Source organism: Podarcis bocagei, assembly GCF_964188305.1.
Source record: "Podarcis bocagei genome assembly, chromosome: 6".
In the NCBI taxonomy this organism is placed as follows: domain Eukaryota; kingdom Metazoa; phylum Chordata; class Lepidosauria; order Squamata; family Lacertidae; genus Podarcis; species Podarcis bocagei.
Genome location: NC_138130.1, coordinates 48,622,811 through 48,904,211, shown reverse-complemented (window position 1 = coordinate 48,904,211; position 281,401 = coordinate 48,622,811). Strand labels below are relative to the sequence as shown.

The 281,401-nt window shown below is 46.5% G+C and overlaps 2 protein-coding genes and 3 long non-coding RNA genes across 17 annotated transcripts; 2 read left to right on the top strand and 3 right to left on the bottom strand.

Annotated features, from left to right (window-relative positions):
* Positions 1–3,231: 3,231 nt before the first annotated feature.
* On the bottom strand, positions 3,232–14,674 carry ATP6AP2 (ATPase H+ transporting accessory protein 2). Its single transcript, XM_081199240.1, has 9 exons — positions 14,528–14,674; positions 9,398–9,528; positions 8,864–8,992; positions 8,558–8,653; positions 8,250–8,387; positions 7,310–7,363; positions 6,025–6,174; positions 4,940–5,056; positions 3,232–3,845 (listed from the first exon to the last, which is right to left on the bottom strand). Exons 1-9 carry the CDS (start codon positions 14,571–14,573, stop codon positions 3,651–3,653), a joined length of 1,056 nt encoding a protein of 351 aa, XP_081055366.1. The 5' UTR covers positions 14,574–14,674; the 3' UTR covers positions 3,232–3,650.
* Positions 14,675–74,974: 60,300 nt separating this feature from the next.
* LOC308589739 lies at positions 74,975–80,380 on the bottom strand. The gene is made up of 3 exons (XR_014009463.1): positions 78,408–80,380; positions 75,691–75,828; positions 74,975–75,343 (listed from the first exon to the last, which is right to left on the bottom strand). It is a non-coding gene; the product is annotated as an uncharacterized lncRNA (long non-coding RNA).
* Positions 80,381–107,442: 27,062 nt separating this feature from the next.
* On the top strand, positions 107,443–182,267 carry LOC308589805. Of its 3 annotated transcripts, none has more exons than XR_014009487.1 (3): positions 107,443–108,567; positions 179,135–179,613; positions 182,053–182,267. It is a non-coding gene; the product is annotated as an uncharacterized lncRNA (long non-coding RNA). The 3 variants fall into 3 exon arrangements; XR_014009488.1 differs by lacking the exon at positions 107,443–108,567 and adding an exon at positions 130,411–130,701; XR_014009489.1 differs by lacking the exon at positions 107,443–108,567 and adding an exon at positions 175,175–177,523.
* On the bottom strand, positions 110,780–169,260 carry LOC308589808. 4 transcript variants are annotated; one of them, XR_014009490.1, is made up of 5 exons: positions 169,098–169,260; positions 135,918–136,227; positions 120,717–120,803; positions 116,852–116,922; positions 110,780–111,196 (listed from the first exon to the last, which is right to left on the bottom strand). It is a non-coding gene; the product is annotated as an uncharacterized lncRNA (long non-coding RNA). The 4 variants fall into 4 exon arrangements; XR_014009491.1 differs by lacking the exon at positions 120,717–120,803; XR_014009492.1 differs by lacking the exon at positions 110,780–111,196 and having other exon boundaries at positions 113,810–116,922.
* Positions 182,268–182,774: 507 nt separating the features above from the next.
* BCOR (BCL6 corepressor) lies at positions 182,775–270,515 on the top strand. Of its 8 annotated transcripts, none has more exons than XM_081199231.1 (15): positions 182,775–182,848; positions 223,493–223,623; positions 225,311–225,389; positions 226,939–229,737; positions 230,373–230,426; positions 230,854–231,037; positions 244,421–244,699; positions 245,032–245,385; positions 248,102–248,430; positions 248,913–249,050; positions 258,712–258,878; positions 266,463–266,608; positions 268,495–268,572; positions 268,724–268,874; positions 269,391–270,515. In XM_081199231.1, exons 2-15 carry the CDS (start codon positions 223,538–223,540, stop codon positions 269,674–269,676), a joined length of 5,130 nt encoding a protein of 1,709 aa, XP_081055357.1. In that variant the 5' UTR covers positions 182,775–182,848; positions 223,493–223,537; the 3' UTR covers positions 269,677–270,515. The 8 variants fall into 8 exon arrangements, with proteins under 8 accessions (XP_081055357.1, XP_081055359.1, XP_081055360.1 ...); XM_081199234.1 differs by lacking the exon at positions 182,775–182,848 and adding an exon at positions 184,567–185,107 and having other exon boundaries at positions 245,134–245,385; XM_081199228.1 differs by lacking the exon at positions 182,775–182,848 and adding an exon at positions 184,567–185,107.
* Positions 270,516–281,401: the final 10,886 nt, after the last annotated feature.

Sequence of the window (281,401 nt, the reverse complement as noted above, 5' to 3'; positions counted from 1 at the left end):
GAATCAGACAAAAACTTGAATCAGTTAACAGTTGATAAAGGGCACAAGCATCCTAATGGATTTAGATATGTCTAACTCTGTGCAGTTTTCATTTTATATTTCTAGGCAGTTTTAATTTCAGATTTCATTTTAGGACTGATTTGTTAGTTTTAGGATTGAAAAACAGATGCTTGATCTAGTAATAGATCTGCTGATCTGCAACAGGACTGATCAAACTTTTAACTTATATCAAGTAGCTTATGTACCTGGTAACCACTATAGCAGGTTTTTTTAGACTGGAGGACACTTAGAAAGTAAAAGTTTCATACAGAATCTTTGTATATAAAGAATAAGTACTCTAAAGCAGAAAACATTTATGTCTACTGCTAGAGATGGAAAGATTGCACTAAAACTGGAAGTAAAGTATTCTTCATATATCGTTTTTGCAATTATACATCTAATTTCACCTCTAAAAATGGAATTCAAGCAGCTAGTTAATGTAATCTGGGAACACAAACCTATCATGTTTAACCTCAATTGGGCTGGAAGACACAGGCCACTTAACACATTACAGTGTGCAAGTTGAAGACTCTGACCTGACAGAGACTGGAAGAAGCTGCCATGAAGAAACCTGTTGCAAGATGTGACCAACACAGACTTTGTGTGGCTGAAATTCTTGAAGAAGCCATCAATATTTTCAACAGCAGCTCTTATAGTGAACCTAGTTGGTGCCAAGAACACAACTGCAGAAGAATCATTGGGGGAAAGGATAAAGCCGGGCAATGAAAAAGCATTTATAAGCAAGATCAACAGCACTCAGAAGATGACTTCTCATCGCAAAAGGAAAAGGGCTGTGCCCAGCTGGCAAGGTGCTTGAGAAAAAACTGGTAGAGGACAAAGTTAAGAAGAAGTTGGAAGGACTTGAAGCCAGTCACCAAAAAAAGAAGGTCATTTGTAGAGCTCTGCAGCTGGAAAAGGTGAAGCAAAGGAAGGAAGGAAGGAGAGGCTGAACAACAAAGGAAGCAAAACTGGAGGAGGGAGGGAAACCGCAGTTGGGGAAAAAGAGTCAGAAGTGTAAAGGTCACCTTTGAAAGGCGCTGCGGGCTTGGGAGCAGATGGAAGAAGAGAACACAGCTTGAGCAAAAGCTTGCTCAGCAAGTTGGTTGAAGCATGGAGAAGAAATCTACTAATACAAACAGCTATACACCCATAATATACACTACGTGACACTAGTGTAGTATTTGAGGTTGTGAGAAGTCCTCAGTTGGAAGAAATCTTCAACAGCAAGCCATGCTACTTCAAACACAACTGTCCTATAGTGCAGAACTCTCCACCACACCCAGGTGGCAAAACATGCTCTCGAGAGAGACCACCTAGATCTTGTGTATCTGCTGTTTTTGTGCATGACAGTTTTTTGTCGCTTTAAAAAATATGTTACATTCTTCTTATTTATATTAATTATATGTTTTTCTTATTTGTGCTAATGAATGGTGTACTCTGTTGGCACCCTTTTAAGAAAAAAAGCGCTGCCGCCACCACCACCAGCAGCATAAGAGCAATGCAGCAGCTATGACAACTTTGACCACCTTTCTGCTCGGCTTTTGCTTTGCTCTCTCCTTTCTGCTGCCACCCAGGTATTTGTTTCACAACTGATATATGGTTTCCAGGTGTGCAATTATAAAAACACTGCTCCTTTTGAAATTTTACAAACTAAATTTTATTGCTCTTTGCTGGGGATTTCATCCTGTGTACCCAACGTAGCAGTTCACCTGGAGATCGGGCAAATTCCAGTTAGGTCCCAGATATTCATTTTGAAGATCCATTATTGGTTAAAACTGATTTTCTTCCTGGTAGGTCTGGCACGCTTAACTTTAATAGTTACATGCCAAACAAAATGGAAATCCTCACTGCAAGAGAAACTGAGAAGCCAAGGGTTCGCACCTGAGGCTCTGATACCTTGTGGCATAGCTGTCAACTTTTCCCTTTTCTTGCGAGGAATCCTATTCGGAATATGGGAATTTCCCTTAAAAAAAGGGAAATGTTGACAGCTATGCCCTGTGGATATGAGAAAACCAAATCCACAATTAAGCAATGAATCTTGGATGCTGATTTGAAATGCCATGTGCATGAAATGGCCAGGTATCCAGAAATTAAAGGTAATGGGAGGGGGTTTACTCCAGCAAGGTATTTATCCAAGCTAGAAAAACCCAAATTTAGATGATCGTTTACCCTTGCCGGGCTCAATGTCCTACCATCTGCATTACTGCTAGCTGATTTGAAGGTAAAACATATTCAGAGAGAATATGCCCATGTGGTTTGAAGGAAGTTGAAGCTGTTACTCATGTTCTACAATACTGTCATTATTATACGGACATATGTTGTATATTTATCACTCCAATCATGCAGCGAATCCCAAGCAGATCTGATGACCACTTCAAATATGTAATAGAGGAAAGTGGCTAAATTCTGTGCTGCTGCTATAAAATTAAGGAGACAAGCTCTGAATGAATTTAATGGCCAATGTCTTAACACACGTATTTTAAATTGGCGGTTAAGGTTTTAACCTACATATTTCAATTATTTTACATCTATTATTTATCGTGTTCTAGCTTATAGAGTTTAAATTTATTTATATTTACATGTTCTCTATTGCTGTATATGTCTGCATTTCTGGTCTGTGACTGTAATAAATCAATTTAAAGCTGCTCTCCCTGATAGGAGGACCAACCCAGAAGATCCTGGACCCCCTCCCCACTGATTTACAGCCAGTAGGTTGGCCCCCAGCAAGAGTGGCCAGAAAAATCACACCTCTCCACTCTGTCTTGCACTGGTTAACTCAGGAGGTTAAGAGGGATAAAAAGCACCAGGCCAATGTGAACGCTTTTTTTTGGGGGGGGGGGGTTAGGAAGCAGGGTGGCAGTGTGGAGTTTTTGTATTCATCTAGTAGTTTCCAATATGAATAGGCTGTATTTACATATTTGCAGTCATTGCAGTTGCACTATACCAACCCTTGTTTTCAACCTCTGACACAATCCATGACATTTAATTACAAGATCCTGCAAATTCTAATGTTTTGTGTTATAGTCACATGTATTTTCTTCCTTGTTCAAACTCCTGTACATCTTTAAACAAATGTTCAATCTGAACAAAATTTGTAGGTTGGCTTACAAGTTGTACACACAAAGCAGGAGCTGCAGAATAGAAGTTCCATTGTAAACAGGGCTAGATCTCTAAAGACGGCAATTTAAAGTATTTACATTCACAACAAATTTAATTCATAATCTACAACAGAGTCTCAAGGTAACATCCTAAATCACCAGTGCAAAGAATTTAAACAAAGCAACTTACTAGCATATGTTCAGTGCAGTCATTTCACACATTTAGTCACAACAGTACAGAGGAGCATATTTAGAACTCAATGCATATTGCACAGCCACAAAATGGAATCATTTTCACATAGTGTCAATAGGCAATTGCTCATGATTTAACAGCAGTGTACAGCTTCAGCTCTGCAAGCTGACTATGCCCACTGCTAGCCTTTTAAATATATCTTAAAGGAAAACACAAGGGGATACTCCACATTGCACTGCTGAAGAAAACCAAGAGAGTCCATACTGAACCGGGCCAAAGCCCTGGAAAAGCCTTACGCCTTTAAAACCTGACTCTAAACCTTAATCCATCCTAATCTTCTGGTTCGTCATCCTATAAATGATGCTGTCGTAGCCTGGATCCATATTCCAGAGGTTGTAGGAAATGACTATCACAGCTATGGTAAGGACTATCATCATCCAGAAGACTATGTTGAAGACCACAGCATAGTTAAAGTTGTATTCATATCCTAAATTATATGGATTTTCATCTTTGGGCTATGAAAAGAGACAAAAAGTTTTGTTAAAAAATGAGAGACGAGTGGTAATCCAACACCATACTGATTACACCTGCCTGAAAGAAACACGGGGAATATTTTGGATAAATCGTTGAAAGACAAAGCAGTTTCTATTGTATGGATAACTGATCGAGCACCTGTGTTTTCACCACCAGATGCCCATAAATATTACCAGCTTCCATTTTTCTCACTACTAGGAGACAGGGACTTCACATTTGTACCGAGGTATCACAAAAGGAAGAAACAAGCCAGATAAACTGCTTTTTAACTGCAGTTTGAAGAAGTCTGTAGGAGGCTTCTGAGAGTCCTTGCCAGTGGACCAGGGACACTTGCCTCTTCCACTTAACAATGGACAACATAACAGCTCTGGAAGTTTATACAGTACATGGTTCACTAGTATTCTCAGGCTTGTGGCTGTCTTTAAAATAGAAGGCATGTCAGTAATTTGGAAATACAATGGCAACATTTCAGAGTCAAACCTGCCCCCAAAGTATTTCTCCTAATTTTTCTCTTTCAAAGTTTAGATCACTGTTTCTCAAACTTGGGTCTCCAGCTGTTGTTGGACAGCAACTCCCATCATCCCCGACTACTGGTCCTGCTAGCTAGGGATGATGGGAGTTGTAGTCCAACAACAGCTGGAGACCCAAGTTTGACAAACACAGGTATAGGTGTAGACAGCCAGCTCATGTTTTTCACATTCTGAAGGCCACTTCAGAAAAGCAAGCAAGTCATGTCCATTTACAATAGTATAAAACCTACCATGTCCACAGTTGTGCAGCGTTATGCTATAAAAGTGATACGGTAGTCTCTTGGGCAAGTTGCTCAGTCTTTATATTAGCTTAAGGCTGAGACATTCTCAAATGTCTTTAAAATGACTACAGTTTTGTTCTCAGAATTATGTACTGTACAGTAGAGATAACAGAGAACAAGGCATAGTGCAGGCAGCTTATAATGGATATGCTGCATTCCAAGTGATTTGCTTAGGAGCTCCAGTGAAATTTATGAGATTCCCAAGAAACTATTCAGGATTGAGCTATTGCATTCTCTTAGTAATATATTAAGCATTTGTACAACCTGTGGAGACTGCAGAATGGATCGGGACTTCCTCACAAAGGGCGTGTCAAATGTCTTCACGGTCACTACCTCAACCACTGCATTCCCACCATAGAGGTTGTACATCTCGTCTGCAAACTGAAAACATGTTTTAAGACAGAAGTCACCATCAGAGTTAGATGCACAGCTCATGAGACAGGAGGGGTACCATTTTAATAGCCACTGAATAGTAAGAAGCGTAGACACCTCTTAGGTTGCTTCTAGATTTAACATAGTGACTTAAAGTAGAATGGTCTACTACCAGAAATTTATCATTAATTATATTAAACTACAAGGCCAAAGTTGCTATCCTGAAACTATTTACTGGCAAGTATCCAATAATTATTACTGGAAATATTCAGGCACTGCCTATCAAGATGCTATACCCAGGGCAATGGATTTCTTTTCAATTCACCAACTGGAGGACTGGATAGTAACTTTTGCATGTGGATACATAAAAGCTTCTGGCATCACTTGAATATCTGATTTTGGAACATTTCAGTGGTATTTTTCTGATAGGCTGAATATGCTTCCAATAGGAGCATTCCTAAAGGGTTTCTCGGGATAACAGTCCTGGTTCCATTTTCAAAATTGCTCGTTTCAAGGTACTCTCTAGTGCAATGTTTTAGCATTATTTCTTGCCAGATTTCTGGAATGGCTCTTGGTATTTCTATGTTATGGTGTGGGCCAGCTACTCAGAAGAGGAATGAAAAGCTTATAATAACCTGATGTAACACCTGATGCCTACCTTTGCTAATTTGCAAGGAATCCCTTGAACAGATTGCTCTGTCAACAGTTAACCTAATTTTCCAGTACCACTTATTTCTCCTCTAGTCACTTCCAAATGCATAAGACCGACCAGGACTACAGATTTTGATCTGGCCATCAACTGTCCATTCATCCAAGACACTTTCATTTTTTTAAAAAAAATCAAATAAGGGTCAGCAGTGATGTACTGCATAACGTTTTAGCAGTTTGCTAGTTTGAAGATAAAAGCAGGTGTTCTTTGGGCTTATGCTAACATATTTGGCATTAAATATATAAAATAGGGTTTCTGCTCATGTTACCTTTTGTAAGGAGTCTGCAAGAATCTGAGACGCATCCTTGAATTGTTGTGAATCTTCCCCATAACGTTTGCCAATTTCTTCCAACCCAGAGAGCTCTAGAGAATACAGATCTGGTGAATGATCTTTGGCCAGATGTTTGTGCCTGGATAGCTTTTGAAGAAGTGGAGGGCGGGGACATTAAAAAAAAAGAAAAGAATGCCAGTGAAAAGTGGGTATTTTCCATTTTAAATGGCTGCACAATTTATCTTCACAATTTATACATATATCACTTAATACCATACTTTCCAAGCATGTACTGTAAATCTAAAAAGATGCAATACATAAAAAGTTAGTTAACGCTAACTATAAAATCAGAAAACATGCTTAAAATGCCTGCTGAAATATGAAGATCTTCACGAGGCACTGCATTATTTGACTGGCATGTCACTTTTGCACACACATAAGTGATGCTCAAAGCAGCTTACAACAGAAAACAGGAATGCATTTCAAAATCAAACTGCTTAAACAATTTCATAGTAAGAAAATAAAAAACACAATATCATATGTAATATACAGAAAACAACATTTCAGGACTATAAATATAACTAATTACAATAGCAAAAGTACACCTCATGGCAGCAGCAAAAATAACAAGAGAGTTTAACAGTTGTAATTTGGTCCTAGAAACACTCTTCCCCTGATGTTGCTCACAGCCCGTCTCCTGCATCAACTTGCAAGGCTTCTAAAGGCAAGGGGTGCATCAGCTGGGAACACCCTTCCCAGCTGAACAAGGAAGGGGCCTGCCTCAGCTAAGGCAGGAGTTCCACAGCATTGGGCCAACATTACTAATGCATTGCTCCGAGTGGAGGCAAGACCTGTGTTCAAACCATGCGAGGAATACTAACAGTGACTCCTCTAAAGACCTCTGTGCATGGGCAAAAACAGAAATTACCCTGGCCCCAAGTTGTCATACGCTTTGTAAGTTAATGCAAGAACCCTTGAACTTTACCAGTAGGAAATGGGCAGCTAGTGCAATCTTTTAAGGACCAGATCTATGTGCTAGCAATAGTGTATCCCCACAGACAAGGAACCCTGACCAAGAAGGACTGCTTCCTCTGCAACTGCATACATTTCTTCTCGGTTTAAGAATTCTTCAGCCAGCTGAAGAGTCCACGATAGGAAAAGTTATATGGTGGCAGCTCCCACTGTGGCTGGGGCAAAACGGAAGATTATTTGCCTAACTTCTGATAACAGATCAACAGCTGCCAACCCCATAGCAGAATTAAGTATTTGTTTAGTTGCTTACCAAGCTTGTGATATCATGCAAAACTTGCAATTCTGACAGGAAGAGCAGGTCAACCTGAGGAAACAATAATCTTAAGTTTCTTTGAACAGAATCTGAATATGTTGCATCTATGCTGAAGAGTTCTAATTCATAAGTTACACTATTAGCAGAGATGGCAGAAGTCAGGATCACTTGCATATTTCTGCTTACTGATTACTACTGCTTATTATATTTATTTAGGCGCTAAATGTACAAGCGTGACAAATTAACCTCAGCCATGCTCAGACAAGGCTCAAAAATCAGTGCGGAGCACACAGACAGGACTGCAGACTTGTGCATTAGTACTTTGTACCCCACCCCAAATCTAATCTAAAGGGCTTGGGGGCTTCAGAACTGTGGGAGAAGATGCAGACTGATGTCAATGGAAGGGGAAGGGGATCATCTTCATCCACCTTCTGTCTTGGAAGCCTCTGCTGGATCAATGAGCCTTCTGTCACTGAAAGGATGTAATTAGATACATCCCTATGCAATGGTGGGTAAGCAGAGGAATTAGCTATCCATTGGTCATCATGCAGCTAGACAGAGTACAGTCATACCTTGGATCTCAAACACTTTGGCTCCCAGAGAAATCGACTCCCAAACGATTGAAACCCAGAAGTGAGTGTTCCAGTTTTCGAACGATTTTTGGAAGCCGAACGTCCGGTGCTGCTTCCGATTGGCTGGAGGAGCTTTGGTTTCTGAACGTTTTGGAAGTCAAATGGACTTCCAGAATGGATTCCGTTCAACTTCCAAGGTACGACTGTACATATATGTGCTTAAAGTTGTATTAAGCAACTGAAACATATGCACCACCACCATCCCTCTGCACCCCCCTGGAAAACTAGGTTGTGTTCCTTAAATTTGAAAGAGAGGCATAATATAAAATGGAAAAAGTTGTGTCTAATGTCTAGCCATGCCTTACCTCATTGTTTCTGCTCAGTGAGTTGAGCGGAAGGGAAGCTAGGATGGAATTTTCCTGGAACAATCTGTTCCGAAGCTGCCGCAGTGTGACAGAAAGATCCTCAAATACAGAGTTGGCCTTTCCCACCATGTACACTCTCTGAAAGAAATACCACCGTGCATTATGAGGATAAAACAACATTCACCTGAGAAAAGGACGTTTCTGGAACACAACTGTTTTCCCAAAATGAAAAGTTTTTACACAAGGTTATCCTGAGTATGGCATTATTAAATAATTTCATGGGCTTTCAGAAAGAGACAGGCACTTACCTCTTCACTAGGAGCTAGCTGTACCACGACAGGGGTTTCTTCAGAAAATAAGGTGTGAATTGCATTTGCAACACCATCCAAGCTAAAAGGAACCGCCTAGGGCAATACAGAAAGGACTAGTAAGCAACGTCTGGCTGCAGCATATGGAAAATTGCAAGAAGGGTAAATAGCCCCAGCGGAAATGTACACAGAGCAAGACACTGGAAAAGCAGGGGTCTGTTAACAAGGACCCTCTCCCCTCCAAATATAGTCAGGTCTCTAGGTCTACCAGAATAAGCATTTGAATCTACACATGACAGTACTTACATTCTCAACTGGGTAAGATATGCCGTTTTTAGGCAACGTTAGTTTGTCTATCCCTGTCACTGTGACTAGAACTGTAGCTCGAGGACGCCGGAAGAGATCTCCAACTGCCAGCCCCGGCCAAGAGAGATCCTGTAATAATTTGGATATATTTTCTTAAAAAGGAATGTTTTAGCTTTTTAAAAATACAGCAGCAGCAACAACAACAAAACAAGAAACACTGAGTTAGGGTCACATGAAAAGTTATTGCCAATCAATACGGGGTGTAGGGAAGGAGGCAGTCATTAAGGCATGAAGGGTTTATGCTACTTGGGATATTTATATATGAAAAGCCACATGTGTATTATTGAAATAATGGGTAACTAGCCACCACTGCCTGGTTTTGCTATATACACCCAATATAAAGCAAAGCCTACAGAAAGCTAGATTATGCTCTTGCCCATGATTCCTAGAGGGACTGCACAGGCTAGGTCTATTTCAACTATTTTCAAAAGCAATGAACAATGTGACTGAACACAGAAATAGTGAGTTGCATACTTCCTCAATAGAGAAGCCCATGGAAAGCGCTGCCACATCTGGAATTCGCTCGCCGGGTATTGGCCAACTTCCTTCACGGAAAACAATGGATTCAGGATATCTTAATACACTGAACTCATTGGCAGAGATACCTGAAAAAGGAAGGTAGGGCTGGTAAAAAAACCACATCCTTAAACAGCATCTCAACTTTTTCGGAAAGCCTTTGCCTGAGCACACAAGCAGAATGAGGCGGGAGAATGGGCCACACCACTTTAGACTACAGGTGTCAGCTACTACTGTTGAATGCTTCCCCCCCCCCCGGTAAAATAAAACTGTTTGCAAATAGAAAGAACATTCACAGGGAAAACATGCCAGCCCATGTCCTTGCCCAGCCGTGCTTATTTTATATCGCACAGGAAATGCTTTTTGTGTTTGAGAGGAGCACTGAAAGTGGGATCCTTCACATGAACTTCATTCTACCATGTCATTCCAATTCCCACAACACAGAGCCTTTGATTACAGTAAATCCTTTTTGAATGGCAGCTAATGTTTTTCAGTTTATTTCTCTACTAAACTATTGGACACTCCTGAAGACAAGATTGTGATAGTAGGAAACAGCCAATATGGTGCACTAAATATGGTAAAATATAAAGGTAAAGGACCACTGGACAGAGAAGTCCAGTCAAAGGCATGGGGTTACAGCGCTCATCTCACTTTTAGGCCGAAGGAGCCGGCGTTTGTCCACAGACAGCTTTCCGGGTCATGTGGCCAGCATGACTAAACCGCTTCTGGCACAACGGAACACATTGGCAGAAACCAGAGTGCACGGAAACATACTAAATATGCAGGCGTGGCTATGTACCTAATTATCATAAACAGAAGTCTTGTTCCCCAGGCTATTTCTTACAAAGGTAAGGAATAAGGGTACCCCTATATGCGGTAACCAATAGGGGCTGCAGGGAAGCCTTGGTACAATCACTGAATGCAACTGATACGCATACTCAGTTTGAGTCAAAGGAAATGCTGTCCCCACTTTCCATCATAGGATCTCTACATCCCTACTCAGCTGTTTCGTTTTCTGGAGAGTTACCCTGAGAAGTGAGGGGGCAATGGGTTAGCAGCTCAATTCTTACTCAAAATCTATTGCTGCAAATGCCACTTTAGGAGAGGGTGGATAGCTCAATGGTAGAGCTCATCTTTGAATGCAGATGTTTTCTTGTCCAATCCCCTGGCACCTCCAGTGAAAAAGATCTCAGGTACTGGGTCTGCAAAAGATCCAGAGTGCTTCTGCCACCTGGGGTAGACAATACTGGGCTGGATGGATCAAGTGTAAGACAGCTTTCTGTTTTTGTCTGCATTGTGTTAGCTTCTACGTTAGCCAACTACAGGGTTAAGTTGCACCTCTCAGAAAGCAAGATTTGGCTGAAAGCTTCCAGTTGCTTATCCTAATCCTACATGTCCCAGAGGCAGAATGAGGTTCCACAAATGGAAGCAGAAAAACTGAGACCACACAAAAGCCTCCAACAGATATAACGCTTCAGCTACAATATGTTTCTTCCTTTCTTCTGACCACATCAACCTTGGAGTTAGGTCTAAACCACATTCAACTTTTAACAAAAATACAAGCAGTATTGACAGTAAACATGTGTCATTTCATAACACTAGCTTCCAACAACAGCATTGTATCTGTAAACATTATCTACCCATCAGGTCATTTAAATATAGGGCAAAGGAGGAGTTCAATACTAGGTTTTTTAAAAAAAATTCTTGCGTGTATAAATCAGAGAAAATATAATCATTCGGAGATAACATGTGAGATAACATGTGAGATTCAGAAATGGGCCTAGTCATTCTGTTGTTGTGCCCAAAACCTAGGTTTAAGGTGCTATTTAGCTCCTAGCTTTCATATCTCAGTTTCTAACACTGCTCATGTGCTTTTACTTGAAAATCATTACAAGCACTTTTATTTAAGAAGTACTTTTAACTCTCTTGTTCCAATCTTGCACACAGGATTAACATACACAACAGTTGATTTACAGTGAAAATTAGAACCTACACATTTGAGAGCTGCAACTATTTCATTCCAGCCATGGCCTGTCAATGGGGAATATAAATCCTGGAGTTTTCAGACATTTAGACAATATTATCACTTTGCCATGTATGTGCAATAATTATACTCCTATATATATATATTCCAAATAAATGAAGCTAATTAGCATAAATTTTGTGAGTTGTTCCTTTAAAGCAATGGTTTTTAACCAGTGTGCTGTGGTACTCTGGGGTACCTTGAATGATAGCCAGGGGGGCCGCAGGCAACACTGGCCTCTATCTCACTTTTCTTCCCTCCCTTCCTCTGATGCCTCCCAAAGGCTTGCACAGCTGTTTGTTGCAGCAGCCCTGGCTACAAGCTCCCCAGGCGAATGGTGCCTCTGGGACTGGCCAGGGGGTGCTTCCCAGGCCCCTGTGGGGCAGTGTGAGGAGGCACCTCTCTTTGGGGTGGGGCAGCTCAGAGACCAGGGGCGGCAGATGCGGCTGCCCAGAGGACTCCCAAAGAGACGGGAGAGGAGTCTGAGGGAACACTCCACAAGGGAGTGTTGGAAAAAGGGTGAGGGGCTGTCAGCTCCGCAGGCAAGGGGTGACATAACTGGGCTCCTGAGTCCCACAGGGGTGTCACAGAAAGAATGTAGTTGGGCAAGGGAGCCAAGGACTCAAAAAACCTCTGCTTTAAAGCATTACACTCAACCCTATATGTAAGGTTTTGCTCAATTTGTATTTTTTTGTGAAGAAGGATTGAGGATAGAGAAGGTGGTAGCCCAGGGATGGGAAACCTGTGGTCCTTCAGATGTTGAACTCAGCTCCTATCAATTCCTTGTACCCAAAGCTGGACCCACTGCCATTACGTGACAGCACTGGGCCCAATCCAGGCCTGATGGCTGTGCCACCTCCAAAGTGGCATAGTAGTCTGCTTGTCCCCTACTTTCTGCCCTGGCTGCTGTGCATGACAGGCCTGTGAATGCAGCAGTAGCCCCACTGCTCCGTAAAGCACCAGTGTGGGGCGGGGACTTAGGACTGCAGCCTAAGATATTTTCTTATGACAACAAGTGTCAAAATTTTGGATGGCTCTTAATACTTTGCCAAAATCTTATATGGGCAGAATCCAGAAACATGGACTTGCTACAGTACACTCATATCAGCACCTCCCATTACAAGATAATTGCACCCGAATAGTCAATGGAAAATAATTAATTCAGATTTCCCAGCCACTGAACTTGAGACAAACCATCTAAGCTATTTACTAGGAGAAAACAGGTAAATGGCCCTGCTTTCTACTACATCATTAGGATCAATTTTAGTTCAAGCAGCAAGTACTTAAAACAGCTACTGGCTAGCAACATATTATCAGCTGACCATGGAGGAGGAAGACTTCCCTCACATGCTTTTTAGTGTTGACATTCCTTCCTCAGACAAGAAGGCTAGTCTAAAGTGACATTGAATTCTGACAAAACCAACAGCAGCTGGAAGTTGTGGAAGAAATAGCCAGGCTGATGCTGAAAGTACAGGAATAAACTGACCAAAGATCCTTGGCTTGTCCCAACAAGACAAACAATTGAGTATCAGGTCACAAGATGTCAGCCATGTCTCAAACTAGACAAAGAAACTGGACTTCCTCAAACTAGCCAAGACTGGAACTAACAGCGTAAATGCCTCTGAATATACACATACTAAAATGCCCCACATTAAACACAAGCAGAACTACAAAGACTAACTGTAGTAAAAACAAGTGTTTCTCAGTTTGACCCTTTTACATAGTTTGGTATGTTTTGTGGCATTTTATGCATTGTGATTTGCTGTTATTTTTTATTGGTTATAGATTGGTAATTATTGTGGTTGATAAGTGTAAACTGTTTAATTATTATTTGCTGGTGTTTAATTTGACTGTTTACTGGATTCTGATGGACTGCTGAATGTTACTTGCTTTGTTTGAAATGAGTTGTCAATTTTAAAGTTACTGCAACTTTTTATATTGGATCAGATTACTATTAATGTTTGATGTTTTTATATGTGTTGGAAGCCGCTCAGAGTGTCTGGGGCAACCCAGTCAAGATGAGCAGGGTATAAACAAAATATCTATTATTATTATTATTATGTATAAAGGGAGCTGCCAAGGGTTTCATTCTGTCCCCTTTCCCTTTTTATACAGAGACCAAACTATATACAAAACAGATGAGCATAATGATCTCCAGGCATTTAAAAAATGAGACTCAGCAGACAAACTGCCAGTTTGGGTGGAGGAATTGAGTGGAGGATATGAAGAAACAGAAACCGGGATGGCTTTTTGAAAATATGGACACTTGGAGGGTCTCGTATACTGGATAAGCTATAGGGAGTAAGATTTTGATTGCACAGGTAATAGGCACAAAACATAAAAAGCAAAGTAAGAAAAATACCCCTTCTGAATGATAAGAGTGCTGGACCTGGGAGACCAGGGTTCAAATCCCCCCTCAGCCATGAAAGCTCACTAGGTGACCTTGGGCCAGTCGTTGCCTCTCAGCCTAAACTACCTCACAGGGTTGTTCTGAGGACAAAAGTGTGGGGAGGGAAATCATGCACACCAACTTGAGTTCCTTGGAGGAATGATGGGATACAAATGTAATCAATAAAAAATGGTGGAGGAATGGTGGGATATAAATGTACAGTAATCAATAAAAAACAAAGGGAGGCCTGGTGGGCCTCCCACTAGCCAGTAAGGATGCTGCTCCAAAAAAATGCTTGCTTTCCTCTTTCCTCCTCATTTCCCACCTCCACCTTTTGTACAATGTCTACGAGACTGTGAGACACTGAGCAGGGACTGTCTTTATCTTTAACAGAACTACAGCAGGAAATGTCGAGCATTTTATAAGCGTTTGATGATGATAATAATAAAATAATAATAATAGAAATAGTAAAAACCCACGGCCACGACAGTTCCACGAACACGACCCAGCCCTCATTCTCCCTCTGACAGTCTATCCTGCCACGACGACCCCCAACACGCAGGTGCCCTTATCTCTGTCGCAGAGACCATCCTTCAGATCCGGGCTGCATGGGACCCCGCCCCAGGGACCCCCTTTCTCCCCCCCTCCCCCCATGCAGAGCCGCCCGGAGCCTCACCTGCCACAAGGGCTGACACCAGCCAAAGAGCCATCTGGACCCCCATCACTGCTGCTCCCTCCGCCGCGTTCCAGAGAAAAGCAGAAGAGGAAGTATGAACCAGCCGGTCTCGCGACCCGACTATGCCCCGCCTCCAACTCTAATTGACAAGGTCTCCGACCGCTCAGAAAGCGCTCGCGGCGAGGCTCATAAGGGAAGAAGGCGAAGCCACATTCTGAGTGGCAAGCCCATGCGCCCAATAAGAACATGAGAGAAAAACTCTCCCACCCACCACCCACTGCCGTCAAATCTACTTCAGTAGATTCATTAGAAGCTTCAGCTTGAGCGACAGCCATATTAGCCATTCAGAGGATCTTCAGCCGCTCCGTGAAGCTATAGAGGAGGTGCAACTTAACGGGGCGGGAGGTGGGAGAAACCAACTAGTGTGTCCGCGAAACGATGGACATGCGCACGAGGGTAAGAATGCCAATGGCAGGAGGCGGGGCCAACCCAATGTAGTGACAGGAAAGTTAACCACTTAGGATCCGAAGGATTCGTCCCATCCCGTGACACTGATGCCTGAGGCTTTTCTTGCGGAACGGATGTCTTTCGGTCAGATTGACAAACCCACTGACCAATAGAAGGATCCACGGAGTTCTAATCCAATTATAGAGCTATAGAGCTGGGAAAGGGCGGGGTGTTTTGCTCAATTTGCCATAATTGCGTAGTGGGTTGTTTGACTCCCCTGCGCTTCAGCAGGTGGTGCCTAGACCTTGCTGCTTTTCCAAATCCCCTCTTTTACAACACGCGCCCACTCTCTTGATCTGGTTGCACGACTCTTTGAATTCTGGCCACAGGGCAGGATTCAAAAGGTTTGTTTTGTTATCCACGCTGGTGGAGGAATTGAACGTTAATAGGAATCAATTAGTTTCTTTATAGATGAACATGGAAATCAAAAATAAATGGTTTTCGTAGTACTTCTGTGGCACATCATAATCTGCGATGCATTAGTGGGATATATGCTCCTAATGTAGCAGCCTGACAACCACCCATGCGCTGTCAAGCAACTGCGGAAGCTTCTGCGCATTTGCTTTGTTTCGCAATTAACCCTAAGAAAGGCCAGCCCTTCGTTTGGAGGCTTATGTGCCCCAGTTACGGATACTTTTGACAGACTGCTCCAGAGCAGGAGGTTGTCAGCCTCACTAATGACCTGTTTCCCCCCAGATATCTTCTCCTTGGTTTGTCTGCAGTTTCTGCATGAGGGGGAATACTACCATGCCGTCTGGTGTCCAAGTCTGCTTTCTGAAAAGTAGCATAACTTCCAAAGCAAATAGATGGATTCTTAATTTTACTGTTCAGTACCCTGGAGTCTGGAGACTCACATTGTTCAAAAGGATTTCCACCGCTTTTATTGTTCATTATGTTTTTATATTCCTGTACACTCCCCTGATACTTTGTGAAAGGGTGGTATATAAGTACTTTTAGAAATGAAAAAGATGTGAGTGTGTTCTGTTGATATTAATATTTTATTTATTTCATTTATGTACCACTTCATCTTTCAACATAAATCTTTAATATGTGTTCAGCTTCTTCAGTGAGGCACTTTGCATGAACTCCTGCTGAGGTTGGCGCTAAATAACACAAATTATGTGATCAGAGAAACCCCACAGTGACATCCTCTTCAAGCATACAGAGTACATTCTCTGGGCTGGACTTGCTGTTGTTTATGTCTTCAGCAAAGACTGCAGGAACTAGCTGGCAAGCGTTTCACAGACCTTGCAGCTGGCCTCCACCCTCTCATGCAAGTCACACAACAGTTAACTGATATCACTTCTCCATTTATTTTATTTTATTTTACAGAACAACCAGAAAACAGTGATTCATGCATTAGTCACATCAAGACTGGGCAATTGCACTGCTGTATCTGTGAAGCTGCTTTTCCAAAACTGTTCATATTAAGTAGTGGGTTGACATAGCAGCCGGCACAGCGATTTCTTCAAGTAGCTCTTTATTAAGACAAGCTGGAATAGAACTGACTGCGAACAGCTCAGCCGGCCTGTATTTATAGGCAGCCGGCTGTCAACATTGTAACCACAACAGCTCAGAGTTCCCGCCTAAACTAACTGCCGCGGACCTGAGTGAAAACTACCTACAGACCTGAGTGAAAACTATATACATTATCCCCCTGTTGGCCCAGGGTGAAACTACACTACATAACAGTTCAAAAATGTCTATGTACAGAACATAGTTGCCAGATTATAGGCTGAAGTTGGCCAGTTGGATTGGGCCATGCTACATCAATTTTACAGCAGCAATGTTTGTTTCCCATTGGTTCCCAGGTCTGTTGCAAACTGTTTGTAGTGACTTGCCATAAACAAGCCTGTTTCCCAGATCCTTGAGGACCTATTCTTCTTCCTTATGTTGTTTAGTCTTTTAGTCGTGTCCAACTCTTCATGACCCCATGGACCAGAGCACACCAGGCACTCCTGCCTTGCACTGCCTCCCGCAGTTTGGTCAAACTCATGTTGGTAGCTTCGAAAACACTGTCCAACCATCTCGTCCTCTGTTGTCCCTTTCTCCTAGTGCCCTCAATCTTTCCCAACACCAGGGTCTTTTCCAGGGAGTCTTCTCTTCTCATGATGTGGCCAAAGTATTGGAGCCTCAGCTTCAGGATCTGTCCTTCCAGTGAGCACTCAGGGCTGATTTCCTTCAGAATGAGTAGGTTTGATCTTCTTCCAGTCCATGGGACTCTCAAGAATCTCCTCCAGCACCATAATTCAAAAGCATCAATTCTTCGGCGATCAGCCTTCTTTATGGTCCAGCTCTCACTTCCATACATCACTACTGGGAAAACCATAGCTTTAACTATACGGACCTTTGTTGGCAAGGTGATGTTTCTGCTTTTTAAGATGCTGTCTAGGTTTGTCATTGCTTTTCTCCCAAGAAGCAGGCGTCCTTTAATTTCATGACTGCTGTCACCATCTGCAGTGATCATGGAGCCCAAGAAAGTAAAATCTCTCACTGCCTCTATTTCTTCCCCTTCTAGGTGCCAGGAGGTGATGGGACCAGTGCCCATGATCTTATTTTTTTTTTTATGTTGAGCTTCAGACCATATTTTGCGCTCTCCTCTTTCACCTTCATTAAAAGGTTCTTTAATTCCTCCTCAGTTTCTGCCACCATCCTACCCACACATTAAGATCTTCCTTGGAGGCTCTCCTCACATACTTGCTTCCTCTTCATCATGCTTGCTTTTGGAAGCCACCCATGTCCTGCTGGTCCTGATTGTGGAGATCATGCAGGGTCTTCTCAGCTGTGGCACCAACACAACTTGGTTCCTCTTGTCTTTTAGCTGGCTTGGCAAGACACTATCGAGTCCCTGGGCTTTGGAACTATATGATAGCTGTAGTAGGGCTTGTACTTACCTGCTCCTGCTGATTTTTACTCTCTTTTGGTTATATTGGGGTTTTAAATATTTGCCACTGGGTTTTATTGATTATTAGATGCCTTGTGGATTTCTCGTGGGAAGGTGGTATATACATGTTCTGATTAAAAAGAAAAACAATAGAGAAGAACTACAGCTCTGTTCAGTGTAAAAGTAAATTTTCAGTCAACTAAAGCAAAAGCAATATAAGACTTAGCTCTAAAGAGCTTATGTTCTGAAAAAGGGAGGATATTACAATAAGAAATGCAATAAAGCATGTTTTTATAGTTTTCTAACATTGGCACAAAGCTTTAAAATGCACAGGCCCAGAGCAATAATGTGCTGGGCAGCATCAAAACATTAAGGAATAATGTTTGCATCATTAATACCTAATGATATAGCTTAGCAAACCACTAAATGAAATGATTGCCATGGAAGGCTTAGAGGACTCACCAGGCAGGAATAACTTTCATTGGGTGTTTCCAGGCAGGGACTTCATATCGCAAATGGATCGTTCAGATCCAATTTTTCTGAGTACATTATGGACACACAAACATCCATACACTCTCTTTTTTTAGTCTTACATTTTCATAGGTATTCTGCTATCAGTAGGCAACCTTTGGTGCAACATTGCTATGCTATGTTTCCCAACCCTTATCTTTAACTACATCCTCCTCTCCCACCCTCAACTACCTTTACCTGTTCTGGGCTTGTACACAATGACTTCTGTACCTGTGCATGCACATCTTTTAATGCTGTTTTTGAGTGCTGTTTCTCAGCTGAGAAAAGAATCTATTATCATTCATTTTCTAATTGGTTTACAGCAGTTATCTTGCTGTTAGCTGCATTCTTTGTGCAAGTGAACTGTGATTTGGGGGAAAGTACTGACTGCTTCCTGGGATTCCACTTTATTTTCCATGAGAGAACTGTCATTAAAACATGCTCAAGCACTTCTGCCTTACACATAGCAGAACTGTTATTGTAATGGCTCCTGAGTGGTATCATTCCTAGTAGGACTTGCATTTGTAGCCAAATTTAAAAGTCCTGCTTGCCATGGAAAAAGCAGCAGTGCACTTGAAGGTTCCTAATTGTTCCATTGCAGCTGCATTTTTACCTGTCCCACACCTGATATCCTACAGCATCAATGTGTGCCAGGTGAGTGTGGGACTGGGAGAGCAGCCTAGCTGCCCAAATTAGAACCACCATTGGGTCTCATAGGGCTGCTGGCCGGAGGTTTCCCATGAATGATACACTAATTTTCCCTCTCTTCAAATATACCACAAATTGAATCTCTTCCCATTCTGTGAGGCTCAGTAGATCAGAAAGACTTTTGGAAAAAGGTTGTTTTTGTCAGGCCTTGAAAAGCCCGGCAGGCAGTCGAAATACTATTCCGTCTGATAACCATTTCTGAGTCCTTCCTACAGAAGTGAGCGTATCTCCATACCTATTCTGCTTCTCTTTCTAAGGATGCATACAAACAACTTAAGTGGATATGCTGAATGTGACAAACTCTCCCTTTACTGCTGTGAGAAAGTGTTATCTGCAATCCTTCTTCAGTAGCTTGATAATTGTAAAAATATAGTGGGGTGGCTGATTCTTCAGGAAGGCTAAAAGGCTGCAGAAGGAAAGTGTGATCAACCCTTAACAAAGCGTTTTAAGTTTGAGAGTTGCCCCCCTAAACCCAATAAATTAACGAATGTCAGAAATTAGTTAATATTTAGGATAGGAAGGGAAAATGCAAGCCACAGAACTATGCCAGACAAGGAGGCTCATGCAAACCAGCCTAACCAGGCATTGGCAATGCAAAAGAACTGTTCTTCTCCACAGCTCTGAGGACTGGACAAAGACAAGAGAAGTGGCAGGTTACTAAGGGGTTGGGAGTGTGAGGTGACAGGAAAATGTGCATTTACAAAGACTCTGGTAAGAAGAAGGAGAACAAATGCCAGAACCAACATTGGCACAGTCCTATACATGCCTGCTCTGAAGTAAGCTCCGTTTTGTCCAATGGAGTTTACAGGTAGGAATGTCAGAAATGGAACTGAAAATCGCTATGTGCTGACTCAAGGTGTTTTCTGCTTTGTTTTTGACATTTCCTTTATACTGAAATTGTGTAATTAATGGTACTAGTTTTAGCTATAACGGGAAGCAAAATGAATAATGTAGGTTTGACCGAAGCTGAATTGTAGCAGAATGGACATAATGTTGGTTGTGACAAACACAGGATGGGATAGAAATAGCTGTATCCTTACATCCTTACTGTTTTTTAAGTGAGCGTAGTATAGGAACCTACATTGTTCAATTATGAATGTTAAATGTGATGCCCAGTTAATGAAGCATTTGGGTTCCTATTCTGGCCTCTGACACTGGGAATTACTTAGCTTTGCTTTTCTCCATTTAGCTTTTTCTAACCTTATGTTTTAACTTTGCCACTAATGGAGTGTTTAGACCCTCACACTGCATACATTAAGGGTCGAATTCTGTTCTGTTTGGTGTCAAAGACTAAACTCCTATTAACTTTGAAGGCGCAGGATTTGGAGAAGTCAATGATGTTTTTGCCATAGCTATTTTGCATTCCGTTTCAGCCTTGTCATTATTGATTTCCTGCATGAGAACAGAAATGCTGAATATAGAAAAGGGGCAGCATCATTATTTCCATCTTGGGCAAAAATAGAGCACAGGAAATGAGTTATTTTAAAGCGGGCTGTGGAGGATGCCATGTTACAGTGATATGATTTGCTTTTCTACAGCCACATTAATATTTTTTTTTTACACTTCTCTCTCTGAAACTTCCTTCCCCTCTCTTAATGCACACCACAGAATCTTGTACATTTTTTTTTCTAATGCAATGTTTGGCGGTTTCAGAATTGGATCTCTGATAATATGGCACTGAAATAGATTTTCCCAGTTCTATACGGTACTAGATGCTAAAGCCCTTGAAGCTGGCAGCCAAGTTTTGCATAGTCCTCTCTGTAATCTGTGCACCACGGAGAGGACTCATTTAAGGCTTCCCCATCCAACAACCTTTTAGCTGCACAACCTTCTCTAATGTGGTGCTCTCTAGATGCTTTGGACTACAACTCCCATCAACATTTTGCCAGACCCGTTTTCATTTAGGCAGAAAGAAAATGTGGCAATGTTTACACAAAAGCTATATGAACTTGTTCCTTTTTAATCACCTCCAAGTATATTGCATTGCTTAGCAACTAGAGTGAAGCTAATCAGCATGACATTAAATATTGATATTTTACAAAAAATAAATGTCATCAGAAATTTTAAGGAGATTCTCCCACACACTTGGCCTTTACTTAGAGCTGAACTAAGTTGGTTGAGCCGATTCCTGGCCAGTGTATCTTGCAATGATGATGTGCTGGGATATACCACAGTTCTGCTGCTATCAATGCTGTCAAGCTCTGAGACATGACATTCAGTGCAACCCTGCCTGTCATCGTCTCTCCAAGTTGGATTTCAACCAGTGACTTTGGCCATTAGCAATTCCCTTATCTTCCCACACCTGTCGATGACACTTTTAACCTTTCACATCCTTTGGCTTCCTTGGAGACTGGATCTAGAGACGCACCAAAGAAGTGTTTCAGTTTAAAGCGTTGTACATTTAAACAGGGAAAACAGATAGAGAAAAATGGGACTCCACATCACCATATGGTGGCACAATGTTATACCACATAGACCATGTATATCAATCACTTTTTCTTTATCAGGCTAGCTGAATGCTTCTTTTGCACACTTAGGCAGCTACAGAAGTAAGACGTGTGATATCAGAGTAGCTGTTCGCTTCTATATCTGGTTCCTTCATTCTTTGGAAACTTTAGCAGCAGTTTCTATGTTTTCTGCTTGTATATTATTATTTCAACATGACAACAAATACATCTGTGTCTGGTCTTTATTATTATTATTATTGCATGTGCCTTCTTTACTTTCTAAGGAATTGGTGCATGTTGCCTGATCAACAGAGCCCCGTTTAGGCATTTAAAGACACAAAATAGAGATAATCAATGTTCTCGATTGTGCAGGGAGTCTACCCAGGCATGTGAAGTTTCCTGGTGTAAAGAAGCACACCCTTTAAAATTACAAAGGGCTACATAGTTAGATATTGTGATATGGCAGAGCAATGGCTCATCCTTGTCCTCTTATATGCATATCTCTGTCACATGTCCACTTCCCTGCTGTGACTCTCCTTTGCTAACAGCCAACATGGTTTGCCATGTGGATGCTTCTGATCTCATGGAACCTTTCCATTTCCTCACACCTTTGTGGTCCTTGAGGTGGCGGTTGCTAGCATGGAAACAGTGCACACAATGAGGAGACTATCCCAGCAAGCTTCACCAGCTGGTGCTCTGGAGGCAATGTGATATGGGGATGAAGCAATATGTAGTCTTTATCCTTGACTAAGAGTTGCTTGCTCACTGGAAGGACAGATCCTGAAGCTGAGGCTCCAATACTTTGGCCACCTCATGAGAAGAGACGACTCCCTGGAAAAGACCCTGATGTTGGGAAAGATGGAGGGCACAAGGAGAAGGGGACGACAGAGGATGAGATGGTTGGACAGTGTTCTTGAAGCTACTAACATGGGTTTGACCAAACTTCGGGAGGCAGAGGAAGACAGGAGTGTCTGGCGTGCTCTGGTCCATGGGGTCACGAAGAGTCGGACATGACTAAACAACAACAACAAGAGTTGCTTCTTTCCTGAACCACCCTAACTTCATCTTGCTTCCACTTTTTACCTTTCTTCTATCATGCCACTGCTACTCATCTGCTAATTCTGGCCTCTTTCTCCTCAACCATCTCTTATATACCTAATGTAGACTGACACAAACCTTGCCAAGAGGGCTTATTTTGACTTATATGCTGCTGCTGCTGCTGTTTTAAAAAAGTGATAGGGGTGGCTCTCTCAGTGGATGAAGCCAGAGTTTAGAGAAGGGAGTTGGAAGCAATGAGAGCCAGAAGCTTAGTTTAGAGTTGCTGTGATGTGAACCAGAGGGAAAGAGGCAGAGCATGATGCTCAATGTCTGTTTGGATCCAAAAGGCGGCATGATGAGAGAAGCAGGACCCTCTTGGGGTGATTATGCTGTGAACCCTTCCATCATAGGCTCAGGTTGTATATATCTATAAATAAGTCATATATCATAAAGACGCCACAGTCTCCATTGTGGCTCATTTTCAAAAGGAAACATGGACCCTGGGTAAGTGCCTGGAACCCCTGCAATTGCGCACCGCTCAGAGACTGGGGTGGCGTGTAGCAGTATAATGGCAAACATAGGTAGCACATTTCCTGCAAAAGAAGAGCTGCCTGGAGCAAGTGCTGACATGTCAGTCTGCCAGCCATGAGTCCAATTAAATATGTGCCTTTGACAAGCTCCTTGTTTTCTGTGCCCCAGAGATGGTGCAATCGGCCATTTTGCAGGTCCAGTTTAACTTCCGTTGCTGAGCTACTCCTGCACAAAAACAATGGACTGGCAGAAATTACCGTACCATGAACAATTATCTTCCTTATCATCACACTTGCTAAATAAAGACTAGGGTGATATATCTATATATATCTATATCTATATATATCAGTCATGCCACTGATAACCAGGAGTTTACATTCAGCTTTTGGAACTTTGCACTGTTTCATTTTGGATGGAAATATTGCGCCTGGTATCTGTCTCCAGAGCATCTGGCCATGTAAAATGGGAGCATCTGCGTCCTGCTTAGAAGGATCCTCTGCTGGGACAGCAGCTGGCTCTATCAAAAGCGGCGCTGTAGGGAAGCCTGCAGCATTGCTTCAGCCTTGCTCTTCCTAATGAGGATTCCTTTTCCCAGTTACATGGGCAAGATCTAGTGACTGCAGAATCAACAATGTCCCCCAATGTTAAAATATAAATATAAATGGAATGCACTCCAGCTCATATTGCAGTTAATGGGAAACACCAATAGGCTTAAACAAGAATTGTATTAAATCCACAATGTGCATAGAATCCTGGGTTTTAAATCATAGTATTTGGAATAGGGACTCAGAGAGTATGAGCTCTCTTTTAGTTGCTGCTTAAATAAAAATGCTTTTTTTAAAAAAGGGAGAGTGTGTGTGTGAGAGATGGGAGGACAAGAAAGGGCATTTCATCGGCAAAGATTGCATCACTCTCCCTCTGAAATTATATTACTGCCCAACACATACAGCAATAATTAAAAACCTGCCAGCATTTCCATTATGTATTCTGTTTTGGTGCATTTAATATCTCAGCTGCTTGAAATTTCACTGGGCTGATTCTGGGCAAACAAATTTTCATTCTGGATGCAAATCAAACTCTGAGTCACCTTTTATTCTGAAGCACAGGTCCTGCTTGAAATGTATGGATTAACAAAAACCAAAAACAAAAAGAACATCCCTGTGAGGTAGGCAGATGACTGGCAATCAACCAAGACTGAAAGAGACACCCAAAGCCACTGAGAATTAGAGGATGTCAATTTTGGTTTTTTCTCAGTTTCTCACTTTCCCTCTCTGGTTTATTATATGATTTTTAGTTCTATTCTGATTAGAGATGTGAACCTTGGAATATCTGATCAAAACACACAGCTCACAGGATCACATTTCCTGGAAATTAATGGTATTTTGTATCTTGTTCATAGAAGAAGGATGGAAACAATCTTTCTTCTTCTTCTTCTTCTTCTTCACCTTTTGTTTCCTACAGTTTCTGCCTCCTTTTCCCTTTCCCTCCCGTTTTCCCTTCTCCTGCTTCCTTCTTTCACAACAGGCCATCTGGACACAAAGCCCTGAAAAACAAATAGGGAAGGGGCTGCACTTACATAACACAAAAGATACAGTAAGATGCTAAGGTCACATCCATATCATATATAAAGCACATTTAAAGTATCTGGCTTCGCCCAAAGAATTCTAGTGGAAACTGTCATTGAACCGCCATTACCAACTCCCTCAACAAACTACAGCTCCCAGGTTTCATTGGAGGAAAGCCATGTGCTCTAAATGTACAGCAAACGTGTTTGCCGCATAAAAAGACCAGCATGCACTTGGTTTCCTTTCCTCCCTCTTCAACGTCTAGTTAGGGAAGCATCACAAGAGGGGAGTTCTCACAGCCCCACACACCTGTTGAAAGGCTGTGTGAGGGGTGTGGGGCCACATAGGCCAGCCCCACCATTGACCCTAGTAGCAGCAGACTCCCTCCCATCACCTACATGTTTGGTTGGCATGTGGAGGGCCTCTGCAGTCTGCACATCAAGATATCCCTTGCGTAGGGGAGCCAGATGTGCATACATCAGTACACATGTAGAGCCCTTTCACATGACAGCCACATGCAGACAGTGGCGTAGTGTGGGGGGTGCAGGGGGGGCCGGCCGCACCGGGCGCAACATCTGGGGGTTAGGGTTAGGGGGCGCAAATCCACGGGTTAGGGGGCGCAAATTACTTGCCTTGCCCCGGGTGCTGACAACCCACGCTACGCCACTGCATGCAGAGATAACAAGTGTGGATATGTGAGAATGGCTGTGGTGCAGATGGTGGAACGGCTGGTTTGAAGCCCTGCAATCTGCCTCATGTAGGATTTTTTTTGGGGGGGGGGTCAAAGCAAGGCTCCTGTCACACATTTCCCTGCTCTGGCTACCACTGGAGCAGAGGGGAGAGCAGGAAACGCAGAATGTAGTGACCTCACATCATGCTTTCCTAATGAAGTGTTAAGGGGAAACCAGATGTGCAACTGCCATTTTCCACAGCAAATGTGTGTTCACTAACAGTTTGAGCCTGAAAATATAGATTTTTTTGGCTAGAAACCTTCACTTCCAAAACACAAAGCAAGCAGATTCATTTAAGAATCAGGCGTACATGCTAGGCAGGTTTTGCATTTGAGTTACAGACAGAAAGCCCATCCAGATCACCTGTTTATTGAGCATTCATTCGGATTTGTTTGTGGGGAAAGTATATGGCAGGGAGCTTTCATGCTGCATTCTTTCCTGATTTGCTTGTGGGGTGTTTACATACCTTGCCGTTAGTCATTCAATCGTCCCACACATTGCCCACACATTCCTCCATTGCTTTCCAAACGCCAGAAAGTCTTATTCTTGAATTACTGTATTTTTCCATGTATAGGACTATACTTTCCCCCAAATTTTTAAAGTTTAAAATTGGGGGTCATCTTATACATGGAATGTTGCAATTATTTATTTCTTAATTTGGGGCTCAAAAAATAGGGGGCATCTTATACATGGGGGCGTCTTATAAACAGAAAAATATGGTCCTTAATTATAAAAATACTTATATACTGAAATGTATATAAATGTGTGTGTGTGTATATATATATATATATATATATATATATATATATGTATAATGAAATGTCAGGAAGGTGTGCAACAATATGTATACAATAAAACACCATTTAAAAAAGCAGTACAAAACAGTTATAAAAGTGGATTTATTGGCTAGCCTTATAGAGCCCTTTAATCCACTTTAAATGTGCAAACCCAAAATTCTGGTGTGTGCTTGAATCCCTCCTGCAAATCAATGACTGGGAAGGCACCCATAGGCTCCAAAAGTTGGGATGCAACAAGGTAGCACTACCCTAGTTGCTGGGGGTGGGGCTGTGTGACCTCACCCCATAGCTGATCTGTAAAAAAAGAAGAAAAGACCATTGATGAAGTCAAAGCCAAGTGATGCTCTCTAAATGTTCTACAATTATCATCATGAAGAATTACTAGTTATTTCAGTGTACATAAGATTATGCTAAACTCATGTTGACAATATTGAAAGTTATAGAACTAGCCAGTATGACAAATAGATTAAGAGATAAAGATGATAAGAGACTGAAAGAGGACTGGATATTATATGGAAAAATATTATAACAAGAAAATTATCATAACAGGTTGAACAAACACTCAGCAGTATATGTTACAACATGAGACTATGTAAGGTAATGAGAATAATGTAGAAGAATAAGAAAACACAGTTAAAAAGGATAAGAGATAGGAAATCATGAAAAGAGTAGAAGGGAAGTAAAAGTAAAGACATATAGGAATTAAACAACTTGGAGGAATGTAGATATGTTACCATTATTATTACAGTGGTACCTCAGGTTACAGACCCTTCAGGTTACAGACACTTCGGGTTACAGACTCCGCTAACCCAGAAATAGTACCTCGGGTTAAGAACTTTGCTTCAGGATGAGAACAGAAATCGCATGGCGGCGGCAGCGGGAGATCCCATTAGCTAAAGTGGTACCTCAGGTTAAGAACAGTTTCAGGTTAAGAACGGACCTCCAGAACAAATTAAGTTCTTAACCCGAGGTACCACTGTGTATGCTCATGTTTTATATATAGGATATCGCCTTTATTTTTGTTTTAAGCACGAATGTAACAGAGTACGCATTGATGGAAGATATAACAGAAAAGGAAATAAAAATATTATTAAAAATATTGAACACAATGGCTTATAGTTTTGTTAGTCGCTTATTAAATAAAGATGTAAAAATGCACGTGATATGTAGGCAACAGTCATTATGTTCCCCTTCAACTTTAAAAACATTTCCAGGGCTCTGGATTATAGATATGAAATGTAAAAACAAAGCCTCTGCATATTACAGCATGGATGCTCATATCCTAAGCACTTTTTGCGCTGGAACAGTACTTCTTAGGGCTAGAGCAGAGACTGACTTGAAGCCAAGTCCTTCTGTTAAACTGGCTTCCTCTGGTGCTCCCAGCTTGTCCTGCCAACTACACTGTACTTGACAAGATTTATTTCCAGGTTCTATCTATGAATAATGGCTGGCAGCAAATAGTGGGGCATATGGCAAAACACAGCCATTAATAGCAGAAAACAACATTTTCAAGTAATAATTACAAAGCTCTGCCTGAAACAAACTATCACTTGAGCTAGAAACTGCATCTGAACTGCTGCAGTTTAGGTCAGCCACTAGCTAACACTTTATGCTAGCCAAAAGTTCCTCACAAGAACAGTTTTAGAAAAATTAAGAAATTTCACAAGTTTGTAAACTGTTTTCAGTTAGCAACATGAGCCAGCGCAATTGAGTGCGATCTCCAGATGATCCCACAATTTTCCTTTTTAAGTCGTTCACAGCTCATGAGGTTCAGGACAGAGCGGATTAGCAATATATCTTCAGAAGGACTGCTGCCATATCCAAAGTGCAAGAAGCTCACATGAAATCAGCTGCAAAATTGGGATAAAGCAAAAATTACCATCCTATTGTCGGCATCATTCCATATAATGGGAGTGGCTCAGGGCCCAACTACTGTGGGGTACTGGATTTTTAGAAGTACCAGTATATTGCATCAACATTGGGTGGCTGATAATTCATGGGATCAGAGCAGGTGTGGAGGGGGGATTCAACCGGCTGGAGTCCTGAGGGAAATTAGACTTCTAAATCTGGTATTTGCTTTGGGGGGAAATTCCCCACTGGCACCTGTGTATATTTGGATACGCAAGAGTTGGGTAAATCTGAGCACCAGTAATAGCTTACAAAAAAAGTCAAAACACACAGGCCACACAAATCCAGCACAGAGTTACTCATATTTACAGTTTTTCACGGTGCCTCCGAAGTAAGTCCTATTGTGTTCAGTGAATTTTTCTTTCCAGTAAGGGTCCTTGGGGCTGCAACTTTAACTCCACTAATTTCAGTGGGTCTAAGTATTCTTAACCAAAAAATGGACTGTGGCCACAGTGTATAAACAACTGCATCAGTGGCTTCTCTGAGTAGTTTTTCTTACCCTGTTGTTTAGACTAACATTGAAAATATTGCCATTTGCACAGCAAAGATGCTCAACAAAATATTTGTTAGGACTGCCATTCTCCTATTCTCAGTTATTTTAGGAATATTAATGACATGTGGTTTGGACTTAAGTTCCTAAGACCTGCATCTAATAATGCAATTAAAATGTCATTTGTGAAGGGGAATTTTACAAATGAAGTTAAAAGCACCTTGAAGATATATTATTATTTGACCTGTTACATAAGAGGATTATATCTCTGGCTGTTGCAGATAGGGACTCTTTGCCAATACAAAAATGATTGTTTTCCAATTAGCTTGTCTTGACAGAAGGGAAAAAGGCACATATTGCAGTCCCCCTGTTACCACTGAGACTCCCTGTTTCCTGAGTTAAGCTGAAGGCCCCGTTTTTACACTCCAAGTTCATTATCTTTTTCAATAGCTAAGAAATTGCTAAGTGTTGTTAGCCCACAGTCAATATGTGTGACTAAAAAGCAGAGGAGGCAACAATTATAGGGATATCTTCTGAAGGTCATTTTACAAAACGGTTCTTATTTGTGGCTAAGAGATACAAAACTATGGGAGATTAAAAACAATTTATTTCAAGGCTAGGGCCTAGTCTTGAAACATGTGAATCAAGGCTGGCCCTATCATGAGACAAAGTGAGGCAGCAGCCTCAGGCAACAAATGTTGAGGTTCAGGGAGGGGACAGATCTGTGAGTGCCATATGGCTTGCCCTGACATCCCTAAGTCTGCCTGCTCCCCTCAAGTGCAGTGTATATATTGTTCTTTCACCAGCATTATTACTATTACTATTATTTATTCTGAAACAATATACAAACCAAAACATAACATCTTTTGAAATTTGCGCTTATCCAAATTTTGCAGTGCAGTTCGCCAGTGAAGTAATATGTACAAAAAAATACACTATGGTAAAGTATGCATATATTAGTGAAGATAATATCAAAATGTAGAAAATATAGAAATATAGATACTATAGAAAATGAATTATAATAGAGAAATGTGCAAAAATGTGTATACAGTATTAGGCAAAATTGCATATAAACATGTGTACCATAGAAGAAATCCATACAAAAATGCTGATGAATTTCCACGAGCACTTTAAAAATAAATAAATATATATAGCAATGCTGAGAACTGATTTTATCATTGGAAAAATGAGAAGCTGGGAGAAACGGATGCATTTGCCCATTCTCCCTCCTTGTCAGTCAGTGTTGCATACTCACTAAGGATGCTCAGGCCTCATTGGCCTGCGTGGGGTAGTTTTCCTCTCCATTTCAATTAGTTTGATGAAGTGTAAAGAAAACTCTCACAGAGAACACTCACATCAGCAACTTTTCCAAACAAGAATTCTTAGGGTTCTTTAGGGGAACAGTGACAAAGCAAGCTGATCAAAAATCAGTATACAAGTTTGTAAATATGGATTTTCTGTGTCACGGACACAAAGTCTGTATGGAGTGGTTGTGCATGAATGGTGGATGATCTGGTTGCTGTGTGTGTGTGTGCGCGCTCTTGCATGCGCAAGACTTTTCTATTTTTTAAGGAATGGGATAGGCGTCTGGATTGATTTGGACATCATGCAGGTTTAGTGTAAAGAAGCACTGGAGGGGGACAGTGTTCTCCAGCAACCAGATATCACACTGTCAGCATATTCCAATGGGCTTATTAGCCATTTTATTGTATTTAATTTGCAGCAAGGTAATTTAGTGTCAGGCAAAAGAGCCATCAGGATGAAAAACTGCATCAGAATTAAAAACCAATAATCAAACTTCCCATCTCAGTGAGCTCTTGCAGTGTAATGATGACGCGCAATTAACAGGAGCCAGTCCTCCTGGCCATCCTACAAGAAAGAGCGCTTTATGGAATTGCATGTGTGTGGGAGCCAGTTGGTAGGCTTCTCCTCTGCTTCGAAGCCTAGGGAAATATGTAATGCTTGCCTTGTTTGTTTTCATTGTCAATCTCTCCCCCTTCCTCCCCCATACACTTTGGTTGGAATAACACTGAAATAGTCCCTGCTCAGGGCTTTTCCATGCTATAAAACTCTCTTCTTGCTTTCTAGCCACTGCTTTAATTTTCTTCAGCAGTTTGAGAAAGTAATTGGGGTCTAAAGAAGAGAGGGAGGGAGTTTCTTCTACTTTTGTTTTTATTCCAAGCCCAGGAAAAGCATCAGAGGGCCAGTGAGCCTGACATGATTGGGAGGGTCTGTGCTGGAATAGGACAGCCAGGCTGCCACAATGGGACTCTGAGGGGCTAGCAGGAGACTTTTAAATCCAAAGAATACCTTGTCCTACCTGCAGCCTGTGCTGTGGCTTAAATTTGCACCCTGGCATATTTTCAAGATATGAAAGTCAGGTTGTTTGTAACTTTGCATAGCACAGACTCAAGATGGGAAGAAACTTGGTTCAGTTCTCATTTAAAGGCAGATGTATCAAATTTTCGCTTTCCAAAACAAGATGAGAATGGAAACACAACCATCATTTGAAATTCACAACTATCTGAATGTTGGGATGTGCTTGGGATGCCAACCAAACAAGGCTTGCAAAAATGCATGTATTAGGTAAACGTGTGCATCAGAATGAATGTATTCATGAAAATATACAAAAAGCACTATATTAGGGTAAATTGCTTGCAAAAAGGTGTACATTGGTCAAAATAGCATGCAAAAATGTGTTTACTGTATTATTCACACTAAAACGATAAAAGAATTTTCATGCATTTTCATGAGGGTTTAATCCCCCCCCCAAATAAATTGCTGCAGAAGTGTGGAGAGCTGAATTTAATATTAGAAAAATGAGAAACTCGGAGAGCAAAAATTGGCAGCTGTATCCATTCCTAAAATGGGATGGGAAATAAGAAAGATGCTGGAACTCAGGTCAGATCTAGGGAGTTTTCTTTCTGACCAAGACTTGTTGCTAATCCCAGAAATCTGGGGAGGGGCTGCAGTTTTGTAGGGTTGAGGGAAGTGCACCCCAAACAGTCACAAAGCCAGTCTTTTTATAATAACTTCATATCTTCAATAATAATAATAATAATAATAATAATAATAATAATAATAATAATAATTTATTTCTACCGACCCATCTGGCTGGGTTTCCCTTCTTCTAGAGGGTGAACCCTCTCAAATTAAGCTTGGATGTGGCTTTCTACAATAAAAGCAAAAGGCTTTGAGCATTCACAAATGCCTCTCTACAGGGGCGGAGGAAGGGGGGCAGGCCACCCCGGGTGTCACCACTGAGGGGGTGACAAAATGCCAGGTGGCACTCACTGCAGGGCCTGCAGTGCGCCTGAGCCACGCATCTCTCCTGGGAGAGACGCAGTGGCTCAAATGCACGCAGGCTCCCCGCTGCCCAAACGGTCAGCCTGCTCCTCCCCCTCAGCTGTAGGGCGGTTGAGTGGGAGGAGGCAGGCAGACTCCTCGGAAACCCTGCGGAGCATCCTGTCCCAGCTTGCCCCGCCCCCGCAGGGCACACGGGCCGCCCCAGGCCCCCAATCGGCTTGCTCTGCCGCTGCCTCTCTCTGCCCCATTCAGGTATCCAAAAAGCATGATCAGAGTTCATGGATACATTTAGGTCAGACAAAAACACCCCAAGGAGGATGCAGAGCAAGACTGATGTGGCCCGAGGTATGTGTGCATAGCTGGGGAGAGTCCTGAGGGCCTAACAGAAAGGCATAAAGGGCCACAATGGGTCCCCAGACCTGAAGTTTGCCATCCCTGACCAATATGGTTGCCATTCCTTCCTTGAAGTCTGTAGTTGCTTAGTCACTGTCTTGTACTTAAAATGCACAGGAGCTGTTCATATGGTTCATTTTACCATTGAGATCCTTTGCTGCCTTTTCACCCTTGTGAGTTTATGATCAGGGTGTAGATCCTACAGCCCTTCAGATGTCGTTGGCCTGCAACTCCCCATCATGCCTGACTGCTGGTTGGGAGTTGGAGTCCTCATCCTTGCTCTCTGACAAGCCAGTGTGCCTCTTCATGAATCTATTCTAAACAGGCTATATAAAGGGCGATTCAAGACATCTTTGCTCAGCCAGGACAAATTCCAACTGCTATTGTTGTTGTTGGGGATTTAGTGATAGCTTCATTGATGCACACTCCCAACTTGTGTCACTACTTCCTTGTTGCTGCAGATTTCTCATTTTCTGCAAATTGAGAAACAATTTGGTGGTGGAAAGGGGAACAATAAAAAGGACACAAACAATATGATTAGTTGGGGAAAAGAAGAAATCACACTTCTCAAGTGTTTTTAGTTTTCTCTCTCGGTACTTTGTATAAATTCTGTCAGTGGTGAACCCAGTGCTTTTTTTTCCTTAAAAAAATGTTTAGGGGTACTTTCATTTTCCTACTCATATTGAAATACTGCCCCTCAATGAGGTCAAACTTAGATTCACAAAATGTTTAGGGGTATGTGTACCCCTGCGTCCCCCCAGAAAAAAAGCACTGGGTGAACCTATAAGATTTACTGCTAACTTTTTTGCTTAGCCATGGAGTCCATTAGATGTCCTCAGTCAAGTCTTCATCCTAAGCTTCCTCATGGTGGCATGGTAAGAAGAAAAGAGCTAAGAATGTTGAAGTCCTTTCAACAGTCTAAAGTGGTATAAACGCTTAATGGAAATATTTAATTCAGTGGCTTAGCCCAGAATGTGAATATATGTTTTCCAACTTTTCTAATTTGCAAGGGAGCTTGGGCTTGTAAAATTTCATATATGATATACGACTGAAATTCTAAATATGATTGAATTAATTGCAACAATATTATTTTTTATTATTAATTTCATTTGCTAACCACTTTATTCCAAAGGAATGCCAAGGCAACTTACAGCTGAAAAACCACAGTGCATTGCAATATAAAAATTATATAAAATATTAAAACAGAAGAAAACACTAAAAGTGATCATGCACTAATTCCTAAACAATTATTTGAAAAAACTCCTTCCCCACAACATTCAGATGATGACCATTAAAATTAGCCAACTATAAAACAACCATCAAGCAGAAGCAGGAAAAATACAAAGTTAATAGAAAGTATAAAACCGAAAGTTGATAAAAGCAATTTTCTTTGAACAATCATATTGTAAATCAATATGTATTGTACTCGCTCACTGATAACATCATTCCTTTTATAAAAAAAACCCCACTCTGAAATATTTCATGCATGGCTATTGCCATGGAATAATTTTCCTTGAAAAATGAAAATAAAAGTCCCTTCTATTTTTGCATTGCATTAACGAAATTACAGTGGAAAGCTATGTTACTCTGAAAAGCGCAAGTTAACAGACCAAGAAACAGCTTTTTAAAACTAAAAATGATCGGTGTGCACTGAAATAATGTTACCTTGTTATGGCGCAACTACATAGAAATGTCTGGATGTAATTGGCTACTTCAGACCTGGTGTATTATACATTCATGTCATCGAGGCATGTCTTTAGGTAGTATGTTATGACTTTAAAGACTTAATCCATTTGTCAAATGCTTGTACAAACTGTGGTGGTTAAAAGCACTTACGTTCATTGGAACCTTCCTGTTTTTCTCTGTTCTTAAGGCAACAATCCCTGTGTGTTCCAAGGCATGGTCTGAGGGCAGATGATGCAGCCACCTCTCCAAATTTAAAGTCCAAAGCCAGCACTCTGAATTGGAATGGACCTCGAGAAAAACAGGAAGCCCATGTAACTATCACAGAACAGGTGCAGTATGACCTGAATGCCTATCTTCCACTGGCATTCTCACTACGAAATCCTGTACCAATGGCCAAATGAGCACATGGCAAAGAATGAATATTGGGGTTGCTTTGCTATCCGACAAGCCTTACACAGATCCACCTGACCCACATTGTCCGGCATGCCAAATTTGATCATATGACTGGATTGTTGGTAGGCAGAATTTAAAAACACCAGCAGGGCATGGTCTCCAACAGAAAAGCTGTACAGTAGTACCTTGGTTTACAAACTTAATCCTTTCTGGAAGCCTGTTCTTAAACCAAAGCGTTCTTAAACCAAGGCGTGCTTTCCCATAGCAGCGGGGGACTCAATTTACACTCAACAGGAAGCGGAACATGTTCTGCTTCCAAGGCAAAGTTCACAAACCAAAACACCTACTTCCGGGTTTGCAGCGTTCTTAATCCAAGTTGTTTATAAAATAAGCTGTTCTTAAACCAGGGTACCACTGTAATGCTTCAGAGGGCAACACTCTCTCTTTCTGGTGCCTGTGGCAGCTGCTTCCTGGTGAAATAGATACCATGAGCAGCACCTGCTACTTTGCACACCTCTGTTCAGAGCTCTTTGAGAGGGTTGCCATATAAAACGAGCCATTCTTCACCCCAGTGGGAACCAAAGAACAGGCCGTCAACCAACAGGCAACTCCCTGCACTACCCTTTAGCCTCTAAGGTGCCCTAAGTACAAGCCAACTGGCTACAGACTAAGCCCACAGCAACTATCTTGAAATGTTCACTCTCTTCTCAGAAACTGTTGTAAACAAACACGCTTGTCCAACATTCCAGGCACACCTCTTCCTCTGATCCTTAGGAAGACAGATTCATACAAGGAGCTGTCGTCGCAAGTTAACGAAATGCTGATCTAGTTTAGAGTCCACAGCGGGCTGCTAAACCCAATTACAATTCGCTTTTTGTTGGGCCAAAGTGAATCGGGGCTCTGGGGAGCATTATGGGGGAGAAACATTTCCTTTGTTAATGAATCTAGCCCTTTGTTCCACTGGAATCTAGACGCTGACAACTCGGCTGCTTCCTGAGATACATCTTTGTTCCAAGCCCAGGTGCAGAAGATAAACAGTGACAGCCAGCTCTTCAAAAGATAACCCTCCACAAGAAGAGATGCTTTATTTCTTACTTGACCAGTTGTTTCTGACTGACCAGAATAGGATGTTTTGCTGATATCAAGCATGCTCCTTTGGTGCATGTATATAAAAATATTATGGCAATTATATTTACATTGCATGGCATAATGAGTTGCAAACAAACCAGATTGGTGTTGGGATTAAACATAAATCAGCTACAGATTATGAAGGTGAAAATAAATAAATAAATCTCAACAGGCTTCATGTTAAAATGATGGTTGATATCACCCCCCCCCCCCGCATCAGACCCCTGTTACATAAATTTTGAGATTAGAGATCTGACTGTCCCTTGAATTGTACACAGGGTCCTGTGTGGGCCTCAGGAGTTTAGTACATGTGACTTCCAGGATGGCTGAGCCTCGACCAACCTGAGCTGCATTTAAAATTTAATTCTCAAGTGTTGTTCTTTCCTTACTTGGCAGCAGGAACAATAAATTTGGACGTGGATTTTCTCACCCTGCAGCCTGTCCTGAATAATTGCAGAGCATTCTGGTTATTCTTTTGTTTTTATTTTTGCAGAGAAGAAATGTAGGTATAGTCAGTGTCACACATACAGGTGCGTATTGTAGAGTTGGAGAAGGTGCAGAAAAAGGGTGGCCAAAATGTTTGGGGAGCTAAAGAAAATCCCCTTTAGGGAAAGATTACAATATTTTGGGGGCATGTTAGTGTTTAAAAATATTCAAGAAAGGGGTGGACAGGCTAGCATTTATAATTACCTACAGTGTGGCTAGAGAGCGGCATTTCTCCCGCTGCATTACAAAGGTACCTGCAAAGGTGACGTGAAGGCTGGCAATATAATAATAATAATAATAATAATAATAATAATAATAATAATAATAATAATAATAATAATTTATTATTTGTACCCCGCCCATCTGGCTGGGCTTCCCCAGCCACTCTGGGCGGCTTCCACAGAAACCAAAAAAACACTAAAATATCATACATTAAAAACTTCCCTGAACAGGGCTGCCTTAAGATGTCTTCTGAATGTCAGGTAGTTGTTTATCGTTTTGACATCTGATGGGAGGGTGTTCCACAGGGCGGGCGCCACTACCGAAAAGGCCCTCTGCCTGGTTCCCTGTAGCTTTGCTTCTCGCAATGAGGGAACCGCCAGAAGGCCCTCGGTGCTGGACCTCAGCGTCCGGGCAGAACGATGGGGGTGGAGACGCTCCTTCAGGTATACTGGGCCGAGGCCGTTTAGGGCTTTAAAGGTCAACACCAGCACTTTGAATTGTGCTCGGAAACGTACTGCTGTGTCGAGTCGGTCAGTCAGGTCATGTATCCACAGCAGGGACCAGAGGAGGAATGACCACTGGGAGGAGCACAGAGAGAAGGAACACCTGTAGCAGCAAAACCGGATACCTTCCTCTTCCACAGCTGCAATAAAAGATGTCTCTTCCCAGTCAGCCTCTGCAGCCACAGCAGTCACTGTAAGTCTCCAATGGTTTAACTTCACCCACAAAGGCACACTTTTCCACTGCCTCCCGAGACAGACAGATGCCAACCAAGTATAATAAGAACCCAATGAACAGTGGGAGATTCAGGACAGACGGAAGGAAGTATATCACACAGCACATAGTTTAAGTATGGAATTGGCTTCCACAAGATGTGCTCACAGTCTGTAACATACAGGGGTGCTGACTTGGGCCCCAGGTTATGGGTGCCCAGTAGCAGGTGTGATGCAATGTGATGTCATGATGTCATGTTGCAGCAGAGGCACTTCTGAGGCCTCGTGGGGTCATGGAAATTATGTCCAAGGCCTCACAAAACCTCCGACGCAACTTCCAGTTTCTACCAGAAGTTGTGTTCTGAGACCTGGCAGGGCCTCGGACGTCGCTTCTGAGACCATACAGGGTCTCGGAGGTCACGTCTAAGGCCTCGCGAGACCTCCGACGTGACTTCTGGTTTCTACTGGGAGTTTTGTTTGGAGGCCTGGCAGGGCCTCCGATGTTGTCTGGGAGGTTGCGTCAAGGCTCCAATGCGACTTCCAGTAAAAACCGGAAGTCACGTCAGAGCCCCGCATTGTAGGTGTCCTGGCACCCAGGGCCCCCTAGACATGGCACCTATAGTAACATAGGTAAAGGTAAAGGTACCCCTGACCGTTAGGTCCAGTTGCGGATGACTCTGGGGTTGCACGCTCATCTCGCTCTATAGGTCTAAACCACAGAGCCTAGGGCTTGCTGATCAGAAGGTCGGCGGTTCGAATCCCCGTGACAGGGTGAGCTCCCGTTGCTCGGTCTCTGCTCCTGCCCACCTAGCTGTTCCAAAGCACATCAAAGTGCAAGTAGATAAGTAGGTACCGCTCCAGCGGGAAGGTAAACAGCGTTTCCGTGCACTGCTCTGGCTTCACCAGAAGTAGTTTAGTCACGCTGGCCACATGACCCGGAAGATGTTTGTGGACAAATGCTGGCTCCATAGATGACTTTAAAAGGGGATTAGACAAACTGATGGAGGATAAGACTATCCCAACATTGACTATCCCAAGTCATGACAGATGCAGGCTACCTCCAGGATCAGAGACAGCATGCCTCTGAATACCAATTGCTGAGGAAAGGGCTATTGTATTGAAATCCTGTTTGGTGTACTGGTTAGAATGTTGGACTAGAACCTAGGAGAGCAGAGTTCAACCCCCCCCCCCCTCAGCCAGAAACCTCACTAGGTGACCTTGGGCTTGTTGTCTCTCAAATTAACCTATTTCACAGGGTTCTTGTGATGATAAAACAGAGAGGGGGAGAATAATAGAATTCTAGCTTTTTCAAGATGCACATTGGTGGGTTATGAAAACCAGCCAAACTGTTTTGACTAGTGACCATCGTAGGATGCAAACTATGAATATGAGCACCTTTGGCAATGCCCACCTTACTGTACAACTGCCAAGACTCTGAAAAGCTGTCATCTACACACAGCCCAAGGCAACCTCCTAGGGAAGAATCCTTCACTGGAATCTCTTTGACTCATAAGTACCAGAGCCTGAGGCGCGTTGGAAGGTGGCAAACTTCACAAAACTTCCGTGCGGCTCTAGTCCTTGGTGCTCTGCTTAGTGGTGAGGGGTTTTCCCCCACCATTCGTGTGTTTAAGAGCTCATTACTCATATGGTGTATTCTGCTTTGACTGATGCATTTCTGTCTAGCTGCAAATTGATTCATTTCCCCCTGAGTCAACTAGGCCTATGTGGTGGCTGTCTCTGGCCTCTCTAATTAAATTTCCTATTAGCATGGCAGGCCCAAGACATTTCTATGCTTAAGGTGAAGGATGAAATAGCACCTCTCCCAAAAGCCTGCTAAACTGCCCATTTTACTTTGATGCTAGCAAGAGGATAGTGGCCTCCACTGCACCTGAGGGGAACAGTCTGACTTAGGGGGTGCAAGCCAGGGCACATGGCACCCACAGGTCTCTGTCTACTCCCTCTCCCTCAGCATCTGCTGCCTGAGGCAGCTGCCTCACTCTGCTTCACGGTAGGGTCAAGAGGAAACCAATTCCTTTCTTTGCTGATACAGAAGTGGGACACAATCAATGTTTGTGTGTAAGGAGGGAGCATCTGGATTATTTCAAAATTTCCAGAATTCTTCAGTGGAGAGCAAGAGGTTGCATGGGTGTTATCAGCCCATTAATGCCATTCTTGTGGTTTTAAAAATTATTTCTATCCCACCGTCTCACAACCTAGGGCAATTTATATCGGCTACAACTCTATGTATGTTTACATGGGAGTAACCCATAACAATGGATCTTGCTCCTAAGTATACAGAAAGTATATAGAATTGGGCAGATGCATTTAAATTTTGGGGTTTCACTCTAAAATGGACCAAACTGAACCAAACTGTACTTCTATTAATGATCAGCATATGATTCTTCCCTGTTTGAAGTTCATAAAATTACCAGCCTTCCTTCTCATATGATTTTTGGCACATATATTATAGAGGGTCTTCAATTCCCTGTTTCCCATGTGCTTTGGCACTGCTTCTGGTAGGGACTTGGCAGAGGAGGAATGGTGGAGACCGCCTCCCCATCCTGACCCTTCCAGGGAGGAGGAAGAGGAAGAGGAAGAGAATATAGATTTACAACAGGGGTTTGAGGGAGGTAGCAGTTCAGAGGCAGATGAGGCAGAAAGCTGGGAAATCATGGGAGAGCCAGAACAACACCCAGCTGACATGTTATTACTCCAGACCCTTCATCTCCCAGAACCCGGCGAGCTTTAAAAGTAGAAGAGCAAAGAGCTCAAAGACAGAGGGCATGTAGCAGCACCCGTAGAGGAGATGATGAGAATGAGGAAGTGGGAGAGACAGCAGGTGGACAACACCATTATACAAGACGCTGGGTTCTATAGCCTCTCTGTGTAAAGACTGAAATAAAAAAGCATGGTAAGAAACTTTTCCTTGTCTTTATACTCTCCTGGGCAACTAGCCGGGAGCTTCTGACAGCATCCTGACAGCTTCTTATGTTGTGTGCACACCGGTCCCTGCTGCTTTCTCCTCCTACCTGGAGTTATGCTTGATGAAGGAAAGGAGATAGTAGTAAAAGTGAGAAGGAAAGCACAGTCTGCAGTTTCTTTCTCTTGGCCCCCACCCTGATCCTCAGCCCTGGGGATTGAATGTGGCCCTCTGAACCTCTCTATTTATCCTAAAATGTCTCCACAATAGTTGCCTCCTTCTCCTACTTGGGGCACACCCTCTGTCCCAGGCCAAAACCCTCCCAGGCCCTGGTCAGCATCCTCCTCAAGTGCTTTTGCAACTGTGACAATGCCTCTTGCTTTCCTTGTTGAAGGCTGGAGAGGTGTGTGTATGGGGGTTCTGGAATAGAATCAATGGACTGAAATTTGTTTGTTTAGTCATTTGTTACGGCATTTCTATCCCATATAATCCAACTTTTTCCAACCCAAAACCGTGACATGTGCCTTCTGGGATGCGCTCCCGTGTTAGTCATGTGATCCATGTCTTGCTCTCACCCCCAAAAGCACTTTTCTCAGGCAAGAGCCCAGCCCAAGAGCATGAGATCACGGCACCAAAATGGCCAGCAAGATCCCCCATTTTTCCAGGGCACTTGGAAGGTACGCTATCCTGCCTTTTTCTCCAAGGAGTTCAAGGTGGCATACATAGTTCTACCACTCCTCATTTAGTTAGGCTGAGAGGCAGTGACAGGCCAAAGGTCACCCACTGAGCTTCATGGCCAAGACGGGATTTGAACTCTGGTCTTCAAGGTTTTAGTGCAGCACTATAGCCATTACACCACTACAATACTACTATGCAAACGTAAGATCCCCATCCTTTGTTTCAGCCTCCACTTATCACTGGTATGTGGCCTCTGGGAGGCTGCCCATGTACTGGAAAAGACTCCCTGCACCTGGTTTAGGGGGGTGGGCCCACCTAGAGGCAGGGCGTTTGACATGGCAGTGACACAGAAAGCACAGAAATGTCCTGATGGGAGGAGAAGAAGCAACGCTTGCTTCTTATGCGAGGCAGCTCTGCACTCTGTTCTGCTCACACAGGGAGCAGGGCTGCAACCGCATCTCCCTGGTTTTCCTGAACAGAGATCCTATAGAGGCTTCAGTCAGTCCTCAGAATGTGTCACCCATGCTCAGTCTCTTCATATTGTGCGGCTTGAGGAGGCACTAGAATTTTGAGAACCAGCTTGAAAACTGCTATTATTCTCAGCTCATTGGGTGAGCAAATCCTCAGGGGTTCTGTCAGGACAGTAAACACAGCGGTAGCACCGGTTTTTGTAGCAAGTTTGATCCAGCTCGCTCAATATGGCCTGTGGAGACGAAACCTCTCTCTCGCTGCATGCCACAGGCTTCAGTAGCTCATTGTCTATGAGTAGAGTGGGTTGTCTTCAACTAAGTCATTGTCCATTAGCTTCAATGGGCCTACTCTGAGCCTGATTTAGTTGGCTACAGCCCAGTCTGTGCAGATGTGTTCCTTACTTGACTTCAGTAATGAAGTTTACAAAACTGTGAAAACAGAAAATGAGACATTTGTGTTTGTATATGACTATGGGTTGTATCCAGGAAGCGGGTGGTGCTGTGGGTTAAACCACAGAGCCTAGGACTTGCCGATCAGAAGGTTGGCGGTTCGAATCCCCGCGATGGGGTGAGCTCCTGTTGCTTGGTCGCTGCTCCTGCCAACCTAGCAGTTCGAAAGCACATCAAAGTGCAAGTAGATAAATAGGCACCACTCCCGTGGGAAGGTAAACGGCATTTCCGTGCACTGCTCTGGTTCGCCAGAAGCAGCTTAGTCATGCTGGCCACATGACCCGGAAGCTGTACGCCGGCTCCCTTGGCCAATAAAGCGAGATGAGCGCCGCAACCCCAGAGTCGGCCACGACTGGACCTAATTGTCAGGGGTCCCTTAAAAAAAATAAATGGGTTGTATCCACCTAAGTTAGACTAAATTAGCCATGTCCATTTCAAGAGGACTTATCTGAATAGGACCAGCGTTGGATTCAACCCATAATTTTTCTTTGATATCCTCATCCCCCGCCCCCCGTTCTCAGGTAGCAGACATGGTTTTATTTCTATGTTGACATTTATACAGCTTGAGAGTAACTCTAATTGCTGCTTGTCAACTGTCAAGAATGCAGCTTTGACACCAATGTAACCCTAAGACTTAAAATGAGAGTACTCTGAGGGACCTTGTATGAGAACAGGAATCTCCTGCTGGCTTTCACTCTCCTCCTGAATTTCTTATATCTGCATGTATAGGGGCAAAAGAGTGACATGTGGGGTATGTGCCCTGAATTAGGTACCGGTAATTAATATGTGGTCTGTAGCACAATTTACAAAACAGGTTGCTTTCAATGGAAAACAATGATTTCAGATGCAGCCACAGCCATAGATTATTCCTGACTCACATGCTGGGGGGTTGGAGGTCCTGAGGGGGCGCTTTTCATAAGTGGCACTAAAAACACTTCTGAATCTGGAATACATTGTTTGCAAATAATAGTAATAGTAATAATAAATATACATTTTATAGCGCTTTTAGAGTGTTCAGGGAGCTACTTCAAATATATTATCTTACTGTAATCTTTATAGCAACCCTATAAAAAGAAGCCAGTGCTTTTATTCCCATATTACTGGGGGAAGGGTGAGATGCAGAGAATCGTGGCTTCCCTAAGGCCACCTAGTTTGCTCATGGCAAAGGCAAGATCTTAACTGGGGGTTCCTCATTTGTAGTTCAGTCTCTTAGCAACCACGCTATGCCGCTGCACAATATTGTTAGCGAATAATAGAAAGCAGATGAATGCCATATTTAAATGCAGTGTACATTGCAGTCAGCATAGGTTTGCTTTCACTTTAGAGATGCAGGAAACGCAAACTCTGCTTTTAGTGTCTTTTGCAACAACAAAAAAAGCTCTAAAAGGCGCAACATTGGAACCAATGTTTCATACAGAACACTGGTGCTTCATTGGAAACATGCAGCTTGCAATGCCCAACTTTTCCATTAGATGTCTCTAGTCTCCTGGAGTTGGAGAAGGAAGGCAGCAACCATGACAGCTGATGGATAAGTGAATAAAAGTGGAATTGGAAAGTGTTCATTCAGCCTTCTCTCAGGACGAAGTTCCAAAACAATTGGGGTTTTTTTTCTGAATGCGACAAACTGTTCAGAAGCAAACACTTTTAACATTAGAATGTGTTGTCTTTGAAAAAAGAAACACATCTTTTCTACGTTACATTCACAATCCATTCCTCGTTTAGGACTTGGAATTTCCATGATTTGAAATGGCATGAAATCAATGGGACTTGCTAGATCATTGCCCTATATATTGATACACGCCATCCCAATCTCTAAGCTAGGATTGCCATATTTCAAAAAGTAAAAACCGGGGCACCCTGAAAGTCGTTGAGCTTTACTTTTAAGGAAATGACTGAAATTGTTGTTTTTACAAAAACACCAAAAACATGTGATTTTTCAACTGACTTGCCAGGATCCAGGACAAGGTACCACCTTTCGGAAATTCATCGGGAAAATCCAGACGTATGGCAGTCCTTTCTAAGCAGTGAGAGATTCCAGGGGTTCCAGGCACTTATTCCGGGTCTCTGTCTCTTTTTGGACAATGAAGCACAGCAGAGACTGTGGTGTCTTTATGATCTATGGTTTCTTTACACACATATGCAACCTGAGCCTACAATGCAGGGGCTTACAGCATTACACTCCAAGAGATTCATGCTTCTTCCATGGCCACAGTCTTGGACGCCAGCAAAAATCAGTCATGGCCCTCTGACAGCAGCTATTTTTCATCCAGCCCACATAATCCCCAAATTGCAATACTAAAATCAACTGTTCTTCCAGCTCTAAAACTCCACTTCAAGGGCTTTTGTCTTTCTAACAAATTTCTAAATTGACTAAATTAATAAAATTATAAATTTCCAGCCAATTCTAAATTGAGGGAAGGGCCCCTCACATTTGCCCTCTGGCAAAACGCTCTTTGTCACCTAATGATTCATCTTTAGAGGGCCATCACATGGCTAGCTCCTGGCTTGTATTTTAACATGCTAAATCCAGTGTGTAGAACCCATAAATTAGAAAAGGGGGGCACAGGAATTTCAAAGGGGAGTCCAGGCACCCCGCAAACTCATTACAGTATTTTGTTTTGTTTGCAGCTTGACAAAAGATTCTTTTTTTAAAAAAAGATGGCTTAAGTTGTTGAAGAAACTAGTTACCTACTTTGCTTTGAAGTGCTGAGGCACAAGAGATTCAATCACAGCCTTCTAAGTCACAATGGTGCTTACACTACTGAAGGACTTTTCAGATGTTAAGAACAGGTGGAAATAGCGTGGATATTCTGAGAAAGAACCTCCTTAGAAAACTGTCATTCTCCTAGTCCCTCGAAAGATAATCAAGGGCATCTTGTGCCCAAAGTCACATGATGAATTAGCTGCAATACTGGGATGAGACAAAAATAATAATAATCCTGCAATCTTCATACAACATCATGTCCTTATGGCCAGCTATTGGTATTGGTATTCTATGACTCTATTTTCCTGTAGAGCAGGGATAGGGAACCACCAGCCCAGGACCAGGAGAGTGTGAAGAGTAGCAAAGAGTAGCGTCTACTATTTGCAGCTGGCTTACTAAAAGTAATTAAGAATGCACGTAAATGTTTCAGTGAATGAAGGTCTCTAAGGCAAAAAGACAAGGCTAGGAAAAACTGTAAAGCACTAATTGCATTAATTGCAATCAATTTGGGAGAGTTTTCTTCCTCTTCTTATGTCAATAAGCATCTGAAAGCCATGTGCCAAGAAACATGCCAGCTTTCAGGGCCAATGTTGTGGCTTTTACTGATTTTGTTTCATTGAAGTGAATGGACCAAGAGCAGCAGAAATATGCCACTATTGAGCTTTCTTCCCCCATCCTTTAGTATTGCTGTCGGCTAGATTAACTATAACTCAAGGACAGGGAAGCTGAGGCCCTCCAGATATTGTTGGGTGACAGCTCCCATCTTCCTAACCCTATTGCCATGTTGGTTGGTGGGAACTGAAGTCCAACACGCAGGTCAACTCAAAAGGTAGGGGTGTGGAACTGGATCCAGCTGTAGGCCAGACCCTTATCTCTATGAGCCAAATTTGAGAGCCATCTGGGGCTACCCACATGCCAATCACCTGCCATCACAATGATGTCAGGTGGCGTGGTCCTTTGAAGTCTTAACAATCAGCTGGTTGTCTCTGAGGGTCCCTGAAAAAACCCTTTGAAGCCCTGGCAACCAGCTAATTCTGTGCTGATCAGTTTCAGAAGCCTGCACATAATACATATATATGGCACCTGGTGATAGACAGGTGACTGTGGCTTGGCCAAAATGACTTGGTGGACCAAATGGGGAGACCTGGTGGACCTAATTAGGCCCATGAGTTGGCATTTCCTCTCCCCTGCTGTATAGGATTGCAGCTGCATGTACCTCCATGGCCTCTTATATCATATATTTGTAAAATGCCCAGCATCATGATGGATAGGGTGTGTGGAAGGAGGGTTTCTATATTACACTGGTGCTGGTGGGTGGGTGGGTGTACACACACACACACACACACACACACACACTGTGAAATCGCTGTCAATGAGGGTCTGGTCCCTCGCTGCCAGCTTCAGAGAGTAGGTTTGGCTGCAGCTGCAACAATGTGCTCAAAGTTGATTGCTTGACTTTCCCCCACATTGGGCTGAATGACAATCATTGCTTTATACTGAAGGAAATAAAAGGGTTTACTGAGGGACACAACTGACAAAGAAGTGAAATCTGCTTCCTGCCCTTGGTGACTTCAGCAGTGAAGAAGAAAGGCAGCTGCTCTCTGCCCTGTTATATTCTGAGTTCTGTTTCTTGGTCATACTTGCTGGGAGAGTGGAATAACGTGTTTTGAACTAGCTTATAGATAGATATGATCTTAGGGGTGCCGTGTGATCATTCATTGTTAGGCTGATTGCTCGCTAATAATTGGAGACAAACTGATTATTAAAAATAATAATAATAATCAAAGACAATCAGTTGATGGTCTCTGAAGGCAAGTTAATGAGTAGAAATCACTTTCCCTAACCCTTTGGAAAATAACATCCTTCAGCTAGTGGGAGGAGCAGAGAAATAATTGTGGTTTTGCAGACTGAATTGGAAGGCAAGAGAGAGAACTGTGAGGTTAGCTGGCCTGGGAGCAGCAGGGGGTCCTCACTACTGTACTCTGGGAGTGTGAGGCTAGGTCAGCAGTTTTGGACACTCCTGTAAAAATCTACCTTCACTATGCTCTGCTTATGTGGTGTGTGTGTGTGTGTGTGTGTGTGTGTATGTGAGGGGGCAGGGAAAGATCATTTATTAGCAGTATTTCATTCACAGATGGATCTCTGAGCCATTTATATAATTTGCAGATCTTACCCTAGGTCTGCATAGCTCTCCCACCTTAAGAATCTAAGTTCTTTGGGTAGGATTGGTAGGTTGTTGTCGGAGATTTTCAGTCAAACCAAACAACGTATATCTATGCTAGTTAGTAAATGAAGGGGTTAAGCTGTTAGGGACTACAGAGCTGTAAATTGTTAGAGAAGGCAAGGCTAGGTCACGCCCCTCACCTTCAGGGAGGGAGGGTGTACATGTCCATATCTCCTCTTTGAACCATGTAACTGAGCAGATGTCTGAAGCTGGGGCTGCAGACTCAGACTGCGTGTTTGAAACTGCATTTTGTAACCAAGAATACCTTGCCTGTGTTGTGTCTGCTGTAGCATTGAACGATGCATGAGTGAAACCTCTGTAAGTAAAGCATTTAAGCTTACTTAAGGTTGTACTCTATTCATTCCAAGAGAAATAGAGGCAGAGGAGCACATTGTAAGCACTTAAGACCTATCTTTCCCATGCTTTGCAAACACTGCATGTATATCTGTTCAAACTGCTGGGGCTCTTTTGACTAGAGAGTGAATCAAGCCCCACGCTTTTTTGAAATCAGGCAGTCAGCCATTTTTCTCTTTCTTAGTTTCCTGCACAAGTGGGCCTTCAGGATTAATTGGTATTCAGCAGTTATTTCCCAACAGTAACAACCTGGAGGTTCATGCTGTAGTTTTAAAGTGGAAGACAAGGCAGCTATAGCTTCTGCTCCTGTCCATTTCCCCCTCTCAGTCCATTTCTCTGTCTGATTCCTCCCTTGCCTGCTGTAACAAGCAGGAATCCAGGTGTGCTGCACAGCTGACAAAGAAGGGAGGCAACAGGACTAGATGAGAAATGGATAGGGGAAGACACAGCTCTCACTGCATGGGGAGATTTAAAGGCACATCATGGATCTTCAGGTTGCAACCTGCCATCCCTACCCATGAAATATTCGCTAACACTGATAAGCAACTCAGGCAGGACTTGTGTGTCTTCAACAGCCGTGTGGCAAGCAGAAAACCAATCCATGGTGCTTTCCTCAGTAGGTATACTCTCATGCCTGGAGAAACCGCCTTGGGTGAACTTCTGTCTGCCCCAGCAGCCCCAGAGCCCTGCCAAGAAAAAGGTGGTGACCTTGTTCATTTGTTCTGTCCTAAACTGATCTCCCACTCTGGGTCACTGTAGGAAGGCCTGGTCAGCTGCCTAAAACCTTTCTAAAATAGATGTGTACTTGGATTAACACATGAACTATGCACAATGGAAGGGCTATGCAGAGAAAGATTCATTAATGTTTATCTGACTGCTGCCAAACCTCCCATTTAAAAAAAGTTAACTGAAGGGCATGAAGAAAACCCTAAGTGTGGGAAATTTATGGCATGCACTGTGACCTTGCTCTGAACTGAAGTCACTGCCACTTCCCTCCTGGGCTGAAAAAACACTGCTGTAGCTCTCCCCAGACTTTACGGTACTTACTATCTGGTTTAGAAGATGTGTCTTATCTAAGTTGCTCAGTGTGTATGTAGATTTCCAGTGAAATGCAGTACTGCCCCTTTCACAGAGGGGCAAAAGGAAGAACATTCTCCCTAAAACAAACAACCCCACACAGCCACCCTAAAGCAGGCTTTGCATTGTGACCCGAAAGATAGCACTGTAACATCCACTAAATTTAGTATAATTATAAATAAGTTAACTGATAAAATTCACCTGACACATCTTTTCGTTTTACCAACTTTGTTCTGTGAAATAAATATTTCTTATATGTTCAGCTTCTGCCTGTGTCTCCAAGTATCAAGGTTTTACCTCACACACCCACACACCCCAAACACAAAAAACACACAAAACACACAAAAACCATAAGATAACCCATGGTGGTTATACAGTATACAGAAGTGGGATCCGCTTGAATTGATGGCAGTGGTGAGTTCCAGTTCAATTGGTGGGAGAGGTGGGAATCTGCTTCAGACCCCAAAGATGGAAAACAAACAAATATGTACTATTTATGCCTAGTAAAACTTTATGCAGAAGTAAAACTATGTCTGTTAGTGTCTGAGAGAAGGGAACTCTGTCGCTGAATCAAATGTTCAATGTTCACCTCAAAATATTGGTTCCCTCCCTCCTCCTAATTTTCCTGCAGAGGTGAGAAACCTATTTTGGAGCTGAAAATCACATTATTTGGGTGGAAAGCTGTTGAGAGCTGCAATCCAATAGTGAGCAAGGACCCAAAGTGGGTGAGAATGGCAAGGGCATACCTGGGGGTTGGCTAGGTCAGACCCTGCCAAAGGGCACAGGCCCAGAGTGGGTGGGAGCAAAAATATAACCTCTCCGTTCTTGCTCAACATGGCTAGGAGCTCACCCACCCACCTGCATGCTCCCCTGGCCCCTCTCCACTGCTCTGGGCAACTAGGCAAGATGGGGAGGTACCAGTGCAGCTCTTTGCCAAGGGTGCAAAGGAGACCAGATATGCGAGACTGGGCAAGACACAATCATGTACACTTAGCGCGCACGCGCACACGCACACACACACACACGTACACAGAGTCTGTCACACAGTGAAGACAGACAGGCTTCTCTCTCACACACATAATCTCTCTCCCCTCCCTCCCTCCCTCCCTCTCCCCTCCCCACTCCCTTCTCTTTGTGTGTGGTTGTGGCATCAGCAAGGAGAACTAGCAGACCAAGTGGGGTGTTTGAGCCCCTAATCCTCCCCAGCGCCCCGGCCCCCTGCTCTTTAGCTTTATAAAGTATCTGAGTGTAGTCTGAGTCATTCTTAAAAGTATCTCTCCCTCCATTGTTCTCTGTTAAGTGCTGGAAAGGCCAAGAACTAATTATCAAGATCATGCTCTTGAAAAAGTGTGTTGCAGACAGCGTTTAATAAATTCAGGTACCTGATGAAGTGGGCCTAGGTCCATGAAAGCTTCTGACTGCCATAATAAAACTTGTTCAGCTTTTTAAGATGCACATGATTCTTTGTTATGATATCATCATAAACTTTTGAAAAGCTTAAGAGGAGCATTTTAGCTCTGTCCCCTGACCTAATATCCCCCATCCCCTGGGCCAATAAAACTAGGTCAGCCACTCTTAAATTTGGATTCATTCAAATCACATTCCTCAAGGTATGTTAAAAGCAAAAAATGCTTGTCAAAAACACCTACAAAAGCGAGACACTTCATGTTATCACGCTTAAGGCAAGAGAGATGGGATTAAAGCATGTTTTCCGTCTATTCTGTATGTTAGTTTTGATAGGATCGCAAAGATCTGCTACTTTTATCACTCAGGCTAATGCTAACTATGGAGCAAACAAGGCAAGTGTGGATTTCAGAGGCCAAAAGGGCAACTATGGGACTGAAAATCCAAAGTGCTCTGGGACGATTTAGCAGCTCAACTCTTGCTGGCTTACTGTAACTGCCTGTCACATTATTTGGAAACTCCCTGGATGGATGGATGGATGGATGGATAAATAAATAAATAAACAAATGCTCTGCTAACACTTTAGAGCAGGGGCAAGTGAACGTTTTTCCAGCCTGAGAGCTGAATTCCCTCAGGAACGGCCTTCTGAGGGTCTGCATGCCAGAGGTGGGTGGGGTCCAGCGGTGGCCCATCCCATTTCATCACCTGAGGAGAAATAAGAAAGTGTTGCCCTGTGCCTCCATAAAGCATCCACCCCTCTTTTCTCATCAGGATTACTAGATACAAAAGGAAACAGGGCTCCTGCACGTTTGGTAAATCTATACACAAAGGAACGTGAGCAGACACATAGCTTTCTTCCTCTGCCAAAACGCCCACTTCTGCAAAGTGTTTGAAGATACCAAAGCCCTTTCTTCCTTTGCACCTTGCCATCCTACCTTGCAAGCAAGTGAAGCTGACAGAAACCGAAGATTTGTGTCGGAGCCAGGAACTTATATTCTTCTAAACATTCTTGTTGTTTCTGTTAAAGGAGAAGGTCCCTGTAATATCAGAGGTACGTGGGGGAAAGTGACAGAGATTTGCTGGTGCTTGAAATTTTTTCCTTTAAAACTTTGCTGCGAGTAAGCGCTATGAACACAGTGAGACTTGCTTCTGAGTAAGCAGGCAAAGAGTCAGGCAGCCCTGCAAGTGGGGTGAAGATGAGCAGCACCCCCCCCCCGGCTTGGCTGGTCTGGCAGGGAAGGTTGCCATCTTTTTAATGACCTTGCTCCCCTGCCTTTAGCAGCAGCCTGACACACTGACATTTGGGAGCCAAAGCTTCTCCTGGCAAGGAGATAAGCAACAGAAAAACTTCGGCTGCTAAAATATCTGTGTTGCCAGCTATGGTTAAGGGCACAGAAGTGGGACTGTTAACAAATACAAAAAGGTGGCTAGTCTAACGAGGTTTGGCTTTTATCTCTTGGGCCTTATCCAGGCTCCATTGCTATACTAAATGACAAAGAAGCTGGGATGTAATGGTTGCAGGAGTTACCAGTACGGGATGTAATGGTTGCAGGAGTTACCAGTACCCACTGGTTTGGTAGTTCAGTCCCATAGTTGCCCTTTTGGCCTCTGAAATCCCCACTTACCTTGTTTGTCTCCTACTGTTTGGACTGGCAGGAATCAGCAGGGGGAAGTGCTGGGGGCAGAGTGCTGAATCAGTGCACCCAGCGCCCCAGAAAATCTCTGTTTGGCACTGGAAGCAGTCATGGTGTGAATGTTCCTTGCTCAACAGTCTCTTTTTTCTTTTTCTTTTCTTTTTAAAGGTAACATTTGCATCCAGCGTTATTGTTGGGCTAAAGATAAATCACTTTTATGTCGGTGCTAAAATGCTCTTTGAAACACCATCCTTAAACAGGTTTCGTTCTCCTTCATTTGTATTTTTTTTTTTGCTGTTTGTCCCCTTTGTCCCACCAGAGATGTAACAACTTAGCCCAGGCTTAAAATAGCTTTCAAGGACACGAGCTCCGTGCTGTCCTCTTCTGAGCAGCAAATACCTTTTGCTCCATGGAATGCCTTTTATATTTCCCACCCCTGCTTCTATATGTCATAAATACTATCTTCTAAAGGCAATGAGTATTGCCGTCTATTGCCAAGGTAATTCAGACCTTAACTGGGGCTCAAGGGGGCTTGGTCTTAAAACTTGTTTCAACATGATTTTGTTGTTTAGTCGCTTAGTCGTGTCTGACTCTTCGTGATCCCATGGACCAGAGCACGCCAGGCACTCCTGTCTTCCACTGCCTCCCACAGTTTGGTCAGAGTCATGTTGGTAGCTTCGAGAACACTGTCCAACCATCTCGTCCTCTGTCGTCCCCTTCTCCTTGTGATCTTTCCCAACATCAGGGTCTTTTTCAGGGAGTCTTCTCTTCTCATGAGGTGGCCAAAGTATTGGAGTCTCAGCTTCACGATCTGTCCTTCCAGGGCTGATTTCCTTCAGAATGGATAGGTTTGATCTTCTTGCAGTCCATGGGACTTTCAACATGATACCTAAACGCTGTCAGGAGTGGGGAACTCCAGCCCAGGAGCTGGATGCAGCCCTCCAACCCTCTCCATAGGCCCACTGGGACTCTCTCTGCAGGCCACACCTCCTCCCTATCCACAGCCCTCACTCAGCCTCACCCTTCACTGGTCCTGTTTCACTCTTTCCTTGAGTGTTTATGCCAGGCTTGAATCTGTCCTTGAACTCTGCTGGGGTGGAGGATAAAAGAGGGATATGTGAGCATGTGAGGGAATGAGCCCACTGTGCAAAAGTAAAATTTACGTTTGTTGTTCTGCCCACTTTGACTCTTTCCCAGATGGCTTCCCAGAAGGGAATGCAGCTTTCCTCTACATCGTGTGAAGAACAGAGTTCCTGTGAGCATCTGCAGAGTCCTGAAATGCTCCTCTGAGTAGCGTCCATAGTATCCTCGTAGAGGACTTCCATATATCAGAGGGTGTAAGATTCAGGCTGCCTTGAGGTGCAGCAGCTCTCCTTTCAGAAACGAAACACTATATTTTTTGTTAGAACATGGGAAATCTTTGATGTTTCCCACTGTGAAGATTAAAATGAATATTACAGACTGTTTAAACATTAAATCAAAGATTGTCAAACATTGTCACCATGACCCTTCAAGATTTAAGGCTGAAATCTTATGCACACACTTACTCTGGCTGGAGTAAGTGCCACGGAAATTGCTGTTTTTGCTTTGTATATTATGAGTCCCCTTCAACACAATGCCTGGATCCTAGATGAGTTAAGGAGGTTTACCATGCTGGGATGTTGTTAGATGCGTAGGTCCATAGATACACATTTGTATAAAATTGGTGTGTGTGAATTGCACAAAACTGGGAGCTTTTCTCCCTTCCCTAACAGCTCCTTGTGCCCCAGCCCACATTGTTCTGGAGGACAGCTACCCAGAGAGGGAGTTGCATTTGGGGAAAGAGACAAGAAACTTCCCTTCTGTAAACTTCCCTTAATATAAACCTATTTTAGGATCCAAGCAAATTTCTTATGTGGAAACGCATCAACTAGCTTAGAAAGCTGCCTGCCAAGTCCTTTCTCAATATTCTGGCAGTGGCTCTTTATCAGTCCTACTTAGAGATGCTGAGGACTGAACCTAGGACTTTCTGCATGCAGAACATCATTTCTACCCCTGATCTACAGCCCTTTAAGCCAAATTTAAAAACTTAATCTAATTCGGAAGACTGGACTGTTTTTTGGACACTTCCTTGTCATAGGGTTTGATGCTTTGTTTCTCCCAGAGGAAAACAACAGCAGGATGTCTCCTCAGAGAGACAGAAGACAGCTTTGATTCCTTATTCCTGTGAGAAAAAACAAAATGGCACTGGCCTTTGTGTTCAGTAATCACGGCCTTGGAGTGAAAATGAAGTGCATTCAGCCTTGGAGTGAAAATGAAGAATGCTATAGCTGCCGGGGAAGAGGGCTGGCTCTCATCTACTGGTCAATCTTACCCAAAGGCTGGATTGCTGGATACGGCAGATCAGATCCAAAGCTCATTGTAGCCTCAGATTTACAGGATGCTGCTATTTAATATCTGTCTTTTTTCTCTCTTTTATGTGTGACCTAAAATGCAATTTTGCACCAATATGAAATTTGGTGATACTCCAGAATTTGAAGCTTTTCATTTTGAACATTCACTACGTTCTCAGTTCTTTTCTATCTTTCCCAAAACTCACATCTTAAGCCATCAAATTTGAACAATATCCTTAGTTGGGAATGTTGATAAGAGGGGATTTACAAAAATATAAATTCTAGGGTAGAATGTAAGCAAACTCAATAATTTGCTTGAAGATCATTTCCCCCAAACCTTTTAATTCCAAGCAGATGCCTTCTTGCCACAGAATAAGCAGAATGCGAGCAAAGATTAGGTGAACATTCCTCAGCTAATGTATCGCTCCTAAATTTTCTTCAGCCAGGAGGGAGCAATTCAAAGTCCATCCTAGAGCAGCCTTAGCCCCACACACTGCTCAGGGAAGCATGGGCTCCACATGCACAGGACTGAAGGACTGTTATACATTCACAGAGAACCTCTGAATGGGCCTTTCATCTGATGAACAACATAAGCATGATAATAAAAATAAAAATAAAGCACAGATATATTATTTATGTCAAAGACAGCAATGGTTTCAGTTATGGACACATAGGAGCGAACTCCTAGGGGTCAAGTCACTTCGCCCCTCCCCAATAAATTATTTGAGGGGGCCAGACCCCCCAAAGTTGTTGGGCTTTGCTATTCAAATGGGGGGTGCACCATGTCATGTGATCAATTATGTGGGGTGGGGCTAAACTGCCCCCCACCCCGGTATTTTATTCAGTTTGGCACCCCTGTATGAACATCATGAAACTGCACAGAAAATTTCACATTCTGATTCCTATGCGGTGCATGAACACACATTCTAAGTTTCTTAACAAAGTTTTCCCTGATTACTGCAAATGTAGGGCAAGACAGAGAGCTACCAGGAAGTTACTGAGCTGCTATCCTGTTTCATATGCAACTAGACAAAGTGGCTGTATCTTGCAGATTGCAGAGGTCTGGAATTGCAGGATTTCTTCCATGATACTTGAATGAATTTCCTACTTCCTTCTCCTTCCTTCTCACTTTGGGAAAGGAGATGCCTATTTTGGATCTCTCTCCACCCAAGAGGCAAGAGCAAGGTTGTTGCACCTCCTCCTTAGTTACGGTATTTAGAGATAGGACCTTTCTTATCAAGCATGTGTTCCCTGCAATAAAAGAAGCTTTCTTGTTTTCCTAAATTTAGAGTTTCATTGTAATCCAGGGTAAAGTGTGCTCCTTCCACAGTGATTCAGTGTTAGATTCATCTTTTGCTGATGCATGTAAACTACAAATGTCATCAGCCTGGGGGGAAGGCATGTGCTGGGAAGAGTCCAGAGGACCAGAGAGAGAGGAATGGAAGGCTGCATTTGACCCCAAAATCCCCATCCCTACCATAAAGAATAACAATTGAGGTTATCTGTAAGCACACTTAGGCTTATACGCTCATAAATTATAATGTCAGTAAATCCAAAGACTAAACATGACTATCTGATACAGAAGCATAGATTAACCACAGCCTTGGATTCCAGAAGAAATCAAACATTGCTGTCAAACATTGCTCTGACTCTCCAGCTAGCTGCTTTGTTTCTAGGTCACATCACTGCTGCTTTGCTCCAAACTCTGCCTTCATCCTCTGAACTAAACGTGAGCTGGGGAGAGTCCCCACCCATTTGCCATCTCACACAGAGCCTTTGTTTCCCTTAATGGCCCATCACCCAGGCGATTGCCTCAACACAGGAAGCAAACCTGGCTTATATTTTAACACTTGCTGAATGCAGAGGTTAGAAGGCTGTTGCATGCAGCCTAATTCCTCCCCCCTCAAAACTCATAACAGTATTATTTTGGAAGGAGAGTAGCTGTGTGAAGACAAAGGTGGTTTGTTTAAGTTAACCCTTCCAGCCACTGGGTGCCACTATTACCGGTAGTTTGCTAGCTTTCTTGAAGTCTTGCAACTTGACCATCACAGAATATGCAAAGAAGTGATTTGTATGAGTAGACCAACACACATTCACTCAAGTGTAAGTCTCTTTGCTTTTAGTGGGACTCCAAAATCAGAGTGTTCATAGAAATGCAGGTTTATTTATCTGACAATAACTTCCATAGGGGTAGCACTGTTAATCTGTATCGCAGCAAAAAATAATGACCAAGACTCTTGTGGCCCCTTAAAAACTGAGGCATTTGTTATTCTGTAAGCTTTTGTGGACTGAAGATTAGAGATCGGGCAGTGAGGTGGGAGCAAGGAGCACTTAGATCAGGCAGTGAAATGTTGGAGGTGACCCTGCTTTGCCCTCCAACATCTATGTAAGATTTTGAGAGAACAAGTCGTGAAGAAGATGTGGCAGAAATATAAGATGCTGTTCACAAAGAGGCCCATTGGATGTCACTGTTATCAGCAATATGTTAGCTTGGCCAACATCCTTGGTTTCTCCAGTTTGGGCTGCAAACCCAAAATCACTAAATTAGACACAGGAACAAGCCCATGCAGAGGTGAGGACCCTTGCCTCTGACCTCAGAGGGCTAAGCTGGCCAGGGGGTCCTGCCAGAGAGCAGCTGCTTTTTTGTTTGTGTTTATAACTTTATTCTAACAAGACTCCCATCCCGGGCCTCAGACAACTCTGAATAGGCTTGCACTGCAGCATTCCCTGAACTGTAGGTCCTCTGCTATCATCATCCCTAACCATTGGTCATGCTGTCTGGGACTGATGGGAATTACAGTACACAACATGTGGAGAACACCACATTGGCTGCCCCTTGTTCATACTAACTGGCAGTAATTCTCCAGGGGCTGTAGCCCATGCTGGTCCTACTCAGAGCAGACCCACTGAAGCCAATTAATATTACTGACTTGAGTTCATTCATTTCATTGGTTCTACTCTGATTTCAAGCAGGGATCCATCCCAGTCCTACCTGCATACATCAGCAACTGAACCTGGAACATTTTGCATGCAAAGCTCTAACTTCTATGGCCCTTCCCCAAGGGTTTTTAAGGATTCCTTATATATGTATCATCTTTGAATTCAAAGATGTTGGCATTGTTCTGCTGGAATATGATAATTTGGACAGTGAAATGAAAACACAGGAAAAGACACAGAGATAGCATTTAAAAATGACCTCTGAATGTTCATTTGGAAGCGCAAATCATACCATGAAAAACAGGAAAACCATGTATACAGAATTACACTGGAAATGGTCTCCATGTGCCAGAACTTGGTCATCGTGAAGGAATATATAACTCTTGAGCCTTGGAATGCATTTCTAGGGATAAGGTTCTGCCTGCTTCCTGCTTTTTCCATAATATGCCAGAAATTGAACCTAAGATCCATTTGTTTCTTTGACAGTATGGAGTGGAACACATTTGTAGGGATGGAACCCTGATGGAACTATGTATAAGTCTGACACTGTCTACTATCATCCAGAACTGCAAATGGCGCTGTTGCTCTCTGCAAGTATGCTGGTGAACACAGGATGTTTTTGGCTCACTATTATATGCCCCTTGTAGAATTCTGAAGCAAAGCGTCTGTCTCTGTTTACTATCAGAAGAGCCATCAGCACCCTCAGCTTCCCTTCATCTTTTCCATCTGGTTTTTAATGGTACTAAATGCTGTACGTTGTCATGAACCTGGAGATGAACACAGCCCCTCCAAGTGTCCCCATTTTTCAGGGATGTCCCTGGTTTAGATAAGCCGTCCCAGTTTCTGATTTGATCCCAGAAGGTCCCACTTTTCGTTAGGCTGTCCCTGTTTTCATTGGAGAAATGTTGGGGGTATCCAATGTTGGAAGCAGTCTGAAGGTAATCCTGTGTAGGGAAGGTTTTTTAATGTTTAATGTTTATTATGTTTTTATATATGTTGAGAGCTGCCCAGAGTGGCTAGGGCAACCTAGTAAGATGCGTGAGGTATAAGTACAGTGATACCTCGGGTTACATACGCTTCAGGTTACATACACTTCAGGTTACAGACTCCGCTAACCCAGAAATAGTACCTCGGGTTAAGAACTTTGCTTCAGGATGAGAACAGAAATCGTGCTCTGGCGGTGCGGCAGCAGCAGGAGGCCCCATTAGCTAAAGTGGTGCTTCAGGTTAAGAACAGTTTCAGCTTAAGAACGGACCTCCGGAACGAATTAAGTACTTAACCCGAGGTACCACTGTAGTAAAATTATCATTATGGAATGGGACGTCCCTATTTTCATTGGAGAAATGTTTGACAGTATGTGAACAGTGACCCAGACCCAGACCTGGAGACTGAGGTGCTGCTTTGTCCTGCTGTGCCCAAAGGCCTCATCATCAGAACCAGACCAGGGCATGTGTGGATGGATGAGGACAATTGTTCATTTTAAAAGCATGCTAACAGGATGCTGCATAATTTACTGTGGAGATGCAACACACTGTTTATTGATACTGAAGTGTTTTGATAGATGGCATCTATCAGCAAGGTCTAAGAAATACCTGACAGGTGCCAACCCTCATCTAAGGCGCTAGACATGTAAGGATAATAAAGAGCTCGCACGATGGGGTTGTTGGTAGCGCATCTTCCACTAAATTTGTACAACAGCACTTAAATGCACTTGGGCAAATGTAATAAAGAAATAAGGGCAGTTTTCAATATGTGAGACTTAAAATTGGTTTGCTTAAATCAGTCTCGGATGCAAATATAAAAGCTACCAAGGGTGGAATGTACCTTTTGGTTCCTCTTCTACGTTAACAACATTTAAAGACATTTGCACAAATAGTGTCGGGGACCAGGACCAGCCATATCATTAGGTGGAATAATATGACTGCCTCCTGTGGCAGATTTTGAGCATCATTCCAGAGCAGGCAATTGTCACTTATTATATCCCATTAAATTGTTACATTTTTACTTGAAGGGGGAGGGGAGTCATTCGTAGTGTTTGCCTTAAATCTCAAAACTTATTGGGTCAGCACTGAGAGAGGCTATTATATACTGTTACTAATTGTATTTTTTATTGCGATTTGTCTTTTTTTAAACCATTTGTTATTTGTCTTCATTTATTTCAACATCCATTCGCCACCTTTCAACAAGAAGGCTCCCCAAAGAGTGGCTGACACCTTGGGAGACCTTGTGGTTGAGAGATGGGGGAAACCAACATAGAAATAAACGTACCTTATAGTGAAAATGAGATTTAGCACCCTGTGTGTGTGTGTTTTGCCAACATTGTCTAAGCTTCATGCTCCTAACTGCTTTGCTGGGCTTTTCATATTAGAGAGGAATCGCTTTGCAAGAAATCACCATTTCATTAAGAAAACATACCTTGGGCTGATAATCCATTCTCAGAAGCTGGACAATCGTTTGGTCTCATTAGACCTCTTATAAGCTGAAGCCGTTAGCAATGTATTTCCAGATTACAGCGTTGTAGGCAAGAAAAACTGTACCAGATATCATTTAATACCCCTGGGGAGATGACAGGAAGGAATTAATCTTCCAGTGCTAATTCACCCAGTGCTGTTGGATCAAAAATGACCATCCACGGGGGGTCTTTTATGGTGGAGCTTGCCATACTGTTCCTAATGTGCACAGCCCTTTCTTCCCATTTGGGAAATGGAGGTTTAGGACAAAATCCTAAAGCAGGTAGGGAGGAACCAAAGGCAATTCATCCACTTTACCCAACACACTGCCAGGCTCTTCAGTGGGGCAGAAGTGAGAGTGGAGCTCTTGCATTCCTCCATCCTTTTCTGGTTGGTTTGTAATGTATTTTGTTTTCCTCCCATTGGGTATAATAACAGTAAGAAATGTGAGAGGATGGCTTCCTGTGTGATCTGATCTGATCTATTCATTTATACCCCACCTTTCTTCTAAGGCAGTGTTTCCCAATCTTTTCTGGGCAAAGGCACACTTGTTTCATGAAAAAAATCTCGAGGCACACCACCATTACAGCCCCGTGACGTCAGCGCGCAGCGTCACGCCGGGAGGGACATGAATTGCTAGCAAATTACATAATCACCTCCTTGAGGGCTGGCTCATCTTCTCCAAAGGCAGAACCCCATTAATTAACAGCACAGACTCACACCATAGCCAAGACGAGGGGGGAAAACCTCAGTCATGCACAGTCATGCACATGTGGGGGCTAAATGAGGACGAAGACCGGGCAGAGAGCAGGGTTCAAATCACCCCACCTGGCCAGGACAATCCCTGGGTGCTCCCTTGGGCCACTCGCCTGACCCACCTCGCAGGGCTGTTGTTGCGAGGATAACACGGGGAGAACCACGCGCGCCCCCGGGAGCTCCTTGGAGGAGAAAGCGGGCGATGAATGCAATGCACGAAATATATGAGAGGTTTTGCAGGTGAGGGGCCCCCGCCAGCCTCTGCTTCCAACACCCGGCGCAACGATGCCGAAGTTTCCCCCCGGGCTCGGCTCGGGGAGCAGCGCTGCTCCCCCCGGCTCCCCTTCGCCCTCCCGGCTCTCTCTGCCGCCCACTGGGGACCCCCCTCACCTGCCAAGTCCGGAGCGCCGGTGGAAGTTGCATGCATGCATGCAGGGCGCCGCGTTGCCATTGCATTGCACTGCACTCCATGCAACGCCTGCACGCATGCATTGCCTTGCACGCACGCCAAGGGGTCTCCCCGCGGTCCGATGCGTCCCCTCCGGCGCGGATGCAGCATTGCAAAAATAAAAAAACCCCGACGCAGCCCTACTTGGGGGGCAGCCTCCACCTCGGCCGCTCCGCCTCCGCAGGGATCCCCGGACTCCATCCTGCCGCCCGATCTCCGCGGGGGCGCAGGCAGGCTGCGCGGGGTCTGCGCGGAAGAGCCCCTGCCCGCCCGGCCGCCGCCGCTCATTCCATGGCCGGGAGAAGAGCACTTCAAACAAAACGCCCGGCCCGCCAGGCCACCCTGGGAAACGTAGTTCGCGCACCCCCACGCGGGCGCGGAGCCCAAGGGCGAGGGGACTACGGATCCCGGCAGCCCCCGTGCTGGGGACGGAGGGGGAGAGGCCGGGTGCAGGGATGGAGGGACGGGTGGGCGAGCGAGTGAGTGAGTGGCAGCCGCCAAGCCTTGGCCGAGAGCCAGGAAGGGCCTCCCCGGAGGAGGAGGAGGAGGAGGGAGGTGCAGAGGGAGGGAGGGAACCCCAGGGGTCATCTAGTGACGGCGCCCCAATCGAAAATTTGACTTAAAAAAAAAATCTTTCGATTTTTTTAATTTTTCCCGCGGCACACCAGGCAACATCTCATGGCACACTAGTGTGCCGCGGAACAGTGGTTGGGAAACACTGTTCTAAGGAGCTCAAGGTGGCATGCACAGTTTTCCTCCTCCTCATTTTATCCTCACAATAATAACCCTGTGACGTAGCTTAGGCTGAGAGTGAGAGACTGGCCCAAGGTCACCCAACTGAGCTCTGTGGCTGAGCGGGAACTGGAATCCTGGTCTCCCAGATCCTAGTACAGGCCACTGACTCCCCATCTCCTGAAAAGTGTGCACAGCATGCACAGTGAGATTTCCTCTTCATTCCCCTAGAACACAAAGCACTCTAAGTCAATAACAGCCAATAGGTGTGGATGTGGGATGTGATACATACCGTAAGTAGCAGTCAAGTACAACATTCCTTGTTTTCCTAGAGTGGACATGTGGGGGAATGTTTGGTCCAGCCAGTCGAAAACTTTCTGTTTCCTCCTCGCTGGTGCATACTTCCTTTTGCATGTGACTAGAGGCGGACATGACCTTACCTGTCCAGGTAACAAAAAGGACAAGCCACGCAGCACACTCTCTCTCTTTGACTTCCTCGTCTCTGGAGCAGCAGCTCTAAGCTAGAACTGCTCTGTTGGCTCTCAGCCAACAGAAGACACTGGGAATATCTCCATATGGGATAGTTCCACATGTATATACTGCACTTTGTAACTAAGTCTGCCTTCAGGGATCCAACTGTGAACTGATGATGTGAGTAAACTTATTTTATATACTTTACACAAGATTGTGACGTGTTTATTCTTTTAAGAGGGATATAAGGGAACTTACCAGGAATCTAATACAGTGGTACCTCGGGTTACAGACGCTTCAGGTTACAAACTCCGCTAACCCAGAAATAGTACCTTGGGTTAAGAACTTTGCTTCAGGATGAGAACAGAAATCGTGCAGCAGTGGCGCAGCGGCAGTGGGAGGCCCCATTAGCTAAAGTGGTGCTTCAGGTTAAGAACAGTTTCATGTTAAGAACAGACCTCCAGAACAAATTAAGTTCTTGACCCGAGGCACCACTGTATTGAGAGGCTTAAACCAGCCTGCAACCAGCTATCTACTGTCCGTTTAAAAGGAGAATGTAAACTCTACTAAGTTATAGAACTTGATAACGCAAGTTAGGAAGGATATTAATAAACAATATATCCTCTCCTGCCTCCCTGAACATTCCCCGAGTGGGGATTTCCCTACCTCTGATAGATTTCTCCTCCTCTGAATTCTGCTAAAGCATCCCTGATGGGAACGGATATTCTCCCTGGCTTATAACAGGCACACACTTTGGCTTTGCAATGCACTCCATTGCACCAAAAGGTGAAGCTGCCTTTCCCTGCCCCAACCCCCTTAACATGTGTGAATAATCCCAGATCTACAGTCTTCACACTTCCTGCTCTCTCCCTCCTTTCAAATTATTCTGCTTTAGCACCTACTGAAGAATAGCATGTAGTTGCCAATGAAACCTTGGGAACTATGCATAAGTGAATGTTTTGTCTTTAAAGGGGAGAAGGAAAGGATGCGAAGGGACCCAAGGTTAAACCACAGAAACAAGTGTGGCATTTTATCTTCTATAGTCATTGGTTGACGACTAATGGAAAGGAAAAATAAAGCCAGGTATTATTGGCCTGGGACAGTATGGAAATACATAGCAACATTATCTCTTCTCATTACTAAACTAAACTAAATATCTAAGGAAATCCACTAGTTTTTGAAATGTTAACAATACAGTTATTCTGGCTTGTTGCCATCAAATTATCAAAAAACAAAAACCAGCACTCTGGCCAAGATCTATGGTTCTAGCAATCCCTGAATTCTACTCCCAAAATTATGTTGGTACTGAAAAATGGCAGCACATTTCATGAATCTGTCACATGTGTACTGTGGACCAGTTTTTATTGTCTCCCCCATTGGTACTTTCCTCAAGAAGCATGTTGCTCTCTCATAGTATCTACATTCTCACTTTCAGTTCCTCTCAATTTCTCATTCCCCCGATCTTCAGGTCTCCACATTTCCACATCAGTGTGCAATTTTAAAAATAAAAGTCATCATGAAAATACATTGGCTTTTAGTGCAAATTTATCCTACTTTGTACATTTCTGATGCAACTTTCCCTAATATAATGAATTTTTGTATGTTATTTTTACTAATATGTGCATTTTAATGCATGCTATACCCTAGTATATGCTCTCCTTTTTTTACATATTACTTGGCTTCAGATATGCATTCAAAATTCAGAAAAGTGTAATTTTTGAAGGATGGCTTTGTTTCAATTCATATATTGTTAGGAATGTTCAGCTTTAATTGCAAACTGAATCAAATTTCTACATCAGCTCTAGTCTTAATTAAGACTACAAGCTTTAGGCTGCAAATCTATTTGATCTGAACAGGACTTATTTCTGAGTAGGACTACAATGTTTAGGACTGCATTGTAGCTGTCAGTTTATTTCGGTTTATCTGGTGGTGCAAATTTTAATAAGAATGTTAGGGGCACGCTTCTTTATTTTTTGAGGCTGCATTGAAGTGCTTTGTAATAGGGATTGGGAAAGAAAATATTAACTTTCTAACAATTAGTGTTAGCTTTTGTTTATGAGGCTGTTCATTATCTACAGTACCGTCAATAATTCAAAATAGGTACTTATAATGAGGATTTAATAATATGCAAATATATTACAATTTAATTGATTGATCAGTTGCTTAAAAGGCAGATAGATGATTAATCAACTGAAATTATTGAGCCAGTTGACAGCCCTAATTTTCGCCCATATGCACCGCACAACCTGACTTCTCTTTCTCATGAAGTCACCTTTCTTTCTGACTTTCAATATAAAATCTGAAGACGGCTTATAGCAGAAGATTGCAGATGATCAAAGCCACATGGACAGAATGCAGGGGCAAATCAAAGCATGAGCAAAACACCACTTTCTACAGAGAACAGCTACACCAAAATAAACATATATAAACTTTCTCATGAGCAGCTGAACATGTGTAAGAAACGTACACAGGTATGAACACCCCCAATGTCACCTAAAACAACTGGCACTGTTTGGAATCATGAGGACTAGAGTCTTACTTCCTTTTTAGGGGAAAGGCCGTGGCCTGCTTTGCACACAGAATCTCCTAGGTTCCATCTATGGTGGCCTCCCCCGGTGGGATTGGGAGTTACTGCTTGACTGAAACCCTGGAGAGCGCTGTTCGTGGTCCCCTCTTTTTTGCATATACGGTATTTAGGTTTTGATCTAGCTGTTGATTTTTGCAGTGAAAAACAACAACAACACAGTAATCTCTCTGTGGAAGCAGTGGCGGAGCTTCATGCTCCGGCACTGGGGGGGTTGAGAGCAGGCGGGGGCGGGGCTGGCACGCATCCTGGGGGTGGCAGCCATGATGGCTCCCCACCGGGATCGCGCTGCCAGGGACGGTGCACTCCCCCCGCACTCCTCTTCCTCCGCCAGTGTGTGCAAGATGGTTTTGGAGGGAAAGGTTTCAGTTTCTCCAAGGTAGAAAAACAGACTGTCCCTCTTACCTACATTGTAATACTGGAATATTTATATAACACATGCCCTCTGTGTGAAATCCTGGAGAGCTGCTGAAAGCCAGTGTAAACACTACTGAGCAAGATGGAGCCAATGGCCTGACTTTGTAGAAGGCAGCTTCCTGTGCTGCTCCTGTGCACTTTCACTCCACAGACACACAGGACACACACTCTCTGCTCACAGCAAACTCCCTGTACTTGGTGCCAGCAACTTGATTCTAAAGATCTGTGACATGGAAGATGGAGCAGGCTTGGTATGAGTCCTACTCTGGCAGGTAGGACTCAAACCAATGGATTCAAATTACAAAAGAAGAGATTTCGACTAAACATCAGGAAGAACTTTCTGACTACAAAAGCTCTTTGAAAATGGAACAGACTCCCTTGGAAAGTGGTGGACTATTCTTTATTTGAGTTTCTAAAGCAGAGGTTGAATGGCCATCTGTCATGGATGCTTAGTTGAGATTCCTGCATTGCAACGGCATGGACTAGATGACCCTTGGTGTCCCTTCAAATTCTACGATTCTATGAACTAAAATACAGCCACAGTAAAATGACAGTACACAGCCACAACTAAAAGCAGGAGCAAAACCAAAGGAATTATTATTTTCACCATTAAAAGCTGGGGGAAATAAAAATACGTTCACCTATCATCTGAAAGCCATTCAAATTCAATGCAAGGCAAGCAAGCTACAGGGGTGGGAATTCCACAACTGAGGTCTCACTGCTGAAAAAGCCCAGTCCCTCAAGGTGGTTATGCTGGTGTGGCCCAAAAGCCAAATAACATGGCAAAGTGGTCTAAAATTGTTTAGGGCTTTAAAAAACAGTCTGGTAGGCTATACGGTTCTTTAAGAACATGATTAATGGTCTCCCCTTGGACACATGCTATTTGGGGTCAAGAAAACTGAATGTGGATTTTGCCCATGATGCATACATAATTAAAAATAAATTAATGGAGATTGACTCTATTGAAATCTCTTGAGCATCTTGGGTGTCCTTAACCACACAAAATTTCTGCCACTGTTTCCCTGGGACATTTGAAAGCTTTTGTAGGCTCTTAGTTCATCCTCAGCTTTCTAAAGCTGGTCTCCTCCTGTCTCTCTGAAGAGGCCACTGACGGTCTCATTGAAGCTGGTTCTGAGGATTCTAGTTTTTTTCTCTGAACATTCTAGACTTTGATGTTGGATGAAACCATGAATAAACTCTTTTGTCTTCTGTGTTCCAACCACAGGAAGTTACAGTTAAAAGTCATTATATCAAGAAATGCTCTTTTATATCGATACTTCAGGCTTTGATACACTTTATTTTGGGGTTGCAGTCAGGGGTATTGAATTATTAAATCAAAGACTGATTATGCTTCTGTGGAGTATGTCAGTATAATCCACTCTTAATCTGACCAGTATGTTTCCTTTTCTTCAGTATTTCAGCTTCCTGCAACCTCTCTGATCCTTTTCCCCCAGCACCTTGCCAGAGTTCTTGGTCTTTTCAGTGTTGGTCTAAACATCCCCTTTGTTTCATTTCCTGCCATTCCTTGAGTAACGGGAAAATCAGGGTTACCTTTGCAAGATCAATATTTTGGAAGGAGAACACTGGGCGTTTATGGTGTCTTTGTTTTTGAAAACATATTTCTTTATACATTTATAGGGACAAGGAGTAGGAAGGGTGTAGCTGGGAACCAAAGCAAAACCAGCAACCTAAAATTCCCTTGCCAGCTGACTCTGTGTACACAAAGGCCAAACTGGTCCTCAGTCTCCTTTCTAGCAGATAAATAAGATCTGCCAGGTTAAGAGCTGAGATGAAAGTCTAGATGCACTGGACCTTGGGCTTTCCCACCTGAGCCAGGACCTCCCTGGTATAAGTCCTGAACCTGGGCTGAGCCACCTGCTGGTATAAGTTCCTCACTGTAGCTCAGACAGCAGAATTTAAGCCAGCGGAATTTATACTGGCAGAACTCCTGCAAAAGGGGTGTTCCGGGGGCGTGGCTGGGGCAGGGCAAGGAGCAGTGGCGTAGCGTGGGTTGTCAGCACCTGGGGCAAGGCAAGTAATTTGCGCCCCCTAACCCGTGGATTTGCGCCCCCTAACCCTAACCCCCAGATGTTGCGCCCGGTGCAGCCGGCACCCCCTGCACCCCCCACGCTATGCCACTGGCAAGGAGGTCTACATCTGTTTCAAACCCTTTTCAACTCAGTCACATGACCTCTCAACCTAGTCAAACGTAGCTGGCAAAAAAGGGTGGTGTAAGCCAAATTACTCCTGACTGGGATTTGGAAAAGGGTTAATTTGAAATGGCATAAATTACACTGGCTTTCTATAGTTAAGTTTGCTAGGACCGATGATGTTACCCACAATCCACAGGTATCATGTCATTTTTTTTACTGATGCAGTTTTCCCCAAGCCAGCTGCACTCTGACTTAAGAACCATAGGCTTACTCAATGCTTCCTAGATCTCTGTTGGGCATAACTGAAACATCTGCCTGTCTGCTGGGGTGGTCCTGCATGTCAGCAGAGAGGGATCACAGAGGGACATCCCACTTCCCACCTGCTGCCTTGTCCTAATCCTGTTCTCAGAACTAAGGCTGCAATCCTAACTGTGTTTAATCAGAAGTAAGTCCTATTGATTTTGATGGGACTTATTTCCCGGTAAATGGGTTAGGAATGTAATCTTTACTCCCAAATAAATTTGCCTTAAAGCAAGAAGGGGGAGACCTCTGCCCACCCAGAGCATCTGCAAACAGGAAGGGGAAGATCTGTCTCCTCTCACTCACTTTGATTTTCAAAAGTGCCAATACTGGGAGAACTCTCTATAGTCAGGAGCCATGGAGGGTAAAGGGAGCAGAGAGTCCTGCAAAAAGGCAGAGAATCAAGCAGCACAAAGACAGTCTGAACAATTCAAGCCTAGAATGCACAAGCAGCCCCTTCCCTCCCCCTTCCTCCCCCTTGCCACAAGAGAGCATCAATTGTGCCACTCGCCATAATAAATGATTGCTGGCTTTTTTAAAAAAGGTGACATGAGGGGAAGCTCTGTGTGTGAGAGAGGGAAGGAGGGGGGAGGGGCTATAAATGCTAGGGAGTTTAAACACTGAATCTGTGATGTGTCCATTTAGATGTTTCCTCTCTTACTTAAGAGTAAATCCCCTTGTATCTGGCAATGTATAGGACCATGGCTGCAGATGATTTCCAGGGGGATGAAAGCTTCACCAATAGGAACTGGGAGTGGAAGGAGGGGTAGCGAAATCAACCAAGCAATTTGCATCTGGTGAAGACATGATGCCCCCCTCATTTGGAGGGACAGCAGGGCCTGGTGTAGAAACACATCAAAGCATAGTGGTGTGTACAACACTGCACAAATTATAATTTAAATGCAGTGGGGGGGGGGGGAACCTCACTGTGTTTTAGCCAGCAGTGTGTACCCAGCCTAAGACTAGTTGATTCCATGCAATATGCCTTCCAGGTTAGGCAACTCACAAATGTCATTCTTTCCTCAGCCACTTCAATTTCTACATGATAATAGAAGAATTCCATCCCATTGTCTTCTCCTTTCCCCATAATAAAACCCAAATGGATAAGATCCTTCAGTTTGCAGGATCAACTTCCATGATGACTACCAGACAAGACTGCTGCTTATGTACTGGCAAATGTTGTCCATCCCCTTCCTTACAGTGAAAAACAATTATCCTAAAACACAGTGAGGGAAACAGTGGGTTTCTGGGGGTTTTCCTGTTCTTATTCTGTTTCTCACAGCTACAATAAACCTACCATTAAAATTTTGGACTGGTCAGTTCTTTGTCAGAGGGCAAACTTAGCAGGGGGTCAAATACTTCCCCCCCTCACTGTACATATATTTAAACAAAAAATACTATCAGGGATTGTGACTCTCACAAATTTCAATTTGAAGAAAGCACTTTCTGCTGCTGTGGGTCCCCCCCCCCCGCTGCCGCCCAATGCTTTGTGGTTTCTCATTGCCAGCACAAAATGGAAGGGGCTGCTTACATTTCTTTTTGCTCTCATGACCTAGACTTATATTTGCTGAAATCTATAACAGATACCCAACAAACTTCCTCTATGCTACCCCTGTTCTTTATGCTACCCCATTAACTGATCCCACAATTTCCAAGCCAAAAGGCCAGTTTTTCAAAACTGTACTTTTGTCCAGAAATCAAAAAATATAACCCGGGAGTGACAATGAGCATGGGTAGAGTGTATACACACCAGAGCAGAGAACTTTTCCCTTACATTATTCTGCATTTGCAAGGTGCACTGACAATACCATACATAAAGTAAAAGAAGTCATTAAGTAAGAAGAAAGTTTAGTGATGTTGGTACAGTACATTAGAAGAGGGCTGGATAGCCATTTTCATTTCCTTTTTAGTAGTCATAATGGTGTTATATATCCTCTGGGGGGAAATACAGTGGTACCTTGGGTTACAGACGCTTCAGGTTACAGACTCCACTAACCCAGAAATAGTACCTCAGGTTAAGAACTTTGCTTCAGGATGAGAACAGAAATCGCGCAGCGGTGGCACAACGGCAGCGGGAGGCCCCATTAGCTAAAGTGGTACCTCAGGTTAAGAACAGTTTCAGGTTAAGAACGGACCTCCAGAATGAATTAAGTTCTTAACCCAAGGTACCACTGTACTGAATTTTAGGCTACAACCTCCAGTGTGCTTTCTTAGAAACATCATGTATTTATTACATTTTCATCCTACCCTTCCTCCAAGGGGCACAGAGTGATGTATATGGGATTTCCTTCCACTGCATCCTTATGATTATCCTCTGAGGTAGACAGGATGCTGAAGGATAGTGACTTGTACAAGGCAACTGCAGGGATTTCGTGACCAAGCAAGGACATAACCTGAGGTCTCTGGTCCAAATCCAGCACTCTGTTCAGTACATCACACTGACTCTTAATCAAGTAGGATGTGAAGAGTCATGAAGCAAACATAGAGCTGAATCCACAGCCCTGCATATGCTTAACTCTTGAAGTGAAACAACTTAACTTTGCCTGGATCATGTTCATAGTTAGGATGGGATACTAATAATATATATACAGACAGCTTTTTATATATGTAAGAATTCATACTGAGATGAATTCATCCTTAAAATGAATCTTGGATAAATGTGAAGGAAAAATAATGGGGAGAAACCCATTGCTTGAGTATAAAGGTAAAGGGACCCCTGACCGACTCTGGGGTTGCGGCGCTCATCTCGCTTTACCAGTGGCGTAGCGTGGGTTGTCAGCACCCGGGGCAAGGCAAGTAATTTGTGCCCCCTAACCCGTGGATTTGCGCCCCTAACCCGTGGATTTGCGCCCCCTAACCCTAACCCCCAGATGTTGCGCCCGGTGCGGCCGGCCCCCCTGCACCCCCCACGCCACGCCACTGCGCTTTACTGGCCAAGGGAGCCGGCGTACAGCTTCTGGGTCATGTGGCCAGCATGACTAAGCCACTTCTGGCGAACCAGAGCAATGCACGGAAATGCCATTTACCTTCCTGCCGGAGCGGTACCTATTTATCTACTTGCACTTTGACGTGCTTTCGAACTGCTAGGTTGGCAGGAGCAGGGACCGAGCAATGGGAGCTCACCCCGTCACAAGGATTCGAACCGCCGACCTTCTGATCGGCAAGTCCTAGGCTCTGTGGTTTAGCCCACAGAGTTGTTCCAAATGTTTGCTTCCATGAAAGGTTTTCCCTCTTCCTAACTCAGCTGCATGAAATCTGTTCAGTTTCGGTTTCAGTTTCTGTTAATTGGTTCTCGTGAGAAACTTGCAGATTCTAGCTTCACCAATTAACTCAAGCTGGTGTCAATTTACTCTTGGCAGAAAGCCCAGGTCTGCTTGACCTAGAAACTACTCACTCTGATTGGTTAACGAGCAGCACTCAACTCTGTTATCTAGGGATTGCTAGCACAGTTTGATGTGAGGTGTGTTAGGAGTTAGAAGTGCTGTGTATGGTTTTGAGAGAGAGAAAGAGAGGGTTTATTTTGCTTTTATTTGTATGCAGAAACTCTGCTGGTTTTATTTTTCCTTTTAATAAATCCTGTAAATAGTTATTCTGAGTCTAGCTGACTAGTCATTACCGCCGCAACTAGCTTCTTCGCTGTGCAGGAAAACTCTGCTACGTTTGGGCTAAAGCCAGTAGGGCTATGCCTGACACTTCAAAGTTCCATGAGGTTATGGGCATTGTGCTGCCAGCCTGAGTTGCGGTGGTGTCAGCATCAACGGCGTTGGTTCCAGTAGTTCCAGAAGTTGTTGTTCCTGTTGGTGGAGCAGATGGACTCTGGCTGGTTCCTGACCGTGGTGAGCTGGTGACGCAGTGGACACAAGGACAACAGCTGCAGCGTGTGAGTGCTGGGTGCTGTGGTTCCTGTTTTCTCTCTCGGTGGTCGTGAGTAGCTGGTTCCGGGTTCCAGGGACATCGCTCTCAAGATGGCCTCACAACCAGTTCAGATGGCCTTTGAGCGTCTGAATGACTCCAATTACTTGCTGTGGTCGGAACGCATGCAGGCAGTGCTGCAGAGGGATCGTCTCTGGCAAGTGGTGAGTAAGTTTCCTACGAAGCCTGATGATGAAGACCTCGATAAAGACCAAAGAGCAAGGGCCACAATTGTCTTGGGGCTGGAAGATTCCCAGTTGCCGTATGTGAGGGGAATCAAGACAGCTAGAGGTGTGTGGCAAGCACTTAAAGAACTCCATGTGCGTGAGACAGCGGTTTCCAAGCTGTTCATTCGCAAGGCATTGTACAAGGCAATGTTACAGCCTGGGGTTACAATGCAGGAACACCTACACAGTTTACAGTTAAAGTTTGTTGCGCTACAGGAAAGAGACTGTGCATTAGACCAGCAGGAGAAGGTGGCTATTATTTTGAGTTCTCTCCCGGAAAGCTGGGATAATTTAGTTTTGTCTCTAGAAGGCATACAGGAGCGTGACTTATCAGTCAGTTACGTTACTGGGCGTTTGATTGAAGAATGGCAGAAGAGGCAAGAAAGGTCGGTGGCTGCAGAGGCTTCTACTGGTGGGCGGTTTGGAAGGAGTTCTCATGCTGTGCCAGAGGTGAAGCAAGAGCAGCGTACTGGTGAGGAGTCAGCGTTTGCTGTTAGGCGTTGTTTCCGATGTGGGTCTTCAGCGCATCTAAAACGACAATGTCCGGAGTTGGTCAAGTCTCAGTGGCCGGTGCAGGAGCAGAGACGAGATCAGCAGCAGCAGCAGCGTAAAAAGAAATTCTTCAAACGAAAACAGTCGGCTCAGCTGGTGACCGGCGAGGTCAAGAGTGCTGATGAGAAACAAGCGGTCTGGGTGGTCGATTCGGGAGCATCTCGCCACATCGTGAACTCAGATGAATTGTTTGTTTCCAAGAACTCAGCACAGCGCAGCCAGGTGGCTCTAGCAGACGGAAGTACATCCGAAGTGATTTCGGGGGGTGCAGTTTTTGTTCCTTGTCTTCGTGAATGCCTGCAAAATGTACTTTGTGTGCCGTCATTAAGGAGCAATCTGATGTCTGTAGATTGTTTGCTAAAAGCTGGGTTTAAAGTGTATTTTGAAGGAGACAGTTGCATTATTAAGAAGGCTGGTGAGATTTTAGGCACTGCTAAGTCAGAGGGAGGCTTGTTTTGGCTTAAAGCAGGATCTCAAGTTGCAGCAGTGGTCAGTAAATCTCAGCCTGCAGTGAATAACAAAGCTATACATGACAACTGTGTGCACTTATTGCATAGGAAAATGGGGCATGCTTGCTGGAAAAGTGTACTAAAAATGTCTGAATTGGCTGATGGGGGTAATTTAAAGAGTTGTAACAAGTACCTTGATTGTAATGTGTGTAAAAAGGTTAAAACCCACAGAGTCTCTTACCCCAGAAGCGACAGAGTTAGTGAGGCACCGCTACAGCTGGTTCACATGGATGTAATTGGTCCATTTGCTGTAAGCAGGGGTGGATCGCGTTTTTCACTAACAATTGTGGATGACGCCACGCGTTATTCTTGGGTTTTTCCCATGAAGAATAAGGGTGACGTGTTCACTAAGTTTAAAGGCTGGGTGGCATCTGTGGAAAGATTTCTGTCCATTAAACTCAAAAGGATTCAGACGGACAGAGGTGGCGAATTTATGTCAAATGCCTTTAAAGATTGGTTACAAAAGCGTGGCATTGGGCATAGAAAAACGAACGTTTTTTCCCCAGAGGAGAATGGCGTTGCAGAGCGAAAAAACAGATCTTTACAAGATATGATGTTTGCCATGCTTGATGATGCTGATTTGCCCATGTCTTATTGGGGGGAGAGCATGCTCACCGCGTGTTATCTCCAAAATAGGCTCTTCCATCAAACAATAGGTACAACCCCGTACTTTAAATTGTTTCAGAAAAAAACTAAAATTGACCATTTGCATGTGTTTGGATCAAAAGCCTGGGTATTAATTCCGAAACAAATGAGAAAGAAGGGAGATGCTAAGACCAAACAGCTAGTGTTTGTGGGTTACCAGGAGCTGGGAAAAGGTTTCCGCTTTGCTGAAGGGTCAAATGGCATTGTGATCTCCAGGAATGCCAGTTTTTGTGAACATAGTGGCTGGGAGAGACTACATGCCAATACTGAGGTTTGGTTTGAACCTTCCCAGGAGCTTCATGACTCTGAAAGTAAACACAGAGAGTCAGAGTCTGAGGGGGAGGAAAGTTCAGACAAGAGCTCTCAGGAAAGTGAAGTTAGCCAAAGACCAGTTGCTAAGCAACAAAAGAGAGGTCGTAGTTCTGAGGAGGAAAGTGGGTCAGAAGAAAAATTTTCTCCCAGAAGATCTAAAAGACAAAACAAAGGAGTGCCTCCGGTGCGTTTTTCTCCTGATACTGCAAATATGTTTAGTGTAAGTGCAGAACCCAAGAGTTTTCAGGAGGTGTTAAAGTTACCAAAAGAGGAGGCAGAGCGCTGGAAACAGGCAATGGAGGAAGAGATGTCCTCTCTGAATGAGCACAAGGTTTTTACACCAGTAGCAGCGCCTGAGGGGGCAAAGATTGTAGGCTGCAGGTGGGTGTACAAACTTAAACCTCTGGTGACAGGAGAGTACAAATACAAAGCTCGTTTAGTTGCTCAAGGATATTCTCAGAGGCCTGGAAAATATTATGACGAAACTTTTTCCCCTACTGCTAAGGGGGACAGTGTAAGGCTGATTTTAGCGCTTGGAGCAAAGAGAAAACTCCTGTTAAACCATTTTGACATTCAGACTGCATATTTACATGCACCAATATCAGAAGACCTGTATCTAGCCGAACCGCCTGGTTATGAGACAGGTTCCAATAGAGTGTTGAAATTAAACAAAGCTCTATACGGTCTCAAACAGGCTGCAAGATCTTGGAACAGATGTTTCCATGAGGCCTTAGTGTCATTTGGTTTCAAGCAGAGTACAGCTGACAATTGTGTTTATGTACGTGGTACAGGCAGTGATCAAGAGTTTTGTCTGATTTATGTAGATGATGTATTGTATGCCTGTAAAACAGATAAACAAACTAAAAGATTTGCCAAGCAATTGTCCAGTAAGTTCAAAGTGAAGGACTTAGGCCCGGTTAGGACATATCTAGGGTTGGAAGTGTGCTGGGCCCAAGATGGCAGCTGCCTAATTAGTCAGCAGAACAAAGTTAAGCAACTACTGACTACATACAGGATGCAGGATTGCAAAGGGGCAGCGGTACCTATGGATCCAGGTTTCATAAAAACACTTCACGTAGATGAGAGTCCTGAATTTGAACATCCTGATGTATATCACTCTGTAATTGGAAGTTTATTGTATATAGCACAGTGGTCCAGACCTGATATTAGCTATGCAGTAGGCATATTAAGTAGATTGGTCTCAAAACCCACACTAAATGCCTGGAAAGGGGTAAAACAAGTTCTGAGGTATCTCAAACAGACAATTGGCTATATGTTACAATTAAATTCTTCCGAGGATGAAATGTTGAGTTGCTACTGTGATAGTGACTGGGGAAATTTGCCAGATAGAAAATCTGTCACAGGACTAGTCATAATGGTCGGTGGAGCTTTAATCAGCTGGCGGTCACGCAAGCAAGACATTGTAAGTGTGTCATCAACGGAATCAGAGTACGCCGCATTGAGTGAATTGTGCAACGAGGTGATTTATTTCAAGCATTTGTTGGCAGATTTAAATGTAAATTGTGGAGAACCAGTACAAGTTTACATTGATAATCAAGCTTGTATAACCTTAAGTAAAACAGAGGGTTTCAAATCGCGTTCCAAACATATCTCTGTAAAATACCAAAATGTACGTTGCTGTGTACAAGACAATGTAATCACCTGTACTTATGTGTCAAGTGAAGAAAATGTAGCAGATGTGTTAACTAAACCATTGGCAAAGATAAAGAACAAGCGAATGTGCAAGGGTTTAGGTTTGCTGGAAAAATAATCTCCTACATAGGTGTATTTGGTGTTAATTGTTCAGCAGAATCTGTGAGGGGGTGTTCAGTTTCGGTTTCAGTTTCTGTTAATTGGTTCTCGTGAGAAACTTGCAGATTCTAGCTTCACCAATTAACTCAAGCTGGTGTCAATTTACTCTTGGCAGAAAGCCCAGGTCTGCTTGACCTAGAAACTACTCACTCTGATTGGTTAACGAGCAGCACTCAACTCTGTTATCTAGGGATTGCTAGCACAGTTTGATGTGAGGTGTGTTAGGAGTTAGAAGTGCTGTGTATGGTTTTGAGAGAGAGAAAGAGAGGGTTTATTTTGCTTTTATTTGTATGCAGAAACTCTGCTGGTTTTATTTTTCCTTTTAATAAATCCTGTAAATAGTTATTCTGAGTCTAGCTGACTAGTCATTACCGCCGCAACTAGCTTCTTCGCTGTGCAGGAAAACTCTGCTACGTTTGGGCTAAAGCCAGTAGGGCTATGCCTGACACTTCAAAGTTCCATGAAAATCATCATACAGTATTTATGCCATCACACTGTTGCCTTGGAAATGTATGTGATATAATATGCAACATTTTGCCATTGAAGGATTGAATGGGAACAGCAGATGGCTGAGTAGATGGAGGGAAAACATTGTTTAAACAACAGAGATATTTTATACATAGCAAAACTAGCAAAGGAAATTGCTACAACTCATCAGTGCAAGTCTTCGCTTGTAAAACTTTCCTTAGGCTCATAGGGCAAGGGTGAGCTGTGGAATAATACTTCCAAGGTAGGACCTTAGCATTAAATATTAGATTTTGCCTGCAAACAATAGAAGTGTGAATTTCCCAGAGGAGAGCCTACTGTTTCTTCTCAGTATTAGTTAGACAGTCACAACTTGTCCATCTTAGCTGACTCAGCAGACACTTCTGCAAAACAAACAAGCAGAAAGGCTTGTTGTGTAAAATAACATAAATGCAATCCATCTGAAATCTTTCAGATACAAAAAACATTTTGATACTAGACCACTACCAAATGAAGATAAATTATAAATGTCTGGAGCATCAGACAAAACTTTGGCTTCTGTTATTATTATCTTCTGAACTCCACATTCAACATCAGAAAGTTTCCATGTCTTCTTGAACTAGACTGCACATGTACCCACACATCTCTTTAATATTTAACACTAAACATTAAAAATAGTGAAGGCCTTAAAGTCAGCGAGAAAGGGATCCAGCCAGCAGCGATAAAGGAAACGAAATATCCCTCCTATTACCTGGTGATGAGTCTTCCATTCAGTGTTGAGTGAGCATGTGGTAGGTGTTTGGCTGAGCCCAGGACATACAATAACAGAGATTATTCTTGCACCTTGCCTGGGCAGATCTATCTTCATGGGATCAGGACTATAGAAAGACTGGTGGAGACAATCTTAATTATTATGGTTTTTAATAGAAACAATGCTGATGGTTTGTTAATCTTGGAGCTCTTCAGTGGCGTTGCCAGTTTTCCTCTAATCTTTCAGCCAGAGATCTAGTCAAGCAATCTTATTATAAAGTATATTTTAAGTCCTATCTATCAAATACAGGAGCAGCTGGCCCAGGAACAACCAATATCTACATTTTTTTTAAAGGGAGCTTAGACAACAAATGCAGCAAGGGTTCTAAAGCAGTGATTCCCAAACTTTTCCCCAATGGGCCAGTGAAAAATTGCTGACCACTTTTGCTGCAACTGTAGTTCCATACAATTCAAATTGCAATACAATAAAATACAATGTAAGAAATAAAAGAAGCAATAAAATACAATTAAAGTGCAATGCGAATATTCAATGCCATGGATGTGCTGAATCCCATCTTCAACCACAAATCCACAGATATGCTGGGGATCATGCTTAACTTTGGCAGGATCATGACCAGTGTTGTTGAGGATTGGCATTAAAGATACACTAACTGGCAAGCGGTGGCAGAGAGCAGTGCATGGCGAGGTGTGGCCGTGTGCAGTGGCAGCAGTGAGTCGCAGTGGCAGGGGTGGAGGCCAGGCACCCATAGGAAAAAAAAATGTGTGTGCCTGGGCCCCCAGGAGTTAGTGCCAGAGTGCCAGAGGCAACGCACATCAACTTTGGGGGAGCCCAGTCCCCTCACATATTTTATTGGGGGGGCTGAAGGGACCTCACCTCCTAGGAGTTGGCTCCTATGCTCCAAGGATACATGGCCTGCTGCTGCCTAAGTGGGGTCCTTGGAGGTCGGACTGATCTCTCAGCAAATATGAAGCACGGATTATCTCTTCCCCCCCCCCAGTGGTGGGTGCTGCGCTTTGGGGGGGGGTCTCCTGAGCTCTGCTTCCATCTGGAGTGGGATTCAGAGCAGGGGTCGTTCTCTCCACCGTGGACCTTTGGTTCCCACTTCAACCATCTGGTAAGGTTGATTTGATTCCTCCCCTTGTTCCCGATGTAGATCTCCACTGTCCACTCTATTCCTCCCCCCCCCTATTTTTTATTGATTTTCACAAAATTATAAACACACTAACAAATAAAGCAACAAACAGAAATCAAACCTTATTAAAACTAATCTTATTAACATTCAAAAGTGACTTCCTCGTATCCCCCTGGTTGAATTTCAGTGCACATCATTTTAACGGTTTTCCAAATCAAAATTCTTATAAACTTAACTTAATCACTTAACATCATTCTTTCTTCCCAATTCAGCATTAAACATGTTAATTCATCACATTACTTATTTAAACCCTAAGCCTAACTGGTAATTGCAAGCTTTTTCCGATTCCATTGTCCACTCTAGGGGAGGGGGGGGCTCCCTTTTGTGGTTCGCCTCAGGTGCCAAATGTCTTGTGCCCGCCCTGCTCACAAGTAAGCGTGTATCATAGGAGCCAACTCCTAGGGGCCGAGGTGTTTCAAATAAAATATTTGAAGCAGCCAGCCCCCTAAAGTGGATGGGCATTGCCGTTCAAAAGGTGTGCGTGCACCGCGTCACGTGATTGATTATGTGGGGCAGAGCTTACCTGCCCTCCCCCAATATTTTACTTAAGTTGGCACCCCTGACAGCTGTATACTAATAGGACGGTGGCCTTGAGAGACAGATGAGAAGCCTCCCGGAGACATTTAACTCCCGCTTTCATTATCGACCCTATGCTCTGGTGGTGGTCTCTATTCTTTTCTGCTGCAATTACCCACCGCCTATTTAGAGAAGAACAGAGTGGCCCGGCGGACGTTCCGCCCTCCCCCATTTCATCCCATTATAAACCAGTATGGCTGTGTGGTAGATCTCTGCATGCTTCAGCCGAGTGTCGGTTGGGAGAAGCGAGCGAGCGAAGGAGAGAATACACAGAAAAGGAGAAGCGCGCTCCTATTCGAGGTTCCCGGGAAGCAAGGAAGGCGCGGAGCCAAAGCCTTCCTCTCCGGAGGACGAGCTTTCACTCTGCCTTCCCCTTCCTCCTTCCCCAGTAATAAGCAGACTCTGATCTGCAGGGCTGAGCGTGAGTTTGGCGGCCGCAGCAGAAGCAGAAGCAGGCAGGCAAGCAAGCAGGGAGGCAGGCCGGGGCCGCCCTCGGGATGGCTTGTTTGCGCTCAGAACCCTGCAGCTGCTTTTGCTGGAAATCCGGGGGCGGGGGGGGGCGGGTCACGTGCTCAACAGCCCCGGAGAAGGAGGTTTCAGCTCTCGGCAGCGGTGGCAACTGAGAACGGAGCCGCTGAAGCCCCAGAAAAGAGGCTACGAGGGCGCCGCTCCCCCCAAGTTACATAAAGGCTGGTGGGCAACTAGACCGGTTTAGCAGGATGCAGAGCCTGGGCTGGGTCACCCGCAGTAAGCCTAGGGCTACAGCCCAAGGCGTAGCCAAGAGGGGCAGGAAGGGGCAGCTGCCACCCCTAAATCAATAAAAAAAATACATAGGTAGCTGAGGTTCTGTCCCCCCAACACAAAAAACCCGCCCCCGCCCCACAAAAACCCTGGCCACGCCCATGGCTGCAGCTGCATGCACACTTACCTGGAAGTAAATGGCAAGGCACGTATAGGCTTGCGCTGGAACTGGAAGGCATTCCTTCCGACTGCACCGTTGGGTGCGTCTATCCGGTCAGACCTGCTTGCTTCAAGCAACAGCAAACCGCACTCATTCTGTGATCAGCTGCATCATATTCCCCCTACAGCCACCCCGAAGAACTGGAAAGAAGGGGGGCAGCTTATCTATTTTTACGACAGCACCATGTACTTCAAGTTCACTAATTCAGAACAGCCACCACGCTCTAGCTCCGTGTTCACAATTTCAGGCTTTAGGCTTGCAAGAATGTGCCCTTCGGAAGTCGCGACTGGCAATACCAGAACAGTGGTCAGTAAAGGAGGACTTATTCAGTGAGGCTCCTGCATCCCAAGCTTGAATGTGCCACAGAGTTTTCTCAGCTGCCACTCGGAAACATGCAAAAAGAGGGATTCTGCTGAGCTTTGTTAGTCTGCAACACCAGAAACCCAAAGGCTGGTGGGTTTTAAGATGCCCCTCGTAAATCCAAAGCGGCTTCTCTAATTCTCGCTAGTCTGTAAATCCGGAATCCTAAAAATTGTTTCCCAAGAGCATTTGCTGGTACTAGGGTAATCCCCTCTAAAACGCTCTAGTCCGCCAGAAAAGCGATTCAAGGCCTGTATGTCAACCACATTCTGTTCCTCCATATTGCTCGGGAGCAAACTGTAACTGAAATAAGGGAAACTTTTTAGGTTCTACTCTCGGAACTGCGCTCTTTCTTATTCAATGGAACATGCTTTTAACGATGTTGCTTAAGAACAGAGAGTTAAAGGTTATCTTCATCTTTCAGTCCCCAACTTCCGCCAGCTGTAGGGCAACTTCAAACCCCAGACGGATTTGTTCTTCCAACAGAGGTATCACTGAGGTGCCGTCCTACCCTAGGGCTGCGATTCCATGCACATTTACAGTACTTGAAATAAAGTCGCAAGTAAAGATGCATAAAATCGCACCGTTCCCTGACTTTAATCTATAAGCGATTAATTTAGCACCCGGATCCTTAAATATGATAGGTAGAAATTATAATGAAATTGTTCCTCTGCTGCACCCAGGAATCTGTTTTTAGGATTTTCTGGAATTTATGAACCGACAGAGAATGGAATGTGTTTGAGCAGGTGCAGAGTGCAGAGTGCTTTTTTTCTTCGCCACTGAACAATAATTACAGTGATGCGCCTGACATTCTGGCTAAGAGAGCTTTGTGGAAGCAAGTCCCCGTCAGCCCGGAAAATCTGTTTTCAATGAACGTCTGAAGAAACAATATAACCATGCAGAAATGCTTTTTTCCCCGGTAGTAACCGCAACCTGCCAAACATCTGCGATTAGAAACCAGGATAAACACAAACTTGAGCTCCAGCATCTCTATTTACATAAGAGGATGCCAGGAAATTAATGTGTTTACCACTGGAGCGTAAGGTTGCGAACCTAAGCACATTGGAAAAGAGGCTCCACTGAAACTAGCCGAGGTTTTCCTTTCAAGGCGAAGCTGTGCAAGAGGAAGTGCCAGAGTTTTTTGACCCAGTTCGCAGCTGAGAGACTCGGTTACGGTCTGAGGACGAAGCAGCGAGCCGAACCTGCACAGCAGGAGAAGAATTTACAGCTGGAGGCGGGGGGGGGGAGGGAGAGAAGCAACGTGAGTGGCAGGAGGAGGAGGGGGGGTCACACCGCAGCCTCCCTTCCCTTCCACCTCCATGGAAACCCGCCGCGCGATTTGCTTGCTAAAGGGACAGCTCCGTGGAGACGAGCGGGCTGCGCTTGCAAAGCGAGCGCGTAAGCGGGGCTGTCCTCCCTTGACAAGGACAGTTGGCATGTGTGACAGCTGCACAGTGGCGGGGGATTATCTCTCTGGCGCACACACCCGCCTCGGCGTGGCAGGCAGCGGGCGAGCCAAGCGGCGCAGTTCCGGGCGCGGCCGGCAGAGGCCGCCAGAGGGAGCCCGAGCGCCGCCTCGCACAAAGGCTCCTTTCCTCAGCTCCTCACCGACCCCGCCCCCAGTCTCGCAGCCAGGCTCCTCGGAACCACCCCGCTCCCGGGCGGCCTCCGCGAAGGCCTCAGGAGGTGAGCGCGGCGCGCTGCGGCCTCCCCTTCAACCCGCTCCAGGGCCGGCTTGCCCGGGGCCTCCGCCAGCAGCCAGACTTTCCCGGCCGGCGCTCTCCCCTTTCAAGCGAGCGAGCGCCTGGGCCCTCGGGGCTTCCGAGCGAAGCCGCTATTTGCATCCCTGGCGGGTGAAGCCGAAGGGAGCCGCCTCCAGGGGGCAGCGGCGGCCGCTGCCAGGCAAGCGAAGGGGCGGGGCTTGGCTGCCGGCGGGGCTCTCTAGGCGCAGACTCGGTTGCCTGTTCCAGGGAGCCGCTGGTAGTTCCCGTCTGGCCCCTTAAGAAGAAGCAGCCTCGTGGCGGGAAGCCTTTCTCCTCCCCCTCCCAGCTGCAAAGGGCTATCTCTCGCGCTCCCTGCGACTGAGGTCCGCTTAAAGCTGAGAAGGGGGGGGGGGTTGCAGCCCCCTCCGGAAAAAGCGTGGCTTTGGCGGGAGCATAGGGGCCAACTCTTAGGGGCCGAGGTTTCTTCTCCGCCCCCAATAACATATTTGAGGGGCCCGCCCCGAAGCTGATGAACATTGACATTCAAATGGTGCACATGCGAGCGTCTTGTGATCGATTATGCCGGACGGGGCTTACCTGTCCCCGTCCCCACCCCCCAGTATTTTATTCAAGTTGGCACCCCGGGTGAGAGGGAGGGACGTCCCCGTTGCTCGCGGGACTCGGGATGCGCCGATGTAAGAAGGCACCCGGTCGTGTCCCTGCCACAGCCTCTCGCAGCCGTTTAAGTAAAATGCAGAAATGGATCCGATCTTTCCCGGCAGCCTGTGAGGCCTTAGTTCAAACTCCCAAATGCGATTTCTCCATGCGTGGCTTTTCCTCTCAAGTGAGATGGTCTGATCTCTGTCCTGCGCGTTAAACAAGAGAGCAGCTCAGTTGGTATGAATTCTCTTGATCTGGTGGAATGGGCACTTGGTGAGTCTCCCGTACGTTCATTGATCTTATGAATGAATGACTCCATTCTCGCCATTAATGCGCTTAGGCATATTTCTGGGAGGGGAACTGCCAGCACGCAAGGTGCGTTATGCAAGGAGGCTTTTCTGAAGAGGCAGCTGAGGCGGGAAAACCCTGGGAGGCGTGTGTGGCCTACGAGGCGTCCTGGCTGGATAAGTGGGGAAGGCGGATCGCTGCTTGAAGCTCTCCCCTTCCCGTGGATTGTTCTGAAGCATCTTGTCTTTCAGTCGGTGCAGATCAGGATACAAGATTGCTTTGTCAAGGAATGCCCTTCACTCGACATATCAGCGGTGAACTGGCAAAAGTTGAGAGTCTTCCCTCTGCAAGCCTGATTAGGAATGCCATGTTACTATGCAATGCTGCTTTAGAAAGAGCAAAAAAGTAGTTAAAAGCTGGAACCATCAATCCAGCATTTCCCAGCCTTTTTACGAAACAGGCTGAATTTTTCTCACACTGGTGGTTTCCATTAAAAAGAAAAAAGAAAACTACCATCCGTGGGCCATTCTTTCCTTTGACAAGAATACGTAGGTGTGCAGGCATTGTATACCATTTGCAGACAGACACCCGAGGTGATAGCCTCCGACTAGACAGTATTTAAGTGACAGGCGAGAGTGCCTTGGGCATTCTTAAACGCAGCCGCGCATTAACATGCAAGAGCGCCAGGCGAAGTGTTTGCTCGCTCTCCAGTGCAGAAATGAATTCAGTCTGCGGATTCCACGGTAGGGCTCTTACTGGTTGTACTCGTGCACGGAATAGCATCTCCGCCGTTGTTTCGACATGCTGGCCTTTTTGGCAGTTCAGAAGATTTGGTTGATTTATTCTGTTGGGCTTTCCAGTAGTTCTCGTGGAGCTCAGTGACCCGGAAGGAGGATTGTGGAGCTTATAGTTTGCTTTCCAGGAGCTCATCGATTTGATTAAAATTCTGGTAAGGAAACTGGAAATGCCACTGACGGTGGCCTCCATGGAAGTGGGATTGCTTCTAAACAAAATTTAAAAGGATTACTGTTAGGAATTGGAGGAAAACATCAGGAACATTTGTTTAGGAGAAAGTAGGTACCACCATTGTTTACCTCCTTCCAGAAAGGCATTGTGGTTGGCTGGGGGGGGGGGGGGGATGGTATGAATTCAAAGGATAGGAATGACTTGATCCTACGTTCAAATGCCTTTCCCTTTCAATCACTGTCTCTCACTTTCCCCACCAGTGAAGTACAGTGGTACCTCAGTTTACGAACTTAATCTGTTCTGGAAGTCCGTTCTTAAACCAAAACCGTTCTTAAACCAAGGCACACTTTCCCTTATGAGGCCTCCCGCCACCAGTGCCCTTCCACCGTTTGGATTCCATTCTTAGACTGAGGTAAAGTTCGCAAACCGGGACACTACTTCCGGTTTTGCGGAGTTCGTAAACTGAATTGTTTGTAAACAGGACTGTTCTTAAACCGAGGTACCACTGTATCTTAAAGAGTAGATTTAGGGGCAGCAAACCTTACGTGCTATTTACTTGCTCTTAGCTTAGTGGTGAAGCAGAACATTTAAAATACCTAAAATACAATAACCATGACTCATTCAGGATTAACTAGCAGGTGTCCGCAAGAAGTAAACAACAAATACCGGTACTTGTTTTCGTTTTTGAGTAATTGTTACTTTTGGCGGAATTATCTAGAATTCTGGGTTATCCCACTTCACCGTGTACTATTTATTTTTTAACCCTTTCAAATCACATTTTGAGTGTTTTTGTTTTTAAAGAAGAACCATATAAGGCTATTCTCTCACACAAACTCATTTGGGTAAAAGATATTCATAATTAAGGATTAATGTAATCATTTCCCATCTTTTTTTTTAAATTTAAAGATATAAGACTATGTAGTATTCACTTTTCTGCTGCCAAACACTAAGGGAAGTGAATGGGGAGTCCATATAAACTAGTAATCCAGAATTTCAAACTAGCCCTTAGGGATCTTTAGATTTGGCCTGTAACAAAACTTGCTTTTGTTAGCCCTTACCTGCTTGGTATATCTGAACCACGGTGACATTAGAGCAAGCATCTGTTCAGCCTATGGAGCTGGTTGCGGAGATGTTTCAGGGCTTACGTAAAAATCTGTCCAAGGGCCCATGGTGCTTTTCAAAAGCCTTATTTGATGGGATCCTATCAAAGACAAGGGAACTAGGTAGCTTGCATGTGGGATCTTCATGTAAACAGATATTTGCTAGCTACTATAGGGGTATGGCAAACTTTCCAGTTAAGGGCAAAAGGAAAGGCAGCCCTGATCTTAAACCACATTAGGCAAATCTAAAGCCTACTGAATTAGTTTTAGGATCTGAGCATACACTGATTATAAAGAGAATACAGTGGTACCTCTGGTTAAGAACTTAATTCGTTCTGGAGGTCCGTTCTTAACCTGAAGACCACTTTAGCTAATGGGGCCTCCCGCTGCTGCTGCGCCGCTGTCGCACGATTTCTCTTCTCATCCTGAAGCAAAGTTCTTAACCCGAGGTACTATTTCTGGGTTAGCGGAGTCTGTAACCTGAAGCATCTGTAACCCGAGGTACCACTGTATAGCTCAGACTTACAGCCTGCTTTTTCTAAGTAGTAGAAGTACTTTTTTCTAAGTACTGGACTAAGGCTGCAAAGCCTAACCTTGCTTACATGGGTGTAAGCCCTGCTGAATTCCATAACTTACTTCTGAGTAGGCATGTTTAAAATTGCACTGCTACAGAAGTTTACTTACTAAATCTTACTTGCAATTGAGCCATTTTTTTCTGATGAAGAACTCTGTGCAACTGGAAAGCTTGCACACTCCTTTACCAACTGTAGTCTAATTAAATATTTCCGTCAGCCTGTTTTATACATTTATTGATTTATTAGTTACATTTGTATACCACCTTTTCCTCCACTGAGCTCAAGGTTCTCTGCATTTCCTCCTCACAACAACCCTGTGAGGTAGGTTAGGCTAAGAAATGGTGACTGGCCCAAGGTCACCCAGTGAGCTTCGTGGCTGAGTGGGGATGCAAACCCTGCACTCCCAGGTCCTAGTTTGACACCATTACGCACAAGAAGTCTAAGGGCTGTCTATGCTGAACGGTCAGGGTGCTGGACCTAGATTTTCCCATCTGTAAAATGAGGCTAAAAGAAAGAGCGCTGGCGTGGAGACAGAGTTGTTCTCGCATGGGATAGCAAACACAGTCGCGGAACATTAATAACGGCGGCCTGGGCTCTCTTTTAACAGCTGCTAACGTCAACGCTGAGCGCGAATCAAGGTGTTGAAAAGAGGCGAAGCGTTTGCCAACAACCCCCTCCCCCCCAAAAAAAAGAAAGGGAAAAGGAGGGGATGGTTTCTCTTTTTCACGTAGGTTTCCCCCCCTCCCCGCCTTCCACCAGGCAAGGCGGAAAGTAACATCTGCTGTTCATTGCATAACGATCTCTCGGCTTGTCGTTTCAATGCAACCTTATTTGCATGGAGGAAGAAAGGAGGATGTTTTTCGGCTCTCCTGCGAGCCCTCCCCCACCCTGCCTCCGGGCCCTGATATGCAGCCTCCTCCGGCGGGAGAGCTCTCCCTAATTACAAGATCTTTTCCAACAGGGGGCGTGTAAACCCAGCAGCAGTTTGACTTCAATTCTGCCTTGGCGACATTTAATAGATTCTGGCAGCGTTTTCACTTACAGCCCTTCGTTAGGAGGGGGAACCGGGAATAATTACCCGGCAATAAAATATCTCTCCAGCACAAAACCTCGCCGCGCGAGGTCTTCGCCAGGAGGCTATTACTCTTGTCAATATTTTTTAGAGAAATACATTCGTATGTGATTTCCACCCCCACCTCCTCCTCCAACTCCGGCACAAACCCAACAATTATAAGATTGGCACCCTCCTCCCCGTTTTCTAAACTCCCGTTGATTTCTGCGGGATGTGCTTCCTTCCCTACGCTTGACAGCGGACGACAAACTCGACGTCGCCTCGAAAACGGATTTTAAGTGGGGTGAGGGGGGGATGGTCCTGAATGTTTTGATGCCTAGAAAACAGCTTCATACTATAGGGAATCGCAACGCTCGAACAGGGCGATTCTGACGAGCGAGAGGTCGGCTTCCGTGTGGCCTGCGGGCTGGCGTGCAAACAATGGTGTGGATGTTCGTTTGGAACAGGCCTATAAAGCGGAGGTTTTCTCAAAGCGTGGATCCAGGTCCCATCAGAATCAAGGACCGCGAGGGTTGAATTACATTAGGAAGTGTTGCATACCCGGTGTTCAGGTTGGAGAGAAGCTGCGACCGGGTGGTGTTGGTACAGAAGGAGTTGGTCAAGCTGGCCAGGTGGAAATATATCTGTAGGACTGCAGCCAAAGTAGCTACACCCAGCGCAATTTCTAGGAGGTTAAATTAAAAACTGAAGTGGTAGAGGGGCCATTTTCCCGCTGCCATTGGAGTCTGAGAGTTACTGTGTGCCACCTGATCTTTTACGTGTTTACTCGGAAGTAAGAAAGTGTGCCCATGATTTCAGGACATAAGAATCTGAGGAATTGGTCTGTCTAGTTCCACATCCTGTTCCCAGATTTCTGTGGGAATCTTGGAACAAGTAGGACTTTAGCGGGCCGCGTTGTGAACTATTTGAACTGTTGTTTTAGAAGTTCACACCTTAATCCTAAATATACCTAATAGAAAAGGAGATTAACTGAAGTCAACAACCCTTACTTTCAAATAAAGCTCCATACTATAAGAAGAGGGTATTAGTTGACATCAGTCGTACCCTTCGCTGTGCTAGATCTCGAAGGCATTTGCTTCCCAGGAAGGTGTGTTTAGGAAAGCAGAAATGCTAAGGACCTGGTATTAACACTGAAGTGGGATAGAAGTGTCCGTAAAGCGGCGTTCAGGAAAGGAAACTTCAGCCGCTGGCTCCACTGAAGCCTGAGTCTACCCACCGGCAGATCTCTTGTGTTTCACATTCCACACAAGACCCCAACACACCCACCCTCTTGTTTCCAGTCAAGCGGGTAGACTGAACATCACCCTCCTCTGAACTATGAATTTCAGTCAAACGCGGGTGTTGTTGTTTAGTCGTTTAGTCGTTTAGTCGTGTCCGACTCTTCCTGACTCCATGGACCAGAGCACGCCAGGCACTCCTGTCTTCCACTGCCTCCCGCAGTTTGGTCAAACTCATGCTGGTAGCTTGAGAACACTATCCAACCATCTCGCCTTCTGTCATCCCCTTCTCCTTGTGCCCTCCATCTTTCCCAATATCAGGGTCTTTTCCAGGGAGTCTTCTCTTCTCATGAGGTGGCCAAAGTATTGGAGCCTCAGCTTCAAGACCTGTCCTTCCAGTGAGCACTCAGGGCTGATTTCCTTAAGAATGGATAGGTTTGATCTTCTTGCAATCCATGGGACTCTCAAGAGTCTCCTCCAGCACCATAATTCAAAAGCATCAATTCTTCGGCGATCAGCCTTCTTTATGGTCCAGCTCTCACTTCCATACATCACTACTGGGAAAACCATAGCTTTTACTATACGGAGCTTTGTTGGCAAGGTGATGTCTCTACTTTTTAAGATGCTGTCTAGGTTTGTCATTGCGGGTAGGACAGGACTAAATGTGAGGCTGGAGTCGACAGGGAACTTCTTTTCAGTGTCACAAGCCTGTGGAATGTGGGGAGCCATAAGGGCAGGTTCTTGCTTTCGGGCATGTGCAATGCGCTCGCCACCACGGCGCTACATGAGGAGCCTCCCTATCCCCGCTCCTAAGGTGCCTTCAGTCAGAAAGTGTAACTTGTAGGTCGGCTCGAGGCCTGGCACTCCTTAAGCCCCGTGGGTGGGAAATGGCTTGGATGCTTCTGGGAGGAGAGAGTCTCAACCGTTTTCCCGATCCCCGTGGGCGACGAGAAGCGCTTTCGGCTCGGTTCCCGGGACCAAGAGGCCCCGTCGCCTGCTTCCGCCTCTCCTCCTCCTCCCTCGCCTGGGGCGACGTCGCTGGCCTTTCGGTCACGGAATGCAAAGCCGAGCCCAGCCAGGCTTTCCAGGCGGCGAGCACGCCCGAGTCCGCAGCCGGAGAGGGAAAACTCCGTGCGCGGTTTGGCAGGCGGCGAGCTGCCTTGCGTTGGGCGCGTGTGAATTGGTCAAGCTTCCCAAAGAGGGGAACCCAGACTCCTTGGTCCGCTGGCTAGTTCGGGTACCCTCTTAACTTCGTTAGCCGGTCTCCTCCTCCTCCTTCCCTCTCCCCCGGACTGGGAATCTGATTACCTCACCGCCGCCCCATTGACATGCTGGTAGCGGCTCCACGCCACTGGCAGACCTTGTTCTGTCAGCAGCGGGATCTCGAAGGGCGATATGCAGATTTTGAAGCCTGACACTCTCCCGCTCCCGCTCCCCTCCCCTCTCCTCCCCACCCGCCCGCAAGTCGATCGATCAAACAAATTATATTCAATAAGAGCTGGCAGGAGGCGAAGAGCTGGAGCTGGCAGAGCAGCAGCAGCAGAGGCAGACTGAACGTTTCGGAGAGAGCCTGCCAGACTCGTAAATAAGGGAGGGAGGGAGGGTCGCGAGAGAGAAGGGCTTCCCACAGAGGAACGGATTTGAATCCGACGTGGTTTGGACTCCGAAACCTGGCGGAGGGAATGGCGGGGCACCTCTAGAGTCACAACAAGGAGAGTTACTATACTCGCTCCTCGACCGTGCAGAGGTTCCTTGCGCTCCTCGGCTACTGGGGTTAGGGGGTCGAGCCTTCCAGCCCGGAGCGTGCGATCTCTATGCAGGGCAAGCTTGAAAGCTCTTCTGGCACGTCTCCTTGGGGTGGGGAATTGTACTTATGCCTAATGAGGCTGTGCGCCCCCCGGACCATTTCTCTGCAAAAGTCGACTTAGCAGTCCTGTTGGAGCGAAGAGGCGGCTCGCTAGTCTTCTGGAGGGCAGTTTGCATACACGCCGCTTGCTTCCTCAGCGACGGATGTCTGGCAGCTTAACGTGTGAACTGACTGCATTAGGAAGCATTGCGTTTGGGGTGGCTTCTGCGACGGCTGATGTATCACAAGCCCCCACGAGACGCCGCCGTCGTCCAGTGAGGGGCATAACTGTGCGAACCAGCGCAAAAGTATCAGGGTTTCCCTTAAGACATCGGCTCTTAACACAATTATTTGGGAACAAGTAACATTGCGGGGGCGGAAATGACCATCCATGTAAATGTGTTTGGAAGTGGGGCAATTTCCCCAAGATCATAATGCTCCCACTTGAATTAATTGCGGGTTGGGCAGATGCCCAAAGATAGCAATCTGTCGAAAGTGGGGTGTGGAAAGAGAGACCCTTTGATGTGCTGTATCACTTAGATGCACGCACTACAATGTATACTCCTCACGCCCGGTACGATGAGAGTGACTTGTATTCACTGTAGGTTCTTCTGAGACTGGAAGAATGAGAGTCAGGATTGTAAGTTTTAATAGATAGCGTAAGGCAGACAGATCTGCTCCTTGAGCTGGAATGTGCCCGGTCCCAGGGAACGGCGTTCCTTCACGATCCTTCTCCCAGAAAGACGATGGCAAAGGCAGACCCTTCTTTGGATCCCTAACTGCTTTGCATTTGCTGTCCGCTGCAGAGGGAGGCTGTAGCCATAGCCCCTCCTCCTCGTCGTCGTCTTTCCTCCTTGGGAACGCCCTTGATTGGCCCCCAAGGGGAGAAGGTAAGAGGCAGACAGCTGCAGTTCTAGATGACCTGTAAGGGATTTAAGCGGGCTTTTGCTGTGCCCTGGGCCCCAGTGCGCAGCTGCAAAGAGGCGAGGAGGGCAAGGTCACAGTGCTTTTCTGCGCGTGACTGTGTAAGGGAGGGTTGAGTTTGGCCTCTGATTTCCCGTCAATCTCTTTGCCCAGCTCGCCTGGTACTCTACAGCTGACCAGTCATGTGCCTGCTCAATTTCTGTCCTACATAATGTAAAATCGAAGTGGTCTCACACCACAAGGATTGTTTCAAATGAATTAAATGATGAAAAGTTAAAGGATCACCGGACTGGGAAGAGGTTGAGTGTTTTTTCCTCTGTAAAAGTACTGCTGGTTTCCTCTGCTCTAGGGTAACACTATTTTCCAAATATTTAAGAGTAAATATAATAGTGTAGCCCTATGCATGCCTAACTACATGCATACAGTACTGCACTGCAGATCACTTAGACAGCAGTCCTATACCAACTTACCTGGGACTATGCCCTACTGAACTCAATGAGACTTGAGTCATCGTGGAGGAAGCCTACTTCAGTAAGCAGCCATTGTCAAAGCAGTGGTGTGAAGAAATGCCTTTCTGAGTTCACACTGGGTTTATGTTCTTCCAGTCTGGAACCTATAGATTTTATTTAGTATATCCTTTTTATATACCATTTTTCAGACTGTATGTTTAAGTCAACATATAAAATATTTCAGAACAAATTTAAGTGACACAATTAAAACAACCTCACACAATCAATAACATAGCATACAAATTTCAAGCAAGAACATTCAGTCAAAGGCCAGATCTTTAATTGGAGAGTTTTTAATTGGGGTCAAACACTCATGCTACATATATTATGGTGTGGAGGGGAGTTCCATAATGAGAGAGGGGGGCACTGTACCAAAAATGCCTTGTCTTGAGTCATTGCATATTGAATTCCTGGCAAATGCAGCACCAGCAAGTGTCTGTCCCCACCAGATTTGCGGTGCCTGATTTCCTGGGGGGATATTTTGGGTGGGATAGAATTCCCAGAAGAAGGGATTCTCTAGTGTAAATGTCTCCAAACTATTTACCTTTCTTTTCTGCAGTAACCTGTCTCCATTCATTAACAATAATGATGTAATCCTGAGTCCACTAAAATTAACAATGAACAATGGTATCTGAAGAAGTGTGCATGCACATGAAAGCTTATACCAATAACAAACTTAGTTGGTCTCTCAGGTGCTTCTGGACAATTTTTTTATTTATTTTGACTGCATCAGACCAACACGGCTACCTACCTGAATCTATTAACAATGAAGATTCTGTTGACTGTTTCTATTCTAAGGCTGCAAACCTATGCAGTTTCCTAGGAGTAAGGCCCACTGAACTCAGTGAGACTTATCACTTAGTAGGCTGGGATATTATTCCACCATGTAGGGTTTTCTCTCCCTAGAGAGAGAAAAGGAAAACCATCATCTTGTAAGCTAAGCGTTAATGAACAACTGTCCATGAAATGGTTAAATATTAACCTTGTTTTATTGAGCAGAGCTTTGCTTAACATCTTACTTGCAGATTAAGCCCAACTCCTCAAGGCAGTTCTATAAAATTCATGTGCATATGCATATCTCACTCACATTAATGTGACTTAAGATGGAGGTGTACAGAGTTGGGGCCATAATCTATACACTTGCATAACAAAGTCCTCTTATTTCTGCTTCTTCCTTCTGCCCAGATTTTCACAGGCAAGAAACAAAAGACAGAACTTCCAAAACAGAGCTGAATGCCAAATGGGCCCATATGTTACGACCACTTAATGCATGATTATTTCCCTTTTAACACACAAAGGGAGGTGTTAAATACAACCCTCTTGCTTAAGGAGTTGTTAAATGGGTGGTTCCCCCCACTCTTTCAAAACATGCTAACGGGTGATTTAGGGAGTCTTGATATCCCTTTGTGATGCTGTGTGGTGTGATCGTGGTGTGGTGCCAGAAATGTCCTTACATCAGGAAATCTTTCTGCCAGAGGTGGGGAGCCTGTAGTCCTCCAGATGTTGTAGCACTACAACTAACCATTGGCCATACTGGTTGGGACCGGATGGGAGACAGAGGCCAACAACTTCTAGAGGTCCACAGGTTTCCCACCTTGCTTTCCTGTTTCTCAGGCTGAGACCTCCATATGGCATGCCCCCATGTGTAGTAAGGATGCATTGGAAAACAACATGCAAAGCATAGGAGTATGTATAGAAAGAGCCATACGTGCCGACAGGCTGTATTTAAAGCATCTCTGCTTGCCTGGTGAGAAGGGATATGGAATGTGATCAATATGCTGCGGTCGAGTGTTTAGCATCGATGCCAAGCGCTGAAAGTCTAATTAATAGGAGGGTCCAGAGCATCATATGTTTTGCCTTGGGGACACAGCAGAATGCAGACAGGACGCAGGGTGGTGATGGAATTGGCCTATTCTTAAATAAAGAATTCCTCCTCCCTTCTCGGATTAATCACCGAGCAGCAAGAGCGCTGATTTGCAGGTAGAGGCGAAACGTGCTCGGGGGAAACCTCGTGACATCTTCCTCCGAAGGATTTCAGATAATTCACCAGGACCCCGCGAGGAGACGATCTCCCGGGCAGCTCCTAGGATGCGTGGCGTTGTTGTTAACACATGTTTCAATTTGGGCTGGAGACTTGTCAATTACCCGCTGAGCTGCGAGTCAGCCCTCGGGCGGACGTGAAAGAGAACGGTGTGCTTATTAACCTCCCAGGCCTGGCAGAGGCTCTTTCGCTCTCTTTTCCTCATCTTCCCAACTATGTACTACCCATCCCCTCCGCCTCTTTCCTCGCATACACCTTTCCCCACCCCCACATCGCAGCTTCCTGCAAACCGCGCCGGCCTCGCCTCTCGCGACCCAGATGGCTGTCTTTTGCCTCCTTCAGCCACACGTTGCCGCAAGGCTGTCCATGGTCGACCACAGCGGAGGAGCCTTCATCCGTCATGTCACAGGACCTTGATTCATTTAACAGCTGGAAGGCCATTTACCCTTAAGGAGCCAGGCTGGAGTGTGTTGGCAGAGCCGGCTGCGTTTTGGTGCCAGCCAGTCCCGAAAAGCAGAACAAGCGCACGCGTGCAACGCCGCGCTGTTTTATTTCATTCAGTAAAAACAAAAGCCACGCGCCCCCCTCCAGGAAGAGAACACCTTTCGCAGGAGTAAGATATGTGGGGCTAGCCTTCCAAGTGTGTCTAGAATCGGGGACGGGGAGCAGGGCTACTTTGAGAGTGCATTGCATGCACGATACGTTTATCAATTGATGCTACTATTCTTATCGTTGCCACATTTTTAAAACGGTGAAAAATCACTCGGCCCTTCCTAGTAGCTGCACTTCCCTTCGCTTGAGGGAAGTGCAGATATGTTATTTTCAAGTATTTGCAGGACTTAAAAGGTTTTCTAGTCCTTCTCTGTCTCTTCTACTTCCTCCATCCCACGGGAGTGTACTGTACATTACTTCGAAATGTGGTAGTCAGCTGAGAGCCCCTCTGACCTTGGCTGGGTGGGTGGACTGGATCCTACTTGTACCCCACAAAGCCATGGCAAGAGATTATTCTCCACAAGGACGTGAAACCACACGGGCCTTCATCTCTAGCCGTCAGGGCGAATAATCTGCTGATCTGCAAACATTCAGGGCCACAACGCAGAAAAGCGAATCTCGTGGCCAGTGTCTGGATCGCTACAAAACAACGTAGCGCCATTTTAACGTCTCACTCATTTTTAACACAAGGTCCCAAGCCAGTCTCATAATGAACTGCAGAGACGCCTTGATACCAACTGAACCCACTTCCTCGGAAATAAAAGTGTGAAAAGAATATAGATGTATAAAGCCTGCAAATTCCACTGACTTCAGTGGGACCCCTAACATTCCGATTCAAATATGTTTTGCATTTGTCAGTAAGCGGGCTTTAAATCAGGAACACTGTCTCGGAAGTGTCACTGTGGATCCGAGTCACAGCCACCTACAACCTGGATCCTAACCGTGTTCCTTGTTTCCCCTTTTTATATTTTAATTTGCACTGTGACGGGGTTTTAAAAGCGGCCTTGGGACGGACTGGATTCTGGGTGGCAAAAGCTGGTGCCTTCTCCGACGTTTCCTTATCCCTGTTTGCATTCCGAGGAAAACATTTGCTTTTCGGCTCATAGACGAAGATCGCGATCCCTCGACCTTTATTGCCGGCCTGCGGCGTTTAGGCGCTGAACTGCGAGTCGCCCGCTCCGCAACTCGGACGAAGCTTCTGCCTCTTCCTCGCTCTCGGCGGGGCCGCCTCGGGCCTCGCGAAGAAGGACGCCGCCGCCGCCGCCTCTTTGCCCCCTGGGCTCTTAGACTTGGCGCGGATCCCCTGGGCGGCTCCATCCCTTCTTCACCCGCCCGCCTCGCACGGCCCTCTCCCTCTAGCTCCTCCTCGGCCGACCACCCCGAGCCTCTCTGACGAGAAACGCGACGTAGGCGGCGGCCTATAAATAATTTCCATTATGTTCAGCTGACAGCGTGAGGCGATTAATTTTAATAGCTGTATATTTGCCTGGCTCTCCTAATGCCCTGTAATGAGATGAGAAGCCACCCAACCCCAGATGGCTCCCTCTCTCTCCACCCAGCCCTTGCGAAGGAAGGAAGAGAGAGAAAGGAGTGTGCGCGGGAGGGGGGCGGCCTGTTCCGGCTCCCCTCCTGCTCCTGCGTTCTTGCCAGGCTCTCCTGTTGAATCCTGTGAAAGATCTTCTCCGACGCCGGCCCCGAGTAGCTGACCCCCTGGCCGCCCCTCCACAGCCACCCGCCCCCTTCGCCCCCTCGGGTCGTTCCGCGCGTCCCTCCTGCCCTGCGAAGAGGGGCAGGCAGGCCGCGCTTCCTTTCCCCTCCCCTCCTCCTCGGCTCTGCAGTGAATGGGAGAGAGAGGGAGAGAGCCGAGGGAGCCATTATTATGACAGAGCACATTTTCTCTCTCGCGGTCTGTAGGCCTGAACGGAGCCTGGGCTCTTTCTCTTGTTCCTCCAGAAGAAGGCGGCGGCTTCCTCGCGGCTTATGTGAGGCGGGAGCGTGGCCTGCTGCGTTTCTTCTCTGAGGCGACCCGGGCGAGCCGGTGGCTGTCGCTAGGGGCGAGAGGGGACCGCGGATCGAAGGCCGTCCTATTAACCTAAATCTCCCGAGCTCCGGGTCGGGCGATGAGCCTTCGCCTCCCGCCCTCCGCTCCCCCCGCGCTTCTCCTCAGGAGTGTGTGTGTGTGTGTGAGAGAGAGAGAGAGTGTGTGTGAGAGAGAGAGAGAGAGAGAGAGAGAGGTGGTAGGGGGAGGGAGAGCCGTGGGGGAAGAAGGCGAGGGGCCTCCAGAGGAGCCGTGTGTGTGTTTTTTTGGTGAGGGAGTTGGGAGTAAACACGCTGCGGCGGCGGCGCCTACTCCTCGGCAGCAGCCAGATCTAGCGAGTTCCGCCCCGCGCTCTCGCTCTTTCTCTCGCTCCATGGACAAAAGCCGAGCGGGACTGTGCTCGCTTTCCTTCTCAGGCCCGGCGGGCGGGAAAGAGAGCGGTGGAGGGGAGGGAAGCGCGCGGGAACGAGCAGGGCCCCCCCAGGGGTAAGTAGTAGGTCCCGGCGATGGCTGGCTGTGGTAGGTAAGGAAGAGAGCGAAGGCGGGGGGGGGGGCAGAATAGATCTCCCTCCCTGGCCTTGAGGCCCAGGCTAGGCTGCGTCTGCCATTCGCCTCTCTCTGCCAGGTGGGACTGCGCGGAGGAGCAGGCACCTGTCTTTCCCCTCCTCATCCCCCCACCCTCCTTTGTGGGGGGGGGGTTGCTTTTTTTTTAATGAAAGAACTGCACACTGCTAATTACCACAGGTAATTGCGTTTCTTTTTGAAGGTCATTTGAAGTCACACGCTCTGTGTGCGCCAGCGTTTTTTGTTTTGTTTTGTTTTTAATTCCCTTTTATCCTCGCAGAGGACGTGTGCTGGCGCTTTCTCCCACCCCCCCCCTCTCTCTCTGCGCGTTTTAAATGTAAATAGGCGGGGGTGGGGGTGATTTCCGTATAAGCCTATTATCGGCGCAGAAGGGCTACAGTCAGTCAGTCTCCTCTCTCCCTCCTTCCCCCCTCTCACCCTCCTCCCCTCCCCTGGGTTCACAACAAGCTGTAGGGTCGGTGGGGGGGGACAAAAATAAAGCAGCGCCACTCTTCATTCTCGGAAGCTGAAGCTGCTTTTACAGAAGGCGAGGAGGAGATCGGAATCGTGAAGTGGGAGGCGGAACGGGCAGCTAGAGAGAAGAGGGAGTGCTATTTATCAGGAGGGGGGGCGGACAGTTTTTTTTCTTTTTTAAAAAAAGCCCACCCTGGAGGTTGGCTCCTCTCAGGCCAACCTCTCCGACTCCTCCCGAAGCATTCATAAAGGAGAACGGAACGCCGGGGAGGAGAAGGAAAAGGAAAGCGCTGCATCAGACAGCGATTGAACACACGCGCACGCAAGCACGCCAAGGTTAAAACCGAGAAGCGCCGTACTTGTACCCAGCCAACGTACTGGAAGCAGCTAAGCATTTTTCAACAAAGGGGGTGCGGGTGGGAGCAACGGAGGAAACGGGAGAGAATGGTGCTTCCTTCTCAGCTGTCAGGGTGAATGGGGTCGAGGACATTGCAGGTTCGCCCTCCGCACCCCCCTTGTGTGATCCCCATCGAAACACTGCATCTTTCTGGGTGCCTCGGTGGTGGTACAACTGAGAAACCAGATAGATGAGTCTACATCTCACCAGGAAAGATTTGCAACTTCCTTCTTTGAAAATTAACAAGTGTGACACAAGAAGAAATCTCACGTGAGAAGAAGCTCATCCTCTTGACTTTTATGCACTATTGGCAACACCACCCCACATCCAGTCTTGTGGGTCCAGTACAGTACATGTATAAAATGGCAAAATACACACATGTGATTCACACACTCCACATATCATGCCTGCTTCCATCTGCGCACACACACAAAAAAGAATGATTTCCATTTAGTGGAAGTACAATGTGCTTAGTGGCGCATAAAGGGGGAGGGGGACACCCTCTTGAAGAAGAGTTTGGCTCCAAATATATTTAGCTTTTTTGGTGGGTGTTTTTATGATAGTGGCATGTACAATAGTGGGGGGAAATGGACAGTTGCAGGGTGCTGACATCCATATGCCCCACCCCCACTTACCAGGCCTCTTACCAGATCATCAGAGTGGTGTCAGGAGGGCAAGGAGACACTGAACCAGACCATGCGTGAGATTCCAGTGAGGTTTTGCCAGCCAAGCAAAAGAATCGGCCAAACTTCCCTTTGCGAGGCAGGACCTCTTCAGTCACAGAAGACTTTATGAGCTAGCCTGCTCCGGTGCCTTTGAAACATAGCACCCTATTAAAGAGGAACTGGAAACTAGGCCACAGGCTTTTGAAGTCTCCACATGTAATAACATTTGAAACATCTCTCTTTTTCTCTCTGGGCAAGTGTGGACAAGACTGATCTAGCCACCTGCCCACAGCTGGTTAGAAAAAGGAGGAGGGGGATGGTATTTAGTCATCTGATGCTATCATCCAAAACACCCTTATGCTTGGAGATCTCCCTCCAAGTCAAAATACTTCTACTGTACAACATATAATCAATAGCTCCAAGTGTTCAGAAGTCTCTCTCTGTTTCTCCAAACACCATCAAGCCCTTAAAGATGGCTAAAATATCAGTACCATAGGATGACATAGCCTTTCAATTTTATTGGCTGGATCTTCTAGATATTTACTCCATTGAGAGAAAGGCAGTCACTTTTCTCACAAAGACACATCACACATATGGAAAAGTAGCAACACAGACTATAGCCAGTGCTAGCTCCACTCTTCCTAATAATCCCTCCGCAACAAAGCGGACTTTTATTTAATTGTTTGTTTAAAGCTCTTTTTACCCAAAAAACCTCCCAGAGTAGTTTACCCAAAGCAGACGTAAGACGGTCCCTGCACAATCTAAAATATACTAACATGCTAGGGGAGGAAAGCATGAAGTGTGTGCAGGGGAGCAAGCTTAGTTCTTAAAGTCAGAATTCTTATAATGACCAGCTCAAATAGAAACTGTTGCAAAACCACCTTGGAAATGTGCTAAAAAGGTCCATCCAATACCATAAATTAGAGAAATTGCAGTATTCCTTAGCTTTCCCCAAGAATATTCTGATTAGGGGTGGGGGGAAGTCTATTTATTTTAGCATAAATTACTGTTTCCTGTCTGAGTTGTTTATGTTGTATTTTGCTTGCAGCAACCTCCCTCCTCCCCTTCAAACTGGCTCCTCTAACTTGTTCAAGGTTTGAAGCCAAAAAAAAGGTTTCCTTCCTCTAACTGGAAATTAGAACTAGATCTTAAGAGGAGTGGAATAAATTTTTACATTCTAGCATTTCAAAAAAGATTGATAGCATGTGTGCAATAAACTCCAAATGTTGTATTTCAACAGGAGAGCAAAGCACATGCTTAACTTCCACTGAAATCCAAGTAATTTTAAAAATTCTTCATTTTGCATGCTTTCCACCTCATTTTTGTACAGTTAGCAGTAACTAAAAATGCATATCTAGCTCAATCTGACGGTGCTTGATGCAAAAATGACATAATATGTGCCTAACTACTTATGTGGTTATTATGCAACCTTATGATACCTCAATTGCCAGTGCACTGGTTAACATGTCAGACTAGGACCTGAGAGAACTGAGTTCAGATCCCCACTTCACCATGAAGCTCACTGGGTGATATTGGACTGGTCACTGCCTCTCACCCTAACCTACCATATGGGACAGCTGCATATTCTGGCATTGCAGGGGGTTGGACTAGATGACTTACAATTCTAAAATTATATGAATATTTGATGAGTCTAGAGTTCACATGGGGATTAAAAGAGTGAGGTGGGGAAGAGTCACGTAAGCTACCAGGAGCTTCTTGGAGGAAAAGGTGGGATATAAATGCAATAACTAACTAATCCAGGGTGGGGAGCCTCAGGCCCAGGAGCCAAATGCAGCCCCCAAGGCCTCTCTGTTCACTCTCTGTTCACTATAGGCGCCAACTCCTAGGGGGTGAGGTCTTTTCAGCCCTCCCTCAATAAAATATTTGAGGGGGCTACCTCCCCCCCCCGTTAATTGGCATTGCCATTAAAATGGTGTGGGTGCACCACACTTTGTGATTGATTATGTGGGGCAGGGCTTACCTGGGCCCCAAATATTTTATTCAAGTTGGCACCCCTGCTCATAACTCTCCTTAGGCCACATCCCTCACTTTGCACCCTGCCTTTTGGCATAGCTAGAATGTGACCTTGAACTGTAATGCCTTTTGCTTGTCTGGATAGAGGTTAGAAAGGACAGGGTGGGTGTAGAAATTAGCCTACAGTACAGTTGGGTGGCGCTGTGGGTTAAACCACAGAGCCTAGGACTTGCCGATCAGAAGGTCAGCAGTTTGAATCCCCGAGACGGGGTGAGCTCCTGTTGCTCAGTCCCTGCTCCTGCCAACCTAGCAGTTTGAAAGCACGTCAAAGTGCAAGTAGATAAATAGGTACCGCTCCGGCGGGAAGGTAAACGGCGTTTCCGTGCGCTGCTCTGGTTCGCCAGAAGCGGCTTAGTCATGCTGGCCACATGACCTGGAAGCTGTACACCGGCTCCCTCGGCCGATAAAGCAAGATGAGCGCCGCAACCCCAGAGTCGGCCACGACTGGACCTAACGGTCAGGGGCCCCTTTACCTTTACCTTACAGTTGCTTCCAAGTAAACACTCACAGAACTTTAAAGGGTTTCTATCACACTCCTCTGTTCTCTGGGATGCAGGAGAGTGTTTGCCTCTCTTAAAGGTGCATTTAAAAACAATTTGAAAAAAGACCATCGACTCTATAGTGGCACAAGTCTCCAAAGTCAGCTGCTTCACAAGTCCCGGCTAATGGCTTCAGAAGTGTTTTGTTTAGCTAGAAAGAGTAAATTGCATAAATTGAGGGCAGCACTAATAAGAACTGGATAAGAAAAGGTGGTGGTGAGGAGCTGGAGCAGCAGTTCTAAGCTGTGGTCTGAAGGCCCTTAAGGTCACCACCATGCTGAAGCTAAGCAGGTCTAGGTCTGGTTGTCCCCTGGATTGGGAAGGGTTGGGGAGCTCCTTGAAACCACCTGTATCAAACCTGTGTGCCATTAAGAAGATTCATAAATGCAGTTCTAGACCGTGCTTGATAGACTAAAAATATAGTAGTTACTTTTGAGCATCTGGCAAATATGGGGGCTGAATGTGCGAGCTAGAGTGCTGTTTTCATGAAACAATGCCTGTTACAGGAAAAACAAAATAAAGGAGGTTTCTGTAGAACTTCCGCATTTCTCTTTCTCTCTCCTTCACAAGCCCTCTGCTCCGGAGTTCTCAAAGTGAGTATTTCCTTTTTCTCTTGCAAATTCCTCCTGAGAAATCCCCTTGTTGGACCCCCTCCTAAGCTAGTTCATTCCAGCTCCTTTTCTGCCAAGGCCAACTAGCCATCTGGGCCCATTCAGGGTGTGGGTTTAAACAATGGCTTTTCATATGCAGGCTATCTTGCTTAACTGGACAATCAGGAGAGTTTATCAGATAAGAAAGACTTTATTATTCAAGCTGCTATAGAGCTCAGGACAATACAGCCCGAGCCAATGTTAAGCCCATTTAAGTCTCGTTGATTTCAATGGGAAAGAGCTGTGCACACTTTTCCACTGAAATAATTTGAACTTTAAATGCCTAACTTTGTCTGGATTCTGCCCAGTATGTTTTGTAAGTATGTGGGGATGAATGGGAACCCCAGGGGACATCAATGGCTGTTACAGTTATGTCATTTGTAATGTTCCCTGGTCACTTATAGCCAGGGGTGCAGAGGTAAAATTTGAAGTGTGGGTACTTTCCATTACAACCCTCATAACCTTGCTCTGCAGCCACCATGTTCCATGCAACAAAGATAAGTTTTGACCAATACAGACATTACTAGTTCGACACCAAACCAATTTTTTTTCTTACTCTGCCTCTTGCATTGCTTGACATCCAGTCTGAAGAAGCTTTATTGATAGCAAAATAGTGAAACATTTTGGTTGGTCACAATAGTAATACACACACACACACACACACACACACACACACACACGTACGTTTCCCCAGCCACTCTATAAAGGGACTCTGGTCCGTCCCCCCAACATAAAAGTGGCAGTCAACCCTTAGCAATGCATGTTAATATAACATTTCCTCTGATGGGTTACTTTCTGAAATAAAGCTTATTCATTTGGCAAGCAGAAGATTTGGCAAATAGTGCTTGGGAGATGATAGCATTGTCCTTGCTGTGAAATAAGTGGTTCCATTTCCTCCCTGCCCATCCCTGCTCCACTATGTTGTTGTTGTTGTTGTTTAGTTGTTTAGTCGTGCCCAACTCTTTGTGACCCCATGGACCAGAGCACGCCAGGAGCTCCTGTCTTCCACTGCCTCCCACAGTTTGGTGAGGCTCATGTTTGTAGCTTCGCAAACACTATCCAGCCATCTCGTCCTCTGTCGTCCCCTTCTCCTATATATACCACCGCTTATTGTCCACTATACCACTGCTTATTGTCCTAGTTGTTTTGTGCTGCAATTATATCTTAAGGGCCAACATTACAAATAAATGCATATCAATATGTGGGTGAGGGTCTTGCTTTTCTATACATTGCTAATCTGCCCAAGATTCCACTTGACATTCAGGGCTTATTTTTCACCCTAGTAATAGCTGATAGTTCAAAGCATATCTAAGATAGCCTAGTACAGTGCTGAATCATTTCAGACCCTCCAATTGTCTTATAACTATGGAACCTTTTTGAGCCATAGCCAAAACTATTAGAAGCTCAAAGATGTCACTAGCTGAAAATGGAAGACAAATTTTGAAAATAGTGGACTCAGAAATCAATATCTTATCAAGAGCTTCACTGTGTCTTGCAAAGTGTATGAGAACCTATGAACTGCATCTCGAGTTTTTGTGGATGCTAATTATTTTCTGCATAAATTGACATGGGTAGAAATTTGCCTTTCTGGAAATATCTAAAGACGAAATAAGTACTCCCCAATAAAATCATTCCCACATGGAACCATCTCAATTTACTCTCTGCCAGATGACAACTATTAAAAAAAAAACTTGGACATGACATGAAACAGCTAAGTGGGAAAGAAATGACACGGAGAGCACAATAGCAAACTATACTGGGGAGGGGAGGGATTTGAAGAATCACAATTGATGTGCCCAGAAACTTCAAATGATCCAAAGTAAACTGCACAGTGAATGAAAGGAAAGACAGGTTCTAAAAGAGGAATAGATGGGTTCAGGCAGCAATGGATGTCAAAGCAGCAGCAGCAGCAGAGCATGTCTTCATGGTGCCTGGGGCAGGCATGCAAGTGCACATCAGTCCAGCCCCTGCTGCTGACGTGACGTCAGCCCCGATCCGCTTTGCGAGGCTGGGATCAAAGGGCACATGGCTGTTGCGTCCTCCTGATACCACTCTGCCAATGCCCCCTAGAGAAATGTGTCTGCCCCAACATCACCCCACATGCCAAGCCCCTGTATTCAAGTAAAATCAGAAAAGCAAAGGCACAAAGTCAGTTGCAACACGAAACATGGGGTAGTTTAATAAGCATGTTATGAGTTAGGGGTAAAAAGGACATGAAATTATAATCTAGGGCAGGGTGGTCAATGGCTTTTTCGGTGGCCCTTGGTAACATTTGATGCCCCCCCAGCCCTTTTGCTGCCTTCCCAAAGCCACGTAAGTGAGGTGCTGGGCTTTAAGAAGGATGTATGAGAGCCCTGACAGTGTCCTATACTCAGAGTCCTCCTGCCTCCTTCACAAAGCCTAGTTCCCAGCTTTGGGAAGAAGGTGTAAGGGCTCTAGGACCCTGTCAGAGCTTCACACTCCTTCCTAAAGCCTGGTGCCTCACTCATCTGGCTTTGGGCAGGCAGCATGAGGGCTGAGGGGGCATCCAATTTTAGCCTTGCTTCCCACGCCCTGAACAACATGTCAGGTTGCAGCCTGCAGGTTCTGTGTTGTGTCTGCGGACAGCGCTGGCTCTCGGCCTATAGAGTGAGATGAGCGCACAACCCTAGAGTCTGTCAAGACTGGCCCGTACGGGCAGGGGTACCTTTACCTTTACCTTTACTCTGTGGTACATGTATTGCCATTAGCAGGAACACAGAGTTTACCGTTTGCTGGCAAGGTTTTTTCTTGACCAAGACACTGTAGTAGCAGAGATCCAAAGATAAGAAGTGATTCAGTTCTGTGTTGGCTCCAAACACTAGGCCACTTCCTTGCTCATGTGATCCCGTTTCAGCAGTGTCTTTTGTATGGTTGTATTGTGTGTTGCTGATGGGAAGCATACTGTATGTGAGCCCTCATGCTGCCTTAGAGACGTGATCCATGGAGGGGGAAAAAGCAAAATTGGACAGCATCACAAAGCAAACAGAGGGGAACCAAGCCCAGTGCATGAGACAAAACAGATAAAGGGAGAGAGAGTGGTAGAGACAGGCCAGACATTGTGCCTTTGGTCATTTCTAAACAGGAAGTGCAGCTTCCTAACCAGTTTAGGCATCTGGAAATAGTAGGTGCAATAGAAAGATCCATCTGGTTTTGACTATATTTATTTCTGCCAACTGTTACTTTTATTTCTAATTTATAGTTTGCTTGTGGATATACCGTAGGAACAAAATACATGGTAGTCTTTGCCAACATGTCTGAGCCCGAGCCACAACTAAGTTAAAGCAAAGTTGTAGAAACCATGGAACACATTGCTTGTGAGCAGGACTGCAGCAGCCAGAACGATGCCAGGTTAAACTCAGTACTTTGGTTCTCAACCCAATGGAAGGATGTCACTGTCTGTTACATTCCAGAATTTGATCATTAATCATGCAAATTCCCTGATCTCTGTGTGTGCCAAGGGCAGAGCCAATACTTGCACTAACGCCTCTGAGTGATTTCTTGAAGAAGCTTGTGAGCACCTTGTGAACTTCCATCTTCAGCATGTTTTCTAATATAACTTTGGTCCTTCTTAAGCCAGGAACATCATCAACCATGCTAAGATGCTGATGTGTGCACTTTCTCTCAAATCTCTGTCATAAAATGAAGAATGCCAAGGATATTACACACACACACACACACACACACACACACACACACACATGACCTTTGATCCTGGAGTGGTTTTGGTTAAATGCATTCTGCACAAGTATAGAGGTGAAGTCTGCAGAGGCTGGCTGGTAGGAACTTCTGTGTATGTACGTTACTGTGAACCTTGGTGCTTGAAAGCATTCCCAGGTTGAGCCCTGATTCAAAATTAAGTCTAATTTTCACTTAAATTATACAACAGCCATTATCCAAATAGGTTTGGGGAAAGAAATCGTGCTGTTAATTAGGAATATTGGCTCTCTGATTCTAATCATGTTATATGAAAGTAAGAATAAGTTCACACAAGCATGTTCATTGCTTGATGACAGTAAGGCAAAATGAGGATTTGCCTCTGTGGAATGAACCATAGCCATTCAAATACTAGAGACCACTTTCGTATCATGTGAGCCACTCAGAGGAAAAAGCTACAGGGTGGCTTATATAAATATGGTAAATTGAACAAAAAACCAAATCGCAATACCTTTCAGCATGTAGGTAACCGTGGAGTGATGTACAAACTGGTTTATTTGAACCAGACCCTAGTCTCTTAAAAATGAATACAATTTTTGTTTCCCAGGTGTGCCCCAATCCATAGAGGACTTAAACGTTCTTAGTTTTTGCCCCCCACCCCACCCCACCCAGTGGACATTCCGTAGTCATCATTGGGGAGAAAATCCTGGCTCTGAACGCGATGCACGTGGGATTAGCAGCCTGCCCCATCGACAGCCCAATTACTCGGACAAGCTGGGATTTAAGGCTTTCAGTTACGTGACGCATCGCGTGAAGAGCAGTGCGAAGAGCGCGCTTCCGGGGAGAGGGACAGCGTGAGTTATGCTGCGATTTTATGCATTTAGTTCCTTCCACACCACCTCTCTCTCTCTCTCTCTCTCTCTCTCTCTCTCTCTCTCTCTCTCTCTCTCTCTCTCTCTCTCTCTCTCTCTCTCTCTCTCCACCCACCCCAGCCCCAGTCAGATTGAAATATACGAGGGGCTACCCACCACACTAATCTGCTGTTTAGCAAGAGGCAAAGTGGGCGTCGCCTCCTTTGCTCCGTCGCCACCTTTCCCTGCGCTCACTAGTAAGAAGTATTATCCCTGTCGAGGTCCCTTTTATCTCGCATCATAAAATATGTACAGCGATTACCCTAGACATCCTCTGCAAACGGTCCTGGAGTGGGGTTATCTTGGGTCGTGCGGCTTTAGCAGGCAACAACAGGATCCGAAGGTAACTTAGGACTCCCTGGGAGACGGAAGAATGAGTGGGGGACGGGGACCAATTGTTAGTCTGCAGTTCACTCCCCCCTCCCTTATCAAAAGTAAATAAAATGGGGAGGGAAGGAGTCGCAGGAGCGGGGAGAGAAACGACAGGCTGTTTCTTAAGTACGGGAGGCATTAACTGGATTGAGAATAAAATAGAAGGATCTGTTTTCAATGTCCCGGACTGGAACAGTCTCTAAATCAAGAATACTGAATCGGAAAACGTGCAAGATAAGGAGCAAATGAGAAAGGGCACTGAGACAAAGCCTGAGCGCATTTTCGCAGACAGTTCTGTCGGAAGGGCAAAATAGGGCAGTGGCTGTGTGGGTGCGGGGTGGGAGTGGAGATTTAATGCAGCCAAGATCTCACCAGCCCTGCCTTCCTTTCTTCTTCACCCTCTTTCCCCCCCCCCCCCTCAAGAGGGGAATGGGAGACGTGGCTGCGTGAAACAAGACTCGTAATAGGTCAAATAAAAAAACAACAACAGATGATAAAGAGTGCCTCTGAGGGTGTGTAGAGTTGTCACCCTCTAAGTCTCTTGTCGCGGATTCCAGGGAGGGGCCAAACTCAGATGCGTGCACCCGGGGATCCTTCACCTCTCCGGCCTGATCCCGCTGTCTCGCCTGCTCAGGGAGCTCCCCGCCCGGGAGAGTCGGAAGAGCCAGCCCGCGGCCCCCAGCGCAGGGAGGGAGGGGAGAAGGCCGAGCTCTTGCAGAGGAAGGAAGCCGGAGGAGCTCGCCCTAGAGGCGGGCTGGCGGCTGAGACTGGTGGAAGGGAAAGAAGGAAGGAAGGAAGGAAGGGGTGTGAGGAGGTGTAACAACAGCAGGGGAGGCGAAGCGAGAGAGCCGTGTGGCCTTGCCTCGCTCTTATCTGGGTCAAGAGGGTGACAGCGCCAAGGAGCGCCCGATCCGGACCGAGAGACAAGGCGAGCGAGCTCTGCGCTCCTCCTGCCACCGCAGCCAGAGGTACTACGGCGCCTCCGAGGAGGAGGAGGAGGAGCCGGCAGTGGTGGAGGCGGTGGCGGCGGCGGCTTCGCGATGTGCCTCCTCCTCCTCCAGAGCCGAGCCAAGTCCAGGTGCGCTGTGGTTTCGCTCCCGCTCCGGCAGCCCGCCTCCTCCCACCCCCGAGGCACGCAAGCGCCAAGGTGGAGCAGCCGAGCCTGCCCTCGCCTCCCCTAAGCGGACCCCGATCTCCGCGGAGAAGGAAACGCCGGCTGCGGAGAGCAGCCCGGGCGAAGCCGGGCCCGGAGACGCGCAGCGGGTGGCGCTTGGCCGGGTTCCCAGCCGCTTCCTTACTTCCCCACCCCCACCTCCTCCTTTTCTCCGCACCCCCACCTCCTCCAGCCTCGCGGCGCTGCTCTAGCAAACAACAGCCGCGACACTCCCGAGGTTTCAGAGCGCGCCGAAGGTGGCAGCCTCGATCCATCCGGCCTAGCTTCGCAGGGGGATTAGCCGGCGTTTGTAGAGCGCATCGCGCAAAAGCACTTGAGGCGCTTGTTAGCGGGTGGAGGGAGCAGTCACCTCGGAGCAGGGAGCTGGAGGAGGCTTTTAGGGCTTGTGGATTTCACAAGTAGCGGCGGGGAAACTGTGGAGGAGCCGCTTCGCCCCTTTAGTGCAGCGCCAGCCTCGCTACCTTTTTATTTTTTAACCAGAAAGTGCCGCCGTGTCACTCCGGGCTTTAGCACCGGGGCAGCCCCAATCCTTGCAGGGATAAAGATGCTGCCGCCGTGTGCGCGCTTACCTGGGAGCAATCCCCTTTCTACACAGCGGGACTGACTTCCGAATAAACCTATCTGGCGGCTGGGGGAGGGTGTCTTTCTTGAGCCAGCGCGAGCGCATCCTGGCTTCTTAGTCAACGTCCTCTTTATTCCTAACGAGGCGGGGCGGGGGAGGTTGGGGACTCTCCCTGGGGAGACCGCAGCAGAAGGCGGGACGGCCGGAGCGTTGGCTGCGGCCCCAGGAGCACGTCGCAGCTCGGTATCTCAGCCAAGGCAGGCAGCCGATGAGCCCGGCTGCAACCACCCTGCCGGTGCTCGTCGTTGCTGCTGCAGCCTTCCGCTCCTCCTTCCTTACCTCCTCCCCCCCCCCGCGCCACCCCTCCCCCCAATCTGTGCAGACGCCTCCGCTTCGAGCCCCCCTCGCATTGCAGGGGATGATGGATCGTGCCTGGCGGGGGTGATTTGGTGTTGATCGCACATTATCACTGGCAGGTTGGACTGGTTGCTGATGGACGGCTTCTACTAGCGGCGCCTGCCCGTGCACACCCAAGGAGGGAGGGAGGGAGGGAGGGAAGGAGCGGCTCGCTCGCTAATCTGCCCTTAGCTTTCTCCTTCCTGCCTGCCTGCCTGCCTTCCTTCCCTCCCCAGCCAGCCAGCCAGCGCGCGGAGGGCATAGCACTGAGCATCTGTCAGAACATCTCGACGGGTGACACTTGCCTTCCGCCCACCAGCAGCCCCCCACGTTTTCGCCCCTGGCAGCTCCCGCGAAGGCGCCGCCGGAGGCTCGCGTCGCGATGCGCCCCACAAGGGGGGAAAAGGCTTTAAAAGCGCCGTGGGGCGAAGAGAGAGGCTTTCATCGCGCTTAATCCGTCCGCTGCCCGCCGCGTGCTCCGCAGCTCCGAAAGGGAACACGCGGAATGTTGACTCAGCTCAAATCGGGGAGTCTTCGTGGGGGAGCGGGGAGGAGAAAGGGCTCCTCACGTACATCACACGATCTTGGCCCTGGCCTGAAGCCCGCACGCTGCCCGGCTGTCTGACTCGCCCCCTGCAGCGCTGGGTTTCGTAATGCCGAAGCACGAACGCCTTGGCTAACCTTGGCTTCCGCCAGCCGCGGCCCGGGAACAGGCGCAGTTGAGTGCCTCACCCACGGAACAGGGCCCTAGCCACTGGAAAGGGAAGCCCGTGCCGCTTTCCCAAGGCCGCCCTTCCCCAAACCGGTTCGTCCGGGTCCCGTGTCTGGAAGGAAGCCTGTCTGTCAGGCCTGCTGGCATCGCTGGAATGGGGCAACGTGCTCGTCGAGCGTCAGCCCACAAACCGCAACCACCTCACGGGCAGCCCCACTGAACAATGGGACCGGCTTGGAATACTCCCCCCCCCCCACGAAAAAAGGTTGTGGATGATTGAAGCTTGGCGCTCAAGGGCTTAGCGCGTTTAAATGACACATTTCTAATTACAAGGGCGTAGCAAAAGAGCAAAAAATAGAAATCCTCTGGCACATAAGCAAACAAACAAAGGGAGGGAATGTTTACTGTGACCTGAGCTTTTACGGGCAAGGTCCCCCCCCCTCCATACCCCTCACGAGGACGCCCAGTTTCCTAGCAGGCGGCAGCGCCTTGTGCTTCGGCTGGACCTCAAACACCCAGCTCAGGCAGCCTACGAAAGTCGCTTAGTTAAGTGGAGGCAGAGAAAGACGGGTTCTTGTGCCAGCGGCCGGCGGCCTTAGGCAACCCCCTCCCCATCGTCCTCAGTACTTTCTGTGTAGTTTGGGGGTGATCACAACAGTGGCCTGTCTTGCAGGGTTGTTGTAAGGTCATGTGAATGGTGGGGGACCTGCGGCCCTCCAGACCTTGATGGGACTCCGGCTCACATCAGTCCCAAACAATGGTCAGGGGTCCTGGGAGCTGTAGCTCAGCAGCCCCCGAAGGGTGGCGGGTTCCTTATCCCTGAGGCATGAGAATCGCTCTGAACCCTAAGGCGCATGGTATGCGCTAAATGTGAGCATTTCGGCCACCAGCGGGACTCGTTTCTCCAACTTCGCGCGGAACTCAGAAAGGCGCAATCGGGGGCACTGTTTCTGGTCCCGACCTGGTGCTATTGGAATACAGTCCTATCAAAACCAGCGGCGCTGAACTTGCAAGTACACGTTCCCTGGACTTCAAGTGTGTGTGTGTGTGTGTGTGTGTGTGTGAGTGAGAAAGAGAGAGAGAGAGAGAGATCGACCCTACTGCGCAAGCGCCATTCATTTCCATGGGAGTTCGCCCTGCAAAGCCCCCTGAAATGAATGGCGGTGGCAAGAGTCGTGCCTGGTGGATCGTTCCCTGAGCCATTGAGCAAGGTTAGTGGCCGCTGGAGACGCAGGGAGGGAGGGAGGCTGTCAGAAGCAGCCGGAGCCCACCCGGGCAGATTAACCCTTGGGCTGCTGAGTACCACCAGCCCATTCACCCGCTGCCTTTCTTCGGCTGCTTTGGAGAGAAGTCAGGCTAGGCGGCGAGGCTGGAGTTGCGGGCTGATGCAAAGGAAGGGGCTTGAGGAGCTGGGGAGGGGGAAGAGATCTCTTAGAGATCTCTGCTGGCTCCAGAGAGGGATGGCTGGTCGGGCAGGCGGCCTCCCCAGCTTTCTGGGGTTAACTCCTCCCCGCAGGTTCAGCTCGCCGAGGATTGTTTTCTGTTTGGAAATCGGAGAAGCGGGGAGGCTATTGACAGGGAAGCGAGCGCTCGCTTTCCCTCTGGAGAGCTCAACAGCTGCTCTCGGGCGGGCAGCGCCTTGAAATCTATTTAAAGAGAGGGAAAGGGGAGGAGAACAAAGCGGGGATGGATGGAGGGAAGGCGGGAGGGAGGGAGGGCGAGGAGGGAGGGAGGGAGGGAGGGAGGGGAGGAGGACAAGCCGAAGCCTCTGAGGGGGAGAGCGAGAGAGCGAGGAGACAACGGCGGAGCAGCCGCTTTGCAGCCGGCCTCAAGATCTCACATCTGTACACTCTCCGATCGATGGCAAGGAGGGATAATATTTGTCAGCTGCAGACCTCCCCCACCTTTTCCATCTAACCCAAGAAGGAAGGGAGCCGGAGGAGGCCGTCTGTCTAAGAGGCATTTCCTCTCGGTTCCAAAAACAAAACAAGAATTAGCCCGTGATAAAAGAGGAGAAAGGAACCCCGCAAGCGAGTAAAATCCGAGCACTGGGCTGTAAAATGGTCACCTCCTGCCTGGTCCATGGTGTAGCTAAATGCAAAACCTTGGATTTAATCAGTATTGTCTGCCATTTTTTAGAGTGCTCCGATCGTCAATACTTGTAAATCCTATTGAGTTCAATGGAGAAGAACGTCCAAGCAGCAAGGGGGCCTAAGGATCGTAGTAAGAATTGGGCTTTTACATAGCATATCCTTGACTTGGATCTCTTTCTGTGGGACTTGCTTCCAAGTCAGAGTGCTCAGGATAGAGTCTGAACATATCCCAATCCTAAACACAGTATTTGGGAGTTAGTTCTGTGAGAAACATGGAGCTTCTCCAAATATACGTTTAAGTGTGAAAGGCAAATCAGAACATGTCTGTTATTTCGACCTAAGTGATTTGTGGATCGCAAATCATAGTATGCACAATACTACATAAATTGATTAACGGTCTAATAGACCCCCTGCAAAAAACAACAACCAAAAACCTTCAGAATCCTTTTGGCGAGGATCCTTAATCTGGGGCTGTCAAATGAGACGTGTAGTCTGATCTTGACTAGCACTGCAACCTTACCCTTGAGGCCCAGGGTTTTCCCATTTATTCATTTTTTCCAAGAGGGCACTAAATGCCGATTTAATGTTCTTACGGAGGAAATCTTTGCCAATGTGGGCTCTTTTGCAGAGGGTTTCTAACTGTGGGTTTGTCCTGAGTGTGGAAGCTTCACGGTCACACACACACACACACACACACACACACACACACACACACACAGACACACAGCCCTACCCGCCTCGCTTGATGTCCTTGGACCGAAGCCGAACCGGCTGGATGCTGCGCCCAGAGACACAAACGAGGCGAGGAAATGCGTCTGATTCCAACGGGAATCTAAGTGTGGTTCCCTACTCTACATACGACGAGGCACCAGTAAAAGTCCCTCCAGTTTCCCAGGGACCTCGGCTTCACTGGGCTGTGTGGGTCGGAGCTGTCTTCCTCCCCACCCCCACCCCTTGGCCTCCCAGCCAACGGTTCGCGCACACATGGTCCGCATTTTGCACAGAGGGAGCAGCGTGTTTCCTTTCGCTGCGCCACGATCTGCCGGAGGAAGGAGGCTGCAGATCAGAAGAGGCCGAGGCCGAACTGCAGCCTCGGGGGCGTCGCGCACATGCAGAGCACCTCGACCGCGAGCAGAGGCCGTGGTCTCCCCTCCTCGAGCGCGGCCTTCCCCGGAGGCGCGACGCGCCAATGGGCCTTGACGTGGCTGCCCCCAGAGCTAATCGGCTCTGGATCCTGCCTTCAAGCGGCCCTTTGTGCGTCGGCCCCTCCGAGGGAGAGGGTGGGAGGAGACCGGAGGCTCTTAGTGCTTCCCCGCCGCCTGCGCTGGGGGAGGGGAAAGCTCGCCCAGGGTCTTGTTTGCCAAAAGAGAGATTTCCCGGCGGGATGGAAGGGGGGGGGGCGCGGAGATCTCCAGGGGCTGTGAATGCCTTCCCCAAATCCCGCAGGACCCGGACCCGCAGCAAAGGCTGACATGCCATCTCCCGCAACCTCCAAATAAAAGTCTAACTTATTTGGAATTTACTTTGACATAAAAGAGCCCATACCTGAAGCACCACGATTTGGAAGTCAGTCCTACTGAAATGAACCCGACTCTTATTTTCAAGTCACCGCGCCGAGAAACTCAGTTTCAGGACAGAATATGGATTTAAGGTGTTTATGTGCTGCTGTACAAACAAGTTTCCTGACAGTGTCGATATATAGTCGTTGGCACCGCCTGTATCTTTCCCCATTTAATCCGGATTTACCCTGTCCAAGAAAAAAACCTAGTGAGGTCACATCCAGCACATGGCTTTCCCCAAACAGCCCTGGAAACTGTGATTTATCTCTCACACCATTATACTTGCCAGCACCCTTAAACTACAATTCCCAGGAGTCTTTGCAGAAAACCAGGGTGCTTTAAATGTCCTTTGAATGCATGACGTGGATGAGACTGGAGTTAAAATAACAGGAGAAGTGGCTGGTGTGGGTGGTGGCAGCGCCATGCTTATATACCAAGAGGGTTAGGCAAGGCTGCAGCTGTGGCTGCACAAGAGAAACTGGCACAGCCAACCTGGCATGGCCAACCTGGTGTGCTCACATAACCACAGCTTCACTATTGCTCAGCTCTGCTCCATCCCTGTAGGCAGCAGCAACACCCATTGAGGTGGATGGCAGGGCATTGCCACACCACACTGACCATTCCTGTGGGAATATAGGAAGCTACAAGACCATTGTTCCATGAACTGTCTACACTGGCTGGCAGTGGCTCTCTATGGCTTCAGGCAGGAGACATTCCTAGCCCTACCTGGATATGCCAAAGATTGAACCTAGGACCTTCAATTTGCAAAGCAGATGCTCCACCACTCTGCCGCCCCCCCCTTCCCCTCTTGTTAAGGACCTATTTGCTACATCCAAATGGCCTGTTCACAACATTAAGCCCTCATCTGAAATCACCTTTCCCTCCATAGGGCCCCTGGAGCAAGATGGCATTGCTTCACATCAGAAACACTTTTTTTTTTTTTTTTAAATGAATTTCTGAGGAAATGAGTGTAGGGATCTAAGCCCACAACAGAGAATATAAACGAGAAAAAAAACTTTGATGCAGATCCACCAACAAATTGCATAGAACGCTTAGTCTGAAAACTAATGAAGGTAACAAATCTAAGGCCTATGGAAGTTAAGGAGACTGGAGGTCTAGTTCACAAAGTAGCAGGTGAGGTTAGGTGATTACACTCTTCCTACAGTCTGTATTAATGCAGTGGGGGAATGAATCCCCTCACTAAATGGTCATCACTATCCAAAACTCCTAGAGACAGAAAAGTAGACATTAGAGAAATGAATTGTAGCCTAACTTCCATCATAAACTAGTTTCATTTCTACAGAATTGGGGTGGGGGAGAGTCATTCAGCCATGAGATCTTTCACATGCAGGCTGAAGTGCTACAGACCAGGAACCTCATATGCTCTTTGTGGGAATTCTTCCTTACAACAGCAATGCTGTTGCCATATTTTGAAGAGCAAAAAAGAGGGCACATTTGCCAACTTCTACTTTTAATTATAGATCGCCATGATGGCTCTCATTCGGCATACCCATGAAAAAGAGGATGTGTCCTGGAAAAAGAGGACATATGACAACCCTATAAGGTTCAGAGGGTAAGACTGTGACTGGAAGCATGTCTGCTGCTCCATCCCCAAACTGCTAATTCAGTCTCCACTCAGAACCGAGTCACAATTCCTTTAGAGCAGTGGTTTTCAACCAGTGTGCTATGGCAATCTGGGGTGCCTTGAATGATGGTCAGGCATGCTGTGGGCAACACTGGCCTCTGTCTCTCTTTCCTTCCTCCCTCCTCTGATGCCCTCTTGCATCTCTTGCATAGCTGTTTGTTGCAGCAGCCCTGGCTGCAAACTGCAGGCAAATTGTGCCTCTGGGGCTGGCCGGGGGTGCTGGTTGCCAGGAGTTGATGCAGCCTCATAGTAAGCAAGCAAGCAAGAGGGTGAGGGAGCCCAGCCAGCCAGTCCACCAGCCCTTGCTGTTGAGAATGGACAGACAAGTCCCAGGCCCCTTTGGGGCAGTGTGAGGAGACACGTCTCTTTGGGCAGGGAGGGCAGCTCAAAGACCAGAGGACTCCCAAGGAGAGGGGAGAGGAGGCTGAGGGAACGAACACTGCACAAGAGAGGGTGTTTGAAAAAGGGTGAGAGGCTGCCAGCTCTGCAGGCAAGGGGTGACATAACTGGGCTCCTGAGCCCCACAGGGGTGCCACAGAAAGAACATATGGTAGTTGGTTAAGGGAGCCACGGACTCAAAAAGGTTGAAAACCTCTACTTTAGAGGATCTCTTAAGTGATGTCCATTAAAATAGCAGCATTTGCTTGAAACCACAGCTGGGTAGAAACACTCCAGGCAGGCTTAACTGGATAGGGCTTAAAACCAGGCATGACCAAACTTGGCACTCCAGCTGTTTTGGGACTACAATTCCCACCATCCTTACTATTGGTCCTCTTAGCTAGGGATGATGGGAGTTGCAGTCCCAAAACAGCTGGAGGGCCAAGTTTGGCCATGCCTGGCTTAAAACAAAGACAAAACTCAGAAGGAAATTCCAAATAAACACAGTCAGTGTTGCAACCTGAGCAAGAGAGGAAGAGGAAGAAATTGAGTGATTTGGTGTGAAAAGGTTAAATATTGCAAGAAAGTAGAGAGTTAAAGTTCGGAATGTCAGTTGGCTCAGTAATTTTATATGCCTTTTCATCGAGTAATTAATGAAAAGGTAATATATTTTCATAATATGAAAATCTCAAGATAAGTACCTCTTTTGAGATACTGAAATAGATACATAAATAAGTTATGGTGATGAAGAGGATAATAATAATAATAAAAAGCAAGTGCTTGACGTGTTTGACTTCATATGACGTTAGAAAGTCCCTGATACGGAGCTGGGAGGGCAGGAAGACAGTACACAAGTGGTCTTCCTCCTTCTTTCCCCCGTGTGTAGATCATATATTCTGAGCACAGGATATCCTGGGTCCACAGCCTCCCGTGTGTCTGTATTTGTTCTGGGAGCTGGTGCTGCTAGATGACAGTCCCAGCTTCATTTATGCTGCGTCTCCTTAACTAAAGCTTTCAGGGTCTCTTTGCCTGCATTCTCCCAACCCCTCCTTGCATTCCCGACTGGCCTTTTGCTGCGGGCAGGAAGCCTGCTATTTTGTGACCGCTGATTAGGCGGAGAGCAGCCCCGCCCCCACGCCATCCCTGTCCCCCCTCTCTGCTCCTAGAGCTACGCTTCGAAGAAGAAGCCCCCTTGCACCAGCCGTTTCTCCCCTCTTGGCTCTTTAAAATAGAGAGGTTGTTGTATTCTCCCACACAGAAGCGTCACGAACAATGCTTACATTCAGCCCATACAGCTCCCTTCTGTGGGACCCTGGCAAGAGAAGAGCCATTCTTTAGAGTGCACGACAAAGAAACTGCAGCCCAACGGGGCTAAGGGAAGGCTTTGCAGAATCAGAGGCCGAGTTCTTCAAGCCACTGTCTCGGAAATAGGCCTCGCTGTGCAGACAATGGGCTCTGCCGGGGGAAAGAGGGCTCTTGAAATCACTTAAACCGGCCTGTCTGATGGGAATGTGTCTAACAGTGCGAGCGACGCTGACGACCACCGTTACAGCCCTATATGAAGCACATCCCTTTGGAGTGGCTGCGGTGATTGAGCCCTTGAAGCTCCGTGGGCCTTATTCCCAAGGAAGGTCTGGAGTGGCCAGACCTTCAAAATCTGCTTGTCGCCCATGTCATTGTGCAGTTAGTAAATAAGACTTGGGAGAAGTGGCCCCAAGTCACTTGTAGATCGTTAACATCACTTGGTTTAGTGGTTTGTTGATGGCAACGTCAGCCACTTGGGGCTTACCACGGATCACTCAGGCAGGGAGAAGGGAAGAGCAGAAGCGGGTTGAGATGGAGGGATTTTTCACAGCTGTTAAAGGCACATACACAGCCCACTTACTTCGGACTAGTTGAATCTGTTGCTTTAACACCATTCAGGTTAACAGAACTACGAATTTGGACAGATTCATGGAGGAGAAGGCTATCCATAGCTACTAGCTATCATGGCTGTGCTTCAGCCTCCCTGTCAGGCAGTAGCGCTTCTGAATACCAGTTGCTGGAAACCACAGGAAGAGAGAGTGCCTTTGTGTTCTTGTCCTGTTCGCACAGGCACTAGGAGAACAGGATGCTGAGCTAGATGGACCATTGGCCTGATCCTGCAGACTCTTATTATGTTCTTAAATACTGAGCACACTCTGTATGTGACTGGGTCCTCAACAAATAGCCGCCTTCTTTCAGCAGACTTTATTAACTTTTTACTGAATGTTAACTCACAATTTAAAACTCAAACGGATATAAATGCGAAAAGAAACAGTTGCGCATCGTGAGGTGGAGCGTGTGCCTGTTGGTAGTGGGACTGTACGTTCCAAAATCATCAGGAAATTTCTGTTTGGGCCAATCTTTTCTAGGTATTTCAGGAAACTTTCCACTGAGCTTTAGGTCTCCTGCACCAAATCAGTTTGCAACCAGCTTTTTTTCATTTGGCTAGCTGGTCTGCTGTCCAGTACGGGCTGGGTGGAAGAAGAGAGTCTTGCATTTCCTAAGCAGCTGGTTTAGTTAGTAGTTTAAGTATCTTCATCTCAAAAGCAAGGAGCCCATCCATGGTCTCAAGTTGGGGAGGTCACTTGGCCCATCTCACTGCCCCATGTTCTTCGACCAAGGGCTCAGGGCCAAGGAACTGAGGGTCCCAGGGCAGGTCAAAGGTCTGGGCCTTTGGCTCTCTCCATTGAGGCAAAGGTCTGAAGACTTAACTCTTGTGCCACTGAATTGCAGCAGCAGTGCATTCCCTGGGGATGGCTTAAGAAATAAATAAATGGAAATGTCTGCAGGCTAGCAATGAAGCCAAGTTGTCTCTCCTCCACTCCTTGCGGCTATACTTTCTTTTTTAAAGGCTCTTCACTGGCTTGTGGACTTCTGGCCAAATTTACAAGCCAACTGACTCTTTCAGCACTGCCTGCCCCCTCCAGCAAATGTACTTCAGATGTCACTATAAGGGTGTCGTGTTTATAGTTCCAGCTAAACAGCCTGGGACTACCAAGCTTGGTTTCCTGCTCCCCGTCATCAATGATGTATATAGGCAAACCACTGGAGGGGGATTACTTACTCCTTATCTCCTTTTAACAACCAGAGGGGTTAAAACAGTCATTTCCTTCCCCCACCCTCCGCCCCACGGAAAGCCTACGAATAAAGTGGAGATTCTCATCTGGGTTTACTGACTACGATTGAGCAACGGGGGCAGGGGGGGGGTTGAACGGGAGGGAGGAAGCGCCGTTGTAGATTAGCGCGAAGCATGTAGCTTAATTGGGTTTAAAAACCTCACTTCAATACTAAGTATTCACCTAAGGGTGGGTGTGCATGTGTGGGCGCGCGTGCAGTGCAGGATCCACTCTTTGGCCGTCCTGTTTCAGCAAAACAGGGTGTTTAAAAGGTAGCTAATCCGCATGAAGTGGCCTTGAGCATGCGCCCCAAATTGCACGGGCGAGCAGAGCGCACGAAAGATTTCCAGCCAAAGAGGCAGCAGCTGTTAAATTTGTTGCGAGAAAAAACCTTTCGCCAGGCAGAGGTTGTTCTGTTTTGCTCTCCGCCTAAACAGAACCATGCACCGTTGAAGAAGCAATGCCTTCCTCCCCAGCGAGCGAGCGAGCGAGCGAGAGAGCCAGCTTTGCATCCCTCCCGCCCCTCCCCCCTTCTTAACCGGCTGGATTTGACCTTGGCGGCCTTGGTTGAGGCTGTTGTTTAGCTGAGGCTGCCGCTCAGGGAATATTTCACAGGGTGAGTCTCTCTCCTCCGACGCCGCTCCTTTCAGCAACTGGTTTGCTCTTTGTATTGCTTTTACCTTTCGCAAGGAAGAACACCTCCCAGGATCTCCTTTCATCCTTGTTGCTGACATACGCTTCCTCTTCTTATCTGAAAGACCACCAAACCGAATCAACCCTATTGTAGGGGAACCGAAGAGGAAGATTTTGTTTGTTTGTGGACTTGGCACCGTTTATTTCCCTACTCATCCTCCTGATCCCAGGGCCACCTTTTCTCGCAAGGAAACCCCACCGGCCATACGGAAATCGTGGTTTGCATTGGCTTAGACATGCAAGCGTGCTCCACCGAGCCGGGTCGTCGATCGGGCTGCAGGACGGAAGGCGACAGCGCTGTGTGGCAGGAAATCATTTGATAGGCCAGGCCAGGGGAAACAGCAGCAGCTACGAGCCAGTTAAAAAACACAACCACGGGAAAAGCCCCGAACAAAACACAGCCTAGCGTTCTAAATCCAAGAGGCATCAGAAAGAGACCTTTATGAAACAATAGATGGGGGGAGGTGTGGTGTGTGTGTGTGTCCATGACGTGAGCCCTCTCTGCAATAACACCAGATCGATGCCTGCTTTTTCACAAATGCACCCACGGACAGCATGTTCGATGGTTTTTATATACACAGGCGTCGGTAAAGCCGAGAATGTAAATAGTTGCCTACACGCTGAAATTTTAATGTAAAAGCAGAGCGCCGTATGTTTGGCAGCCTTTGGCTGCCGAGCCAAGAAAACAGACCGCAAAACTCGGGAGCGCGAGCGGATTTGCAGCGAAAGTTGACTCGCTACCAATCGCGATGCAAATCGGGGCTTTCGAGCAAGCAGAGGGGAGGATTTATTTATTTACATGTCCATACAGGCGCATACATCTGTGCGCGCTGGGGCGCCCGACTGCACCGGGAAGACCACGGGGAATGGGTGGATTTACTGCAGCCCAGTGATCTAAGGTGAATGGCGGCGCACGGGAAGGGGAAAGAGGCTCCCGGGGCTGCGGCCCCAGCCTCGCGGGTGGCAGCTGCCGAGCTGCTGCAGAATTCCCCTCTTGCTTGCCTTGCCTGCTTCCTCCGCGTCGCGCCTGCGCGATGAGCTCCGGAGGAACGCCTGCTCAGGAAGCGTGCCCGGAGCCTTACCCGCCGCTGGAGCGGCCTCTCCGGCCTCTTGCTCCAGCAAGGCATAATGCCACATTAATATGAAACGGCTTGCTACACAGAAAGGCGTCGCTAATTAGGAAATTGATGGGAAGGGGGGCAGGGCGACAGGCTTTGTGAGCTGCCTGTCGGAAAAGCAGAACAGACCGGTCCCTTGTCCCGACGCTTCCCCAGCCCTGGAAACTTCTCCAGGCATCTTGGAGTAGCGGCCATCCGGACGTGCGGGAGAGAGACCAGTGGGCCAGTGTGGGTAGCCGCGCTCTGCCGTTTGCCAGCCACACCCTCGATGCGTGGAAGGATTTGAAGCTCTGTAGGGAATGTTGCGCTTAGGTGAAATCCAAGGCCTACTTCTCTCTCTCGTGGTAAACCAGGAGTGGGAAACCTGTGGTCTTCTCAGAAGTTGCTGGACTACAACTCCTGTTGACTACTGACCTTGCTGGCTGGGGTGGATGGGCGTTGGAGTCCTTTCCATTAACATCTGGAGGGCCACAGGCTGTAGACAAGAAAATGAGGGCTTCAAAGAATCTGAAGAGGTCTAAGAAGTGACATGCAAACTCAGCAAAGGAGGTGTCTACATTCCATCAAAGTGAGCAGAGGGTCTCAGAACCCTATTAAAGAGGAATGGCTTAGGCCCAGTTCTCATCGAGGTGCTGAACCTGTGTCAGAGCTGCATCTCTTGAGGTCTGGTGGGGGCTCACATAAAATAACAGGAGGTCATCTGACCCAACCCCTACTCAAAGCAGATATCATGCAACAAGATTACTAAGTGGAGGCTGGCTTGGCCAGGTATGAAGAGGGCAGTGCCCACCAACCTCAGTCTGATCTCAGCCAGTTCCTACCTGCCAGCCTTCTGGTGTATAACTAGCCCAGGGGCTGACTCTGGCTGTCAGCTTCCTCCTCCTTAGTCTCAGTTTTACCCTTGTAGATCTCAGAAAGAGGATGGGGGCAAGCCAAGAAATAGTTGGCCCCATCCATGCATCCATCTTTGCTTTTGGGAATTATTGGCTCTGGCTCCACCTACTGATGGCCTCCTTGCCTTCCACCCTACCGATGGGCACCAGCCACCATTGATGCAACCCTGCAGAGTCCACTCCACATAGAAAAACGGAGTCAGAGATCAGGGTTCTCACCTAGCCATTTTCCTTTACAGTACATGCAGGAGCTGGGAACTCTCCGCTCACCTTAAAATGTCGGGAGCATTCAATCTCTTAAGCCCTACCAGGATTCTGCAGGGCCCAATTTACTATGCAGTTCTCAAACTGTTGGACCAACTGTGCTCACACTTTTGCTGACTTAATTGGACTGATTTCTGCAACTGTGGACTGGCCTAAGCAAAAATGTATCACATTTATATGTTTGTGGATCTGTCGAAAATGAATGTCTACATTATGAATACATTTTGTTTTAATTATCAGAAGCTCCATGTCAATGAGAATGCATTTAGACAGGCAGTTCACTAACTACTTAGGATGCTTGTGGGTTAGAAGGAAACTTTGAAACACTTCAGAACTAAACTTAAGGCAGCAATATGACCTTTCATAGATCCTTTACTCTGTCTTCATCATTATGAAACAATGGTGTTACCAGTGTGAGCATCTAAGAACTCCAGTTATGTATACTGGCAGCTGCCAGAATGCCTTTGGCCAAACTCTTGAGAAGGAAAGAACAAGAACAACAAAAGCAACTGGCTTAAAAATGTTTAGAAAATGATGACCTGTCAAAAAATCTTCATTACAATATCCATCTGTATTAAATGTCCAGTTGTCAGTGGTTCACAGTGTGTCTAGTGAGATCACCTTTCCACATAGTATATTTAAATTTCTTTTCTGTAAAGGTTATATTTTTATTGATGTATGCAAAAATCAATAAATGATATTTTAAAAAATAAATATGATCCTGCATCTGTTATAATCTGAAAAAGGTACTCTGCAGCTTCCTGCTTTATTGGCACTAGTGTTTCCCATTTGCCAAGTTGTTGTTTTATTCCTGCTGAACATTTGTTTCTGAAACTCAATAGATTCCTACCAAATACAAGCCAAGTCCCTAAATGAGTACCAATGAACTTTTGTGGCTGGGCAGACATTTCCATAACTGTGACAACTAGAAGGGGAAATTGTAATCTACTTTGAAACTAATTTGTTCTAAATCCAGCATGGGATATGGGCCTCTACTAATGCTGATATGGTGCCACTGAACTTCAGGGATGCTGGTCTGTTGATGTGTAAATAAGGGCTTGCATCCCATACATCAGGGGTGGAAAGCCCTTTTCTGTTGAAGACCACATTGGCTTGGGGGCAATCTCTTGAAGTCCACTTGCTTGAGGTGGGTGAGGCTGCAGCCAGTGATGGGCAGGCCCAAAATCAGAACCAAAGTGGAAGAGGCACCCCCTTCTCACCTTTTCTACCACCCACCTCTCTCTGTGCCACCCTCTCTCTGCCTTCCATTTCCCCTTCCTTGGCACCCTCATGAAATTAGTTGGGACTTGGGCTATAGGCTGTCCTCTTCTGCCGTGGGTGAAAGTGCTACATGTAGGGGGTCCAACTGAAATGGGTAAAATCCATAAACCAGTGTTGTTGAAATTATCAAAGCACAAGGGTTTAACAATGCACTTAATTTGCATTATTTCAAAGGTCTTAAAAACAAGCTGAACTTTCTCTGAACTGTGGCTCTTTCAGTGGAAGTAAGTTCCATTCATCTATTTCTAAATGAATGTGTTTATGACGGGACACCAGATTGTAAAGAAACTACTTACTTCAAAGCAGTTCTGTAGGTTTAAAAATTTAAGAGTAGTCTTGATTATGGATTGCAGACACAGCTATGCTTCCCCTGCTGCAGTGTTCTATTGCAGATGTCCAGAGAGGAGACAGATGCCCAGAAGGATATACATGGACAAGACAAAGATGGGAGAGAAGACAGGTTTTGAATACATGAGTAGTGGAATATTGTCATTTGAATGACAAAAGGAAGTACAGGAAATATGAGACTCTGGTAGCTCAAGAAGGCCTTGTGCAATTGAGTACCAAAGGAGGATATGGCTTCAGATAGTCATGCAGGGTATCAAATGAGATGAAGAGCCAAATTCTTTACCCATAATATTGCACAAAAATGACAAGGTTACCTGAATTTTAAGCCATACCAGCCAGCCAGCCAGCCAACCATAATTACTGCTAGATGTTCCTGTTAGCATCACTGAGAAAAAACAGTAGGCATTATATACTGCCCCCCGCCGAGTGGTATTAATAGTACTTGGTGAGGATGCAGTTTAGATCAGGAAAACAGTGTAGGGGGGCAAAAGAACGTTCATGCAGTGCTGCTGCTCTGGTCAAAACAGAAGCCCCTGTCAGTTAGGTTGCGATTCACTATCAGTTGAAATCTAAGGCCCCAAACTGAAGGGATCTAAAAGATCCAATAATCAAGCCAGATTAAGATTGGTTGGTGCCAATTTTTTTTTTGGGGGGGTGCACAAGAAAACATGACTGTTTATAGAATAGAGATGCATAAGTCTGGTTGAAGGAACCAACATCTGGTGTCTATGATGCCAGCACTAACGTCCATTTTTCAGCCATTTTATTCATCCTTCTATATCGCCAGAATGGCCATGTGAGGTAGGTTAGGCTACCCAAGGCAGGAAGTGTGCAAAAACAGTGATACTGTGTTAAGTGAACATGATTAGAGTACTTTCTTTTTGTATTTTATCCTAGTGGTGGCGGCAGCTTGTGAAAGGGCATTCTCTGTGGCAGCCCCTAAATTGTGGAACTCCCTTTCCACCTTCATCATGCAGCTTTCAGGAAATGCTGAAGATGCAGGGTTTTTTTTTTACCATGGCTTCTGACATTTGATATGTATGTTTTCCAGACCCACCTTCTTTTTCTAAGTTGCTTTAAAAAACATAAGTTGTTTAAGTTGTTGTAACCTGTCCTGAGAGCTTTGGGTAAAGGACAGGTAATACATTGTAATGATATCTAATTATTATTATTGTCATCAAGGTTGGGGGGGGAACCTGTTTTCACCTGGCTGCATTGTTAAATGGCATGTGCTGAGGTGTTGTAATTTTGTTGTTGTTGTAAAACTTACAACATTATAAGCATGTTAGTGTTTAGGATACCACAATACTTTTTGCAGCCCCTATTTTTGGGACTGTATCACCTTAATCCAGCCATGCCTACAAAGGACAGGGAATGAAACCCTGGAAAGCTGTTGCCAGTGAGTGTAGAACAATTCAGTATAAGGAAGCTTCCTACAAATACCATCTTATTTATTTATACAGTCAAGTCAGTCAGTCAGTCTGCTGTCCTTCATCCGAAGACCTCAGGGTGGTTCACAGCATAAAGATACAAGATAAAAACACAAAACACAAATTTCACAAAAATGAAAACAAGAACAAAGCAAACCAGTAACTCCCCCATCCCACAAACACATTTTAAAAAAATATAGGATCTTAATCAGCAAAAGGTCTGGTTGAAGAAGAATGTTTATGCCTGGTGCCTAAAGGTGTACAGTTGTACCTCGGGTTAAGAACTTAATTTGTTCTGGAGGTCCGTTCTTAACCTGAAACTGTTCTTAACCTGATCTGTTCTTAACCTGTTCTTAACACTTTAGCTAATGGGGCCTCCCGCTGCCACTGCACCGCCACCGCCCAATTTCTGTTCTCATCCTGAAGCAAAGTTCCTAACCCGAGGTACTATTTCTGAGTTAGCGGAGTCTGTAACCTGAAGCGTCTGTAACCTGAGGTACCACTGTATAATGATGGAATAAAAAGGCCCGTTCTAGTGCTGCCACTCTCCAAACCTCTCATGGAGGAGACACACAAAGAAGGGCCTCAGATGATCATTGCAGGCCGGGTCTGGGTTGGTTCATATGGGGAGAGGTGGTCCTTGAGGTTTTGTGATCATGAACTGTTTTAAGGTTTTATGGGTCAGAACCAGCACTTTTAATTGGGCCCAGAAGCAAACTGGCAGCCAGTGCAGTCAGGTCAGAATTGGTGTAATATGTTTAAACTGTCTTGCCCTTGTGAGCAACTTGGTTAGCTGGCAAATTCTGCACCAGCTGAAGTTTCTGAATCATATTACACATTGCAATAATCTAACCTAGAGGTTACCAGAGCATAGACAATTGTAGCTGGGCTGTCCCTGGCCAGATAGGGGCATAGGTGGGCCACCAGCCTAAGCTGATAGAAGGCACACTCATAATAATTATACTACTGTACACAGCTTTTGTAGAGTGTATCTTTCAGACTGTAGGAGAGAGATACAGGTTTGTGGTAGGGGTTGATCCTTTACACCTGGGTCAAAACTCTAGCATTCAGCCTACACCCATCAAAGCTCTCCAGCCAGCTGAAACACCTCACCATGCAGCACCTCTTTCAGCACTCTTTTTCTATCTCACATGCCCTTTCTCAGTTCTCTCTCCCTGGTCTCTTCACCGTCTATTCCTGCAGCTCCCAGCTCCCTATCACTAAATCCCTTCCCATGTGCCTTTTCATGCTCTGCAACATCCTCCCACCTAATCATCCCAGACAATTAGCCCTGCCATCTTTCCTTTCTGATTCCAGGCCACAACCATGTCATATCCTGGCAGTAAATGCTGGCAATTTGCATGCTCCGCAAGGCCACTCTGCTCTTCTTCACTTGACACAGTCCTTGACACTTGGGATGCATAGAGGGAAATGAGAGAGGATGATGGAAGAAGCATTTGCCCAGGCCATGCAGAAGCAGCCTTGGTGAATCAGCTCAGTCTTTTTTATTGACTCATATCAGTTTTGAACAAACTATATTTTGAGGGAATTTCACAGGATAGTGTAAAATTGGGTGCAGCAATCTCCCACCAAATTTACTTATTTAATAAAGCATATTTATTTTCTGTCTCTCACTGAAGTCCTGATGAATATTTTCCCCCACTGATGACAATGCAGCCTCACCAGGAAGAATTAAAACTGACCCATAGGCAGCTAATCTCAGTCGTGGGTTCAAGTCCCACACTGGGCAAAAGATTCCCGCATTGCAGGGGGTTAGACTTGCTGATCCCTGTGGTCCCTTCCTATGCCACAATTCTATGATCTCATGTGTCAAATGGGATCTAATATGATCCAATAAATGTGCTTAGGATAAGGAAGCAGTCCAACAGATGGTACATTCCAGTGCAGGCAAGTTGCTTGACAATCAAGGCTTCTAAAACCAGTGGACTCCAGTGGTCTATTAGAGAAGCTAACAATCTCATCCACAACTAAGAAAGAACTCCAACAGCCACAATTCTAAACATATGGAAGGCAACAAGATTCACAAGAACAAGAGGTTCAAGCCCTATCTGTGTGTTTTACTTTGCAGGTACAACATATGCTAGGATTTGTTTCCTTGTTTATTTGAGCAAGTATTTTTACATTGCCCTTCATTAAAAAATCCGAGGGAGGTTTGCAGTACATAACAATAAAATGGCACATTAAAAGCCAACACATATAGTAAAAGCAGTAACAACTACAGAAGACGGACAAATCTCAATAGTACTGGAATCAATGACCAGCAAAGGTCTGAGTGAACCAGTAGGTTTTCAGAAGCAGGACCGGGACTGGCCCTGGGATAAATAGCAGCCTGGGTGCGGAGTGCCTTCAATGTCCAACCGCGCCCCCCCCCACAGCCATGGTCAGCTTTAGAAGGCCACCCAGAGGGTTTATGGGGCCCGGTACTGGTGTGATGTTGGGATCCCTGCTGATGCCCACTGCAAGGCCCATGCATGTGTGCATGAATGTGGGAATCTACATACAAGAATTACTGCACGCACAAGCTGCAAATTCTCACCTGCAGATCTTCCTTGCCCTGGGATCAAGCAGAATGACAGATGTGCTTCATTTTAATTTTTTTATTACATGGGATTAAGGGAATAGGGATTAGGTTATACTTCTCCTGCCTGAGTATCTCCTCCAAATTCCAACCTCCTTGTGGCAGAGATTTTTTCTGCTTCCTGGGGCTCAGTATCACATGTCTTCTGGTTGTGGGCTGCTGTTTGCCTTCTCCACTACTCACTCAGGAAGGATTATTCCCTTAAGGCCTGGCCTCACAACACTCCTACAGCTTTCCTGTGGCAACCGCCGCAGAAAATTACACTCTGGTAGCACCTTGCCTTGAAATATTAGGTGCATTGACTTACCATTGACGGCCAATGTTATGCACAGGACCTGATGCAGGGGCCCCCTAGCTTTCTGCATGCATGGGGCAATTGCCCCATCCTCTGAGGAATCCTGTGGCTTTGTAGTGCTACCAAGTTGTATGGCTTGTGCAGAATTGCAAAACATATCAGTCAGTGTAGCAGGCCTCCTTCCAGACTTTCCCCCAACAATGTTTGTGAAAGGGCCCAGACTCAACTTCCTATTTGCTGTTCTGCTTTCAATGCACTCTTGCTCCAGTTCTAGAAGCCAGGGCTGACCCAAGGCATTTTGCCCATGCCCTGATGTCAATGTCACCCACCCCAGAGATCTAGGTTCTCACCCAGTCCCCTCCCTGCCCCCACACTGCTGCCACCCTGTCAACACAACTGTATCTTCACCTGCGACTGCCCCCATGACACAGCGGCAGTGGTGATGATGTAGCAGATGTCAGGTCAAGGACAATGATGCCTTGTCGGTGCAGGAAGCCCCAGCAGGGCTGGCAGTGATGCAACAGCAGGGGTTGGATCCCCTGCCTGAAATGGCTTCACCTGACCTCATGCATGAGCTGCCCCTGCTAGGATCCCAATGAAGTCTCTGCCATGTGGTATGGTGGCTCTCAAATATTGAATCTCATGGGTTTTTAGGGCAACATCCTTCATTTTGTTCAGCAGGCACACAAAGTAGGGGCTGCTATAAGTTTCCTGCCAGCTCTAAACATTCCCTCCTCAGCTACAAGAAGCAGGCCCTCTTTTGGAGTAGTATAACAAGCCTTAAAGCAACAATTTATCATATACTACAGCCTCCTATGCTGTACTTTCTTCTTCAGTCTTCTTCCCTTTTTGTTTTTCAACTTTGAACATTACCATTGCCCCAAAATATAGAACTGTAGCAACCATGTGGCCAAGCCAGCCTTGTTTTACTGTTAATTTTGTTTGTTTTGTAGCCATTCCTATCTTTTGATAAGCTTTATTTGTTTTAGAGTATCTGTTTTGACATCTGTAAAAATAATGAAGAAAAGCTATAAACAAAAAAGGTATCCAGCTGAACTCTTACAGTTTATGTCTTGATTTTATTGTCACTTATATAGTGCTTATAGCATTTATAGTATTTGAAGTGCTAAGTGCTTGGTAACCTTGCCCCAAAGTAAAGCTGTGCTCCACGTCTTTTTGCCTAGCACAAATAACATCAAAGTGGAAATTGAAAAAGAAAAACACATTAAAGCTAACTGAAGGAAGATCATTTTTGTAGTCGGTAGCCAAACAACTTTGAGAAAAAGGCCACTTGCATTTTGCCACCCTGGCTCCAAAAGCTCAAAGGAGTTGGCCCCTGCTTTATTTCAGGGGGGAGAAGGTTCCGCGAGCTAGGTGCCCTAATAGAAAGGGCGTTTCGGGGACCCATTGCTCCTCTCATGAAACACCCACTTAACATGAGGCCCATTAAAAGCCTTGAGCAGCACTGAGCTGAACTGAAGCACTTAGCATGAGAGCATAAACATTTCGTTTGTTTGAAAATGCTACAGTCTTCTTGCAGAACTGCCTGCGTAGGATCAGGACATTTCCTTTTATTTCAGTGGAACTTCATTCCAATTCTGGATTAGCAGTCTCTGCTGGATTTGCCTTCTCTGGAGCAACATGCAGGGATCGGGGCCTACTTGATTCTCTCTTCGTTCGAACATGGAACATGACTTAACCAAAAGGAAACACGGGCCAATTGTTTCCCCGCTCAGGCCAAGAGCCCTTTCGACATAAATCAAAAGCTCTAACGAGGAAACACGCAGCTAGTTCTATGCTTTATTCCGAAGAGGACCATCTCTTGGTTCCCCCGCCTTCCATATTGGCCGCCCCTGTCTCCCCCTGCAGTTCCTGTGCCCTTTCTGGTTGCCTGCCTCTCTCTCTCTGTCTCGTGAAACTGACTAAGCTTGGCGCTGCCAGGCTTTGCATGTTCGTCAGTTTCACTTGGTGGCCACCAGCACAGGCGGTGCGGCAGGGAAACACAAAGCCGGGAAGGGAGGAGGGGGAGAGCGAGCGAGCGAGAGAGGCAGGGAGCGAGCGAGCGAGAGGAAACAACAGCCGGGGGGAGGAGGAGGAGGAGGAAGAAGAAGAAGAAGAAAGGGGGAGGGAGGAAGTAGGAAGGAAGGAAGGGGGGGGGGTCATCTGGCATCGCTGAGCAAAGGGGAAGGGCTGGCTGCGACCCGGGAGGTTTATCACCTCGCCCTTGGTTGCGCTGGAGAGGAGGCTGAGAAAAGTTGAGCCTTCCTGCCCGCCCTTCTTCTTCCCCTAAGCCTCGAGACGCGAGCGAAGGCAGCCTCCTCCAGCTAGCCGCATGTCGGCGGCAACTCTCCGCCACGAAACGACTGGCTGATCCCCCCTCTGCTGAGAATAGCGTTTAACCGTTCATGCATCATGTGTGTCAAATAAATGCCTGATTGAGGCCCTCAGCGGAGGAATTAGCCTGCCTTGCGCTGCAAATGCACAAGAGGAAGGAAAGTGCTGAGGCATCCTTGCCTCGCCGTTTAGCCACGTTCACGCCAGGCTTTCTGATTGCTCCGGTGCTGTCGCGGATTTGCTTTTTCTCACTCCCGCAGACGCATTTTTTTTTCTCCCCCCACCTCCCCCGCAGAGGAGGGTGGGAGAGGAGAGAGAGAAAGGGAGGGAGGGAGGCAGCTGGGTCACACGAGCGTCAAACGAGGCTGAGAGACAAGCTCCGACGGAGCGCTCAGTTTAATTAAACCAAACAGCATTCCCGAACGCTGCTCTCGGAGTCGGAACATTCAGCGCTCAATCAGCCCCCGGGTTTTTGTTTGCTTGTTTTACCTCCTCATCCTAGGTCCCGTTGATCTGAATGAGAGCGGTTTCCGACTGCATCTGTTTCGGGTTTGGATGCAATCCTTGGCCAAATGCCCCTGGCAGGACCCTATAGGTTTCAGACTCATGACGCAGGCAATCCCTCGCGTTTTAGGTTACGTCTGGTTCAGGTCACGGAGAAGTCGCTGGGACGCAAAGCAGCTTTAATTCTGGACAGGGTTGTGGGTCTCTGGCCGATGGGCAGACACCAAGAAAAAGGAAGAAAGAGGTGGACGTGGACACTTCCTTCCCCCACCTCGACCTGAGCTGTTCCCGAGGGGAACCCGAGGACCAGGACTCGCTGGGGCTCCTCCTTGGCTTTCTAGGCCACCGCTATCTGATGCAACAGACTTCAGGCCTCCATCTCTGAAGCCCCAATAAAGGTCAAGGAGGGTGGAGCCACTGAGTTGAAAGAGGCGTTTGTGTAGCCCCCAGCCCCAACAACAGGGACACAGGAAACGGCCTTATACCGAGTGAGACCATTGGCCCGCCTAGATTGTGTACACACTGTGTACCTTTACAGTCGAAGCATATCCTTTCTCTCAAATGATTAGGGGCACTGAAGTGTTTTAAAGGTTGCTGGGAATCGTAAAGGTGTACATGGCAGTGCCCAGAATTCATTGAGGAAAAGGATGTATTTGGGGTGTGCTGCAAAGGAACAGAGTTTACGCATCCTCAGGATTGTCATCCACCCTCATTGACAGAGCCGCCGTGCCGCGCCACACACCCACCCGGATTTCAGGCGGGTGATTGAACCTGAAACCTTTTGCATGCACACGAGATGCTCCACCATTGAATTAGGGGCGGCGCTTCTCCTAACATAATAACAATAGCAGTGATTATGATGATACCAGGTCACAGACCTTTGAGATGCCGAACACTGAAATTAATGCAAGCGGATGGCGCCCAAAGCCAGAGCTCCTCACCTAGCGAGGTAATTAAGCAAGAAACCTTCCGGCAATGACTGCGCTGTTATCCTCTTTCATCTCTTACGCGAACCTACACATTTTGAGTGGGAGTAGTTTGTGGCAGCGGGGCATATTTCCAAGCAATGTGCTTAGAATTGGGGTTTGGGGTCTTTATACAGATTGATTCCCCCTACAAACCTCTACACACACACGCTTAGCATCCTTTCCATGTTCCTGTCCCCTGTGGTAAAGGGATGGATTTTCATTTTTGCTTCCCTTCCTATAGCGTTTAGTAGGGAGTCTGGACTTGGCGAGTCTCTGAATGGATTAACAGGAGACACAAGGAAGCTCAGTCTGGTGTGGACCTCCTTCAGTCACACGTCTTTGCGATTTGATGGACAAGTGAAAGGCTCAGGAGTAGAAGGAAGCGGTGGAAATTGGAAGGAAGCAGAGTTTGGCCAAACATTAGGAGAACCTATCAACCAATGCTGTCTGTCTGCCTGCCTGCCCCAGGAGGTGGTGGTTTCTCTCCTTTGCTGGAGAGCTGGAAAGGACAATGCAATCGCAAGATTTCTGTATTGAGCAGTGTGTGTGGAAATGACTGAGCTCCAAGGTCCCTTAGGGAAGGACTGCAGCTTAGTGGCTGAGCATCTGCTTTGCATGCAGAAGGTATCAGGTCCAATCCCTGGCATCTCCAGGCAGAGGAAGAAAAGACTCCTTGTCTGAAACCCTGGAGAGCCACTACAGTCTCGAAGTTGACAATACAGTACTAAGCTAGATGGACCAATGGTCAGAGCAGGGCAGATTCCTATGAAAGAGCCCTTTCAGAATCTCTCCTCCTCTACTGCCTTTGGCACCCAGGGTTTAACTGGCGCTCGGGTTCCTCCGAGCCCCGAGCTTCCTTCCCCATCTTTTCTTTCTTTCAATGCCAGAGTACAGTCAGGGAATTTGAGACGAATTAGATCAACCCAACAGTGCTCCCAGGTCAGAGCGGTGGCGGTGCTAGGCTCCCACTTCTCTGCTTCAGAGACTTAAGTGCCTTCATGGGCCGAGGCCCTCTCCTCTGTTTTGGTTCGTTACCTATAAACAGCAGGTGAGCCCCCTCCCTTACGGCTGCTCCGGCTTCGAGGAGCAGCTCCTGGCCAGCGCACCGAAGGCCCTTCCTTCCCTGGGAGAATTTCCAGTGACAAAATTCACCCGGCTGCAAAATACATCTATTTGATTGTACAAGCATTTTAAGAGGAGAGAGAAGAAAATAAGATAGCGCCAAACTATTTCAAAGTGAACTTAGAAGACAAGATGGAGACATGTGGGGTGCGTGTGCTGGACCAGAAAGAGAGAGCCAGGGGAGGAGAGGAGGAGGAGGAGGCAGGAAATTGCTTCGGGCTCCTATTTGTGTGTCAAGTTTCAGTCCTCGCTGACATTTCTGGCTGAACGCCACAGTCCTGTAAATGGAAAATCAGGTGGTGCTGAGGGAGGCAAGGAAGGCGAAGTGGAGCGGGGTGTGCGTCTGTGTGTGTGTGTGTGGGGGGGTGCGCGTTCCGCTGGCAAATGGGGCAGACCACCGCCTCTCCCCTCCCCTCCCGCGCGCGTCCCTCGGGCAGAGCGGCCGTGGCGATCGTCACTGTGCAGCGGAGGGGATGAATCAAGCAGGCATCTGAGCGGAGCGCGGGCACCTTCCGCAATCCATTCAGGCACTGAAGCGCGTGAAAGGCTGCTGATCGCTGCCATTGTTACACGCGGCCGATGTGGGAACCGGAGCCTCAGCTCTGGCAAGAGATAAATAGCCTCTGACAGCGCCTCCTCGCCAGGGGATCGCCTCCAATTGCACGCGGCGGATGCTCCCAGGTCGGTGTTGCTCTCTTTAATGCACTCAGCAGTCGCTCGTTCCCTTGGCCCCGTCCCTCCCCGCTTACATTTCCCTCCCTCCCTCCCCCACTCCCCTCTCCTCCTCCTCCTCCTCCTCCTCCTCCCGCACCTCCCCCCGCCCTTCAGTGTTTGGAGTCCGGGATCGCCCTGCTGCTGCATTCGCTTCACCACAGCGAGGTTTTCGGAGCCGCCGCGATTGATGTTGGCCACCTCCGCGTTCAAAGCCTTACTAGTCATGGAGCCCCCGAAAACCCCAAACAGCTCAAATCCACAAACCCCAATAAGCCGAAAGCCTACTTATTCCCAGGAAGGCCCCGTCCGCAAATCCGTTCAGCTAATCCATCAGGTTTGGTGTGTATATATACCAAACGCAAGCCCCTTATAAGTCGACGTCTTTCCTAACAATCCTGAACTACGACCCCTGAAGCCAGTCACTTCACACACCTCATTTCGTCTTAATGGTGCTGTGGATCGGAGCTGTCCATTTCCTCTCTCGGAATCCTTTTCCTGGGTAGCCTCGGGGGAGCGGGGTAAGGAAAGATCCGAACAGCGCAACCCATTGTTTACATGGAAGTAACTCCCATAGAGTTGAATGGGTCTCACTCGCTGGGCGGTGTGCATAGAATTGCAGGCTCCTGGTGCCCTTTAAAAATGACCCTGGCAGGCGAGGGTTATAACGATTAGGAGTGACCGCAGCCCTCCGTTCGCTCCCTGCTGGAATTAGTGCTGTCCGAGATCGCAGATCCCTATGGATTGGCAAAGGAAATCGATCGCCTTCCTGACGGTGCGAGGGGAGGGTAAGCAGGGCTTGTAGAAATGATAAGAGGTTTCCCAGAGGCATCCTGGACACACAAACTTTTTCTATTTTGCCTGAGCTGACATCTCGATCCGCCTCCCAGTTGAGCTGAAGCCCAACAAGTCAGCCCACCTTTACAATGAATGGAAGGGGCCCCCGAGTTTTTAGACTGAGTCCCTTGGAAGACAGGAAGCGAGCAGAACTCCAGCCCAGCTCCAGGCTGAAATAGCTGGGGCTTCCTTCCAAACAAGCGCGTTCGGGATGACGTGTTGCCTTAAACCTGCTCGCTTGTGGAAAGAGACGGGCCTTCCCATCAGCGTCCTGTCCAGCCATCTTGGCTATATATAGCAGCTTCCTTCCAAAGCCAGGAGACTGAATGCAACTTTATCGGAGTATCGTGCCCGGCCTCACGTGGAGCAATGCTTTGGGAGTGCGCACAGAACACACACACCCGCTCCATATTTTGCCTTCCAATGGGTGCAGCCTTGCAGCCTTTCCTGAGACTTGGGCATTGGCCCACACTGATATTTTGCTAAGTAGTTTGGCCCAGAGGAAGCAACAGCTCCCTCTGCATGCAGCAGCCCTTGGACCTAAAGTGGCAAAAGACCCGCAGTCTTACTTGGGAGGTAAGCCTCTTTGAACTCTGTAAGCCTTACTCCCAAGTACTGGAATTGCAGTGCGCAATGAAACCGACTTCCCAGGGTGTTTAATGATCGGCCAGGCAGCCCCCTTGAGCCGGAAGTGAAAAGTCCCATTTAAACTGGAGCAAAACCCACTATATAGGCTCGAACTGGGAGTAAGGCACAGTAGACGCTCTACTCTCTCTCTCTCTCTCTCTCTGTGGGTGGGTGGGTGTGCTCATCCATACTGTCTTTTAGTGTAGATAGCAAGCTTCCTGTACCTCCATTAATTCTCCGTTGTCCATATCATGCTCCCCTCCAGACCACTGCCTCCCCACACTTTCCCGTCCCTCAACCCGGATTTTCTCATACCAAGAATGCTCCGAACAGAAGGCTATGAGAAAATCCGGACTGAGGGACGGGAAAGTGTGGGAAGGCAGGCTGCTGGAGGGGAACGTGATACGGACTATGGGAAATTAATGGAGCTACAGGAAGCTTGCTATCCACGTTAAAGGGCATTGTGGATGAGCCCTAGGCTTGCATCTGAGTAAACATCCATAGGGTTAAGGCGGTTGATAGGAAGAGCTCCAAGTAACTCGTCACGTGTCAGCGGCTCCGTAAGCCTAGGAGAAGGACTCGCCTTTAGGGCAAGAACTCCGGCTGAACTCATTTGCGGATGGCACTCCGGCGCCGTCCTGGTCTCGCTTTCTTCCTGACTGCAGCGCGCTCGCAGGCAGCCGTTTCATGTCTGGCACGGACGAGTCAAGCGGGAGGCTCCCGGAGAAAATCCTATCCTCAGGCTTTTCCTGTTGAGGGAACTTGGAGGGGCGCAGCAGAGGCGAGTCTTGCAGCGGACCTGAAGCAGAGCGGTGGGAAGAAGGCTCGGAAGAAAACCGGTTCCCCTTCCCAGCCTGTAGTCCCCGACTCCTCCGCAGGGGAGGAGGAGGGAGGAGGGAGGAGGGAGGAGGGATGTAATGACAGGCAGGCCGCCAGCCTCTCCTCCCCCTCCTGTGCATAATCAGGCTGCTAAATGTCACCGTCAGGACGGGCGGTGGGTGCTGGGTCTCGTGCTCGAGGGACCGCCGTCTCTGACCTGGTTCCTTTTTATTACCGCCACCCTTTCCAAACAACAATAATAATCCTCACAAGACACGGTAGTTTCAGAAGAAATTTATTTCAAGAGAACGAAGCCATATCTGAATACAGGGTTACTTCGAAGTACATACAATACGCGAAGCTCCTTGTCCAGAGCATTCGTTAGTTTAGAATTAACCTTGCCTACTCCGCGGTGACCCTCCAGACGCTGCTACAGCTCCCATCATCTCTGACCTTTGGTTATGCTGGCTACGGCTGGAGCCCAAAAGCAATTGGAAGGTCACCGGTCCACCATCCTTCCTCTTCTTCGGGAATTAAAGGCAGTCTGGAGGACCTCAAGCAGAGAGGGATCTTTTCACAGCCCGGAACCAGAGTTCCAGTTAAATGGCAATGTCAGGGATCGAACACGCAAAGAACCCGTAAGCCGCCTTGAGTCCCATCCAGGAAAGAAGTGGAGTATCAGCAACAAGTGTTTTACCGCTTATTATGCCGTCTCCCTTTAGGAAGTCTCCCTGGGCGCAATGGGACTTGCTATTCCTGCTAACTAAGCTTGGGAGATCCTAATACAGTATTCAGAAATGAGGGGGTCTGGCTGCTCAGCGCTGAGACGAAAACACTCTGCGCTTGCTCAGAAGCATGGTTTCAAATACAGTATCCTAGGGTTGAGTCCTGGCACCGGAAGCACGTTGTGGGACTTTGACCTTGCCAGACCAGGCTCCCTGTGTGGCCCCTGTGCAAGCCCCACCCCCACCCCTCCTTTCCTCAATATGCTTTGTTCTGTGGCGTCAGGGAGCAGGCTGAGCTACCGGTCTTTATTTTTTAAGCAGGCTAGTAAAAATGTTTATCATGTTTCAATGTGATCCAAGGCTGTCTGATGGTTTCTTCCACGATTGTTTCCCGTGTAGAGTCAGGGTAAGAGGATTGCCTTCCCGCTCTTGACTGCAACCCAGTCCTACCGGTGTCTTGTGTCTCCCGGTCTTTGGGGGGGGGGGTTGGCTGCGGGGAGAGCTTGGCCCAGGAATGGGCGAGCTGCCCTTGGAAAGGAGACGGAGACTCGCAGCCAGGAAGAAAAAGGGAAGGGAAGGGAGAAAGGGAGAGCGCCCGCGCCTTGCTTGTTCCCAGTGAGTCATCTTTTGCAGCGGAGCCGCGTTTGCAGGTGCAGCCAAGCTGGGCGCTACCTGCTCAGAGGAGGCAGGAGGCTTTGACGGGGTGCGGGGAAGCTGTCCCCAGCCAGACCTCCAGCTTCTTCCGCTTGCCGCGGAGGGTTTTTTTTTAGGCCAAGTCCCCACCTCCCACCCCTGAACTCGAGAAAGCGGATTTTGGCAAGGCGTCATCCTCGACACTACGTGCTTCGGGCGCTCTGCGCCCCAGAGAATCCAGGCAGCGTTTTGCCAAGCGCTGCTTTCCAGGCGCGGCTGCTGCGCTTTTAGGGGGATCTGTTCCCCCACCCCCAACTTCCCTTCACTGGTGTGTCTCAGCCTCGTCTCGTAAACTGCTAATGATTTATTACCTAGGCTAAGTGCTTAATTTGTGAATATGAAACAGATTAAAAGGAGATCGGCATATTTTAGCAGGCAGACCACGGCAAGGCCAGCAGCTGTTTCGAATTTGGAGGTATTTCCAGCCTCCTGGAGAACGCGAGCCAACCCCCAGCAGGAAGGGGGCGGCGGCTGTCCCTCCTTCCTGGGATAGGAAAGGCCACCTTCGCCTCCCCCCACTTGGCTGGCTCCATCAGGACATCCCTAAGTTCCCTAAGCACACACCGAGTTCCTGATTTCTGTAGGGCTGACGACCCCATCTCATCATGTGTGCTTACTTGGAAATAAGTCTACCGGAATTCATTGGATATATTCTACCAAAGGATAGCTGCTTACCCCTTCAGTTGATGCTCTGTCACGGGCTCCCCGCCGCCCGCAACAGGCCTATTTTAAGCAGGTTTGTTCCTGCTTCTGTTTTATAGGTTTAACTGAGAGTTACTTTCAGGTAAGCATATATTTAGAACTGCAGCGTAATGGAGTTTTTTAGGTCCAATGTCAATATCACGGCAAATTCTGAATAAGAGTCACCTACAGATCCTACTAGCCGTCGAATGATTCAAGATTGGTGAGGGTGTTTTCTGTCCATTCATGCTTCTACGCGAGGAATTATAACCCCAGATTAGAATCGTGAGCAGAAATGTGGTTAACCCGGATTAGTCAACAACCAGTACAAGGTGGTTCCATCTTTGGGGTTTGGCTCCTGGTTTTGATAACAAGAAGCAGGCGTAACAGAGTTGGAAGTCAATGAATGAGGCTTCCGTGACACTTGATGATCCGGGTTTGTTCCAGGGAGGTAACGAGAACAATTTCAAATGGAAAGTCAAACCCACCATTAGAGAAGTTTCAATAAGCTGTTAGAAGAAGCTGGCGGCGCAAAAAAACTAGCTGACACCTAAACAGTTAATAAAAGCAGGGTTACCCGCCGCCGCCGCCCCCACCTTCCCCTTCCAGGATTAACTCCAAATCAAGCCAGTGCAACCGCGGGCTGGTGGTCCCAGCAAAAGGCACGTGATGCTAAGAGCAACGTAAACATCCAGTGGAGAACAAAGACGAATCATTACAGTCACTTCTGCCGGCAAAACTTAAGCAGCGAGAGAGGAGGAAAGTTCTTGCCAAAAATAGCCAGGAGATAATCAAAATAAATACCTTTGATGTAGCCGTGCTCCGGCTGGCCGCCACTTTGTGCGGAGTTCCCTGCCGCTCCCTCCCCAAACAAGGAGCCCGCACAATTAAGCGCCTTCCTTTGAAAGGAGGCCGGGCGGAGAGGAGAGCTCGGCTTTTGTCGCTTCCAGGCGGCGTCGCACATCAAAGGGGTGGCGGCTCGGTCCTTGAAGGTTCCTCCGGCTGCGCAGACTTAGTGGAGCAGAGCCAGCGTGCGAACTGCCTCTCCCGCCCCGCTTGGATACTTTTGTTAAGGGGCAATCTCGACCACATGGAAGCCTCTGGGAATCGGGGGCTGGGAAAGGAGGGAGGGAGAGGCAGGCAGAGAAAATTAAATGGTATAGGGCTAGGAAAGCATGTCAATATAGGCCTCAGAGATGGAGTATGGGCTGTGGGGGAAAGGGCCGTCTCCAGTCTTCAGCGCTTTTGGTTGTCCTACGTTATGCAAGCTGATTTCGGAGGGGGCCACGGAACTCAGAGGCACTTCCGAGTCATCACGTTGTGACAAGGACCAGTAGCAGGGCTAGCAAAGACCTCTGGCTCAGGTGTCTGCCAACCTAGCAGCGAGTCCGGTTTCACTTGGCTTCAGGCATTGCCTTACAAGTTTTAAGGACTTCGCAGCAAGCTGTGGCTTCGATCCACAAAGAGCATGCTAAAACCTAAAGCCAGTCAATATGTTTAGGACTGCCGCCTTCTCTTATCGGAGAACGGAACTGAGGTAAGCAGGGTTTGCCAAACAGAAGTCCAGGACTACGACTCTTAAGAGCACCGTTCTTCGTAAATACGACCTATTGAAACGAGTTAACTTCCTTGTAAGAATGGCTGGGATCCTGCTTGCAGGACCCTTTGCGGCAGAGGCGGGGAACCTGTGGGTCTCCATTGCTAAACTACAACTCCTATCAGCCCCAACAAGCATGTCCAGTGGCCAAAGAGGATGGGAGTTGTAGTCCAACAGCAGCTGGAGGGCCAAAGGTTTCCCACCATTGCTCCACAGAAGCAAACGATGCAAAGGTGGCCCAACATCTCGTTGTTTAAAACGAGCCCTCGGTAGCTAGTTTGCGAGCAGAGCGCGCGGTAGATGGGCGCCTTGACGTCTTGTCCGAGGAAACGCAGAAACGCCGGGGTGGGGGGAGGATTCTGCCCGCAGTCTGTAATCTGGGTTGTTGTTATCTGGGTGATGAGGATGACAGCCATTTGTTTGCCTCCCTCCTTTTTGCGTTGGAGAACGAGAGCAGGATTCCGCCCGGAGCCTGAATAACCTTCAGGAATTCCTCTTGGCCCGCTTCCAAGCGACGCCTCGCACTCACCTCCCTCCCTGAGCCCATCCCATCTTGATAAGGGCGTTCGACGTCTCCCTCTCTTTTCCCTTCAGAATCTGAAGGTGAAAGCTCATGGAAAGAGGGAGAAAGCGCAGCTCGGGCTAATTATATATCGCTTGTAAAAGTGGCTTCCCTTGGCTGCCTCGCGCGTTTGGCTGCCATAGCCAGCGAGCCCGGCCGCTCCTGCCCCTCCCGCCTTCGTCGCCACCGAAAGGCAGCTCGCTGTCCTGTATTTCAAATGACTATGCTCAGGGGGACGGGCGAATAAACGCGCAGAGAACAGAGACATAACACCAGGCTTTCCTTTCGCTTATACAAGCATAGGATCGACCTACAACCTCTAAATGCCCTAGGACGTGCTTCTCTCGGTAAACGTGCTTAGGATCGGATCACACAAACCTGGACTGAGGCGTGTTGACTCGGAAGTAAGCGCACGACCCACTAATTTCTATCACTTTTATAGTAACAGTGCTTGGCATTGACTTCTAGAGTGTTCAGAGAGCTTCCTATGCAACCATAGAACCCAACTCTTAGGGACCGATGTAAAATATTTGAGCCCCTCTCCAAGTTGATGGGCATTGCCATTCAAATGGTGTGCGTGCGCGGTGTCTTGTGATGTGGGGCGGGCATTGCCTCCTCCCCCTAATGTTTTATTCAAGTTGACACCCCTGGATGCAGACTTATGCGGTCGGTCGGTATTCTGAACCTCCCGGCCGCCGGCCTAGTAGACAGTGGGCTTGATGCTAAAAGATGGTGGGCTTAGTAGCCAAGGCGACACTTGAACCCGGGACTCCTCGGTCGGTGCGCTGCCCTCTCAGCCTCTCCATTGCACTAGCGCTTGTTTTCCTTGGCCGTAGGGGTCAAGCAGCTTTCCGGCCCGATCCCACGGTGCTCATTGTACTTCCTCCTAGGGAGGCTCAGGCCTCAGCAGCCTTGGCTGAAAATGGAAGCAGCGAAGGCTCCGGACTTGGATCGGATTTCACAGCGGGAGAAGGCGCCGGGCGGGGCGTGAGTGCAGCTTTCGCGCATTTTCCAGCCCAAGTGCCGGCGGGGATCATTAGCTGCGAATGGACAAGCGCTGCCTGCCTCCTGGCGCCCTATCAGTCAGCCCCGCGTGCTGCGCGAGAGAGAGCTGAGGGCTGTTGCCTGCCGGCGCGAGACCTTAGGGGAAAAGAGCAGAGACAGCTCGGCTGGCTGTGCACGAGGCGAGGGCGGCGGGTGGGAAGGGGCGAGATGGGTGGGGAGAACCCTTGCGTTGTATGGAGCAAGAGGGGATGTATGGAGGTGTACTGCGGAAGAGGCAGCTGCCGCCGCCGCCTTTCCATACTCCTTTCTGCGCAAAGGGAGAGCGGGTCTCTTACAGCCGCCGCGTTTCTTTGGGCATTGCTTACGAGCGCCGAGAAAGAGCCCTGTGTCATCCTCAGCAGAGCAGAACAGACAGTGCTGGCTAAGAGAAAAATGACTCGCGGTGCCCTTGTTGCGCCCAAAGTTATTGCTCTTGTGAGCCACGGACGCGTCTGGTGCCGGAGCGGTATAAATAGCTGGAGTGGGAGAGGGAGAGGATGCGAAGACCAGGTGTGCAATGTCACTGAACAGATTGCAAGCAACGGTTGATCCCTTGTCAGATGTTGCTGCCAATTACCAGGAGAGAGATGACAGAGAGCCGAGCAGCCTTTGGATAAAGGAGCGAAAGGAAAGGAGGAGAAGGAGAAGGGCGGGAGGGGGACACCCACCAACTTTGGGGTGGGGAGGCTTAAGTCGAATACTAGATCATCACGGATGACGATGCGTTTGTGAGCAAAGATATCGGAAAGCAAGGCTTGCGGGTATGGCTGGTGTTAACACCAAGTCCAAGCAGGCGCAGATGGAAATAAGATTTAATTTAAAATCAATGGGGCTTATTTCCATATATGCCACTTTAGTGCCTGCCTCCTGCGAGATGGAAAAAAGTGGCTTCTTGGCTTCAGTGGGGCTTCACTGTGGGATATTCCGGTCCCATCCAAGTTCATACACTAAGCCCAGGTTTTCAGCTAGACTTTATCTTTTATCCCAACCTACTTCCCAAGGCTGTTATGAGGCTAAAGTGCTGCTCAGAATTTCCTGGAGGAAGAGCCAGAAGCCTGAGGATGCAGTTGCCAGTATGCTCAGTGGGTTTTTACTTCTGAGTAAGCATGCATAAGATAAGATGGGACCAGAATATCTTATTTGGAATTTTGGGGGAGTACGCCTCATTAAACTAGGTGGGATTTTCTTCTTAGTAAATATACATAGGACCTGGCTATAAATTGAAGTTTAGCTAGTTTAAATGCTGCACACTGCTGCAAAAAGCAGTGATTTTAAAGCACAGTGCAGGAACACTGTTCCAACATGGCAGTAACATTTTGGCAATACAGTACAAACCAGGTTGTTTAGGAAAATGACTAGGGTCTCTTTCTTTGGAATTTTTCATGGCCTCCTAACGAAGAGGAGGGGAGTCCACTTAATCTTTCTGTTGGTAGTAGAAAGATAAATAATCCAGTAGCACCTTACAGATGAGCTGGTTTATCTGGAGGCCTGATTTTGTTAGTCTCAATTCTATCTCTTCAGGCGGCTGGTGGTAAATGGAGAAAAGAGTGTGTTCGTTACATACATAGACTGAAAAATTAAGGTGTGCATGTGTGCTGCTGCTGCTGCTATACCTTTGATTATTCTGGCAAGATGCTGAAACTTTCCACAATACTGAAAAGGACTTACAATTGCAGATTCTGATGTGTTAAAATGCATACCCAGTAGTAGCCTGTCTCAAGGCTGAATTGCAGATGTATGAATGTAGGTCATATGGCACCATATTGTTCAATAAGAATGAACTGTCTCATTCCAATTATTTGGTTTTAAATTCTGTTACGAGTAGTATGAAACCTCTTTCTTGTAGATGTTTGATAATTTGTGCCTATTTCAAATATACAAATTATCACCTGATGTTTTCAGCCATCAAAAGTGATGACCATGTATCTGTGAATTTCCTTTTTCTTGAAGAGGTGAGAACCCCAAGACAACTCATTGATTAGACAATTGCCAAATCTCTCATGCACACAAGACAAGCTACTTTTTGAAGTGAGAGAACCACCTGTAATGTTTATTCAGTGCCTAAATAATTTAAGCAAAGTCATACAATTAACTCCAATCTTGAAGTTTCCCATTCACTTTGTCCTTCAGAATCCTTTGGTTTAATAGGAGAACTCAAAGATTTATTGACCATCCACAGCAGGCTCTGGTATTTTTAACTGAGAAGAGAGGGGCTGGGAAAGCCTTTGTTTGGTATTCAGCAAAAATGCACTCCACAAGGCCTAAGCACATTGTGCTTATCCTAAGCTCACAGGGATGGACCAGAAAGCCTTGATTGTTCAGGCTGAAGTGAAAGCATTCCTGCTTAGGACCCGTCTCCTTTCTCTAATATGGAATCAGAGTAAAACATATAGGAAAAGTAATATCATTCTCATGCCATGTAACGTTGAAGTATCGCATTGTAATATGTAGTGTGAAAGAGCATAGAAAAGGACATACATTTTAACTACATCCATTTCGAGTGATGGCTTTTGAGTTCTTCAGGGCTCTTTGTCTGGTTTATTTGGGGATGAGAGGAGATTCTCAGTTGTATCCAGATTAAGGATGCTTACTAATAAACATACCGTATTTTTCACTCTATAACACGCACCCGACCATAACATGCACATAGTTTTTAGAGGAGGAAAACAAGAAAAAAAATATTCTAAACGAAACAGTGGATGTATGATTTTTGTGGTTCATGCTGTGGCCACAGACATGTGATCTGACGGTGAGTTTGGGGTAGCCCAATGCAAAAATCCTGAGGATCCATGTGGATCCATGCTTTGTAACTACGTTTTTGCACCACTGCGGCCCCAGGCAACAGTGGGTGTGTGATTTTTTTGGTGCAAGCTGTAGCCATGGACATGCTATGTGATCTGATGGTGGATTTGGGGTGACCCAATGCAAAAATCCTGAGGATCCATGTGGATCCGTGCTTTGTAACCACGTTTTAAGTGGGAAGGGAAGGAAAAGCACTCAAGGGACAAGGAGCACGTGTGGGGTGTGTGGAGAAGGATGCTGCTAATAATGCAGGTGAGGGGTATAAGAGGAGAAGGCTCCTCTCTTCTCCCACTTTGCTCCTTTAAAGCAAGCAGGCTCTGCTTCTCTCCCACCTCCCCGGCTTAGCGAGCTGAAAAACTTTGCTGCTATGTAGCGAGCTGAGTGGGGAGGAGAGAGGGACAGAGAGCCTGCTTGCTTTAAAGGAGCCAACCGGACAGGAGCCGCTTACACTCATGTAAGCGGCTCGTCTCCTCTCCCACTTTGCTCCTTTAAAGCAAGCAGGCTCTCTGTCCCCCTCTCCTCCCCAGTCAGTGGCTCTTCTCCCGCTTCGCTGTTTCAAAGCGAGCAAAGCGAGCCACGGAGGAGGGAAGGAAGGGGAACCATGGATCCTCTGCTCACGACTGCAGCAGATCCCCCCGCCATCCGTAGGCATTCGCTCCATAACACGCACAGACATTTCCCCTTACTTTCTAGGAGGAAAAAAGAGAGTGTTATCGAGCAAAAAATACAGTATTTAGTATACGATCCTAATTTATATGCCGATTTGGCAGAAAGTGAGCCTTACTTTCAAGGACACTTGCTTTGCATTCAGAAAACATTCTCCATATGAAATACAATGTAATATATTAGCAGAAGGTTAAAAACTATGGCAACAATTTTGGAAATCAAATTTTACTTGAGAGTACTTTTCTGCCAGTAGAAAGTAACCCACCTTGCATGATTCCCTGACCAGGGCAACTGCCTGTATTTACCAGCAATACAGCTACTAATAATATTTACATAAGAAAATGTGACATTTGTAACTATTGTTCTGCATTACTACACTGTTCACCACACAAAGAAAACTCCTTGGTTTCCTGAGCTGTACCACAGTTGTGGCACACCCTCCATCGCAAAGTACTAGAAAACCAAAGTTTCAGTTCACACGCTCCCTAACCCATGATCCTGTAGTATTGCTGACCATATTAAATCCTCAGTGACCAATGAAACAAATAAACCATACATAAGAGATACACAAGTGGATCATTCACAACTGCAGGAGCTTTCTGCAGATAACTGGGAAATCAGCCATGAAGTCATCATCAAACACCAGCCCCCACCCTGGCGTGTCTCTTTTGAAACTGACTGACTTTTCAAATGCAATCACTAACACAGAATGGGTGGGTCTGGCATTAGGAGTGGGGGGGGGGAGTCTTAAATCCTATTGCCTATGTACAGGCCCTTGGGCATACCTAAAGTAGCACTTTGGATCCCAGCCAGAGTGAAAACATCAAACTCTCTCTAAATACAAAGATGAATATTACATGGTTAGAATCAGAGGAAGAGTTTTCAGGTTTCAAGGGTACAAGGGCTACTTGTTTTGGACCATGTTAGTGGGGAAATCGACAGGCATCTTGTGCAGCGCCAAGGCCCGTCCCTTCAACCATAGCTATATGATCAGTATAATGTCATTTGAACTTGTATCCAGTATGCTGACATGTTTTGCTAGATATGGGGACATTTTTTATAGATGTGAAAAGGAATGAGGGGAGGCCTGATCCTCAGAGAGAGAAATAAAGATCTGGCATCATGTTGAAGTGTTTTTTATCTCTGAAATATAAATGAGCCATATGTGAATTTGGGTGACCTTACACCAAATGCAAACATTCCAGAGGGTGGTGAGAATATCACCATTACTTTCTACTGGTAAAATGTAAGGCAGGGCAACAGGGATGTGGTCCTCACAGATGCTATAGCCTCTCAGATGCTACCGCCCAGCAGATTATCGTAAATACAACTGCTGGAGCCTTCCCACCAACTCTACATTGTTCCTTCCTTGCCCCTCCCCTGCTGAATCAGAGTTGGGGGGCAAATGCTTTCTCTTGTAGCCAACCAGCCAGTTCTTCATATGTAAAACAGACAGTTCACCACATGCTTATCTGCAAACCGTGCTAAGTTCCCACCTATACAGTGGTACCTCAGGTTAAGAACTTAATTCGTTCTGGAGGTCCATTCTTAACCTGAAACTGTTCTTAACCTGAAGCACCACTTTAGCTAATGGGGCCTCCCGCTGCTGCCACGCTACCAGAGCACAATTTATGTTCTCATCCTGAAGCAAAGTTCTTAACCCAAGGTATTATTTCTGGGTTAGCAGAGTCTGTAACCTGAAGCGTCTGTAACCTGAAGCGTATGTAACCCGAGGTACCACTGTACTCACTCAGTGGGTGTAAAAAATTGCAATGCCATCATGAAGTCATGGCTTCTGAATATGATGAAAAGAGTGATACATAAACCCCATTCATGCATTACATGGATGTAGGGTGTGAATCTACTGGAGAAGCAGTAGGGCTCTGCTTCTGGCCCCACCCACGTCACATTCCTGGGCTAGCCCTGGCTTCAATGTCCACATACTGAGTGTGGAGATGCATGTTGAACACATGAGCACAGCTAGGTCAGGCACTCAACAGGTTTTGAATATGCACAAATAATAAGCGGGTAGCAACAATCAGAAAATGGCATTGGCCAAATTAAGTTATTTGAAATGAAAAAAACATATTAATGCTACAGTTATGCAAGCCGCTGTCTCTGTACTGTTTGACAGACCTGCTTTTAGCTGTTATGGTCCCATGCATGGAAGACTAGCCCTTCATTTAATGTTTAAAGCAGGACTGCCATGTCCTGTATACTATTTCTACATGGTGTCAACCCAGTACTCAATTTACTGAGGGCAGGGATGATGCCCACCAGAGTTTCTACCCCCTTTATCTTTTATGATGGCCACTTTAACTACTGTTTTTGGAAGGCTTTGGGGACATTTTTTTTTTTGCTAAAACTCAGTGGAACCAGGAAGTGGACCTTATTTGTTTCATTAAAGTCTCCTATGTTTCCCCCTGTAATTCAAGCCCCAGGTCAGCCTGCTTATTAGACGGCACTGCACTGGCACTTCTGTTCTGGAGTAAATAATCACCATGAAAAAGGGTCAGAGGCTGATAAATAACACAGAGACATATAATTATTGGGGACAGAAGTTAACCCTTATCTGTTTATGGGTCTGGGAAGGGTGGGAAGTGGGAAGGGTGTTAGTTTTCAGAATACAATACAGTATTGAAATATTTTCTAGCCACCATGAGTGGTGGAAACACTTGCACTCTTTGGGCCACATTGCTCAGAATGCTTCACTTGGATAAAGAACCCCTTTCTCCAGAGCAAGAATGGGGTTTGTGAGAACAAATGGCACTTCTTCTGCTAGGATGCAAAATAGTGTTAATTCTTGGAGCCCCAGTTCCTTCCTCTGTTCTCTTGGGATTGGTGTTCAGATTATTTAGTTTGTCAGGTATGTGTACAAAGTTGCAGAATCCCCAGCCCAGTTTCACTCCCTCTTCCGAGATGAAGGATAAAGATGGCATCCCTCCCAATCCACATGCAGAAGTCAACTAGATTGGCTGTTGAATATTACTACAATGCTGGCAGTGTTGCACCTTACATAGCAGGGTGGCCAGAATAGGTTATTTAACATACACAGCTCTGACCTCCAATAGACTGAACTGCCCAGAGGGCTCTTATGAACAGACAGGGGGCTGCCACTGCTGCCCCAACATCTGCCCCCTAAAGCAGTTGCCTCATTTTGGTAGGGCTGCCCCTGCTTACACACCCAATGTTGCCTATCCTCCTGAAAATTACAGTGCACAACATAAAGTATTTATCACTTTTTTGTTTTCTAAAAATTATTAAAGCAATAGCTCGGGAATAGTATAGTAGATGGTCACAACCCTGAGTGTTGTTCATGCATGCTGCTGGAACAGGAGTGAAATTTAAGTGAATTGTTGTTGTTTTCTCTCAGCTGAAGAATTACCAGTGTGTCATGCTGCAGGATTTCACTGCTACTGGCACCAATCTCCTGCATTTAAATGTCATGGCTGCTCGATAAATGCTGTGTTTGCCTTTTGTGAACTGTGAATTTCTTTTTAAACATGCCTGAATTTATTTGGCACTTAGTCTGCATTCTAAAGAGGCAATTTGCTTGACTTCAGAAGTCATATATTGGCCCTGCATTGCTTATTTCGGGGGTAAGCAAATTAAGGCCTGGTGGCCGGATCCGGCCCAATCGCCTTCTAAATCTGGCCCGCAGATGGTCCGGGAATCAGCGTGTTTTTACATGAGTAGAATGTGTCCTTTTATTTAAAATGCATCTCTGGGTTATTTGTGGGGCATAGGAATTTGTTCATCCCCCCCCCCAAATATAGTCTGGCCCACCACATGGTCTGAGGGATGGTGGACTGGCCCAAGGGTGAAAAAGGTTGCTGACCCTTGGCTTATTTCATTGGATGTTACAGAATTTATCATATTAATGTTCCTAAAATTGGCTGCTTTTCAACTTTTAATTTTAAGGAACACAAGGACTGGTCCTTGCGCCTTAAATTCCCTATGTCCCCCCCCACTCTGGGCTGAAGTGCAAAATGAATCTCTTTTCCTTCCATAGTGCACTGCAACAAGGAAAATGCCTTGTGCAAAATCCATTCTTCACAACAGCAGGGTCCACCACATGTCATGAGAAATCCTGCGGAGCTTGATAAACCAGCTTTGCAGCAACTAGTGATGAAGGTTTCAGCCCTACCAAACCACGTAACCCAGGCAGTGTCTTGTTTGTTCCATGATCTCATTATGCATACATTTATGATTCATCTGGTTTGAATGTGTACATTAGTGGCCTATAATAATAGATGAGCCATAAAAAGCAGTATTGAATTGATAACACACCTGTATTTCTAGAATGAATATTTTTCTAAAGAAGTATCATAGGATGAAAAATGTGAAGTCAAAATATTGATATGACAGAGTCTGGGAATTCTGACAATATAAATGTCAAAAATGTTGAGAAAATAGTTTTCTGTAGATTTAGAAAACCAACAGGGTGAAACTTTATTTTGCTGTTAATCCGCTACTGTTCCTGAGCATATGCATCAGATGCTGGCCAAAACCTACTATACTGCTAGAGAAGCTCTATGATCTTGATTACAGGATTTGACCTGGACTTGGGAGAGCCAGGCTCAAACCCTTGCTCAACCATGGATGACATTGGGAGCCAGCTACTATCTCTCTTCCTAACCTAATTTACAGGATAAAATGGGACTTGGAAGACTATGTACGCAGATGAAAACATAATAATAAGTACAGTGGTACCTTGGGTTACATACGCTTCAGGTTACACTCTCTGCTAACCCAGAAATAGTGCTTCAGGTTAAGAACTTTGCTTCAGGATGAGAACAGAAATCGTGCTCCGGTGGCGCGGCAGCAGCAGGAGGCCCCATTAGCTAAAGTGGTGCTTCAGGTTAAGAACAGTTTCAGGTTAAGAACGGACCTCCGGAACGAATGAAATACTTAACCCGATGTACCACTGTACATGCATCTTTCATTTTGCATAATGCAGCTCATTTCTGATACGCAGTTAAATTACTGATAATGCCCTGTGATCCAGGAATGGAGATTTGCTTACAGAACCAGGTTTCTGCATGCACAGCCAGTACAGATGGAGATGTGAATCTGGATGTGTATCTGCACATGCCATGGTAGAGACACATCTCTATGTGCTGAGGGACAAATGGGGTCAGAACAAACGGGCAGTTGGAGGTGATAAGATGTATCCACAGTTTATTGTTATAGCTGTTTCTTGTTAGTTTCTAGCTCTAAAAAAAGGAAAAGCCTGTTTGGTCTCCAGATAAACGACCAGGAGAGCTACACGCAACACATAGGGGCCCTGTTAAAATGGCTGGAAGGATATTTTAATGCAGATAAGGACGCACATCCCTATCCGGACTCATTAGTTGTTGCAAGTGACTGACTGTACATGACTAGAGCTGGATCTCGGTCATTCACAGATGAGCAGAAAGGGAACAGAAATACAAGGCTATGTTCAGGGCAGTTAATATTTTGAGGTAAGAAATATATATCATAAAAAGAATTGAGCATGATTTTAGGGGGAAATATAAACGTATTCAGTTTACATATTATGGTCTGAAATCCGAATCTGCAGATTTATGACAGGCGGAACTTTTGAGAAGGGGGAATAAACGAGGGAGCAGTTTGTGTTTACCAAATACCGTCATATAGAACTGCATGCCAATGGCGGGGAGATGGCGGCAATCTTCCTTCTTCCAGTTAGAGCTCAAAGCCAGAGGAAGTGCCTGCCTATTATAAGAACATGATGTTGCTAGATGACAGAACAGTGGATTATGACTTCCCAGAGACCCACATTTTTTCTTATATGAAGGGAGTGGGGCCTGGGAACAGATGGCCACACAGGCAGACAAGCACCACCCTCCAATACTAGATTGTGGCAATTTTCTGCACTGCACTTGTTCAAGCTATGGGAGTGGAGATTCTTATTTTAATTTTGAAGCTATTAGCTTCAATAAGGAGTTCTACCTAATAGATGCCCAGACAATGGAAAGTCCCAAATAAAGATCTCTAGAAAGTCTGACTGCATCATGAGGAACAAATAACACAAAAATTCCATCAGAAGTTGACCAATTTTATCCTCAAAATGTATAGCCAGTTGGGAAAAGAATGCCCTTGAACGTCCCAAAGATCTCACACCCACGGTGGGAGTCATCCAAAATAACTCCATGGATTGGCTGCTAGAGGATGCAATGGAAGCTGCAAAATGAGCTGCACAATGAGGCTTCTTGCATTGTCCACACTGTCATATGGTAGGCATGATTATATGCCCAAACCAGTGTTTGTTGGGTTTCAGAGTGAGACTTGTGCCAGTTGTACTCTAGACTTTGACCAACTTGCTTCATAGCCTGAAGCTCTCCAGAGCACCAAGGAGCCAATCTGGCTCTACAAGATGGGAGAATGAGTGATTGTGTCAACCGCCCATTACATCCTGCTATCCCATGGCGGAACCAGAGCTCTAACAGGATCATCAGCTTTATCAGCTGGAAGATCCGTCAAAGGATTTGGGAACCCCTCAGGTTCCATCAGTCTCTGAGGGTGGGCAATGTGAATGGGTCCACTACCCTTAGAGAGGGAGATTGCTGCTACTAGTTCAAACTTCATCAGGTAATGACCCAAAAATGACAAGAGAGTGCAAGAGAGTCATGTGGAAAGAAAACCTAAACATGACCCCCCCGGTCAAAACAAGTAGCATGTACTGCTTTATATTTCTTTTTAATAATACAACTCTCATAATTCTGGGCTTTGCTATCTGTGTCATAAGATGTGTACATTGTATAATTTCTAACATTAATGTTTTAACTCAGTTGATAACCTCCCAATGATCTCATTAGGCACTGGATCTTAATATCTTATAAGCATGCAAGACTAAAGCCATCTCTCTTCCTTCCCTCCCTGGCATGGCACCTCTTTAAGCAAGAAAAAATGTGGTGTGCAATAAGCCAATCATAACACAGCTCTAAAGAAAGTATAAGCTGTAGCCAATCAATGGTCTGCCCATTTAGATTCCGCACATTGATGTGCACCAGGAAGCAGCCAACACACAACATTGGGGATTCATGCTGGTGCAAACATTTCTCCAAAAGTACTTTCCCTGTTTCAGGAAACTGGCACAAGATCAACCCAGCACAGGGTATCCCCAAGGCCAATTTCAGATTGTGTAAATTTGGAGGACAAGGTGCCAGATGGCAATTGACTGGTGGCTAATAGTCTGAATCACAAAGGAATGAGTATTTGGATGCATGCCATTTTAATCTTCCACTGTAAGTGGATGGTGAATCATATCCCCAGCTCACCTCAGATTTTTAAGAGGCAATTTTGTTACCCATCTACCACTTGATAGGTCACTGGATTCACAGATCATGCAATAGGTCTCCTAAATCACACTATTGGAACCATCTATTGTCAATTGCAATAAACAGTTAACTTTTCTATCAGCTGCTCTGTGCTGAGTCTTGCAACATCGTGAAAACATTAGTTCTCTAGACATACTGTAGTTTATCAGATCAGATGAGATTTGATATTTGGAAGTGAACCCCCCCCCCCAATCTTCTTTTTTGTTCTCCACAATCCTTTGTTCAAAAATGTATGTGGGGGAATTTAATATATGAATCTCTGTGGACCCACCTGTGTAGGTGAACAACCAAAGAAAATAGCTGGGTTCCTGGATTCAGAACATGGGGCTTTGCACACTCTCCTGCAGGGAGAGAGCCCCGGTAGCAGAGTTTAACTCACAAAGTTTAATGCACAAAAGTTAAGTAGCAGTATAGCATCAGGAATATGAGTTGTTAAACCTTTTTAACCTACTCAGCTGCACACAGCGCCTGACCTCTTTCCACGCCTCTTGCAATGAGCAGACCACACATTGTTAAGTACGTTTAAAAAGCTTTACTTACAGATTCACAGTCTCAGTCTTGCATGATTCCATGCAGCAGCAAAACACTCTTGGGTAGAAAATAACATAATATAGTTCTAAACATGTGCTGTAAGCTCAGGAGAAAGCTTACACATGTCCTCTTTCACTGGTTACATGATGCACAGAGAGAGAGAGAGACAGAGAGGAAGTAGAAATGCTTCACTTCCTTCCTTTCCAGAAGAGAGGGGGCATGACCTGAGTCTATCTAGCAATACAATTCTGTGGTCCTTTACCCCTTCATGCACTATGCTTGCTAGCTGTATTTGACTGCGGTCTCCCACAATGTATTCCCACATAGACACAAACAAGCAGTCACATGGTGTCAAGTGTAATGTTCTAGGCAGGCCACCTTAACAATGAGAATCAGTCCTACACAGAGTTTAAACAATCTGAAGCTTTTGGGGCAAACAAAGTTCAGGTATTTAAGCTCAGGTACTCATTGCTAAAGCACACCGCTTCTGTCATGACTGGGTAAAAGGGGGAAGTTTTCAATGCATTACAGATGTTTAAGGCAAATTAAATGGGCAAAAAACCCAGCTAGGTCTCAGAACCTTGTAAATCATTCCTACTGCTTCTGATAAATACTCTTAAATGTTTCCAGTCATACCTCTCACTGTAGGAGATATGCAGCAGACAGTAAACTCATGCCAGAGGTGCTAGATTCTTTCTTGTACTACCTTCTTTGCAGCTACTGACCATGTATGTTGTATAAACCTGGAATATATATTTTCCAGGTTCACACAACATACGTGTGGCATAGAACCATTGACATTTATTTATTTGTTAGTCAATCTGGGTAGTTTTTTTGGTTTTTTTAAGTGTAAGGATAATATATATGCCTCATACAGATCTATTCTATACCTAAATTATGCAGGACTGGGAAATATAACCACCCACATACAAAGACAACCAATGAACTCATGAAGATGGGAACGCCTGCAGTACACATACCACACTACAGTGGAACCTTGGGTTACGTACCGTCCTCCTTACGAACACTTCGGGTAACGAGCTCCGCTAACCCGGACGTAGATACTTCTTGTTGTGAACTTTGCCCCAGGATATGAGCGGAAGTCTTGTGCCGGCGGCGCAGCGGCAGCAGCGGGAAGCCCCATTAGCGAAAGCACACCTCATGTTAAGAACGGTTTCAGGTTAAGAACATACCTCCGGAATGAATTATGTTCGTAACCGGAGGTACCACTTTATACACAGATGATGCCACAGCACCCTCACTTGATCAGCCCCCACGACACAGCTAGCAATGGGCTTTCTACTGCCAGTCCCCAGGCATTCCTCCAAGTCGGGGGCTTCAGAACCCCTTATGTTCTTTGTTACTACAGTGGAGCATGGCATATCTTAAGAGAAGTCACAAAACACAGCACTCACACAGCTCCCTGGGCAAGGGGCTTGAATGGCACTCACACAGAGAGAGACACATGCAACCCTTGGCATAAGGGTTCAAGATCCACCTGGGAAGGGAAAGGTCTTTTTTAACAAACAGGTGAAAGCAGAGACCAGGACATGCAACAAGGGTAGATTCACACTGACAGCAACAGCCTGCTGTGGTTCACTGGACGGTACACCAGTTGGGAAGCAGGAGATAGGAGTTCAATACTCCCAATCATATTTCCCATGCTGAGGAGGGGAGAATTATGTTATGGGCAAAAAAGAGGGAACACCTCAGACTCAAATTCACACTGGAAATACCACAGAGCAGCTCCCCACTTTTTTACTTAATGGGGTTTGTATACCAGTTAATCATCTAAGCCTGGAGTGGAGAGCTTTTGGCTCTCCAGATGTTACTGAACTACAACTTCCATCAGCCTCAGCAAGCATGGACAGACAATGGTCAAGATTTATGGGAGCTGTAGTTCAGCCACACCTGGATCCACTAAGATCCCCATACCTGCTCAAATTGGTTTATATAAAATATACATTAAATATACTGATAAAAACCAAACATTAAGAACAAGCTGAGCATAAAATATATATACCGGTAATATAAATAAGATCAGCAGTGTTAAAAATATCTGTGATAAAATACAAATACATATTAAAATGCTTGTCAAGTGTACATGTCTGGGTAGGCTCACCTTAAAAAATTGTTTTTCTGCAGGTGCCAAAAATACACAACAAAGACACTCACCTAATATCAAATGGTCCTTGAGTTCCAGAGTCTAGGTCCTACCACACTGAAAGACTGGCTCCTTGCATGTGTAGAATAAAAATTATGAGGCATTTATAAAAAGATCTGCACTTGTTCTGCAGATCAAGGAAATCAAATGCCCACATATGGAGTACAATAATCTTACCACTCAGTCACAGCAGCAGAAAGCAATCAGGTGCACCATGGGGTATGAGAAAATAAGAAGAGGCCTGCTGGATCAGGCCAAAGGCCCATCTAGTCTAGCATCCTGTTCTCACAAGAATCTGGGCAACCAGATTCTTTCCATCAGATCCCCCCATCAGCATGTATGGCATAAGGCCAGAGAGGTATATTCCCATGTCACATGCCTAATAGTTGAGTTATGGTCTCACTGTGTGGGGCTTATATACCAATTGTGGTGTCCTGTGATGGGGTGTTGAGTTATACCATATCCTGTGTTCTGTCACTGAGATGTGGGCAGTGTGGTTATCAGTGCAAGGGAAGCTATTTTTACATGCACCGCTCCCATTGAGATCAATGGAAGAGTGAAGTTTTGTCACCAATGGGGGCATGGCCATGGATTGAGAGAATAGGTTCTGGTGCAAGTGTGTTCCTTTCTTGTGCATCTCAGCCAAAGACTGCCCCCGTTTCAGTTATTCTGTTGTTGTATTGGGGAAGCTTCACAAATCCGAAAGCCTCTCAGCCAGTATAACACCACTATAATATTGCACCCCAAATGAATAAAAATAAATAAATAATGAATGTATGAAGATGTCTAGTAAGGTAGTTGTGTTTGTTGCAGCAAAAACATCAAGAGAGACTTGTGGCACCTTAAAGACAAATAGATCATGCCACAATAAGACTAACAATAATAAAACTAACAGCTTAAGCCACAATAAATCTGTTAATCTTTAACATGTCACAAGATTCTTTGTTGAATGAAAAGGGTCTCCATATGGGTGCTTTCTCAATAATAGTGAGATACTACCATTCTTCATCAGCTTGTTTTTAATATTTCCTTTCCTTAGTTTTCCCCAGAAGTGGTGTCATCCCTGGGAGTGTTTCAGTTTTGTCTCCCACCCAGTAAACGCCAGATTGCTCTGCCTTCCTCTCCCTGGGAAGTAACAGAAACAGCAAGCACGCTCTCTATCTGCAATTCAATATTTATTTAAATTTGTATCTCACCTAGAAGGCTCAAGTAGAAAATGATTTGTCTGAAAACAAATGAAATGTACAATTGCTGTTGGAATCCATAACTTTTACCAACTTTGATTGAGCGTACACCTTTTGGAGACAAGATGATTGGACCGTAGTTAGTCAACTCTAGTAATATACAGGCTAGATTATTGTAATGCTGCCTCTGAAACACATGTAGAAAGTTCTACTGTCACAGCCAACTGCACAGTACACATGGTATGTTAAAATATATTCACTGTCTCCCAGTTAATTTCCAAGTTCAGTTCAAAGTTCTAGTTTTGGCTCACAAAGTCCTCAATGGTGTGGGGATGGGGTATAAAAATGGTTTTTCTTCTCGCATTTGAACCTGCCAGCCAGCAAAATAATGTGTAGAAATCATTTCCCCACCTTCTGAAGTTGAATAGGAGAATAACAGAGAAGATTTTTATTGGGTGACACTCAAATTATGGAACCCACATTCAGTGAGCATCAACTCTTACCTTTTAGGCACGAAGTAAAGTCCAGCCCGTTATCTGGGGTGTTTAGTGCTATATGTGATCGCTTAATGACCCTTTATCTACTGGATTTCTGTGTTTGGTTGGTGTAATTGTATTTATTATACTGTATTAGCTTTATTGTACTTTGTTATTATAAGTCATCTTGAGGCCATTTTACACCAACAGGTAGGGCAGAAATATTATTAAATCCATGCATCCACCCATACAAACATACCCATGCCGAGTTAAAAGAAAACTTTAATGGGCAACAACTGTGGCCAGCAATTGTCAGTTAAAAACAAAAAGTAACACAGTGCTAGCGAGAGGTGGCTTTAAAGCTTTCCAATTGTCATTTAGCCAAAAGGCAAGTCTATATAATGTGTTTTGTGGTTAAAGTATGACACACATATAGCATTGTTAGGCAGAACAGAAGATGTGTTAGTCCATTGTTACAAAAACAAAGAGCTCTGTGGCACCTTGAAGGCCTACATAGCATTCTGGCATGTTTTCATATTCATGAGCCTATATTTCATAAGATCCTTTCCCTGGTGCCTTCCTCCACCCCCATATTATCTTTACTTCTTTCCTTCCACCTTCCTTGATGCACACACTCCAATTTGGGCTGCTCTTTGAAATAGCCACATTTTCGCCCTAGCTATTTGCTGGATCCTAGAATAAATATGTGCACTGTGATTTCTAGACAACTTCTGGATAGGCTCCACAGGCATTTCCAAGTTGGCTTGTGGGGGCTTTTGGCACTGTGTCCTATCATCACCTGCTAAATGCAACACAGCAGCCTCCTTTCCTGGATCTAGTAGGCTGAGGCTTGGTTGCAGCAAGCAGTACCACAACTGCAAATGGCACCTAGCAACTGCCTCAACACTCCTTGTAAGTCTAAAGCAGTGTTTCCCAACCACTGTTCCGCGGCACACTAGTGTGCCGCGAGATGTTGCCTGGTGTGCCGCGGGAAAAATTAAAAAATTCGAAAGATTTTTTTTTAAAGTCAAATTTTCGATTGGGCCGCCGTCACTAGATGACCCCTGGGGTTCCCTCCCTCCCTCCCGCTCTGCGCCTCCCTCCTCCTCCTCCTCCGGGGAGGCCCTTCCTGGCTCTCGGCCAAGGCTTGGCGGCTGCCACTCACTCACTCGCTCGCCCACCCGTCCCTCCATCCCTGCACCCGGCCTCTCCCCCTCCGTCCCCGGCGCGGGGGCTGCCGGGATCCGTAGTCCCCTCGCCCTTGGGCTCCGCGCCCGCGCGGGGTGCGCGAACTACATTTCCCAGCGTGGCCTGGCGGGCCGGGTGTTTTGTTTGAAGCGCTCTTCTCCTGGCCATGGAATGAGCGCAGCGGCGGCGGCCGGGCGGGCAGGGGCTCTTCCGCGCAGACCCCGCGCAGCCTGCCTGCGCCCCCACGGAGATCGGGCGGCAGGATGGAGCCCGGGGATCCCCGCGGAGGCGGAGCGGCGGAGGCGGAGGCTGCCCCCCAGGTAGGGCTGCATCGGGGGTTTTTTATTTTTGCAATGCTGCATCCGCGCCGGAGGGGACGCATCGGACCGCGGGGAGACCCCTTGGCGGGCGTGCAAGGCAATGCATGCGTGCAGGCGTTGCATGGAGTGCAGTGCAATGCAATGGCAACGCGGCGCCCTGCATGCATGCATGCAACTTCCACCGGCGCTCCGGACTTGGCAGGTGAGGGGGGTCCCCAGTGGGCGGCAGAGAGAGCCGGGAGGGCGAAGGGGAGCCAGGGGGAGCAGCGCTGCTCCCCGAGCCGAGCCCGGGGGGAAACCTCGGCTCGTTGCGTCGGGTGTTGGAAGCGGAGGCTGGCGGGGGCCCCTCACCTGCAAAACCTGGTCGCCTCTCATATATTTCGTGCATTGCATTCATCGCCCGCTTTCTCCTCCAAGGAGCTCCTGGGGGCGCGCGTGGTTCTCCCCGTGTTATCCTCGCAACAACAGCCCTGCGAGGTGGGTCAGGCGAGTGGCCCAAGGGAGCACCCAGGGATTGTCCTGGCCAGGTGGGGTGATTTGAACCCTGCTCTCTGCCCGGTCTTCGTCCTCATTTAGCCCCCACATGTGCATGACTGTGCATGACTGAGGTTTTCCCCCCTCGTCTTGGCTATGGTGCGAGTCTGTCCTGTTAATTAATGGGGTTCTGCCTTCGGAGAAGATGAGCCAGCCCTCAAGGAGGTGATTATGTAATTTGCTAGCAATTCATGTCCCTCCCGGCGTGACGCTGCGCGCTGACGTCAGGGGGCTGTAATGGTGGTGTGCCTCGAGATTTTTTTCATGAAACAAGTGTGCCTTTGCCCAAAAAAGGTTGGGAAACACTGGTCTAAAGACTAGATAAAGAGGTTGGCTGTATGCCTGAGAAGAAAGTTGGAAGTAAATTTTCTCTACCTGCTTCCTACCTTGTCAATCAGAGAAGGAATAAGAGAATATCAGCAAACCAGTTGAATCAGCATTCAATACATTTTAAAGCTACTGCAGAAACTTGTTAAGATGGCATGCTGGACTTAAGGTGGTCTGGTTCTGTCACATAACTCTTCAGCACATTTAGACAATAGCCCTGCTAAATTTAGTTAAATCATCAGTAGCTTTATTGGATTGGATTACATCTATCAGTGATGCACTTGGAGGGATATGTTGTTGGCATCTGTCTGTCTCAAGAGACAACGGGCTGCACTTCCAAGGGGGAAGTCAAACTACTGCATTAGTAGCACCGAAATGACCTCCCCAGAGTGCAAGTTTAGGCAGTGTGTATGGGACATGGGTGGCACTGTGGGTTAAACCACAGAGCCTAGGACTTGCCGATCAGAAGGTTGGCGGTTCAAATCCCCGCGACGGAGTGAACTCCCGTTGCTCAGTCCCTGCTCCTGCCAACCTAGCAGTTCAAAAGCATGTCAAAGTGCAAGTAAATAAATAGGTACCGCTTTGGCGGGAAGGTAAACGGCATTTCCGTGTGCTGCTCTGGTTCGACAGAAGCGGCTTAGTCATGCTGGCCACATGACCCAGAAGCCGTACGCCGGCTCCCTCGGCCAATAAAGCGAGATGAGTGCCACAACCCCAGAGTCGGTCATGACTGGACCTAATGGTCAGGGGTCCCTTTACCTTTATGAAGGTCCTGGGCTGCCCAGACAACAAGACCCCACTCTCAGTCTCACTTATGTAGTCCAAAGGAAAGGAGAGCAATACATTTGACACCAGCTTGGCTACAACAGTTGCCAGAAGGAGGCATACAAGCTTGCGGTAGGCATGTCTGGATGCGTCATGAAAACGTAGCTGACATTTCCTTCAGAGTTATCATGTTCAGGACCAGCACTACCATTAGGAAGAAAGGGGCAGTGGCCTCAGGCAGCAGATGCTAGAGGGTGGGCAGGGAGTGGGTGGGAGGTGTTGGGGAATAGATGCAAGTGTTGGTGTTGGGGATTTCCAGGTTGGTTTTCTTCTTTCTATATGTGGAATGGGGAGGGGTGCCATCTTGGCCTTTCCTCAGGCACTGGTGGAGGAAGGCAGGTGCAGGGTGTGTGTGTCAGCTGTGAGGGCGGGTTACATGGCTATGCCATCCCTAACCCCACCACACACTCGCAGTGTGGGTGGCAGGCAGCTAGGGATGCTCGCCACACGGGCAGCTAGCAGCACCCCCCCTACGCTCGCCATGCATGCGGCTAGCCCTGCCCCCAAGCCACTCCAGGTGCCAGGGCAGGTAGCTCTGCCCCCGTCCTCAGGCAGCAGAATGCCCTTCTGAGCATGTTAATGAACACATATTTACCTAGAACTATTTTGCCTAGTGTTTAGTCTCAGTGACATCAGTGGAAGGAGGCATACAAGGCACCATCCAACCATTTTAGGGACTCCACTCTAGATCTGTGTAGGGTTTTCTCCTTAGCCTGTTCTTCTCTGAGGATATCCCACAAGGCAGCAGAGGTTTAGGATCAGAGTTTTCCTTCTCCTGGATGAGCTACTTTCCCAGGTTTATGAGCCCCATCTGACCCTCACTTCCCTCTACAGCATGTGCAAAAACCACCTTCTTGACCTTTGGACCCACTATTGTTCTCCTCCTCTCAATCCATCAGAGCCTGTCTTTCCATGCAGGGAAAGTCCCTAACTTGCCAAGGATTTGACACCCATCGGCTACCTTCACCTGGTTTAGCCAGTCGAAGCCATGTCCCCGGGTGTAGCTGCTGTCACATGCTTACAGCTTCTGGGAGCCACAGGTGAGAGCTGAGTGCTGGGTGGGGACCAAAGGTACTACCCCTCCCCTAACACCCTTGGAGGGGTGTATCAACTAGATGACCTCAGCTGAAAACAAAAGCAGACTGTAAACCTCCTGTCCTTTTTGCATATTAGTTGTGACAAAACTGAGGCCTGAAGAAGAGTGGGGAGAAGGACACCTTTTGTAGAAATCCTTTTTATCATTCAACTTTGGGGAACGTGGGATTGCAAGGCATGAGAAACTAGTGTGATTCTGGTTTTTTGTTTTTTTAAAAAAAGGTTCAAGGGGCTCTGCACCTCACTTTACATGGCCAAAATACATTTTCCTGCACCATAATGGAAAGGGATCATTTTGAGAAAGTTTTGATCAAAGGGGAGGGTATCACAAATATTTGCATAATTGCAGCATTTCAAAGCTTAAGAAGCCAAGGCTGCTTAAGAAGCTGGGCATAAATCGAGGACTTCTGCCCATCTTAATATCTAGGGTAAGGATGTATATTTACTGACATGCTCCAAGATCTTCTTGGAGGCCAGAGAGGGGGGGTTTGGAGATGTGGTAGTTACAAAAATAACCCAGGCCTCCTGTGACAAAAAGAATTAAAAATAGACTCGCTTAGCTAGCGGTTTCCAACTCGGGAGCACACACAGCCTTATGGTAAAAACTCTGGTCATTAGGCAGTGAATGGCCTTGCCTGTAAGTAGAGAATTTTCAAGAAGGGAAAGGAAGGACTTTGCTGTAGGAACATTGCCTTTCCTGAAAAAGCAGCTCTTTTCCTTGTTAATGAACTGGATGGAAAGTTAAACTATAAACAGTGCTGCAGGAGAAGAAAAGCCTCTAGGTCAAATATACAAGCTTTTCTGATGTCAGAAGGTATGGTAGGGGGGAAACCTGCAAGTTGCTGACTCTGGGGTCTTCTCATTTCAACAATACTATATTCCAAAGTAACAGATTTGAGGACTAAGGTGGTGATTTAGGGACAGCAGAACTGGTTATCCTCCAGTAGCTGTCTCATACCACACTCACATTACACTGAATGATTAAATTCTTGCAAGTTCAACTGATAGTTTTATGTTGTAGTTCACCTGGTTTGCAACAGTAATGCTATTTTTTGTAGTTCAAATGGTTTGAGATAAAAGGCCATATTGCATGCTTCTTTTGTTTCCTTTGTTTATAAGCCCCACTATGGTTAAATTCAGTGGCAATTCCTTCGGTTTGGTCACAGTCTTTCCCTATGGAGTAAAGGACATGATGGGACCACTAATGTTTATTTTATTTAAGGATGCAATCCTAAACACACATATTAGGGGTTTCCCTTGGGGCTTACTCCTTCCTAGTAAGTGTGCTTCAGATTAAATAAGACAAAAAGCAGAATTCCAGCATGCCCTCTACTCTATGGGTAAAATTGTGCTGAAACTGGTGTCGTTAACTGACAATGAACTGAACACAGGCAAGATTTAATCCATGATATTTTAGCACGCATGCACACTGTATTTCCCATCAACCCCTCAACCCAATTATGTAGGATAAGTCACAAAACCAGCATGCTTAAGTCTAATTAATGCATGAAAGGGTTAAAAGCATAGAGTCCAGGCTCAGCTCACCTTTGGAGGGAGAAGGTATTCAAGTATTTGTTCCCCTCAGTCTACCTAACAAGCTCAATATGTGAGGAAGTCTGAGCTAGTTGTCCAAGCTCATATTGGATGGCTTTCACAAGTCACTCTTGAGTTTGTATATAAATCATTTCACCACTTGGGAATTAAACTAAGTTTTACTGTCTGTGCAACTGACGTATGGAAAAACACATGAACCTGACCTTTAGAGAGTTTGTAAGGAAACCATTTTTAACTTACTAAACATATAGTATTTTCCTATATTGGCAGAAGAGGAGACTATTTCGGAACTCACTTAGAAAGGCATTTTTAAAAGGTCTAACTGCCTAAATTTCCATGGCTTTGCTTTGCTACATATTTTGTGATTTTAAATATCTGCTGGGGTGCTCTCACCAAAGAGTGCATTCCCCAAACTTGGATCTTGGCATCCAATGAATGCTTTTATACACACACACTTTCTTCTGAATCAAAAGGTTGCATATGGAAAGGTGCCATGCAGGGTTTAGCCAAAAGCTAAGTAAAGACCATTTTGGTATGTCATATGGCTAGCCTAGACAGAGAACATGCCAGAGGTGCTAGTGGACAAGCAAAATTGGGAAGACTTCCGGGGTGGCGCTATCGGCAATGGCGGACTCCCTCTGAACTGGAGGGACTAGCTCTGCGTGAGACGGGTCTTTTCCGCTACGGTGAAGCGGGGACCCTGCTAAAAATCACAGGCGGATGAAGCCTGTGACCATGGGACTCGGCGGGAACCCTTAGCGCCCCCCAACCTGCAAAGGAACCCACTAACGGGCTCTGAAGTGAAGAGGGGAAAAGGCGCGGTGCTGTGAGTCAACTGCTATTTCCATGGAGTGAAGCCGCATAGCCGTTGCCGGAGAGCGCTGCCTTTTTCCTGGGACAATTTGGATTCTAAAATAAGCACCCGTGAGTACTTAAACTTTGAACAATCGGACTTTAAATAAGGACTTGCGAGCAGAAAGGAATTGGACTTAAAAATTTACTTCAATTTGGTACTGAAACGGGAAGGTCTAAACAGGAAGTCAGCCTTCTGTTTCTTTGTAGACAGAATAAAGCAAAGACAACGTAAACTAGAGCTCAGAAAATCGCTTCTAAAGGATTGGCTTTCATCATTTAAAATTGTTGAACCCCCCCCCCTTCGGCAGCAGGAGAAGAAGGGGGATTTTTTTTGGACTGTTTAAACCTGCAGAAGTGAGTTTAAAGTAAAGTAACTTTCCACCGTCCTGATCCTGGAGCGGGGTGTCAGGACTGACGTTTGAAGCTCATTGACCAGAGACAAACGTTTTTGACAGATAGTTAAAGGAAGAGAAACATAGTGATTCCACTGTTTCCTTTCGCACTTTAAAGGAACAAATATTGACAAAATATCTCAAAAAGGATACTTTGTTGCAAGAACAAATAGAAGTTCTCCCCCTAGAGGGAGACTGTGAAGCTGTAACTAATTCCAGGGAGCTTGCAGCTGTCTCAGATTACAATCGTGGGAATGGACTTGTGACCTTGTAGGACAATGTATTCAGAGGCTCTGTTGTGTGCTCTCTGTAAAACAAGTGCCCTATTGGAAGAGTTAAGTGAGAAGATGGATTTGATGACCAATGCGGCCAGGCAGTGGGAGCAGTGGGAAACTATGTGGAGCCCACCCAGGAATTAGATCAGGAGTGTGTCCTGACAGAGCAGATGAGAGAAGAGGATGTTGCTGAATCTTGGGCGCCAGAGATGGAGGGAGCTGCGGCCTTGCAGGAACATGAGCTTTTGGATTTGACGAATAAACTTGGAAAAAGCCAGATTTGGAAAGATAAAGTTTGGATTGGTTTGGAAATGGGGGGTTGGATAGACCCCCTATGCAGGGATGTTTGGACTTTCCGAGTCTGGCAATGGGCCATGAGATGTTTGGAGCTGTGGGGGCTCTCAATTTTGGAGGGATTCTGAAACATGTTTTTAAATACCACATGGAGTTGAGTCTGGACTATGGAAAAGGGGCTGATTTGTTGAAAAGGGTCAAAAACATCACCAAGCTGGAGTTCCCACGAGTGAAAGGAGAATATGAAGAAGAGCTGCGGAAGGGACATGGAAGAGATTTAAGGGCCTCAGATATAAGGTTACCAGGTTAATGCGCTAGATTGATGGGATAAAAAGGACTGACAAAACCCGGGACCAGGAGGAAGGGACGCTGGATGAAGATTGGATTGTTTTTATTTCTCTTTTTATTACCAGGATTGTTTTATAAAATTGATGAATGTTAGAAAAATGTTGGAACGAAAATGACTTGGCTCTAGTAAAAATGTTTAAAGAATTAGGTAAGAATATTATGGTTGTGAGAAGTCGGTAAAAATAAGATTTAAGTTTTAAGTTTTTAAAGTTTTCTATAAGATAAGATGAAAATAGATTAAGGTAATGTAATGACAGAATACTATGAAATATGGAAAGGATTTGCTGCGATAATTATTAACCAGGATACAAAAAAAGGGGGGAGGAGGAGGTCAAAGAAAGAAGGTAATGAGAGTTGAGGATTTGAGAATGATGGATTTATTTTTGTCTGTTTGCGGTGTATTTTTGTTTTCTGAATTTGTATTGTTTGATGTGGTTTGTTTTTTCTTTGTTTTTTTCTTTTTTCTTTTTCTGCTTTGTTTTTTCTCTGTAATTTAAAAATTTTCAATAAATATCATATTTTAAAAAATGTATAGTCCATTAGGTACTATGGTACATTGCACATTGCTCTTATTATGTGACATGTGCATACACCATGTTTAGCATACCTATAACTTGCACAGCTTCCTCCCAAGATATTGCAAATAATTTAAAACTTCCTAAACTGGGATATGTGGCATATTCATATTTGTATGAATCTGTATTATAGATCTTCACTAGGCAGTGTGTGTTCCTTTAAATTAAAGAAACCAACTATGTGGCCAGTCTCTAAACACAGTGTCATTTTAAAAAGAAAAAGAAAAGGGGGAAATAATGCCCTGTCTAGGCACATTATTTTAATGATGGCAGAATAAACTTTTCAAGACTTGAGGATAAACTGTTAGCTTATTGAGTGTTATGTAAAGTTAAAACTCTCTCTCTTAACATGACTCTTGCTTAGAAGACCCCATTGCTTTAGCAGTTGTTGTAGAAGGAAAATTAGAAGGTGATTTCACACAGCCTGCTTTTCCTCTATGGTACAAAGTATTCATAACTATGTGGCAGGATTCCCAATGGAAATGGGTTTTTTGAGCAAGACCCAAAATTACTAACATGGCCCTGAGCACAATTGTAGGCTAAAAATAAAAAATATGCAAAGAAATTAATATACATTGAGTTTGTGAGTTTTATTCCCAACTTGCTCTTTGAAATGATAGGTCTCCTCACCCAAAGCATGTGACAGAGAAAAAGACAATGGGAGCCTATGAATGAAAATGAATTACTGGGGGCCATTCAAAAGGGGCAAGTAATCAGTCAGGGTTTCGAAACTCAAGCCACTCTCTTTTTAAAGGAAAAGCCATAGCCATTACAGTGGTACCTCAGGTTAAGTACTTGATTCGTTTCGGAGGTCCATTCTTAACCTGAAACTGTTCTTAACCTGAAGCACCACTTTAGCTAATGGGGCCTCCTGCTGCTGCTGCGCCGCGCCTCCGGAGCACGATTTCTGTTCTCATCCTGAAGCAAAATTCTTAACCCGAGGTACTATTTCTGGGTTAGCGGAGTCTGTAACCTGAAGCGTATGTAACCCGAGGTACCACTGTATTGAGTAACTACCACTACCTAGCAGTTTCATACTCCAAGAACACTAAAAAAAACCCTGCAGTCACCACCTAATAAGCACCAGGTACAACCCTGCTCTCCTGCCAACCTAGCAGTTCGAAAGCACCTCAGAGTGCAAGTAGATAAATAGGTACCACTCCGGCGGGAAGGTAAACTCTGTTTCCATGCACTGCTCTGCTTCGCCAGAAGCGGCTTAGTCATGCTGGCCACATGACCTGGAAGCCAGTAAAGCGAGATGAGCGCCGCAACCCCAGAGTCGGCCACGACTGGACCTAATGGTCAGGGGTCCCTTTACCTTTACCTTACAACCCTGCTAGAGGGCTTTTTGAAACTTCCTTTTGGAGGGGGGCAGGACTGGAGGATCTCAGAACTCCAAATATGGAAGCCAAGGCAAAACATACCCTCATATCCTAATCTCTGATAGAGAGTTCATTCTCCAGTTTTCTTTTTCTGTGTTATCCATTTGGGTTTAGTGATAAACACTGGCAGTGAAGGCCTACTGGCTTTCCACGGGGCATGACATCCAAGGCTCCTCGCCTAAGGAGAGGACTGAAAACATGTTTCATTTATCTCAGCCTTCCCGCTCCTGTTTTTAAGATCAATACCTTATCCTTCTGTTTGAGTGCAGGCCCTAATTACAAGTTTTTGACACGACTCTGCAGTCCTTTGAGTGAAAACCACAATAATGCCAAGCCTCAACCCAACAGCCAGATTGGGGGGGGGGGGGCTCGAAAAGTGTTCATTTAGCGCGCCAAGTTCTCGGGTCTGCACAAGGCCAGCCAGGCTCTCTTGGTCAGACGCACGTCCTCCTGCTCATTCCTCACCTTCCTCTAAGCCCACCAAGTGGCGGGGAGATCCTTGGCTCTCATCTTCTGCTGCCTTTACAGGCTCGTAGGGCAGCCTGATCACGTGCCTCTGCTGTGTTTGTCTGGCCTTGGAGAATCTAGTCTACGCGTGGAGCCGGAGCTCGCTTTCCTATTTACATTCCGCCTGCCCTGGGCCTAAACGAGAGGCCAAGCAGAGCTCGCTCGCTCGCTCCTGTAGCATTTGCGCTGCGGTTCCCCACCGGCTCCCTCCCTCCCCCCTCCGTGCGAGACGTGGGAAGAAGGAGCGAGTGGAGAAGATAAAAGGGAGCTGCGTGCGGAACAAATGTGCTCGAGGGTGGCTTTCGGTGGCGGAGCAGAACCTTGTAAATGAGAGATTTCCGTTCACAAGACTCCGCTTCCACGATTCCTGTCCTGCCCTTGAACTGCCAGGCGAAATCTCTGCGTCGTAACCAGAAAGTAAATCAAATCGAGCCTGCCTGCCTGGCTCCGGGAAAGAGCGGGCGAGCAACGCTTGGCTCGGTTGCTAAGTGCTGAGAAGTGGAAGGTTTCTGCTTCAGCCCCAGCCAAGCCGGTGGTCTGTTTGCCAGGCACTGTTTACTCGGCGCGCCTGCACAAACGCGCTCGCTGTTTACTAGGCAGAGCTGGCCCGGGGGCTCTTATTTTCACCAGCCTGCCCGGGAGCTGGGGGCTCCCCTGCACTTGGCAACCATGCCGACTCGGCGAGGGCGCAGAGGGGATCACGCCCTTTTCGCCCCGGATTAATTAATTCAGAATACTTGCTTCTCTCACCACCCCTCCCCTCCCTTCCTCAAATCGCACAGGCCGTTTGGAGTCACACACCGCTGCTAAACATATGTTGAAGGGAAAAAATGAGCAGGGAAGCCTCCGTTTGACGTCCTAATCGTGGGGATAACTAGTCCACTAGAACTGCCCTTCTTGTTTACCACGAAGTAAGGTGTTGGGGTTCCGTACTTCTTGAGAGCCGCACCCTCTGATCTAGAAGCCTTTGTGCCCAGTCCCGGGTGTGCTTTGCATAGGGAGTAGGGAGAAGATTTGTGGTTAAAGCAGGACGGAATAAAAGCAGCTTTCTCCAATAGCTTGGAGCTAGGCTATGGTTTTATTTAAAGGAGCCCAAGGTAGCACCAAAGAGCCCACCCCCATCCTTCCCTGGCGAACGCACCATCGTCACCGGTCAAACAGGCTTTGCAGGTTTTTTGACAAAGCACAGCTAAAACCTGAAAAACCTGTCTGCACTGGCACAACGCTCAGACGGAGTGGGAGAGAAACGTGTGCGCACCCGCGAAGAAAGAAGATTCTATCGCCCTGCTTCCAGACCTCAGAAGACTAAAAGGAAGAAAACATCTGTCTCCAGCTCATACGCACCAGATCTGAGCCCAAATATTGAAAACACGTGCTGGCGTTTTTAAGCACTGCTTCAAATTCAGTCCTGAAGGGATCTCGGGTACGTGCTCTCTACCCCCCCCCCCATCAGTAAGATTAATTGGCCCTGGGAAGGCGCTTCCAAACTTCTACTTTACAGCTCCACTTGGTATTTATTTGACATTGCTCATTTGTTACTGCCTACCAATGATCCACAAGCCATTTAAGTCCGAGAACTTCGACAGATCGCTGCTGGAGTGCAGGAAGAGCCTATGCCGCATTTATTTGGAAGTGTCATTCATTTCAATAAAAAAAAGTATTCCCCCCTAATCCTTACATTCCACTGAAATGAATAAGAGTTACTTCCACACAAAAGGGTTTGCCACCCGAGGCTTCTGGCGTCTTAGGTTTCAGGACTTTCATCTAGCAGAGTGGTGGATCGGGATTCCCAGTGAATGCGTTTCGGCTGCAAGGGTGCCAGCAAGAACTTGCAATTTAATTAGCACGTGGTGGAAGTCCTTTAACCCTCCTGGGTTAGGAAGTCAAACCAAACGCCGCTGGAGAAAGAAATCAACACCTTCGGCCAAACCACGGGCCCGCGTAGGTAGGTGCTGTGGCCTTGGGGACCCCTGCACCCGCTTTCTAAAGAGTCAGAATTGGCTCTCCCGCTCCTCCTCCTCCTCCCCATCGGCCCCACTGTAATCCGATTAGCCCCAGTGCATTTAAAGAGGAAAGTGCCTGGTGCCTGCTTGCCTTTAGAAAAGCAGACAAAGGTCTAGAAGGCAAGGCCTCGGGACCGACCGCAGGAGGCTGATGTCTGTTAATATTCAATCCGGAGCGAGATAACAGGTACAAGAAAGACGCTTCTCCGCATTCCCACTATCAAATCACCATGCAAACCTGAATTCGCTCCTCAAATTTGACCACGATCAAGCAAACATAAAGAGAAAACAAAGAACAAATGCGAATATGAAGGACAAACGTTATTCCTCTCGAGACAAGACGGAATTCCCGCGTCATCCCAAGAGTTTAATGCACAGAACCCCCTTTGCAAACTGCTAGGAATCAGATAACTACTTCAAAACAACAATAGGAAATACGATATTTCCTGGTCCGCCTTTCTTCTTGCCAAACAACGTACTTGAGGACCGCAGCCCCTGAGGCTTCTCGAGATAATTTCTGTTTGGAAATCAGGCTAAAATTACATTTGCATTCTGAGCGGGTGGCGGGATTCGACTAACACGGTTCTCATTACGTGTGTCTGGAGGTGAAAGAGCAACTGCGTTTGCGACCCGGGTGCCTTGGCAGCAAAAATCAATCGTCTCGAAATGAAGAAGCATAGAGCTCCTGAAAGCCCCTGCCCCATTTCTTCAGCACAAATGGAAGACTTGCTCCACTCACTGCTAAATGTTAACATGCTGGCGGACGTCACTCATGAGCCTCTCGAGCGCATCTGATCAGAGGTCAGAATTTTCCTGACCTTGTCAGTCGCAAACAACCAAATCTGGCCCCTTCCACTTTTGTACGTACAATCACAACGATGGATACTCCATTTAACTGGCAATCAGACCAAGCAGCAAAAACAATTAAGAAATCAGTTTGCCTTTAGAGACGATGGGCACTTGCCTGGAACAAAACTGCACCACCGGCTTGGATCCAAAACACACTACCTAGAAGTACGTAAATCTCACTGAAATCAGTGTATACAAACCGCGCGCCCCACTCCACCCCAGTTACTATAGACATTCTTGCTACGATTTATCGATTTCTAATTAACTGGGATGTGGTTCTGGGTAGCAGTCTTTTCCTAATTTTGCATTTTCTATCCCAAAAGGAAAATATTTGCTCTTCTTTAAAACAGACTGCTACGAAGCGCTGGCAGACAAGGCAAAGCTCTGGCAACGTTTAATTTACACACACACACCCTCTGTAAACCAGCAGATTTACAATCTCATGTATTATGTTTATTCGACAATTTGGAGGGGGTGGGGTGGGGAGCGAGTCGGATCTCACCGCTGACTTGTCCGCATATTTTGGGCTGGTAAAGAGAGAGCACGCGAGGCCTTTTCGCCTCTCTAAGCAGCATCCCAGTACCACGACGTGCAGTTATCAGGCCCTTAAAATAGGCGGCCGCCACGCTGAATTTCATTTGCAGTCTTCACAAAAACAAAACAAAAAATTTTGTTAGCACTTTAGGGCAAATCTGACTGCGTTGCGTGTACACGGGGGCGGGGGATTTCTGGGGTTTGAGCAGCAGAGCGAGGGGGGAGGTAGTTTGGAACCGATTCAAAGGGCTGCTGGTTCGTTCTCCCTTTTGTGGCCGAATTTCCAGGCAGTTAAACTTCTCCGACGGCTGTGACATCTATAGTGCGCCGTTGGCGCATCAACTCTTTTCTTTTCCCTTCCAGCAGCCCAACCCCCTTCCATCCATCAGCAAAGGTGATGGGTGGGGAGGAAGTGAACAACAACATCAAACAACCGAAAGGGGGAAGAGGGGGAGAGAGGAGCACGATGAAGAGAGGGGTGGGGGGCGGGAGGCACAGACGCATAAAAGCTGGCAGGCAGGGAGAACCAGAGCCACTTGGGCCCACGGCAGCCTCTAGTCCACAACTCCGCTAAGCAGGGAAGAACCCCTGGATTGAAGCCCACACCAAGATCCGCGGGGGGGGGGGGGTAGGCTTCGATGCGAAGCTAAAATGCTGCCGTGGCCGGAAGAGTGTGTGGTGGCTTTTGCCTCCCCCGTCCCCAGTTAATGGGAAGCGGTAGGGGTGGACCTGATGGAGAGGGCACTTTATCGACGGCCTGTTCCCAGATCCAATCTGACGCATTATTCCCTGCGCTCGCAGCAGCTTGAAGCCCAAATCCGCAAGGCTTTGATTCCTGCTCGGGTCTCTCTCTCTCTCTGTTTGTGTGTGTCTCTGAAACTCAGCCAAAACTCTCTGGCGAGGTTTCCTTCCTGCTCCCGGGGAGTCTCGAGCAGCCCCCACCCCACCCGCTCCGAGCTCTTTGGCCTCCCCGCCCTGGTGGCTGGGGGGGGGGGCGGAGGAGGGGGAGAGGAAACGGAGGAGGGTGGAGAGCGGAGACGGAGGGAACTTTTCCTTTCTCGCTTCTCGGGCTTTGTCCACCGGCTCCCCCTGCTCCCCTCCCCCACGCGGCAAGCTGCTTGACATTAAAAGCGGGCTGGGGGAGGGGGAAGAGAAGGAAAGTTAACAAGCCAAATGGAACGGGGAACAAGGACACTGAGCAAGGGAGAAAAGGCAGAAGAGAGACCCACTAGTGTCCGGGTGCAAAAAATAAAATAAAAAAAATGAGGGAAAGCCTTTTAAAACGGCCCGGCGAGGCGGCTGGGAAGGAAGTGGCAGCCGAAAGGGAAGGAGGCTGCTGGAGGGGGAGGGAAGACGAGGCAGCGCCATCTTTTCGTGTCACGCAGCAGGACCAGAGACTGACTGCCTCACTCGGCGGCGGCGGCTGTATCTGCCTCGCTCGCTCTGCAAAGCGCGCCCTTAGGCAGGCCGAGAGGTGGAAGCTCAGGGCCGCGCAAGGCAGAGAGCAGGCGGCAGCCGCCACCGCCGCTCCGCCAGCCTCCCGCGCCGGCCTCCCGCTCCCAGCCGTGGCTGGTGCGGAGCTGCGCAGCAAGCCCGCTTCTTCAGAGCAGCTCTCTTCGCCCTCGTCGGCTGGGCGAGAAGGGCGGGAGGCCCGCGCCGGGCCTAGAGGCAGCGCTGTCTCCAGACGCCGTGGCTGGGTTTCCCCTCTCCCACCCCCGCGCTGCCGAGACTGCCGGCTGGCCCCCTTTCGGTTCTCACCGTGGGCGGCGGAGGCCCCTGGCCTCAGGAGAGGAGCGAGGCGACGCGCCAAGGAGGGCAGCCAAGCGGCAACTTCCCGCTTTGGAGAGGCCTGTCTTCGCGCCCCCCCCCCTCCCGGCTTAGCCTGGCCGTCAGCAAGGGGTCTCCTCGCTCCCCGCGGCGAAGGCCTCGGAAGCCCTGCCAGGCCCGCGCCCGCCCGGGTGGCGTTTCCCAAGTGCTCCTCCCTAGCCCTCCCCTGCCTGCCAGCCAGCCAGCCCTGGGGCGGCTGAGGTGGCTGCCGCCGGGCTTTGTTCCTCGCGCCTCTTCCCGCCCTCGGGGCAGGCTTCGCTGTACCGCGAGCTCTGGGGCCTGCGCCAAGGAGGACTCGGCGAGAGCCGCCGCGTTCCCCGCAGGAAAACACCAGTTCGCTTGTCCCGCCGCCCCGGGACGTGGCCAAACCGCTTCGCGGAGGGTATCGCCACCGCAGCTGGCCTCCCAGCGCTTTCGCTTCGCTCTCTTCCCCGCCCCCAGCCAGCCAGCCGCTTCAGCTCAGCGCCGTTTAAATCGGGAAAAAGGGTCTCTTTCATTGTGCTCGGCAGAATCACCTGCCTGCTTTGCGAGCAGAGCTTGTCGAATGGCGTTTCGCACAACAGCGGCCGTGTAGCCGCGGCTCGGGCTCTGCCCTCGCTTTGGCACCGACAAGCTCCCCAGGGCCTCCAGCGCGCTGCAGAGCGCGAGGGATAGGCAGGGAGCCCGTTGGCATCCAGAGCAAGCGTAGCTCTCCCGGCGGCGCCCGGGAAAACCTCGCAGCCTCGCTCGCTCAATCTGGCCGCGCTGGCGAACGAGCACAAGCAAATACGTCGCTGCTGCCTCTCAGACCTGCTGATGCGGGGGGAGGGGAGGGAGGAAGGGAGCGGGAGCAGAGCCTGGCGAAGGGGGATTTGATGGGTGGTTGGCTGCGCTTCGGGAGGGGAGGGAGGTTGGCTGCGCCTGGTAATGAGGGATTTGAGGGAGAGGGAAGGGCGTGTTAGCTTCGCCTGAGAAGGGGAGGGCCCCCTGCTATTAGGGGTGGGAAAGCGGGGGCGGCTGCGCCCGAGGTTTGGTGTTTTTTGTGGTTTTTTTAATTGGAGGGGGTAAGGCGTGCCTTCTGTTTCTAATAAAGGAAGCGACTTTTCTCGAAGGAAGAACGAAGGTGCTCCGGAGGGGGGGGGGCTGGTTAGGATGATGGAGGTGTTGGATGCCGTGCTAGGGAACGGTGTGTGTTTGTATGGTCTTAGAAATGAATAGATTGGTTAAACCTATGGGGAGAGAATGGGGAAAGGGAAGAGGATTTGAGTGTGGGGGTTTGTTTGTTTTTTTGGTTTTTTTGCGGGGGGGGGGAGCGACGGATTTCAAACCTTTGCCCCAGGGAAGCGGGGGATTTGCTACTGGTAGTTTGGCTGCCCCTGGTGAGAAAGGTATTAATAGTTTGCAGATTCGGGCTGGCTGCCTCCCCGGAGGGGAGATTTCAAGGGAGACGTTGGCTGCTCCCCCTTCCTCGCGATCGAGGGTGTGCTGTGGGTTTCTAACTCCCTGCACCAGGGAGGAGAGGCTGGCAGGGGCTCCGTGTGCCTTGCTGGCCGGCCCCGGTGTGGAAGCAGCGTCGGGAGGGCTTGGCGGTGGCTTTGCCAGAGGGGAATCGATGGGGCGAGGAGGGCGGGTAGAGAGGTGTCGGGCTGCGCCTCGCCAGTTGGGATTTGAGAGGGGCGGTAGGAGACGCGCCTCCTGTTTCTAATAAAGGAATCGGCTTTTATTGAAGGATAAACGCAGGCAACTAAAGTCGTGTGGGCTGCAGCCGCCGAACTTCGTTAGTTGCTAATCTGGCTGCCAAGATGAAAACCTTTCGCGAACGTTTGAAAGACTGCAGGAGCTTTGACACACGCGGCGGCGGCGGCGGCAGAAACGCACACTGCCCCCCCCCAGCTCCCCAGCCCCTACCGTGCCCTTCCTAGCAGGGGGGGCGGGTGCTGGTGGTGATGGGGAAACAGGAGGCGTAGCCCCTCCTAACGGTTCCGGCTTTGGGGGATTGCCAAGTTTTCTTTGACTTAGGGGAACTCTGGGGATGACTAATCGCACGCCAAGCTGGGGTTTACAAGGGTTTTCTTTTCTCGTCACCCGCGGTTGCTGACCCCGCTCGCTCCAAGAAAGGAGCTGCGACAGGCGGCTTCTGAGAAGGCCGAACAGCCAGGAGCCCGAGTCTGGGCCGCGGGGAATTTCCCTCGCCAACCCCGGAGAGAAAGGTGCAGCTCAAGGCCAGAGCCTGGAGATCGGGGGAGGGGAGTGAGCGGCTCTCTTCCGGCGCGGAGCTGCTCAGGCGAAAGCTGCCAGCCTGTTCGGACGCCCTTTGCCCGGGCGCAAAGTCTTGCTCGTTGCTCTGCAGTACCCTCTCTCCTGCACACTTTCACTTCGGAAGTTTTTAAGGGCTGCAGCCTAGAGAGGGAGGCTCTGGAACTGCTGCCTCCTCGCAAACTCCTGCTCAGTTTAATAGGGTTTACTTTCACCGCCTGCCAGCGGCTTGGCTGTGCCGCAGCAAAAGCCCTCAGGCAGCAGGGCTAACACATGCGGTGCCATCCTACGCCTGTTTACAGGGAAGTCGATTCCCGCTGTCCTCCGGGGGCGGGGGAAGGCTTATTCAGGAGCGCGCTTAGGGTTGCAATCCTCGATGCGGGAACACGGTCAAAGAAGATAGCTGAATCGATGTGCGTCCATACTACGTTGCAATCCCTACTCACACTTACTTGGAAGGAAGCCTCGCTGGTCTACCTGCCGATCAGAGGTCTCTGAAACACCAGTGTTATACACTAAGGCTTAGATCTCATGTACACTGATGCGGACTTCATCCTCATTTAGCTTCTCAACACAGAGTAGGCATGGCTGGATGTCTCATGAAAATGTAATTGACATTTCCTTCCGAGTTATCATGTTCAGGGCCAGCACTACCATTAGGAAGAAAGGGGCAGCGGCCTCAGGCAGCAGATGCTAGAGGGTGGGCAGGGAGTGGGAGGTAGGTGTTGGGAAATAGATGCAAGTGTTGATGTCGGGGACAGATATGTGTGTGTGCTACGGAAGGCTTTCCTTCAGGTGTGGTGGATGCTATCTGTTCCCAGTGTTGAAGCAAGATCTGATTGCCAGCTTGGCTTTCTTCTTTCTATATGTGGTATGGGGAGAGATGCATTTTTATGAGCATGTTAATGAACACATATTTATCTAGAATTATTTTGCCTCCTATTTAGTCTCATTGACATCAGTGGAACCTGTTTTGAATTACAGTTATGATTTTAGGTTCTGAATGTCAGAGTTTGACACTTCAGGGCCCCTTCACTCCACATTGGAGCTAACGACAAATATTCAATTGACTTTAATGTCTTCAGAGACTACATGGCCTGCTTTATTAATTGTTATAACTGTAATCCTCCAGATTCTGATCTGGAGTAAGCACTTTGTACCTGATTCCTGCTACCTCAACATTAAGGAATACTGTGGAAATCAGCTTAATTATATGGAATTTATAAAATCTGCTATTATTCTTGCACATGGGGCAGTGCTTTCAAAATAATATTTTTATCACAGCCCTGTCCTTGAGAGGAAGTTTAGTTGCAGTAAAAATGTGTTGCTAAAAACAACTGGAGTGGTGGTTGTGTGAGGTCTGAAGGCTCATTCCATTCACTTAAGGTGTACCTCACTGCCTCCCTTGAAAAGCATTGTTTTTGAGGGGGTGTCAGGAAACCATTTGGAACATAGGAAGTTGCCTTATGCTGAGCCAGACCTTTGGTCTATCTAGCTCAGTACTGCCTACACTGACTGGCAATTTCATAGCAGGGTCTCCTCCCGTCTTACCTGGAGATCAAGTGATGGATGGAACCAGGGATCTTCTGCATGGAAAAAAGATGCTCTACAACTAAGCTATGGCTCTTCCTGTATGCTTGATCTGTGTCATTGGTTTCACATTGGAAAGTATCGGAATTATGACTCCACAGTCAGCAGTGACACCCTCACGTATGACAGTGAGATCAATGTGAATATTGGTTTCCACCCACCTCATTTCACTAGCAAGTTTGCTTAGGCTACATTTTTTAATGTGTGGAACACGGTGGCCTTTACACCCACTTTTTAAACCAAGTGACACATACCTGTGCTTTTATCCTAGTTGCCCATTTGAGTACAATCACTGGAGTTTGAAACAAATGGGCTTTACTTCAAAGTATTGCATCTAGGTTCAGCTTGGTAAGAGGTCTGCGGACAACCTCCAAGCTTGGCTTTTCATGGTCCTGCTTCCTTAGTCCTTTATCCTTCTGAGGAGGGTTTTAGGTAACCACAATTGCAGAGGAATTCTGATTTGCGCTTCTGGCTCTTTGTTGGTACTGGGAAGGAAGCTGCCTTTGCCTTACCTCACAACTCTAGTTCAGATGAAGAGAGCAGAGGGAAAGCTGGATCAGCCAGCCCAATATGTTTTGCTACAGAAAATGTGCCCCCAACCTCCTCTGCCACCCCTGCTGCCTCTACCTGAGGTGACTGGAGGCAGCCCAGTGTGCTGAAGAAGGTGGGGGAGGAAGAAAAAAAAGAGGCCAGAGAAGGGGTGGGGAGAAGGTAGGTGACAATGCACAGGAAGCAGGAAGCAGTACGTTCCTTGGGGGGCTGAATCTGCCACCCCTACCAGCTTTTCCCAGCCTGCTGTCTGCAGTGACTGCCTTGCCAAGCCTCCTGAGTTGGGCTGGCCCTGAGGGAAGAAGCTACTGGGCCTCAGCCTACCTAAGGACCCAGGTGCCTGAGGAAAGGTGTTTCCTTTATAATGGCTTCTGAGACCTCAGTTCTGCTGTAAGCAGTCCCCACATGCTGACACTCCCACAGGACCCTTGCGGACAAAGAATTACCTACAAAGTTTCTACAAAGTGATCAAGCCACCAGCCCCTTCCCCTACTTTCTGCACAGTTGTTCTGGAAATTGGCCATTGTGTCTCTGTGTTTCAGAGATCCAGAGGCTAGATTAACAAATCCTTGTAATTTCATTACTCCCTAATGTGGCCAGTTATGGTCTGGAATAGAGGAAATGGGTACGTTTTGGCTTGGCCAGGATTAATCAGGCAGAAGGAGTTTGAAATTTTAGATCGTGTTTCTTGTGGTTTTAAGGAGTGTGCTTGTAAGCAGATGTTTTTCCATGGCTAGCCAGTGTGCTTGATTCATAGCCAAACTCACAACCTAGTTAAGAAGCGTGCAGCTGAGGTTGTGTCCATGTGGCTCTGTTGAATTTCCATGGGATTCTTTGTTAACCTGTCTGTGTATTGGGCTGTTTTTATACTGGGGAAGGAAGCAAAAAAATTTCTCCCTGTAACAAAATATATTTTGGTTTCAGTCCTGTGCTGATTTTTCTTTAAGTCCTTCCCTTTGCAGGGAGTTGGACTAGATGACTCTCAGGGTCCCTTCTATCATTGTAGGCCAGATTGTAGCCACTGACTACCTCAACTGTTTCATCTGCATCCCTAGACCTGTAAGGTTCTGAAAAGAATGTCCATGTTTTGAATCTAGAAATAATGGCATTCACACATGACACATTCCTTACTTTAGAAAGTTCCCAAGGACATTTTGCTAATAGGCTATTACACTGGTGTTGCCTCTCTAACTTAAAAACACACACAAAGAAGCCAGGAAGTGTCTTTGTTAGAAGCCTTCAAAATAATCAGTGGTTTTATTTTAACTAGCACACTATTTAAAACACTTTTTTTGTTTTTGTTTTTTTAAAGAAATGAAGGCTTTATCCACTTCACACAATTTCTCCGGCCCCGCTCTAACAATTCGCATTGTCATTTCCTTCGTGCTCAGGCAGGCCAGAAAATTTGCTGTTGCTGCGTGAGCTCCTCAGCATGAACGGAAAATCCAGCTTGGCCACAAGGACTGTTCAGCACTGCGCGCTCTCTCTCTCTCTCTCTCTCTCTCTCTCTCTCTCTCTCTCTCTCTCTCTCTCTCTCTCTCTCTGGTGTTCCGGCCTGCTTGCTGCTGCGGCTGTGGCTGCTGCTGCCGCCGCCACCTTTAGTTCTCAATAAAAAGGAGCCCAGATACAACCACCATGGTGGCTCCAGAGAACCAGCTGCACACAAGGGCAGCCCAGGAAAAGAAATGGCTTCCTCCTCCCCTCCTTTTCAATCAGAAGGTGGCAGAGAATGATTCATCGCCTGCATCCAATAATTAAAACAAAAGCCAGTGTCGGCGGAAAGAAACCCTCTCTGGAAACTAACAGCATTTCCCTTTCCCGGGAGTTGAGAACGCAATTTGGTAGAGGGATCACGATGGCTGGTTTCCGGGCCTAATTTTCACAGTGAGGTGATAAACCTGTGCCTGGCTGTGTCACCTCAGAAAGCAGATAGCGGTCGAATGCTCCTTCACAGAACACATACGCATGCACACAAATGCTGCACCCAGAAGACTAGCATGCCATAGAGAAGGATTCCAGCCTATGTTTCTACCTAGTGTGCTAGTTTTCTAGGTGCACAGATATGCTTCCATGGCGGAGCATTTTGTATTTTCCAGAGTGAAGTGGCACAGCCCAGAAAGACATTTTACCATCACAGTGAGAACTAGGCTCTGGTCTTGAGGGGGCGAGGGATGTCTCTCTCTCTCCACCCACCCTCCCAGCCGACTGCACATTTATGAGTTTGGCTGTAGCCTCTTCCCAATTTCTATGGGTATTTATGATTGAAGGTTTTTGTACTCCAGCCTGTGCTTAAAGTAGTGCTAACTTCGGTCACTCTTGAATAATGCTAAAAATACACTTGGCACAGGTTCAGGGTCACCCCATAAGTTATTGTGGTGAAGGGCTGCAGCAGACATTGAGAGCAGGGTAAAAGTGACCACTGGTTCAAAATGAGTCCCGTCCATTGTGCTGGCAAATGCTCCTACCTTCCTTGAGATCCCTCGCATGTCAGTGAAGGTTCAGATACTAAATATGTGATTCAAATAAATTTCCTATACTTTCCATAGCCCCGCTTCATAAAGTTCACACAATAAGGCATTTAGAAAGTAATCACTTTGAAGTTGGAAGCATTGTAAAAACCAACCAACCAACCAACCAACCAACCAACCAACCAAATAAATAAATAAATAAATAAATAAATAAATAAAGCTAATGGATCATGGGCTGCCTTGCACATCTGGAAATATATTTCTCGAAGGAGCCCTGTCTGTGCACAAGTTGAGGGATATGTATAGAATCGTAGAGTTGGAAGGGACCACAGACTCATCTGGTCCAGCCCCCTGCAATGCAGGAATCTTTTGCCCAACATGGAGCTTAACCCATGACCCTGAGATTAAGAGTCTTCTGCTCTACGGACTGAGATGTAAATCTCATGGAACTCCCCAGGACTTATTTTCCAACTCAACATGCACAGAATTGATTGGGCTGGTCTGAGTAGGAGTTGCTTCCAAGTAATGACTGTTAGGATGGTTCTGCAGTCTAACGCTGGAGGGTAAGCCGAAAGTGATTTCAGCTGGACGTTGTGAGTCAGAGGTTACTTGATGTGGAGATAAAGGCTGCAGTCCTACTCATTAGGGCTGAAGAACTTCCCATCCTCCAGATCTAGTGACACTCCCAGCTCCCATCAAACCTAGCCAGCATGGCCAGTGGTCAGGGAGGATGGAAGCTGTAGTCCAACAACAAGTGGAAGAGGAGGTTCCTCAGCCCTGCCATACACACTTCCCTGAGAGCAAGACCCATCCAGCTTAACAGGACTTCTACTTAATACTTATGAACCCAAGGAAAGCTAATCTAGTCAACTATCCTGTTCTCACAGTGACAGTGGTGGTTGTGGGACCTATGACCTTCCACGTGTTTTGCACTATAGCTTCCATCATCCCTGACTATTGGCTGTGCTGGCTGGAACTGGTGAAGTCCAGTAGTAATAGCTGGGGGGCACAGATCAGCCATCCTTGATGTTCAGCATCTTGGCCTCTTGCTTTTGTTTTAAGGGGGGGGGAGAGGTTTTGGTGTTTGTTTCTGCAGGAACTGAGCCTTTTGCTGAGAGGCAAAGGTCGAGACGTGTGAGGAGGTGATCCTTTTGCGCTCTCCTTGTTTAACTTCTCCGCCTCCTCCACTCCACCCCACCCCACGGCACAGCAGGGCCCTGCGTCGCAGCTGCATCTGACTGCGAGGAGAACTGGACAGGGTTGAAGACAGTAGCCCTTTCACAGACTGTCACCAGCGCTCCGTGATTGGCTGTCAGAGCAGCGCGAGGCTTGTCCTACACTCGCCCCCCTGCAAGGCATGTCACTGCCTTCCCTTTCCCGGCTGCACCCCAGAAGTGACAGACAGGCGGAGGCCGAGGTGTGCGCTCTGCTGGGAAGAGCTGCTCTTGGCGAGTCCCCTTGGAAACACTCCCAGGATTTCCAGCCCCAGCATGCAAGACAATCAAAATGGCCGAGGTAGTAAACAGCCACAAGTGGCTGCCGTTCAGCCGTCGATCAACGGTGTGCTGTTGTTGTTGTTGTTATGATGGTGGTGCTGCTGTTGATGTTTCAAAGGCGGGCGTAAATCGAGCCTCCTTCCTACAGGACGGCCATCTAAAGCTTTCCCAGTTAACAAAAGTGTTTCCTGTGTCGCTACCTCAAGAGTAGGAAACCTAAGATCCCCGATAGTTCTTCTGGCACACCAGGCAGGATGGGCTGCACTGCCTGAGGCGGAGAACCAGTTTCTGCAATGCAAGGAAATCTTCCTCAGGTAGATCTGCCTGAAGAAAAATCCCGTGTAGTTGAAAGGCCCTGCTCTTTCAATAAAATATATGCCTCGAAGCATCCGATACTGCATCTTTGTGGGAGAGCCACCTTATCGGAGGGAAGGATGAGGGTGAGCTGTTTGGAAATGGCTCTCTCTCTCTTTGCTTTGGCCTCCTGGCACGACCAATTTCTGTCTCCAATAGGGCTAAAGGGGCGGTTTCACTCCACTGTTTCCAATGCAGGTTTATGGCCATGTCCACAGAAACCCCTATATTCCGATTTCAACAACAAAAATACCCAATTGTTAATATGCTTTAAGACATTTTCTTACAAATGGCAGATCAGGTGCTAAACCGACACCTGAATTGCCCTACCAAGCACTGCAGGTCTGGTACCCAGCTTGACTGAATGCCCTCTCCTTGAAAATAAAAACAATCCGATACAGCGCAACCAGATGCCAGGGAGAGCGGTTCTGTGTAGCCTTCTCCTTAAGTGCTACCCTGCAGCGGCTCTATACACAATACATTTAAAGCACATTTAAAGTGCATGAGTCTCCACAGAGATTCCTGGGAACTGCAGTCTGTCGGGGTAAACTACAGTTCCCAAGACTATGTGGGGGAAGGTATGTACTTTAAATACATGGTATAGAAATAGGTGGGCTTTTTAAAAATTATTATTAGCAGGGTGATGGTGTCTCGAAGCATTCCATCAAACGAGCCCTCAGGTACTGTCTGAAATCAAGACAAATGATTGCCAGCGACACAATCTGCTGTTTGTGAGAAGTAGGACTGGGGGAGACTGGAAAATGTAGGTGAAACAGGAATACTCCCCTCCCACACACTCCGGAACCCTTTGTTCATTGACACTTTCACCCATTATGAGGTTGCTTCTGTCTCCTGCAGACAGAATGGCTGCTTTCTCCCTAGGAAGCACGAGTGGATTGTGGGACAGCCTCACAACAACCTGCGGAACAGGGTCCGTCCACCACAGGCGCAAAAAGCAAGCAACAGACCCGTAGATCTGTGACGCGCTGGCTTAGGTGGAACAACAGTTGTTCCTCAGCTATCCAAGGTTGGAGCCTTGGTTCGCTCCAGTCTATCTGGTTGTGGTGCTGAACCAGAGAGAAGACGTTAGCTTGTATGAATGGATCTGGCTCTTTTTTAGGCCTCATAAAAGAAGAAGAATAAAAAGAATACTGGCAATTGTATACGTATACTTTTAGGGTTGAGAGTGTTTTACATGCATACTAAGCTAGAGGAGGCAGAACTTTATCTGTGACTCGTCTGCCTTTCATGGCTGCTTCTTTTTTTAACGTTTCAGGGTTAGAAGTCGAGGCCTTGTGGCTTCTCTCTCAGTTGCCGGTGCGCTGCATCTGTGTCACATGCCTCACAAAATCTGAAACATGTTCTTTCCTGTCTGCCGAGCGCGCACCGGCGCTCTGTGTGCGCCAGGGCCAACGCCGGCCGACGTTTCCACTCGAACTGCAACCACTGAGAGTTGAAAACATGGTCGTCCCTCCACGCCTACTTATGTTTACGCAGAAGTAAGCCCCATTGATTTCAGTGGAACTTGCTCCCCAGTCCGTTTGTTTAGGATTGCAGCCCAAGTGTGTGACTTTCCAGGACGGAACACAATCCCTGTTAGAAACTTGGCAGCGGCAGCCGGAGAGGTTTTTCGCCTGCGAGCACACATTTCGATCACTTTGGGGCCAGCAGAAAGCCACGCATTGCTCCGCCACCCATTGGCCCAGAAAAACAGCACGGACTTCCAGCCCCGGCCCCCCTCTGCTGCCGCGCCAGGTGTGTGTGTGTGTGTGTGTGTGTGTGTGTGTGTTTTAAGTGGGGGGAGGGGAAAAATCTTAATTTCAATGTCTTTTGTTTTCCTGATGGTGAAATCAGGCGTGCAAGAGTGGTCAGAGCCTCTGTCTAAGGCCAAGCCAAGGTGGCCTTGTTTTGTTATTCAGATTTCTACACTCCCATTAAAGCAGGCTCCCAGGAAGCGGCGGCAACGGCTTGATTTAACGCACACTCAAGCAGGGCCATTCAGAGCTCGGGAGAGCGCCGGGTTATTTATAGGCTTTTTCCTCGGCGCTGTGCGCCGCCGTAGCCGAGCAGACCGCTAATGAATTTAATCCTGGCGACACCCTTAGGAAGGAGAAAAGGACTGAGTCACGGGCCGAGGTTGATCAGGCCCGGGGCCTCCAGCGCGGCGCGGCTCCGGTGATTGATTACGTGCCTTGCCAAGAGACCGGCCTGCTGCTTCGGGATGCAGCGCTGCCTGGAAAAGGGGCCAGCGGGGAGCCACGTGGAGTTCAGAAAAGAAGGGCCGGTGCCGTGTGAATCCATTGTCGCGCCAAACAGCCAGAGCGAGGCGAAAGGCTGCAGCTACGCGGTTCCCCTCGCCTCCCAGCTCCGCAGAGAGGCGCTTCTGGCCCGTCCTCCACAGCAGCGCTGCCTTCAGGAGGTCTTTAAGCGCTCGGCGTGCCCGCAGCGGCTGTTTTTTTTGGCGTGGATTTCCCTCTCCGATGCTTTCGGTCCCGAGGAGCGCCAGCGTCTACGGCTCGCTGGCTCCGCTCGCTCTCCAGTGCTCCTCTTCTCTCCCCCCACCCCAGCGCAACGCACAACGGCCTGACCCGAGGGTCAGCTCTCCGAGGAGGCGAGGGAGGAAGGGAGGGAGGGAAAGAGGCCTGGCGATTTGCGGCCTCAGTTCCTTCGGCGAAGGCTCCCTCGGCGATTCTGCTTAGCAAAACACAGGCGGGGTGAACGCGGGGCAGGGGGTAGACTTAGCGACCGAGACGACCCCCCCCCTCACACACACAATGCCTCGGGAGGCGTTGCGTTTGCAACCTCTGGGAATCCTCACCGGGTGGGGGTGGGGAAGACAGGCACTCAAGGAGCATAAAATAAAATCTGAAAACAAAAACAACCCGTGTGATCGCTAAGAACTTGCTTGGAAAGACCCTGCGCGAGCAAATGTTCCGGGTCCTTGAGACGCGGAACGACTAGGCAGCTCAGTCCATCATAAACTGGTTAAACAATGGCGTTAATGAAACCAGTCTTACAATCCGGGGACTTCGACTCAGTTGTGTTGCTCGGCAAGCAGGTTCAGTACTTCCACTGTATTTTTTATTTTATTTTTAAAGAATTTGTCCTTTCTTTTTCTGAAGGCTCGACCATACACACTCAGAGACTCAGAATGTTTTTTTTGGGCTAGAGTCGCCGCATATACTGTCGTGACCATATTCAAAGGTTCCTCAGAAAATTAAACGGATATGATTTTAAAACCGTTTTAAATACAGTATCAACCCACTTTGCAAGCATACATCTACATTTGCTTGCCCAGAAAAAGAAGTGAAAGTAAAAGCAGGACATTTTGACAAGGACTTCCTTCTCCCAGTTTTCCCTTTTTTATCTCTGGATACGGGGGAAATGCATATGTATCTAACAGAGGCCTTCCACCCCCACCGCCATCCAGCTGCATGTCTGTACCTCACGTGTGCTCCGTCTAATAACTTTTAATGTCTAGCCCTAAAACGTCTTTATAAAAAATAGCTTTACAATGTAATGGGCCAGGTGTCCTTGCACTCGTTGCCGGAGATTGAAAAAACGTGTAGGATGGTTTTCAGATGCAAAGCTCATAAACTGGGAACAATATGCAACCCACCCCCTCCATTTCGGATTTTAAACTCCACTTCCAGGCACCTCTGGAGGAAAACCTTCCCGACGCATTTGCAGTGCACACACTTCATTGGCAACTTGTTTCTTTACTCTCCCCTCCCCTCCCCCTTAAGAGTATTTACCCTCCAGCTTGGGAAAGCGATGCCTTTTTGCCATTTCTATCAGCTGGTTTTAAGAAGCTGAAAAGCTTGTGTGCCCAGCGTTTCGGGTTACAAACGGTAGATATCTTTCACTTCTGCTTTGAAAGCGAAGAGGAGGCTTTCCACCCCTCCCTCCCTCTTGTATAGATGCAAGCTAAAAATAAAATCCAACAGAATATTAGCTTTCTGGCTAGAAATAGGTATCAAAACAATCAAGCGATTATTCATGAGATAAGAACTTGGGGTTTAGGTTTCCAAATCCTTCTAGCAGACTCTACTTTTAAGAATCTCCTGCTTTCCATTAAAACGCAAGAGATTCGCATAATTAAAGAAGGAAACTGCATACTGAGTAAGCAACTTTTTTAATCAAGGCAAATGTTGCTAGGGACCGGGTTTAAACATTTCCCCTTCTTTCCCACAGATTCCTGGACTTCGCGATGAACAGGCTGGAGCGTTCGTCGGCGTTGAAATAGCTAATCGCTCGGGATGCCGCAGCTCCTAGCATACTTACCTAGGTATAAACAGCTTATGCAGGCAACATAAGAGTGTTTTAAGGACGCTGGAGCGAAAATTAAGAGCGAGGGCTTGGTATAATCACCTCTCTAGTCAGTGACAATAAAATTCCATTCAATTCCACCCGGCTGGTTTGTGCTCCCCTCACCCACCCTTCTCTTATAGCTAAAAACTATAAGTCTCCGGAACTATATACGTCTAATCCGTATCAGATAAATCCCGGACCCCAAACTTTCCTGACAAGCATGTTTAGGGTTGCAGCCCTGTCGGATTACCAGTGGAAGCTGCTCTCTCGCGAGTAGGGACCCGATACCTCTACAGCGCAATCCTGTGGCACGTTTCCTCAGAAGCAAGTTCCACTGTGTACAGTGAGGCTTACTACAAAGTAAACGTGCAGAGAGGAGGACTGCAGTGGGGGCCAGTGATTCCCCCCGATGCTGCACACACCATCCTGGTTAAAGAAGTGTCTCTGAATGAGCGGGGGCGCGCGCAAGCGCGCGCGCCCCCAACACACACCACCACTTCCCGAAGTCTATAGGGTTAAATCTTGTAGCCGGCGCCTTGCTGTTAATTCCAGCAATCGCTAGGAAAGCCATAAAGAATCACGCGCTGTGCGAGGGAGAACCGAACAAGCGAGGATCAGTCAAGATGGGCGTCCTGAACCCGACATTTACTAGCTGACCTGCCGAGTCAGCGCTACCAAAGTAAGTAGATACGCAAGATAACGACCATCCCGGCGAGCGAGAGATCAAAAGGCCGGCAGAGAAATCTCCAGCCGGTACTAGAATTACAGAGAAGGAGGGGGGGACCCCTCTCGCTCCACCTTCCCAAGCGATTCACACGCCGTGACCAAAAAACGTGTTTGGGAGTTTCAGAGGTGGGAACCACGCGGTACCTTGTTTAGACACCAAGGGGAGGGAATCGGTTTTGGGGGCACTCCGGAAATCTTCTTGAGAACTGAATGGTTCTCCTCACCCAGAAAGGCTCGAGGGCAAAGGGGCAAGAAAGAAAGCCCACGTCGGAGTATGAAAACAGCGACTAGTGGTAAAATGAAGGGTGTTGAAGAGTCGTGGGTGCAGGGGGTACACTGGAGGGGAACGGTGGCTTGCGTGCTTCTGGAAAGGAGAGATAAAGGGAAATTGCTCGTTTGGAGGGAGTCTTTAAATACAGGTTGGGATGAAAGCGGGACACCACACAGTTATCTTAAAAAAGGAAAGAAAAGAGAGGGCTGGAGAGGCATTTTCCCTTCGGGGGAAGAGTGGTGGCCAGATAAGACGGGGAGAGAGAGAGAGAGAGAGAGAACACGAAGAAGACGTTCCACTTTGGGCAGGCTGTGCGCGACAATGGAACGCGCGCGGGTGGGGGGAAGGGGAGGGAGGGGGAGGGGAACAAAGAAACAGCCCATTTGGGGTTCTCAGGGAAATGCAAAGAGAGGCAGATGAACGTGGGGGGAAGGAGGAAGAGCGCGGTTTTCCACACCTGAGGAAATATATATATATATTAGGCGCGTGAGGGGAGGGGGAATGAATAGGCAGCGCCGTCCTCCTTCCGCCTCATACAAGGTTATGAGGATGCCGTTTACGAGGTGGAGGGCTTCTCCTTCTCTCTCACCCCCCTGTTTGAAAAGACTCTTAATGAAGGGCTGAGGAAAAGGGGTCGCGAACAACACACACGCGACACGCGGGAAGGTGCTCTTGCGAGAAGCAGATATTGAGGCGGAGAAGAGCCCGCGCTCGCTCGGCTTGGCGAGGAGGTCGAGGAAGGGGGAGAGCGAAGCCTTCTGCCGCCGGCGAAAAAAGGAGAGGAAGCCGGGCGGGCTGGCTGGCTGGCTGGCGGGGGTCTGGCTGCGCCTGCTACTGCCGTTGCCGCTGCTGCCGGGGCTTTGACAGCTTGGCGAAGCGGAGGGAGAGGAGCTTTATGGTAATTGCGGCTCTCTCTCCACTGGCCTTCTGGGTAGCGAGCCGAGCCGAGCAGGGAGTCTGGCGAGGGGGCGGGAAGAGACTTTCCCCCCTTTATTCCACCTCGCCTGGTCAAAAAGGAGAGCGGAGTCTCCTCAGGGCGCCCTCAGGCAGGGCAGGGCAAGGCAAGCAGAGCGAGGAGGAGAGAGAGGGGAAGGGGGGGGGAGAGCAGCCAGGAAACGCCGCGGAGTGGAGGGGGAATCAATTAAGGAGAGAAAGCGAAAAGCCTTGGAGAAAGGAAAAAAAGGAAAGAAAAGAGGCAGCTCCGGGAGAGCGCGGGGGGGAAGAGAAGCCTCGCTGCTGCTGCTGCTTGGGAGAGCGGAGTGGAGGTGGCTGTGCTGCTGCTGCCGCTGCCTCTACTGGCGGCGGCTCCCTGAGTGCTGAGCCCGCCGGGGGGAGGGGAGGGGAAAGAGGAGAGGGCGGGGAAGGGAAGGAGGAGGCGGTGGAGGAGGAGGAGGCGAAGGGGGGCAGCGTGCAGCAGACGGAGCCTGCTCTCCCAGCGGCAAGGTGAGGAAGAGCGGCTTTCCCGGTGGATTAAATCCCCAGAGCCAGCCCAGCCACACACACGCACACGCCGCCGCCGCCGCCAGGACGCGGGGCTCTAGCCAGGGAAGAAAGAGCATGTAGGCGCCGTCGCCAGGAGCCGTCGAGCCCAGCCCGGAGCAGCCACACCAGCAACATGGCGCTGCCAGAGCCGAGCCGTCGGGCAGCCGGAGGGAGCCTGCTGCTGGCGGGGTGCTGAGCCCAAGCGATAGTCAAGCGGGGTGACCGTAGGTCTCGCTCCCCCCCCTTCCAACCCGCGCAGCCCCAGCTGCCCTGCCGAGGTCCGCCGGTGGCCGGATTGTCCGACGTGGGGGCAGCCCGGGTCTCTCCTCCCCCCCTTGGGCTCGGAGGTTGGCAAACTTTTCTCGCCCAGCCAGACTGAGAGTGGCTCGCTTTGGAGAGGACACGCTAGAAGCGACGCCGGAGCGACTCCACGGCGGCATCTCCGGAGCCGAGGCTAAGGTCAGCGCTCTCCCCTTTGAACTCCTCTCTCTCTCTCTCGTCTCTCTTTCTCTCTCTGCGGAAACGCCGCGACGGCCAAGTACCAAAAAGGGCGACGATCGCATGCGGTACGCTTGAGTCTTGGTACACTTCTCCCGTGTGTGGGGAGGGGGGACCTCGACGAGGCGACCTTTTTCCTCAACACCCCCCGCCCCCAGACCTGGCTGGGGTGCGCCTCTGTGTGTGTGTTTGTGTGTGTGTGTGTGTGTGTGCGCGCGCGCGTAGGAGAGAGAGAGCGCGCGCGTTGGTCCCAGCCTGCCTCTCCTCGGTTGGGATCGTTGCCAGAATGTCTCTCAACCTGAAACGATCCGGGCTCCGAGGAGGAGGGCGGCTTGGAGGCGAGGGAGATGTTCGCGAGCACAGCGGTCACCGCCTGAATGCGCCTTGGCCGGGGAGAGGCGGGACGCGGAGGCCTCGGGTGGGGGGAGTGCTCCGAGGGGCGGGTGTGTTGCGCGGGTTTGTTGAAGTTTGCAGGGTTGTGAAGAGAGGCGCGAGGTGGTGGGGGGGGGGGAGCGAGCGAGCGACGAGGAAAGGGGAAGCTGCCGGTCGCGCTCTGTCTGCTCCAGCAGGAAGGAGGTGGCGGGCGGAGGGGGATCGAGAGAAGAGGCTTCCCGGCGTCTCGCTCCTCTTTTATCTTTCGGATTTGGAAAGGGCTATAAAAGCCCCACCTCTGGCAGCCGCCACTTCTGGGCTCCCAGGGGGAAAGGGGAGAGTGGGTGGAGGGGAAAGGAGCGTTTTCGGAGAGCTGCTTGGCTCTCCTTTTGGCCCACCGGCAGCGAAGTTCAAAGATGAGTACCGGGAAGAGACAGCCAACGTGATTGAGGTAAAAAGAGGCTCTCGCTTTCGGTGCGTGTGTGGGGCGTATTTGTTGCTTTTCTGAACGCTCTTGGAAAGAGACTGCGGAGGCTGTGGGAGGTTTTCTTCCCGGTTGTTTTCGAGGCCACTTTTTGAGGGGGGTGTCGGAGTCGGTTGGGCGGGTTATGGGGGGGGGGGAATAAACGAGAAGGTTCGGGGGCGGCGGAGAGGCGATGTTCTAGAGCTGGTGGTTCCAGTTCAAAGACTTTGTGTTGCTAGTCTGGGGTGGGGGTGGGAAGAGGTCCAGCGCCGCCGTTAGGAATTTCGGGCGTCCTTTGCACCTTTCATTTCTGGCTCCGGGGAGGTTGAGAACTTGCCTCCCAGGAGCGGATGGCGGAGGCTGTTGGCTGGAAAACCCTAGCCAACTCCGGGGTTGCTTGTGCTCGGCATCTGAGGCACGTAGCTTGTTTGTTGCAAAGCCAGTCCGGGGGCGATCTCTAGCTTTGCGAAGCCTTCGCCTTTCGTTTCTGCCTCGCCGGCTGCGTCTCAGATTCAGAAAAGCGAGGTATGTGGGTGGAAGGAAGCGGTGGGGGGGGGGGGAGGAGAGAGAGTGGAGGGAAGCGTAGATCGGAAAACCCCAAAACCCCTTGAATCAGAAGCTGCGAGGGAAATACGTGCTGGTGTTTTAATGGCAATCGCCTCGGAGCTTATTTCCGTATTTAATTCTCCCGAGCAATTCCCTTCTCGGCTCTCCATCTGCTCGGTGGAAGCCCCGCAGCTTCGCGTTCGCCTCCCTTGGCAGAAGGGCGGTCTGCGCTCGTTCTGGTCGCGCGGGCTGGATCTGTCAAGCTTTTGTAAACTTTTCCATGAGGCCTAGGCCAAAGGGCTCCTTAGACGGGCCCCACGAAGACTATCTGCCAGCAGAGATAAGGAGAGCGAGACTTCTCCCCTCCCGTATTGTAAGGGGAGTAAAGCGAAGCGCCCTTGCAAGATCGCCCTGGGACCTTGGAGACAGAGCCCCGAGGCCAAACTAAGTTGTCCCCGGGGAGTGGGGGTGGTGTCTACATTCAGCATTGCCGAAGTGGATCGGCTCCCACTCCCCCCCCCCGCCATATTTGCATGCTGTTAATCTTGGGAGTCCCGCTCCTGGAGGCGGCTGCTTCCAGCTTTGCGCTCTCTTTCTCTCTTACGCACACACACACAGTTCCGTCTGGGCAATGTTGGCGCTGGCAGACATGCCTGCGTGATGCGGTGCCCTCGCGATAGGGCCTGGTGGTTATAAAAGCTCCCGTCCCTTGCCTTGTGCTCCCTTAATTGAGGCCAGTGGGACTGCTCTGGAGTAAAGCAGGCCAGGAGGACTGGGCTCAATTAAGGTTTTGTCTTTTTGTTTGTTTCCTCTTTACCAGCCTTGTGGGGATGTTATGTAGGTATTTTAAGTGGCAGCTGGTGGGTTTTGTCTTTTTGCGAACAAGACAACCTTAATGGCTTTTCGGCGGACCGTAAAAAGCAGGACTTGGAATTTCCTCCCCGCCCTCCATCCCGCAAGGTTTGCCACAGGAGACGAGATCTCCGAATTGGTGACTGGGAGTTAATTAGGAAGTATCCTCTGGATCAGTGAGTCGCACATCCCATTAGCTATTTCCCAGCTCTTTGCGGAATCGGCCTTTCCATCTACTAAGCCGGAAACTGCTTCGTTTTCGAGCTGAGGTCAGATAGAGTCAAGGAGTTTTTGGACAAGCAAAGAAGAGTGGAATCTGGGAACCAGCCCTTCCGACGCAATGATTAAGTTCTCCACTCTCTGGAAGGCCTGGAATCTCGCCTCTCCCCCTCTTTCCCCACACTTTCTCCGAGGGGAGCCCAGGCCCTTCGCCCAGGGCAACTGCGGGACACGAAACGTGCCGCGCGCATTTAGCGTGCGCTAAACAGGGACAGACAAAACCCCGTTTGTCAGCCATGAGGGTGGGCTGTTTCAGGGGTCTCTGCATACCCACCAGCTGTTGGTACTGCGGGTGATGGTTCTTTATTACCCCATTTCATCTCGAAGGTGAGGTGCGGTGCTGGAGGAGGAGGAGGAGAGAAAAGGGAAGGTGGCTTTTCTCTCCCCCCCCCCACCGGTATTGTTTCGCTCGCCTGTGATAGATCGGTCTAGACAGCCGTCCAAGCTCCCTGCGAGCGGAAGAACCGGAGCCTGAAAGGGAGAGTGGGGGAGTCGCAAAGGAAAAGGTCACCGCGAGATTCGGTGCGTGTGGATGTGTGTGTTAACCCTTCAGGAGTCAGAAATCGAGGTAGATTTTTCTGCGTGAAGGGTTGAGGCTGGCAGTTGCAGAAATCTTCTGTCTCCAGGGGGAGGGGAAGTTGGGAGAGACCGAGGCGCGATCCCTCGGGCTGCTCTCGATGCTCCGTGAAGATCAGTTTCCCACCACCAGGAACCTCCTTTTCTAGCCGAGTGCCAGATTCTTCCGTTCCCAGAAGTTTCGTCGTTTGGGAACTCCGCTGAGCGCGCTTAACCCCGTGTCCTGTTGGGGCAGAGCCAGGCAAGCACAGAGAAGCACAAGGCGAGCCAGGCGTGGTGGTGGAGGAGGAGGAGGAGGAAGAAGAAGGGGTGGGGGTCGAGCTGGAGCAGGAGATCCACTCAGCGCTCTCTTCTCCATTCTGGGGAGGGGGGGGAGGGAGGAAGAGGGAGGCATAGCTCACAAGGACAAAGCCAGAGCGGAGAATTCGGAGCCACTCCGGCCAAAGACCTCCAGGCGAACAACCTTAGGAGCAGAATCCAGCTCTCCCTTTCTTAGAAATGGGGAGTGGGCGGTGTGGGTGCTTTGTTTTTTGAGTGCCCAGTAGGGACTGACTTTGTTCCATACGACGGGGCTAGGCGAGCCTCACCTGTGTTTGGTCAATATATAAGCGGAGAGAGCCGGGGCAAAACTTACCTGCGGCTGCCTTGAGACACATTAGACTTGACAGAAGCAAACGGGGGCTCTGGCTCTCTGTGCGCGCTTCTGTTTGGGGTCTCCTTTCTGTGAGAAGGGCTGGTAGGTGGGAGGGGAAGAGCAAAGCCCTTCTCTGCGGAATATAAGCGCGCCTGCCTTCGGAGCTCCCCTCCCCCCCTTCCCACAGACATCGGCTGCCCCCGAATGAGGTTCTCTGGCCCTTTATCACCCCGGAGGAAAGCTGCTTTGCGTTGGATTTGCCCGCGACGCGGCTCAGTTCTTTCCCTCTTTGTCTGGAGCCCTGGCTCGCAGCGCTCCAGCCCTCGCTGGAAAGCTTCCCGACGAGGAGTCCGCGCAGAGCCAAGCAGGCAGCTCGACAGTTCTTTGCACGTCACATCTAAATACATCGGTAATTAGATGGAAGCACCGCCGGAAATGATAGATTGGCTGCATAGCTAATAGGGACGAGGACAAATAAAGCCTACAGCGTCTCTCCCCCCCCCTCCCCTCTTCTCACTTGCTCCCTCCCTCCCTCGGATAAGTGGGCCCCTGGAAATCAAGCCCACGATCTGGAGCGAGAACTGAAATTACACGTCGTCCGTTTTAGGGCTGTAATCAACCACGCAGATGAGAGTCTCGGTTGCTCCCCTGCTGCCTGCAAGCAGTTCTTCTTGAACGTGTTTGCTGCATGATTGTGGGAGGAGGGAACTCGGAGTCTTTTTAAACCCCTCTGGGTGTCTGCTAGCTAAATATATACACCTAGGAGAGCGAGCGAGCGAGGGATGGGAAGGAGCGGGTGTGTGTGTGGGGGGGGTGAGAATCCGATCATCTAATCAAGCCTCAGTCCCTGCGGCTGCATTTCCCACACCCTTGCGCTTAAGCCGGTTAAGCTCCCTTTGCGACGTTAATGGGCCTCGCTGCACAGACGTAATTTAAGCGCCTCCTGGATCGCAGGCACAGGAAGCCTTTCCAGGGAGTCGTAAACGGCGGAGCAGCTAGCGCCTGGATTCTAAAGATAGTAGATGGAAGCAAACCCCGTCCATTTCAGGGCCTCGGGTTCTGCCTGTGGAAGTTTTCTCTCCTGGAAATCTGATGGCTTCCTCACTTCTCTTTCTGTTTAGGATCTAAGGGCTAACCTGCTGTGGGAAGTCCAACGTGGCGCTGCTTCGAAGTACTTGCTGTGGGAGCCTCTCGCTCCCCCTTTCCCAGCCTAGCCTTTTCCCTCTAATGGGATTTCCCGCCCCCCCCCTTTATTTCAGTGTTTTCCACAGCGCTTCGCATGCCCTTGGCTCTAAATAACTGTAGCAGCTGCAGAAATACTGAAGGAGCAGCGAGCAATCTCTGGCTTTACTGTAGGTGTTTAGGGGCTCAGGGCATGGGGCTTAGAGTCCCGCTACATCTCTCTCCTCCCCCCACCTTCATCCGGCCAGTTTGCACTTCTAATTTAAAAGTCCTTGTTGCAATCGCCACAGGCTTCCTACAGCGTTCTGTAAGCAGGAGGGTTGAAAAGGGAGCTCCCCACAGACACTATGATGCAGGACGTATTTTTTTGGGTGGCTTGCCAAACTTCAGGCATAAGAGAGCAAGGCCCGTTTTCAAGGCTAGCCAACGCTGTTTTCTGTTGTGGCTAGTCAAAAGACCCCCGGCTTCAAAACACATTTGGTTTAGCGGCTGGAGTGTCCCGTGTAAATTTGGAAAATTCATTTCTCCAGTTTAGTCTTGACGGGGCAGCCTCCGCCTCTGTATACGGTTATCTGCCTGATGAGGAGAAGGTGATATCAGCATACAGTGGTACCTCGGGTTACATGCGCTTCAGGTTACAGACTCCGCTAACCCAGAAATATTACCCCAGGTTAAGAACTTTGCTTCAGGATGAGAACAGAAATCGTGCAGCGGCGGCGCAGCGGCAGCAGGAGGTCCCATTAGTTAAACTTGTGCTTCAGGTTAAGAACAGTTTCAGGTTAGGAAAAGACCTCCAGAACGAATTAAGTTCTTAACCTGAGGTACCACTGTAGTAGTTTAGGTATTCGCTCCCTGGAGGGAGGATGAGGAACCCAAAATACCTCATATCGCAAGACCTCGTTCCTAAAGCATTTTATCAGAGGCAACTTGCGCAGCCATTTTGAACCATCAGGAGTGCTTTAAGCACATCCTCAGTATTCCTTAATAACACCTCTGTAATGTAGGCTAGTGTTGTGTTTGACTGCCTACACAATATACATTTAAGGCACGCACCTCCAAGAACCCTGGGAACTGTGGTTTGTTAAAACTGCTGAGAATTGTAGCTCTGAGAGGGTAAACTACAGTTCCCAGGATACCTGGGAGTGGGTGCTTCATATGTGCTTTTAAGGCATGATATGTGTAGTAGTGAGTTCCTACTAGATGAGCTGAGATTTGAGCCGAAGATTTCCAATCTGACACTCCTTTCTACACAACACCAGCTCTCCACCAGAAGTTACGTCTGGGATAAAGGCTTTAATGGTCAGCTGGGGCAAAGGCATTTAGTTATAGCTGAGTTGGGGACTAGGCTGGAGACAACCCTCCTTCTTAAAATAAGCCCTCTGATTTATTTATTTTTAATTGTCTGGCTTTTGCTGTGGGTTGGAAGGTGTTAACCGAATGTAGAAATGAACTGAAGCGTTTTAGAAGCCCCCTTGGATCAGGCCCCTATCTATCTATCTATCTATCTATCTATCTATCTATCTATCTATCTATCTAGCTATCTAGCTATCTATCCATTCATCCTGCACAGCAGGCTTGTCCCGGCTTCTGTTCAGCGGCTGCTTGCTCGGTTTACATACCAGGCGTCGCGGCGCAACGCACCATCTCGCGTTTAGCCCTCCATTTCCAGGGAGGCCTCACAAACAGCCATGCAACACGATCGGCACCGCAGCCTCCGGTGCTTTCGCCTGCTGGGCTTGCTTGTTAAAAATAAATGCTAGTGGTAGCGAGGGTGGGAGAGAGAAGGTGGGGAGGAGGGGAGGCGGTGGGTGGGTGCGTATGTTCCTCCTCTTCCTTCCTCTCCGCGCAATGTTGCACTAGCCAGTTAAATAGATCAAGCAGACTCTTTCCAGAGAGCCAGACTAACGTCGTTCTCGTGTATGTTTGTGTGTGTGTGTGTGTGTGTGTGTGTGTGTGTGTGTGTGTGTACTACATCCGAAGGAGGTGGGGTGGGAGGGAGGAAGAACGCTAGAGCCCTCCCTGACTCGAGCGTGGAGCGGAGGCCTCGTTTGCAGACAGGGGGAGTTCCCATTTCCGCGAGCAGCGCCGGCTGCGTTTAATCCTTGTGTGTCCTTTCCCCCAAGCCGGGCTGATAAACGAGAATTACGCTGAAGCGACCTCCCTTTTCCTCGGCCCTGTTCAACTGTCGGGCCCTGAATTGCGAGCAAGCAGCCGGGGCGTGCTTTCCTGGCAAAAGTTAACGAATGTTTCACAAGGGCTCCTCTGGCGTGCGCGGTGACTCTTCCTTAATGGATGAGCTGACTTTCGGGCAGAAAGCAAGGAGGCCACCAAGTCGAAGGAGCGAGCAGCAGCACCCCCCCCCCCCCATCCACACCGCGTAGAAAATCAGTTTGTCCTCTTGAAGCGTATTCATTTTCCTTATTTGCTAGGGAACCAAAGTACTTTGCAGCTTAGGCTTCCTGAAAACACAGACGGCTAAACTAAAATTCCTCATCACTTGAGAAACCTATGCACGCGGTTCTTGCCTCGTGGTTACCTGTCAAAGATTAGAAAGCCAGGGCAGAAAAGCGGTGATAGCTGCGGCGGCAGCTCATTTCCTGGCCCTTCCGCTTGCATTTAAATTATGCACACACACCTGGCCCATTTCATCCGCTGCGGTGCTGTGAGGAGGGCAGGTAGGAGGAAGCCCGCGTGGAAGACGATCCTTTGGCTGCATGAAATATAATTTCGTGATCTGCAAGACACTTTCCAGTATAATCTCATTATGCACCACAGGCTCCCGGTGTTATTTTGTAGGAGGCGGACAATGATCAATTTACATTGACCTGGGGCTGGGCAAGCTTTTAGATGGTAATTGCCATATTGATTTGCATGAGAGGGAGAGAAGGGGGCGGGGAAGGGGAAGACTGGCTAAAATTAAACACCGGAAGCTAAATTAAACTAAATTTAATGTCTAGGCACAAACGTAAAAGACCTGCTAAACTCCTGGGTTCTTAGCTAGGCGTCTATTTTTAGAACCGTGGAACTTGGAGGAAGAGGGAGGTGGCTTGGGTCGCTTTGAACGTTATCCGGCTCTGTTCCAGAGAGCGAGAGTGGGAATCCTGAGCGATCCCACCGTGGAAACCCGCGCGAGTCCCTTGGAAGAGTTCCGATCCTTGATGGAATTTCGGCCGTGTCCTCTCATATGTTATTAAGTAAAAAGAATATATTGGATCGCGAGTGAGTCTTGTCTTCCAGAAGGCAAGGACAAGGTTTTAATTTGATCATAAGGCAATTAGAGGAGAAAAATACAGAATCCGGCAGCAGTCGCTTCCCTGGAAACTGGCTGTGCGGAGAGTTGAGTGTAGTCAGCGAACCGTTAGGAAAGGGGGTGGGTGACTGTTCCGCTCTGCGGCACATCTCCTTAGAGGAAAGCATTCCGTGCACTTTGTATCGCCTTAATTTAGTAGCAGCAGGAGAGCTGGGCGGGGGAGGGGAGGCACCCCACGTCCTCCCAAAGTGCGCTGCAGCCGCTCTCTGGAACACGCGTGCAAAAGAAGCCACGAAACAGCGCTGACCATTTATATTGGGGACACTTCTCTTCGCAAATGTTCTCTGTGCAGTTGGATCCTATGCAAGCTTGTTCATCGGGGTGTGTGTGTGTTCATTCAAATAAGTATGGATAGGATTGCAGCTTTGACCTGCTTTACTTAGTGTCTAAGGCTACAGTCCCGAGCACATTTTTCTGGGAGTAAGCTTTAATTAAGGCCATGGGACTAGCTTCTCAGTACAGTTACCTTGCAATTTAAACACATTTAACCTGTGGGCATTCAGATTAGCAAAAAATTTGAGGTGGGTGTGTGGGAATTAAAAGGGGGTGGAAAGAGTTTCTGTGTCTGGACAGAAAGACTTTGGCCATCCCTTGCACCCTATATGTTTTGACTATATGCGATTTTAGCTTTAGGTGGGATCCTTGAGCGTAATGCCTGCCTACCGTAAACTGAGACAAACAAAAACAGAACAGAAAACCTGGTCACTCCTCTAACACCTAAATCCTAAACAAATTAGTTGGAAGGAAGGCCCGCTAAAATGACTGGGGCTTCCATCCAGGTCTGGAGGGCTGATGTCTGAAACCTCAGTGCTTTCACTTGTGTGCTGTTGTTGTTTAACTTGAAAGCATTCTGCTATTAGTCAGTCGAGGGGGCTGCAGCGGCAGGGAAAGATCCTGTTTTACTCAGAAGCTAGGCCCACTTTGCTCAGTTAAGCCTTCTCCTTAAAGAAGTGTGCAAAGGACTGCAACTTCAGATTCCTAAAAATGCACAAACTGCATTCCTAAAAATGCACAAACTGGGATACTTGTCAGACTTCAGGAACAGAATACTCTGCTGCTTTTTGTTTTTGTTTAAGAAGGGAGAGCATGCCGACTTAATATTTCTATCAAAGGGTACAGCTCTAGTGATCAGGAATAAAATCAGTTTCCCACATCTGAACAAAATTGCAGTTGTGGCTGCCCTTAGGATGGGAGGCTCTTGAAAAGTGAAGGAAAGTGAATTGGTAGAGTTCAGGCTATATTTACTTTGTGCTTGTTTTGGTGGGGGGGGTAAGAAGTAAGCGGATGTTGTCTATTTTTGCACTGCAAGGTTGTGCTTTCCATCAAGGAAGTGAATTGTAGGCTTAGATGAAGACAATCTTGCTTAGGCTTTTCAGAAGACTTCAGTGGTGTTATTAAATGCAGGAGGGGGTGCAGGCTTAGAGAAGCAAACTTGCTTGCTTGGAAGTAGGTCATATCCGCCATCCTATGCACACTTCCTTGGAAGTAGTTTCCATTAAAATCCTTGGGGCTTTCTTCAGAGTAAATATTTAGGATGGATTGAAACTACCCAAGCATTAAACAAAGAAACAAACAAACAAAAACAGGGTAGCTTATAATAATTTCCTGCATAAATTCAACCAGGGATATCTAAGCCACATTAAATTAAACCCACATTCATAGAAAGTGAGATTTGGAGCCCAGATTATTGACAGGGATTGACAGGTTCCTGGGGGCTTGTAATGGCCCTATTTGATGGGGCACTATATTTGGGGCTGTGCTGGTTTCATTTCTGATGTCTGTATATATAGATCTGAGCATGCACAGCCTATAATAAGACCTTAAGAAGTGCAGTGCTGGACCAGACTGGGGGTGGGGGGAGATGCGCTTAGTCCGGCATTCTCTTTCAACAGTAGCCAGACTGATGCCTCTGGGAAATCTACAAGCAGGGCAGCAAGGCAACACAGCTGTCCCCAGACTCTGGTATTTATGTAATAATAATAATAATTTTTTAATATATGTGGCCTGCTCGTCATTGACAAACAAACCCAGTGTGAGATACAATTAATAATATATAAAAATTGCAGTATTCCATAAGACAAAAAGGGGAGCAGACAATAAATCAACACAACAAGCAGCACTGCACAAATGATAACATAGAAGGATTCTTACTGGCACTAATACCCACAAATGCCTGGGTGAAAAAGTAGGTCTCCAGCTGGCAGCAGAAAATATTCTGGTACATTGGCCTTTGAAAATGGGGGTTCCATTTAGCTATCATGTGAAGGAGCTGCGATATCCTCTATATGCATTTGTTTAGCCCATTAAAAGCCATCCTATTTAGTGGCATTACCACATCCTGTGACAGCGAGTTCCATAAATTTACTTTTGTACAGTATTTACTTTTGTCAGGTCTGAATTGACTTCTGATTCATTTCATTGGGCAATCTTAAACTCTAGTATTTTGAGAAGTGGAGAAACTTTTTTAAAAAATCATACACCCTCTTCAAACTATTCACAACTTTAAAAGTCTTTATCCTGGTAAGGAATTTGTCCCCCTTCTGTGTACCTTTTCCAGTTCTATAGTTTCCTTATTTAGGATGGGGCAATAGAATTGCATGCAGTGCTCCAAAGGTGGCCCAACCACAAATATCTATAAAGGCTGTAAGGCTTATACTTCTAGCCCTGTTTGTTTGGCACGCTTGCATGTAAACAGTGATGTAGAGGCTGGTGTGTCATCTCACCCTATTCACAGCCCTCCACAAACTTGAAGGCAAAAGTCTGAAGCAGGGAGCCTCACCTATCTACTCATGGAGGCTTTATGTACAGCTCAGAACCCTGCCGTTTCTACGTCAGCTGGGAGCCTTCTTGCATGGAGGAAGGTTCCCTGCTTTAGAATTTTCCCCTCAAGTCCATGGAGGGTTGCAAAAAGGATAAAGGTGATGTTCTGGAGAGGGCAAAGACATGCAAGCCTGTCTCTGTTCCTTCTTGCATGATTGTCCACATATGACTGCAGTGAATACCCAGAGTGGCAAGCTGACTTTGCCTCTTTCAATACAGTGGTACCTCGGGTTACAGACGCTTCAGGTTCCAGACTCCCCTAACCCAGAAATAGAAATTGCGCGGTGGCGGCGCAGTGGCAGCGGGCGGCCCCATTAGCTAAAGTGGTACCTCAGGTTAAGATGAGTTTCAGGTTAAGAACAGACGTCCAGAACAAATTAAGTTCTTAACCTGAAGTACCACTGTACTTCTGCACACTGAAGTGGGGTCCGTCCGTCCCTCCCCCACATTGATTTGTCTGCCATGATTCCTGGATCTTTCCTGGTTGGTCACTGCTAGGTCAGCTCCCATCATACGAAGTTAGGCTTTTGTGCCCCAGTGGGCATCACTTTGCACTTAGATAGAATCCTGTTGGCCATCTTGTCGGCCAATTGCCCATCTTGGAGTTCTTCATAGTCTACTTGGGATTTTACCAATCTGAAGGATTTGGATGTTATCCATAAACCTGGCTACCTCGTTACTTGTCCTGGATTTCAGATTGTCTATGGGGGTGGGGGACAGGTCTCAAGTCTGATCCTACCCCACTGCTTATTTCTCTCAATTGTAGGAAATTGTTCCTTTATTTGTACCCTCTGCTACTCATACTTTAATCAGTTACCAATCATTAAGAAGACTTGTCTGGATGGTAATAATAATAATAGTAATAATAATAATAATACCACTTCTACCATCTGGCTGGGTTTCCCCAGCCACTCTGGGCGGTTTACAACATATCTAAAAACATAATAAAAACATCCTTAAAAACTTCCCTAAACAGGGCTGCCTTCAGATGTATTCTAAAAGTCAGATAGTTGTTTGTTTCACTGACATCTGAAGGGAAGGTGTTCCATAGGGAGGGAACCACTACTGAGGGCCCAATTACTGAGAAGGCCCTCTGCCTGGTTCCCTGTAATTTCGCTACTTGCAGTGAGGGAACCAGCAGAAGACCCTCAGAGGAGGACTTCAGTGTCCGGGCTGAGCGATGGGGGCAGAGATGCTCCTTCAGGTATACCGGGCCAAGGCCATTTAGGGCTTTAAAGGTCTGCACCAACACTTTGAATTGTGCTCAGAAACGTACTGGGAGCCAGTAAAGATCCTTTAGGACCCGGTGTCCATTCCCAGCCAGCAGTCTAGCTGCCACATTCTGGATTAGTTGTAGTTTCTGGGTCACCACGTAGAGTGCATTGCAATAGTCCAAGCAGGAGATAACTAGAGCATGCACCACTCTAGTGAGACAGTCTGCAGGCAGGTAGGGTCTCAGCCTGCATACCAGATGGAGCTGATAAACAGCTGCCCTGGACACAGAATTGACCTGTGCCTCCATGGACAGCTGTGAGTCCAAAATGACTCCCAGGCTGCACACCTGTTCTTTCAGAGGCACAGTTACTCTGTTCAGGACCAGGGAGTCCCCCACACCCACCCGCCCCCTGTGCCCCAATAACTTCTGTCTTGTCAGGATTCAGCCTCAATCTGTTAGCCGCCATCCACCCGCCAACCGCCTCCAGACACTCACACAAGACCTTCACTGCCCTCACTGGTTCTGATTTGAAGGAGAGGTATAGCTGGGTATCATCTGCATACTGGTGGACACCCAGCACAAAGCCTTATAAAGCCGTATATTATTTTAATAAATGTTAGCTGTTATATGCACTTAGAATTTTGCTTCTCAATTGCTGTGCTGGCTTCTTTTACCCAGCACATTGGTTTTGCCATAACTTGTGTGTTTTTAATTCCCACCACCTAATTAGGACAAGACTTTCATTTTGGAATAGGGGAACCTTCTTAGCTTTTTATACCTTTGTTTACACTGCTCTTTAACCATGCGGCATCTTCCATAATGTGAACTTTAACCTGTAGATCAGGATTCAGTTATCAGGGTGTGCACTGTGGCAACAGAGCTTAACGCATGTACTTCTAGGTACACTGAGTTCAAAGCAATCAGTCAATGAATCAAGTGATTCTGGATTTACTGTGGCTTGGGCAACATGGTAATGGCTGCAATACAATGAATACTATACTTACTTTGGAGTAAGTGCCAGTGAACTCATTGAGGCTCACTTATGAATACACATGCAGTTTCAGGTTACCCATTTGCACATTATAATTGGCATAGGCAAATTCTTATCAGGAGGATGACTGGCTTCCTTGAAGGAAACCCCAAACCCAAAATAAGATGTGTGGTTGCAATCCATGAGCTATGTTTGCTCAGTAGTTCTATGCCACCTCTGCAAGGCCTTTCCTGACATAGTGATAGATTGTAGAGTGTGCATAATTTTGAGTGCCTACAGCATTTTCAAAAGGAGCAAGTTGCTGGGGGAGGCCAAAAGAAAGCAATTAAGCAAATTCCGGGTTTGCTAAATAAGTGCAACATTAAAGAGAAGGGGAGCACTTGGAAAAAAATATATATGGGGTGGTGAAAAAGGAGTATTTGGCAATAATCCTATTCACTTTGTGGAGAGTAAGTATTTTGCTTACTTTCTAGTAGACATGCATAAGGACTCTACTCTGGTTTAAGAAAAAATAAGCAAAGGGTTTGGTGGTGCTTTCAGGCTGATATGTTTGTTGTGGTACTGTATCTGCTATCTCGGGTAGGCCAGGGGAGAGTTCTTTTGTCCCCTGTACTCTGAACAAGCTGAGATGTTACTTGAACCATGGGTTGTTAGTTTCAGGAACACTTTACAAGCAGAAGCCAAGCAGAGTTGTAAAAAAGAGAGAGAGGAGTGGCTGAAACGCCCCCCTCCCCCCAGTTAAGGAACCTCAGAGCAGGAAGTGACTGGTGCGCCTTCCTCCCCACTGAGTCTCGGTTCCTGTCATCTCCCTTTCCTCCTGGCTGCTTCTTGGCCGGGCGGGTTGGGTAAACCACGCTCGCAGTTGGTCTTGCACAAGAAGCTGCAGTTCCCCATCAAGAATCCTTTCTGATGATTGATTGGAGAGGAGGAGGAGATGGGGTGGCCCGGGTGGACAGTGGCCTTCCTGAGAGCATTGTTTCTTGCCACAAGGTTGCTGTTTGGGCGCGTTCCACCTGGCCCATGCCTGGGCTCCCATTCTAGACAGCGCTTAAACTTTTACGCCGATCAGGTTGCATTGTTTTAGTGGAACTAACCGGATCCGTGAAACCAAGTGGTTCGGCTAATCTGGTCTCGGGGAATGGGTCGAAACGGAGCGAACCGTAAATGTTTCCAGTGGCTTCGTATATCTGACCAAAGAGCCCTATCCTACAAACAGTTGAGCGCGCCTAAATCCTGCAGGGGGTCCTCGGGCTGTGATGCAGCCCTCCTAATAATGGCCAGGAAGCCGGTACCACCTGCTGAGCATCCTTGCTTACTGCTGAGTAACGATGATCTGGGTGCGGAAGCAAACAGCCAAAGGTCCGCTCTCAGGCACATTTCCTTAGAGGTAAGCCCCGCTAAGTTCAGTGGGACTTCTTCCCAAGAGGGCTGCAGCCTTAAGCGCCGGAGATTCCTTGTACGTGTAATCAAGAGCATAAAGAATACGGGTGGGAGGAGGAGACGGCTTGCGAGCTTGGAACAACGGCTTCGCCCCAGTGGATGCGACGCGAGGCTGCCCTGCGTGGATGTTTCGAGGCTGTTTTGCTTTTGGCAAGAACGGAGAGTCCCCGACCTGATTTCCCCGCCCTCCCGCCTCATCTCCTTTTCAATCAGGAATATTGGATCTCGTCTCTATATACAAATTGCTGGTATGAAAGGGAAGGCGGATGGGGGCGTGGGGGGAGCCCAGCCCGTGTAGATGGAGGCAGGCATAAACTTGTGAGATCAGGTTTCCTGCTGAGTTCCCGAAGGAGAAGTCAGCATTTGATTGAAGCTACACTTGGTTCTTGGTTCCCAGGGGGACAACAGCCCTGAAATACGAGAGCGCTCTCGCTCCCTCCCCCGCCCCCTCCCGTCTTCCTCTCTAAAAGCCTTTGTGCTGAAAGAGCCTCGGTAGGCACGAAGCGCTGCTCTCTCGCAAGAATGTGTTGCAGCCTTTGCTGACATTATTTTGTTAGCAATGGTTTTCTCTTTCTCCCTCCTCTCTCCACCCGCCCCCCCCCCACTTTGTACAGCGGCAAGCAAATAAATTGCCAGCTCGGCTGAGGCACCGGTTGTAACTGACCACAGCAGGGCTACAAAGACGCGGATGCTTGGAATCGCTCGCCCGGGAGAATTTGGCTCGGAAGTTGGGTGCTGCGGAGGCAGCGGCTCGTCTGTCGGAGACACAGGAGCTGCGCTAGCGAAACCTTTTAACCTTTAGTAGCTAGAGCTGGAGTCTGCGCCTCCCGCTGTCTCGAGCACAGGCAGAGCCCCAGATCCAAAGACCCGCGCAGGCCGATCCTATGTCTTCTCCCTCGGAAGTAAGTTCCCTCGAGCTTACTGGTTTGCCTTGGTTGGGGTGAGATGCCGCCTGGGGTTTCGGCTTGCAGTGGAGCAAGTTCCCTGCTTTTCTGTGGCAGCGAAGAAGGCACAAACAATCCTTTGCCGCGCCGGCAGCCCAATCCAATGCGTGGTTACTCGGAAGTAAGTTAAATGGGACTTATTTCCAGAGAAGTCTTGCGGTATACGTTTGCGACCCCATGCGCAGTTAACGTGGGGGGAAAGCCCATTTAAGGACTCTTGTGCGTTTTGCTTCCGGCGGGTAATCTTGCATCGGGTTAGGCTGTTACAGTTTCTAAGGTGAAAGCAAGACGCTTAGGCTGCCATCTCTGACACACTTTAGGAGTAAGCCCCAATGGTTTAATAAAATTTAGGAGTTGGCAAGTAAGGAAATGCACCGCCAATTTCCTCCCTTCGCAACCGCTTTAGTTTCCCCGCGCCTCTTTCGTATCCTAGTTTTTCAACTGTATTTTCGGGAGTTTTTTTAGAAAATTATTTTTATAAAAACAGTAGTAATAAAAAGGGGGCGAAATGGAAAACAAAAAGAAACGGTCTTGAGAGGTTGCTTATGACACAGGCCTGTTTGTCAGTTGCCAGGGGTCTACGGAGGTACAACCACGAGATTTACTCCCTTTGCAGAGTTAACTGCATTTGCACGCTGGAGCCAGCCAGCCTTCTTGACTTGAGCAGGGCCGGCTGCCATGTAAATGTGTTTAGGGTCAAGAGTTAATTTTCGCGGCTGTTGGTGCCTCCCAAAGCTGCACTCTTGGAGACCGCAGCTGAGACTCGGCCTGCACAGCTCCAGCCACCTGGTCTCCCCGTCATAATCGAGATGAATTGCGCTGAACCTAAAGGCCAGCTACTCGAGAGGAGGAAAGCCGCAGGCTGGACCGGGGTCTCTTTCCCATGTAAAAGGCTGTGTGTTTGTTCCGCGGTGAGGGTCGCCTGGGCTTTGAACAAGTAGTTGGTGGCAAATTGCCCGCTGGCCCAGAGAGACCAAAGCAGCTTCCTTCTCAGCTATTTGCCCAAAAGATCAGGACACCTAAGCAGCTGTTCCTCCGGCTCCTGAGGACTTTGGCATACAAGAGCTGTATTTTACGCAGCAGGGTTTTTTATTTTTAAGGATAGGCAAATAGTTCAATTGCTCAATGAGTACATATAGGGTGCCTAGGAGGACACGTGTGTGTGTGTGAGAGAGAGGGGGGGGGGCACTCGCCGGCATCACCTTCGGCAGGGACTACAGCTCCCATAATCCCTAGCCACTGGATACAATGACTAGGGTTGATGGGAATTGTAGTCCAAGAAAATATGGCAGGCCTCACTGAGGCTGCTCCTGTCACGCGGCATAAGATCTCCCACCTCCGTTATTTTGCCCGGGGCATGGCCAAAACCATAGCGGAGTATCAGCAGCAGCAGCAGCAGCAGCAGCAGCAGCAAATATGTCCGGGAGCAATATCCAGTGGGTCTAGGTCGCTCTAACAGGGGGAATATTATATGCACTTGCCTTGAGAGTAAATCCTAACTGAACACAGGGATTTAGGACCGAGTCAACTTGGATATTGTCGAGCGGTTAGTGGGCGTGGGACGTGAGAATAAGAGATGAGCGAGGCCTCCTTTCATTTGAACTGGGACAAGCCAGAAGGTGGTACCTAGGCAAGGTCATGGGTAGCCATGAGCTGCGCCTACGCTAATGTGGATGCCCTACCTTCATATGGGAGAGCTACATAGTCCTGCATTGGGGGTTGGACTAGATGACCCTCAGGGTCCCTTCCAACTCTACACTTCTATGGTTCTACCCCTTTCTTCGCCCCCGCAATCACCGACCCAGTAACCCCTATCTCTTCTACTGGGTGGAAGTTTCCCAGGCTGGGAATCCCAGCATCAGAATAACCCCCCGGGCGCCCTTTCTGGCAGCTCGTTCTTTCTGCAGACAGCTACGACTCGAGTATTTGGGCCTCAGCTGGTGCGGGGAGCAGAAAACCGGCCTGCAAGTGCTCGCTTCAGCTAGCGGGCGCCGGGTGCGGCAGGCGCTGGAAAAAAGAGGATTTCAAACCACCACCCCCTCCCTCCGCGTCCCTCTCGCTTGAGTGACACGGCGTCTCTTCGTGTCACTCAGTGCAAATAATCGGGTCCACGTCACTGTCCGGGGCCTGTAGCTTCTGGGGAGCTGATGAGAAGCGCTGGGGGCGGGGGGGGGGCAGCGGCGACGGGGGGCGTCTCTTAAGGACCACGAGGGAAAGAAACTGTTAAAAGCAGGACGGCAAGAAAGCAACAGTCTCTGCTCTCTGCTCGGCGCCCCCCCCCCCCACCGACGCCCGCGCTTGCAAATGCAGCCAGCTGAGGAATTTCTCCTGCGGAACGAGAGGCATTAAAGCTTCTAAGAGCCACAATGAGCGAGACCCGGGCAAAGGCACGGGCGGGCGGGGGGCGCGTTAAGCTACTGCAGCTGGACTCGAGGCGAGCAGAAGAGGACTCCAGCTCTGACCTGGTCCTTCGGGGAGAGGGCGACTTGGGGAGGAAATGAGAGAGAGAGAGAGAGAGAGAGAGAGAGAGAGAGAGAGAGAGAGAGAGAGAGAGAGACAGACGCGTCAAAAAAGAGCAAAAAGAGGACGGGGGTGGCGGAGGAAAGCTTACTTTTTAAAAGACCCCATTTATTGCCCAAGGAGAGTTCGCGAGAGTGAGGGACTGGCTGATACAAATAGTTCCCTGGCCTGGGGGGAGGCGGGGGGTAGGGAGGGGAGAGGGGGGCTCCTTGTTTCGAGTAAACCAGCTGCAGGAGTGATGCTAGAGCAAGGAAGGGCAGACACAATGCTGCTGTTGTTGGTTTGATCTCTAACTGTGGATTGTTAGTCTGGATTTAACTATGTGGTGTGGGGAGGGAGGGAGAAAGGCGGAGGGGGGGGCGAAGGCTGTTTACAGCTAGTGCAAATAATGTGACAGCTGTTGGAGCGCGAGCAGCCAGCGCCTCTTCGGCTTTTACACAAAGCTCTCTCTATGGCGAGGGAGAGAGAACTAAAGGGGGCGGCGCGGCGACAGGGGACAACGGTTTCGCCCCGGGCCCTAGTAAAGAAAGTAGCGAGCATGCCCGAGGGAAAAACAAAACAAATATTAAACACAAGAAATCCAGCCCAGCATCATCTTCCTCATCGATTTCCTGGGATGGGGGTTTGAGGCCCGCCTCTCTTTCTCCCCTCCCCCTTTGAATATCTCGCGGCGCAGTCCCCAACCAGCCTGTTTGGAAATCCAAGTCTTGCGGGGTGCAATGGCCCTTACTCCTTTGTAAGTGTGTCTGGTGGTTTTGCAGGAACCACAAAGCTGAGCTGAAAGAACAACACCTCCCAGTGCTACTGGGAGGAATGAGCTTTTTGGGGCCAGTTAGAGGAGGGGGACGACCTGCAATATTTATTTAGCACACGTGTCCCCAACTGCATAATATTCCTCTGAAAGTAGGGAAAGGATGTATGCGCCCGGCGAGGATGTTACAGAATGTAAGCAGCTTAGCTGAGGGTTGATTCACACATGCACACACACTTCTGCCTATCTCATGCCTCAGCTGAAATGTGTGAGCCTGCGCCTTTGAAAAGCATCCATCCTGGAACCCCAAGGAAGTGCTGTGTGTCCTCTTCCTGCATTGGAGGAGGTTGGACTACACGACCCTTGGGGTACCTTCCAGTTTTAAAATTCTATGATTCTAATTGTGATGGCTGTCAACACTTGATACTGAGGTCATGTAGTTGAGAACACGCACCTGTGAATTCACTCTTTTGAAAGGTTTATTCACCTAAAAAACAACAACTGGCCTGCTCTTACGCTAGACTAGATATTTGGTTCCCAAATCCCACCTGGACCATGGACCTCTTGAAAATTGTTAATGGTCTTTACCATTCTGCCTTTTGTAGCTGTTGTATTGTGCCATGTTAGGAGCTGTATGATGTTTAATTGCCTTTTAATTGCTTCTTTTATTTCTTATACTCTATTTTATTATATTACAACTCACATTCCATAGAACTCAGACTGTAATACAATAAATTACAACATAAGAAATAAAAGAAGCAATAAAAAATATCAGTAAAAAATCATTATGAATATTTAATGTGGGCATGCTGCAGCTCACCTGAATGAAACCTGCAGACCACACTTTGGGAACCCCTGGGCTAGATAATCATGCATGGAGTACACAGTGTCCTGGAACACCTACCTGAAGCCAGGGAGGAACACTGTTCTTTAGGAAGTAAGGATTGCAGTCTCTTCCAGATGTGGATGGCACAAGCACATAGGAAGCTACCTTATACTGAATATGACCTTGGGTAAATCTAGATCTGCACTGGCTACAGAGATTTGCAGCTGCTCTCTTTCAGTCAGGGATCTCCCAGTCCTACCTGGACATACCTGGGTATGCAAAGCATACATCTCATCACTAAACTATGGCCCTTCCCCAACCACATCCTTGGGAGTTGCTAGGATCCAAGTACCTGGCAGGGTCCTCTGCTGATGCCTGCCCCTTGCACGCACACACCCACACCCGGCCTTGCATTCAAAGCAGTGCCAGGGAGCTGGATCTAGCTATTCTTTTATGATAATAGTTCCTACCTAGCATTGTTACAGGCAATTGTGGAAAATTAAGACAGAGCTAGACACAGTGCTTCTCCTTGGTGCCTTGCCCACCACAGCCAGATAAACCCACATGGGCCCACTGACAGAAGAGGGGGCCTACCAAAGGACACGTTCCACTTGCATCTAAGAAAAAAATCTGAAGATGTAAAATCTTGCAGGTGTTTTCAGGACCACAGCTTCAGTTACTTTTGTACATACAATCTCCAGTCTACAAATGGCTTAGTTCAGGATTCTCTCCTTGAAGCCCATTGGGCTATTCTCCAGGATAATTGTCCTGAGGATACAGTTGATCCCTGTTTGTTTCACTACGTTTAAAAATGGCACATAATCTTTCATATTTGTGGGAATGTTAAGGAAGGTAGGAGAGGATATATTGTTTGAATATTATCCCTCCTCACTCACACTAGCGAGTACAGCAGAGCACATTTCCTTTGCAACTTATTGGAAGCAGGTTGATGATTCGTTATAATCCTTTAATTAAGCAATCCAGCCTGGCTTGTCCAGTTTGGATTGTTCCTGGTAAGTTTCCCCTTGATTTCCCTCTTAAAATAAGAATAACACAACACAGTCTTCTTTAAAAGTAAGAATAAAGTTTTACTCACATTCAGTTCACAGCAGTAATCTGAAGGCAGGTTTTATCTTGTGGCTGCAGTGAAAAGAAGTCTGAGCTACATCTCAGACTTTCTGCTTTTGGGCTCCATCCTATTTGACGGTTGAGCTGCGTGCTGGATAAGAGCCAGGACAGCGAGGGTCCAAGAGAGCAAGAGAGAGATGGTTGCGTGGCTTGCCCTTTTATCTGGTCAGCTAGGGTCACACACAGGGGGAAGAAGCTCCAGAGAAGGTATGACAGGAAGTCCTCCCTGTCTGGAGTCACATTCCGCTGTGTGTCCATTCTAGGCAACAAGAAAATGTTGTACTTGACTGCTCTAGTAATAACGCATCCCACAATATTTTCTCTCCCCCCCCCCCAATCTGTTATATTTTTTACCCTGTCCTCCTTCCAATAGGAGCCCATGGACACATACACATAGTAAAGGAAGTGTTTTTGCTTTCTGCTCGGCACCCTCCCCCCACCTCCATATATTTTCTATATAAAAATACTCAAAACAGTTTAGGTTCACAACACAGCAGGCAAGGAATAATAGACTGCCAACCCTTGTCACCCAGCCCCGAAGGGTATATTTTTAACTGTCAGCAAAATGATGCCAACACGGGAGACATATGCAACTTTACAGGGAGGGAGTGTTTCATAATCTGGGAGCTACCACAGAGAAGGCCCCTGTCCTTCAAGGATACTGGAAAGTTGTTCAAGACAGTCTAAATAGTTCAGTATTAAGTGCTTTTGTTAAACTTGTATGATTTATTACAAGTACTTGCCAAAGCACCTTCGCTAACACCTGCCAACTTGTGCCTTAAGATCTCTGGGGGAGGCTCTGCTTGTCCTCCTGCCAGTGAGCATGGCATGTTTGGCACTTAGGCAGGATTCATTCTGTTGTGGAAATAGTTGTGCTCCACCTTCTAACTCACAAATTGTGACTATTGCAGTCTAGGTGTCTCAAACTGAATTCAGAGAGGGACATATTAGCAGGACTGGATGATCACAGATTTCTTGATATTTTTGCTGCAATACTCAAGCCATAGATTTTAGAGTAAGTTCATTTATACATGCATGATAGATAACCATATTGGTTCATTAGGAAGAAATCCAGGTGTTAACATCCAGTGTATCTGAAGAAGTGTGCTTGCACACGAAAGCTCATACCAAGAACTAACTTACAGTAGTTGGTCTTTAAGGTGCTACTGGAAGGAATTTTTTTATTTTGACTGTGGATCTTAAGTTATATAGTGCCTTGGACACTCTATAATGGAAAAGCAGGATAGAAATGTTCTTTAAAATTCTAGAGGAAATGGTTTGAAGGCAGAACTGTAGGTAGTGACTTGTGTACTAATACCCCAATGCTTTCAGCTTTCACATGCCTCCAGTGCATAGTCTGCCAATGCTCAGGAATTGTAGTAGCCAAACTCTCTGATCCAAAAGCCTCACTTTTCATTCCAGGTGCACTCTGTGTATGCTAACTGTAGTCCCTAGCCAGCTTGCAGATGCAAAGAAAAATGACTCTCGCCAGATTCTGGCTCCAGATGTCAATGCCACTAGGTTTCTGCCCTGGAGAGTCCTATCTGAATTTAAGCACTGAAGCTGTTTTTGTCCCACCCTGGGTAGGAACCAACCTATTCCAGTATCTCCTTCCGGAATAAGAGATGGCATGTCTGGGATCTTCTCCTTTACCAGCAGATACCAAGGCACAATTTGCAATATCAGGCACAATTAGCAATGTCAATGCAATTTATATATGCAGGCACTGAAAGGGAAATTCCTGGTTCAAATGAAACCCTTTTCATAATTCGGGACTAAAACCAAGTATAAACGGCACAATTTTAGGCAGATCTCACATTTGATCTTTCCAAATGGGTTTATTAAGGGGAGAATTAAATTGTGGGAGGCAAGTGGGAAGTAAATTTTCACATTCTTTCAGGATTAAAGAGTATTTCACCTCACACAAGACCAGCTCCAGTATGCAGTCACACCCCTTGCTAAATGAGTATGGCTTTGTTTGAAACCAGAACATAAAAAATACCAAGGAAAGCTCGTCCAAGATGGGTGAGTTCTAGGGCTGTGATCCTAAGCATACAAGTGAAATCCATGAATATACTGCGTTCTAATCACTCTGAAATAATCAAATTTGTATTTAAAAAGTGATAGAGGAGTTCAAGATAGGCATACCTTTTGCACATAGTGGGAGAAAACTGCTTTTTACTGAGGACTGAGTCAAAACTGCCTGGCTTTCCTAGGAGAAGAAAGATAAGGTTTGGTGTGCATGTATGTGTGTGTGAGTGAGAGAAATAGAAGATCAGGGCTACACACAGTGTGTTTTGTGTGTTCTGGTTTGCATGGTAATTCAAAACAGAGTTAGATTAGTTTGTAATGTGAGGAAATTTCCATTGTATTTATTGAACAAATCTGTTAACCTTCCATTGTTTTTAAATATTGTACGATCAAGTTCCGAAATAAACTGAATCTATTCTGAGAAAACTAGGCTGCTATTCTCACAATGTCTAAGTGTTAAAACGTGGAGCAAAACTACTTTTGCAGCAAAAGGAATCTATCTCATGATGCTTTGTTTGCAGGTTTTTCCCTGCTTTTACATAAACAATAATGTCAATGACTGAGGTACACCAATTTTGTTAGGGGCAACAACATCCTGTTTGTGTGATCCTGCTCCTGATTCTCTTGATTGAGAGTCAGGTTTAATAAGAAAATGAGTGCTGAATCCGGGGCATGGCCCATGTGGCACAGCATCCTTTTCTCAGACTGGTCCACCAGATACTATGGGAAGCATGAAAGCAGGCTATACGTTTAATAGCAGAAACTGATATACTGAGGCATACTGACCTCAAAAATGGTGGTTACACAATGCTTATTTCAATGTGACCAACATTTGCATAACAGTAAACAGAACAAAACCCTGAGGGATAGCTCAGTTGTATAGCATGAGAATCTTAATTTCAGGGTTGTGGGTTCAAGTCCCAGGTTGGGCAAAGGATTCCTGTCTTGCAGGGGGTTGGACTAGATGATCCTCGTGGTCCCTTCCAACTCTACAGTTCTATGAAATTTAGCAATGTGCAATTCTAACCTTGTCTACTCTGCAGTAAATCCTATTGAATTTAATGGGGCTTACTTACAGGTAAATGTAGTTAGGGACTGTGGCCTGGACTTTACTTGCATCACATTGACATGGTTCCTAGACTTTGCTTTGGCTCAGTGGGAGTGAAACCTGTTATCCAGAGTGGCTCTTTGATCACACATGCGCAAGAAGCACTCTGCTTTGCCACAGCCTTCCTGTCCCCCTAGCAGAGTGAGGTAGCTTCACTCCTCTTCATAAACTTTTCAGATTAGGTGGGAATCATTCTGCTACAGAAATTTGACGCTTCCTTATGTAGGTAATGGAACGAGCACTTCTTTGTATATCAACTATATCAATATAGCCAATTAGTAGCTTATACAGCTTTCCCACCTTGGAAAGTGCATCAGCGCCTTATTGCTAATGACCCAGAATGGCTAGAGCAGTGTTTCCCAACCACTGTTCCGCGGCACACTAGTGTGCCGCGAGATGTTGCCTGGTGTGCCGCGAGATGTTGCCTGGAGGGAGGCGGGGCGGCGGCGGCGAGGAGAGGCCGCCCAGCGCGGGGCTCTCGCCGTCTGCCTGCCTGGCTGCCTGCGAGCTCGGCGGGCAGCGCCTCCGTCCGCAGCGCCCGCCTCGCGGCTCTCATTCCCTGCCCCTGCCAAAGCTCACCCAGCCAAGCCGCGCTCTCCTTCCTGCCTCGCTTTGCTGCCTCCTCCCCCCCCCACCCCCAAAGCTTGGAGGTTCCCCGGCAAGGGGGAGGGAAAAAAATTGAAACTTACACTTTCGTGCGTCCCTCCCGGCGTGACGCTGCGCGCTGACGTCACGGGGCTGTAATGGTGGTGTGCCTCGAGATTTTTTTCATCAAACAAGTGTGCCTTTGCCCAAAAAAGGTTGGGAAACACTGGGCTAGAGACATGATGGCAAAGTGGGCTTTTAATGCTTTGGTGTAATATGTGAAGAATACACCCAATTTCTCCTTGCATGGAATGCATGAACCCCCCCCCCCACATACGTTGCCTGTGCATCTCACTCGTGCAATTTCCTGTTTCACACATTAATCTGGAAGTACAAAAGTGTGTCTGAATTCCCACACATCATAAAGCGAAGCTGAAGCAGCTTTCAATATGTTTTTTCCATCTCACTTGTGCCATTTGAGTGCATCTGGGAAAGACCTATAAGGGCGCATGCACACAACATGAAATATAATTCTGAGTATTCTCTTGCACTACTGATACACTATGGCTGCAAAAACACTTAAAGTGTGACAAAGAGAGAAAAAGATCCATGTTTAAAATGAACAGGCATTGTAGCCTGTTTAGGTCTTATATTTGAATTAAAGATGTGGGAAAAAGAAAAAAGAAAAGAAAACTTGTAAAATATTGTGTGGAAATGTCCTAGTGTTTTCAAATTGATTGCGAGTATACAGGAAAGTAGATTTACACTTGGCAGTTAAATCTTTCAATGCTTTTTGAGGAACCTGTGATCCCAGTACGATTCACATCAATTGATTTCAATGGGATCTGTTTAATAAACTGGTTTAGTACCGAGATGATTAGTCTCGCTAAAGTGAGGGGTCAGCCTGTCTGAAATGGGTCCCCCCCCCTTAACAGCTTAGAAATATGTCATTTTGATTTCAGCGGAAAGCCATTAGTGATACAGTTCTAACCCTGCTTGGAAGCGAATGAGCTCCATTCAGCACTGTGGGACTTGCTTCGGAATTAACATGCATGCAGCGGAGAGGCAAGTCATATAAAACCTGGGAATAAGGATAATTCTATTTTGTTTTGGATTGTGGCGCCGATCGTCTTCAATCCGAGCACTTCTGGTTTGTGAATAGAATTTCTGTTTTGGGCAAAGCCGGCTTGTTTCAGGGCAACTGGCAACTGTACATCGAATTTCATTCCTCGTCACTCTCATGCGGCATATCTGTCACTCTCCAGTTTCTGTGCACGAGGCACTCTGGGTGGAAGATACCCCCAGCAGTCATTCATTAAGCGCCAGAGCAATAAATCGAGCTCTAACGTGACGTCTGCCATTTTCTGCAGGAATGTTGCTTGCGAAACTACTTTTGCCTTGGAGCAAAGGCGGAAAGATAAACACGGCTGCCTTGCCAAAACACTGGCAAATCTTTTCCTGCTTCCACAAATTTCTAAAAGTCACCCAGCATCTTTCTCTCCCCCCCCCCGGATTAGACTGCTGCCTCTGAGCGGGGCGCGCGAGTGGTGGTGCTGTTGTTGGCTTTTTATTTTGGTCTTAAAGGGGGGAGAGAGAGAGCTAATGCAAATGAGAGGAAAATAATTTTCTTTCAGCGATATGCAATGTATTAGTCACTTGTTATCGTGCTTGGAGGCAGACCTCATTTGCGCGTCTGCCAACTCGCTCACATCTGCTCAGAGCTGTTCCGGGCATTTTAACCTTGGCGGTGTCGTGTCGTAGTCCCACGGATCAAGAGCCAGTAATTAAGGCTCGAAGCAGCAGCAAAAATTCATAGCCGCCCATCTGCAGCGCAGTTGCTTCCGCGCTCAGCCCCCCTCGCCTCCCTCCCGTTTCGGAGCCGACGACTTCAAGATGGCAAGGCAGGCTGCGCCGGGGTCCTTAAGCCTTCCGAGGAAGGCCGAGGGGGCGCGCAGCTTCGCAGCCAGAGGAGGAATCCCAGCTGCGCCGTGAAACTTTGTCCGCGAGGCCCTGCTCTGTGCTCCCTGGGCCGGTTCTTGCCCTGCGCATTGCTGGGATATTAAAACCGGAGGATTCGTCTAGATCGCTGCTTGCTGCTTGAGGACACGTACGATGCTTTCAGTAAAGGCGGAATAGATTCTGCTGAAGATGCCTCTGGGAGACTGGAGGGTTTTTCCTTAGGGTGCTAGGCGATGTACAGTTAGAACTGAGGAGCGCTTCCTATCCCCACCAGCGGCCCTGTTTGGACTTGGGGAGTCCCTGGCTGAGTGGTAGAGCATCTGCCTTGCATGCAGAAAGTCCCTGCTTCAATCCCTGGCGTCTCCAGGTAGGCCTTCCTGAAACCCTGGAGAGCTGCTGCCGGTCAGTGCAGACAATATGAGCAAGATAGGCCCATGGTCTGGTTCATGATAAGCCTTTGTTCCTATGAGTGATGCCCAAGCCCTAGTCGTCTTCGCATAAATTGTCTTTCGGCTCCAGCCTATGTATGTTTACCTGGAAGAAGGTGTCGCTGTGTATTCTGTGTCTTCCTCTGGGTGAGCCTTGGACCGCTGGCAATCCTGTGCTCATTTGCTTTACGATGGAACCCACCCCGGGGGTGCAGGAATGCACTTTAGGGGGGGCTAAAAAAAGTTAAAGGAGCGGAAAGCACTTGGGATGGGACAGTTAGCTAGAAATGCTAATGTAGGGAAATCTGGATTGGAGAACATGATTCGTGGAAGAAACCCTCCTGCAACTGATAGGCAGGTTTAGGGACTGGGCCCAGATTTCACATTTAAGGCGGCAATCTTATGCGCGCTCACCTGTGAGTAAGCCCCATTCAGCTCAACGAGGTTTACTTCTGAGTAGATATAAAAAGGGTCGCAGGGCAATTGTGAAGTCATCCTGGATCAAGCGGCTTGCAGATGGTTGCCACACAGCTCCTTTTCTGACATTTAAGTCTGCTGCGCTCATCTTTATTTTAAAAGGCACGTTTAATGCACATTTTCCAGAAAGCGCTGGCACCAAAACTCCTTACTGGTAGGAGTTGTACAGACGAAGTGTGATGGTGCTGGTGGTTTGGATTTTCGCTGCTTCTCCGCAGGAAGATGGCTAAGGGCGCAAGCCAACGGGAAGGTCTCCTGCGCAAGCCTGGCTGACAAAGCTGCGCAGGGAACGGCTGCTGTTCTTTAGCAATTAATTTCAACCGGGGCTTGTGAGCGCTGGATTGCGCCTTAAGCTGCTTTGCTATGGCGTCATTTCATTGAAAGGAGAGCGAGGTTGCTCCTGAGTTAAGTTTGCGGGGGACGAGCTCGCCACCTCGGCGTGGGGACTTCGACTGAGCGAGCGCTTAGGCGACAAGGATTGCAACCCCCCGCCCTGTTAAAAGCTCTCCATTCGCGAGCGCTTAACTCGCGGACCAATCTGCTGGCGGGCGAAGAGGAGGAGGAGGCGGCGGTGGAGGCGAAGGGGCCGACGACGCAGGCAAAAGCAGGCAGACGGTCCTGCGGGGGGAGCGGGAGGATTTAAGGCTACTTAAGCTCGCCCGAGCGCTCGACAGCGAACCAACCAAGCTGCATCTCTAGCTGCCGGCGCGCCGGCCATTTGCTGAATAATGAGAAGCTGCTCCTTCCCCTCCCGAGGGACTCGCCTTCACACAGGCTCCTCTCGGAGGTGGCTGCTCGCTCCGCCCCCCCCCCCTGTGTGTGTGTCTGCCGGGAGGGAGAGCGGGGAGTGGGAGGCGCTGCGCTCCCAATCAATCAGACCCTCGATGCTGTTGCTCCGTAAATGAGGAAACCACAGGCACTGTCAGCCACAATTAAGCAAAATCAACTCGCCCGTGATCAATATCTGCTCGTTTCCCCGGTGAATACGGGGGCCGACGCCGACCTCTTTGGGCTCTCGCAGCGCGGCCGCCGGGCCGAAAAAGCCACAAAGGGCAGCGCCGGCCCAAGCGGGGCAGGCAAGGGGAAAGAGAGAGGGCGGGGAGCGCATTCATCACGAAGGGGGGGGGGGAGAAACTCGGCTGTGGGTGTGCGAGGCCTCCCCCGTGCACGCGCGCTGCTGTAGACCGTGGGGCTTAAAAAGCAAGAGGGTGTGGACCAAGCGGGTTTACCATTTCATCCTGGTCTTCACAGCAACCGACCTTGGGTCTGGGCTGGTTTGTTTATGTGTACTAGTCACGCACATAGCTGGATACTTGTGTTGGTTTTCCTTCTTAAACTTTCCTATTAACAAATACGGTTTTGTTTTTTTAAAAAATAATTTCTTTCAGCTTACTCCCTCCCTAACCTGCATTCTTAGCACACCCTTGTGAGACCAAAACTGGGCTGGGAGGAACCTCTTCCTTCTGTCTTTGCAAGCCAGCCAGCTTGCCTGCTGTCCGGGCTGGGGGGCGTGCGAGGGGTTAATGGGCCGCAGGCGCCGACGGGGCCTTGCCTGCGTTTTCCCCCGCTCTCGCTTGGCTGATACCCAGGGAGGCGGCGTCCGCTTAGGTACCTGAAAGACCCATTGAGTGCCAAGCGGGTAGGCTCCACGGAGGCCCTTCTCCTTTCCTGTGGCCCGTTGCTGCTGCCGCCGCCGCCGCCCCTCCTCCGCCTCTGTCACCGCCTGCTTGTTGTCTCTCCAAGCAGCAGCAGCAGCGGAAACCGAGCCCGTGTCTGTGCGCGCGCCTAAAATGGCGCGGCCGGTCGGGGATCTCAAAGACGAAACGGGTTGGGATGACTCATTCGGTCTGGCTGAAAGAGCGAAGGAGAGTTGCAGGAGGCGGCAGCGCGAGGAGGTGCCTGCGCTCCGTACAGGCCAGGCGAGCGCCCTTCGCCTCGGTGCTGCCGAGTCTATAATCCTCTCCGAAGGGTGGAGGAGGGGACCCCATGGGACGGGGTGAGACCCCCACATCGACGCCCGAGGCGAAGGTGCTTTTCGCCGTGTACGTAGTGCGGGAACTGGGCCTTAATGGCACAAGTCAATTCGGGGACTTTCTCGGATCAAACGGCGGGGGGCGGGGGAGAGACGCGAGGTCGCGAGAGAAATACTTCTCTCGCCTTCATTCTGTTTTGTTGCCTTCGTTTCTGCTTCCTGCAACGTCCCGTGTGCCTGGGCTATTTCACGAGGGACCAGATTATTAAGGCGCACGACGACACCCCAATATTCCCCCCCCCGCGTGGCCGCTCCACCTCCCCCACCTCCGAGTTCATTTGGGTGGAACAAACGGGCCCCACAGCTTCCCCCGGCTCTCGTACTAGGAGAAGCGGGGGCGCTATTTCTCCACCGCGCAGAAAACGTTGGCAAGAGACGACGTGTGTGTGTGAGAGAGAGAGAGAGTGAGAGAGAGAGAGAGAGAGAGAGACAGAGACGGCGGGCAGGGTTATTTGAAGGCTCGCCAGCCATTTTACCTTTCCCTTATTGACGGCCTTCCGCCGTCCTCCTCTCCCCTCCCCGCCCTTCCCCGTCCCCAAACATCACTTATTCACAAGTTTTCCTGGCAAATGGCGGTAAAGAGTCGAAGTCACTGCGCTTTGCTTCGCGGTTGATGTGCAAAGGAGGCTGCTGCGGTCCGAAGCCTTGCGCACGGCGGTGGAGGAAACGACCGGCTGCTGCCAGAGGTTTTTGGATGCGCTGCCGGTCTGTGCACCGCCCCCTTTGAACCCCGATCTTCCAGGGAAACGAAGGCAAAGGCTGTCTGAAGCCACTCTCTCCCTTCGAAGCAGGGTCTCCCTGGCAAACGGCAGGAAAGTCCTTTCCTTTCCTGCGGCTACACAGCAGTTGGCTGGGGTTGTGGAGTCCTCGCTTCCCCTCTTCCTCCTGCTCTCGACCCCTCACTTTTGCAATGCACACGGCTCCTTTCCCCGAGGGTTGGAGCTCCTGCTCCTTACAAAAGCCAAGGGAAAACAGGAGATGGGGAAAGATCGTTCTCTCTCTCTCTCTCTCTCTCTCTCTCTCTCTCTCTCTCTCTCTCTCTCTCTTCTCTTCCCGTCCCGTTTTATCTGAGTCTCGAGTCCGGAATCCCCCATTCCGGATGCCGTTGCCTGTGCCCAATCGATCGCGGCCGCCCCGTAATGCCTACACAGCGCTTTGTTTACATGAGAAAAAAGTCCGGATCGCGAAGGCGCACGTGACGGCGCAGGAAGCCTCCCGAGGAACGTGCGCAGACATAAGAAAGAGGAAGTTTAAAAGCCCCTGAAATAGCCACCCGACCCGTTCTTCTCTTTTTCCGCGCGCTGCTTGGGCAAACTTGGGCATCGTTCTGCGCGCCTCCGTTACGCACATGAGAAAATCGGGTTGGAGATGTCGCAGGCACATTGTGCTTAGCTTTGTGGCCAGACAAAATGCCACACGTCCAGGCTAAAGGTCAGCCGCCTTCCTCCCAGCCGTGGATACTTAGTTTGCTCTTTCCTACTTTGCTTAACAATCGTGCTTCAAGCTCTCTGGTACAACGTAGCTTCCCGCCACCTCTGCGCAACGGCGTGTTCCAATTTATGCCACCGTATTTTGCACGACCCCGTGCATGCTTATTCATAAATTCTTCTGTGTTCAAGGGGGCTTACTCCGAGGCAAGTGTGCACAAGTGTGCACACAAGTGTGCAGCCTTGTTTAAAATAGCAAACTGCACTAATATCTTAAGGTTACAGTTGTAATACCGTGGGGCGAGGCCCGTTTAACACAGCGGGGCTTGGTTCAGACATAAGATAGGAAGGGCTGGGCCAATTCGAAATTGTAAATGGAAGAAAAGGTGGTTTGACTTAAACGGAAGCCAGGACAGTGTAGTGCTTGGTGCAGACCAAGATGCTCCCTGAGTGACCTTGACACGCTCTGCCCTTTCCTTTGATCTTACCTCGCGCGATTGATGTGCGGCTAAAATTGGGGAACGTTTGCCACCTTGACCTCCTTGGAAAAGATATATAAATGCAATAAATACATTTCCAGTAATGTAGAGCCAGAAAGCGTGTAGTTGCCCCCGAGTTCAGGCTTTGAGTACATGTGCAGGCTCATGAATAGGCTAAGTGTACGTCGTGTCGTTATTGAAATATAGGAGAAAAGGCTGCCTCCCCATCAGATGCTCTGCAGCTTGTTTAGGGGAGACCTGAAACGGGCAGGGAGCTAGAGATGGGCAAACTATGTATGGTCTTGTTTTGATTACAGAGGAGGGCCTTCTCTGATTAACGCGAAAGCCCCGCTGGGTTAGCGCCATTCCCCCCTGACATTCGCCATCCACGTCCGCTTGCTCTACGGCTCCGACCCGCCTGCCGTGCAGCTGACGGCGGGCCTGTGGTTTATGCAGTGGAAAGTGGCCGGCTGCCAAAAGGAGCAGGAGGTGGAAAGAGGAAAGGCGCCAACAGGGAACTCGTGTGCGCTCGCGGCATTCGCTCTCCTTCCTGGCTCGCTGGAGCCCGGCTGGGGCTTACTCGCTTGGTTATTTTTCCTCCTTGCACCCCTTTTCGTGCCCTGGTTGGCAAGAAAGGCTACTTCGCCACCTTGAATGGCGGGAAAGAGGGCGAGAAAGAGAGGCCATCAACGCTCTCGGCATGGTTTTTCCGGACCCTCCTTCCCGGTGAGGCGAAGCGCAAAGCGCTGCGGCTGCTTCCCCTGGCCGCGGGCACCAGGTTTGTTGAGTTTGCGAAGGCAGGAGCGTGCGAGCAAAAGTTTGCTCCTGCGCCCGCCTCCAGTGGCTGCCAAGAGTCTGTTGCCGTTGCGAGGGCGATGCAAGCGGTTCCCTTTTTGAAGAGAGAGAGAACGAGAACGGGGAGGGCAGAGGAGGATCCAACAGCCAAGCAGGGCGCTGCGTGAATGCATTTGCCTCCCACCCAATGATGTGGAGTTGCGGCGGCTGCCAGTGGTGCCCGGAGAACTGGGTGTTCAGCCAGACACGCCGAGCGCCGGGGCCGCTTTTTTCTTTTCCTTTCGAGTCTGCTCTGTAACATGAGCGCAGCAGCTTGAGGGGGGCGGGGGAGAGGAGGCTCCTCTCGGCTGCGGACACCGAGCAGGTTTTGCAGCGAAACCCCCGCCATGCAGCTCCCCCCTTTTCCTCCCAGGCGAGCTTGACGGATTTGTCAGCCGGACACCTCCGGGGAGGAAATTCCGCGTGGCCTCTTTGGCGCTCGGAGCCTGCCTGCTGCTGCTGCTGCCGCCTTAGGTCACATTCTCGCGCAGCCAGCGAGCTCGCCTCGCTCGGCAGGAGGCGCGGCGCGATCCCCACCCCGGGGAGGAGGTTTTGCTTTCCGTCGCGGGCTGGTACGGTCGGAAGCTGCAGCTATGGCAGCTTCTAGCAACTCTGGCCGAGGTGCTGGCGCCCAGCTAGCAGTATATAAACGAGGTGGAGGGGGGGTGCTCTCCAAAGTAGCATGCGGGAGGGGGAGGCACCGAGGAGAGAGCTTTTAATCAAGTTTTTTTTTGCGGGGGGGGGGGGAAATCGTGAGATATATGAAGTTCTGTTATTTTCTGTTGTCTCCTTCCTTACGTCCCCCTCTTCTATGTATAAAGCAAAAGAGTGTTACATAACGGGGAGATTCCCGAAGGTAGGAGACTTGCGGGGACTCGGAAAAGCAAAGTGCCAAGCCCTGAATCGCTCCACGGAGGCGGAGAAACAGCCAGGGAGGTGGTTTATTTAATTTTCAGGACGAATTAGCTAAAACTGCGGTCTTTAGTCCAACTCCAACTCTCTAGTGTAGCCGGAATCTCAGCTAAAGCATACACACTAATTCAATGTACTGATTTTTTTGGGGGTGGGTGGGAAATAATCGCAATAAACACGAACAAACTTTAACAGCCGCGGCCTACCCGCCCTCGTTATGCCCAAACCCCACTTCTTTGACAATGTCTCTCAGCGTGACTTTCTCAGACGCTTGTGCATTTTAATTTACACTATGCATTATATATGTCGCCTTTTATTAGCATGGTCAAGGCAGGCGATTAATACCTAGAGCTAACACCCAGTCCTGAACAGCCCCGATTCTGCGCGCACTTTCTGGGGACTAGGCCTCGCTATAGACAAGCGGGACTTGGGTCTGTCTTGATTTCGATGCGGGGGGGGCACTCCTTTTCAGCCTGAGGGTCCCACCTGAAGGAGCCTTTCGGGGCCGGCAGTGGGCGAGGCCAGAGGCAAAAGGTGGCGGCGGTGGCTCCATGGATGTTACGGTAGCCTACATTCTAACCGCGCAAGAGTCAAAAGGTTTCTGTGTTCTATTTCTCTATAACGTGCGTCAAGGCAAGCGAAGAGGCATTATCTTCGGGACACATTAAAACCAGACAAAAGCGCTCCGAAGGGTTTGTGGGGGCAGGGCCAGTGGGGTGCGGCCTAAGGAGAGTGGGCTTCCGGTCCTCCATCCTTGTTTTAGTCTTGGGATTTACCTTAAGGTAAGAGGGTAAAGGAAGGTTTGGGTAGTTACAGGGTAAACCAGTGCATGTCTACTCTAGTCCCAATGCGTTACTGGGGATTACTCCCGGGTAAACGAGTAGTGGGTAGGACTGCAGCCTTGAGCACATTTCTTTGATTTCACTGGGACTTGCGGGTGAAGCCTGCTCTGGACCGTAGATCCAAATTGCTCGGGTTTAACTGAGCTGTGGATCCATTGCTCCGTAAGCGGAGTGGTTGCTTATATGTAACCTTCCAGGCTCACAGCCACAAAGCAGAGAGGGCTGCTGCTTTGCCAGCAACGTCTCCTCCTGGAGCCCGAAGGGTTAAAAGTCTGTTGCTTGTTGCAATGAAATTATGGCTGGCAGTGGCGCCGCTGTTTGTTCAACAGACCTCCACTTTTAAACAGTTCACAAAAAGTTCATCAGGGCGGCGGTGATTATAAACAACGTATGTATGCGCTGGGAAGCGCGACCCTGAAAACGAGCAGAAACGAGCAAACATCTCGCCCACCTCCCGGGAAGGGATCGCGCGCGCTCGGTTGTACTTTTTGCACAGAACCGGCTCAGGCGCTGCGCGCTCCCGGCTGCTGCAACTCTTCTTCGGGCCTCCGAAAAGGCCTTTCTCTCCCAGCCCGCGGATCCCGTCTCCCTTTCGCCTCGTGTCGCTGGGATGCAGCGGCGACGCTCCAAAGGGGAATTTGGCAACTTCTTCTGTTGCAAAAGCTCCGCGGCAGACCTTAAGCAATCCCAGCCTCGCTCTGGGCCCCTTCTGTGCAAACACCTTTGCCCGGGGCGAGTTTCGCGGCGTGGACTAGCAAAGAGAGATGGTTGTCTTGCAGCAGAAGGCAACATAGTTTTCTTTTTCTCCTTGTTTTGTTGTTTTATTTTTAAATATGCACTGTAGCGTTTGGGGAGCTATCATAATCTGGGCCGATTATTTGGCAATTTGCCTTTGACCTTCCTCTCTTCCCAGTTTAGGAAACCTTTGCATTCAGGGCGTAGCTTCGTTTGCATATCTGCCTTTGGAAGCCATCGGCTCCCCTTCCCCACACAGCGCCCCAAGTACCTGGGGTCGACTCAGATAGCGCTATTGGGGTCGACTTTTGCAGATCTCAGGAGCACCAGCCGATGGCAACCAACGATACATTTCCCCGCGAGGAAACCCAGAGCCTTAGCTCAGTTCCAGCCTATAAAAAGCAAGATTAGGCTCCCGGGCATGTCTCCTGCTTTTCAGAAAAGGGGTGGGGGAAAGGGGAGAGGGAGCGGCGTCCCCTCCCTCCGTGCAGACAGCCCTATCTCTTTGGACTTTGTGTCCCCTCCATTCCTTACAGATGAGGCAGCGCTCTGGGCGGCTACTAACCGTATGTAAAACTCTCAATCACTCTCCAGGCTGCGGCTGTTCCATTCGAAAACATTACGAGCCGTGCATCTGGAAAACACTAAATCTGGTCAGCAAAACCCGTCTTTCCCCTGGAACAACAACTTTTGAATGATAGGGCGATATTTCGTCCTAGCCTTTACTGGGGCGGTGGGGGGGGTGCGAGGAGAAGGAAGGAGAGGAGAAGGGACCAGTTCCTCTTCCTTGACAGCAATTGGGGTCAGCTCTTGCAAGCTAGCTGCTGCGGAGGGAGGGAGGGGACGGTGCCATTTCAGTAAAATATGTTCCGCGCGTGGGGATCTGCACAAAAGGCTTCTTCAAGGAGCTGGGAGGGGGAACAAGAAGGGCTCATGAAATGCTTGAGAGAACACAGGGCTTTCCTTGGCGCTTATACGGATGTCCTCTGATCGTGGGTGGAGCATTTGTGCGCAAACGCAACCTAGGTTTTGCCTCCGCTCCGGTTTTAAGGGTTAATTCGTCTGTTTTGGAGCACGGGGGCTTTTAAACTGCGAGGCGTGCGTGCGTGCGTGGCGCTCTCCACTGGCCTCTGCGTGGATAGGTCCGACCAGACCCCAGGGCTCCTCCACCGTTTACTCTCGGGTAATCCCACTGGGCTTGGTTGAGCCACGGGGGTTGAAGGGCTGAAGCAGTAGAGCCCGATCCTAATCGCATACGTACTTATATTGGATAGTGAATTAGTTTGAGTGGTGCTGTATCCCCAAGTTATTAACCGTGTGTAGGATGGCCCCTTATTAGGAATACACAGGTTAACGTCTCCATCCGTTCCGCGCGATCCTAAACGCGTTTTGCTTAGAAATGGGTCCCGATTTGTGCAGGGCGACTTCCTCGGTGGTAGCTACGTTAAGGATTGCACCCTAGTACGTCTCCGTTTAAAAACCCAAAAAAGCCCGGGAAGCCTCGCTTCTCTGCAGAAAAGCAATTTAGCGCAGCGCGTCCCGCGTTCGCCGTTCCTCCCCTTGGCGAGGCATTTTGTGCCTGCGCGCACTTTCCCCTCCCCTCCCTCCTTTTTGGTGAGAGGAAGAGCTGAAGGGGTATCCTGTGCATTAAAGGCTCCCCCTACTTATTAACCCAGCATTTAACAGCGGGATGCAGGCTGAAGCTCAGTCAAAAGAAACGACTGAACCTCCAAAGAGCAATTAAAATCCGGCACTGGAATAAATCACGCGCCGCGATAATCGTGTTAATAAAACGCAGCTTGTCCTGACACTTCACTCATGCAGCAAACTAGAATTTAATGCGGGCGGAGATGGCGCGTTCGGGAGGGAAGAAAGGCAGGCGAGGCCCTTCTGTTGCTGGACGCGAAAATCCGGTTGCCTTTCACCTGCCTTCCCTGCTGCACGCAGCGCCGATCCTTTCGGACTGCTAATGCTTCTCCAGTGAGCCCGCTAATGATTTCTTTCCCTGGAGTGAGCAGGCGTCATTGAATTACTGAAAGCACTCAAAGCAGCGGCGGCGCAACAACAGCAGCAGCTCCAATGGTGGAAGCCACCAGGGTTGGGTTACTTAATCAAATCAAGGGCTGGGGATCTCACCAACCTACTTAATGTTTTTTCTCTTTCCCCTTAACCCTTTTCTGGGCTGGGAGACGAACTTCTAGGAAAATGGTTGCCCTGTTAAAAATAGCAGCTCTTGTTTGTCTCTGGCATTCTACTTCAGCTTGTTTTCAGAGATAGAAACTTCATTTGAAGTGGAAACTGACATTTGACACCTTGCTTTTTTGCTTTTTTAAAAAAGTGAATGTTAGGATATCACTCTGTGCCTTCAGTCTGGCCCTGTTCCCACTCCCAGGCTGTGTTTTCATATTTGGATTTCCTCCTTGCTAAAGTTATCTCTTCAAACACAACCAAGTTCTTTTGTGCACTGGGTAAGATCCCGCCAATGTTGAGCCCTGCTTTGTGAATAAATGAAAACCTGTGGGAATTTGTCCTGCTTAATTTTGGTTGGATTTCCCCCATTATTTGGATTTAAAGTTTCACTAAAAGTTACTTCAACATAATGGGGACAATCAGGCTTAGGAAGTATATTTAGTGACACTAGGTACCATTGATTTCAGAGGGATGGGGGTGTCGCAATTGCCGCTGGATCACACACACTGGTTGAGCTACACGTGGAAAAGAAAATCCACTGGTGTCTGTATCAATGCAAATGATATATTGCTGTTTACGAAGGGTTAAACACACACAGACAGAATTATGCCGCCAAAGTCGAGTACTCTTACATCCTGTAGAAGTTACGCAGATGCACAACACTCCCAGTGAATTTATTTATTTATTGCATTTATTTCCTACCTTTCCCCCCAAGGAGCTCAAGGTGGTATATGCATGGTTCTCTCTCTCCCTGTGAGATAGGTTAGGGTGAGATAAGAAAGTGAGTGCCCAAGGTCACTCAGTGAGCTTCATGGCCAAGTGGGGATTGGAACCCAGGTTTCCCACTCAGACAGTCTCACCACAACAATGCACTAGACTCTGTGAAATCAATAGGATGCAAAAGCATTTTCTTTTGGGTGGGTTTTTGCTGGTCCTGTTTCCTTACTAAGTTTTATGGGTATATTGTTGTGTGTGTGTGTTTTTGTTTTTGCAAAAGTCTCTTATTTTTTTGTATGCCACCTTAAGCAATTTTAATCAGTAGTGTGGTAACTAAACACTATAATGTCCCAGTTGGTTTTCATTTGCTTGTCTGTGTGCACCATGAATTCCTGAGATGTATTTTGCTTGAGTATCAAGCAAATATCTCTGGCTTCATTACAAGTAAGGTCTGCTTTGCTGATGGGTGTGTAATTGTTTTTATTTCGAATTAAACTCAATGGGAGTAGCATTCTTCCCCCGTCCCGCACAACGTTCGATTTATAGCGTTTCTGACCAGTGCATTCCCTCAACTTCCTACTTTTTGTTACATGTGTTTTAACTCTGGCTGCTCACGACCTTGTACCAAGCCTATATTCCTTGTTAATTATCTCAAGGGAGACCGGTGATTCCACTATGATGTCTGCCCTTCCTCCCCGGTCAATCTTCTCAACTTCTTTTTTTTCTTTCCCACCAATTAGATTATACACACGTGTGAAGAAAAGCCTCTGTTTTAAGGTGAAGTCATGCTTTCTGCAACTCCCCTGTATGGCAACGTTCATAGCTGGATGAGCAATGAGAGAGTCCGCATGTGTGGGATTAACGAAGAGAGGTAAATATTTTAAGTTTCGGGAAAGTTAAACCACGTGGTGTTTCTGGAGAAGGGGGTTTCAGCGTTAATTTGTCTTAGCGTATAGCTTTTTTTAATAGCTTGCATGGAGATAACTCATGGAGAGCTTTTTTATGAGACAAGAGTTGGAGAAGAGAGATGTTATGGGCGCAGACTCTCCCTTCGTGTACTGTTTTAACAATCAGTGTTGCTCAGGAAACCAGAAGGGGGCTTATAAAAGATTAGCTCCCAAAGTCACCTCTTCCTCACATATATTACATACATTCTCTCCCAATCTTCAGTGTATTTACCGGAAAGCAAACATCTGTGATTTTTAATGAAACTTATTTCATGGCATGCGTGCTTAAGGTTGTCCCTGTAAGTTTATTATTTTATATTTGTGAAAAAGACAAGAACAACATGGATTCAGGTTTTTAATTTTAATTGGTGCACATTACGTGGCCTGCAACTTAAGATAATTTGCCCAGCAATTAGATATTTCTATAACTTTCCACAAACTAGCACAAAGGTCAGAGTTTGGCCCCAGTTCAGAAACCATTCGTCATTCTTCATTGAAATGAATGGGGCAAGTTAGTCATGATTAATCTAAGCCACATTCGCTGCAATGAGACAAAGCAAGGCTAACTTTCTCTGGATTGGGGCCTTGTAAAAGCACACCAAATACAGTTTTTTAAAGAGTCTTTACAAAATAGTGGACAACGCTATAATTTTTTACTTCTAATTATTAAAATGAAGCAAGCACACTGCTTGTGTTTGCAAGTACTTTTGGTCAGAGTTGTGCCCTATAGAAAATAAAATCAGGACACCATCGGGTCATTTAATAACTTTCTCAGATAGTTTGAAAACAGCACATGAAAATTATGAGTTCCGAGACACTGAGGGGGAATGCCATGGCTGTGTATATTGTTATCAAATGTCAAAGGAAGGAGGTGCACATGAGCAAAATGCTATTGTTCTGTTTCTATCCAATTGCATCCTGTGGCTATTCTAGTAGGTGTGGGTTGTAACAATAATAGCTGGAAACAGGGCAAAAATGTGGGTGTTGCTTTTACTTTAAAAATTGATAGTGCCACCACTTAAATATCCTTCTGGGTAATGATGAAACTTCCCTTCTGCTGTATGTCAGCAATTGTGTCCCTGGGATTTGAAAGTTGGCACCGAGGTGCATTCTTTTATCTGTGTTTTCTGTGATAACAAGTCCCTGAGCTGCTACGCTGCTAACACACAGATGTATGGTTCCTTCTTCAGCATTGAACAGCTGACATTTGTATGATATTAGAAATGTGTGGGTTTTTCCTGTCTCTGTATATGTGTGTGTGTGTGTGTGTGTGTGTGTGTGTGTGTATATATATATATATATATATATATATATATATATATATATATAAACGATACTATACAGGGTTGTTTGTTTCTAAATAAAGAGTATTTACCACCACGTATTGCTTTAGCAAAACTCCTTAACTGGAAATAAAATCCAAAAACATTTTTTCATCCCTGAACTCTATAGAGAGAGAAAAAGCCCAATTAGAGGGCAAATCTGTTAATTTTCTTCTGCACTGATGTATTGATAAAGGTAATTTAATAGAAACACTGCAGTCAGATCAAAATGTCAAACCATTAACGTTGTGTCTGTAAGTCACTTTTTAAAAATATCTCTTGAAAATAGGAAAATCCCAGTTAATGATGGAGATGCTTCGAAAAGCAGGTTGGAATTAAGGGAAGAAAATCACCTGAACCACAGTGTGGTAAGAAACTGATAGTTCCGTTTGATGACAAAAGGTTTTTCACTGGATTTTTGTGCTATGGCTTCCGTTTCAAATAACTATTTGGGACTAATGAAAGTTGCTGATAACCAGAGGTGGCATTCAAATATCAGGTTACAGTTGCATCCTTTTGTATATATTTCTGGTATCTGAGTCTTAAGCATTTTTTACTTTGTCATATGCTTAATAGCACATCATGAACACACTAAGTCATGATTGCTCTAAATAACATCGCTTGGCATATTTCAGTTAGCCTTCTGAAAATTTCAGTGACTGACAGCTGGTAGCCTTGGGTGGACAGAATGGGGTGTGTGAGCCTTTGCTATAGTTTCAGTGTCTAGAGAGGAACCACCTAAAGATGATCCTAAGGATGTCACAGGCTCCTTGAAAGAATGGTGGGATATAAGTATAATAAAATTGGAAGAACTAGAACTAGTATAATCTGCAGTTTGGGGCTGGCTGAGTGCTTAGGAATGAGATTTGAGAGAAAGTGCCCCAGGGCCAATGCTTTTATTCTAGAAAAAAAGGTGTTGGGGCTGCGTACCCCTGAGTACCCCCGGGAAAAAGCACTGCCCAGGGCTGTTGTTTTTTCTTGGGGCTTAGAAGGACTGTGGAGCCTACACCTTTGCCTGTTTTCACTGTAGTGTGTTTTGCTTCCTAGAATTGGGTAGCCTACTTTCTCTCATCTAGTGTAGGAGCAAACATTTAGAACAAAGGAGAGACAAGTGTTTCTGTTTCTCCTCCTCTTCCTCCTCCTTCTTCTTCTTCCAACTTATACACCACCCTATACGCAGAGGTCTCATGTAATACATCTACATGACGTGATCTTGCTTTCTCCTTTCCCGCAAGCTCCTCTTTGTTCATATGAGGATGCTGGGAAAGGCAGCAGTTTAGCTCCTCTGCTGGCCTGAGAAAGTTATTAACAGCACAATGCTATATGTGTCTACTTGGAAGTCAGCCCCATTGAGTTCAATGGGACTTTCTCCCAGGTAAGTATATATGGGATTGCAGCCTAAATATCACTTATTTTGGCTATCAATAAGCAGAGTAACAGAAGTAAAAAAAGACTCAGTGTCATTATTTGATTTAAATGATTTTTGGAATATAAATAACTGCATCTGAGGGACCCCCCCCTCCATAAGCAAACCTTATGAAATGTCCCTAGTTGGAAGCGAGTACACACATGGTTCTGGAAATCAGTTTTTTTTTAATGGGATAGTTGGTTGAGTAGCTGTTTTGCTAAGTATGAAAGGATCTAGAGACCTATTAAACTAATCTTACTGAAAAAATAATAATCAAACTTGGCAGGTCTCAGACTCCACAGACAGAAGAATGAAGCAGGCTAAAATTTTAAAATTTGATTTACTTTATTCCTCTGCATTTATCAGTTTAATCAGCCCACATTAGTTTTTCACAATGAAAACAATGTATTTGCTTCCTTTTGTTTCCTGCAATGTTTTTTTTTAAGTACCTGTAGCCTTGAATAGTACTTGACTAAATGCCAAAGTCACCTCTCTCTTATTTCACAAAGGTGGATGCCACGGCAGTGCATCGCATTGACAGCCTTGCAGCTCTGAGCATGGACCGGTCTGGACTTATGCGGGAAGGGCTTAGAGTCCCCAGCAGTATTGTCTATTCCAGTTTATGTGGACTTGGCTCAGACAAGCCCCGGGACGCTACAAGTGCTATTGCTGGCCTTGGATTTGCTCCTGAAAGAAATCCAGAGATGCAGTTCAAGTCTAATCCCACTGAAGCAATTGAAAATGCAGCTGGAAAACCCCCAAATGGCTTCAGTGCTATGTACAAAACGCCACCTGGAATACAAAAAAGTTCGCTTCCAACTGGGGAGACCTTAGGCTTGGACAGAAGCTCAAGCGACAAACCGAGTCCTCTCAATGTCAATGGTGCTAGTTACCTAAGGCTACCCTGGGTAAATCCTTACATGGAGGGTGCTATTTATCCTTTTCTCGAATCACCAAATAAGTATTCGTTGAACATGTATAAGGCCTTGCTACCTCAGCAGTCCAATTACAGCTTGCCACAGCATCTGACCTACTCGCCCGTATGTACAAATGGTGAACGTTTTTTATACTTGCCACCTTCTCATTACGTTGCTCCCCACATTCCATCATCGTTAGCTTCACCAATGAGGATCTCTGCTGCAACCGCAGCTCCAGCTATTCCCCCTCTAGGACACTGTCCAGAAAAGAGCTTGTCTTGGAAGATGGGAGTTGGACTTGGAACTCCTGTAGACTCTCATGCCTATCCACATATCCAGAACAGCAAGCCTCCCAGAGTCCCATCTGCAAAGCCAGCGGCTAGTAATATGCCCACAGACCCCACTGTTCTCTTGTCTCATTCACCGAGACCATCACCTAGAGTTCACCTCCCGACGCAGGTTGGGGACGCTTACTCGGAGTTTCAGAAACACTTTTCCAGGATTTCGACGTCTCCTTCTTCAGTTACACTCCCAAAGCCATACGTGAATGTAAGCAATGAGTTTCCTCCAAGAGTCTCCGGGGGGAAAGCTCCTAAAACACACGACACAGGCGAAATCTCTCAGCAGCCTACAGTGCATGCAAGGAAAACAGGTCATGACAGGAAGGACAGCAGATCCCCTCCATTGTTAGAAAAACAACAAACTGTTACCAAAGAGATTATAGACAAACCATTGGATTTGTCATCAAAAGTTGTTGACATGGAGACAACCAAATCTGATCATGTTAAGAAAATGGCGCCAACTGTGCTGGTTCATAGCAGGGCCGGAAGTGGCTTGGTTTCACCTGGAGGTGATCTTCCAAAAGAAACCATTTCTCCTGGAAGCGGTTGCCCTGTCTATAGACCTGAAATAATCAGCACGGCGCCTTCCTCCTGGGTTGTTCCTGGTCCCAATGAAGATAACGGTGGTAAAAACATGCAGTTGAAAAACAAAGCATTGGACTGGGTGACGCCACAGCAGCGGAGTTCTTCTTGCCCTAGGATGGGGGGTACAGAAGCAGTTGTCAGTAATATTTCAGGGTCTGTGTCAAGCGGAGGTCGCCCAGCATCTGCTTCTCCTGCTCCAAATGCCAGTGTCGATTGCCCTAAGACAACTAGCTCCGCAGAGACCACTGCATCTGTCATACAGCACATAGGACAACCTTTAGCAGCAGCATCTTCAAAGCATAGTAATAAGGCAGCTAAATGCAATAATCCAGAACCTATCTTCAAAGCAAATGAGAACACCCTTGCACCAACTTCCATATTTTTCCCTCCCAATGATGCGTTCCGATCTCCACCATTGCCCTATCCGAGAAGCTATCTCCCATATCCAGTTCCAGAAGGCTTAGCTATAGGCCCTTTGTCTCTACATGGGAAAGGACCTGTATATCCTCACCCTGTTCTGTTACCCAATGGGAGTCTTTTCCCTGGACATCTAGCTCCCAAACCTACCATTCCATACAGCCTGCCAACCAGCCGAGGTGAGTTCATGACCTACCAGGATGCTTTGGGCATGGGTATGGTACACCCAATGCTGTTACCCCATACAGCTTTGGAGCTGAAAGATGAGAAATCAGAAAGGAGGTCTAGATCGCATGAACGGCTCCGTTATGAAGACCCTGCCTTGAGAAACCGATTGCCTGAGATGCTGGAAACCAGCACAAAACTACATTTTGAAGTACCTGCAGACAGAAACGTGAAATTGCACCAAAGTTCAAGTCATGGTAAAAATACTACCAAAAGTGACAAGCACCTGTTTGCAGAACCGAGAGAGGAGCAAGATGTGAAAGGTGAAACGAACCTGACGAAACCTAGCTTTCCTGTTGAAAGCAGTAATCAAGCAAGCGACCCCACAAAGCACAAGGTAGAACAAGGCTTCCCCCACAGAGATTTCATTGTGATGAGAGAAGACTGTGGGAGAAGCAATTTCCATGAAGTTTATAACTTCAAGCAAGCCCAGAGCCCACACCCATCGATGTTCAACTTAAGGAAAGAGGACCTTTCCTTGAGCCAGAATAGGGAGAGGTTAACGGTTCCCACTTCCTCTGTGTTCTTGGAGGCTGCTCACGGAAACGATGGCCTAGCTATGTCCTTTTGCAAAATGCCAGATGATGCTAAACAGCTTTGTATGGGAAACACGCAGTCAAGTATGGAAGTCAGTCAGGCATACGCCAAAGAGGGAACTGAGGGCACGGAACCTAATGATTGCAAATTCCTGAAACCTAAGCCATCTAACCTGGCAAAGAGAATCGCAAACTCTGCTGGTTACGTAGGTGATCGATTCAAGTGTGTTACGACAGAACTGTATGCAGATTCTAGCCAACTTAGTCGAGAACAGCGGGCTCTGCAGGTGAGTTCTGAGGCTTAACTACCAAAGCAGTTTTTAAAAAAACACAGTTCACAGTTGAGAATGAAATATGTACAACTCTATAAGTCTATCTTGAACTTAACTAGCAGTGGTAATCTTGTGTATATCGGGTTCTGCTATGAAGCCAGGGGTATTGGAGCGTTAATAGATAAGAAATATATGTAGTTAATTGGTGTAACAAATAATTAAATCTCATAAGCATAACATGTAGTAGTGAAAGGAAGCTGAAGAATGCATGACATGTTTGTTTTTAAAGGTAGTTTGCTATAGCTTGCCTGTGTTTGGCTAGCACTATGAAATACCAAAGGAAAGGCAGAAGTTCTGATGATTATTTCATACAGGACATTTGATTAAAAAGGAGTAGCAGCCATATGTTAGCCGGTTTAATGCAACTTCTTTACCAAGCAGAAATGTAGCTTAAAGGAATAGAAGCTGTAGTGAATTTGACGTTGAATGATGGCAAGTATTGTAGGTTATTTTTTAGATTTGTGAAAGAATGAGTTAAGCCAAATTGTTTTGCGTTGTTAAAAAAAGAAAGAATTAGTTGATGCTTATAAAAATGGATGAAATTATCTAAAATTTAAATGATCCATTGAGTGCCCATTTTAATTACATAGATGGAAGGATTACAAGAGGACAGTATTTTATGTCTACCTGCTGCTTACTGTGAGGTCAGTTCTTCAAATTTTTATTACTAGAATCTTGCATAAACCTTTGAGTTAAAATTTCATTTCCAAGTACACAAAGGGAAGTTGTGGGCCATGGTCGTCTTTATTCATTGTACAGTTTATGTTTTGTTTCTTTGTTATACCTCTCAAAAGACAATGCTTTTTAATACACATATATAAATAAATAAATAAATATATATATATATATAATGTTATTTACTTTTATATATGGAAGAACTGTATATCATTTGTGCATAGATACTACATGCCTTGCATGGCATTTTAAAACTTTATATAGAATTGTGTGTATCTCAAAACTTTGGGTTTGAGCAGATATTTTCTTTTGGAAATACTTTTCATAGAAGGTAAGGTAAATGAAGTAGCTCTTATTGTGAGGTGTCTTTCTTCCCCATATCAATTCTCTTTCTAGCGTGCAATGATGCGCTTCTCAGAGTTGGAGATGAAAGAGAGAGAAGGCCACGTAGCAACCAAAGACCCGGAGGTCTGCAGATTCAACCAAGCAGACTGGGAAAACTTGAAAGGAAATAATGAAAAGAAACCTAAGTCTGTCACTTTGGAAGATGCCATTGCTGGGCAAAATGACAATGACAGATGTAAGCAAAGTTTTTATATGCCTTTTTGAAATTTCTGTGTGCCTCCTGTAGTCATTTAGAGCAAAACATGGCGATGCCATTACAGTGGTACCTCGGGTTACATACGCTTCTGGTTACAGGCTCCGCTAACCCAGAAATATTACCTCGGGTTAAGAACTTTGCTTCAGGATGAGAACAGAACACTGTGGCGGTGGTGTGGCAGCAGCAGGAGGCCCCATTAGCTAAAGTGGTGCTTCAGGTTAAGAACAGTTTCAGGTTAAGAACGGACCTCCGGAACGAATTAAGTACTTAATCCGAGGTACCACTGTACGTAGATGTTAAAGCATTCAGCTCCAAAAAGCTGCTGCACAGTCATAGCAATACCTACTGGGTGATATACAACATTAGTCATAGAGTAGACCATTTGATAACAGTAGATGTCAGTGGGTCTTCTCTGAATATGACTAATGTTGCATATCGCCCACTAAGTTTCCCTTGACAAGAAGTGAAAACAAGTTTCTTTCATGTAAACATTTGTCAACTGCAGCTCGTCGTTTGTGTAGCTTAAAAGTTGCGTCGGTCTTAGTGTGGCTTCTCTGTTGTCTTAAGCAGGGAGAAAGGAAGACAGGTAATGGGAGGGTTGAGCTAAGTCATATAATCAGAAAACCTTCCATTTAGTTATTTGAAGAGTGTGAACGTTAACATTGTGTGTGTGTTGTTGCTTTTTTTGCAGAAAGCCACTGCAATGTGGTGATCTGTATTGTGTAGTAGAAGCCTGCCCTCTCCCTCCATATCAGCAAACTGTTCTGTGCACAAATTTTCCATTCATAGGCTTGTCAACTTCCATCAGACCAGTAAAGAATAAAACTATGCCATGAATCAACAGGGCCAGCTGGTGTGGCAGCACCGTAGTTCTGAACTCCTGCCAGCACTGCTGCTTGCTGCTTACCAGGGTGATGTGGGAGCTGGGCAGTGGTGACGCCAACGCAGCCTGGCCATACTGGTGGAGCCAATCTAGTGCCCCAACAGCTGCCCATTACCTTTTAAAATTGGGGGTGATTTGTTCTTGATTTTGGCTGTATTCTTCCCACCATTAGAATGGAAGAAGTACCTGCTAATTTCTAGTGATTTCAGCAGCAGTAAGTGTGCAATGAACAAAAAGATTGGAGGGTTTGTCGCCTCAGTGTATCCAAACCTCTTTAGATGTGATAACCTATTACTTCTCCCTTCCCACAAACTTGCTAATAGAAAAATGGGTGTTCTTTAGAGTGTGTGTAACTTTGTGGGGGCTGGTCTGCCGTGGCTGGTAAACTGAGTCAATAAGAGATGTTAGTTACAAGTTGCTACGTTGCCATCTCATAATGGGTTGGCCACAAATTCATATATTCATCTATAAAATCCAGATCTACAGGCAACGATTTGTGCGCTTCCAATTGACGCGCAACTGCGCATGCGTGCCTGGGAAAAGGGGGCAGGGTGGGGGCATAACAGAGTGGAGCAGGCTTATGTGCGCTTCAGCAATGTGTGTGGGGGCAGGCAGGAACGTAACCCCTGTTGTTGCCTGTATTTGATAAACACTGTTAATCCAGCATAGAACAAGGTTGGGGAGCGCTTGGCTAGGCTAAGACTCTTGAAGAAGGTCTTTTCTTCTCAGCTATGCTCAGCAGAGTTCAGGTAGTTGAAGAATGCATCCTAGGCTTCCTTCTGAACCTGGAGACCTGATGCCCCATTCTGCTTGCTCCTCCTCCTCCTTTTTGTGGCTTCCTTCAGTTTCAGTAACTGCTTGTGTTTCAGTGCGCTTCCCATGAGCCCTGAAAACTCAAAAGTGCTGTTCAGTTAAACGGAAAGCAGTTGCAGTCTGTGTCTATTCCCCCAGCTGATACGGTGGGTGGAGGGGTGATTCATACACATCCTCATCAAGCAATAGGGTGAAGGGAAGAGCTGTCTTTTTCAGAGGCAGCTGGAGCCCAAGAAACTAATGGTGTGAGGAAGGAAGGGAAGGACAAATCAGGGTTTGAATAAAAGAAGGAAGGAGACAAAAAGGTCTCTCAGCATGGAGGTTGATTGGGTGCATAGCATGCTGCAGGGAGGCAAACATAAGTTTTGTGAAGGGAGCACCATGTTGCTGTGATCCTGCTGGTGCGGATGTGAGGACGAATTCTGTTGGAATGGGTTATCTAGGGACACGATTCAGGTTATTTACTCCACTGCAACTGTTCTTCTACGCATGCGCAAGTGTAAGATTGACCATAACTTGACACTTTACGTTATCCAGCAGCGGTATTTTTTTCTTCCAAGTTGACATTTACTCCTTGCTATGATGCCTCATTCTTCAAGGCTCCATTGTTTCAAAGGCACTGAAATCTTTGGGATGTTGTTGTTACTAAAATTATTTATTATTATTGACAACACCAACAACATCTCAAAGATTTCAGTTGTTGCTATTACTATTATTATTTATTATTGGGTGGTTTGTTTGTTTTTTAAAAAACGGAGCGGCCAAAACAAAATCAGAGTGGAATTCAAACCCAATGAACACCAGGCAGTATAAACAGTTTTTACAGCCTGCCTAAAACTAGGGAGCGAGTGCCACAAATAGGACGCACCAATCTCTCTTGAGGATGGAACATACAACAGGGTCCCTGAAAATGAAAATGGGCATTGTATGTTTTCTGTTATTTTCATTTGCTTTTGCAAAAGGTGAGAGGGGTGGAGTATCTGCACTTTTAGGTTTGCTGTGAACTAAGAGGATTTTATCGGTTCTTTAAAATCTGCAGTATTTAGAACACCTGTGTGCAAGAAGCAAATAGTTGATAAAATGGATTACACTATGTCTTGGAGCCAGATTACACATTGCTGTTGCCAGGGGATTGGCATCCTGTGGCAAGGTTTTCATTTCCTGTGGCTATTAGATTCAGCTGTACTCACTGCATCAACCAGGGCCATCAGGAGAATCTTCCTGCTTCTGCTCCACGTAATTGGTGGCCATTGAAGGGGGAGGGGCAGGATAGCTCACTACCTGATTATCTTGATGCACATAGTAAATACTATCAAATGTTATCCTTGCAGGGAGGCAAAGGTGCCATAGGGTTGCTGATCCCCACAGTGACTGTCCTATATAGCTCGGTTCTTAACTTCCATGTAATGTGATTAACTTCAAGTTACTTTGGTTTTTTTTCATATAATAATATTTATTACTTTTCCAACAATTTAAACACTACAAAAAAAGAACAATACAATACAATACAATACAATACAATACAATACAATACAAAAACACTACATAAACTAGCAAAACAAAACAAAAAACCACATCAAACAACATCAAATCAACATCAGTTTCAATATCTTATCTTTCATTCACTTATTTCCACGACCTCCTCACACCTCCCTTTTTGTATTCCTCTTCTATTAATTGTTTCAGCAATTCCTTTCCATCTTCCTCTGTTTTCTATCCTATAATTATCTTAACACATTCTAACCTTATTTTTCCCTTTAATACTCTATTAATCTATTTATATTTAATTCCTTATAACATTTCTACTCAAGCCATATAACTTCATTCCAACATTTTTCTAACATTCATTAATTTTACAGTATTTCTGTAAATAGTCTCTAAACTTTTTCCAGTCTTCTTCCACTGACTCTTCTCCCTGGTCTCGGATTCTGCCAGTCATTTCCGCCAGTTCCATATAGTCCATCAACTTCATCTGCCATTCTTCCTGGGTGGGTAAATCTTGTGTCTTCCAATACTTCACGATAAGTATTCTTGCTGCTGTTGTTGCATACATAAAAAAAATTCTGTCCTTCTTTGGCACCATTTGGCCGACCATGCCCAGGAGAAAGGCCTCTGGTTTCTTCAGGAAAGTATATTTAAATATCTTTTTCATTTCGTTATAAATCATCTCCCAGAATGTCTTAATCCTTGGGCATGTCCACCAAAGATGAAAGAATGTGCCTTCAGTCTCGTTACATTTCCAACATTTATTGTCGGGCAAATGATAAATTTTTGCAAGCTTGACTGGTGTCATGTACCACCTATAAATCATTTTCATTAAATTTTCTCTTAGGGCATTGCATGCCGTAAATTTCATACCTGTGGTCCATAAAAGTTTTGTGCACATCACAGGGCTTAGCTTTGCAAAAAAGTTTCAACACACAAAGGCTGGAATCTTGTCAATTCTGTTCTGCTTAGGCCTTAGGGAATAGACATACAGTGGTACCTCAGAAGTTGAATGGAATCAAAGCACAGCTTCTGATTGGCTGCAGGAAGCTCTTGGATTGGCTTGCAGCCAACCGGAAGCCACAGAAGCCACATTGGACATTCGGGTTCCAAAGAACATTTGCAAACCAGAACACTTACTTCTGGGTTTGCGGCGTTCGGGAGCCAAAACGTTTGACTCGCAAGGCATTTGCGAACCAAGGTATGACTGCATTGATTTCAGCAAAATGAAAAAATGAGACTCCTGCAGACTAAGCCATCTGAAGGTGGTAAAGGAAGGCTGATTGCATAAAGTTTTTAAAAATTAATAAACATATTAAAACCAATGTGGTAGACGAGATGTTTAAAAGTGCATTTTTCTTTGATGTGGTGATGTCTATGGTTACTATGCCTGCAAAGCACGGAAAGTTTTCAGAGCATCACTACAAAAGTTTGCCACGTCTATTCACTTTTTGCTCCTTGCAACAGCAGCTAGTAAAGACAGCTGAGCAGCAAGCCTTTAGTGTTAGTTTTTTGGTACTTCAGGGCATTTTGAACCCAAGCACCTGACATTCATCATGCCAATTGGCATAAGTACCTGATATAGTCAGAAAGTTTTCAGGTTCAGCTTTTCCCATGGAGAGTTGCTGTTATTCAGTTGATCAGTGTCTTACATCTAATGTTACCACGTTTATAGTCGGCCTTGAGAGCCTTAAATCTGGATAACATTTTGATCTTTAGTAGCATAGCTGGGAGCTTAACAAAACATTGCAGTGTGGAGTATTCCTATTCAGGATTCCAGCCAGCCGTGTCTCTCCCAAAGGTCTCCATTCTGCCTGTTCCCCAATTTTCTGACCCTCGCCAGACATTAATTATTTTGTGGCCATTGAGCAAGCTCTGTCCTTGTTGGGATGTTTTGGGTGGTTTTTCATTCCCTTCCTCCCCCGCCCCCTAAATATTTTTGTTGTATGTCCACAAACCTTGGGGCTTCCACAAGCCTTTTGATATCTCCCTCTTGTGTGTGGATGGTGGTTCTTTTGGCTACATAAAGATAGGTCCTGAGAGTTCACTATTCTTAGGTACAATGTGACCTGGAAAAGGGGTTTAACACATACAACAGAATGGATTGTACACAAACTACAGTGAGGTGAGGTTTCTTTTTCGAAGGTTTTTCTATGTGTAAAAAGACCCTCAAATACAACGGTCTACAATTAGAAAACTATAGAGGCCAGTGAAATCCTTTCTCTCTACTATGTTAGTCCCCCCCCCCCCCCGTGAGGTAGGGGCATTTACAAATGGTAACCTCCCTTGCCATCTGAAGTGCTATATTATAGTCCACTTTACCACTTAATTCTGCTGCCTGTTACGTTCTGGACTGGTAGATTTCTTTGCTTTGCTTTTTTCGTTTATAGATCTGAGATTGGACAGAATGTTCTCAGGCCCTTACGGGAACTGTTAGCTGCCTCCTTTGGGGCTCTTACATACCTATGGCAAACTTTTATTATTATTATTTTTAAAAAACCCAAGTTAAAAATAAAAAATCCTGGTAAAAAGCATTCTTTTCTCCACCTTTCCCCCCCAAATACCAGCAAAACAAAGTTAGATGTGATAGTAAAAGACTGAGTACTGGTGATTTTCCTTATCTCTGACCGAAGTGGAATTAGCTGAGGCTTTGGCATGTCTTAAGTTCTCCAAGGGAAGATTCTTGCCAAAGCAGGAAGTCTGTGGAGAAGTAAGATGCCCCATTGGTTCTCAGTGCTGCTTATTACCTGAACACAGGTGGTCCTTTTTCCTCCATTTGTGGGCCCACTCCATACATACAGCCGCATGAGTGATTAGTGAGCGGGGCGGGAAACCTATGAGGTCCAGGTGGTTTTTTAAAAACTCCATAGGAACCCTTTTTTCAGTGCAGAGTTGTGCTGGCTGAGTAAACCCTTTGGGGAGCCACTTGCTCAAGCATCTTCCAACTAGGATTAGGTGGTGCTAGAGGCCAGCCACTTGGCTCACTGCAGCAGACCTGAAATGGTGAGAGGGAAAGTCTAGGCTAGGAAGCGATTGCATGTCTGCAGGTAACTGTCTGTACTTCCCTTCCTTATAGCAAGAGTAGTTGGGCTACTGTGAACTTATATGAGTGGAGTCTTTTGTGGTGTGCATGTGGAACTGCCACACTCAGGCAGAGTCTCATTCAAGCAAGCAAAATGCTGGGGAGGTCGAAGCATCTGCCTGCTCAAGTGCAGCCTAGAACATGCCTAATATAGTGGAAGAAAGGCTGTAACACTTGCCAGCAGTTTGAGTCAAGTTTCTGCAATGCCCAACTCCTAGGTCTGGTTGCTAAGTTTAAATGGTCTGAATAAAAGCAGTGGCTCTCATAGGATTGGTCAAAGTATTAATTTCTGTTTTCTAGATTCATCCTTAATAATCAGTTAATTATTTTCATTCTCATAAGTGCGCTCTGAATGTTTTTTCTGGTGCAGTGGTGCAAAACAAATTACAGCAATGTTCATTGTGCTGCCTGCCTGCAGACGGATTGGTGCAAATTTATTTCATTTTAAATAATATTTATCCATGCATCGGCATGTACTGAAGTGGACTTAGAACTGAGGCACAGAGAGAAAGTTTCCTAAAACAATTGATTCATCTGACCTCCAGGATATTTCCACTGCATTTGAAAATGCGTAGCAATTCTCTACCGGTGAATTGCATAATTTTTTTTTTGGGGGGGTAGAGGGCCAAATGGTGCCAGGTACATCCAACCTGAAAATGCGAAAACCGAAATGAGAGGCAAGCCTCTGTATTCTTTTTTTGCAGGGAGTTTAAAAATCAGGAGGAACGGGGAGAGCCATAGCAAAAACTGCTTTGTTGCCAAGGAGACTTGTAAACGTTGCTATGGAGAGCTTCTTTGCCACAAATGTGATAAATTATGGGATGTGTTCAGCAGAGGAATGATTTAAGCAGCCTGGGATATGGATCCATTTGAAATGGGCATGGCGGCTTAATAGTGCTAAAAGGAAGTGTCATTCGTTCTTTGAGAAATACTATAATTTTTAGGCATCCTGACCCTTTTTAAGGCTTTAGCTGCTGCAGCATGACCACTCTTCTGCACCAAAGAAACCTAAAGTGGGACAACTAGTGGAACAGCGAATCTTCCCCGCAGGCCATGGAGCAAAAGCAGTGAGATCCATAACCCTTTTCCTGTTTGTTTTGGAAAGCAGAGTGCTGAAGTATAGGATGATTCCTAAACTACCTGTCTGCTGCAAGAAATAAATTAACCAATTAAAAAGCTCTTGCAAGTACCAAGTACTCATTTGCAGAGGAAGCTCTGGCTGGGTCTCTGCATGATTCACTGCTGTGGACTTGCCTCCTTCCAATCAGCCTCTGCTGATTGGCAAGCGATCCTCTTGCATCTCTGCCTCAGATGTCGTTGGATCTTTCAATCATTCCTCATGCAGAAATTCAGCAGCATTACTCAAGCTCAAGAGGAGGCTACCAATTGCATCTTTGCAAGAGTTGCTGCTCTAAGCTGGCTCTTCTGGTCAAGAAACACCCTTGGTTTCATGACCCTGTTGAGACAAAGGCATAGTTTCCAGTGAGGGGGATAATTGTTACTCCTACCTTCAACCTCTAAAAAAGTAAACATTTTTCAGGTGTAAGGGTGATGTATATCAACTTTAATTCAGGAGATAAGTGTTGTTCAACTACCAGAATGTAAGAAAACATTGGATTAGATGATTTTAAAATGCACTTGTTGTTTAAAATGAATTTACGAACAGTGGGTATAATGTATGACAAGCAGAAGAGAAATGCTTATATCTGTCAGGCTATTAGGAATTATATTGAGAATGAATCCCTAGCATGTTGGAGATATCTGGGTTCCTCAAACCAAACTTATTTATTTTTAACCCAAGAATTTAGGAGATTTGTGTGAGTGGGTGGGGACTAAATTATGATCTCTACATTTGACATTGTGCCTCTGATATTTTCCATTCATTCTGTCTAGGAATATTTTTCCAGGGCTGTCATTCTCTTTCTGCTGCTTTATAAGGTTTATGAGGAAGAGACATACACAGAAGTTGTTAATTCTTCTTTTGGGAGGAACAAACTAATTCAGTGCTTCTCTATTCCTCTGACAGATATTTTCATTTGTCTCATTTTGGGAAGATCAAGGCCATTTTGGGGAGATTGCTCAGAATGAACAAGACTGTTAAGCACAATGAAAATGCAAAGTGACAAACATTTATTTGTCTTGCATGTTTGCCAGTGATAAAAAAGCCAAATCCATGATTTGTTGTGGAGGAAGAAATAAACAAAGGTGGAAACATCCTGCATGTGGCAGAAGTATAGGATAGCTGATAGTTTGTATTCCTTCATGTAGGGCTCGGAATAGGGATGTATTACTCTGTCAATTTTGATTTCTTATTTTTCCAATCTTAAATTCTGTTTGGCCAATTTCTGTTGTCATTTATGTGTGGTTTTTTTAAATTTGCAAGAAATAAGTTATCTTACTATACATATTTTTTGCAAGCACTTTCCCCATAGGTAATACATTTTTAATGTTATCTTCACTAACGTAAGCATTTTTGTTTGTGCTTTTCTCAATACACATTTTTGTATGCATATTTTGGTTGGAGAGCTGCACTGTAAAATTCAGAAAAGCATGAAATTTCATGAGTAGTTGTGCTTTGGTTTTCATATGGATTCAGGAAGTGAAAATTAGTTTCAAACCAAACAAATTTCTCCCCTATCCCTAGACCTGGGTAATATATTTATTATACCTATTTGATAGATAAGACGTGACTTTCAGTGCATACTCTGAAGTAAACCCTATTGAGTTCAATGGGGTTTACTTCTAGGTAAGTGTCATAGGATTGCAGTTTGGGTCCCGTTTATTTTCAGTGCAGGTACGAGTGCATGTGAATGGTGTATAGTCCTAGGGTATTTACTCTGGTGTAAGTTTCCCTGAGAACTAACTTCCATTAAATTCAGACCCATAGGAATGTAGTCTATGTTGGGCTTAGCTGTGACTAACATAGGCTGGCTTTTGCCAATTGTTATATACTTTTGGATGAGAACACTTGATAATTTTAGAGTCTGGGTAGTCTAATAACATTTCCTAAAGAAGTTCCCCGGGTCAGAACTAAACTGAAGAAAGGAAACATGTCTGCTACCATGTTTGAAGAAGATAAAGGACATTTTTATAATGAAGTGAACTTGCTTGTTTTCTGTTCACATATACTTTAAAGGTAAAGGTACCCCTGACCATTAGGTCCAGTCGTGAACGACTCTGGGGTTGCGACGCTTATCTCGCTCTATAAGCCGAGGGAGCCGGCGTTTGTCCGCAGACATCTTCCAGGTCATGTGGCCAGCATGAATTAAGCTGCTTCTGGCGAAACTAGAGCAGTGCACAGAAACACTGTTTATCTTCCTGCTGGAGTGGTACCTATTATCTACTTGCACTTTGACGTGCTTTCGAACTGCTAGGTGGGCAGGAGCTGGGACTGAACAATGGGAGCTCACCTTGTCGTGGGGATTCAAACCGCCGACCTTCTGATTGGCAAGTCCTAGGCTCTGTGGTTTAGACCACAGCGCCACCCGCATCCCCTTCACATATACTTAAGGCAAAGTTAAAAATTATTTGTTGCTCCAAGTATGATAAGTGTACTCTGGGCAACAAACAGTCCTTGAAGTAGACTATTTTCATTCTTGCTGTGGAATGCAAGGTCGTATTTTAGTTTCTGTGTTATCATGGTTGGACTGAAGCTGGAAAATGCATGCAATTTGTGGTGGTAGATTTGGAGTGCAAGAAAGACCTGAAATGGCCTTATCCTGAGGAGTTGTAAGGAAAGCTTGCATGAAACACACACATGCAGCAGATGGTTACTTGACTTCACCATCTCTGTAAATTCAGGGTCTCCTTTTTGCCTGGTTTTTAGATGTAGGGAATTCCCAGATTGTTAAATGAGGGAAATGACCTTGTTTTAGGCTGATATTCCTGTGTGCTTTCTTATCTGTAAGAAGAACTGTCTTTGATTTAAAGCTCCCCTCCTCCCCAAACAGATTCTCAGTAGGTAGCAAACTGGTACGGAATGCTAATAAAAAAGTTTAGTGAAGTCATCTTCTATCAGGCTCTTGCGGTAGAACAGAAACTTTCCCCCTATATTTGACTTCTTAGTTGCTGGACTTATCAGTCAGTTGGGTTTTGTTTTGTTTTTAGCCTTATTTCAATTTCACATAGAGACTGGTTTGTTGACCAAATCCCTGTGTGTATTCCTGCCCCCCCACTCCCTCTGGGCCCTTCTGTTACTGCTGATTCTGAACTGCAAGTGTAGCACACATGTGGGCATAATGTGTTTCCTAAAAATCCACTCTTGATAGAATGGGGGTTAGGGGTTGGTCCAAACACCTGAACTTGTTTTAGAAACTGGACTTAGGCTGATTCACATCTCTAACCCAAATCCTAAGTGAGAAGGCGGTGGCATCAGAGGAAATGGTAGAGAACCTATTCAGCAGATTTTTGTTATGGTTCAGGTCAAAAACAGGTTAACAGCCTGGAGTGTAATCCATCTGAGGTCCACTGGAGCTCTTGTTATTCAAGACCCATTGGAACTAATGATAGTTATATGGGAGCTGTGCTTGATGGTTGTATGCCTTAGTGTTTCGTTTAAATGGTTGGTCTATTGGTTTCAGTGGCATAGCGTGGGTTGTCAGCACCCGGGGCAAGGCAAGTAATTTGCGCCCCCTAACCTGTGGATTTGCGCCCCCTAACCCGTGGATTTGCGCCCCCTAACCCTAACCCCCAGATGTTGCGCCCGGTGCGGCCGGCCCCCCCTGCACCCCCCACGCTACGCCACTGTTTGGTTTAAGCTTGGTTTGCAAAATTCTTATGTAACTATGAATTAATACTCCAGAGTATGGGTAGGCAAACTAAGGCCTGGGGGCTGGATCCGGCCCAATCGCCTTCTAAATCCAGCTCACGGACGGTCCAGGAATCAGTGTGTTTTTACCTGAGTAGAATGTGTCCTTTTATTTAAAATGCATCTCTAGGTTATTTGTGGAGCATAGGAATTCGTTCATCCCACCCCCAAATATAGTCCGGCCCCCCACAAGGTCTGAGAGACAGTGGACCCAGCCTCCTGCAGAAAAAGTTTGCTGACCCCTGCTCTAGAATCATATTTCAGGTTTACTTATAATCTTCAAATCATGAACTTTTCTCTGGGCTAGCAACATCCCAATCCTCTAAATATTTGCAAGAAGCTTGCTTGTATTCACTAATGAAGCTTTATACAAAATTAGAGCGAATACTTTCTTCCAGCATCCATCAATAGAACATCGAATAATAAAGACTGTGAAATACCACCAGTCAAGTCTTTATACCAGAGGAAAAATAAGTCTTAGTATTTTCCTTCTTTCCAGGTTTGCAGATCCAAACGTTTTGTAGATTTGATCCAGTGTTGTGTGCCTTGCTCATCATTTTTTAATGCAAACAAAATTTTATACCTCATTTTCTTCATTATCTGTAAAAGATCATATATTTCAGCAAAATCACACACGCTAAAAAAAGGAAGTTTCATTTTGTGTGTCATCTTGAGATATACACCCCCTTTAAAAAAAAAAATCTCACACTAAGAACCGCCTAGAACTGTGTTAAGGGAAACACCTGTTTAGATTGCTGGTCATCATGAGTTCATCAAAGCTAATGTTTGGAGCATGATGTTGTTCTCTTCACCCTATAATCTCAATACATGTTGAACCCTTCCTATAAACCAGTCCCAGGCAAACGTTGTTTCAATGTAACCAAAAATATTATGATAGGAGGGTAACCTAGTCCTATTAATCTACTGTCAGTTTTATCTGCATGTAAATCTAACTCATAATAATAGCAACAACACTAATTATTGTGCAGATTCTTGTGCTTTGACATCATCAAGTTTCAATGCAAACGAGCTGCTCCTGTAAATTGGCTCAGTTTAACCCTCACTGTTTTATAATCTTCCTTTGCTGGGTTTCAAAACTCATTTCAGTCTGCTTTTTGAAGTAGCAGGTGTCAGGCAAACTTTTAAGAAGGGGGCTGATGGAAGGAGAAGATAAGGCAGGCAGCAAAGTGGAAGAGGAGGAAGTTAAGCGGGTGATAAGATTGATGGGATAAATTAGAGGAGGAATGTGCGGGAGGGTGGGAACAAAGGAGACCAGAGGCAGATACATGAGAAGAGGGCTCTGGCTGCATCCTTTACAAAACCCTTATCTGCAGAGAAAGATAATGTGGGAAGGCCAAAGAAGCTTTAACAGGATTGCACAGGGGGAAAAAAAGTTTTTAAAATTTAAAAATTCAAGGTTCAAGGCGTGGGATCCTTCTTATGCATTGTTGATATACAACTTTGATTTTTTTAGGTCTAGTTCAGAAATGTTTGTCTGTTGGTTGAAGACTGTGGTTTTTGTTATATTGTATATATCCTTGACTAAGGTTAAGCATAACCTTGAGGATACAAAATGTCAGCCAGGTTTTCAAGGCCTGCTGCACAAAAGGAAGAGAGTTGTAGACTTTTTGAAGACGAGTGGCATTGCAATATGTTAACTGCACTACTAAATCCCCGAATACGTGGATACTGGTGGTGTCATAGGTCAGAGAGGGCCACCTTCAGTGTCAGCCTAATTTCATGCAGGTTGCAGGGGTGGGAAGCAGAGAGAGTGAGCAAATCGGATTGGCCCTTCTCCCTTTTCACTCTGGCCCTCAGTATGTGGCCCCTGATTAATTACTCTCCAGGGAACGTGACTCTCAACAGAAAAGGGTTTCCCATCCCTGCAATAAGTGTTTCCAGCAGTTCAGGTTATGGTGTGTCGTCACACTCTGTAGTCTTTCATTCCCTGGGTTTGCAAATTTGACTTGGAGCCGCTAGAATTAATTCATGACAACTGGTTATTTTGCATCATGAGAAAAAAAAAATTTTGCATCATACCTTCTTTTCCTAGTGAAATACCAGCAATATTACTGTATGTCTAGTTTTCCTATTGGTCCTTGATGTAATAATATTCATCCTTACCAAAATCCATAGTTGTGTCTAAACTTTTTCATCTACTTCGTAAATTCTCTTTACAAGTACGCACTTGGTGCTACAATTGCTCCGAAGAGATGGAAGCAATTGCGTGAGATGCTCGTTGAGTTAGTGATGTGGTAACCCTTTTTGTTTTTTGTTTTGTTTTAAATGAAGGTGATTTTCATAATACAGAGAGCACCCAGGACCACGGTTTTGAAGTTCCTGAGGAGAAAGGTCCTCCAGCAGACAGTTGTGTGGAGAGACTTACTGTATATGAAAAGGCCAGTGACCAGTCCTCAGAAGATGTCAACCAGGCCCTGTGCCCCCACCAGGACAGGAAGCGTAAACATTCTGGTGAGAAAATGCAGAACGATGGAAGCCTTAAAGAAAACTTTGTAGAGGAGCAGGAAGATGAATTTGCATCAAAAGCAAAAAAGAGGAAGAACTCCAAAGGTAACCCGGCCAAGTTGGTCACTCTTTAAGGCATGGCTTGTGAAGTGAACACTCTTTGGATTAACCTATGTCCATTTATGACCTGTGTTGTGCCAATCCCAAATCCTCGCCTGAATTATGTTTGGGTACCTACAAGGTACAAGAATAGTCATTGGACAACGTAATCTTTGGCCAATGCAAATTGCTGTAGTGCATGCAAACCCCTCCTGAGCTAATCTTTTAAAAATGCATAGTGTGGTGGTGAAGCTGAAACAATCTGCCCCACAAGTGAACTATAGCTTTTGTTTCAAGTTGAGGGCCTTTTGATTAATTTTTAGTTATTTTTCCATTAGATGACTGGCCTGAGAGGGAAATGACAAACAATTCCTCTAACCACTTAGAAGAGCCCAATTGTAATGAGGTGACCAACCTGAAGGTGTGCATTGAATTAACAGGGCTCCATCCCAAAAAGCAGCGTCACCTGCAGCATCTTAGGGAACTGTGGGAGCAGCAGGTGTCGCCAGAGAGATCCCCACCCGGCAAGTTGGGCCGGCAAAGCAGGAAAGATTTAGCTGAGGCTGTTCAGCCAGAGGCCACTGCAAAGGTCAAAGACTGCACAGAAGAAAGGCACACCAAGAAAAGGTCAGAGGTCAAAAGCAATAGAAGTTGGTCTGAAGAGTCCCTCAAAACAAGTGACAATGAACAAGGTATGCAGAGATTACTAGGGAAATCTAGCATTACTTAGTGACGCATGCTGCCACCAGTGCTAAGAAGCTGTCAGTAGTTTTTTGGGTAGAAGTTTTATATTATATTATATATAATATAAAATTTTACTATGATCATATAAAGGACTTAAAGTGCCACTATTAAACCACTTATGCTTGTTTTGCCAAATCTGTAGTGTGTGGTGCTAATTGTGTTTTAATGCCACATCCTAGATGTGTGTGCTGTCTGTGTCGTGTGATTCCCTCCTCGCTTCAAATTGGGGGGGGGGGGGAGAGAGAGAGAATACCAAAAACCTAAAATATTTTTGTCTGTAGGTTCTTTTTGGTCATTTTTGCTTTTTGATATTCTTAACAGTTTTTGACTTCATAACAGTCCCCCCTTCATGTCTACCAGTCAGGAATGATTTTGATTTCATAACAATTTTTGACACATATGAATGAGTGTAGATTAAGGAAGATAGTATGAAGAGTACTGCGTCTTTTAACCACTTGTGGGAATTCACTGCTCCATTAGGTTTGAACTTCTGAGTTAATTTTTTCCTGCTCTGGAAAGCTGCAGGGAAGAAAGAGGCCTCCTTGTATTCCATTCTCTTTATGACAGGAAAGGTGCACAGGTGTCTTTTCCCAAATCTTTTCCGCTTTGTGGTTAAATGCAGACTAGCTGAGTTCTTCTACCTAGCCTGCTTTACCACTTCTTTCTTCTCTTTCCTAATTAGTCGTCGTCAGTTTTGTATATGCTGCATCTTCTACACATAGATTGTACTGAAAACCAGTTCACAGGAAATAAAATGACAATTTAAATATAATGACAAGCAACATAGCTGTCATACACAATAAAAATCTGTAGAAACCTACTATAACATTGAAATATAAGATTTCATCTCCAACTGGGAGCAGGTCTTTGGGAAAGAGCTTCTGAGGGTCAAATTATATGTTATGTTAAATTCTTGTTTAACCCTTTCTCCTTGCACTGTTGTTCTGACTAATATCGCTCCTCAGAGCTGCTATAGGTACCAACAGCAGGTTCCCTGTAAGAGCAAATAGCAGCTGGAGAAGGGAGGGATTTTAATCAGGACCGTGGTGCAGGGGGAAAGGGTCAATGCCCTTCCCATGTGCTGTACTCCAGATCGCAGCTGCTGTGTCTTAAAATAAAAACAAAACCTGAAACATATTAAATCAAATCATGCATTTAATGTAACACATAGTTTGGCCTCTACCATTTCAGACCGTGATAGGCAGAGTTTTGGTTTTTTGTTTTTATATGGGAGAAAATTCTGTTATTGAGAGCAGAGATCTGAATCGTTGAATGTTCTCCCATACAAAAAGACTCCCTGCGCCCGGAAAGCAATCATATGGAAAACGAGCCTTCTTTGCAACATGCTAGTTTTCCAGGTATGGGGAGATTTATTTATTTTTGGAACAGAGGAACATTGAAGTGCAAGCCCCTACTTTCTGCTTGAAAAGTAAAGCCACAAGTTTCACCCTGGTGAAAGCTAGGCCTAAGTCTACAACAGCTGGAGGATTCACCACTTTCTTATACGTTTTTTAAAAGTATTTTTAAGACAAGAGAATCCTTCATTAGATAGACAGATCAGACTCATGAGTCAAGCCCTTGGTTTCTATTCCATTCATACATTGCTTGATCTTACAGAAACAGAATTTAAGAAACCTTGATCTGATGCACTGTGAATTCAGATACTGTTCTAACTCTAAAACCACAGCGAGTCATTCATTTTTATTCGTTCCAGTTGTTCTGTTGGTCCCTTTTGGGTTCTGTAGAAGTTTAGTTCTGATTCCTCTTACCTGAAAATTGTCATGTAAACAAACTCATCATGAACCTCTTTGCTTTCTTTACATTTCCTGTCTTGGGGAATCCTTTTCTCTCTTCAGGCATGGTCAGTAGAATGTTACAAAAGTGGAATGAACATTGAAGCTATGAGAAATGCATTGTTGGTATTTTAGAGAAACTGAAAAGGTCACTATATCCTGTTTCTGTACATGACATCCTTGCAAAAGGCAACTCTTGAAAGTTAGGTCCTTGCAATGCAGCAAACAGGAGAGACAGCTGCTTAATGGTTAAGAGCCATACAACACTGAGAAATTGCTGTTTGGATCTATGAATCCCTTTTCAGAATGCTGCAAGAAACAGACCCAATGCTTTCCTCATTTTTGGTGCACAAAGGGAGACTTTTTCAAAGGCAGAAATGGGAATTGGGCACTCAACCAGCGTTTCTGATTATGGAAACCATTTCTGTGTCCTTTGAATTTTACACTCCACTCTGCTCTACAAAAAGCAAAAATGGGTTTCCTGAGGTGGAAAGGTTTCAGCAGTTCTATACCTGAAAGAGCAGTATATTCCCACTTTGCTAGCATGTCATTACAGGTAAGGAAGCCTCTTCTCTCATCTGCATCCATATAAACAAGTACACTGAGAAGGAGGCCTGATTCATATCTACTTTGCCACGATGCTTAGATGGTGCAGTGCTAGACTGTGTGGTTGTTTACTGTGCTTAGATCTCAGAACAGCAAACTTTGTTTAGCAGATGTACCCGCCCATTACAATTACTTTTTATTGCTTATAGTCCAAATGTGGAATTGCTTAATGTGAATGTAAAAGTTTTAAAATAATGTTAGGTGTGTGTGTTCTCTTTCCTTTCAACACACTATGCAATGTACAATGCCTTTCCTCCCCATTTAGGTATCCCTCCATTCCCAGCATCTCCGCACATGAAGACACTTTCATCTACCAATATAAACAGCAAAAGGCAAGCCCAGCCAAGCTGTACTCCAGTTTCAAGGTTGGCTGCCAAGCAGCAGAAAATTAAAGAAAACTGGAAGACAGATGTGCTGTGCACAGACGAGGAAGAAGATTTCCAAGCTGCATCCCTGCTGCAGAAACATGGCGACTGTGAGAAGCCACCAGGGAAACGTCAGTGTAAAACAAAACATTTGGCACTGCAGGAGAGGAGAAGGAGGTCATCCCTGACAGGAGATGATGTCACTGATCTCGAAAGTGCTGAGGAGAAGGTATCTTTATTTCAACCCAGTTGTCCCACTAATATTTCAGGTTTGGCTAATATCAGCCACTTTAAATGCTTAGCTTGTTGTCTTATGTAGTGGTACTTCCAAGCCCTTTCTGTTTACTTTAAAACACATTGTATTGTTCTGCAGCGCTCAATCCGCTTTACTCCAGGACAAATCTGTGAGCGCTCCTCCGATTCTTTCAGGATTTTGATCTTAAACTTTTAGATGGTATAAATCTAGAAGCCGACACTACTACACTTTTAAAAAGAGAGAGAAGGGGAAATGGATTTTCAATGAATTATTAAGGATGGATGGGTGGGGTGTGGAATCCAGTAATGATTTTGACAGGTCATAGTTAATGAGGAGAATCTGGAAGCGACCAGAGACTCCTTCAGACTGTGACTCTTCGCCAGTCAAATCACATGAACAGGCATTGTACAATCGCCTGCAGCAGCAGAGTCCCTCATTATTGCCTGTCTCTTCAGCCCTCACAGCTGCAGATTGCAAGTGCCCCTCAGGAGACTCCCCCAAGTCGTCCCATGCCGCCAGAAGCCCGAAGGCTTATTGTCAATAAGAACGCTGGAGAAACTCTTCTGCAAAGGGCAGCCCGACTGGGATACGAGGCAAGCATTGTTTCTGAAGTTCACTACTCTGAATTACAATGTGGAAGGTGCTTGGTGTCACACATAATTCTAACTGTGCATGTGGTTGGAGTCTCTCTTTGTGTTCCTTCTCAACATGTCGAAATATCTCCAGGCTCTCTGTTCTGTTTCTTTATTCAAGCGTGCAATTAGTATATTTTGTGAGCAGGGCTAGGAAAGAAACAATATAAACCCCTGTAAGTTAATAACCTTGAGCCTGAATAGGCGCCAGTCATTTTCAATAAGAAGTCAGTTCTTGATGTGGTTTGCAGGATGAGGATCGTGAGTAAGTAGTGGGGGGGTGGGGATAGATACCCTGATACACAGCCAAAGTTAACATATATGCTGCATTTCTGGAAGGTTTGGCAGTGTGAGAGTGTGGACACGCTTCATTTCAGGGCTGCTTTTGAACTTCGCATTTTAATGTTATGAATATATATTTTGTGATGCATTCCCATATTTGAAAAACAAACTGGCATTTAGAACTGGTAAATCACTGGGACTTACGGACTTAAGGTGAAAATAGTCATATGTACAAATAGTTTGGAGATCAGACTTATTAGCAAAGCAGCTCTATAGGTGCCTATGTTTTTGGGTTTATTTTCCTTTCTACATTTTTAGACATTGCTTGTAAGAATGCTGCTGTCCTTAAAATGCTATATATAGAGAGAGGGGGGGGATGGGTCCTGACAAATCCTTCTGTTAATTTTGTTTTATGGAAAGGTTTTGTTTACTTCTACCTGTAGCAATAAAATGTGAGATCTTCAAAAGCAGGGGTGTGGACTGGGGAACCGGTGGCCCTCCATATGTTGCTGGACTCCAGCTCCCATAAACCCCAGGGATCATGGGAGTTGCTTGCTTCCAGTGGTGGTTCTAGAGCTTAGTCAAGCACAGGTCAATCAGAACTTTACCTGTTCTGATCTTTAATCAAGAAGCAGTCAACTTGCTGTATCCCTTTTCCTTGATGAAAAAGAGAAGAGAATCAGTTCAGTATGTTGAAGCCTGTGTTGAGGGGCTAGATAGCAATGTGGCATACTGAAATATGGGTAGTGGTTATATATGGTGCATTTAACTTATTGTGTAGTAGGGCAATGTGGCATCTTGTATATGGGAAAAGTCCAGTGATTAAAGTCACAATCAGACAATTTCATTCTCCACCGCATCATGGAGCACTTTCTAGTCTTGTTGTGTTCGATGAGTTTCGGTTAGCAAGACTTATGGACATGGACAAGGTGCTTGACTTGGTTTGGGCAACTACTTCTGCTCTTCTCCCTTGATGCTCATGGTTTTTTAAAACAGCAGGGTTGACCACATCAGAGAGGTGATTAAAGCCTCCTTGCAAGAGGGGGTGGGCCCCCCACCTGTCTAAAGGAGATAGTGTTAAGACCACTCCTTAAGAAACACTCTATGGATTCAGAAAATCTCCATAGAAATTGGTCAGTCACTAATGTTTCCTTCTTGGGCAAGGTTCTTGTGGGGTTGCAGGACAGATCTTGGGTATCCTGGGTGAAACCAATCTTTTAGTTCCATTTCAGTTGGGATGTAGGCTTGCTTTGGATTACCCTGTTAGGAGAGAGACAGAAGAGTGTGTTCCTGTTGCCGCTAATTTATTTCTTAAGGGCTTTTGACACCATTGGTCATTCTATGCTTCTGGAATGACTGTCTGAGCTGGGGTTAGGTAGCACCACTACCAATCTGACTTGGATGGTTGTTTTCAGAGGGTGGCGTGTGCTGGTTTTGACCTATGTGGCTCAGCACCCCAATTCCTCAAGGGCCTCTTCTCCCCACATGAAGCAACCCAGACCCTACTCTGTGTGACCTGCTGTGGGAGGTGTGGAGGGTGGCAACAGGAGAAGGAGCCTTTTCCATGGTGGCCCCTCTCCCCTGTTAATGGGGTGTGCTCTCCAGGGAGGCACACCAGGGCCTGTTTCTAGGTACCAGGCAGAGCCATTCTTATTCACCTAGGCCTTGGGATCTTAATTTTAGCAGGGTGTGGTGGATCTGGAGCTGTTTTTATGTATGTTAGTTGTGTCTGCTGAGTGCCAATGGGGTGTGTAGGAACAGAATAGAAAAGGAATGGTTGGCTGACTAGGAGCACTCCCATGCTGCAGCATTTTGTTGCAGGACCCACTTGTCTCTGTAGGATCTATAGGTGTTAGTAGTGGAGACAGTTCTGAACCTCTGTTCTTCAGCCACATTGGACTTCTGAGGATGGACATTGAGCACGAACAACAAGAGTTCAGCGCCACCTTATTTGTATATGTACAGTGGTGCCCCACAAGACGAATGCCTCACAAGACGGAAAACTCGCTAGACGAAAGAGTTTTCCGTTTTGGAGGTGCTTCGCAAAACAAATCTCCTATGGGCTTGCTTCGCAAGACGAAAATGTCTTGCGAGTTCCTGCAGTTTTTTTCCCTTCCCCCCCCCTTTTCTAAGCTGCTAAACCGCTTATCAGCTGATCCGATAAGCCGCTAATAGCGCTAATCCGCTAATCCGTCAATGGGCTTGCTTCGCAAGACGAAAAAACCGCTAGACGAAGAGAATCACAGAACGGATTCTTTTCGTCTTGCGAGGCAACACTGTAACAACATTTTACATGAGACGCCCTTGGAAACGTTCTGCTTTTATAGCTACCACATGCCACTGGGAATCTTGCCTCTGACTTTGACGAGGTGTCCCATAGCTTAATTAATTCGAACTGTATTCCACGAGGCTTCAAGGAAAACAAATAAGGACAGTGCTGAAGGCCCTTTCCAGAGTAAACAGCGGCAAATACCAGATTAAAACTCCTCCTGAAACAGCTGTACTGAATGCACAGTTTGACGGGGAAAGGGAGAGGCATTCCTAGGTGGTACTCTCTGTGTCTTGACTTAGAGATATCAGTTACATGTCTCCTTTTCCTTAATCATGTCTGCTCAGGGCCAAACGAGATGTGATTGTTTCAGCTCAGTTTTGTGTATTGAAACACTCTGTTAGGAGGAGGATTTTAATAGCAATGTGAGTGTAGTAGGTTGGGTGCCGACTCCACTGTGTACCTATTGCTTACCTCTTCATGGACCTTCTCTCCAGAAGCTTTTTGCTTGGTTGTGTTTCAGAGCTTGGCTGTGAAGATATGGGTGCCGGTGGGGCTGGGGCGGGCAAGAGATGCACCGTAATGCCCAGATCACCAACTTTCATTAAGGAAAAAGAAAGTTTATGGCACTTTTAGAACCCAAAATGTGCAGCCCGATTGTGGAAACTCTAGAGAAGAAACACCTTTGCTTGCTTTTCACTTTTCCACCTTTTATTCTGGTCTTCCCTGGTGGAGAAGGGGTTGCTGCCCTATAGAAAACAATGCATTTATCCAGGATTCGAGTGTAGCTGTGATTGGGGAATAGTGTATCAAGTCAAAAGCAGCAGCAAAGCCAGGAGTTCATTGTCTTTTGAACTTGGGAAAACTCTTACTTAAATTAAAACAATTTTAAAAGCAGTTTGCCCAATACCAAGCAGATAAAAGTCCTTCCTTGTTATACCCATGTTGCAGGACTATGGCTGTAGCCGAGAGAGCAATAAGCTACACCAGCTGTGCAAAGTGTTGTTGCACCTATTTTGGAGGGATTTTGTGTAGTGCATGTCAACTGCATGTGTAGTGCATGTGTAGTGCATGTCAAATGTTGTCCAGTGCTATCCTGGTGTGTGCGGTTTATTTTTTTAGAGAGAGATGCAGCTGGCAGGGAGGGTTGTGAAATTGATTATAGCAGCAGTGCCATTCATTAAGGGCTGGAGGTGTGTGAAAGGAGCAGGGAAAGAATTGCAGGTTTCAGCAGTAAGTGGAAAGATGTTGCCTAGAAGAAAGTCGGATGTATAAATTGAAAAACAACAGAGAAATAGACCTGGAGCCCAATTTTTCCAGAGGCCATATCTACCCAGGTCTCTTTGCCACTACTCAGTCAACAGATCTAGTTTGATGCTAACTATGTTTTATTTATTTCTTTGGAGTAATAAATTAACACTCTCTCCCCCGCCTCCCACCCATCACCTTGCAGATGTGTAGGCAGAAGTTAATGGCAGATAAGCCATAGGTGAGGGAAAGTCTGTACTCAACACCTGTACATTGCTTTAAAGTCAGGCATGCACACTCTTTTCTCTCTCTGTGATTTGGACAGTTTACGTGTTTACAACATGCACAACTGTTGTCAGGACTAGATTGGCCCTGCACTGGTGTGCAGCTGGCAACCTTTCAAATGACCTCTCTGAAGTGACAGGCATAATCAGCTGAAATGCTATAGTCCGTAAGACAGCCAGCAAAGTGTCTCAGACCCACAAAACAACAAAGTTTTGAGATTTGTTGACAAACTTGTTTTCTTCATCTTTTAAATAGAAATTGACAGGGAATATATTATCTAGAGGGATGTTAAAATAACTTGTTTTTTTGTGGTGGTTTTTGTATGACCTTTCTAGTTTTGTTGTTGTTTTTTAAATAAGATTTCTCACCCAAGTGTGTGCTCTCAACTTGTTCCCTGTTATTGTACAGGAACATGCTAGAAAAGTCAGTGAATTTGTGAGCGGTGGTGAGGGGTGTGTGTGCATTGTGGATAGGGTTGTAGACAGGAAATCCGAGGTTTTCTTCATGGTTTCCCCAGAGGAATGGGGTTTTGCTGGTAGAATGCATTGCAGGCCTCAGCCTAGGAAAGTCTGTTGGCTGCCATGATACTTTGGCTGCGAGGGATATTTGCTCATAGGCGTTGCGTTTCCAAATGCCCTTCTTATCTGACTGCTTTATAGAAGGACTCCCCCTGGAACATTCCTCTTCTCTTCCCCCTCCCCAATTGAAACACTTCCCAGATGAATTGTGCCCCTCCCTCCTGTTTTCTTTAAGTGATAACCTCTGGTGTTAAAGATATCTCCATAGCAACAAACAGTTTCTTTTCTCCACCCTTCCTGCCTTTCTCCAGGAAGTGGTTCTGCATTGTTTGGAAAACAAGGTCTGTGATGTAAATCACTATGACAGGGCTGGCTGTTGCATTGTAAAGAGACTTTAGGCACATTATTCTTTCAGTGATTTCCTTTGCTGACTTGGACAGAGGATGATGCACAGAATGCTCTGTGGATCCGTACTCATGGAACATGGATCTAGAGAGGCAGCCTGCCACACGTACTAAAGCAGCAAATGAGACATGCACACACCCCTCTCACACGCAGACACACACATTAAATAGGATTCCCGTTTCTACTAGGCTAGAATGCATCACTTTCTAGCTGTCACGGAAGCATTGAAAATAATTCTGTGCTTTGGTTGGTGGAAACTGAGATGACTTTATAAATAACTATGCATCTTATAAATAACAACACACGGTTGCATGAAAATGGCATATGGGCTAGAACTGGCCAGTAGGTGTCATGGTGAATGCAGTTTTAAACTCTCTATATTGGGGTTTCCAACCCTTTTGGGCTAAGGGGCACATTTGGAAAATGTTAGAAACTGCCATGTGATGGCAAAATACACGTGTTGCAGAAGAAAAGCTGGTGATACACCAAAATCTGACAAATAACCCACATACTTCCTAAAACAAATAAAACACAAAAAGCTGGGCTCTCCCTCTCCCAAGCAAAATTCTCACAATCCAACGACAAAACCAGGCAAGGCAATCTGCATCCAAGCAAAAGAAAAACCAGTTCTCTCTCTCTCTTTCTCTTTGGCGATCACTCGTAGCTGAGTAAGATTGTCTTCCATAAAGACGGTTTTAACAATGAGTCCGTACCACAAACACACAGAGCCCCCTCCAAAAAGCTGGTAACCTCAACATACAAACACAAAAATCAGGTGAAAGACACACCAAGAAACAAAAAAAAAATGCTGGCAAAGTGCCATCATTTGGGACCCAGAGGCTTTCCTAGTGGAAAGGAAGGTAAAAGAGCCTTTCCAGTCAATTTAGCATCACCAATAGTAATGAAGAAGCCTTTTTTTTAAATAGAAAAATTAGGAGAGTCAGGGGGCTATGGTGGTCACCAAGTGGGCATCACAATGGGGAATCGTGGACTTAATGGGCATAGCCAAGGGGGGCAGGAGGGCAGCTGCCCCCCTAAACCAGGTAAATAAATAGAAATACTTAACTAGCCGTCCAATTGCATCACAGAAAATTCTGTTCTGCCTCCCCCCAAACATAAAGCCTGCCCCTCTAAAATAAATCCTGGCTACACCCATGTCTATATTCATCAATCAATTTTTTTGAATAATATTTATTGAAAAAAGAATTTTTTTAAAAAATTACAAAGAAATATATATATATATATATTCATCAATCTTAATTGTTCTTCACAAGCTTCTGCAATGTGTTTTTTTCCAGGATTCCCAATTTCAGATCCAAACTAGTCATGTGCTATCAGCCACATGTTGTGGAATTCGACAGAGAAGGCTGAGATTTCTATGAATTGAATAAATCATGTTTAAAGAGTTAATGAGGCATTTAATTAATTAACCATAAAACTCTACATTGTTACATCTCGTGGTTAATGACACTGGATGAAATCCACTGGGAACTTCTCTAGTTCTGTGGCAAGAGGCTGAGTGTACGCAGAATGGGTGCCCTCCTTCAGGGACCTTTGTGCAGATTGAATGAATGGGAGTTAAGCAAAGGCATGTGCTGGGGGTTTATGGGGTGGGGTTGGGGGAATGACAACTAGCCCTGACAATTTCTGACGTACGTGTCACTTAAATATAGGCAAATGCTTGTTAACTGTTGATTTAAAATTGAACAATTAGTCCCAAGTTTTCTGTGCTAATGTTTTTTGTTTGAAAGCCAGAACTCTGGATGGTCCACAGCTCAGTGTGGCACAGTGCACAGATTGGGCACAGAAAGAGGCCCAGGGTGCATCTAGATAAGGTCTTGCAATCTCAAATGGATCATTTAGACACTACAAATGGTTCATTTGCAACCTTAATGAATTTTCTGCGGAAGGGATAAATCCAGCTTAAATGGAGAAAAGTAAGGGCTGAGCAATTAGATGACATTGTGTGGCCGGTGTGAAATGCTTGCATGCATGAGCTCCATTGATCCCACAACACTGTCATTCCCTGGGATTTCCAGGCAATGGATTTGGGGTTGCAAGGCTGAGAAAGAGTTAGTTGTCGAGCCTAGCTCTGTTGCAGAGTCTCTGCCAGGCAGAGTAGATGATGCAAGCTAGCTGGACCAATGGCCTGATTCATTACAAGGCAGTTTCATATGTTTAAAAGCACCCTTTTTTTAGTTCAGTTTAAAATTAAACAAGTGGCAGTTGTTTGTACTAACAAACTGCCCACTCACAGATGATTTGGTACTGTTTCTGCAAGCCAGAAATGGAAGGAAATGTATGAAATAACTTTTCCCAGATTTTTATTTTTTAATTGAATTATGTTGCTCATGTCGGTGCTGTTAGTCCCAGCCTGCTGTTTGGACCAGCAGAGAATAGCCTGGGTACCAGACTGACAGATTCCATCATGGCTGGCATTGGGGTGGGGTGGAGTGGGCAGGGAACACTATCTGGGAGAGTCTTTTAAGTCTTCCCCATTTTGACAAGGCAGACCTTGTTCATAGTATGTGGCTGAAGCACTTAATCCTACCTAAAAGTCATATGACTGGACTTCTTTCTTTAGCTTGGACAGCCAGTTCATTAGATTCCTGCGATCCACTTTAACCTGGTTAGCAAAGGCCTGCTACACGAACAGCTTCATGCTGTATCCTAGCTACCAACTACTCAGGTCAGGTATGTGAAGAGTGCAGATTACTGTGGGCTTTCCGGCAGATTTGGAACTGCAAGGATAAGTCCACGGCGCTGGGGAAATGGGCTCCCTGCATTTCACAAAGTGGACTCTAGTCCGCGGACGCTTATGCTGTCACAATGCTCTTTATTCTCTTATTTTCTCTCTGCCTTTACTTGAGAACGAAATGGTTAACTGAACTTGTGAAGGGTCCTGCTAAATTGACAGCATTTGTATCGGGTTCCTTTCACAGCACTTTGTCACATACTGAGGGCCAATAGAACAGGATCTGCTATTCCAGGCCTTTGTTCCAAGTGACTGAAGGATCACAGTCTCATTTTTGCAAAACCGCTTTGGTTCCCCCTGCCCCTTACAGTCATGCGGTATACACGTTTTATGAAATAAAAGAACTAATGAAATGTTTCCGTGACTGTCAAGAGCTTGGGAAATTTGCCTGTGAGCTTGATTGTGTTATCACTACTGCCAAAGCACTACCTTGGGTTCCATGGTGCAAGAAAGGAAAGATATAAATCCTGGGGTTGGGCTAGATGACCCTTGGGATCCCTCCCAACCCTACAATCCTGTGAAATGTAAGGAGTGTGTATGTGAGACACACACACTCCCAATCAATTATCTTGGTGGTTCTTGTTTCCATAAAGGCATCTCAAATCAGTGATAAAAATGTGGACAAAGGACACAGCAGTTAGACTAGTCTACTCCTTACCTTACCTTGGTGGCACTGTGGTCTAAACCACAGAGCCTAGGGCTTGCTGATCAGAAGGTCAGTGGTTCGAATCCCCGCGACGGGGTGAGCGCCCGTTGCTTGGTGGTCCCTGCTCCTGCCAACCTAGCAGTTTGAAAGCACGTCAAAGTGCAAGTAGACAAATAGGTACTGCTCCGGCGGGAAGGTAAACGGCGTTTCTGTGCGCTGCTCTGGTTTGCCAGAAGCGGCTTAGTCATGCTGGCCACATGACCCAGAAGCTGTCTGCAGACAAACGCCAGCTCCCTCGGCCAGTAAAGCGAGATGAGCGCCGCAACCCCAGAGTCATCCACAACTGGAACTAACGGTCAGGGGTCCCTTTACCTTTACTCCTTACCTTACCTTACCTCATGGCCAATTTCCATCTTGCACTGCAATGTGCACAGACCACACACTGTGTAGTCCAGCATCATGATGTTGTGTTTCTTTGTCCACGCCAGTGGCTGCCATTGGCATGGAGCAAAGGCAGGGAAACTCACAACATGATGGCTCCATGTCTTCATGGTGTTTGTACACATTGTGGTGCTGGTGTGAAACCTGTGACCCCAGGGAGTAGTTGAGGCACGGATAAGTTAAAGTATAGATCAGCTCTAACATTATTTGGAAGGAATTAAGATTTCTGTAGTTAATATACAGGATGCTGCAAAGAGGTTTAGTCGAACAAAAGCAGAAGCTGACCTGTTTTCTTCAGAATCTAAAAGAAGAGGAAGGCTTATGAGTATACTTTCAGCGGCTACCAACGTTCCATTCTGCCATAGAGGAAATACTCAGAGTTACAATGGCAGCTGTAAAATGTTGGCATCGCCAAGGCATCCTTCTGTTAGTTTTGAAAGTTACTTGTTGGATGTGGACACCCTACATCACAGTCTTAAGTATGTTGTTTGCATATTCATTCTGCTCCTGAGAGTTGCTTATAAAGAAATGGGTTGAGATTCGGAGCTGGTTGGGTTCTCCGAATCTTCCTTTGGGGGCTAGTGGTTTGTTTTGTTTTTCTAAGTTTTGACTTCTTCAAGGGAGAGAAGAGCTGTGTGGTTTCTTCCCTTCTTCCTTTTGTTACTCCTTAATAGCCCAATGAGAAGGGTATTCCCAGCATGTTAAAGTAAAGGTATGCGTGTCTCCACAGCAACAAACAACATGGTCTGTTTTCTCTTGCTTCTCTTTTCCAGGAAGTGGTTCTGTATTGTTTGGAAAACAAAGTCTGTGATGTAAATCATCGTGACAATGCTGGTTATTGTGCCCTGCATGAGGCCTGTGCCAGAGGCTGGCTGAGCATTGTGCGACATCTCCTAGAATATGGAGCCGATGTGAACTGCAGCGCTCAGGATGGAACTAGGTTAGCAACACTTCAGTTACTAAGAGTAAACGGCCACTGCTTTTGTCCCGCATTAATACACAGCTGGGTTGATGTCACCAATGGCTTTGAAATTATGTTTAAAAGAAATGTCGCTTTTCTCCAACAGTTCAGTTGAGGCCTGGAATCTCTCAAACTTCCGGAACTTGCTAATTGCATTCTAATGCATAAATTGGTTCCTCAAAAAATGTTGTGTCCTTTTGCAAATTTAGGCTGCATATCTAGCCACATTTAAATCCTGCTGGAATCAATACAGCCTAGTTTTGTGGGAGGTCCAGGTGGCTAGCCACTCACAATTCTTGTTCTGATATTTGAGAAACTATACTGGACAAGAACATTCTGCTAAGAATTTCTAATATATTCCTCCCCTCACCCTACCTTGTACGCTTTAATTTTCTGTGTTAATTCTCTTTGTTATGTGCCTAACTCTTTTTCCATTAGGAAACTGTTTGTGGCTATAATTGTTATAGGAATAGGATCTCTTGCAGTTTTACTGAACAGTTGAAATATATTACTTTTTTGTCCTGTTTATATCTTACTTATACTTCTAAATATCTTTTTAAATATCAAACTGGTCAAAAGTGCAAGTAATTTGTACACCTTATAATTTAGTGTACAACATTGCTTAATTTTACTCATTCTTATCTTTTTCTAATTATTAAGTCCTTCCTCTTTTTCTTTTTGATTCACCAAACATTTCTGTGCATAATGTTGATAATTGTTGCTTTTAAATTACTGTACTAAGATACAAGATGTAGGGCGCTTTTTGGAGTTCTTCCATTTGAATGTTTTATCAATTACCACCAAGCCTGACAGCCCAAGGACATTAAATTAGCATGTCTATGAGCCAAGAGCTCTTAAGTTATTGGTCTTTGCCTATCAACTTGCAATAGTCAAAAGATTTCAAGAAAACACACACAAAAGATTTAATCTTGGTTAAGGCGGCCTATTACTCTTGAGCACTCTGTCATTATCACCTTATCAGGTCTATAGGAACATGCTTCCTGAAAGGAAGAACAGTGAAAGAGGCTTGGACAAGGGGGTCAGCCTCTTTTCTTTGGCCTTTGGCCCACCCCCTGGCAGGCTGTCCATTGTCCTCCCTGGCCGAGGGTGGGTCAAAGGCCTGCCCAGGTAGGTGGATGGCACCCGCCCAGGTGAGCCCCACTCAGTGCCGCAAACCCCGCCCACCTGTGGGGAAGGGAGGGTTGAAATTGTCCCTTCTCCCCATCTAACCAAATAAGAGTCTATGAGGCTGGGCAGGCCCCCCCTGTGTGGGTTTTTTATTGAGCGGGTCAAGCCATTCAGACCTCCTTAGCACCATAAAAAGAAGGTTCTTGTATCTCCTTGAAAACTGGAGATTCCACAGCCACTTCTTTTCTATAATGTGCCAAGCTCCAGGACCATAATTCAGCGGTAGACAGCACCTGTTTTGCATGCAGAAAGTCTCGGGTTCAACCCCCAGGTAGGACTGGGAATGCCCTCCTGTCTCAGACCCCAGAGAGCTTCTGCTGGTCATCACATAGACCATACAGAACTAGATAGGCCCAATGGCCTGACTTTGGGTAAGGCAGCGGGTTCTTATGCTTCTATGTTTTACATTAGCACTGTTTCTTAACACCAGCTTCCTGAGCATTTCTTACATGGCTAAAGGTTGACATACCCTTTCACCTACCAAGCACCAGAATCTCTCATTGCTTTGTGCTAGGGTGCCCTCTACCTGCCCTCCCACGATGTAGTGGCAGCAACCACTGGATTAAGTACACACCCACCACCCTCCTTGCATGGGCCTTCCATTTCCATCCTTTGCTGCCGCATGATGTGCTATGAAGTGGAGCTCGGCAGATGCATTTGTCTCCCTTTCCTGCTGGACCGGAGAGTCAAATCCGCAATGTTCTGCCTCTACATTTTCCTCTTCCATGTATTTGAATGTGACTTCCATGGCTCCCCATTCCATCACTAAAATGACACTGGTGACAGCAGGGAGGAAGTGCGCGTGTATGTCTGGGTTTAACGGTGCTCTTGTCAAGGTAGCAGGCGCAGATTCAGAGCCCCCAAGCAGCATGCAATGGTATTCTGCATTACTGGGGTTTTTTTTTACCACGAATCACTGCTTTGCTATGGAAAACCAATGTATGAACCATCCTATGGCAAAGTGAATATGGCATCTGCAGTGCTAGCATTTCATAGAACAAGGTTGTGGAAACTCTGTAATTTGATGTTGACAAGGAAAGGAGATGCAAATTATCAGTGGGCATGTTTGGATTGGGGATCCCAGCAACCACAGAATTTAAAACAGGGGGAGAGGGTACTTTGAGATCTCAGCACAACTCTGTAGAACAGGTTTCCTCAAACTCTGACTTCCATATGTTTTTGGCCTACAACTCCCATGATCCCTAGCTAGCAGGACCAGTGGTCAGGGATGATGGGAATTGTAGTGTCAAAACATCTGGAGGGCTGAGGTTGAGGAAGCCTGCTGTAGAATCCATGCAATGGGACCACTTGGTGCAAACCACATTGCAAGGTTTTGTACGTCCACCAGCTGTGGTATAGAAATCCTGTGTCCATGCGCTGTTTTCAGTGGTGAGAGTTTGTCTTCCATGATTCACATGCCATCCCCACAACAGCTAGTCTCCTAGAACTATAGTATTCTGGGAGCTGCCATCTCCTGAGAATGAGCCTAGCAAGCATACTATGGTCTCCAGGCTGGCACCTCTCCTCATATTTGTGACTTAAGTGTGTAGCAGTGATGTCTTGCACAGAAAGGCATCAGTATTAGCCTTCAAAGAGCTGCTAGCAGTCAGTTTACCTTGACCTATTAAGTCCTCTTTGTCTTGGGCCCAGCAGGCCGATAAAACACTTCTCTCTCTCTCAAGATTTGCCAAAGAGGCCCTACCCTACTAAAAAGCTAATATCATTTCAAGGGGGAATGTCTGTGAAGGAGCAGATCAAGGCTGTCTTCTTTCTTTAGAGACAGGTCTTCCAAGTATGGCTTTTGTTGCACTTCGATTGTTTTTAGATAGTACAAATTCACTCATTCAACAGAGATTATGTATATAAAATGCAATCAGATTCACTCGTTCAGCGGAGATTATGTATATAAAATACAATCAGAATCTTATCAGGTCCTTGACTGTTCTGAATTTTAAGGAAACAGGAAATGAATTTAGGCTCCTTGCAACAATTTGTCACTGCCCCTAGGATATGCTGAAGCAGAAACACCCTCCCATGCTCCATGGTTGGTGTGTTGGACAGTGTGTGTAGGATTGCATCCCAAAATCATCCACATATAGGAGCTGGGAGAAAATCCAGTAGGGTTTTCTGCCCTGTTCCATCTGATGTGCAACTTGATCTGTCCTCTGTAAGTGTCCTTGAGAGTTCTCATCGGATTTTTATTTATTTATCTGTAATCTTGAACCTTTCATGCACTTATCAGGCTGGGAAGTGGAAGGACCCCCAGCTTCTCGCTCCCTACTTTCACAATCCACTCCCCTTCCGTGCCGTTTTAAAATTTGCTGTCGAGATGCATTTGTTTTTATGAAATTCCTAATTCACTTCACAGTAACAAATGCATGTGCTTGGAATGAGCTTACCATCTCACTCAGATTCACATTGATGTGGCTACACATGCTGAAAAGCCACGACTCACCACGCCAGACTACTTGTGCCTTTCATTTCCCCCCAACCTGGTGCCCTCCAGATGTTTTGAATTAAAACTCAATAGCCCCAGCCAGGAGTTGTAGTCCAAAACACATTTGTGGCTGGCAGGACAGGGCTGTGTTGCTTCCAGACACTGCAGTTCACTGCCAGTTACTGAGAAGAGGAGCAGTAAGGCGTGTGCGTGCGTGTGGTGTGGGTTGCAGCATCAGGAACATTTGCATCCACACTGAGCTCCCCTGCCACCTTGTCCCTCCCTCTTGCAGCTGCAACTGCCAAACACATCTGGAGGGGAGCAGGTTTGGCTGCATTTGACCCACTGGCTTCTCCTCCTCCCCTTTCCCATTTCCTCAGTGAAATAGCCTATTGTTATCAATTCATATATTTGCAAACTGCTTAATAGTAAATCAGTTTCTAAGCAGTTTACAAAATAACAAATGGCAGCATGTATATATATAACAAACAACGAACCTGGAAAAACTAGTATTGTACAATACAAAACGACAACACAGTGCCATATAAAACAAAATCTACCCAAAGCAAAAACCCAGCAGCGCGTTTTGGAAAAAAATCTTAAGAGTCAGGGACTGCTTCCCTCTTCAGCCTCACTCTTGCCATTTTCACTTTGTGATTGGCAGCTGTGTGTGTTAAGGGTTAGGAAGATGAATGTGATTTTTTTAAATGGGAAGTTTTCAAGCAGCTTGTGGGGGGCAGGTCTCACCTTAAAAGTTGGGCATCATAAAAGTGTCTTCAATTCACCCCACCCCACGCCACCCCAAGGAACTAGACTTTTTCACAGGAAAGTATACATACTCTGCTTACTTACAACTATGTATGACTCGTTTTATATATTGGTATATATTTTTTCTAGGCAATACTCTTCCATTTATTATGCCTCTAATAATAACAATAATAATATATGATCACTGTGGGTTAAACCACAGAGCCTAGGATTTGCTGATCAGAAGGTCAGTGGTTCGAATCCCCGTGACGGGGTGAGCTCCCGTTGCTCGGTCCCTGCTCCTGCCAACCTAGCAGTTCAAAAGCACGTCAAAGTGCAAGTAGATAAATAGATACCGCTCCGGCGGGAAGGTAAACGGCATTTCCGTGCGCTGCGCTGGTTTGCCAGAAGCGGCTTAGTCATGCTGGCCCCATGACCCAGAAGCTGTACGCCGGCTCCCTCGGCCAATAAAGCAAGATGAGCGCCGCAACCCCAGAGTCGTCTGCGACTGGACCTAATGGTCAGGAGTCCCTTTATGATCCTGTTGCCCTGACCTTCCATGTTAATATCTCTGCACAGCAATCATGATGGCAGATAGATTTAGCCCATTTTCCTTTAAGAGAGGAACATGGCAAAACGCCTTCACATTCTTTTCTTACTGTAGGTCTGCTGGCTCATGAGCCGACATCCTGTAACAGCTAATTTTTAAGAGAGGAGCGGGGTGGGACATTGCCACTAGGTTACACCTAACCTAATGTTCTTCAGGGGAAACCTTGCACTGAGATATTAAAAACCACCAACTGAATCAAGAGGTCACTCATGTCATGTGAAATATCTTGCCCGGTAAATGGACCAGGGCAGTTCAACTACTGGTGTGTGTAGAGCTTCATGGGAAGAACTTAGCTTGAGAAACTTGTTTTGGATGCCAGGGGCATGGGAAGTTGTAATTAAAGGTATGGCATCTGAGCATATGCAGAGTGCCTTTCCCTTAGCACTCAGTGACTTCCCTCTCCCACTATGTATATTTGGATTCTAGATCAAAAGGTTCAGCTTCCCCACAGCTTAAACTATGGTGAACTTCATCTCACTCGCACAACCATTGCTCAATTTCTGGTTCTGTATGGATATTTAACTTCTCTGCAATCTGATACTGAAGCTGCCCTGTCCTGTTTGATGCCCCCAAAGACCACTGTGCTTCTTTGGTGCTTGGTAGCTGTTGTAGATTAAATGAACCAAAAGATGGTGTTGTGCATGTAATCTCAACCATTAAGAAACTTAAAATGAGTTTACCTAGCTATGTGGTCCAATATTAACTAGTCTTATATTTACTTTAGGGTGGCTTTATTATTACTTGCTGGATATATAAAATGTTTACTAGTATAATCTCTCCCTTGCCCCCTTGCTCCTGTTGTCGCTTTCCATTACTTCTAAGTTTGCTCCCCATTCTGTTTTTCGTAGCCTCTTTCCTGTCCTCTGGCTCTCATACACTAAGATGGAGTCTGTCAATGGGGTCAGGAAACCCAGACAACTTGGTTAGCCACTGGTTGGGGTGTGTGTGTGTGTGTGTGTGTGTGTGTGTGTGTGTAGAGAGATTGGGTTATGAGGCCTGAAGAGCAGCTGCTTCCTGCGCTGGCTGCCTGCAACAGCTGAGATAGGAAGCAGTTCTTGCAGGTCGTGAGGCTGGTGGGAGGATGAATGAAGCTACAGCCTAGGAAAGGCAGCTGCTGTTGAGAGTGATGTGATCTCTATAGGCAGGGAGCCGGGGAGCGACTGCAGTAGAACCGACTCTGTGTGCCGCAGCCGTAATGGGAACTCAGGCCAAGTCTTCCCCCAGAGGAATTGACATGAGCACAGCAGGGTCTTTCAGTATCTCCCCCTCTCTTAAGCCTGAGCAGGTGTGCATGCCTTGTGGTCTTGAGGTACTCCTGATTTCTGTACCAGAAAAAAACCTGCTCTCTCGTTTAAAACTGGGAGCAAGCACTCGCTAGATCAGAGTTGCACAGATTTGCTGGATAAATTTTGCCCTTTCTAGAAGTGGCAAGGACTGGGATTTCTAAAGCGTTCCCCCAGTTCATAGGGGCATCCAGTTTTTGCTATCCTCCACCCTGTTTTGCTGGTCACCAATCTAAATGGTTGCAGGCATCTCTCTCTCTCTGAATGGCATGATGCCCATATGCACTTCTGGGGGGAATTTGTGCAAAATACGTGTGTTGCTGCTTCATTGCACTGGTGTAGATGCTTTGCCAGGCCATTAAGGTTGTCTGCTTAGCTCCCTGTGCTGCTGTGTTTGCCTCCTATACAGCAAATGCGTGGAAGACAGTTGTATATTCAGTGCACAGCAGCCCTGAACAATTTGCCATTCCCAAACAAATGCAACCCCCCAGCTCTGCATGCTGCCTGCCAATTTCTTCACAGTCCCGTTTTTACTATCCTAGGCAAACAGCGAGAGCAGGAATTTTACTGTCTCCCTAGTTGGTGGCTTTCAAAACCTGTGCTGCTCTGCTTATAGCAAATCTGTATATAGCTCATAACTTCCTACTTTTGTGCATTTGAAGCTTAAGACCTCTGCCCTAAATAAAAGTGTGTGTGTGTGTGTGTGTGAAAATCTTAGGAATTATTGTGCATTTAGAGTTGGCATGTTATGTTCTCAAATAGCTCAACTGGAAAGCATGAGACTCTTAGTTTCAGGGTCATGGGTTCGAGCTCCGTGTTGGGCAAAAGATTCCAGCATTGCAAGGGGTTTGACTAGATGACCCTTGTGGTCCCTTCCAACTCTTATGTTTCTATGAATTCAGGAATGTTGCTCTCCTAAGCTAGCTCCAGGTTTTTATGTGCAGGAAGGAGGCTGGCAATAGAGTCTTCCAGTCCTATTTTGTTATCAGACATATGGGGAAAACTAAGAAAATTTTTTTTGAGTGTTGAAAGTGTTTCCCCTTGCAATTGTATCATCATAGCCAGCTTCATATCCAAGTCTAACACTGATGATTATGGCCCCTCCACACACACACCACCATCATACATAGCCCAGTACAACAATTTTATTAAGTGACCTCAAAGTACCAAACATGGAAGCTGAATAGAATTCGGTGGTTGTTAAAAATGGGAATTTGTTTAAAAGATGAGATTGAAGTTACTTGGTCAAAGTATGTGAATTTGAAATGAAGGTGTCCTTTCCCCTTCTCTGCCCCCAGGCCTGTTCATGATGCTGTGGAAAACGATCACCTGGAAATTGTCCGATTACTACTTTCGTATGGTGCTGATCCAACGCTTGCAACGTACTCTGGTCGAACGATTGTGAAAATGACACACAGCGAACTAATGGAAACGTTTCTAACAGGTGTGCAACATTATTACTTTGTTTCTTTGTTTATGGAAGTCATCGGTCAGACTGCTGACCAGGGCAAGACAGTTGAAGCCCATAAAAGCCAATTCTGGTATAACTGCAGTGGCTACCAATAAGTTTCTGGGTTCAGTTCAAAGTGCTTGTTTTTACTCAAGATCCCAGTACCCAAATTGCTGCTTCTCTGTGGAGGAACTTACCTGGGCCTGTGTTTGACATTTGAGGCAAACCTCTGAGGGAGGTGTGGAGGGTGGCAGCATGGGAACAGGCCTTTTCGTTGGTGGCTCCCTGCTTGTGGAATGCTGTCATAAGGGAGGCCTGCCTGATGCTGTCAATATCCATTTTGAGATGCTAGGCAAAAACATTTCTATTCACTCAAGCTTTTGCCTCTTAATATGGAGGGTATTAGGTATATCTCTCTTTTTTGCTCATCTTAGTGGATTGAGTTCATCTGCCACATACATGGTGTGCTCTTTAGGTTTTTATTTCTACTTTGTTTTAATGTTTGCTTTGCGATGTGAGTCTCTTTGGGTCATTTTTTGGTGAAAAACGCAACTAATAAATGCAACAGGTAAATAAATAATTTTCTACCAAAGTCGATGACTCATCTTAGGGAACAGCAATACAAACTCAGGCTGTAAAATTTAGTCCGTTAATTGGCTAGTTTAGAACAGAAATACAGGTATTTTAGGACTTCAGAAGCACTGTTATGAAAACATAACCACTATGTTATATAATAATATGCCATTGGATTTAGGCTGCAACCATCAATACATCTATGAGAGAGCAAGACCCAGGATTGTGCTGTTAGTTGCATTAAAAGATGCAATATCAACAGCTTGGTCTTGCTAGTAGGTCAAAGGGTCTTTCCCACCCATCTGGCAAAAGTGGTGAGGGTAAAATTACAATCCTTTGGGGCTCTGGTGGGATGAAATGCAAAATTCAGGGGAGTTTACAGCAAGAAGGCAGAGATTTACTATGGTCCATATCCTTCTTTTCCTTCCTGCCTATCAAAGCTTCATGCAGCTGGGAGTATTTGAACCATTTTCTACAGAGCAGCCCAGCTCACTGTAATAGGCTTTGTTTCCTTCCCTTTTTAAAAAAATAAAATAAAATCCTGCCTATTTCAAAATGTTACTTCCAAGGGTTACTTTTGAGGCAGTTAAGAATTAAAACAAAACAAAATAATAAAACCTAACCAAAACCAGCAATAATAAATAAAGAAATAACAAGCAGTATAAAATCAAAGAAAAGCAGGCCTGGAGCAATAAAACAAGGTACAAGCAGAAGGAATTGATACTCTGAAAGGTCAAATCAGATGCTGTTCAAAAGCCTAAGGAACATGACTTGATATTGCCTGGTACCTAAAAGATAATAAGGAAGACGTTAAGCACATGTGCTGGGGAGTGACTTGCAAAGTTTGGGCACAGCCACTGAAAAGGTCCCCTCTCTGGTAGCTACTCCTCTAACCTCAGAATAATGTAGGGATGTCTGGAAAAGTGTCTCTGAGGCTGGGTGAGTTCATATAGAGCACATGTAATCTATAGCAAGATTAATCTAAGGTCATTGTAGCCTCTGTGTTCAGAGTCTGTTTTAGGAGTGTGCCAAATGAGAATGCCGAGGACAGGAATGGAAAAGGACAGAAGAGATAAGTAGGAGGAAACAGGAGAAGGGTTTTAGAAAGGAAGTAAGATGAGAGATAGTGTCTCATTTGGGCATCTGTAGTGGTCTGATCAATAAAACAGATTACATTGTATTTGAGAGCTTTGCAAAAGCAAAACTTCTTGGAATATGAATATTGTGATGCTTTATGACAAGATTGTCTGCAAAACTTGCCGACATTTTGTTTTGACTAAATTTGTTGTTATTGTTGCTGCCCCTAGAGTACTTAACTGACCTGCAAGGTCGAAGTGTCGATGACCCTGGCTTGTCCTGGGACTTCTATGGCAGCTCTGTGTGCGGTGAGCAAACATTCCTTTTTTGTATTATGCATGGGTTTTTTGTGTGCGGGTGGGTGTATAGGAGGTGCAGGTGGAAAGCCACGCAAGATGCACATTTTACTGTATGTTTCACGCTGGTTCTCATTTCTTTTTTTCTTTTTCTTTTAAATAGAGCCAAAGGGGGAAACAGGTTTTGACATCCTATCTAATCCACCTGGCTCAAGTGATGAGGATGAAGATGGTCTTAGTGACATCTTTGAGTTTGAATTTTCAGATGTACCTCTGTTGCCATGCTATAACATCCAAGTGTCTCTTTCTCAAGGGTAAGGAAATGGAGATGGTATAAATATTTGAGGTAGTTGTGAAGTCTTGTGATTTTCATGTAGCCTCTCCAAATGGGCTTTGTGATTCTTTTGTCATTGGTTTTGGTGGAAAGGGGCTTTGGCTTGCATTTTTTATTTATATTCAGCTTCTGAACGGGTACAATCCACCCACATTGCATTGTGCATCTCTCCTGATGATTTTGTATGTCTGTATCTGCATGGATTGTGTGCTGATTTAGAGCTACATGCAGAACAAAATCCACTCCTGTATTTCAAACTGTTATTAAATGTCCCCATTCCTGTCAACTGGCTACTTAAGAGTTCTTTTCACGTTTTTGCAAGGTCCAAGTAAAGTATACAGCATTGACTGCCTGACGTAGAGCTCTTTCTCATCAATATTACAAAAAAAGGGAATGTGGCCAGTTACGCAAATAATTACTGACATAATTGAAATGACTGAAGCCTTTGTGCCATCTTACTGGTAATTTGAACTTCTTTCTTTACTTTGTTCTACAGACCACGGAATTGGTTGCTGCTTTCTGACGCAGCAAAGAGGCTGAAAATGTCGCCCCGGATATTTCGTAGCAGTTTCCCAAGCGTGGAAGTTGTCAGCATCATGGAGGCAGAATTTTTCAAACAGGTATCTTTGAGTCAGCTGTTCTCTTGCCAAAAGGATCTAGAAGCTTTCAACCCGGAAGGCAAGGAAATGCTGGACTTGGTGGAATATACAAGTGAGCTACAGACTTTGCTGGGAGCTTCACTCGAGTGGTTGCATCCAGATGAGGATATGGATCATTGGTGAACTTCCAGGCCGCTTTAATGTACAGTTCTCTGTAAAGTTATGTCTTTATGTATATGTGTTAATGCCACCATTTCTGTAAATAAAGGACACTGTTAAATAAGATACCTTTCCTTTATATACATATTATAAATATATAAATAAATTCCAGATGGGTGGACTTTTGGAAGATTTCTTTTTCTTTTTTTTTTAGAGATGTCATTCAGTTTTTACAAATTGTTATATAATATTCCTTTAAATGCACACAAACTTTGGTATAAATTTGTTTTTACTTGGGACTTTTTTTTAAATAAAGGAAGTGGTTTTGCTTCACACAAGGCTTTGGTTTCACAGGAGATGCCTGTGACAGGCAGTGTGATCAAAGTCATATGGTTGTCTTGGGAGACTGTATTGGGTAAGGCACTTCATAAAATTTTCATTTTTGTTTACAAAGTTGCCTGCTTTGGCCAGGTAAACCCTATTGAATATAATTCAATGGACTGTAATATAAATTTAAAACATATCCATGCGCATCAGCTAGTTGTGTGAACTTTTATATCTTAATTTAAAAGATGTGAAATTTAGTTTTCACAAGGCAAACTGGATTGTTTATATATATATATGTATGTTTAAACATTTGATGCTCTTTATTTAAAAGAAGACTTTGAACTATTTTTTCTGTATCTTGTAAAATATTGAAAACTAACATATGTTGAGGTTAAAACTGTACAGAAGCTAAATCTTTTCTGAATTGTGTGTTTATGTTTGAGATCCGTGTTTTAACTTTGTAAGTAAATTCTTCTGCCTTTGTATTTATATTTTACAAAAAAAACCCTTAAAGGCAATAAAACTGTTGAAAACTATATTGATATAACTTGGTTTTGTGCATGACCCTCTAGTGAACTAGGGGCCCTATCCAACCCCAGCTGGCACCCATGCCTTCATAGGAGTAGAGCTGCACTAGAAATTTCCCATATCCCCCTAGCTGCTCCTTATGGTACAGGTTTGTCTTCTAAAAACACCTTGCCACCATTTTAAATAGAGCAGAACTGGGCAGTGTTGCAGTTTCAAAACTGCTGGTGGTCACAGTGCAGTGACAGAAGGAGAGGTACCTTTTAGCCTTTGTTGTCAGAAGGCAGCAGCGGAGACAGGAAGTGCTGCCCCCAGTGCCACGCTGCCAGGGCTAGAGTCAGATGCAGGTCAGCAATAAAGGAAGCAGATCTCTGTTGTCAGTGAAGTTTTTTAACTATTCAAGGAAATGAACATACACTCAGCCTAGTGGCCTCAGCAGCACTTCCCAACAGGCCTTGCCCCTACAGAGCAGTTGCCAGGACTGAAGGTCCTCTCCTTCCACACCTCTCTAAGCCTCCTCCTCTCCTGGATGTTTCCCAAGCAGCCTCAAAACTGTCTGTGCACCTCTGGCTTCCGTTCAGCTCTTCGCATTGCTCTGGGAGTTCTTGGAGACCAAGGGGGAGGGGAGCTTTTGGCAGCAGAAGCCCCTGAGCGGCAGCCCTTCCCCAGCTAGTTGCTTGCAGGGTTGCCTTCCTAAATGGTACAGGTTATTGAGGATGTACACATGTGCTTCTCTGTTTTACAATGTACTAATTCAGGATAAACTTAACGGGAAACCTTACCTGGATTATTGGGTATTTCTATTGAAGCAGGGCTTAAGTTAAGAAAACCACGCAATTGGCTGTAGACTAGTCCCAGTGACTTTGCTGTATTTATTTCAGATTACTGTACGGCTTGGTTGCTGCTGTGTTAGAGCAGAGGTAGCCATTGTGTTGCTCTCCAGATCATAGAATTGTAGCACAGGAGCCAGCCCCTAGGGGCTTTGGAGGCCTTTGCCCCCCACAAAATATTTGAGGGGGACAGCCCCCCAAAATTGATGGGCATTGTCATTCAAATGGTGAGCATGCACTGTGGCATGTGATTATGTGAGGTAGGGCTTACTTAGGCCTCCCCCAATATTTTATTTAAGTTGGCACCCCTGAATTGTAGAGCTGGAAGGAACCCCAAGGGTCATTTAATTCCAACACCATGCGGTGCAGAAATAAATGTGAACTACAACCCCCATAACCCCCAGCCCGGCTGGTCAGTGGTAGGGGACTATGTGTGAGTTCACACCATTGGGAGGGCACCACATTGACTATCTGACCTAGAGTATTATTTTTCCACAACTTAGTACGCAATTACAGAAGCAGCGGTTCGAATCCGCTCTACAGGGTGAGCTCCCGTTGCTCTGTCCCAGCTCCTGCCAACCTAGGAATTTGAAAGCACACCGGTACAAGTAGATGAATAGGTGGTTCTTCTTTGGCAATCACTCGTAGCCGAGTAAGATTGTCTTCCATAAACACTGTCTTAACAATGAGTCCATAAGTGACTGTGGAGGCCAATTCTGGATCCACACGTCCTTCCACAGTGGGGACTTCGTTTTCTGGGCGGAAGTTGATTACGGTGTGGATTTGCCAAGCGTGCCTTCCTCTTAGCATGTTTCTCCCTTGCATCCTGAGTTTGAGTGCCTTCAAAGCCCATGACACCTTTGGTAAAAGCTGTTCTCCAATTGGAGCGCTCGCAAGCCAGTGTTTTCCAGTTGTCAGTGTTTGTACTACATTTTTTTAGATTTACCACTGCAGCGGGAAGGTAAATAGCGTTTCTGTGCGCTCTGGCTTCCATCACGGTATCCTGTTGCGCCAGAAGCGGTTTAGTCTTGTTGGCCATATGACCCGGAAAGCTGTCTGCGGAGAAACACTGGCTCCCTTGGCCTAAAGCAAGATGAGCGCTGCACCCCATAGTCACCTTTTTTTAAAATAATATTTTTTATTACATTTTCCAGATACAGATAAAAAGTCAGATATAAGAAGGAAGTAACAGAAAAAAGAAGAAAGAAATAAGAAATCCAACATTCCAAAACATTTTTTCATAACCAACCGGACTTCCCCACATCTCCCTCACCCTGCATTCTTTACAATAAAAATATCAGCAAATTATTACCTTGTTTCGTGCATTCCTTTGTAATTCCAAATAATTATATTTTAGGTTTAAAATACTTGTTATCAATTTACTCTTACCCTAGAATAAATATAGTGTTACCTTAAACTTTAGTCCTTTCATAATTGTAACTTAATTTCCTGTATCATCAAATCTTATTGCTGAAGCTAGATTTTCCAAATCATGCAAATTCTTAACATTCATATAACTTATAATATTTTTGTAAATAGTCCTTAAATTTTTTCCAGTCCTCCTCCACTGTTTCTTCTCCCGAATCTCGGATTCTGCCAGTCATTTCAGCCAATTCCATGTAGTCCATCAATTGCGTATGCCACTCTTCCAGTGTGGGCAAATCTTGTGTCTTCCAGTATTTTGCGATGAGAATTCTTGCTGCTGTAGTTGCATACATAAAAAAGGTTCTATCCTTCTTTAACACTTTCTGGCCGACAATGCCCAGGAGGAAGGCCTCTGGTTTCTTGGGAAAGGTATACTTAAACACCTTTTTTAACTCATTGTAAATCATTTCCCAGAAGGCCTTCACTTTTGGACAGGTCCACCAGAGGTGAAAGAATGTCCCTTCAGCCTCCTTACATTTCCAACATTTGTTATCAGACAGGTGATATATCTTTGCAAGCTTGACTGGGGTCACCCCATAGTCACCTTTGACTGGACTTAACCGTCCAGACCTTTACCCTTTACCTTTTTTTAACCTACGCAATTGTAGGAGCATTGTAGAAGATTAGCTACGGAAAATGTCGAGCAGCAGTAATGAGAAAGGAAGAAATTGCAGAATGCCCAGGTATTTCCTATGGCAAGAACCACCCACAATTACTGCATTAGGTATGAACCACAGTTCTGCCACTAAATAGATTTTCCTTTTGTTGTCACATTAATTTGCAACTCATTAATTGTGACAGAACTGAGGTGCTGGCTGATGCAAATTTGCATATTCATGAGTAACTTATTAAACAAACAAGATCTCCCTGGCCTTAGGAAGTGCCCAAAGTAATGCTTCACAGTACATCACACAGCCTTGGATGGTTCATTCTCTCTTTATTATGTTAATAGATGCATCTGGTTTAAAGAAAAAAAAGTAAATAACCTGTGATTTAAAAATTCAGAATCATTTAAACAATCCAGTTGACATGACTGACCATAGCTTCCCAAAATGTGTACACATTCCTAGTCATCCTCAGAATTAATTTGAAGGTGGGATATAAATGCCTACATTAAATAATTAAGTGAATGAATGAATAAATAATGCACATAGTAAAATAGTTGCGTGTGCGTTCTTCATGCATGGCATACATGCATTGCTCATCTTATTTCATATACGCAACTGATCTCCACGTAGAAAAACTATAGGATATCCATACAGAAGAAAGGATCATTATGTGAGGCGCTCCTTCAGGGAATAAGCATATCTGCTTTTCTTTTTCTTTAAAGGCACACAGAAAAATGGTCTTTCATTAAGGTTTGTACTGATCTTGTACAAATCAGGGAAACAAGGTGAGAAGAGAGAAAGGCAGAAAGGAAGTACAATAGCAGCACATGGAGACAGAGAATATACATCTCTTGCCATGTGCACAGGAAGGTGCTGAGGTGTCCCTTGAGTCTAGCCCAGGGTTCAGCAACCTTTTTCTGCCGTGGGCCAGTCCACTGTCCCTCAGACCATGTGGTGGGCCAGACTATATTTTTTTGGGGGGGAGGGAACAAATTCCTATGCCCCACAAATAACCCAGAGATGCATTTTAAATAAAAGGACACATTCTACTCATGTAAAAACACGCTGATTCCCAGACTGAGAAGGAGATTAGGCCACATCCGTCCCTGGGCCTTAGGTTGCCTGTTCTAGCTGATGGTTTCCTTGGCAAAAGCATTGAGCATACCACTAACACAGAGTACCGCCAAAGGGAAAATGGGACTTCCAGGACTGCAAAATGATGATTTTGGCCACCAAAACAGCTCTTTGAATCTGATGCTCTAAACAGAAAGATATCCCAGGTTTACAAAGAGAAGGCTCACCGAAGAACATAATACTACTTTAGGACCAAAACTGTACTACTTTAGGATGCCCCCCACAAAAAACAAGTGAACCAAATGGCCATTATTAATCTTCACAGCAACTCTAATAATCTTTATTTTGGGGTGGATAAACTTTGAAATTCAAATCTAGGGTCGTTAATTTTATAGATTCAGTGGGAAAATGTTCTGCAGTCTTCTGAACTGGAGTAGTTAATTGCAAAGTCCAGTGGTTGTGTAGATAGTAAGTTGTACATACCAGTAGTTTGTTTTCTAATAAATTGTACATTAATATTGTAGGATCTGAAAGCATTTCAAGAGAGAAGGAGAGAGAAAAAGAGTGCAGTATTCTGAAGCCCCACAAATTTCACGGGCGTATTTATCAGCCCACCAGACCCTGACAGAAAATTGAATTCAGGTTGCAAGAGTTCAGATTTAAAATTGTCCCCATGTCTGATTAATTGAGATAAAGTTATATGGTCACAAAGTCTTTCCAATAGTTACATCTGCTGCTTTTTAAATTGTGGGACTCGAGTGTCTAGTCCAGGCATGTCCAACAGGTAGATCGTGATCTACCAGTAGATCAATGGACGTCTACGGTAGATCACTGGTAGCTCATTGGCTCCCCCCAAAGAACCTGAACAACTGTGGCTCCCCTTAAAAAAGCTCAACATTTTACCTTCTCCCTGAAAAAACTCAACAACTTTGACCTGAACCCTAAAAAAGGAGGTAGATCACTGCCAGTTTTTAACTCTATGAGTAGATTGCAGTCTCTTGGGAGTTGGCCACCTCTGGTCTAGTTCATAAGTAGTTGTTGTTTAGTTGTTTAGTCGTGTCTGACTCTTCATGACCCCATGGGCCAGAGCACGCCAGGCACTCCTGTCTTCCACTGCCTCCCGCAGCTGGGTCAAACTCATGTTGGTAGCTTCGAGAACACTGTGCAACCATCTTGTCCTCTGTCGTCCCCTTCTCCTTGTGCCCTCCATCTTTCCCAACATCAGGGTCTTTTCCAGGGAGTCTTCTCTTCTCATGAGGTGGCCAAAGTATTGGAGCCTCAGCTTCAGGATCTGTCCTTCCAGTGAGCACTCAGGGCTGATTTCCTTAAGAATGGATAGGTTTGATCTTCTTGCAGTCCATGGGACTCTCAAGAGTCTCCTCCAGCACCATAACTCAAAAGCATCAATTCTTCGGCGATCCGCCTTCTTTATGGTCCAGCTCTCACTTCCATACATCACTACTGGGAAAACCATGGCTTTAACTATACGGATCTTTGTTTGCAAGGTGATGTCTCTGCTTTTTAAGATGCTGTCTATAAGTATATAAGTATATACGGTAAGTCCATAAGTATATAAGGATTAAAACCCTAATGAACTACCCACTGCACATTCCGTCTTAGGACCTGGAGTTTGACGCTAAGGGTCAGGCAAGATACAGTGCAGGAGATCCAATATCATAAGTCCTGGGGCCCCGAAACTGGACCAAGTGCCCAGTGCTGAGCAGAGAGAGGGTTATCCTTTCCCCTGCACCAATTTGAAAAACTTAAAAGCTAATTATTAGCCACAGAGTGGAGAAAAGGATTCCCTCTTCTACGGCAAAGCTTCAAGGGAGCTTTATTTTATTTTAAAAGGTATACACCACCCTTTGTCAGAACTGAGAAAATGCTGCAGCAGGAAAAGCACCACAGCCCTGGTTGAAATATCTCTGGTCCCCCTACCTCAATCCCTGGCTGGAGCTGTTTTAAAGTGTTGGGATACTAGGTTATCCAAGCATGGATCTCCCCCAACATGCCAGCTAAGGCCCACAGTTATTCAAGAGGGCCCAGTCCCAAGTCATAATCTGTTTGGCGTCTCTTCAAATTATCTTGTAGCTATTTCTCTTTGAACCTGGACCCAAGCAGGAACAGGGCTGCTAAGCATTCTTTTCATCCTTCCCAGCCCACAGAAGGCACCTTGCAAAACTCCTCTCACTCATCCTTTCCTTTTTGGCCGGGCTGTCAAATGATACAGGATCACCTCTTCGAAGAGAGTTTCCAAACGACCTCACCTCATAAAGGCCTTTCGTTTTTATCAGCGCCTATTTTTAGACTCCCCCTGACAAACGTGCGTGCTCTTTTCTATTTTAGATTGCCGGAGCCTGCAGCCTTTGAAGTAGCCGTGTGTGGATCAGCACTCCTAGGCTGCTGACGACAGCTGAACAAGCGCAGCCACCAAAACCGAGAGCGGAGGGCTCAGGGTGATAAAAAGAGAGCTTCGGGATGGGTTCTGCAACATCTGGCCGTGAGGTGGCACGGCAAGAGCAAGAGCGGAGGGGAGAGTCAGAGCAAGGAGTTGAAACAAAGGCAGGAATAAAATGCTGCTCTTTCATAGGGAACTCTGTTGCAAGCTGCCGGAGCATACAAACAATAATACAGTGGTACCTCAGGTTACAGACGATTCAGGTTACAGACTCCGTTAACCCAGAATTAGTACCTTGAGTTAAGAACTTTGCTTCAGGATGAGAACAGAAATTGCGCAGCGGCAGCGGGAGGCCCCATTAGCTAATGTGGTACCTCAGGTTAAGAACAGTTTCAGGTTAAGAATGGACCTCCGGAACGAATTAAGTTCTTAACCTGAGGTACCACTGTACTGCTGTGTGCCTTTGTGGATAGCTCAGATGGATAGTGTGGTGCTGATAGTGCCAAGGTTGCAGGTTCGATCCCCGTATGGGACAGCTGCATAGCCCTGCGTTGCAGGGGGTTCGGCTAGATGATCCTCAGGGTCCCTTCCAACTCTACAATTCTGTGATTCTATGTGGCTTTCAAACGTTCAAAATGATCCACTTATATACAAGAAATATGCAAAATAACTAAGTTTTAGAAGTCACCCCAGAACTGGCCCTGCTAAACATCTTCCAAGACAATAATGCCCACTCACATCACAAAGAGCTCATAACGCACTTACTCTCAGCAGCCAGAAACATCATAGGCAGACACTGGAGAGACCTATCAGGAGCAAGCATAGACCAATGGTATCAAATAATACAGTCATACCTTGGGTTACAGACGCTTCAGGTTGCGTTTTTTGGGGTTACAGACCCGCCAAAACCCGGAAGTACTGGAACAGGCTACTTCTGGGTTTCGGCAGTCACGCATGTGCAGAAGCACTGAATCGCAACCTGCACATGCGCAGACATGGCACTGCGAGTTGCGAACGCTGCAGGTTGTGAACATGGCTCCCACATGGATCACATTCACAACCCAAGCGCCCACTGTATGGGAAACAGCCTTATTAGAAAAACTAACCAACAAACTGAAACTGACATGGGGACAAATAGAAGAAGACGCCTTCACCCCGGTATGGCTACCCTTTATCACATACACAGCCCAACAAGAACCCGCCAACAGCATTCAAATCAATCTGGCTAACCTGATCCAAACACACACACACACACACACACACACACACACACACACCCCACTTACACATGAAAACATATTTCACTACAGCCAATCAAAGACAACCAACCGCACCCTAGACCACCCCCAACCTCTCTCACCACCAAAGGAATAAAAGCGAATAATAAAGAGAACCCACACAAGTGACGCTGACACGAAACCCCACACATACACTAAGTAGAACAGAAGCATTGCCACCCGACCCCACCCCACCCCACTCACCATTCCCCCCTCCACCTCTTTCCCCCTTTTCTTCCTAACGTAACACTAATGTCTCACAACAAATGAAACTGATCTGTAGAAAACGTAACTTGCACATACTTTTGTAAATCTCAGTCTTGCTTGCAACAGCCCAGTAAGGAGGCCAGCCCAGGATTACTGTCTCCATTAGCTGATAGGGGTGGGACTGAAAAATAGCCACTTGCTGAAGGCTAGCCGGCTGAGGAAACAGCCCAGATGAGATTCAAACCAGCACTATGCCATTGTTGTGCTTCATTCCCAGGATATTCTCGCCTCCTCCACATCCTTTCCACAGACCGTCCCAATGAATCCTATGGAACCCTAGCCAGTGACTCACCGACTACAGTTTGAAAACTTCTGGTGTATACAAGATGGAAATGGACTGTTTGGGCAGTATCCTATGAGATTTTTTTTAGAAGCCTGTTTTCCTTCCTTCCTCCCAAGAGCCAAAAGAAAAGCGTATCATCATTGTTTTGAAAGAGAGAGTTAAATCACAGTTTCAGAAACAGCTGGTCACCTCCCTCTCTTCGTGTCCAATTACACATATACTGGGCTGAAAATGGGGAAAGAAATTTACCCAGCAGCTAATTTGTTTGCAGTTTGCAGTGAGATTTTTTTTTATTTAAAAAAAGCTCATTTAATCACTTTTATTGCTCGCTTCAAAATCCTATCTCTTCTCTGTATGGGAGATATTGAAAGGATATTGAAAGGAGACTGGACACCTACCAAAGGATTTGCATGGACAAATTCACAGCTGAAAAAACACAGTTTTGGAATTTATACCTGGAATATCACAACAGCCCTAGTTTTAATCTAGAAACAATGGTAACTCAAGCCAGCCACACAAAATTGTTTATCTGCCGCTATGGTTTGTCAAGAAAAATAAACAAATTATGCTGGAATGAAAAAAAATATATATCCATCTGGGCCTCGGGCTGTTAAAATATGTGTGCTTCTGTGCTAATTTACAGCCTCTGTTGCAGTTGCAGTTGCAGCAGGGATTAAAAAACATTGGCAAGATTAGGAGGTGACTAGAAAACTTTATTACCAAGATAGGGCTGTGTAAGCAAGGGTCCTGGAAGCTACCCTTTCTTAGAAAAGAGCTATAAGCCCAGCAGCATGGAGAACTTGGTTGGATTATAACACCGCAAAGCTGGTCTTGCAGCAAAAATAAAAAATAAAAAATAAAATTAAGTATAATATTGAAAATGTTTGTACAGAGAGTACAATTACTATTATTTATTTTTATTTTTTGAATTTATCTACCTCCCTATACCCACAGGTTTCAGGGCAATTCACAGAATAAAATCACTTCCAGCTTCTCCTGCTAAATATTACTAAGCAGAGCAGTTGGGTAAATCTTTGCTGGGCCATGTTCCCCAGATCTGGACCCAACCAAATCCCATAAAGTTTTCTAAATATGCATTTTCCCTTTGAGTCTGTGGTTTATTGAAAAAGCACTGGGGCCAGAGCTATGTAAAAGAATCACTTCAAGACCAGCTGATACAAGTGAAGGCAAAGGTGTTATCTAACGCGTTACTTTATAGACCTAGCCCTGTCTGCACTAACCATTTAAAGCAGCATAATACAATTTTAAGCAGTCATGGCTTCCTGCAAATAATCCTGGGTACTGTATTTTGTTAAAGGTGTTAAAGGGAGTTGTTAGGAAGCCCCCACAATTTTCAGAGTGGTTCAACAATCAATCCGGTTGCTTGGGAATTGTAGTTCTCTGAGGGGAATAGGGGTCTCCAAACAACTCTCAGCTCCTTAGCAAACTACAGTGCCCAGGATTCTTTGGGGGAAGCCTTGAAAAAAGAACTGGTATGATACTGTTATAAATTTATAATACAGATGGGCATTAAAAATAAAAAAATAAAAACATGGGAGGCCACAAACTGTGTAGGGAACATGGGATTAAGTATGCCCACTCCATTCCTGATCTTTGCATGCTGAGTGCAAAGAGTTGTAGGGAAAGTCTACATCCTTTGCAATCCTGACCATGGTAGATTTTAAGTGAGTCAGCGGACAGTACTTAGAATACCCCTATAGACCCTCACACTCAATGCACAATGATTGGGAGTGTAAGCCACCCCTCCACACAACCCCACACACTGCACACAATTTGTGCTTCACATGTTCTTTCATATTCCCGAATACAGGGATCTAGTCATGTGGAAATCATGTCAATAGCTCTCCTAATTAATATTGCTCCCCTCCAACTATTGAGTAGTTGAAACGAAGTCTCTCAAGCCATTTGGACGAAAGAAGTTTCACTGGCGATTTGTGGCCAGTTCTCGTACTAAACTTCTTGTCCCTGTCACAAGCGTCCCAAAGTGATATAGAGTGTTTCATGTGAACAAATCTGTAAGAGATTCTTTTCAATGCACACCATAGACCTCTCCAATGCCCAGGGCCTCTGTAAAATAAAATTTATTTGACAGGTTTATTTCTTTATCAGGTATTTGTTTAACCCCACAATACCAGGAGGGCTAACTTCCAGGAGCTGAGCTAGAAGCCTAGATTCCTCTACCTGCTAATACTACAGACCAGAAGTTGTTGACCTCAGGGTTTTAGGCTTATTTATGCCTTCCCGTTAGAAATACCTGCAGAGTTGCAGCATCCTAAGCTACTTTTCATGTAGAGTTGGAGTAGGAAACCTTTTTTCCTTCCATGGGCCACATTCAATTCTAGGCAACCTTCCAGGGGCCACATGCCAGGGGTGGGGAGGGACATAGGCAAATGTGGGCAAAGGAAAGGATGGAGATTCTACTGTTGCACAGGAGACTAGTTTCTACACACACACACACACACACACACACACACACACACACACACACCCTTCCTCTATCCAGCCGTTCAAGAGGCATTGTCAGAACTGAAAAACACTCTCCAGCCAGGTAAAAACACTCTGAGTCAGAAGTGGGGCCACTGACTGGCTGGGAAGAGTTCTAAGAGCCAGATAACAAGGCCTGGAGGGTCACCTTTCCCACCTGTGTTGTAGTGGAACTGGAAGTGGAATTTGACTGGAGAGACTTGGTTCAAAATTTTCACCTGGTCATAAAG

What these genes read in the sequence shown, in the direction of transcription:
- ATP6AP2 (XM_081199240.1), bottom strand. Translation starts at nt 14,573, where the DNA reads ATGGGGGTCCAGATGGCTCTTTGGCTGGTGTCAGCCCTTGTGGCAG. An exon ending in TGCATGATATCACAAGCTTG is followed by an intron (nt 6,175 to 7,309) that starts GTAAGCAACTAA and finishes CTTCTTCAAAAG; the next exon opens with CTATCCAGGCACAAACATCT. An exon ending in CCATTCTGCAGTCTCCACAG is followed by an intron (nt 3,846 to 4,939) that starts GTTGTACAAATG and finishes CTCTTTTCATAG; the next exon opens with CCCAAAGATGAAAATCCATA.
- BCOR (XM_081199231.1), top strand. Translation starts at nt 223,538, where the DNA reads ATGCTTTCTGCAACTCCCCTGTATGGCAACGTTCATAGCTGGATGAGC. An exon ending in GCAAAATGACAATGACAGAT is followed by an intron (nt 231,038 to 244,420) that starts GTAAGCAAAGTT and finishes TTTTAAATGAAG; the next exon opens with GTGATTTTCATAATACAGAG. An exon ending in AGCGCTCAGGATGGAACTAG is followed by an intron (nt 258,879 to 266,462) that starts GTTAGCAACACT and finishes CTCTGCCCCCAG; the next exon opens with GCCTGTTCATGATGCTGTGG.